This window comes from Lonchura striata, chromosome 1 (assembly GCF_046129695.1).
Source record: "Lonchura striata isolate bLonStr1 chromosome 1, bLonStr1.mat, whole genome shotgun sequence".
NCBI lineage: Eukaryota > Metazoa > Chordata > Aves > Passeriformes > Estrildidae > Lonchura > Lonchura striata.
In genome coordinates this window covers 86,062,592-86,350,949 of record NC_134603.1, presented here as the reverse complement: position 1 = coordinate 86,350,949, position 288,358 = coordinate 86,062,592, and the positions used below count along the sequence as shown (strand labels likewise).

Here is a 288,358-nt window from a genome sequence, read left to right as displayed (position 1 = left end):
CCTACCTCCCAGTTTGCTGGGTTAAAATATGGATCTTGAGTCTAAAACTGTATCATTTCATAGCCAAGCACCTTCCTCTTCTCCCAAAGAACCTTTGGAAGCATAAGGGATATAGCCCATTCAAGTGAAATATTCATAAAAGGCTTTCAACATTGTAAGTCCCTACTTCATAAAAGGGCCATGGAAAACAAGTTACAAACTTCTGGGAAAACTCTGAGTAAAGAATTTCCTTCCTTATTAGATCTGCCAACTAAGAAAAGCTCATAGTTGCAGCATATTCTCTTACTCTCAACTGTTGTTTTCAGCAGCTCCATTCACACGTACAACACACAAGTTTAGGCCTGTCTGAAGATGTCATCAAGCACTAAACTAGAAATAAACAAATACACAAAACTTTCTAGATGATCTTTAAGATCCCTTCCAACCCAAACCGTCCTCTGATGTCTGAGTTTGCCTGTACAAAAAAAAAAAAAAAAAAAAAAAAAAAAAAAAAAAAAAAAAAAGGCAGCTCTTAGAAAATGCTTTGAAAATACGACTCATCTATGACCCACAAGATGTTGGGGTCTAATGAGTCACTCCTTTGCACTCATATTTATGGTAGTCACAGGTATTTGTCAGCCTTACAAAGAAATTTTTAAAAGTTAACCATGCATGTATGGGGGCCATCTTTTTAAAAATGTGTTTGCTTGTTTGTTCTCCACTAGTAGAGTTCAAGTAGTCTGGATAAAAGCAAGTTGAAGATTTCGCCCACTCCTCTTCCAAAAGACACAAGGAAGTGTCACTCATGAACATTTTCACACACTATCTTGGAGATTTGTTATTTGTATAAACACATAGTTACTTTCCCTCAAGAACACCATGGTCCAGTTGTAAAGACTAAGAAAGGGAGTAGCTGTGGACTTCAGTAGCATTTCCACTGATCCTTGTCCAAAGGCTGGCAGGTGAATCTCACAGCTGAATCAGAAATGTCACAGGTACTTGGTGCTATCCTTTGCCTTCAGCTCTGGCCATCAGGCAGGAAATTCCTGTATTTTTTTAAGGGAACAGCCCAAAGTCAGACAGCCCAGCCTCTACCTAATGACTTGCATTTAAATAATCTTGTAAATTTGGAGTCTCCACTGTTTCAATGCTCAGGGTGTGGGAGTATGAGGAGGTCTCAAGCACAACAGTAAGGCTATACATGTATTTTTCTTTCCTTTGTTAATATTATTTAGCTGTAGCTGACTTTATCTTAAGGACTGTGCTTCTGCACAGGTTTGCCTCCACAATAATTCCTCTACCCTGGAAGCATCTTACTCTTCTCTCTGGGCCATTGTCTGAAGGAAGAAGCAGAAGGATGGAAAAGAACAAGCCCTGGAACTGTTTTTGCCCATCAGGTCTGGCATGGAGAGCTGGAGCCATGGCTTTTGCCACCACTGGGAGTTAGTGGGTATGATTAATGGTGCTTCAGGAGTGGCTGCCTCTGTAGGAAAAACAGCCTTTCTCCCCAACACTTTTACATCTTTTTTGCCTCTGTGAAGATGAGCTGAGCTACATTTCAAAAACAAATGTCATGTATAGCTAACACAACAGTTAATAACTCCCAAAAATTCAACCTCTAATGACTCTATCTCTCTTCAATCCAAATAAGCCAGAAGGACAAACAAATTAAGATCAGACTGAGATGAGATAATAGAGTGTGCAATAAAAAGTCCCACTGTAATGCCTTAAACAGCACACTTGAATGAGTTTTTTAAGTCATGCTTTTTGATTAAATCCAGTAAGCCCTGTTTATGGAAGATTACATCCTTCTGAAGAGAACTTTTGTAAATAAGAAACATAGTCTATTACTCTTGGATAAGTGGTATTTTCATTCATTTGTTAAGATTTATTAAAAACACTATACAAAACTAATAGAAACCTCTTTTGAACTTTAACATAAAACTATTCTAAAAGTCAGGAAACCTAGTGCAGTCATAGCATTATCCCAGGCTATAGTCAAACTAGGTCTGGAAATGAACATTTTTAATTTTGAACTTAGCACCCAAGGGAGAATCCTCTTCAGTTAACACCTTTTCCAGACTCCACTTTGGTTCCATATTGCAGAAGTAACACATAACTACTCATACTCAAACCATATATGGTTTTCAAAATTTCTCTTCTGGCACAGACCCTATGGATACATGGCCATGAATTTCCACAGATGCAGAGGGATTTTAAGTGTTTGCAGACCAAGACTCTTCAGCTTGAGTGACTTGGAAGAAGCAGTTTACAAAAAGCACTGAGCATGTGCACTTGACAACTGAGGCCAGGTTTTCTTCTGAGAAACTCTGTGCCTTCTGTAGGAGTCTGTGTGTTTCCATACATGCACATTGCCATGTATGGACTTGCACAACACACACCTATAAAGTCACAAGTATTTTTTCAGGAAGAAATTGCTATTCCCAAAATTTTAATGTAGAGAGACGTCACTTCTTGCAATATATTGTTAAGTTTCACAGTAAAATAGCAGGTGCTTGTTATCAGTATTTTATCATATACATTCATATCTGTGTGTGTGTATATATATATATTTTATTTTCCTGGAGCTGTCAAAATCAGTTATTTTCCCTGAAGACAATAAGAAGGGATTAACAAAGCCGTTGGAATAAAACCTGGTCTCTCATTTGTCAGAAAATCCTGCAGGGTTTCAGGTATGCTGTGAGAGCAGGCTGGTTTGGTTTTTTGCACACAGTTTCAACTTCAGACCCAAAACAGGTAAAATTAGCCCAAGGATGACTTCTCTTTGGACTTTTGAAGGGGAAATGTTTGGTTTCAAGAGTGTGGGAACTGACTTCCAGAGCTGTTTTTTGAGCATTGTGACAAAGGGTTTGGCATGAAAAGCCACCTACAGAAATGAAGGAAGAAGTTACTGTTTCCCCTCTCACTGTATAATGTTCTTCATTTCCTGCTAGATTGTTACTTCACCAGGTACCTTGTTCTTTTCTCCCCTTGCCTTTATGCAGGAAAATGCAGGAAAAGACAGAAAGAACAACACTGAGGAATCACAGGTTCGATTACTGGGCGTGCTGAAGTGCCATAAGGCAAGCCATCACTGCAATGTGATGACAGAACATTATTTTCTGCAACAAGTACTTAAGGGGGGGGAAAATATATAAGACAGCATTTTAATATAGAGGATGGGAAATTAGAAGATTTTGTTTGTCTCAAGTTTTAAAACTATTTCAAACCATTCCTGGACCATATTCTGGAAAGAACTCTTCTTCAAAATCTGGTTTTTCTTAGAAAACCCTAAAATTACTTTAGCAAAGAGCTAGTAAGCAAAACATATCTACATACTCTTGACTATATTAATAACTGATGGGTGAAGGAAGGAGTCTGAAAGGGCTTGGAGAATTGTCTCCTCCAGCAAAAACATACTGCAAATGTGTAGCAAGGAGTCTATATTTGAACCTGGTTCCTGACAGCAAAAAGCTGAAATTCAAGGTGATGACCAGATTCCAAAACTGTATTGCTGCCTCAGCCCAAATTACCTTGAAGCCAGCTTATTCAGTTCTGTCAAATTATGAGCTGCAGTAGTTCAGTAGTTCAGATAATTATTCAAGCATTAAAATTAACTCGTGACCTTTCTATAAGTGTCAGTCTCAGCACTGCTTTTACCAGAAGTGGACAATAACCCCCATACAAATATGCAAGACATTTTCTTGAGGAATTTCTCCTGATTCTTGAATTCATCCTTGGCCAAACCCATCCTGTACCCTTGCAGCTGAAGGAGGGAAGGCTCCATAATAACTTTTAGTCACCAGATGGCACTAGTACAGAAACCAGACGACCACATCAACCTTCAGTGGCATAACGTAAAACCATACCACCATTTATCTGTAAATATTTATTTGAAAACCCGAGTTAATTAATGCTCTGAAATACTTGTTAGAGGAAGTTTTAATGGCTTCTGATATTTAAATAAATATGGATGAGAAACTTGACAGGCACCCACCATGAAATTTGCTTTTGTCTTCAAACTATGCAAAATAGGGTATACAGTCTCTCACTGTACCTGAAAGCATTCCAGCCAAAGACAGTAGCTATGAACTATTACAGTCAATGTAAAAAATCCACATTGCATTTAATTCTGGCATGCTACTTCGTTATGAAGCAAGGGACATCCGTACAGTAAAGGTAACTGCAAATCTAAGGAGGAATTTAGAACTAAGGGAGGTAACCCTCCCTCTCCCTATCTCCTGTTTTTTTCAGCTGCATGTTGACACAATCTCTTTCATGGATACTCTGTTCAAAAAGTCTACCCTTGAGATACTATGAACTCTGAAAACAGCCAATGTAGCTCAACTAAATTCTCATGGTACCTTCATCCTCAGGTTTTTACAGCAGTTTGAAGTAAGGCTTACATTTTTCCATATAGCATTGCCACCAGCTGGAGAGTTGACTGCCCAAGTCAGTTTGCAGACTCAAATACATTAATTCAGCATTATTTGTTTGGGTTCAATCCCAATCCCAGAGCTGTCGATTTTGGACCCACTTTTTCTGGTGTGCTAATTTTTCCTTCGAGTTCAAAAGTCAAATCATCATTCCACAGGACCCATTTAACACATAGACTTTTTCCTTAACCAAAATACTTGCTTTAAAGCTCTCCTCCCACGGGACTGAATATAAATACACATTAAAGATGCTTGTGTTATTTAGGTATAGACAGATTGAGACATTGCAGGACACACATTAAGCTGCTAACTGAAGGTGAATGCAACATCTTGTGGCTAGCCTTGCAATTGGCTAGAAAGACATTTTCTACACAAATTCTCTTCAGAGTGCAGAGTTCAACACTTAAAAAACCACGCTCTCCACAAACACATAAAGGAAAAAAAATATGGCTTTCTAAATATTGATAGAAAACAGACATGATAAAGTACCAAAAAATGGTATTACAGGATTCAAACAAGCATGAAGAATAGGCTTGCTAAAATAACAATTGTGTATCTCTGATTTTCTCAAGGCAGAACATTGTGTAATTTATCTATAAAAGTGGTGATATATCAAAATACATCAATGAAGTCAATAGTTAGAAGATTTCAGATAAGTTATATAACTATTTAATCCTAATAAGAATACATAAAACTGCATTCAGTATCAGGGCAAAAGTGTAGAAATGCTCATATTATTCATGGCATGAGTGAACCTCTGAAAAAAATCCATAAAAAATTCAGATCACTCTGTCTCATAATTGGCTACATTTAATTCCACTAAAACATCAAGCTTTTTCAGAACTAACCTAATCTGAGCTTTTAACACAATTTCTATGGTCACATATCCCTGCCTCTCTCTACAGAGCTCTCAAAGCAAAACAAGAATTATACATGGTCATGCAGAATGAGAGCAGCAAGGCTCAGCATTTATATTGGCAATAATCACTTAGAAGGCAACAACTGCTCAGAGACAAAAATCAGCAGCTTGCCAATTGGCCAGCATGTGCAAGCTGACATCACATGGCTCCACAGCTTATAAGTACCTTAAGATAGATCTTTGCAGCTTTCTTTTTAATCTACATAATACTAGTTATTTTAAAGAACAAAAGTTGAAGGCTTACTCAGATTACAAAAAGGTGCTGACTGAAGCAGCACCAAAAGACCAGTAGGTTAAGCCAAAAAACCCAACAGAAATTAAGGGGGGAAAACTGAGCAAGAGGAAAACAAATGAAGGCCACTGTAGTGATATTCAGATTTCAGGAGGCATCTTCTGCTTTACTGGAAGTAGATGGGTACTGTCCACCACCCAAGAGAAACAAAAAGACACCCAGCCATCCCTAAACAAAAAATCCCTAAAAACATCAGCACATAAACAAGGCTTGGACACACAGGTCCAGAAATATTTGAGTCTACTCACACAGTACAAGAGGAGTAAGAGCACTTCTGTGTCTGACCAAGTTTGAAAAGAAGTCATCCCAGGGTAAAAACAAAAATATCATTTCACAGAGAAAGGTGGGCTCATTTTTTTCCCATTCCGCTATGGATTTGGCTTACTGAGAGGAGGGAAAAGTGACCTTAACACTTCAAAGAAATAAGCAAAAAATAATAATGGACAATGGAACAGGAAAGAGAAAATTAAAGGTAACAGTTCATTTCCTACTGAAACTGGTGAGGGTGGTTAATGTACTTTTTAACATGGACAAAAATACTTGAGAATTACATGGAAAAGAATTACATAGAAAAAAATACTTGGCACGATTGAATTCCCTTTGAGCTTGTAACCTCAGGAAAGTACCCAATTCCCAAACTGATTGTAACGGGAAATTGACTGGTTTATGCTTGGGGTATTTCTTGTTTGTTTTTATACCCACTCTGAGGGAAGGAAAACCAGATTTTACATGCAAGCCTAATACACGTTTCAAGTAAAAAGATGTAATCCTTGCTAATAATTTTTCCTTTGTGTACTACTGAAAGATGTTCACATACACAGTGCTATTAAAAGCAATATAAGACAATAAAGTAACACCCTGGATTAAAAAAAAAAAAAAAAAAAAAAAGGTTTTTCAGCTACCTTCAGCTCTTGAATTAATCAAAGCATATTATCAAGATTTGTCTGAATACCACCCTACTGCTTACAGCTCATTAAGCCTGGCCTTTTGAAATGCTGCAGCAGCTGAAGCAAGAGGCAACAAGGCAACACAGAGAAGATAAAATGCATCTACTCCCTACCTGGCTCCAGCATGCCCTGTCAGCTCCTCTGCCAGCATCTGCCTCAGGCAGCAGGGTCAGGCTCTGATGATCAGAAGGCACAGGTACAGGGAGCTTTGGACACTGAAGGCAAAGCCATTTTACTTGGGCATTTTTATACACAGCCTGGATTTCAGAAAGATTTGGCAGTTGTGTATGGCTTCTTTGAACACGCAGGTGTTGCTTTACATTTGTAAGGGTATCAGATTCAGAAAGGTAGGAGGTACCTCTCTCTGTATCACTTGTTTATTGATTGTCTGAGGCGAGAAAACTTGCAGAAGAACAACTGTGATGCAAAAATATCTCCCAAAGCAGCTGCCACACTTGGATTAGCTAGGAATACTGTCATTGGTACTCTTATTTACTCTTAGTATGAAGCAGCTGTCAAAGATGATGAAAATGAAAAATGTCACTCTGCTGCTTTCCACTCTCATGGTTTCCACTCTCCCTTCACAGCCTTGTTTCTTTGCCTACTACAGCACTTAAGAAAAACTGCATTCCTTAAATACATAGCACTGCAAAAAGCTTGACAACATTGGAGATCATGGCACACGTGCCACTGTACAAGTACACAGGTTTCTGAGGACCAGTTTAAGCACAAAAGGACAAAGACAACAAGATGAGGAATTCCAGCAGCAAAGCCACATGAAAATCCATTTTGCATATGCTGGACCAACAAACCATCATCACAGTTTGTCCCCTCTATATTCTTCCTTGATGCTCCTGATCCTTGACCTTCTGGCTAGGTTACATTTAGGGTTGAGGTTTTGTTTTTCTATTAAGAGAAAAGGAAATGATGAATTGTGTAATAGGGTAAGTCTTATTTATAATCAAGCAAAATGTGACTTAAATGGAGAGACCTTGAAATCACATATATGGTACATTCTGCTGAAATTACTTTGATTTTAAATATGACATTGGGAGCATTATGGCAACTAATGACATAGAGCTTTTTGAAAGTCACTGAAGAACTATTTTGCTTTGCTAATAAGTGATCCTTTTATGAATTATCAGCAACAACCTATGCATCTGGACCATAATATGAAACATCAATCTTTCATCAGTATAAAAGTATTAATACTAAACTCCTCCCTACAAATCAGTTTAAGAGAATCCCAGTTCTGGGGTCTTTCTCTACCTTCCTGGATGATCAGTGATGCAGAGTGAAAGAGCAAGTTATGACAACACCACCTTCTCCATGCTAGACAGTAATGCCTTGGAAGATGTAAGTGAGGGGAAGCAGAAGTCACACAAGACAGGATTCCATTTTCTGCAGTTTCACATCATGTCTCTGTCCTGATGCATGCCTACCCATGGAAATCAATAGGCATAGTGTTTTGAGCAAGTGACCCAAGAATAATTTTTTACTATGACATTTCATGGCATTTGATGATTTATTGCAAGTGCTTGATTATGCACAGTTTGATGAGATTTTTCACTGTGAAAGCTTGGGAAAAAACCACACATACAGAAATACCTCCCCTCTGACACTTCTAACTTCCACAAGTCACTCCATTAATTTTAGGATCATCAGTTTTTTATTACTGTCTTTCAGCTTCTGCCAAATATGAATTGCTTTTAGGTTCAGTAGTGTAAGTTAAGGAGGGAGGGAAAAGGGTGTGGTGAACAGTGAGATTTATTCTCTGTGAAAAAGCCTCACAGTTTATCCAAGATAAAATTTGGGAAGTCAAACTCCCAATGTCAAAATTCAAACGTAAGGTTGAAATCCCTTATAACATTCACCAACCTCCCACAATACCAAGATGGATCCCTGGCAAAACCTGACTTAAACTATAAAGTTACTGGAAAACATTGAGCCTTCCCCCTTTAGGAGCACAGTAAGAGTACATAAGAAATTAGTCCAGGCATTAGCATTACCAGTTTATGAAATCTTCATATTTCAAATCCATCAGTCACATACCCCTGTTTAGGCATCTCTCAGTCTCAGGGTACTAAAAAATCCTCTAGACAGCTTCATTTTACAAACACCCACAAACAGCATATGCAAAGTATCATTTTAATGCTATACAATGGGAACTGAATTTGGTCCCAAATACAGTGTCAAGATTAACAAAATACATCCTGATGACTGAGTTACCTACTACTCATCTTGGGTATAGTATAAAATAAGCCAGATCCCTGATTTAAGATGTTTTTTTAATTATTTTGCGTTTTGTTCCACATGGTCATATTACTGAAGCATAGCTTTGTAATATCATAGATTCTGTACCATCCTGAAGCCATGAGCATAATGTTTGGGTACTGTTGTATTTTTGCCTGCCACAATATAAATTTTATAGATGAATTAAAATCTTTGGTAGGAGTGCAAGTACTAATGTTAAAACAGTTTTGTGAAGGACTGCAGACGATGTTTCTGAAGACCTAGCTGTAATGCCAAGATCTGGCACAGACTGGGTAACAATAAGTAGATTGCTCCCCATTTAATTACAGTAAAATCAAATTTATACCTGTATTTACACATGACATGTTCTGTTAAAAGCAAAAGTACACAGTAAAAGAGCTGTAGATAAGAAGAGAAGATATACAACAAAAGTGTTACATATACTTCCTGCATATGTGGATTTCACTTCAGAGGATCTAGGCTTGAATGAATTTTCTCAGCAAAAGAAGACTCTGCATCTACTAACATCTATATTGTGGTTTTTGTGGTTGCTGTAAAAAGACTCACTGCACCCAGAAAACAGAGTACTGGTTTTCTGCAACTGCATCAGTTACCTCAATAAAAGTGTAACACTTTCACAGACCTGTACTCAAACACATCACAGCTGCACCTGCAAAATCTCTACCAAAATAGAAAATAAAAATAATCTCTAAAAAACTGCAAATCACAACAGTGCCTAGGCCAGAGGATAGAAGAGAGAATGCCCCATTTTATCCCAATTAAGTTCTAATAGCAGAATGACACGTGAACAGATATCCAGTGAGTCATAGCTGAGTAACATGATTTTGTGCAACAGCAGGGAAGAATTATTAAGGAAGCCAAGACCGTAATACGCAATGCAGAAATTTACATGGGGATGAATTTAGGTCTTTTCAACTGTGACAGCAAGCATTACTGTTTGGCTAGGTGAGCAGAGAGAAAGAACACAAAATACTAAATTAGGAATAGTCCCTTAAATACTCAGATTGCAATTGGTCTAGAGGAGTATCCTTGTTTACAGCCTTTACTTGAACATTTTAGTGATGTTGCAAGAGAGCAAGGCACCAATTCTCTCCAGTAATTTTTTATCCAGACATTAATGATCTCCACAGACCTGCAATGCACGAAAATTAGAAATAAATAATTTATGATTTTACACAGTCTGAGCTGACTGAGTCATCTCCAACAGGCTATTAAAACAGCATCATGAGCTCAGCTGGTATAAAATGCCTAGAAATCCCCAGTTCTTCCTGCAACCAGAGCCTTTGTTTTCCATTCTGACTGAAGACAATGAGAAAAACCAACAATTCAAGGAAAATCTGAGGAGAAGTTGGCAAGGGCAATGTGTTGAGCTTTTCACCCCCCTCTTTAGGCATCTGCCCCTTTTCTTTCTCTAGTTTGCACAGTTGTAGTCACAACTTTCTCTGCATACGTACAGCTCTCATGTAGGTGAGGGAAATAGCTCTTGGAAAAAGGAAGGCCAGCTCCCAGACCAGGACCATAGCATTGCTATATCCCTGAGATTGCCAATACCATTGCTTCTGGGATAATCTCAGGGATACAGAACAATTACAGATCTTGGCATTGCAGCAAACAGAGTCCCCTTCCCTGATTGTGAGCATAAATTCCATAGCTCTGTATTCACATTTGTGGGGAGGTCTTTAGCCCAATACTGCACATACCAAAAGGTTTTTACTGGTTGACCCATAAAAGAAACTAAGCCAGATTTTCCATCTCCCCAAAGTGAGGGGTGGTCATTGCTGAACTGTGGGAATCACTGCTCAGCAACCCCACTGCAGAGCATTTCTGAGAAAGCTTTCTGAGCTATTACCACAAGGGAATAGTAGAAATCAGATATTTTTGAGACATTGGTTAAGAGCAGAAAGAAGTCGAGATTTTCCTGACTCTAGGTTGTGTTACAGAATCATAGAATCACATAATGGTTTGATCTGAAAAGGAGAAAGCTGACCCTAAGATTAGCTCAGATGGTCAGAGCACAGTGCTAATAGCACCAAGATCACGTTTGATCTCCACATGGGACATTCATGTAAGAATTGGACTCCTTATGGGTCCCTTCCAACTCAGAATATTCTGTGATTCTGTAAATGGAAGTCTACCAGCCAATCTTTTCTAGTGTAACCCTGGTGACACTAGATATGACAATTTCAGACAACCTAGTAGATCAAGCAAGTTTATGTACCTATTTGCAGAAAAATATCCTGTTCCGGTTCCAGCCAGGATGATTAGTTTTTGCAGTAGGCAGAAGGGTGCATGGCTAAGAACCAGTGGTTTTCAACACCATCTCACATCATTTTCTGGGAACACAGGTGGGGGTACATGGAAGGAGTCAGGAGTTGTCAGGCTCTGAATGGCACTGTGGTGCGCATTTCAATTTTGTACACTTTGGTCATTAATATTGTTGCTGTTCCTGTTTGTTTTCTTATCTCATTGCTGCTTCCAGTAAATTGTTCTTACAGAAACTCGAGCTTTTTACCTTTTGTGCCTCCAGTCCTCTTCCCCAGACAGAGGAGAGAGAGGAAGTGGGGCATGAGTGACTGGTATGTAATTTGGAATGGTTTCAGTGGGAACACTAAATTAGGCAATACCATTCCTAAACCACAACATATCCACGTGTGTTGTACCTGTCCCTGACAAAGTTTGCTACCAGGAAGACAACCATCATGTAGTCCCATAGCCTGTACTTTATCATACTGTTCTGATACACACACCCCTAAATCATGCAAGAATCGTATGAGGATAAAATTGGTGTTGCCAAAATTATAAAAATAATAATAAAAAACATCGAACAACAAAGCCCTGCTCCAAGGCCAGTTCTTCAATTTGTGACCTTGGAGCACAATGTGTCAGAGCTGCTAAGAGACAGAGGATGGAAAAAGCACCAAGATAAGAAGCCAAGCTGCAACTTTACCTCTACCTGACAGTCTAATAGCAATAAGCCATGAAAAGGGGCCTTGCTCTCCTGTCCTCCCCCCTGGCCATGGATTCTCATTATCTCCTTTCTACAGGCTGGAAGCTAAGTGGCAGATACTGCTCATGCATACAAATAAGTTTTCTCTGGTTTAGCAGGCTTACTGCAGCCTGTTTGGTATTAAAAAAAAAAAAAAAAAAAAAAAAGAAACAAGTTTTTGGTTTTTGGTTTTTTGTTTTTTTAATTGCATTTAGATGCTGGATTAATTTTGCTGCACCACAAAGTCCCGCCGTTGGGGGTGCTCTGGGAGCAAGTTGTTCTATAGGACCCAGCAGAGCAAGGGGCAGAAAAGATAGATCAGGTCACAAAAGCAGACCAGTAGATGGTCAGCACTAAGCTGTGCATGTCTCTAACTCTGAAGCACAGAGGTGCCCTATCAGCAGTACCACTTTTACTTTCATGACAGATCACAAGCCACCCTGATGCTGATAACTGAACAGATTGTTCCCAGCACAACAAAAATAAGGTACCAAGGATGATCTTGCACGATCATTGCTCTGCAATGATCTCAAACTGTAGCTTCTCATTTTTCCCCAGTTTCTTACTTTAACTCCAAAAAGTTAGAGATGAGAAAATCTGAGTTAGTAAATAAAATAGTCTATCTGAATTTCTTCAGTGAAATTCTGGTTTTGAATAATTAATCATTTCCATGCCAGAAGCCTAAAAATACCTATTAAGAGTAACACCCCAGCCCATAATATTTTTACCCCCCTAGCTGGAAAGGTTAGAATCTTTGGAAAATTATGTCCCAAGGAAAAAATTGTCCTAAGGGAAAAAAAAGGCAAAGCAACCACACATTAAAAAAAAAAAAAAAACCAATAAAATAAAACAAAACAAAAACAAAAATAAAAAAATACCCAAAAAACAACACCAAAAATAAAACCACAAACATTTCACACTTGAATAGAAAATATTAACAAATTCTACCTAATAAGACATCCAAAATCCAGGAAATAAACCAAGTAAACCAACTTGGTCATTGTGAACTAAACATGTAGAGACCTGATTTAAGCCAAGATATACCTCTTCAGTGGTATCCTCTACCCATTCAGGGTCTCCCACACATTACAGTTATCACCATATTTATGCTGCTACTTCATTTATGCTACTATCTTTGTGCTGCCATTTACTAAATGGCCATGAGAATATTTTATCAGTTATCCCAGAGAGATAGTAACCAAAATGAATTACGCTTTTGTTAGTGTAATGATGGTCACATATCAGGATGGGGCCAAATGTCTGGGACAGCAGGGTACATTTAGTAGAAGTCAGTTCTGGCTAATATGTTTGAAAAGATACCATCCAAAGAAAAGATTTAAAAAAAAATTCCTAAAGTCTGTCTATGGCAACTAATCCTCATCAAATTACTGCAAATTAATGATTCAAAATTAGTTAGAACATCCAGATTCCATTTTATTGGGCAACATTATAAGATTCTCCCTTTTTTCCTGATTCATCTGAAGAGAGAGCTTAATGAAATTCCTCCCCCTTCTTCATCCTCTCAAAAATCTTAAAAAAAAAAAACCAAAAACAAAGGGGAAAAAATCTAGCATGTAAGCCCTCTGTGACAGGGAGAATAGCTGAGGTCTTGACAAAAAATGAATCACTTTTGGAAACCTAAATAGCAAAAATCCATTAAAAACAGAGACCTGTTCATGACTGAAAACCCTGTCTAAAAGAAAAACTTGCAAAAAACATCAAAGTAGAGAAAGAATAAGGAAATAAAATGGTTAAGGAAAAAAATCTGGTTCCTGGAGATACTATTACAAGTGCCTAGGGGGAAAATATTGCATTTTTAAAATTAGGTACCATTTTCTAAACAATCCTTTTCTATATCCTGGCAGTTTCTCAGTGCAAGATGTGCACTGCCAGAACTATCCTATTTTCCAGAGCTTCTGATGGGAAAAGATATTATGCTATAATGAATCTAACAATCTTATATCCTCTATTTATAATGGACCCAGAATGCTCCAAAAATAATTGGGGTAGTTTCTTAACTTCAAATCTTCTATGATTACCAGTGCTTAGCAGCAAAGAGAATTGAACACTTTACTAAGTAATAATATGAAAACTCAAGAAAAAACTCTCCAACATACTGTCAAGTTTTATCAGGAATTGAGTGATTGAAGTTCAGTTCAGACTGTGGTTAGATGATGCAATTTTCTGGACACAATTTATCAGAGGTAGGGCAGGTTACCCACTATATATTAAAATATTGCATAGAAACAGAGGCTGGTGAAATGCAGAAAGACTGAACAAAGCTAAACAATTCTCATTAAGGGCATCAGAATTTACATATCCTCCAAATATCACTTCTTAATCAAATCAAATCTTTCCTTGGAAGTTGGTGAAGACTAATTCTTCACATAATAGTTAACTGGATATGGAAAAACAGATCAGCAAGGCTACCCAAAACCCTCATGATGTAGCAAGACCTAAGTCAGTATCTGTGCATCTTTAACCTACAAAAGAAAAACAAGTAATCCATCTACTTTAATTAACCTCTAATTAGCCCTGATACATATCCATGGTAGATTTCCATTTTTCTTCCTTTCCCATAATCAGGGGGATCCTCTTCCCCCACGTTCTGGACTTCCTTTGAATAAGACCCTTTTGAATAGGGTCTTCATACCAAAGGCCCTATCTAAGCAATTAGAAAATCTACTTGAATGTTTTCATTTGCAAGATAATTTAAGTCTAATGTATTTAAATGGTATATAGAAGCAACACTTTCAGGTCAATTTTTTTGGTTTCTTAAACACCCATGCACATTTCAGGTTTGCATTTGCCCAGAGCTCCTGCATAGATAACCTGAAATGGCTGTGATTTTGTGCCACACTTGCATTGTTTGCTGTGGTTTTATAAAAGCACTGATGAAACCCTTATGTTTAATCTGATTTCTTTTTGTCCCTAACAGCTCTAGTAGAAAAAAATTCTTAGCTCTCAGCTACTCTAACCACATTTCTCTGTAGCTATTTTTGCTAAAACTGTTCATCTGTAAATTATTTCATCAGATACAATTCACAGGCATAACATTATGAGTGAAATTAATTTCCAACATCTCTAAAGAAATAAGGGCTTAGGTCAGTTGCAATTTCTGATGGAAACAGAAGGGCTCCCCTTTCATATAATTTGTTTATGACTATCTAGTATTTAAAATTCCATTTTTTTTGCATTGAAATATCATTTACTCCAATTCTTGTATGCTTAAAAAAATAAAACAAACAAACCAAAAAGCCCGAACCACAGACTAGAAACCCACAAATAAATAAAAACAAAACCCCCACAAATATATAGGAGATCAAGATTCTGTTTATTCTCACACAAAGTAAAAACTTTCCTAAAGAATATTTAGTGTCATTTTTTACACCCTGAAAAAAGACTGAAGCCCAACCCCAAACAAACAAGTAAAGAGGGTTTTTTTCTGCCTTTTTTTTTTTTTTTTTTTTTTTTTTTTTCAGCCTCAGGAGATGCAATTTGCTGTTCCTTTCCGAAATAAAGTACAAACCCATTGACTGCAACATGAAAATTTCCAAGAACTCATTTGTTCAAGAACACATTTTGGTTGTTCACTAGGTGCTTGACTAATGGAAAATAAAGTTTGGAACAGAGGCATTCAATTTTGCAATTAATGATTTATCATATCTATTCCTTGAAAGATGCTTATGCCTCAGCAGAACTGATAGGCAAGTAAGGCAATAGAAACACTTCTAATGTGAGGCACAATTTCACTCCTAATTTTCATAGCAGCCTATGTGCTTATCCTATTTATTTCATTAGTAGATATTAATTAGTACTTCACAAAAGAGATCAGACCTCTTAACGCTAACTTTCAGGTGGGGAAAGAGATCAACATTGAAATACAATGTTGCCCAACAGGATACGGTTTGGCCCTCCTATACACTGAGGCACTTCCTATACAACCCACCACATTGTATTTTTTCTTGTTTCGATTTCCTGGCTACAAACTTGATGTCAAATGCACGAATAGAGATAATACATGGAACTATATGGAAGCCAGCTATAACTCAAATTCGTGGTGCAGGAGAATCAGAGCCTTTAGGAACTGAGTTTTCTAGGTTTTACATAAATAATATAAAGCAAGAATATACTAGAAGTTAACAGAAGAGTATAATCTGCCACATCTCTCACCAAAAAAATAGCAAATCTGACTTTATCTTATTAGAAGTGTCTTCATTCATGTCACAACATGCAGTTGTGTCTAACACCATGAGGAAACTCACAGTGAGGGTGTCATGTTTGTGCATGCCCGTGACAGTGCATTGTCAGATAGCACTCAGGAGATACCTTTGCCTCTTGGGTGCCACAGATGTACAGGCAACAAAACAAAGGGCAACAGATGTTGTTATTCAAAGGGTGCACTTGTGCACCCTTTGCAACTGTTTGCAACATAAGGTTTAATATTCTTCAAAAATGCTCTGATATTGACTTGAGGTTAGTTAATTAATTAAACACTAAAAAAGGCAATTGCTGAGAGGTGGCTAGTTCTTTCTTATAAAAGTGCATATTACCCTCAGAGAAAGTTTCCATGTAGACACATCTTAGGTTCTGTTGTGGAGAAAGCTAATGAAGAATGGTCAATAAAAAGAAGTTTCTTCCATTAGCCAAAAACATCTATGCACATCAGCCAGTTCAACTGCGACTCTATAGCTACAACAAATACAAGCTTCCTTAGAAAGGTGGGGAGATTGAACAGTGTTTGTTATACTTGTTAAGTATTTATTAACAAAATACTTCAGTGTGATGATAATTTGTGGTGGAAGAAAAAAGGCAAACCCCATCATTGCATTAGCTAAAGCACACTGTATCTCACCATAGGCAGCTTGGAGAGCCATCAGCCACTCCATTTATTTCAGAAAGGACTGTTAGGAACCTCCCTAGGAAAATGGCTCATTTCATTGAAATTACTCTGCAAATCAAGTCCCTGATGTTCACAAGCATGAATGAACCCTGATACAGCCCAAGAAAGAACATTTCATTCTCAAGCTGTATCTGAATATAAGTACCTATCTTCTTTGAAATCCCATTCTAAGAAGGGAGCAGGAAAATCCTATGGAAAGGTTAGCACTCTGATAAACTCATAAAACACTGATGGCTTCTGTGGCTTGCTGAAACCACAGGCACTTCCACATCACCACATCATGACTGTGCTATGGTTATTAGCAAACTAAAATTAAAATACTTACTCCGAAAAGGGATCATTTTGCTGTTTCATGCTGTCAAATGAACCTGCAGGTGGGCAATGATATTTCACTGGGGGCTGAAGGTGAATGAAAGCTGAATGCTAAATTCAGCAGTATCATAGGAAACCAGGGCATCTGAAACCAAAACAGATGATTCTTGCAATGACTAAGTATTGGATTAACAGCCAGAATGCTTCACCAATTTAATTTTTTTTTACCAATATTATATAAGGAAAGTCTCCCTGCTCAGTTCCAGCCAATCAAATAGTCAGTCAAATGAGTAATTAACTCCAGACCAGGCTGATGGTGTATAGGTAGCAAAGAAATCACGCTATTAATATGGCATGCAGATTTCAAGGGACAAAACACTAATTTCAAGCATCCTGTTTTCTCTTTAGCAGAAGGTTACCTAGCTTGCAGTATATGGGGCATCACCCAATTTTAACTTTTCTGTTGCAGTGATAGGAGGGAAATATGTCACTGCCATTTCTACTAACCTATCTCCATATCAGAAATTAATTAACCACAGAGATGCAAGGATAGTAGTTTCAGTGAGATTAATTTACAGGTCACTTTAAAACCAGTTTTGACAGCAAGATAAACTTGCTGAAAGAAGGGACTGTCCTGGCTCTGTTTTCTCTGTGCTTGTAAAAGTGTCACATACCATGTGCCACAGGGAGGAGGGAGGCAACAGAGAGGTTGATGCTTCCCCAAGCACATCAGGGTGGTATATGGAAATCTTTACTCAGACTCAGGATGAATAGAATGGAAACCATGAAAGCTAAAACTGCACACATCCCAGCAAATTACTCCAGCCACTCCTGGAGAGCACACGAACAAGAAGATATGTCTGCTGGTACCTGGGCGCAGCTCATTCACCTGGCAGCAGAATATTCAGGCTCCTAACAATAGGGATACAATGACTTCCATTTTTGCCAGGTAAAGGCTTGCTAGTAAGGAAAAAAAAAGGGGGGGTTGTTTCTTGTTATTTTTTAATGTGCTCCACTTTTTAAACTTTTTAAGTAAAAATGTTTTATAGATGAACATGGGAGACACGTTACAAGAAAAGCGCTGTTTGCAGGATCATTGCTCTGCTTTTCCCCACCAGAGCTGTTTGCAGAGAAGAGTGGCCGTGAACACTTTTACATGAGCAAGCTGTGTATTTCTATCACACTTTGCCAGACTAGAATTCAATCTGAGTACACTGTGAAACAAGGGCTGATGGCAGGCAAGTAATTCATTCCCTATTCTAGGCTGTTTGCTTCCAACAAGTCCATTTCATGGGATAGTTAACAGATCCTCTCATGATAAGGATGACTGCTGAAAGCACTTAGGCTGATGTTGCTTTAATACCAAATCTATATTGAGGTGTTTGACATGAGTAGTGCCATACAAAGGAGCTTACAAAGGCTGGTGGAGTGGAACATGACATGAAACCTAATAACAACATTCCTCTGTTTCTGAAATGCCAATGAAATCTCTTTATGCTCTCAGTATTTTTAAATATGATGCTTTCACACAGCATTTTAGTTAGAATAAATGTAACTATGCTTTCAGATTAATTTGCTGAGTAAAGATTTCACTTTATATATACTTTATATATAAAGTATATATATATATATATACTTTATAAGTATACTTTCAATTCTTGAAGCCCTTGCATACCTAACATATTCTTAGTAACATTTATGTGGTATAATATTACTGCACTTTATTTCCTTGAGGGAAAACCACCTGAAAAGGGGAAAATAAATACCTTGATATGACTGGTTTATTGAGTATGTCCTGATTTTATGTGATATGTAATTGTTTACATAACAAATATTTATAATGCAGGCAATAAAATATTATACAAAGCTTCTACGGAGAAGATATTTTCAAGTATTAATGATGAAAGTCAAAGAGTTCAAACAATTCTCCAACAGAAATTTTTCCTTCTGTTTTCCAAAAATGCTTTTGACTTAGGACCATCACATTGGAAATCCTCCTGGGTGTATTCACAAACATTTCTGGAAAATCTCCTCTTTCTCCTTCCCTGAAGGTCATTTAAACTTCATTTCTGCTTGGATCCTTTGAATTCTTTTCCAAACCACTGTGTATCTAAACACAGCAGGACTCCCATAATATGTGATCGACCTAACTATCAGAAGTTCTGAGTATTGTGATAGTTGATTCATGAACCACATCTTTAAAAGAATAAAAAAAAAAAAAAGAAAAATTAATTCAACTATTTGGTTTTAAGCTCTTTCTGTAGCCTTTATTTTCACAAAGATATACACACACAGTTCCATGTCAATTGGTCAATAGAGAATGACTTGCTTGCTGTTATGCTGCTCACACTTTCACCCTCTACTTGCATTAGCATTAATACTTTTTAATTAAAAAGTATTAACTGAGCATATGGTTTGCACTGAAGGCCAAGACCTGTTTTAACTCATACCTAACAATTTGTTAAGGAGCATTGAAAATGATCCTACACATTGTAAAGATGATACATTGAATTGTACCATCATTATGGTATCTGTATGTATGTCTAGTGAAAACATATAATGACTGCTTTCATCAATATTACTTTGCTGCATCAACTGTCTATAAATTGCACTTTCCTGTCACCATGGAAGAGGGACAATGCAGAAACCCAAAGTGTCAGTGGTGGCTACAGTGCTTTGGTTAAAGCTCATGGAGATAAGTATATCTCATCTCAAAATAATTATTAGGTTTTGGCAGCTTCCGTGAATTTTGAAATATTGCTCACAAAGTGACCCAGCCAAATATTATTTGGGGTTCTTCAAGTATCTGGCACTTTGTCCATGAATAAATTTTCAAATGTTCCCACATATGCTGTGTTCATAGACCAGTTAGTTTAGTGTTGAAATTGCATTCTCTCCACAGCCCCCACCAAACACTGTGAGTCAAGTAAAGAATAACAGTTTTATGTTTCAGATCTGCAAATGCATCCTGAGATTTTGTAAAAGCCAAAAATCTAATTCTAGGAATGGTAATTAGTAGGGGGATAGCTGTATTTGTCAGCCAAGCATTAATATAATTAACCTGTTTGCAATTTCACATATTCATTGAACATACAAACATCCAAGCCATAACATGCAATTCCCTGAGCAACTGCTGCTTATCCCAGTGCTGACCAGTCAGAAGGAGTGAATTCAGATCTGTTGTGCTGAGTTCTGCCAACAACATCAAGGTGGCTAAAAAAAAATTGGAGGAGGAAGAAATAAAGAAAGTGTGTGTGGGAAAAACGCTTACACAGTCACAAAAGGGACATGGTCATGACAGGTGACCTACATGCATCCATCTAGATGCAAATCAGTTGGTCTGTCACACTCTGGGAGGGAACAAAAAATCTGCATACACACCAAATACTTCTACCTTACACCATGGCCAAACCAAAACAGATGACAAATGTCAGGACTCACATGAGATACTGAGCAACAGCTCTAAAATGTCCAAGAGGCCATGCCTTTTTCCTCCTCCACCTCAGATTAAATAAACTTACATCCTCACTGGAATCCCAACAGGCAATTGCCACACTGAAGTTCCACTAGAACTCAGGTAATGGTGCTGGAAGATTGTTGAACAACTTCCAATCCCTATATTAGTGAAACTATATTCTTACATTCTAAAAAAGTTCATGGCCTCAGTTAAGTTGGAATATAGTTCTCTGTGGCCATCAGTCTGAATTTGTCACAGTTCCTTCATGGCAACTATAGAAACTGAATCACAAAGCATCGGGGGAAAAGCAGAATCCCAAAAAAGCCAGTGAGTCATCCTACTGTGCCCCATTACTTCAGGAGGTGAGCACTATTCCCAGTACTCATGACAGTGAGCAAGCCTGACTCGTCCACCTGATTTTTTCCAACACTAAACTCAGAAACCTTCATGAAATCTTACTCATGACAGTGGGCTTAGGGATTGATAGAACTGATATAGAAACTGTTGGAGTTTAGGAGCAGCAGTCATCAGAACTAAGAAAAACATGCAGTGAATTTATTGTTTAATAAATTTTTATGTTCCATGGTTTTCTTGGGAAGTCCCCACAGGAACCTAAGGGTTCTTTTGCACCTACTTCAAGAGGCTTGATACTAACTTTGTTTTTAGTAAGTATCTAAATGAACAAAAGTAACAAAACAGCACTTTTGTCTGTGTTTCAGGAGTAGTAGGTGACAGAGTCATGTTTTCATCTTACATGCTGTATTTCAGAATACATCCAGCTGTGAGACTCTGAAGAAATGAAGAAAAATTAAATAAAGAGAAAAAAAATTACTTTTCCAGTAAATAGTATAGAGCTTTTCCAATAACTCACTACCACAGCACTATTTCCTTCCTTACTGGTATTTGGTACTGACAATGCAGTGCAAATTAAGAGAAGAAAGCCTTAATGCAGACAGAATCATACAGAATTGGACTGAAGCTTCAGCAGGACATTAAAGAAGCTACTCTAGAAAATATAAAAATATATAATATATCTTTGAAGTAATACATCTCCCAGCCATATCATCCTTCACAAGTGGAGTCTGCAGAACAATCTATGAACAGTAGCCTTTTGCAACTCCTATTTGCTTTCTGAATTTCTTTTTTCAGGGTGGATCTGAGTGACAGAAAACACAAACTACATGTGACCCCTTTGTACTGGAAAGGAATGAAGAAAGCAGCAGCAGCAACCAGGCCCCTTTCCTCTACCCACTGAAACAAGTCTCAGCATGGCCTTAATGTTGCAAGTTTCTAATTAAAACTAAGAAAAAAAAAAAAGTTATATATTCACACCCAATCCAAAATATGACAATGAAGAAGGTTTTCAGGCTGTGAAGCTAAAACATCAAGCTTCTTGCAGCTGGGCTGAATGGATTTGAGAATCCCTTAGAGTCAGCATCAACCATCCCTGATGCACAAGCACAGCACAGTTTGAAGAGATTTGTGCTTAATTTGTGATTAAAGGCTTGCAACTCACAAAAGAAAAATAAGCAGAGAAAGAAATAAAGCTTGTCTGTAGACAAATAGATTTCAGCCTACCTGCTTTTAGTACTTCTGTCCATAACTCTGGTGGCTGGTGCTTTTCTGTGCCAATAAAACTATTGTTGAATTGATTGTCTCAGTTGCTAAGGAAACCAAAGGGATGATGCTAATGGATAATATTTATGACACTGGGAACCTTAGGAAACATTTGCCATGTCACAATTTACTTAAAATCTACCCTGAGTCTTAGCATAGAAAAGAGAACTAGATAGGTTTTTTTCCCTGTCTCTCCTCTGACATTTTATTTTTTATCAGATACTTATAGCTTTATGCTTGGTTTGACTCTCAGCACCACTTTATAGTAATTTTTCTATCTTTATTTCAAAACACAGGAGTCAGCTCAAACATATTCATTCTAATTTTAAGCAGTGGAGTCCAGGATTTTTTTAAAGCATCACACATGATGCAAAATAGAATTTGACTTTGGGAATTCAGAGGACAGAATTTCTCCAGAGGACAGAATTTTTGAATCAAGAACATTGGATTTTATATGCTTCTACCTTTGCTCTTATGAACTGTAAGTTATGGAAGATTTTCATAACAGATGCAGCAGATCTCATAAACCAAACTGCTGTGTTACAAATTAGTATATTTTCAGGAACCTATGTTTATATTTAAAAAAAATAATCTCCACTAAAAAGCGACAGACTTTCTAAAGGCATTAAAAAAGCACCAGGGAACTATAAGTTATTTTTTCTCTTTCCACAAGCTATATGTTCACAGCATGAGTCATCTATCAAAAGCAACCACACAAGTCTGAACTTATACCAGTGAAGGATCAAGCTCCAGGCACTTATTTATTTACAGAAGGCTCGAGGAGTTATTTCTGCACTGGAGTCTCAGATGACCCATAGTCAGACCCCTTGTTGCCATGGAAATCTCACAACACCATTCTCTGCTTTGCTCCCTTCCAAGATCCTTCTCTGCATCCCTGGTGATCCCTGCTTGTCACAGCTTCCCTGGGTCCTTCATTTTGGGCAGACAGCAGCTGCTAGCAGGACTGGAGCACGTTTAACCATGTCTGGCACTTCCAAGTCATAGGAAGGTCAAAAAAAGTTACTTTTTAGGATTATGATATTTAACTGAATATCTTCTGCCACTTTACATTCTCATGCACTCAGACTTCCAAAGTTGTGTCTCATTGCTTAATAATAAAGAAGGAAACAGAGAAAGTAGTCTCCTCCTGTGCGGGTGAGAGAGTAGGAATTAACAATAATTAATTAATCAACAATAATTTGTTCCTGGAGAAAGGAAAGAGAAATAATATCCGATGACTACTCATTCACATGGGAGAGCAAAACACTGAGACTATTCAGTGACAGCTCATAAGGTGCATCCAGAACAAAGCAATATAAAATCCCCAAAAGACTCCTAAAACACCAACCCCCCAAAAATGTTGCAAGGCACAGGGAAACATACACTCCACCCAAGCACACAATCTCAGAATCTCTTGAGTTTGAAGCGACCTATAGAGATCAGAGTCCAACTCCCTGCTCTTTGCAGGACTACCTAAAACTAAACCATGTGGCTTTAGTTGCTTTTTGCAAAATCTCTGTAGAAGAAAATTTCTGCATAATGGACAACAATTATTCCTCTTTTTTTTTCTCTGTTGCACCTATGCTTCTACTTTACATTCTCCACTTCAGGATAATATCTTTATTTGCACATGAAAAATACTGCTCTTTCCTAATAGAGCAGATAGGAACAAGTGCCTAAAATAAGCTAGAGAACATAAGAATCTGAAAATTTATTTGAAGATGAGTACATTATAACATCCCAACAAATACAGGGCATTAAAATCATATAGAGTACTTCCCTTGGCATGACCTGGTTGCAGACATTGACCCTAGATGATATCTGAAAACATTTTAAAAAATAATATTAGTGATTATTCTTCATACAAGTAGATAATTTCATTTTCAGAAAGATATCACAATTTTACCCTGTAAGCATTAGAACTGCAACCTACCAAGATAAACTTATTTGAAGCAATTTCAGTATGAGACCATGAGCATCACCATGTAAGTGAAAGGGGGAAAAAAACAGTCGTGACATTTTCAAGTCAGCTCTAGGAAAAACCATTTGAAGAAAACACCTTCTCACAACTGCCCAGTGCTGCTGTTCACCTTTTAGTCTCCTCTGTGGCCTCAGGAGAGAAAGCTAAAACCAGTGTTCCTGACATTTTTACAGTTTGTGAAATTTAAATAGCTCTCTGTTCAAGATTAAGGGATTTTTTTCAGTAGTAGTAGTCCCAGCATTGAAAATTAGCCCATTCCAATTAAGGCTTCAACTAGAAGTAATGTCTCCTTTCAGGGAATACATGACATTTTAAATTAAGAAACATTCCAGCTAGGAAGCCTATAAATCTTCCCAATTAACTGTATTCTCTACTAGTTTATGATTTTTCTGTTCAATTTGACAATCCTAATCTCCCACAGAGTGCAGAAATGGACGAGACCTGTATGGAAGCTGCTTTCCACGTGATGTACTGCAAGGGGATACAGACACTCTCTTTGACCATACTTTTATTTCACAGATCTGAGCCAAATGGCACATCAAAGGCCAGTACTCTTCACTGCCATCAGGTGAAAAGGTTTCCTGTCTGCCAAAAGCATCGGTGACGCATTTCTCACTCTCCACAAGGAAGCTCTGTGACAGCAACACTAGAAACACAGCAACAAAGGATTCTCACACAGGAGCACTTTGCACACTTGTCCACAGATTATTCTTCTACAAATCAAAGCTTTCAGGGAACACAGTCAGGGTTTGTCTTAGGAAGCAGTGTCACACAGTGCTGATTGAGGGTGCCAGGTGAGGTAGGCTGGAGGAAAAAGCAAGTACACCTGCCAGGAGCATTAAAAGTAGCTTTCCTCTCTGTTATATAGATGGGTTTATTCCCTTCTAATATGTTGAGGGTAGCTGAAAAGAACTGCTAGGAAGATATAAAAGAGACATCTGTAAAAGTCACAAATAGGGAGAAACATAAGCCAAGCACATGGCACAAAAAAAAAAAACCAAACCAACAAAAACAAAACAAAACAAAACAAAACAGAACAAAAACAAAAAAAAAAAACCAGTAGCTGAAGAGATCACTGAAAGACCAGTGTCAAAAGCTATCATCCTAAATTGGGTGAGGCAAGCTGGGGTATTGTCAGACACACTGTAAAAACAAAGCCAGATGAAGGACCATGTTGGCTAACTAAGTGTGATCATGGAAACATGGAATGGTTGAGGCTGGAAGGGACCTCTGGAGATCATCTAGTCCAACCCCCCTACTACAGCAGTTTCACATCAAGGTGAATTTTTAGTATCTCCAGAGGAGACTACCATCTCTCTGGGCAGACTGTTCCAGATTCTGTCACTCCTACAGGAAAGTGGGTTTCAGTTTGTGCCCATTACCCCTTGTCCTGTCACTAGGAACTACTGGAAAGAGCCTGATCCCTTCTTCTTGAAACCCACCCTTAGGATATTTATAAGAACTGATAAGACCCCCATTTGGTCATCTCTTCTCCAGGCAAACTGGCCCAGTACCTTCAGCCTTTCCTTGTAAGACAGATGCTCCCCCATCCATCTTTACAGCCCTCTGCTGGACCTGCTCCAGTAGTTTCTTCTCTTCCCTGAACTGGGACGCCCAGAACTGGACACAGAATTCAGATATGGCCTCTCTAGGGCTAAGTACAGGGTCAGGATCACCTCCCCTATCCTGCTGGCAATGCTCTTCCTAATGTACCCCAGGATCCTATTGGACTTCTAGGCCACCAGGGCACCGCTGGCTCATGGACAGCTTGTTGTTCACCAGGACCTTCAGGTCCTTCTCCACAGAGCTGTTTTCCAGCAGGTCAGTCCCCAGCCTGTCATGGCACCTGGGGTCATTCCCCCCTCAGATGCAAGACCCTGCACTTGCCTTTGTTGAACTTCATTTGGTTTCTCTCCACCCATCTCTTCAGCCTGTCCAGGTCTTGCTGGCTGAGAGCACAGCACTGCAGTATGTCTGACATTCCTCCCAGTTTGCATCCTCAGCACCTCTGAGCTGCTCACAGCCCTCTGAGCTCTGCCATTCAGCTAGTTCTCAATCCACCTCACTGTCCACAAACTCATCCCACACTATCTGAGCTTACCTATGAGGATGTTATAGGAAACAGTGTGGAAAGCCTTGTTGAAGTCAAGGTAGACAACACCCACTGCTTTCCCCCATCTATGCAGCCAGTCATTTCATCCTAGAAGGCTTTCAGAGCAATCAACATGACTTCCCCTGGTGAATCCATGCTGACTGCTCTTGATAATCTTTTCCTCTACATGTTTAGAGATGACATCCATAATTAGTTGCTCCATCACCTCTCCTGGTCATAATGAAGGTGAGGCTGTAGTTTCTGAGTCTTCATTGATTTTTGAAGACTGGAGTGACACAAGCTTTTCTCCAGCCCTCAGACACCTCTTCAGTTCTCCATGACCTTTCAAAGATAATAAAGAATGGCTTAACAATAACATCTGCTCAGTACTCACGGGTGTATCCCTTTGGGGGCCTGTAGATTTGTGGGTGTGCCCCATTTGGGCCCATCAATTTGTGTTGCCAGATTTGCCTAAATGACCTCTAACCCAATTCTCGTCAACCAAGGGAAGGTCTTCCTTTCTCCAGACTTTCTCCCTTCCCTCCAGGGTCTGGGATTCACAAGGGCTGGCCTCAGCAGTAAAGACTGAGACAAAGAAGGCATTCAGTAACTTTGTCTTCCCTACCTCCTGTGTCACCAGGGCACTCACCTCATTCAGCAGGAGGTTGTCATTTTACCTATTCTTCGTTTTGCTATCAATGTACTTAAAGGAGCTCCTCTTGTCCTTGTCACATCTCTGCACACCCTGACATCCCTTTATTTCTCCTAAGTGGTTTGTCTCTTTTTCCACATTTTGTAAACTTCCTTTGCCATGATCTCGTTGCTAAGCCACACAAGTTTTCAGCCAACTTTGTGCATCCCTATGAGTAAGCAATCAAGCAGTCTTGACCTTGGAGGAAGTGATGCTCAAGTATTAACCAACTCTCTTGGACCTGCCATAATTCAGAGGTGTATAATGTGATGCAACTTGAAGCCATTTCCATGGGACAGTGTGTTTAGGAACTAGAAGGTGTCAGCACCTATACTGGCTCACAACACAGAGAACAACATGGACTGTCCCACAGATACAACCATAAAAGCACAACCAAAATATTTTACAGAGATATTTTTAAAAAAAATTTTGTAACTGTAAGAGGAAAACAAAGTAATTTTCCCAAGGCTATTGTCCCAGGCTGAACTACTAGGTGGTGTTGTGGAAAGTAAAAAAAAAAACCACAAAAACAAAAACAAAAACAAAAAAAAACAACCAAATAACAAAATATATCACATATCCTCTGAAAATGCACCATGTGTCACTACCTTCCATAAGAGTAGCATGAAGCAGTTGCTGTTGTGTGGCCTTTGCAAACCAAACACTATTAGTCTACCACAATTGAGAACATACCTGTGCTGCCAGCTCTGCGGCCACTGCAGCTGATCTCCATTTATGAAAGTAAGACAAAAGACTCCCTTCCCAAGAAGCTTTGGACTTCAGAAAAGGTAGGTAGTAATGGAAAGGGATATTGTGCAGTCCTTTTAACCTGTATCCTGAATCCACAAGTTTTAAGACTGCCTGTATATCAGGGCTGCCTCTCAGAGCAATCTATATTTAGTAGATCCTGGACAGAAAGTAAAAGAGACAAACATATTAAAATTTCTAATTGAATACAAATAAAACAACCAAAAAACCTAAACCACAAACAAAATAAACAAACAACAAAGCCCAAAATCCAATACCACAGCACATTTAGTAACAACAGAAGTGCACCACCAGGTAAATGAGTTTGTGTTTACAAAACCTCTAATGCTTAATTAGGTCTGTTTAGCACTAAGCATTACTTGCTGATCTTAATGCATCTTCTTCTATTGATCACACTGCAGCAACTGCTATTGCTGCTATGTGAAAATCTGTACAGTGATAGAAACTTTTCCACATAAGAACCTAAATGAGGGTGTTTGCCCCATTAGGAAACAGCCATGTTCTAATTAATTTGTAGGAGGCAGAAAATGGATAACATGTGACTCTAATCTTACAGAATCAAGGGAAAAAATAAACCATATTTACTTGTATTTCCCATACTAAGAGACCATCTCTACATATTTTCAAAGTGTTTACCACCTCTTCCAGAGGCACATCTTCTGTAGGTACCATTCACTCTGATGTTGAACACAATGACATCTCAGACCTAGAGGCAGACCACGTGCATGACTCATTAAAACAATTATGGTCCTATAAATCTAAATAGAAAAAAATAATAATTTAGGATAAAGATATCTAGTTAATCTCTACCATGATTGCAAAAGCAAAAATTCTTTTATTAACCAAAACCAATGGAAATATTAAGTCATATTTCAGCACACAACAAAGCAAGAAAAACAACATAAGAGATTTAACGTTTCTAGCAACAAAGGTCTGGCAACTGCTTTGGGTCAGTGAGTCTTATATCTTGTTAAAGTTTAAGCCCCACTTAAATAAGTGAATAAATGAGAAAGAAAAAACCAAAGCAGCTATGGTCTATATAAAGTTTTGGGAGTGTAGATTTCAAAATTGGGAAATCATGGATAGGTAAACAATGAATCTTGCCTGGACAGGGAAATTATGACTCAGAAAGCGATTACAGTCTCAGGACAGTTGTTTTGTGGGACATTGCCCAACATCCAGGCTCCATCATAGGATCCTATTATTCCCCCACCTGACAAAGAAGTAGCCACAATACATTGTGGAAATGATGTGGACCTGCCTAAGGGAAAAGGGACAGCAGGAGCATGGTACGCGCCCTTGTCAATGGTCAAACTGAATGGCAAATAAGTTAGCTTAAAACCAGAGCCTTTAAGAAAATTCCTCTGTTTCCCTCTTGTCAGAGGCCTTTCTTACTTACTTAAAGATGTTTCTATAAGCTGCATATGAAGCATTTTACTTGTAACAAAATTTTTCTCACCCCTGAAGTCTTCCTAGCAAGTTCCTCCATCCATTCTGAGTTGCAGAGTCTCACCTAAGCAGAGCGGGAAGTTTCCTTGTGGGAGCTGAAAGAAGTCCAGGGCAGCCCCCACCCTAGCAGCCTATTTCTTTTGAAAACATGTAAAATTTGTAGCAGGTTACGTGTTTGCAGTTATTGCTTCCCACTGTAAATTGCAAATTGCCAGGATTAATCTCCAACCTTAATGTGGAGATGGGATGAAGTGCTAAAAGTGATGGGACAGAACAGAAGCATCAGAGAGGGTTCCCAGTGTTCCATGGCCTAGGACCCAAGAGGTTGGAATTGCTCCCCACATCACAGATCAACCAATAACTGTGTATTTGCCTATTCAGAGCATTGGACTTCATTGACTGGTTTTCCAACATGGAGGGAAATATTCAGTGCCCCAGCAGATATAAATGTCTTGGTCTGAAAAGAAATCATAAGAATGTCACTTTTTCATTTATTGCACATGCACTCAGACACACATCTGGGCTCTTTTCTCTTTCCACATATTTTTGTGACTTGAGAACTGCAGCTTGATCTCATGACTCATTTTTATCCGGGGGACAATGAGCATATATGACAGGAAAAACAAGAGGTAATAAAGCAAGAAAAAGTGAAGTAAAATCAACAAACCGAAGAAAAACACTTAACGTGAAAAGTATGTAGTTCTGAAAACAACCTTCAGAATAACTACCCCATCTTACAGCTCTGAGATTTGCTACAGTGGCACTTCATACCTCTCAAGGCAAAATTCTTCATTTTTTCCAGTTTCCCTTAGACTGAAATGTAGCAGAAAATGCATTAGTTGCCCCAATGTGTAGACAGAATGATACTTGTTGAACAGAAAAGAGCCCTAAATCATATAATTTATTGAGAAAACTCAGACAAGAAAAGTAAATACAAATGTTATTTTGATTTCTTTTGGCCCATTAAGATGCCACTATAAAGTTTCCAACTAGAAGAACAATCTTTTCTCCCCTTTCTTTTTCTCAAAATAAATTAGAGAAAAAGCTGTGACTTGGTTTCATCAGGAAAACATTGCACTTTTCCATACTGACTAGGTCCTAGTATTGGAAACTTCAACAAGAGGGGCAGCATGTCAAAAATACTTCTTATCAAGAGAAAAAAGAAATAAACAAAAAGATGCTACATTGAATGGTACAAAAGTTGTTGAGATTTCATACTAAAGCCTTAAACTTTCAAATTAAAGCAATATTTATTAAAGCAGACATGATTCCTTTTGTAGGGAAGATGTGCTGAAAAGCTGGGGAAATAATTTTGTCATATCCAGAAAGATCTTGGAAAACTTCGTCTTTGAGTCTCACAATGTTACTTTTCAGACCATTGCAAATCATTTAATTAATTCCCCCTCCCCAGTCTTTCATCAGGCCTTTGGCAGTAGGTCAACTGCCACTCATGAAATGGCAAGAGACAGATTCAAGTGCCCAAGAACTCACAACAAACAAGGCCCACTTGGTTTACACAGCAAGGTTTACAAGGTGTTCAGAAGGAAAAGAGGAGTCAGGGCACCACTCAGGTTTCTTCATTGTGAACAAAAAGAAGGTGGTTGAAGAGTGAAAATGCATGAAGGTGAAGGATGGCCATCTGCCACCTCTCCTCCACAGAACATATTTTTCAAACTCCTCCCAACATATAGTCTCTGGATTTCATCCCAGCTTTTCCTTATGTACACCACCCATGCTGGCAGGTGCTTCCAGCATTCTTCACTGGATAGCACATGTTATTCACAGCAAATCAACTCACAGGTGCTCAAGAAAGAAGAATAAACAGTAACTCTCATTCCTGACACCTCAAAAAACAGCAAATTGATTCTGAGTCAGGAAACAAGGATGAGAGCAGTGGAAAAGCTGAAGGCACAAAAGACACTGGCTATGAAAGACAGGTACAGTTTGGAACTAAAACTCGCTGATGTGAATTTTTACCCTTGGAAATGCACACATCAGAAATCCTATTCAGTGGCCTTAATCCTCTCAATAACACCCAATCCCAGGAGAATTGCTGATGCTCATGGAAATTGCCAAGGTCTAATGCCATAAGGATCCCATGCCTTATATCCCAAGTACTAGGGAAACTGTGTGATTTAAATTATATTGTGAAATCAAAAATGCACAGCAGCATCAGGATCAAAGGAATGTGCAATATGGATTTTTTGTGTGTGTTGGGGGGGTTGGGTTTTGCTGGGTTGGTTTGGTTTGGGGGAGGGAGAAGGCTACAGGGGGAGGGAGTGCTTTGGTTTTTTTCTTTTTTAATCTTATTTTTGAAATGTGCTGTCCGTATCTCATCCGAGACAGCTGCTCACATCAAGGAAGCTGCCTCAGTGTTGTAATGCTTCCAAGATGACATGATCCATACCTCACTCAAATGCGATAATATCTGTGGGCAGCATTTTCCTAAAGGAGAAAATTAGAGACACACACTCACTCTGTATTGCCTACAGAGAAAAAAAGGTGTTTTTTTTTTTTTTTTAATTCTAGCACTGTGAGCTTAAGAGTCACAGCTCCTAGGTGATTAGGACAACATCCATAGTCTTGCTCTTGGGCTGGAAGCATTATTTCCTCACACATTCCATAGCCACAATATACATACATTGAATATTTTTGCACTATATGATGCCAACACAGCTTCACAGCTCTTCCACAGTTACAAGACCTTCCTGACCTCTAACACAATTATAACTGTCATTCCTTTTCTGCCTCCTGCCTTTTTTCCATGATTCTCTTTCATTCAGTATAAATTTTCTTCCATCAGTGCCCATGGTAACATCCACAGAATTTGCTCGGGGCTAGAGAGTGGCCATGAACAGCTCCCTAACCATGGAAACCTGCCAACATTTATCACAAATATAAGATGTTCCACAGAAGTAAAAAGCACAACAGTGCTTCTTTAACTCTTTTGCAGATCCTTGGCACATTGTGGTAGCCAGAGCAATTTGTAAACATGGCAAACTGCCTCTCTTGCCTTTTTACATTTATAAGCATATGGATGCACTGAAATGATATGCTCAAAGATTCTAAGATTATAAATTAAACAAAATAGTTACCTTTACATTAGCTATCAAATAATATGTGGGTCACATTGCTGTCGAAGATGCTATTGTGATAAATATGTACAGCAAACAGTTTCCCTCATGATGAAGAATACACACAAACTGTTTACACTAGAAAATGTTGAAGATGAATGCAGGACATTTAAAACTTGCAGCAGCTATGAATATGAATTTTGGGTGTAGGGGGGTTGATTGCAATTTTTTAGGTAACTTTAGGTATGAAATTGGGATGAAGGATGACACAATCATATTCCATAGAAATAATGTTGATAGCTTGAAATCCTGCAGTGATTTCTTTTAAAACAATCACCAGTCATCTCCCGGAGTGTCTGTTTACTGAGAACATCAAATAATTAAGTTAACAGTGGTGAATCAGAATGAGTAGCAGAGCCAGACTTATTTGGGAAGCAATGAAACTATAATTGGACTGGAAAACATTGAATGCAATAAAACACAGATATGCATGCTGTTAGGAGGTTCCACACAGGGACAGAAAAACATTTAGCATGCAGCAGAGAAGTAGCCTGCCTTGATCTGCATGGGAATCAAGTCCAGATCTATATGCACTTTAGAGAAATGTTCAATAAAGTCCATGCCTGGCTGCTGCAGGATGCTCAACAGTTTCTCCTCTCCCTCAATCAGTTCAAGATAGCTTTTCCCCAGAACACAGAGATTCACATCCCTAACTTAACCTTAGCCACCATTGAACAGCCTTTGCCTTTTTGCTACTTATTTTCATCTGAATGCTTTCTACTATTACCTGGAATGCTTGGTCACCTGTAAAAGTACTTCTCCTTTCTAAATCCCTGCTAATTTACAGGTTATTAGCCTGTGGATGCACCGAGCTTTGAACAAAAGCTTTTATCACAGAGACTTGCTAATGGCTGTGTTTTAACATTACTGCATTCAAGACTGCTCACCAGAACAAAATTATTACCATAGCTGATAGTATCACTGATAATTAGGAGGCCTTATTTTCAGCTCCCCAAAATGTGCAAGATAAAAGTGGTTTGTACAATCCAAGGTATGAATTTAAATTGTTAAACCACAGCAGAGTAAATCTTCCACACATACCTACGACATTTTCCTATCAATTTCTCACATAGGGTTGGGTACAGCTATCTAATCTATCTACATTTATGTAATTACTCATATAGTAGAATGGTTTTGGTTGGAAAGGACTGAAGGACCTTAACATTCATCTATTTCCAACCTCCCTGCCTACCTTTCACTAGACCAGGCTGCTCAATGCCCCATCCAGCCTGGCTTTGAACAATTCTAGGGATGGGGCATTCATAACTTCTAATGGAAATCTGGTCCACAGCAAAGGATTTCTTCCCAAAATCTAATCTAAATCCACCCTCTTTCAGTCTGAAGCCATTTCCCCTTTCCATATTCTGTCACCTCACATCCTTGTAAAAAGTTCCTCTCCAGCTCTCTTTTAAGTGCCTCTTAGGTACTGGAAGTCTGCAATAAGACCTCCTCATAGCTGAGTAACACCAAATCTCTCAGCTTCGTCTTCATAGGAAAGGTGCATCAGCCCTCTGATCATTTTCATGGCCCTCCTCTGGACTTGCTCCACAGGACCATATGTTGATGTTGGGGACCTGAGATCTGAATGCACTACTCTAGGTAGAATCCATAAAAGTGGAGTTTTGGGGGTCTCAGCTAGTTTTCTGGGCTGTGAGTACACATTGTTGTCTCATGTTGAGCATTGTATCTCCCAACACAGAGCAGGTGGATGACTGGAGGAGGCTGTGATACAGTGGGAGCCCTGCTGGAGTGAGGGGGCCCCCACTCCCAGGCTGGAGCAGGCTGTCCTTGGAGGACTGCACCCCTGGAAGAGTGATCCACTCAACAGCAATTTTGGGAGGATGGTTTGCCCTTGGAAGGAAGTCACACTGAAGTAGTTTTGGGAGGACTGCTGCTCTTGAGATTGGAACCACATTGAAGAGGTTTGTGGAAAACTGTCTCCTGTGGGAGGGATCCCATGGTCTCACAGGGGAAGGACTTTTCTCCCTGAGCAGTGGGAGAAAACCTCAGATGATGAACTGACCAAAACCTCCATGCCGTCTCACTGCACTGTTTGTGGGAAAGGGATGAGGCTGGGGGGAAGAAAAGGTGGTTTTTAAGGGCTTATTTTACTTTTCTGATTTTGTTAGTAACAAACTCACTTTGTACCCCTAGTTGAGTCTGTTTTGCCCTTCGCGTGTTTTCTCCTAGTCCTTAACTCATGAACCTCCATTAATTTTTCTCTTCTCTCTTCTGCCCAGCTGTAGCAAGGGAAGGTGAGTGACTGTCGTGGGTGCCTCGCATTTGGCCAATATCAAACTATGACACCATCAAATCCGTGCTCCTCCATTTTACAGACAATGACATGAGGTTCAGTGTCAAATGCTTTGTACAAGCCCAGGTAGGGGATGTCAGTTTTTCTTACCTTATACACTAATGCTGTCACCTCATCAATGAAGGCCACTAAATTTGTCAGTCATAACTTGTGAAACTGTGTTGGCTGTCACTAATTGCAGTGGTACACTACCCCCTGCTCCTTTCCAGGCTGCAGTGTGATCTGAGAAATGCTTGTTTAGGTCTTGGCCTTGAAAACAGCACCTGGACTCAGCTCCTCCCAAGCTTATCAGAAACATTGCTCCCAGGAATTGCTAAGAAGCTGCTATTTTCCTATTAAGAACCTCAGAAAATATTCCACTTGCCTGAATAGCATAACATTCCTGTTCTTACACCTTCAAACTGCTGACCCAAACTGTGGCCAGGATGAAACATTATTACGACCAAAGCCCACTCTCTTGTGACCCTATAAACAGCGGTCCAAAATTTCCCTTTGAGCTCTCCTGGAAAGCAGCTGGCTGCATCCAGCAACCTCCTTCTGAGGAGGACACCTCTCAGAGCCAGCAAACCCTCAGGTTTGCTATACCTGGAAGACTGCTGAAAGACAAAATATCCTGGGCCAACACCTCACTCCTCAAGGCCCGATCCTTCCCCTGTTGGGAGATGTAAAAGCATCCCAAGTGAGTATTTCACTCTGAGAGGACTTTTTCACAGGTACCTTGCTTGCTTTGCCTGTTTCTGTCTGCATGCATGCCCCTGCACATATGCTATAGGACATCTGAGAGAAATACTGCTTTTTTAGATGTTTAAGTGTTGAAGCAGCAGCCTGCTGCAGCTGTCCTGACCTTGATGAGGGCTCTGTCTAGAAGGAGCAGCCTGTCATGTTTATCTCGACTTTGATAAAGGCTCTCTGTTCTCTTAGGAAAGGTGCGTACCAAAGGATTAACTCCAGTCATAAACACCACGTGTGAATGTGTTCCTTTGCCACCTAAAATGCTGGGAGGTGGCATGTTTGAGTGAATGACTGATAAGGGCAGAAACGTCTGCTCTGGGTGCTCAGTGGTATGGCTGTTTTGTCTTTTCTTCTTCACCTTCTCATAACTTTTCCCAAACTTTCCCATAGTAGAAACATATAAATGCTGAAGTATGTGTAATAAAGATGGATTGTGCTAAAAGAAGCAGTGGTGTTCGTGTTTCTTTTTTTCCAAGCTGCTACATTAAGTATGTCAGATCTATATATGCAGGCCTGTAAGTAAGGTTAAGTTACAGTTATAAGCTTACTTAAATGCTGCTAAGTGTTGCTCTTTTGCTAAATTGTTAGATGTAAGTTATGAGCTAAGCAGGTTGAGCTAAGCTAAGTGTCCTTCTGATAAGTTGCTAAGTATAACTTCGAAGTTACAAGTTAGGTTAAATGCTGTTAAGTGTTATTCCTCTCTCAGATTGTTAACCTTAAATTATAAATTAAGTTATAACTTAAGTTGGATATAAGTAAAGTGTTTTCCCTATGCTACATTACTAGGATTAAGGTATAATCTAGGTTAAAGTACTGTTAAGTTTGAGTGTTATTAAATTTTCAGGCTGTGTTCCTTTTTATCCTTGCCCTGATCCTTTTGTCATTGGTACCAGTCACAGTCATACACACACACACATCCCCCTAAATAATTCCCAGTTAATTTCTACTTTGATTGTTTTTTTTCACTGTTGGTTCCTTCCCCTTGTTGTTCCTTAGCTGTCCTGCAGTAGTAGAGTGAATTTTGTCCACAAACTTGTCGAGTCATGTTCCTTAATATGAAATCTGACTTTTGCTCATACCCTTGCCAATGATTTTTTAAGCAATATCAAACATTCATGTGTGACACCAACTGCCTCCTTGTTTTCCAGGTGTCTTAGCAGAGTTTCCAGGAGGCTCTCATTCTTGGCCTTGCCAGGCATCAAGGTGAGACTGACTGGCCTGTAGTTCCCTGGGTGTTCCTTTCTTCCCTTTTTAAAAACAGAGGTTATATTTCTCCCTTTTCCAGTCAGTGCAAACTTGAGCAGACTGCCACAACTTCTCATACATGATTGATAATGCCTTAGCTGCTTCACCTGTCCCCAGGACCCATAGACACAGCTCATCAGGTGCCATGGACTTATGCACCTTCAGATTCCTTAGCTGTTCTCCAATCTGATATTCTCCCAGCTCCTGCCCTTGCCTTTTGTGACTTGGAAGTTATGGCTAGAGACCTTGCTGGTGATGATCCAGACAAAAAAGACATTGAGTGCCTCAGCCTTCTCAATGTCCAGGGTAACTTTTTATCCCAGAGAGGACCCACATTATTCCTAGTCCTCCTATCACTGACATACCTATAGAACTTTTTCTTGTCACCTTTGACATCCCTGACCAGACTCAATTTTCCTGGGGCTTTAGCTTTCTTAACCTGATCCATGGCTGGTTGGACAATTTCTTTGGATTCCTCCCAGGCTCTCTGTCTATGCCTCCACTCTGTAGGCTGCCTTTATATGTTTGTGTTTGTCCAGGGGCTCCTTGATCATACCTGCAGATCTCCTGGCATTTTTGTCTGACTTCCTCTTCATTGGGATGCATCATTTCTGAGCTTGAATGAGGTGATCCTTGAATACTAGCAAGCTTTCTTGGTTCTCTCTTCCCTCCAGGGCTTTATCCCATGGTACTTCACAAAACAGATTCCTCAGGAGGCCAAAGTCTGCTCTCCTGAATTCCAGGGCAGTGAGCTTACTATGTGCCCTCTTTGCTGCCCTAAGGATCTCAAACTCCACTATTTCACGGTCACTACAGACAAGGATCCCCTTGAGTTTCACATTCCCCACCAGTCCCTCCTTGTGAGAAGCATCAAGTCATTGTTCAGTGGAAATTAGGAGATTTTCCATCATAAAATGTGGGGTGCTGCCATTTATCAAATCCACAGCATCTTGTTACACTTAGAAAAAGAAAAACTTACTGTCTCACTGCCTGTTTAGTAGGACATGTAACTTCTGACTAGGATGTAAAAAGCTCCAACACAGCACCACAGAAAGGTAGTCTGTGCCCTTCCAAGCCAATATACAAGCAGAGTTTATCCTGAAAGTGAAATGACAGAGAGGGCTTCAGTAGCAGAGCAGTGGTTTCACTTGTATTGTCAGTTCTGTGACAGTCAGTTATTCTTTATAACACTGTAAAGTCACAGGACTATTACCAGTTTGTGCTTGGTCAGCAATTCAATATTCTCAGCTACTTTCCTTCAAGTCATTCTTAACAGCCTCTGACTCACCAAGGAGAACTAAATATAACTTCTACTTCATTCACTGCTACTAAAGCTGTGAAAGGAAAGCAAGTAGAGGAAGAGCACAGGGGCCCTTACCACAGCACTGCCTCAACTTACAAGCTTCACATAAAACACATTCCTCCAAATGCTCAGTGAGATGAACACCACCATCTTAGAAAGAGTTGCAAAATCTGTAGTGTCAAGGGAACTGCAAAAAGTGGTAAATAGCAATTCACTAGGAAGCACTTCACTGTCTAGGTAATGAAGCTGAACATTTTTATACAGCTTAATGTTACTGCAGCATTTTCCTGGAAGTGCATAAAGACTCAAAGAACATGAAATCTCTTTAGCAGTTTTGGAGGTGTGGGGGGGGGGGGGGGTTAATACCCAAGTACAATTTAAAGGATATAATTAAAATATCAATTTCATGCTTTTCCAAGAATCTAGACTCTTATGATTTTACAGAACAAAACGTAGCAGTCAGGCAAGAGAGATTTTCACTAAGGAACAGAACAAGAGTATCAAGACAAAAAATTAATTTTGTACTCTACAAGTTCCAAAAACAGAAAGCAGAAATAAAGGGCAATAGAGTTTCATTATAGGGCTTGAAGGAGAAGGCCATTATGATTACATTTTTCAAAGCTAGCAATGAAAGTGAAAACTATCCTAGTGAATTAAATATCTCAAAAAGATACAGAAGGAGCACTGTTGTCTCTGGTTTCTGTAAAACCAACATCCTTGGAGTAAGATGCAGCACTTATGGAAAATTCTTCCTGGGTATTTTTTCTCAAAAGCACTTGGGAATTCAGTATAACTCCTAAAATATTTTTTTATATATTTATATATAATGTGTATATCTATATAAAATCAAACACAAACTCAGTAGCACTTTTAACCATCTGGACTTGGATTTTAAACATTACTTTATGTAAACCAAGTCAATTACAAGTTCTTGATATACTGTGCAGCCTGCAACCTATCCTTTCATCAGGGTTAGGCTGTATGCATTTGTTTTCAATTTAGAAAGTGGTCCACTTAACCTTGAACTTAAGGAACAGCTATCATGGGGATAATTGATTGGCTACTTTCTTAATTGTTTTTACTTCGAATACAGCAGAAGCGTATGTCCCTTTGACTTTCAAAATACAAAATTGCAAGTTAACACCTTTCCTGTTAACACCTTTTCAATTAAAAGGCTCTTTGATAGAAAGTGTCACGGATTGAGGCTGGCTCTGGTGCACATAAGACCAATTAATCACCAAGAGCATAAAGACTACCAGCCAAATGACTTTGATGGAGGATGTGCACACTCCTTACTGTGCACACTCCTTACCGTGCAGTTGAGGTGTGCTGCAAACTACTGGGACGGAGACAGCATGGTTTATGCTACAAAAAGAGAAAGTATTGCTATATGAGAAATCTTAAATCCAGCCTCAAGCAATTCAAGAAGAAACTGTGGCTACCTTCACTGCAACATCCATCACTTCATTTCTGGCATCTTTTTTCCCAAAGGCATCCTAGCTGTAAACACCTGCATGCCCACAAAAGCCATACATTTCCTTTGCCGAGAAAAACTGCATTTTCATTTCACTTTTAAAGCTTGTCTCAAAATTCTCTTCACAGTTATCAAGGTCATGCACTGCTAGATTCCAGTGCTTACATTTTCAGAAGGCCATAGTTCTGTATTCAGTTGCACTTACTAAAATTCACATCTTTCTTCTATCACCTGAGAAGTGGGAAGCCAGTAGCTTAAAGCATATAAAGCAGGAAAGGAAGCATGGCTTTTGAGGGGACTGGTACTGCATACCTTCATATCCATATAGCCTTCTATCAATGGATTTGTTCAAGGCCTTCTTCCATATTTCACTTACATTGTTTCAAGTGTCTCACAGAAAAAGAACAGAGAGGTACAACTCCCTGTTCCACAGGGGCTCAGGGTGCAAGAGGTCATGGAGTGCTGGCAGATCATCCATCCTTCTCCAGGTCCAGTGAGCACTAAAAGCATCACAGTAAAGCTGTGTGCAACTTAATTTCTTACACTAGAGTTTTCTGAGCTCAAAATCAAAAGCCTACAGACTTGTAGGTCTCATTCCTGTATCACAAAGCCATTTACTCTGTGTTGGAAATAATTAATTTTCTGATGTAGTGCAGCTGGGAGGATTTGGGAAGTTTTACATAGAAGGGCTGAGCAAATTGTGTGCAGGTACTGAAATGCAGTGGGTCTGTGGTATTAAGAGGGCATTTGTGATGTTTATAATAGCCCTTATTGAGAAAAAGGGAAAAAAAGAAAGGAACCAAAAGCTACAAGCTTTAAATACTAACATGCTTGAATATTAATTCAAGAAAATCTTTGCTGTGAGCAGAGAAACTCTTACTGTAGGACATGTATTTGTAAAAGCTGACTAACCAAAAGAGCAGGATAATAATCTTGTAGCAAACCAGTATTTTCAAAACTAGGCCAGTCTGAGCAGGAACTAGAGAGTCCTTGACCATTCTGCTAAAATCCACTGTGAGAAGCAATAAGAAAATATTTTCAGAAAGCACCTATGAGGTATCAGAATAAACCAATATTAACTTTTAAACATTCCATTATTCATACATCAATTTATTCTAGCACATGGGACTGAGAACCTCGAATCAGACATTTAGGCACCTGTGCCACAGGAAAGACAGTGTCTAAGGAGATAGAGGTGGATCTCACGGGGCTAGAATAGTCTGTTGAGATATTTAGCATTTTATGAATTCCATTTTCAGAAAACAAAGGAGCAATTTATGCTCAAATTCAGGGCTCTTCAGTCATTGTTCTAAAACCTTGGAAGGCCTCATACTCAGATTTCTCAGGGGTATCTTAAGCATTTAAATCCCATTATCATGTATGAGCTTTCACAGATCAGCAGCTCAGCATGTAATTCAGGGGATTTTCAAGCATGCCTTCCTCCCAATAGCTCCTGTGTGAGTTAGTAATGAAAAAAAAAAAATGTAGGGCAGGACTAATTATAGAATAAAACCTGACAAAAGTGGTCTACCTAAAAGATTTTCTTTGGAATAATAATTTTAAGAACAACTATATTTAACTGTATAGCTGAATTCAGTTTAAAAAATAGTCCCTGTTACTCAGAACAAACTCATGCTAGGCTGTTTCATCCTGTTCTCTGTAGTCTTAGCATGCAGCTGATTTTCCCCATTTTTGTGGCAGTCATGAAATCTTATGTCTCAGCTTCAGTCACTGCTTTAAACAGAGACCAAGTCCTCCACACTTCCCTTGAAGGGCATATTTAAGCTCTGGTTTTACTACTTCTGAATTTCCAGCACACTAACTCTGGATATTTCCAGGCTAATCATAGGAATTCAGCAGTGCCCCACTATTGCCAAGAGGAATATTATCTTGTGCATGACTGTACTGTGCATGCTTTGGAATGACATCTTCCCTGTGAAAGAGCATCACACTGATTAGTTATGGCTTTGTCTGTGTTAGCTCTTTTCCAGGTCCTCTATTTCCATTTCCTCTTCAGTTTTATTCAACCATTTTAAAAATCAGGCCTCAAAGATACACTTTTATCTGTTCTCTGAGATGACATCCATCCTCTTATAATCCTTATGAGGTAGCTGCTATTGGTACCAAACCTGCTTTTACTTACTCTTTGCCCACTCCAGTATGAAAATATTCCAGCTTGAAGGAACTTGATTTGGCCTTTTGAAAAGCACCTATCCTTGAAAAAAGTACTGCTTAGAACAGAGTTATTCTGTGGTAGATGCTCCATTGTGATCCCAAAGTGTGACTGCAGTCATACAAGTGGACTCAAGCCAGACATAAGCTTGGTTATCCATCTCAGTTTCCCTGTCCTTGACAAGCCACCATGTTCTTATCAAGAACTCACTGGCACAGGCTTCACAGCTTGGAAATGAGATCCTAAGTGACCATGGCTACACACTCTTCCTGATGGACAAACACCACAATACTTAGCTCCCAGATTTTCCCACATATCTCCTGAACCACTGGAAATGGGAACTTCCACATTAGCCCAGGTGAGATCTGTAGTCATGACTGAACAACACAAAACATAAGATGGGCACTAAGCCACAGGGTGAATATTCTTCCTATATATTCGTCTCTCATATCTCGGGGAGAAAAAACACAACACAGTATATGTATTTTCAAAAGAAAACTACATTTCTGGCACATTATTTAAGATTAATAAATGGGTATGCCTGTACATGTATTAGCCCACATCAAAAATTCAAGTGCACAGAATCTAAGAGCAGACGGCAAAGACAGAGGAAAGCAATGACAAATGCCCTGTTGTGACCTCACCACCTGACAAAGGTGTTAATGCCTAACAAAAGACATCTCTGTGGTAACCACTGAGCTCTTAGAATGCAATTACAACTTCACAGTGGACTGGACTAGATAATTTACAACTTCAATACTTTCAGGACTCAGGTAGAATCTTGGTGTAATTAGGCAATTTATTTCTCAATTAGCCATGAATTTAACAAGCACAAGAGACGGAAGAAAAATGGAAGTGTGGGTTTCTAAAAAGCGAGACAAATGAAAAGTACATAACATAGTAAGTTGTGTTCAGGTCTATTAAGTCAGACCAGGATTCATTTGCAAACATCTTAAGGGGGAAAGGTCACCCCCTCTGTTTAACTGGTTAAGAAATCAAATATGCAAAGAGATAAACCATGCTGCTGCTTCATACAGCCAACACTTCATCAAACAAAACAGTGTTGGAGCCCTTCAAGGCCCCTTCCAATACACTCTAGCCACAAGGGCTATCTTCTCCAGCCATAGCTGATGGGCAAGTTCCTCTAAGCTCAGGTATCAGAGAAAGTCAAGTTCCTTCCGATTCAGACAGAAGCTGTGGACTTGAACATGGAAAACAGCAGAAGGGGAATGTCACTGAACAAAGGGCTCTGGAGCATGAACCTGGAACTTCACTGCCATCCCCACACAGCTATGTCTATAGTAGTGATCCAGCAAAGGCACACATATGAACATCTTCTCATGGCACTGCTTGTTGTCACTCTGACCCCATTTTGAATCATGTCACCCAGACAACGTAAGGACATAGCCACAGAGCATGCTTCTCATATGCAGCATGAATGGTGGGAAAAAATGGGGACAGACATGCATGTGGCACTACAGACAAAAGCCAGGTCAGGCCAAGTCACCCTCAAGACCACACAGCAAAGGACATGGACCATTTTATTTACTGATAAACATGTACCTGTGAATGATCTGGGCTGGAAGGAACATTAGACTACCTTGTAGAAGTACTAGGAACTGCAGAGACAATTACTTCTGTTACTAAGAGATGACAAGTTCTATAAAAATTATAATGGTCTCCTTGGTCTAAAAAAAAGCCTAACGTCCTTTTATTTTTGACATGGATGAGTCAGCAGATAGGAAAGGCAATTACCAAATATAGTGCCTTGCACCAGAGGACACAGCAAGAAGAAAATTTAATCAAGTCTTCCTCCTTCACAGAGATGACATTGCTCGTGATGAGCCACATCAGTCAAAGAGCACAGCCCATCAGCAGCCCTTCCTTATAAGGTCCCTGGAGTGTTCCAACAGTGAGGGAGCAGTATTTTGTTTGGTTTGAGATGAGATGACTTCCACAAATTTTCTGATGTGGTTAAGACTGCTTGGGGTACACAGCTGGAACAAGAAAAAAGTGACCAAACAAGTAGCTGTCTGAATTGTCACACTCTAACCGTTTTTAGGGAAGTCTCTTACTAAGAGCATATTCTCTTGATCATTTCAAGCTTTCCCTAGCAAAGGCTTCCTGGGCAGGCATTCCAGACAGGATACTTAATGCTACATACCACCCAACATCACGTTCTGAAAATTTTGTTTAATTACAGGTATTTTCTGACTTTTGGCTGTATTTTAGTTCTATTAGATATAACAATCCCATAGTATTCCAAGACAATCCCTGGCTTGCCACATTTTTCTGAAACAATACTCAAAGTCCAGTCACCTTGAATCATAAGCTTCTCTGCAAGATGAAGGGTATTGCTATGTGATTCAAATTTCAGATATTTTCTGACTTTAAGACCACAGGTCCCAGAAGATGAGATTCATGACAGTTGTACTAACTTCAAGCAGAGATATATCAGTTTACTCCAAAAAGGGATATGATACAAGTGAGAATTTCTGGACTCCTTCCTGATGAAACAGCCATGAAAAAAAGAAAATATTTTAAGAGTTAGCTACAAAGATTCTAGTATTAGGACATCATTGTATGGTTAACTTGTTGGGTATTCTTACACATTTCTCCTTAAAAGCACCAAGCTGAAAATATCTTTACTAACATTTGAGAGCAATTTTTGTGTTATGAGTTATAGAACGTAGGCAGTTTCCTTTTTTGCAAGGTGTCTACATACTCAGGAAAAGGAAAAGGAATGCTCTTATGAATATAAAAATATGATCACCAGACCCTAAAATGTGTCTTGCAGAACTGTTTTTTGAACATAAAAGTGAAACAAGTAGACTCCAAATGCTTTGAAGACTGTTGTGTCTCGCTAGAATGCAGCAATAGGTTTGAATGGAAGTGTGGATTACCAAAAATTACTGTAACATTCAGTGTCAGTGTTAAGCAGACTAGAATCAGATTTTAGGAACATAATTTATTAAGCCTGTGTAACACTAAACATAAATCATGCCATTTATAATAATCATCACCTCAGATACCTTCATAAACCTACCAGATGTTTTCCACTCCTTAGGTCATTGCCTGAACTAAGAAAATAAAAATCTTGAGTTCTTTCCATGGATTTCAAAATGTTTTGAAACTTCAACTTTGGCCATTGTTTCCCATATCTTCAGAATAACATGCACACATTTCTATAAAGCTGTACATGTAATAATAAATCACTACAGTATACAATCAGGTGATTTAATGAATGTTAGATCAGTTCAGGTTTCCAAATCCATGGGTATCAAACCCACTTAGTCCTATGCCTATCACTGTCTCTATTCATTTCCAGCTCCATCTCACTCAAAATATACCAGACACTGAGTATATTTGTATGCCAAATGATTTTACTACAAAAGGATGGAATGTATTTTTTGAAGGCCAAAATGTTAAAAAATAAGGTGTCATAGCTGCATCTTTTCCCAGTTTGTAATCCGAAGTCACTGAGTACACTATCTATGGCTATTTGGTGAGTGAAATGTCTACTGTGATGTATGAACACTTAGTTAGGAATAAATCTTCCTTCTTGAGAAGTACATGAATTGCTTCAGTGCCACCCACAATTTGGGATCTTCTCTGATGCAAGAACAGGGGGTATGAGAACCCCTTCCCTCAAAGATGTGCCTCTAATAAACAAAACAATCAAAACAGGCATCAATGTCAAGCACCTCATTCTTTTCTCCCCCCACAGCTTTACCGCACGGCACCCAGTAACTCCTGCAAAACACCTTTAAGGCTTGTTTAGTAAGCATACAATCTAACAGGACAGAAGACACAACAAGCATAAAAATATCTGGTTCAATTAAACAAAAACTGATAGCAAACTCGAACTTGGCTTAGCATTAATGGAATTCAGTAAAGGTGTTTCCTAATTTACCTCATAGTTACCAAGATCAGGATCACACAGAAACATGCAAAAATTATAACAGAATAATGCCTCCACTTACTAGTAAGTAAAAAAGAACAAAAGTAAAAGAAAAAAAGAGCAAATTCTTTGCTGACCTTTATATATCAACTTTTTCCTCATCAATAAGAGCACAGCATGAATATAATTAACATACAAGGGGAATAAGAGTCAAAACAAACAGGATCTCAAGAGAGGAAATCATAGCAGCAGCAGATGGAGGCAGCAGTAAACATTAAAGATGCTGGAAAAGCCCAGTTCTCTCCTCTGGCATTTTTGAAAAAATATTTATTCAGAGTTGGGCATATGAACATAATGGTCAATTTACAATGAAAGAAAATTCTCTTGAGGGGGGACCACTGTCAAGTGAACAAACACAGTGCAGCAGTACTTTACAGACAACTCACACAACCAGCAGATGAGCTTCCTTCCTTCCAGCATCCTCAGGCACTAAGCTTGCTCTTGTAAGTAACTTTACTTTTGTTTGGCAACATGCAGTTCAAGCCAAGGCTTGAGAAGTTAATAAACACAAAAGAACAGAAAGAGCTGCTACTATCTCACACTCACTAGTTTGCAAGTTTACAGCCCTCCTGTGGGAGAGGGCTTGGGAGATAGTCCCCCTGAGTTGCCGTGGGAGGTGACCAACGTGTAATTTCCCACCACCCCTGTTGTCAATCTTTAGTTGTACCTTCCCCTTGTTCCTGTCCATCATTATGTAAGCCATCCCCCAGTTCTGGAAAGTTCTTTGTTCTCTGTACCCCCATTGGTTCCTTCCCTGTAAACTCTCCTTCCCCTTGTCCCCATTGGTTGTCACCCCATCACTCACCCTGTACTCTGCCCTGAACCCTTCCCTCATTTGTTGTTTCCTACCCTGACCCTCCTTCCCTGTTACACTTATATTCCTTACCCTGCCCTCAACATGGGGCTGTCAGTGCGAGCTCCTTTCCAGAGAGGTTGTCTCCCCCTGCTCCCTGATCTGTCTTTCCCTACAATAAACCATCTTGGAAACAACGCTGCCCAAGTGTCATCCCGCTGTCGAGAGGAAGCTTTCCTAGGGCTATCCGGCTCCTGAGGACCTGACCCTGTGGCGTGCCCGGAGGTCACAGGACCCAGGTGCCTCACCGTCCCTTTGACTTTACCACAAAAGAAGTTGCGTTTCTCTTCCCTTTATAGGCCAGGCAACACATGTGAGTGATCATCATTATAGAGCACTCCTGAAGCTGGGTTTAAATAGGGTAATAGATTAAATACATGTTAACTAGAAGTCAAAGGGCACAAGAGTATTCATCATGCATTCAGAAGCCCCTTGAGCCATGGTAGCAGTATGTTTTAATTGGGTTTTCTGTTGAGACAATTCCTCTTTCATGATTTATGAAGAAACAAACTAGTCTTATTTTGAACTGCTACTTCATTATGTAGCCTAAGATTATTTAAACAAACAAACAAAAATCCCAACAAAAACCCTAAAATGAATAAAAAATACCTCCACAGCCACCAAAACCCTGCTGTGGTTAAGGGAAGGATCTAAAGAAACTATCTAACATCTCTGCCAAGGGAAGTCTGGAATGCCTCCTCACTTCACTTAATCTCTGTGTAGCAATTCTAAATGCATTATAGTAAGCTCCCTCAGTACAACAGGTACTAGAGACATTTGAAAGCATCCCTGGCCTAAAGCTTGAAGGAGTCTGAGATAGAAGAGTGTTGCAATGTTATTCTTCCTCATAACTGAATTGGAATTGCATTTAGATGCCATTGCTACAACATTCAGGAAGGAAGTCCCAATTTCTTGGCAAAACACTTTTATCATCCGCACCTACACAATTAAGGTTCAAAGCAATTTTGCCACTGACTGCAATGGAATTATACTGTTGCCCAAGATGTAATAAGAGGTGTAATTGTCTTGTATGATAACACTTAAAAGCATAAAAGTGTCTTCTTGTCTTCTGCATAATTCAGAAAATACAATAATAATACAATTTCAGACAGCTTCTGAATGAAGCCTCTTATTTCTTGTGGACTCAGGCATCTTCCAAAAAGACTGCCAATCTTGGGTATGAAACTGGACAAAGAATCTAGCAAACTCCTAGGCAAATTGCTAAAACAATTAGCTACAGTTAGAACCATGTTCCTCATTTCTAGCCTGTATTAGCACAGCATTAATTTTGAGCACCTTTATCACAATACATTATTTTCCCTAAAATTACAGTAATTAACTACCAGAAATTGTCTCTACTACAACATCCACAGTGTTGATTACAGCAATGAAAGTGCTATAAATCAGCTAAAAAGTCTCCCCTATAAAAGCCATAGTCTATTCAATGTAATGAAACAGGTTATGATCAAGATGCACCCTAAAAAGAGCAAAACCATTCAATCACAGGAATGAGTAACCAAGAAAGTCATTAACCCCACTATAGCTGGAGAAAAACAGGGGTTTTGGGATTCATTACAAAACAAACATTTATTTTGGATTGACACAAAATTAGAGGTTTTGTTTCATTTGCAACTAATAAATTTCTTTGTATTACATTTTCTCTCTCTGTCTTGGTCCATTTATTAAACAAAACAAACTAAACTCTTTTTAATGGAAGAATCAAAGGATTAAATTTAAAACTAGAAATATTTTGCTATTTCAATTGTTTGAAATATTTGATTTTGAGAAGTGCTTTAACAAAATGCTTTTTTCAAAATCTTTCTGCTCTCCTTCTATGTTTTACTTTCTCCACTGAACCAAACAAAAAGATATCTCCTTTCTCTAACCTTCCAGAAACATTTTTTTCAGCTAATTCAAAATCTGTCAAAATAAAATGACAGTGTCATTTATAGAATAGGTAAAAATATTCCAAAAGTTGGAGAACATAATTATTGCCCTTGGTTATGAGAGATGTTGACTAGCCAAGTATAATGGTATCTTTCAGCATTGAAATTGACAACGTAGGCAAAAAGAATTAGACAACTTTCTTTGAATGCTGGGTATATTGATCATGAATTGAAGATCCTACTTTTTCGACTTACAGCTGTAGAGCATTCAAATTGCACTCAAAATCCCTAATAAAAAGCCATAGTTGGTGACCCAGTGAAACTTCCAGCCTATGTCAGTGCCAACCAAACATGTCAGTGGCATCATGATCATTTTACCATCAAGTAAAAAATCACTGGGGATAATTCACTGTAAAGTATGAATTGGTTAAAAAATAAACAAACAAAATGAAACAATCCCCAAATAAGCAATCAAACAAAGCAAATCACAACCACATTAATTTCCTCAGATTAAAAAAAAAGGCATTCAAATGTATTATTTAGATAACTACATCTCATTGATTTAAAAGGGCTCAGCTTCCTTAAATGAGATACCACTGCCTGAATAATTAGATCCCAATGCAGTTTTGAAGATTTATCCCTTAATCTTCAATATTTTCAGCATAAAACACCCAGAATGATCAGATGTCCTGCGCTATTAAACAAGGGAATACAATGAAAAAGTGGCTTAATTCCTAGTTAAAAATTCATTCTTCAGAGAACATAGTATCATATAACTCCAAGCAAGCAAACAGAAGAGGCAAAAAACCACATTTTGTTAGGGTGTTGTGTGCTATTTCCTCAAGAAGTCTGCACACTAGTGTTACGAGGTCAAAGATCCTGGACAGAAAAGGAGCTCTGCTGAATTAACTCGACCAACTGCAGAGCACTATGCTCACACTGAAACATGGTCATAGATATCAAAAGGGTTTTAAAACTCTGTAGGCACAAGCAGAAAATTTGTATCCACCAATCTGTCCTTGGTACATATTCACCAATGCAGCACTGTTTTAAATGTTCCACATGGAAGTCTGAGGATGATGTCAAAAAGATTATATTGACACTGGAACCTTGCTGACATCAAAGAGATTACACTTTTCCCTCTCAGGTGCGTATGAGAGTGGAACTTGTCTGCCTATGATTGTTGTCTGTTTACTTTTGAACATCATCAGTGAATTAAGGTGAACTTTGACTGATTTTTAGTTCAGAAATAATAGTGACTGGTGACAAAGAAGACAATATTTCCTTGTGTCTCTATTCAAACACCTTGAATAGATCTGAGATGCTTGTTTTCTCATAACATCTATAAATCATAGGAACAATCAGTGTATGCTCTTCTCCATAAATACAGAATTACAAAAGCTGAGATAGGACTTTTCCTTCTCACTGCTCTCTGGGAAGTAATTGTTTGGAGATACCTTTATTGCTTAAATCTAGCACTGTTTTCTGAAGAAGAAATATGGACTAAGAGACAGTCAGTGACAGCCTGGCAATTGATGCTTGGTATAATGGCTAATTACATTACAAAAACACTGTGGCTGCACTGTTTCAGTGAACAAAAACAAAGAACTCCTTGAACCAGAAGATGCCTTTGCACAGAGGTCTTCACAGCATCCTCCAGACAAGGTGGTTACTGCCTGAGAGCAGCCACTCTCAGACACTGCCAATACACATGGGCAACAGCACCAGGACAGTGTTGTCCTTCCCATCTTTGCTCTTACAATCAAAATATGTCTTTTAAAATTGTGTTTATGTTGATCATGCTGTATTTGTGTACTACTTCACTCTGCCCTGTTATTAATATTTGTGTTACAAATAATGGTGTAGAAGAGACCAACCACAGAGTAGTTGCATTATAAACTTACGATGGCTGCTTTATAAAAGCCAACCAGTTTATCCAAAGATGATAGGAAGAAATATAATAGCTTCTGGAATAGAAATCAGACAGATAAAATATTAAGACTCCAGGGGATTTTGAGAGCAGTTTTTAATGTCATCCTCATGACCCTCAGCATTCACAGCAGAGGTCAAGTTTTCAGTTGCTCCCATTTCCATGTTGGCACCAAAACACAGAAAAACTCAGTACATTGCAAATGAAGCAACTTTAGCAACCTCACCTTCAAGAACAGAATGCAGAAGCATGCGAGAGTTATCAAAAGATTCTTTGTTTCAAACATTTTTCCTCACAGGCGCACAGGAATACAGAAGAGAGAGAAACTCATCTTATGTGTCCTAACTCATGCAAACACAGTAACTCACATAGGCAGCAGCCACAGCTCAACCTGACGAGAAATTGAGCCCCTGGCTTGCTGTGCCACTGGGAGCAGAGCACTCTGGAAAGTCTTCCCTCGGCATGGGTCTCTGCGCTTGAACGTTACACCACACCTCCTCATGAAGAAACTGAATATCTTAGAATGACTGAACAGTTTCCCCTCCCCTGCCCATGCCTTTGAATTCTTTTTCCCTTAAGAAATCAAATTTGAAAAATTAACCCAAGCTCCCAGGCACTGATCTTCATAGGAAGTTTATTTTAAAACAACACGGCCGTCTAGCGATAGTAGTAGCCGCTGCTGCAAAGAAAATACTCTCTGCTGCAGACATTTGCTGTCCAACACTTGACATTTCCAGAAAATGGTTAAGTTTGATATTTTGCTGTTTCATCTGGGTCTAAATAAAGGCTTTTTGCCTCTAAACCATGTAGACACACTGCAGTTGCAAAGCTTATTTGGAAACAGCTAGGCCTAAGAGCAAGAAAGTTTCTTACTAAAAACTGGAAACACAAATATGATGAATGGAAACAGTCTCTGAATGAAGATGGGTCACTGAAATATTTCTAATTCCTACTGCCTATTCCTCTTCACTCAGTATCCCCTCACAGGCAAATGTTCACTGACTCATGTGAGGTCCCTGTCACATCTTCAATCACTTGAGTATGTGCATTTTGGGTTACACAGCCCCTAAACTGTTCAAGGATTATGATACTCAAATTCACCAAAACCAGCAGGAATGAAAAATAGAACAAACAATCGTTAGCCTATATATTTTCAATGTAAGAAAAAAAACACCTAGATTTATGATTTTGATTGTCAAGAAAGCATCTTCTGTATTTCTGGCTCAGGGGACAAGAACAAATCTATATCCAAAGACGGCAATGGCAGAATATGATATCTTATGACAATTAATCATTTTTGCTAGCTAGAACACTTTGAACAAAGCACTGAGAAAGCAATGTCTGACAAACAAGTAGCCAGGCACTGATTTCTGGACAATAGCAACAGACAAACCACCTCATATAAAACAAGAATGCAGCAGCTGGCAGCATTTCTTGAGTCTGAAAAATACACTTCTTTGATTCATAAACTATGCTCTGCATCAGAAGCTTTGAAAGATAAAATACTCTTTACAATACATCCTAACAGCTCTAGAACTGCACTACAGACTTGAACTGACCTTCATCTTTTTGCCACCTTCCTCCCCAGTATTTCTGGCTACTCAAGGTCACGCCCTTAATGGCAGGACAGCTCCTTGAGGAGACTCCAAGACAGAGGAAGGGCAGACAGCTATTAGTCATTAGTCCTGCTCCTTGTGGATGTGTGTCAACTGCAGGTCTTCCAGATGTGGAAGCTTTATGGGCCTTGCTCTCCAGATGAAGGTGAGCCAGTCATTAGGAAAGTAAGGACAGGTAACGTCTGTCAATAATGTCATTACAGTAGAACTTTTCAGGCCACAACACATGAAACAGAAGAACAGCCTCTGGAATCTTGCCATCACCATTAAGCAAATATGAACAGACATCTGCAACTCAGTGAACTTGAGTCTCATATGAATTGCTGCATTTTGCTACGGGGAAACGTGTTTTACAGGAGCTATAATTTCTCCAATTCAGCACAGGCTCTCAGAAGCTACCTAAACAGTGTTCATCAAAACAGCTGATACAATCATTTTAACTCTCAGTAAGAGAGAAGCCTGTAAACTCTATGGCAACCAACACCACCACCAACAGAAGTTCTTGACAGGATTTTTTTCCTCAGCATGCTCACTACTGTCCTTTATAAACCTTTAGAACAGCAGATGGAAGATAAAGAAAGCACTAGACTTGGGCTTCCTTTCCACAATGGGAAAAAAAACCAAACCATATACACAGCTTGAGCTAGGATATTGCACTTCCTCTCCATGCCCCTACCAGCTGAAGCCCTCAGGATAAACATAGTCTAAATTTTTTGAAAGCTGGTAACTGAGGAAAGACCTGCATTTGGAAATTTCATCATTACCAGCAACTCAAACCCTGAGTCCCACCATGACCTCTAAGTCCTGCTATTTTAAAACATCTTTGCATTGATGTTACCTATTTCAAGGCTAAAGAGGGCATTTACACCCTTCTGTACAGTGTTTCTTATAACCAAGCTCAGCTACACTCCAACACATCTGAGTTTATGCCGAGTTTGAAGTTTTCCTTATGTGCCAAAAGTGCACTAAAATCAACCTATGATACCATCAATGGTGATCCCTTGGTAACCCCTTTACGGTTACTAATTTGGAGTTCACAGATCAGCATTACTGCAAATGTTCCCATTACTAAAACATTAATTTGACTTGGTTAGCTGAGCATGTAACTTCTGTGTCAGGAAACACAACTGGACCAACAGAGTTCATGTTCTTTTCATTTATTGCTTTTGTTAACAGGTAAGTAAGCAAAAGAAGCTTTGTAAACAGAGGGAGGACTCATAAAGTAGATTAACTGCTTTTTCTATAGAAGACATCATCCTGATCTGAAATAAAGCAGCATTCAGTCGTAACTGTGATATTACATATCATAAATATTATATATAATAAATATACATATCATAAATATGTACCTACATAAATCTGGTGTTAGTTTAACAGGACAAATAATCACAGAATCTCTTTTAAGACTGATAGCCCATCTGGCTTCTCATTTATCACCTCACTGTATTCTCCTGTTTTATTCACAAATAGTTGTTAGTTTATTACATCCTAGCTAGCTGCTGTGGGCTGGGGTATGCTTATTATACTCGCTGAACAGCACACTGCTGTGAAGTAGTTCTGCTAGGTCAGGAGAACACTTCTGGCATACTCATTGCCTGAAACAAGAGAGGCGTAACAGTTTTGAAAGGACAAGATGGAATGCACTGAAAGCAGCATTTCTTCCTCCAAATCAAACCCCTTACTTGCTCTTTTTTTAATAGCTATTTTTATGATTCCTAGTTTGCATATATCCAAACTCACTGTCATCATGAAATGCAGGGCTTTTTCCAAAGAAGCTTGGGCTATTAATGAAGCCATTAGTCTCGCCTTCTTCTTTATATTCTATAGTGATTTAAGGCACCTTGGAAATACCTTGGTTTTCCTTTGGCTAATACAACCCCATTTTGCTTTAATGCACTTCCACTTTTTCTGCATGCAAGAACACTCTATTTCTGTGCATATTTTAGTGCACCATATGGATATGAGTGTCTAGAACTCTTGCCCTTTGCAGTCTCATTTTTTTCAGGGGAATTACATATTGCATCTTTGTGGGATTCACTTTAGCATCTCCAGCTCTTGGTGCCTTGTCATGCCCTTTCCTCAGTAACTTCCTTACCCCTCAAACTTGTTTTCTTGCCATTTTTTCAACCTGTTGCTATCAGAGCAGCCCCCCGACGCCAACGCTTGGCCTTCAGCCCCACTCTTGTCTCCCTGAGGAGTGCCCCTCGGTCTCATGCTGAGCGATCCATTCCCCCAAGCCCCAGTTTTCAGTGTCTTGTCCTTCGCAGAGCACTTTCTGTCACGTCTATGCACTGGGCTGGACAGACAGCACAGCACCGCGTCCCTGCGGTTTCCCACGCCGACTACAAGCGGGAGGAGGTGTGGGGGGCGCAATCAGAGGCCCGTGCGCTACCCCAGGGCGGGCACCGCCGTGCCCTTGGCGTGCACCGCCGGCCCCGAGCGCCGGCAGCCGGGAGCGCCGGGCTCCCCGCGGGCGGGCGGGGGCGGCGCGGCGAGCCGGGCCCGGCGCCGCTCCGCGCCCGGCGGCGCCGCTCAGTGCGCAGGCACGGCGCGGGAGCGAGCGGCGCTCCGGGCCGTGCATAATACGTGCTGTCTGCGGCCGGCGCGGCGCAGAGCGGAGATGGGGCCGGGCCGGGACAGCCGCAGCTAGCGCCGCCAGCGCGGGGGCTCGCCGGCCGAGGGCAGCGCCGGGAGGGACAGGTAACCGCGGAGCGCCGCTCCGGCCCCTCGGCAAACTTCGGCTCGGCTCTTCGCCGGGGCTCACGGCGGGGGCACGGCGCGGAGCGTCCCGCGGAAGGCACCGCCGCGCCGGCTCGGGGGGGACGCGGCTCTCTCGGGCAGGCTGGTGCCGCGCTGCCGCCGGGGGCGGGGAGGGGGTGGCCGGACCGGGGCTTCCGCCCCCACCGGGGCACCGCCGGGCCGGGAGGGTCCGCGGGCCGACATCTCGCCTGCGTCCGGGCGCTGCGGAGTTTTTCCGCTTCGGCCGGGAAGCGGGAGATGGAGATGCAGAGCATCCCGCCCCGGCCCTGGCGGCGGCGAAGCGGCCGGGGCCGCTCCCCCAGGAACGCGGGAGAAGATGCTGCTCGCACCCCCGTGCAGGGATGGGAGCAGAACGGGCTGCCCGAGGCAGTCGGGCATCACGGCTGTCCTGAGGGAAGCGGCAGCAGGTGCCCCTGGCAGCGCCGCAGCCCGAGCGAGGCCAGGGCGCCGGGACGGGCGGAGCGCGGCTCGGCCCCGCCGGCCCGGGGAGCGCCGGGCGCTCGGGAGGCATCGGAAAGGCCACCTCGGAGACTGCTGCCACAGGCAGGCTGTATGGGCCAGTGTTCCTCCCTCACAAGGAACGCTCTCTGTAGGCAAGCACTGGAAACGTGGCTCTTTGAACAGAAGGGTCAAAGTATGTAAATCTGAAGAGGGGGGAGGGCGACTTCACCTGTTCCAGCCATCATCATTCGTGGCTTGCATTCGGTGGCAGTGTGGTGTCACAGAGCAATGACACATCTTTATTTCCTTTTGTGCTGCTTTTTAAATGACAATTCCTTGCATTTTATTTTCTTAAAATGTTTTCAACCTTGGCACAATAAAGCAAAGTATTCGGAAATTTTTGGGAGTAATTTTTCGTGGAGCTTGCTCATCTTTTAATCTGTATGTTCACAATTCCAATCACATCTCCCCAGATCAGCAGAGGATAGTAAAGCTCAAAGTAAACAGGACAGCTTTTGCCATGGAAACAAAAGTTGCTAGGGGATGGATTGCTACTACGCAGTGGTGTTCTCTGAAGCTGTGATCCTACATCCCACATTTTCCTGAGCACCTTGGGTTTCAGCACTGAAATACTTAATGATTAAGCTGCTTCTTTCAGCATGTTTTCAGATTGTGGATAACACAGATTTGGATAACAGCGACTCTCTTTTTTAGCAAAAGTTTCTCAACATTTCAGTGTTTAGTTTCTCAGCCCTAAAGGCAAGATATGCAAATACACATCAACACTCAAGAGATCATAGCTACTGCAGTATTTATTCATCCACTGTAAATTGGTGCTGTGACACACCAATTGTTTCTTACTTGTGGAGAACTGTTTTTTCTCTCTGACTGTTCAGTTCCTGTGCCCTATCTGTAGGTAGCAAGAACATCACATCTACATTGCAGCTGAGAAAAGAGACCATCTTAGCTCACATTACCAGGCTGCTTCATATAGGGCTGGGGAGCTGCCTTCTCTCTTAAGGGGCAAGATATTTTTCAAAAGATAGATTATTTGTAAATGAACTATGAAGAAAATGCTCAGTAGAATTAAAATTATTCAGTGCTTGAAAAGAATTAACGATTCCTACAGTCCTTTTTCTTTTTTCTTTCCTTCCATTTTAAAAGGTCATGCTACTTGATGGTATCACAACTGTTTCAAGCATAAGATCATTCTTTTGTTTTCTGTTTCACCTCCCAGTTCTTATTTCTAATTTTGCTCATATACCTGACCAAAACCACCTATTAGCCTTTTACATTGCTAAAGAAAAAGAATCTAAGTGTCATGTAAGCTGTGTGGTCCTTACAGGCAGTTCTTCATCAAGCTGTTAGAAACACTGCATCCTCCTTTTTCTCTCTTGACTAAACCTATAGACAATGCAGTGAATGCAAGGCCATGTTCGTACAGGTCTCTGTCATGTCACATTAGGTTTTCTTAAATTTATCACAATAACTAAATTTGCTGGTTCAGACTCAGCAAAGTGCTTCACCTCCTTTCTGAATGCTGCTGGTGGCAGCTGGAGTAATACAAGCAAGCTTTGGCAGGCCACATTATCCAGGTATGTTAATTCTAGTTCTTCCCTGAGTTGACTTTATGGAGTTGCTTACATCTGAAGAAAATATCTCCCATTCTGCTCATTATATGGTGCTAAATTTGCTTACCTGAATGATTTAAGTTAGCCAGAAGTTAAGCATAATTTATTAAGAAGGTAGGGTTGATGTGAGAATAAAGATCTAAGTAAGGACCCAAGAGAATGAGTCTCTGCAGAACTTTAGTTGACCTCTTTATTCTATTCCTGATGTGTCTGTGTGCAAAGATGGAATCTTTGCTTAACCAAAAGATGGGTTGAGGGAGTTGGATTTAAAGTGTTCTTATCATTGAAGTCTAGGTGGTGTGACCCTATATGAGAGAGCTGGAGCAGCTATGATAAACTGCACAATTTTTTCCTCTTCTCCTCTCCCCTTGAGGTATGTTTATGAGAACTCCTCAGTGCTTGTGCTGTTAAAGATGACAGCTAGCTGTCAAAGAAATGGTGGCAGTGAGTAAAGAGGACTTCTTGTTCTCTCTTTTTGGGTAGGGAATAAAGAGTTTTCCTGAGGGAAACAAAAAGAGCCTTCGGAAGTAAAATAACTTCCAGCTTTTCCCCACAATAGTCCAGATTATATACTTATATACATATCACAATTTTATATATATATTTTTTGTACTTCAGAAAGTGATAGTGTTCAAAACTTCATAGCAGGATAAAAAAAAGCACAACAAACTGTCCTGGTTTCAACTGGGATAGAGTTCACTTTTTTCTCAGTAGCCATTACAGTGCTGTGTTTGGGATTCAGTGTGAGAACTGTTGATAACATGCCGGTGTTTTGGTTGTTGCTTCATGCTTTCCCTAAGCGAAGGACATTCTCAGTGTCTCATGTTCTGCCAGTGAGGAGCTGCACAAAAAAGTGAGAGGAAGAACAGCCAGGACAGCTGATGTCAGCTAGCCAAAGGGGTATTCAACACCATAGACCATCATGCTCAGTAGTGAAACTGTGGGAGTTACCAGGAAGGGGATGATGGCAGTTTGGGGGCAAGGTTTGGCATTGGTTGAGGTGCTGAGCAACTGTATTGTGCATCACTTCTTTTTCTTGGGTTTTATCTCTCTTTTTTTAATTTAGTATTAGTAGTATTATATTTTACTTTATTTCAATCATTAAACTGTTCTTATCTCAGCCTACAAGGTTTATTTTTGACTCTCCTTCCTATTTTACCATGGTGGAAGGGTAGAGAGCAGATATGAGTGAGTGTAAGGCTGTAAGGTGCTTAGCTGCCAGCTGGGCATAAACCATGAAACAAACAAATGTTTTTCAGTATATTGACTGTAGTTGGAAACATCATTGTTAGCTATGTACAACTTGACACAGGGTGGCTCCAAGGGCAGGCTCTTCCAGTTCACCTGGTGAGCAGCTGGTGCTGCCCAGGAGTTTCCTGCTGTCTGAAGGTCTGTCTCCACCATGCTTGTTTTTCCACCATTCCTTGGAAGGCCAGCACCTTGAGCACATTCTGATGGACACTGGTGCTGTATTATCAGCCCATCCACAGACTTGGAGAGCACTTCTTTAATTTCCTGAAGCTTTACAGTGGCTCAGGTGGAAAAGAGAAACTTGCAGGGAGTACAGAGGCAGTTAGGAGTTCAAAAAAGGGGTTCCTGACAGTAGCTGTGCTTGACACTGCCTCTGTTGCTCTGCAAAGCTCAGTCACCACCAAAGTTCCCTCTGGCCCTTGGCAGGTCTTCCAGCCACACGTGGGCTGCCTCCTCCACTAGGTCATGACTTCTGTGAGAGCCTTGAAACCTCATCACTGGGTTGCATGAGAGATGTTTGCAACTCTAAGATGTTGAGATCATGAAATGCCAAACTAAATGCATATTAGATATACAAAATAAATAAAACCTCAAGATAATGGATTTCTGTAAAGAAGAAAAAGCAAATCCCCCTTTATTCCTAAGCCGAGAACACAAACGGATTTCCAAAGGCTGAAAGTTCAGTTTTTATGCCAGCACTGATTTCTAGTAGAGCCAGCCAAAAGATTCAGTCAGACTGTTGCTATTCCTCATCAATATTTTCTGCATTATTCTTAGTTTGAATGCTTGCATACTCAGGTATTTCACACTTAGCAGGATCACTCATTCCCAAAGGTAAAGGTCTGTAGGGCTGAAAATTGTGAGGTCCCATCAGCACATCAAACCTCCCTACTTCTAAGTGAAATTGCTGCAGAAATCTGATGTACAGCTTGAAGCTGATATAAACTGAGCCATGACTTTCAGGTGCTAGTTCTGATTAATAGTTTCCTTTGGACTGAGGCTTTTCAAACTTTTTTAAAGAGAAGCCAATGAGCCTAAGTGATGTTGAGCTATTGCTCAAGTTGTTTTTAGGGGCTAGTATTATTTCAGTGAATTCAGTAGCATCACACTTGCTCGAGCAAGTTCAGGCCGTGGACTTGCGTAGTTAAATATGGATTTTGTATGTTAGGAGATCGTACATGAAATGGAAAGAGTAAGAAACTTTGTTCGTAATTTTCATAGCAGGCAAAATTCTGATTTTATTAAAGTCAGCAGGAGGATGGGCATCAGCTTCTTCAAGAGAGCAGTACTTGGCTGTAAGCTTAGGATTTCTGTTTCGGTCTTACTGAGCAGATTGATGCTTTTAAGGCATTCAATTTTTAATTTTTTAATAACTATTCCTATTTAAATACAAGTTATATACTCTTTTAATCTGTCTAGGACTTATTTTGCCTCTGTTTCCCATAGCTGTGAGTGGTATATCAGTGCTTAGTCCTGCACTTCAAAAGCTCAGAAAAAAAAAAACATTTTAAAAACCTCCTCTTATGCAGCAGTTTGGAAAGTTCATAGTGTGGCAAACTCCAGAGACTGACAGAGACCGTCTGGAAGAGAGGCAACATGAGCCCTTGAGGGATGCTGGATTTTGTTACCTGTCATATCCTGCTTTTTTCAGTCTCCATGGAAACACAGTAGCACATTAGTGTGAAAGATGGGGAGTGAGCACCCTGTGTATGGGAGTGAATGTTCCCTGCAGCACCTTCGGGCTGTGCTGTGCCAAGTCACTGAGTTCCTTGGGTTCGCTTGAGCTGAGTCACTGCATGCAGCTGCACCCAGCTCATTTCTCGGTTCGGAAAAAAAAATGAAGAAAAGGTCTCTTCTGAGCTGTTTTTGTTTTCATCACATCTGGAGAGTTTGCAGCCATCTTTGGTCTTTCCACCACACTGATAATGATCTGCTTTGCGTGAAACTTCTCATTGCAGGTAGGAAGGATGAGCTCCTATGCTGACATCTGCGGGTCCAAGCACGCGCAGAGCAGCACCGAGGGAGGGTATCAACGCTATGGAGTTCGGTCCTACCTGCATCAGTTTTATGAGGACTGCACAGCTTCAATTTGGGAGTATGAGGATGATTTTCAGATCCAGAGATCGCCGAGCAGGTGGAGCTCTGTATTCTGGAAGGTACTGCCTGTTGCTTTTTACTGGAGAGAGATGCTCCGTGTGTCTTTTCAAGACTTTCACTGTGTAACTACTCGTATTAAGTGTTCATCCAGAAAGGCCTTTTGTTGCTCAGTTTTGCCTGATGTGGCCAAATAACTATGTCTGAAGGCAGAGCACTCTTACCAAATATGTCAGCTCCCTGGGGTCTTTGGATCATCTAGTTTCTCTGTCCCAGTGTCACTGAAACACCAAAGTCTTGTCTGGGAACCCCGTGTACATCTTCAAAGTGTAGTTTACCTCTGCTTTGCACCTATAGAAGTCCTTCCACATTGTTTGGAACAGGACTGGTAGGTTAAGAGCAGAGTGTGACGTAGGGATCAAGAAAACCAAAAGGTCTCCAATAAGGTCAGGGAATTTGACAGAACTGGAGAAGAGCAGAGGTTGGATGGGGCCTATGAGGCCATGCAGTCCCTGCCCCATGGTGATCCTTACCCCCAGGAACATTCTGGGTGAACCAAATTTTGCACTTATACTTGAAATGTGCAATAAACACTCTGTGATCTGTTCATATGGCAATAGCAACTTCCTTCTAGTGCCTGGAAAGGAATGATATTTTATAAAGTAAAAGCAAGCGGTAGATATGACAGACTGCCAGCAGGAATGGAACTGTTGGTGCTAAGCACCAGTTAAAGACATAATCAGTTACACAGCACTGAGGTTAAACTCTGAATCCTCTCTCTTTCAGCATGTAATGCTGTTTAGAGATAGTAATGCATATTCCGTTGTTTCCAGAAATGTCAGTACTCAATTATATAAATATGATTTGTAAAAAGAACATTTTTCCATATGTTCTAGTTCTACTAGGGCCTCATATATCCTAAAAGAAAAATACCCACTTTCTCCTAAGAGAGAGGACTGCATCTGCAAGACACAGTGAAAGATAAGTGCCTCCTAGGACCACTTCCCAACTGAAAACTGGAAAGGAAAATGGAAAAACTGGAAATTAATTGGGGGTTTGTTTGTTTCTTTCTTTGTTTTCCAGGTCGGACTCATCTCTGGGACGGCTTTTATGCTGATAGGTGTAGCTGTTCTTGTAGTGGGTTTTCTTGTGCCACCAAAAATCGAAGCCCTTGGGAAGGATGATTTTGTTGTTGTGGATACCCGTGCTGTTCAGTTCAATGGGTCCCTTGATATATGCAAGCTGGCAGGAGCAATCTTGTTCTGTGTTGGAGGGTCCACTGTGGCAGCATGTCTGCTGATGTCTGCTTTTGCTAAAAGTTACTCCAAAGAAGAGAAGTACCTCCAGCAAAGATTTAAAGAGAGAATAGCTGATATAAAAGCCCACGCAAACCCAGTCACAAAAGCGCCAGGACCAGGAGAATCAAAGATACCTGTCACTTTGTCCAGAGTTCAAAATGTCCAGCCTTTATCTGAAACCTGACCCTTCCCTTGGATTTTGTTTCTCTTGTAGATCACTTTAAGTGGAAAATATCAGCCCTTGTTGGCATCTGTGCTAGTCAAGTAAAACATTGAGTGCTCTGCTATATAAACATGCAGCTAATGGGGGAGCTGCTCTGGTAAAAACGTAGAATTGGGAAAAAGGAAATTATGTGATTAGACCTGTGACTAATATATACAGTACTTTTGAACCTTTTAATCTGTGTGGGTACAGTAAGTTCTTGCAACAATTATTAGGTGTTTAGCTTATCAAATTGCATCCCTGGGAAACCTAAGATGCACTTATTAAAGCTGTACCAGGAGCACTCTACATCCCACTATTTAAAGTTTAGATGATTTTGCTATTTTTTCAATTTCATTAATTTTTATGGGTTTTTGCCTTTAAAATACTGTTAAGTCTTACATTTCCCACCTGGTTCTGCTGTCTGGGAAGCCAAGATTCTGCCCTTGTAATTTGCACTTGTCCTCCTGTCACATGCTATAGTCTGTATCAAAGTAATACTGCACAGGTAAAACATACATGTCAGGGAGAGCCCTTAATTTGATTCCAGCACTTCCCAGCAATATAACTTCCTGGGAAAGGCAAGTTATACTTGATCCTGAGTTACAACTAACCTATGCTAAAGTGCCACTTTCCTCTTAGTCATTGCCATGTTAGCAAAAACTACAAACAAAATAAAGATAAGGAATTCCTGTGGGAGGAGGAACATCATACTTGTGTGTCTTTGCTTTGATATTGTTTATTTCATTAGATTATTATGTTGAGGCTAATACAAAATGTTTTTGTTTCTTCTGGGTGAGAATGAATAAATGTGGTTTGACATGCCCAAGCCCTGTATTCTGTCAGTACATCAATGCCATGTTAGATGATCTCAACATACGTATCTAAAGACATTTTGAAATGCTGTTTATATTTTTATAGAGAATAGAAGAAGTTATGCTTAACCAAATACATCTGTGTAAATGCTTACCTAAAGACTTGTCCTTTCATGGAAGACCCCTAATTATTTTCTCACCCAGGGCAATTATTTTACTGTCTTAATCTATGGATTTAAATTAAACTGTATAAAGAAAGATGTGACATTTGTTTTCTCTGACAATATGTGCCACCTTATAGTTCTGTCTATTTTTTTGAATGGATTGAATAAAATTCTAGGCGTGAGCCACCCATGGATTTTGTGAAAAGTTTCTTTCTAGTCAAAAAAATTTAAGAGCACTGCTTAAAGGAGAAATCAGCAGTTGAAACCCCCTGGTCTCTTAATGCAGTCTGTTTTCATCTTACAGCAGCAAGAAAGCCACTTTGGTGCTGAATCAAAATGATTCTGCCACAATAATGGCAGGTATGTGGTAAGAGCTGTGTTCTTTCACTTGCTCATAAAACATTTTGTGGTCTGTGATTGCTTACAACATCAGTAAGCCAGATTGTATGTATTTGGAAATTTCAGTTGAATCTGCAATAATTATCATGGCTGATAGTACCATGGGAAGTAAAATTTTCTTCTGCAAAGGAAGTTCCCCTCTTGGCAACACAATTGCAGAGTCCAAGCATTAGCACTGAAAAGATGGACACTTGAGAGCTCTCCACGTGCACACATTGTCACAGAGAATGGAAGAAAGAAGGTATAAAGGCATTTGGCAATTCACTGGCACCCATATGTTAGAAACGCAAAGGTATATTGTACCCAGTACTTCAAAATAAGACTGTAAGCTCAGGGGAGAAGTAGGTGAAGTAATGCTAAAGAGGAAAAGATCAGCCTGGCAAGGTGAGCTGTGTATTTATAAATAAAGCCATCAAGCACAGGGATGAGGGGTACTGACTGCTCACAAGGCACATGGAGAGGCTGTCACTGCTGCTGTTAGTTGTTCCAGGTAGAGAGGGTCCTCAGCATTTCCTGTCCAGGTTGCAAGGACTGTTGTTTACTGCCATTGACTTTCACTGCTGTCAGGCTATCGCTGTGTGGGCAGCAGAGTCAAGCTGTTCTGGCCTTTTCAACTGAAGCTTTCTAATTATGCATGGAGGAAATGTGACATTTTAAGTTTTACAGTGAAGTTCACAGAAGGAGATGAGAGCGAGGTCTCCTGTAGCTGAGTCCCTTCTCTTCACTTGCATTTTGTTAACACACTGCTAGAAGTTTGCCTGAAAATCCAGCTGGAAAAGAAAGCAGAGGTTGGGGTAGTCCACCCAAACTAGGGCTATGTAGATATTCTCAGTTCAGTCAGAGAGAAAACAAAAGTTTCTAACCAGGCAGAAGCCTGGGAAACAGTTGAGAGAGAATGTAAATAATACTTTGTCTCTCTTGTTCATATTGCTTATAGGTAAGTTCTGCCACTATGTGTCATTCACTGCACACCAATGGTATGAGATGTTTTTACTCTAAGACCAATAGAATTGGGCCAGATGATGCTTTCTATAAAAAGAGCGATGTATTTGAAATAAATCAGAGTTCTACTCTTAAGCCTTCTGAATTGGAGTCCTTTCATACCGTCCTCTTTCAATGGCATCAGTTATATGGGTGCGTAGTTCTCTTTAAAACACACTCCACCACACATGCAAGTGTCACAAAATTTTCATCCAGAGGACAACTGACCCAACAAGTAATTGATACAGCGGATCCAAACATCAGGTGCTCAGTCACATTGCACAGAACTGAACATGTTTTGACAGTACAGAAGCAGATGAGTCATGGTATGGCATTACCCAGGTGCTAGGAGAAAAGAAATGCCCTTGAGGATTTTACTGAAGCTTTCTGGGATAGGAAATGCACTTGGGATTTATCAGCAGCAGCAAACCTGATAATGCTGTCGTGGCTAACGTTGCCACACACGTTTCATCTCATTAAACCCTTGTTTCGGTTGCTTGGAGCTTTTCTGGAACTGAGACCTCCAGAGGCTGCAATCCTTCAAACCAGAGAATCAGTGCCACACACAGCTTCTGTAGAAATATTGAGCAGAAAATTGCTCTGTTACTATTAAGAAACCACATACTGGAAAGATTAGGACACCTCAGGAACATTTTTAAGATCCATTTTCTTGCAGAATTTTACCACTTTCTTCCTTTGGTGGAGGAACTGAAGCATTCAAAAAAGGCAGTGGAAATGTATTGTGTGCTGTTCTTATGGAAAAAGCCTCTGATATGGCCTCCAGATGGGGACCAGCAAAAGGCAGCCAGGCTCCCTGGGAAATTTCTAGTGAGGTTGAGGGAAATCTGTCCCTGCACATATCAATTTTCCTACCATGTAACTTTTCATTTTTCCATCCCCATTAAATTACAGCACACACTTGAGTATGGGACTGCCTGGGACTTCCCCTCCGAGCACTGACTTGCCATCAGCTTTCTAAAGGACACATTAATGGAGATCTTAGTGCAAATGAAATGGCTTAAGCAGCCAGGGTCTTCTTTCTTCAACCTTTTGACCTCCCTGCTCCAGAGGTTACTTTCTGTTTCTTCATGCTCACCTTATTTCTTTCCCCTCTTTTAGCCACATTTGGCTTGAAATTACAGTGCAATCCCCTCCCAGCTGAACACCATTTTCTCTCCAATTGTAGTGAAAGAAATCACAATTTTCATCTGAGTCGTAATTACTAGCTTCATTTTGGTTAATAGATGTTCTGAAGGTTAGCTCTGCTTCCCCAGCACACTGTGCAGAAAGGCTTCTGTTAGCATCTGTTCTGTTCTCCACTCTCCAGGCTGCCTTGACTCCTTTATTTTCCATTTTTCTTAGTGCATTGTGAATCACAGGCAAAAGGCAGAGATGGAAATATTCCTCCTCTTGAGCTGCCTGTAAGCAGATTTAACTTCCAGTTTCAGCTACAGCCTCAGCCTGCCATTTCCAAGTATGAGATTTTTAATCATGCACAAGTACAAGCAATCAGCTCTTCATGAAAGCAGAAGCAGCAGAATGGGGAGGCTGCAGAGAGAGAGGTTTGGCAGGGGCTGAGCAACAGCATGACCTGCACACCAGGGAGGCTACTCTGCCCTTGAGGACATGAAATGCAAAGGAGACGGCAAAAGACTACAAGCACCTTAACTGGATGCACTTTCCTAGCAGCTTTCTAAAAGTGCTAAGAATTGAACAATTTTGGTAAAATACAGGAATTAACACTTGGGATTATTCACCAGTGACTGATCATCCTGCCATTACACAGCAGGCTGCTCTCAGCTCATGGCATGTCAGGGGTAAAGAGATAATAAAATACAAGCTCCATGAGCAGGCTGCCAAGGCACAGCCTCACCCCTTCCATGTCCTACCCCTTACCCCTTACACAGCTGAAGGAAGCAACATCTCCTGCACAATTTGGGGTTAATGCCCATGCAGTTCTTAGAGAAACAATGCTTGTGTTTTGCCAATTCATCCTCCTGAGACAGTCTGTCCCAGAGGAAAATAATTTTTCAATCATTGTTCAATCTTCAAAATGGGAAGAGCCACCAAGTTTCCTCCTATTTCCAATATTTAGAGACCGTGTGTGATTCTTCAGGAGCCTTCTGGTGCCTGGGCAAATAATCCATCCACCTCCTCATTTTTCTTCAGTTCTTATCTGGACATGTGGCAAACCACACAGTGTGCATTTCCTGCATCAGTTCACTTGATGCACATTAAGCAGGCCAAAGCTCAGTTTTGCTGTCAGATAATTTACAGAGGTATTGGGATGAAAATAATCTCTGCATATTGACAGTAGGTGAGGAAAGTACTTCTAACAGCCCTTCAGAGAAAAGAGCCAGCATCAAATGACCTCTTTTATTGTTTTTTTTTTCCTAACTATTTACAGCTGATTTTTGAAGGCACTCTTGTTTTCCCATAATTTTCCATTCATGGGCTCTTGCAAATACAGATGGGACATCAGTTTTAAACAATGCTAATAAGCTAGTCAGTTTAACAATGCAAGTTATGCTGCTCCATCAATTTCAGCCTCAAAACTTATGGCACTCATCACTTAAGGCCGTTTCCTAGCAAAAGGAACCCTTCAGCCTGAGGCTAAAAGGATGTGTTGGTGTTGGTGCTGTTGTGATCATCTGTCAGTGAATATCAAAATATACAGTCAGTGAATATTCAAAGCATAAAAAAAACTTGCTACAGGTCTAAAACCTGTGACCAGAAAAACATAAGTACAATGGCTAAAGTCTTTGTGGAAGTAGACATTAAAAAAAAAATCAACTTTTGACAGCAATATTCTGTCCCCCAGGGCTAGACAAGCATAATGACTTTATTGTTGGACAAATGCACTATCTATAATGCAAGGACACATTTTTCCCTTTAAGATACTATGGTAAGAAAAATTTCTTCAGGTAGCTTTTGCTCAGAATGGGTTAAGCTCTTGAATGACCCCTTGCAAAGGCACTTCTTCTAAAACTGGAGCAAGTTTGTGCCCAGACAAAAAATCCTCACTTCAAAGACTGCTGAACAGAGCCACTGTCTCCAAGGAGCACAAATCAGAGGGTATCCCTCATACAGGCTGACTGAGTTTCTGGCTCCCTGCTTTGTAAGGTCACAAATGAGTGGGCAAAGGGCAGGGCAAAGGGCAGCAACCTGTAGGGGGGATGAAGATAAATAACTGGGGTGGACAGTGTCAACTGGCCAATGAGGGAGGCAATCTAATGTAGATTTGAAGTAATGCTGCAGAGCATCGTGGGTTAATTCCTCTCTATCATCTTAGGTGGGGAAAACTCTATGATATAGTCTTCATAGCAAGGCTTTGGGGATTTCCCTCAGGGGAGGAGTCAGAGGATTCCACAGGAGACTTCACCATCTTATGCCATGGGAGGAGCAATAAGAGCTTGGTCCCTTGCAATGAAAACCAGTTAAAGAGAGATAATTGCAGCACATGCAGCCAGCCTGTCTTTAGCTTAAAATCACAACAGAATGTGTGGCAAGGAGTTTGCTCTGACCTCCAGGTGATCAAGTAACTAGAAAGTGATAAATTGAGTTTGTTGGTTTAAATGTGTCCTGTGTTTGACCACAGGTCTTACATGAGAGGTAGACAGATTTTTGCCCTGACACGGAGCATTATCTGAGTCCTCTGCCCTTCCTCTGCCCCTCCAGCAGCAGTGGCTGCCCTCTGGGGAGTGCCTCAGCATGGCTTTCTGAACTAAATTCCTTGCTCTTCAGGCACCATATGCATTTAGCCAAAAGTATGATGGGAAAACATTCTCCAGACCACACAGAAGTTCACCTGCCTGAACCACTGGCATAAACCTTGAAGGCCCCAGCTCAGAAGCAACTCCAGACCTGACAGCCAGATTGTTTTGTCTCTGCAGATGTATTCATGGCATCTGTGTTGAGAAGGCTCTGGCCTCTAGTTTTCTGGTGTGTTGCCAAGTTTCCTCATGTCTGCGAGCAAGCCAACAAGAAAGCATACATAATGCAGGTCCCAAACCTCTCTCCAGGATTAGTGCAGACCAGTCCATCGAGTCCTTACATTTAAAACACCCAGCTGTGGATCACACAGGTGTTGGTTTAGAAGAAACTCAAAGTGTACACTAAAGTATCTCCAGATCTGTAAGGAGGCTGCTGGCCATGTTTCCTGTGCACATCAGGCCTGTACTGAGGCACACTCACAGCAAAGTGCAGAGAACAGAGGTGTCAAGGACTGCATCTGCATCCCATGTGGAAGGGAACTAATCTAGCACTGACTCCCTGGCCCCCAGCTTCTGTGCAGGGCTGAACAATTAGAAAAACAAAACTGCTGGGAGCACCACATGGAGACCCATGGACACATAAGCCATTGACACGTGTGTCACTTCTTTTGGTACAGGAGCCCTCATAAGGCAGTGTTTTGTGGAGGTTTTTTACCTGCTGAAAGCTTCCAGAGGAGCAGGCATTTGTCTGAGAGCAGTGGCAAACACTACTAGGTCAGTCAGCAAACCATGATTTGCTTCCTGCATGCACCAGCCAGGCCATGCTCAGGGACCCTCTGCAGCACCAGGGTTCTCCTGCTGTGGGACAGCAGCAGAACTTCCTAGTGTAGAGAGTTGCTAGTGAGTGAAAAAAGTCTTAACACCAATATTAAGGTCTTTGAGATTAATTACCCACCCCCCCCCACCAAAACAAACAAACAAACAACCCACTCCTTTTATGCAGAAAAAACCTCTGCTTCAGTTTCCCCACAGAAAATTATACTTGGGAAGGTTCTTCCAGGGAAAGGCTCTAATCCCATGAGAAAGCACGATGCTACTACAGGCTACTACAACTACAGAAGTCTGCCTCCCTTTGCACACACTTGGGACCATTTGTGCTGTATCGTGTTTCTATGGTCTGTTCTGTAATGGTTTATCCCTGTACCCCTATTTTCCCCACGACAGTCTTGCCCCAAGTTATGTCCTCCCAGTTCAATGTCAACCTTCCCGAAACCTGCTGTCTCATTCCCCTATGTCCTCCCTGGTGTTTGTCCATCACTCAAACCCCCCATCCCACCTTTCCAGAATCTTCCACCCACAGTGTCGAGTGATTGGGCGAGGGCTGGGGCCCTACCTATAAAGCTTCCCCATTGGATATTGTACCTGTCCATCCTACCACCTTCCACTGCCCCAGGTTTCCCCATTGGTTGGTGGGTGATCCCTTCTCCCTGTTTACAACCCCCTTTATATGTTGTACAGCTCTGCTCGGGCTCTTTGTTGGCTGTTCCCCTGAGGTGCAGAGGTCCCTGGAGTTCTGAAATAAACCTTGGATTATAACCCCAACTGAGAGCCTGCCTCTTTACTCCACGGATGTTGCCGCATCTCCTCCGTTCCAGGGCTGGTGACAGCTCTAGCCAGTCCCTGAACCTCCCGGAGGAACAGGAAAGTGTCCCCAACACTGTGCCGGCTGGTCGGGCAAAGCCTGGTGGGCTTCTGATGGGCACAGTGGCACATCTGCAAGCATCAGATGTGCCTGAGGGTGAGGTCCCCAGCCAGAGGCACCCAAGAGGCCTAACTACCTTACATTCCTTGTCCTGGAATAAGCCACATACAGTCACAGCGTCAGGGTACTTTGAACTATGAACTCTGCTCATCTTGAGCTAGGACTTGTGCTGCACAAAAAGGAGAAATAGTCTTTACCCATGCCTCTTTCACTGCAGGAGACTACTTTTAAATAGTGAATGCAAATCCTAGCCCTTGTCTCACCAAGGTAATTTCTGTTTTTTGCTAACTCTGTGGGGTTCAGTGGGAACAATAAGAGAATGATGGGAAGGTGTAAAGCTCAAGTTACTCTAAGGATGCTAGCCTTGAATCAACAATTTATAAGGGAGAATGTGATACAGGCATTATTTTTAGTAGTATCTTTTCTTAAAACCAAACTGAAAGAAGCAAATGCAGCAGAGAAGTCGAAGGATGAGGAGATTGTACACAGTGGTGAAACCACAACCCATGGCAGCAGAGGAGGCAAGGGCAATGTCTCTGTGAGGATACCAAGCTGAGTACCCGAAGTGCAGTGGCAGTGTGACTGGTTATCTGTGATACCACCACTTCATCACTGAGACAGGGGAGTTTAAATCACTCAAATCTCTAGTTAAATCAGAGGTCCTTCCCAAATAATAAAAGGAGCAAAGTCTATGTATTACTGAAGTCTAAACACATTTTCTTCTCTCTAGAGTGGGAGAATTCACTCACCTGTGTGAACACAAACCTGAAGTTCCACCCAACCCTTTAGTACTTGGTAATAAAATAAGAATTTTCTCCTATCAAGCATTGATTTTGTTGAGTCCCTTGGTTCTACAACATTCAATTAATTCATCCACAAAACTGCTTCAGCTGAAGGCTGGGCTGCTTATTTCTCCCCTCCTGGGGCTGGCTGTTCCCATCTTCTCCAGCAGGAGTCCCAAAGACTCACACCATTTTACCTGTTCCCAAGCAGACAGTTTCCAGACATTGGGATACTCACATTGTAGGAAAGTTTTGCTCAGCTAGAGAGTAAAGGGAAATTGTGAGGTAATTTCTTAATGACAAGTATCTATAAAAATAAACTCATTTTTAAAAAATTGCTTAAAATTAAATAGCATAATACTGGGAGGCAGTGGTGGTTTTAGCATTTGACAGGAATTTTCTTTCCATGTGTAGCATTTAAATTGGAATATACATTTCTAGAAATGCTTTTTCATTCTACCGTGTTGAACAGCCTTGGAGAAGAAGGAAATGTAAATGGTTTTATATTTAAAATCTTAAAATCTGAACAGGATTTTTTTAGTTTCTGATAGAGATAAAGAAGAAAACAAGAATAGCCCTCAACTAAGATTGGAAAGCAATGCAGTGAGTTTTAAGAAATGTACTTTTCCTTAGATCTTTATAAAACCTTTTGTTTAATGTCTCAACACAGTACTCCACTATGGGGAAGGAGTCACGTTATTCCGAATGGCGAGGACAAACTGTTCTTTGCTGCCAAGCAGGGTGACCTTGATGGCCTGAAGAAAGGGGCTGGCAGGAACTGCCTGCAGCTCAACCAGGGCAAGAGCCAAGTACTGCACCAAGGTATTACAAACCAGTTTAAACACAGAGGAGCATGCTTAAGAAAAAAATGTCTCTGTGAATAAAATGGATCAAACCCCAGAAGGTTCGAAATATACCCCATAACTCGATTAAAACCAAATGAAGTTAGATGTTGTGCCAAAAAAGTTGATATATTTAATTTAATAGTAAAATGCCGCCATGCCCACCTGAAGCCCCCTGGCTTTGCCCGACCAGCTCTGGCATGGCTGGCTGTGGGGCACACTCCCCTGTGCCTTCAGGAGGTTTGGGGAGTGGCTAGGGCTGAGCGCTGCTGCAGTCAGCCCTGATATGGAGAGACACGGCAACATTCCGAGGAAGAAGGAGCAGACTCTCCCTTGGGGTAACAGTCCAGAGTTTTTTACAGGACTCCGAGGATCCTGCACTCCAGGGGATACAACCAGCATAGTGCCCCGAACTAGCTCATGCAACAACTTATAAAGGGGGATGTAACAGGGGGAAGGGATCACCCCCAAACAATAGGAAGATAGGGAACCAGACAAATACAGAATCCAATGGGAAAGGTTTAAGGGAGGGACCCCTGGCCCTCACCCAATCACTTGATGCCCCAGGAAGAAGGTTCTGGAGGAGTGGGATGGGGAGCTGAGTGATGGACAAGGCACCAGGGAGGGGACGGGAATGACTTGGCACTTTTAGGGTGATGGACACTGAGGGAAGAGGCAGGAAAACTTAAGAGTACAACCACTGGGGAAAATGCGGGGTAAAGGGACAAACCATTATATAGAATGTGAAAACACAATACAACAGTAAAAGAGGCAAAGAGAAAGAAAAAGAAAGAAAGGAATAGAAAATGGGGGAGAGGGTTGGGATGACACAGAGAGAAAGTGATTTGGATTAGGTAGAAACATATCACCCTCCCAAGGGTCCCAACAACTCGTTGCTCCCCTCCATCTGGTGATGAGGGTTCCCCACCTCCTGCTGCTGAAAAGTATAGAATTCAATGGATTAATCTACATTTGGGCCAGGTGGGAATGCCCACATACCTCCCATGCAGGGAGCCAGTTTGACACTGTCCCTTACAACACTGTGTATCTGTCGTGTCATGTTTCTGTGCTCTGGTGTAGGATCTGGAGACTGATGGGCCACGACACCCCCTCTGCTGTCCTTCATGTGGCTTTTCCTGAGTTCAAGGGGCCCCAGAGCTCTGCACAGCAGAGGATGGGTGCTCACTGCCCCTGGCCAGAGGCTTTTTTACCATACAAAACCTTTCCTCACCCCCTCCTTTGGTGTAGGGTCTGTTTGAGTCTGGCAGCTGATAGCCCTGGGGCTGAGGCCTCCACCTCGAGGGTGCCAAGCTTGATCCCTCTGTGAATGTATTCTTCTTCCCCCAGCCCAGACTGAATCACTTTATCTTATTTCCATTAACGAGCAGTGCAGGGCCTTAGTCGGGGTATGGTGGTCTTCTCTGCTGCTTTTATAATTTTGCTATAATAGGCAAAAGTAATTCATAAAGATGTTTAAGCCACAAATTATAATATTTCAGTCTCCAACGCCAGGGAGGGACAAAGCCTTGCAGCAACAGATGCTGGGGCACAGCCAGCTCTGAAGCAGCCATGCAAACACCTGGGTCATGGAGGACCCCAGGATGAGCCCCAAATTGAAGGCGTCAAAGTGCCCTTGGGGCAAAGGTGACAAAACCCTGGCCTGCAGTAGGCAAAGCTCTGGCAGCAGGTGGAGGGAGGTGACCTTTCCCCTCAGCTGTGTCCAGCTCCAGGCTCCCTGTGCAAGACAGACACTAGTCATACTGGGGAGAAGTCAATGTGGCAGTGCCCTCCTCAGCTCCACACCAATGCCCATTGGAAGGTGGTCTGTGGGAGCCAACAGCCACTAGATACAGCAGGAGGCATGGAGCAGTGCTGGCAGGAGGCATGCACTCCATGATTTCCATACACAGAGCCTGGCCAGGGAGCAGCCACACTACCAGCAGGGAGGGATGGGGGCACCTCCATGCCTAGATCCCTTGGTCTAGGCTGGTGGAGGGCCTGGCAGATGCAAAGGGCTGTGCAGCCAGTGGGGTGAGCTGGTGTAGGAGGGGTGAGGGAGGGAGGTGAGGTCCTGCAGTGTCTCTGAAGGGGTGGAGAGGGTTGGGAGCTACCTGGAACACCACCATATCCATGCTGGCAGTGCTGGAAGGAAAAACCTGCCTTGCAGGGCAGAGGGTCCCAGCTCTGCCACACTCAGGCTGTAGATGCCAGGTGGAGGAGGCTCATCTGTGGCTTTCTAAGCACAGTCTGGTTCTTGCAGGGCAGTCTCAAGCAATGTTCTCTGACAGCCCCATCTGGCAATGCTGGGGGACTTTTCCACTCACCAGGTTAATACTCAAGACCTTTCAATATTTTGGTGTTATGTGTTGTACTATAGACTTGTACTTTCTTTCTTGAATTTTCCAAATCCTGTCTACTTCCTTACTGCCCTCATAGCTTTCAGTAGCTCCCAGGCCAGTATTTCCTTTTTACTTCAGAGTTTCAAGAATTCTGAGCTTGGTTCAGCAAAGCACTGAAGTGTACACACAACATAACAAAATACATCCCCCTTTTTATAAGGTTATTGCTAGGTTTTGATGTATATAAGATGATATCATTTTGTATAATTATAGCAAATTTTAGTTACAACCAATAATATTTTCCATCACTAATATTGTAAGAAAATTAAACTATTAATATGCACATGAGTTATGTGTGCAGTGTGTGTGAGCACACAGCAAATGCCTTCATGTTCCAGCACTCACACACATCTGTGAGTTGATGGATACAAACATGCACACACAGAATAATCTACAGAGAGCAGATGGCTATTGCCATGTCCACAGCACTTCTTTTGATTAAAACTTAGATTGAAGGCTGTCAGACACCCAGAACAAAACATCCTTGAGTGCATCCCATTCAATCATTCTGATTGCAACTACTTAATTAACACACCCTTCCTGGAGATACTTCATTTGGTATTTACATTTATTATCTAATGGTTATTTTAATGTACATTCTGGGTAATCAATCAAAATACCCAAGCAACAATCCTCTCTCTATATTTTCAAATAATCAGAATACTCATACTGTTCTATCCTTCACACAGGTTTGTTTCACTGTACTTTATATAGAGACTGAGAGGGGATTATATTTTCCTTATTTTCACCCATTTTTTTTCCAAAAATTAACTTTGTTTTGGCTCTGACATGTCAAGACACCAAAGCATTAGTTAAAATTCACTGAAAACTGCAGTCCTATGGGATTTGAACCTATGCTTTAATGCTTTGCTGAAATAAGGAATTTCTGCAGTGAGACATGTAGAAGTTTGGTAATTTTCCCAGGAAAATCATTTGCTGAGTATTGCCTAAACAGTACCCACATACCAAAAACCCAGGCCTAACCTGAATTGTGACATTAAAAAACTCCCTGAGCAAGTTTAACTGCACCAATAGTCTTACATTTATAACTATGTATCAGCTAAATTGTCAACATATTTTCTTTCACAGTTGCAATAGAAAAACTACCAAATCAGTTTGTTCTTGTTTTGTTGGGATTTTTTTAAAGTTTTAGTTATGGGAGAATCCTATCAGCTGCAAAATCACCAAATTTATAAAGTCAGTAACCCAAAGACAGATTTAATATCAAACAGGCCTTGATATGAAAGAAAACACAGGAGTATCAGTATTAGTTCTCTTTAATAGCAAGTTATTTTTAAAAATAAAAGCAAAACAAGAAAGCAATTCTTAAAAAAACCCTCAGAATTGTTGTACATAAGCTTAATAAAATTAAATTACATAAACTTTACAAAATAATGTGTTTCTCAGGTAAAACTGAGTTAAGCCATCACACACAGCAGATCATGACAGAGAAACTACTAGCAAGACCACCTGTATCATTCTTGTTTCATTTCTACTAGAATTATTTGTTAGGCATAAACTAGTTTCCCTAAATAAAAGAACGTGATACAAAATTCATGTTGTCAGTGTTGCAAGGTAAATGATAAAATGGTTATATCTCTATTTCCAAACACTCTGATTTGTTTTTCTGACAAAATATATCCTGTCTTTCTTAAAAGAGAACAGAGGGGGAAACATTTTCAAAGTTGAGTAACACTCACAGCAATTTCATGTTCCTATGAAGGAAAATTATAACATTACATTTCTTTAGAATTTCATTTAATCCTTTCAACTATTCTTATTGATATCTGTAAGTCTTTTAAGCATGGAAAAAAACCAAACTTTTGGGGAAAGGAAAGAAATGACAGAAACTGCTGGCACTCAGAAGCTATAAATAGAAACCAACAATAAAGACATCTGTGTCATTTTACCTCACTATCATCCACAGTTATTTTATCCATTCTGATTCAGGCTTTTGTTGTTGTTGTTGGGGTTTAAGAGTTGGTCAGTTTTTACTTCTGCTTAACCATAAATATCTTTTTACATCCCAGAGAAATCAAATATATTTGAACATAGTCTTAACTGCTATCACAAAAAAAAAAAAAAAAAAAAAAGGAAGCATGCATACTTTGCTGAAGAGCTTGGCTAAATTAGGAGCTTATTTTGAACTGATCACAAATGCAATATTCCCTCAGATCTTTGTGAGACAGCTCAACAGAAGCTACAGGTTTCATAGACCGAAGGTTTCAAGAAGGTTTCACAGACAATTCAGAGATGCCACAGGGCAAACTGTTCTAACTGTGTTCATGCATTTTTTAACATGTCTTTTATACTTACATTGCCAAAGCAAAGAAATATGCTGAAGGATCTCCACAAATTTCTACTACATTGGAAAAATATACTTAATAACTAGTAGAAAAAGGGAAGATGTTTGTTTGAGTTTCAGTTATGACAAGTGGTTCTCCACATTCCTTTAAACAGTGCTTCAAGTTCAATTTGTTCATAAATGTAATTCTTGTCTTAATGGCTTGAAATCAACAAAAATGACATTAAGTTTTTTGTAGTAATAATTTACTAGCATTAACAATAAGGAAACCCACTATTTCTTTTGTATAATTAATAAAATTATGCTCAGGGCTGTATTTCTATGAACTACAAATTATTTCCATTACTAACAGAGAGATGATATGAGCAATGGAATCAATGTCATTAAGAGAACTAATACTGTGGATCAATGCCTTATTTACTAATGCATATTAAGCCACAGCCTATCAGGAGACAGCTTGCTCAAGAGGATGATGACACACTTCCAACCATTAAGGCCACGCAAAGGGTTCATAAATGCAATAATTATTCCTGACTTTTACAGAAAGCTTGGTGGGCTCATACTGAAGTCTCACATATTAAAATATCTCCATCAACAGCAATGGTTTCGTGGAAATATCAGTCTGAATCCAGGCATGTGGGCTTTTTTTAATTTCATTAATAAATCAAGCATCTCTTAGACTGAATTACAAATCCATTCAAATTCAAAATTTTAAACTAATCTACTATGTACTCTTCCTTTGTTTTTTGTTCAGGATGACAGTAATTCACTATTTAGTGCATCAGTGCAGGACAATCAACAAATTTTTCAGTTTTAAATGGAAACAAGCTGCAGTATTGCAAGCTATCCACATGTATTCATAGTGCTAAATAAGTGCTATATATGCATGCAAAACCTAATAATTCTAATTAATATACTGAAAATAGACTATTTAGTAAAGTTGAACTGCTCCCTCATTATACTAAACCATTTTCTGTAAGCATAAATCCACTAGGTGAGGAACATATTCTAGTTATATTTTAATGTTATACCTGGAAATTATGCCTATTGTGGGGAATTTTAGAGGAAAAACTACACATATCCTAGTTAAAAGGTTAAAAATAGTTTCTTTTCATTAACAAATCGACAAAGAAGTTTTGACATTGAATCTGGGTGGGTCTCTTTTCCTTTCCCTGGAACAGTATAGTTTTCGTAGTTGTTCTGTTGCTGCTAACTATCTGATACCACAGAACATTTCATTTACTTCTAATACTACTATGAAGTATTCTTGTATTTCCCCCCTCAAATCCTATCATAAAATCTCACCCTGTAAATATAATTCTATGTTCTTCTAGTAGATAAAAAAGCTTGTTTTTTCATCAGTCCATAGAGCATCATCATCTCACGACTCATTACGTGGGTACTCAACCTTCCTTACCAATCACAAAAAGATAACACTTTATTTAAAGTGTTTTCTTTTTTCATTTTGTGCCCATTACATTTTCTTCTTTATGCAACTGCTGCATAGTCATTGCTCTGGTCATTCTTTTCACTTTCTTGTGGGCTGGTGACTGTCACCCTTGGACTTGTGGATGTTTTTTCAAGACCGGGATCAACCTCAGGAAAAAGGACAGGCACTGTTAACGTCATCAGGTACCAAAGATTTCACTTCATTTCAATACAGCGTTAAGCATCTCATATTAAAATTTCCACAAGGTATTCTTAATGTGAAAAAAGTGTTTTCCAAGAGTGATCATGTTAAAACTTTAATTTATTTTACACTTATATATCTTCCAAAGTAGAAAGCACTTGCATTAGAGGTTCCCTCTTACAGTTCTTTCATCAAGCATCCAGTTACACACATATGCATTTAAAGTGAATGCTCACTCACTTTCTCCATTTACACAAAAAACTTCAACTTACCTAAAAAAAAAAAAAAAAAGTCAAATATATGAAGCACCAAATAAATTCAGAGCCCAAGAAAGTGTCATGTTACTCAGGTCTTTCAATTGAAAAATATTTTTGTGTGTCATACAGGGACAAAAAATGCCCAGTTGCAAAGTGCAAGAAACCATTCCCAGTGTCACAGGAAGCAGAGGAAGAGACTGTTTTTCAGCAGCCTCAAGGCAGGGAATGTGCAGCAATTTGCTCTGCTTCTGACACTCATGAATCCCACTCTTCCCAGGCCTGGATTCTCCCCATCAAACAAAATATTTTTTTTTCCCTCATTCTGTGAGCTGGTCAGTTCATCTGACAGTCAGGGGAATTCTCCTTATTTAGGTGGGTTGCATCCCTCCATGTAAGCCAACAGCATGTTACCATATATCCTAAATTAACATGATATTTGCTTTTAAACTGACTAAAACCCCTTGCTTTGAAGGATCTTGTCCATATCCACTGTATTTTTAAATGTCTAAGAAGAAGCGATAAAACTTCCACAAAGCGATGGCAAAAGCTCTTTATGAAATGCAACTTTTGTGAAAGTCAGTTCATCAAAATAATGAGGCACTGGTGTCATGAACACGCCTTTCTGCTCTGTCCTAATAGACAAAGTAGTGTAGAAATATATAATGATTCTGCTTTTCTGGATACTGCAATATATTTTTTTCCAAAATTCAGCATACTAAGAAAAATCAGAGATGCAAATTCATCAAATAGTGAGAAACATCTGCTCTCTCAGTTGGAGGGCGTATGATGTAATTACTGATGTAACTGATCTATACAGATGAAAAACAGCTTTTCCACAAACTGAAAGTCTCATAAATGGTTTCAGGACTTTATCAGAAATTCACTAATTAGAGACCAGATGAAAAGCATAAGGCTGATATGAATGAGGAACAATAACATAAGAAAAACAATTTGAAAGAATAAATACTCACCGGGTTCTGACTGCCAGAATCCTCTTTTCTATCTTCTTCAGGCTGAAGATCATTTTGGTAGTTCAAATGCTCCATTCCCTCACCATTTCCTTCATGTTTTTTGCCATTTAAATAGATAGGCTCCTTTTCCTCTGATTGGCCAACATTCTGTGTTTCTCCTGCTTCATCTTCATAATTTTCATTTAACTTATTTTCATTTTTTTCCACTTCAATTCTTTCTTTAATAGTTTCCCCACTTTCCTCTCCAGTCACTTCTGGATATTCTCTTGCATATGCCTCCTCTCCCCTGTCATTTTCCTCTTCTACATTTTCTTCTTCATCTACAGTTTCTGCTGGTCTCTGGTGAAAGGAAAAGCAGCAGCATTATGAGGCATTTTAAATCAGAATGCTCCATGCAATTCTGAAACATGACAGATATCAAATTCCTAAATACATCATTACTGAGGAATAAGTATGCCAATTTGAGGTTTGTCTACATGGACTGAAAATTATGTTCTTGTACTTACACCATATAATGCCCTTTTACTCTTCTTTTCCAAAATGTGTTGGTGAAATTTAACAGAGTTTGATCTATTTGACCACACTCGAAACAACTGGAATGAGCTGAATTTAACTGACACCACAACAGCTTACTCTGTTTCATCTCTTCCAGGTTCTCTGACTTTCTAGAATTTAGTACATGCTTTTTTATAAGGTCCTGTCACAAGAAAATACCATGTATTACTTGCCCACAAACTGTTCCCCAAGAAGCATTTTATCTGTGGACCATGACCATTGGTCTTGTCTTCTCTGAATACACGAAGTAGTTCAAGAGATGAGGTAGACCTACCACTGGTCACTTCCAAGACACCATTCTCCTTCCCAAAGATCCCTGCATAGGGTGGATTGGTTAGTTTTTGCTGGACATTTGGCAGCAATTTTTTCCTACACAGAACTGGACCAGCAGCCAGAAGGAACAAGATCTTGTGTCACCTTGTAGAAGAGTTATCAGAAACTCATTATGGATAAAGCTGCTGGCAGCATCATCTCCTGACAGCCTGGGAGACAGATGCACAAATTGCCTGGTCTTTGTTATTTGCCTTCCAGTTTCAGCTTAGAAGAGTCACATGAGTATTCAGTCCACCAACGCTCCCACCTGCTAAGATTACTTACATACTTGTGCTGAGGTATGAATGAAAAGAAAGTGAAAAAATCCCACAGGACTGACATGGTGTCTGCCTCCCACCCAGCCTCATCAGACTCTAAATCTAAAGGGGACAAGCTGAGAGCAATAATAGATTATCTCTTAATCAAAACTGTTTGGAATTTACTATCCTCAATATCTCCTTTATGCAAGCAGCGATCTGCGACAGAGAAGTTGTCTTCTAAAAAATTATTTTCCTCACTAATCATAACATTTCAAAAGAATTCTCTCATCACCTTCAATGTATCAATAAGAGCCAGTTCAGTAAGATCAAGAATTTATTGAAGCCTCTTGATGAAACATTTTAATTTTCCTTTGATATCTAAGGAGCAACATATGACAACTTTATTATGCCAGTGCACAGTCATATTGGCACAGCTCCAAAAAGAGCAATTTATTGTGTTGCAATAATTCACAGAATATGGAATTACCAGGAATACTACATAGGTACACAACCAGGTGAATAATAGCTCCATAAGTGACTTTTGAAATTTGGTCATTTCTATGTGTTTTTTATTCAAGCCTTTCTGACTCACTTTCATCTAGTAACATTAAACTGGCCTTATTACCACTAAAATAAAACTTTAACAAGCCAAGACTTTACAGAAACCTTCAAAGAAGGCACCATCCAAAGCAAATTTGATCCAACCTTCACAACCTCCAGTACATAAAGATAGCATAGAATCTGTAGATCCATAAATTCTCAGAAGTTACCTGCTACTCTTAGACATGTTATCTACTAATTTTCTTTCAGTCTGCTACGGAAATTAGCAGCTCTGGATTCTGACCACAAACAGGGGGTGGGACTAATTACACACACCAGACACCACTAGCTAAAAATGTGATTGTTTTAGTTAATGACACCTGCTTACTAGGACATTACACACACTAAATGAAGAGAGGATAAGAAAAGTCAACACATACTTTCTCAGTTAACTATTGTAGTCATCCAAGACATTACAATTTCCAGCTTTTTGGTAGTGGGCACAAGCAGAAGTGAATATATGCTACTCCCTGCATGGCTTTAGTATGGTGGCTCATTCTGGACTGCAGAAGAAAGTGTGTAGGCTTTATGCCATGGTGTAAACATATGTATCCCAATGCTTTAACTGGTTTCATTGCTGTGGAAGCAGTCTTTGGCATGGAAGCACAATGGACATTTGAGGGACAGTGACTTCCTAAGTGCTAGACTAGCTAGACTCATTTAACCATATCTGTCCAAAATAAGTGTAGATGCAAATTTTTGAAGTTAAATCTGAGCAACATAGAATATAAACACAGCATTATTGAACTATACCCAGAAACTCACTGAAAGCTCACAGAGCGTAGTACTGGCATGAAATAGCATTCAAATTTCAACTAACTTAACTTGACCAAGCAAGCTAAATTGCAAGAAAAATAATTGTAGAAAACAAAATGAGTAGACAACTCCCATAAGTGCAAATATCATGTTTTTATAGTAACTGAAAATTTTAAGATAGCTAAGCATATTACTACAATGTCATTATTATTAGAGACAAAAAGAAAAAGCCATGTTTTCAGCTAATAATTGGAAGGCAAAACACATTTAATCTCCTTTCAAGCTACACAACATAAGAATGAACATTTCAAACAAGTTAAAAATCAACATTGATTCAGAGTAAAAGACTTTTCACAAGGTAATCTGAAATGTAGTATGGTTCCCTCTGCATGCAGAATCAAAGGTAGCCTTTCCAATGTGGATATGACCACTGACTGTGCATTTCAGACTGCACAGCAGACCTAAGACAGGACTGTAGGGAGGAAACTGAAGGCTAAAATTACTCACCAAACAGTACATTTCTCTTTACATAAAAAGGTGTGATACTTTCTATTGGGATCTTATTGACCTATTCGCTATGCATAAATTAGCATTCTTTATTTTAAGTACACTTTCTTCATTGAGAAAGAGATATACTTAGAAAATTTTGGATTTTTCATATTTAGGGAAAGAGAATGTTTATCTGCACATATGCATGCACAGAAGAAAACAGAAAAAGGGAGAAAACCAGAGGGCTTAATAGTGCAAAGCCTGTAAATGATGCACATACTTAACTTTATCTTCTTGAACAGTATCAGTGATAGCAGTGATCCTGAAATAGTGAAATAAAGCCTACATTAAAGTACTTGGTGGGTCAGGATGTAATTCAAAGTCCCCTGAAGTAATTGGGAACCTTTTCATTGAATTTGATACAGTCCAGCCATATCTGCACTACGACTGCACAAATTGCCTATTATATATGCACAAAAATTACCACAAACTTTGCTCCCTCAGTCAGAATAAACCAGGATGGGCACACTGAAAGCAAAACAGATATGCTGACTGAGACCTACCTATCCTTGCAGAAATTATCAGACTCAAGTCAGCAACGACCTTGTATAATGACGCGGAAGCACTGACATTTCCCATCAGTTTTAGCTTTTCATCAGTCACCTTTTAAATAATCAAAATATTCTCAGTCAGAACTTCCTGAATGGAATTAATTGGATGGATAGCCAAGACAGATGTGGGACTGCTCTTCTTGTTGCCCAGAAGTCAAGAGTTCAGCCTTTGGCCATGGTGTTGGCTCACAGGAAGTTTTCCCTCATATCTGTGGTTCCTATAAAAGCTCAGGGCAACTCAAATCCAGAGAAACAGCTCTGGATATATCTCCAGGCCTGAGTGCCTCTATCACCTCTATGTAACACAGTTATCATAAGGATATCAAGGATCAGAACAGAGAACAAAAGGCACATCAAAAATTCATGTTGATGACAACCAGCCAGTTGTAGCCCAGTGTAACTGAACATGGATACTGTAATGAACTGCAGAATAAATGTTCCTGCATTAGTTTAGTCCTGTCTACACACGTCAAAAAACAACAGCACAACTTGAACATGGACTGGAGAAGCATTCCTATTCCTTAAGATAATTTTCACAAGCAAGTGAGTTCTAGAGCAGGGAGCTTTTCCGGTCACTGTGCTAGATTATCCTCATTCCTCCTACAGGTAGAACTAATCATAATAAGGCTTGTAATTTTGCCTTTTGAATGGTCAGAAGAAAAATAGGAAGTAACCTTCCTTTTTGCATTGCTGGCTTCATCTTTTAAGCAAAAGTGATGCTTTTGCAGTTTCATGCTTGAAAGCATATTACTTAAAATAACTAGTTTTCAAACCATACCTGTGTGAATGTGAGAACAGCTCTTTGCTTGTCGTGGACTAGCAATAAAAAGACTCACTGACAAAAGACTTGTATATGTACATTGAAAAGCACATTTAACCAAAGGCATGCAGAAATACTGAAGCAGTTCTCAGCTTCTTGCTGGAAATACAGACCCAGCTCGCCTTCTGGAAACCACCTGACTTAACTAACAGGGTGATGAGAAACAGAACCAGTTTCATTTTGCATTCAAGAAGTAGGGTTGCTTGACAGTATTTTTAATCTCAGCAAAAACAGAGTGTTTAAAACAGAAATATGTATTCTAATTACACTGATCATGCTATCCTTCATTAAGAGCTACATTACCAAATACCATCATCACTCAAAAGCAGTAAGTCAGGAAATCTTCAGACATTGAAGCATTTGACTTCTTTTCCTCTAAGGATGCTAATGCAAACCTCTCAGAAGGTTTGTATATGACTGATACTGAAAAGTATCACAAATTATTTAAGGCAGAAATTATTTTGTACCATTAATATAAAACATAATTTTGCTTTATTGAAGTAGTTTAGAAATGTTTACTTGGCTAATGGTCACAGCAGACAAACAATAAGGTAGACAATAAAAATCTTAATGGTCATGAAGAGCAGCATGAATACATCTCACAAATGCAGCAACAGGAACACTTGACTTCGATTGCACCAAAGCTCTCCAGAACTGAACTCCCCCTGCTCCTACTCAGGAATGTTTTGTAGCAGCACTGCACAGATTCCAACAGCGAAACATTTTGTTCCTGAACCAGAAAGTGTTGCTAAGTGACAGCAGCCCTCTTCTCTTCCACATCATTTACAAAACCCAGGCTTTTATAAACAAGCAAATGGATAGTTAGGGTGCAACTGTCTTACACTTCCCACATAGTTCCCATATTTGCACAAAATACACTGTTGTTCCTGAAGGCAAAGTCTTTATCCCCACGACATTTAAACTCCCAACTTTTTTATGAGATGGATGCCATTTTTTTTTACAGTACTTACCCCACAGAGTCTAATTTTTCATAATGTCACAGCACCTAGAAGTCCAACTAGAATGAATGAAAACTAAAGAACTTGAAGTATAGAAAAAACAGCTTTTCAAACAACTTTTCATTGGTTTCATTGTCTATAACTGCAAGCATACTTCATTCTTTAATCATAATGCAGCCATAATAGAGAAGCCAGCATCTTTGAGCACTGCCCTCTGGGGAGTGTCAGAATAAGGGATATAGACCTCTCCTATAAAGACAGGCTCAGAGTGTTGAGGGTTTTCAGTCTGGAGAAGGCTGCAGGCTCACAGCACCTTCCAGGGCCTGAAAGGGGTCTTAGTGAGATCTGGAGAGGATCTTTTTACCAGGGCATGTGGTGACAGGACCAAGGGGAATGACTTCAAACTGACAGAGGGCAGGGCTGTAGTGACAATTAGGAAGAAATTCCTTACTGTGAGGGTGGTGACAAACTGGAGCAGCTTGCCCAGAGAAGCTACATATGCCACATCCTTGGAAGTGTTCGAGACCAGGATAATGAGGCTCTGAGCAACCTGATCTAGTGGAAGGTGTCCCTGCCTGTGGTGGAGGGGTTGAAATGAGATGATTATTAAGGTCCTTTTCAACCTAAACCATTCAAAGATTTTATGATCTTATAATAAAATTGGAAAAACATTCTCTAATATGTTACTAAGTAAAAAATACTTTTTCCCATCTACTTCAATGATGCTTACATTTATTTTTCCCCACAATGTTTTGCATGCAAATTTTCAATAAAATTTGCCTAAACTTCACTTCCTATAATATAGTATGATCTGTTGAGCATACCTGTAGATAATGAGAACACTGTTAAGCATTTTTAAAAGTGTCCTACTGAGACTGAAAAAATACAATTTAAAGCAAATAAGCTATGCAATTTGAGAAACTGCCTGCTCTAGGATTGCTGAATTTTTTTAAAACAGGGTTACAGAGGAAACTTTTTTCAAAGTGGTATCAAAACTAGTTTTACAAGAGATTTGCACTTCACTCAGAAAAAGTGAAGGCCCTTCAACTATTGGCCACACAGATGCCTGACCTTTAAAGACAAGGTCAGGTATTGCTACTACAACTTCATAAATCACAGTCACCCAATGATGCCTTGAGAAAGTGCTCTTGTAGAGCCTAAGGTGTATCTATTAAGGCTTTTTAATAAATACTTACTTTATTCTTTAACTCTGTCTAGCCTCTGTTCTTGGTCAGCCTTCTCAAGGCACCACAGAAACCAAGGAAAGAGCTCCCTTCTCATTCTGAACTGCAAGGAACCAATCAGAGTAAGTTTTCCTATCTCACACAGACAAACAATAACAACATTAAGTGTAAATCAGTTGAGCTGAAAGAAGAACATGCAGTGGAAAATATTATCTGCTGGCTTGTCAGCATTCCAAATTCATAAGGCTTAAATTACAGCTGCATCACTTGTAGCAAAATTTGAGGATAAGAAGTTCTGCATGCAATCTTTTCAAATGCCATTTTGAAATTCTTACTGATGAAGTACAAAATGTTTCCTCGTGAAATATTGTAGCCTTTTTAATCAAAGAATGTCTCTTCAAGAAGTCAGCTTCTTGTAATGTTGAATCAACATAAACTTTAACATTTTGCCTTTGGCAATGAGGAAGATAAATATTTTATTCTGCTCACTGAGGTGAATCTTGGGTCTCTAATGCAAAATGTGTACTCCATAATGAAAACTGCAAATGAAAGGTGCAAATTTTCTGCTACTGATGATATATTCCAGCTCCAGCTCACCTAGGGGAGATACACAATCTCACATCACATCACAGCCCAGAAAATGCGAAATAATGAATGGAGGACTGCATTAATCAGTGGATATGTCTGTAAAAGTGGAAAGTAAATGGATAATGAAAGAACCAAGAATGTGAACATCTACAGAAAAAGTCCAAACCAGTGCCTGTTACATAAATTTATCAACAACTATTTTTTAGAAATAAACATAGAAGGAGAGAACCAGATGAGGAATCTAGAGGGGGAAATAACCCAAAGAACAAACCAAAAGCTAAATGGAATCTCTTTCTACATCACATCTTAATAGCCAGTATCATATACCCCATGGCAAACCAGGCTGGCACAACACGAATTCCTTATGGGGTCATACACTGGGTACTTCAGGTCTCATAACTCTCCTGCTTACTCCCAAGGGCTTGGCAAGGAAATACAGCCATGCTTATGGAAATGGATAAACAAGTGCAAACATGCAATGTTATTTCAGTATTATCACTAGAAATTGCTGCTTTTGTATTTTAGAACTTACACAGTATGAAAAAAAAAGAGTAGGATTTTCTGAAAGCTTTAAAGGTAGAATTTTTTCTCTCAAAGTTACTTTGAATATATTTGCATTATTACTAGCAAATTCAAAGTAACACACTTAATTACTATCTCCAGTAAGAAACTACTATTGTTTCACTGTCTCTCTGTTATTCCCTTGCTATTTGCACAACTGATTTCATAGTCTGTCATCAGTCCCCATGAAAGTTGACACAGTGATGCAAACAACCAACCTGAAGTAAGCCTGTATGTCAAAAGAAGAAACTAATCATTTTGTATTTGGGAGCTGAAGTCTTGGTAAAGAATGTAGAACAGAAAGGTCTGGTTTGGTTTAAGGCAAAATATTCATTTTTTTCTTCTTTGATGTTCAATTACAACTGTCAGCTAGTCTGGAGTAAAGCAAACCCTGTTCTTTTAATGTGTTTTCAGCTAGCCGATAGCGTTTTACAGAACAGGACATAAATGAGAGTCTAGCCAGTATAACGCTAGGTTTAGTTAATGGCTAATCTGGCATTTGTTCAACTGTGTATTTCAAACAGCAAGACAGAGAAGGTGCATAAAAAGAAAAAAATATGAAGCTCTATCTTCACCACCTCATTTATGTGGCTGATGGAAATGATAGCCTATCAGAAGTGTCAGCATTCTAGTGAAAGCTGGCATGTAAATATTTATGCATTATGCAAGATAGTCAAGCCCTGTCTGGCTGTCCTTTCCCATATTTCTACCAATAACAGACACTGCAGTGCAGATAAGAAAAAGCTAAAAAGCTTTACATCATATAATTTAAAACAATTTTAAATAGTCATTAATATGAACCTGAATATACAAAATGCTAAATTCTTCTAAGGTTAGAGAGACCTTAGTTATCTGGGAATAGAAAGCACTCACACATGAATACTCAGAAGGACATGGCTTCTTGTGAGATTACCAAGGAAACTATACATGAAGTTTTAACATTATGTATAAACCATGGCTTCTTTTGCAATAAATTTTGGTGCTTTGTTTGGCTTTTATGGAAACGTAGAAATCAGATTGTGTATGACTGATTTTTTAAATATCTTTTCCCCATCAAATACACCTGCTTGCAGTTCCTTGTCTGATAGATAGCAAAATCTGTTGGTAGCAAGTGAAAAATATTTCCATCTGAACATGATGAATGGACCTTGGTACATGAGCTTAGAGGTATTCAGCAAGTTCCTAGCATTGCAAGCTTGCCAACACATCTGATGCTCACTGGCAACCGTGTGAACAGTTCCATTGCCAAACAGAGAAGTGGTAGTAGAGAGGTTTTGCCCTCCCTAGGGATGGTCACCATTCATGGGCAGAGGCAAACTGGTGAGACACACAGAGCTACTGCCTGTGCTGTAGGACCTCTGTGGAGAAGTAAGGCAGCTGTCTTACTTCTCCAACCAGTCCAGGGTTGGATTTCATATGAATTGCAGTCAGCCTAAAAACTAAGGCCTGACAACCCAATTTACACAGCCAAATGTTCTACACTACCCAGAGGAATTCTTTACACACCTCCAGAGGCCAATAAACAGGCTAATAATTTCTGAATTTGATTATTACACTGTCAAGACCAGAGTAGGATGTGCTACAGAATGATATAAGAAACAAAGACTAAGACAACAGCCGGCATGTTCTTCCCCAATGTCAGTGCTATCAACATAACACAACACATCCTAATTATCACCACACCCCACCAGGACAACCACAATTAACAGGGCTGATGAGCCCTGATTCATGTGTCTTCAAGAACAATACCTATAAAATAGCTGAGCAACATTCCTTCCCATTGAAGTGAATAAATAATGAGAATGATCCTTCTTAGCAACAGGAGCCTAAGATAAAATCTATCTTTTTTTTAGATTGTATGGTGCCAATTTTCAAAGTGGCTAATAAGTTCATACAACATCTATTTCCCCTCAGGTATTGTTTTTAAAAGCAGAATACAAGCTAAAGGTATATATGGCTAGTATTTTTTTACACAATACAAATCAATTAAAAAAAAAACAAACAAAACAGCCAACTAAACATTAAGCACTATTTAGTAAGCAATTAAATTGTGTCATAAGCTCTAGCCCATAAACTTTTTAGTTTGTTGCTGTGCTGAACTTTCTCCTGTTTCTAAGTATCTCTCTTCTGCTGCAAAGGACTCAAAGCTGGACAAATACTCTAGATGAAACCTCAGAGATCAAGAGAGATAATCCATGACTTTGATGTGCTGGCTGTGCTTTTGCTAGCCCAGCCTGCATATTCCACCTCATCCCCACAGGGAGCACTGCTGACTCAACTTCCCAACCACAGGAGCTTCATGGCCCTTTCTGCAGCTCCTTTCTAGCCCATCTGTGTCAAGACTGAACTGAGACTTAACTGCACTACAGGTGCTCAACTTTGTACCTCTCTTTCTTGTGGAAGTTCGTGAGGCTCAAGTCATCCTATTCCTTCAAGCTGTTGAGATTGCTCTGAAAGACATTCACTTGATAATGACAGCTGGACCTGAATAAGACTGTGTCCCACACCATCATCTGTGTTACCCATGAACATACTATAATGACTCAGATCCAGTATCAAACCCTGAGGACCACCATATGTAAATAGGTGCCAGTTAAATATCAACCAGCTGACCTTTTAAATTTCACCAAACCAGATGGCTTTTCACCTACCTTTTAGCCCACAAATCCACTCCCTACCCTCATTAAGGATATTTTCCTCCCCATACTTACCACACTTCTTCCAATTTCTCCTACAAATACAGAAGTCTATACTGAAAGCAAGATAAAGGATAGTAACTGCTGTTACTTTTAAGTTCAATTTATATATTCCTTGTATTATTTCAGTCCATAGGAGTGTAAATCTAAGTACAAAAAGGGAGATATAATCTTATATTTAGTTGTCAAGACCTTTTTATTGAACATAAATCTTAGGACTAAAAAATTGGCCAACAAAGCACCATGTTGCTCCAACAGAACAAAGTGCTGTCAGCTTTAACAAAAATTGGATAAATCAGCACCTGTTGTGGTCCAGGACTGGAGGAATACTGCTCTACCAGTATAAAGAGACTGCAATTCAGGTGAGCTCTCAGAGCAGTTCTGAAGCTGATGAAGAGGTAACTGACATTTGACATATTAACACAGAAAGGGAGATTTGATAAAGCTGCCAAAAAAGAAGCAGTATTGTTGAGCTTACAGTCATCCCCAAAGAATTAAGCTGTATGCCTGAAAGAAAAAAAAAAGAAAAAAAAAAAAGAAAAAAGAAAAAGCCATTTATTTAAAGCTTGATCCTACCTGGTCCAATGGAACTTCCACAAGAGTATCTTCATCTTCTTGCACTTCAACTGCCCCCCACATTTCAGACCCCTCTTCTCTGGCTTTGTAAATATCTTCACCTTTAATGAGAAAGATAGAGTGGAAAGAAGTGAAGTCCAATGGTGACACAGTGTGGCTCAGCTACTGAACTGCACATTCAATTTTGCTTCTGAGAACAGCTTTCTGAGCTGACCCGTCATTCCTCATACAGTTCTTTCAAGGAAGTCTTCAGTGTCCCATTACTATCAATGTGTTTTTCTTTCCTTTTAACAACAAATACTTACATACTATACCACTTGGGCAAGGGGGCAGAAAAGACAAAGGGAAAGGGAACTGAACAAAGTCCTGGATCTGCAGTTCCTTCAGTTGGGCAAAGGTTCAGAGTGAATTCAAACTAGATACATTACAACAACAACATAATACTTCTGTTTCTACAGTCAATTATAGTATCCTTTAGTAATGAGCATTATAACATACATCTATCAAAAATGTCAGTCTCTGAATCAAAACCAAACATGCTGAATCAGGTTATGGTTAAAAGACTAAGAGAAACAGTTGGATTAGTTCTACGCCTCAACTCTGGGCACATGCATGTAGATCTATGGTTGAAAATCCACATCCGCATTAAAAAGCACGTACTTCTGGAAAACAAGGATTAACAGTTATATTTTGCAAAGATTTTACACCATTTAGTTTAAGTAATTTCTTTTTCCTGAGTATAAGAAGTAACTAAAGGTCTTTGAAGTTTCCAGCACAAGTCTTACAGTATCAGCTAATTAGGGAAGTGACTATAGGTACCTACAGAAACCAATTTCCAAGTGATGCATGATCCTCTGTATTTTCCCCTAAACTGAAAACAGCCCAGAAAGTAAAGGCACAAGTTAGTCCAAATCATCTCTCTCAACTGATCTAGGAAAGATGAAGATGTGTCCATATCAAACATTATATGTAACTACAGTAAGAAAGACAAAAAAGTATTTCCACTGTTTCTGACTGCCTCCTAGTTCTTCATAAAAGGATCTGAACTTGGTCATATCAATTGACTATGCAAATTGATCTACATTGCTGCATGCTGCTAATTGAACATCTTTCATGTAGCACAGAACCACTTTGGTGGAAAAATAATTAATAAAACCACAAGACCTAGAGAAATCCAAAGTCCATTCATGTAAAAACTCAGCACTGACTACTCTGGTAGTTTTCCAGTTACTTTCTCATCACTACGAGAGCAAAGGGAAGAGTTTCTGAGGCACCATACCACTGCAAATGGCTGACTGTAGGTGCCAGATAGCCTTGGACAGTGGTCTGACAGCCACTGCCCAAAGGACCAGAAATGAAGGCCATTCTCACAGTCTGAAAGGAAGAGGCAGAAATGGGGGTTTCTATGGCACACCACAATGAAATTATGAAGTGGTACCCAGGAGAGAGATTTGCTGATGGACAGAGCAGCTTGATTACCCAGGCAACAGTCATGCTGGAACCTCCCCACCCTACCAAAAGATCTATACTACTCGTCCTCTGAAAGTATCCCTGTTGGAAACACCAGAGGACTCTTAGCATCATTGGTTGGACTCTTATCCTAAATAACTCACATGTTTTTCAAAACCTCCTTTTCATACTTCACATGAAAATAAAAATTTTCTTTTTTAATTTCCTTTTTCTTGAGCTTTATTAAATACAATGCATGTGCATGGATGTTCCATTGAAACCAACTAAGGACATTCAATACTTGATGGCAGTAAGATAAATCTCGGACAATATACCTCTATATATCTTGTTACAAATCCTCTTTGACACAAGGCTTGTTTGGGTTTTTTGACAAAATCAGCAATAAAAACATGGAGTGGCTGAGAATAACAAAAAAATGCATCTGAACAGATGCTACTTGTACTTTTTCAAGTAATCAATGCACTTCACACTTCCCATTTTTCTGAGCTCTGTAAGAGACAGAATGTTCATTTCTCTTACCTGGTATGATCATTGTTGCCTCTCATCACAGGCACTTGAATTATAGATTTCCACCATATTCTGAGAGGAAAACATAATGTGTTCCTAAAAGCCACCATAAAGACTCTCCTATTTCAAGGCCTTCCCTTAAGTATGTAAGCAAATAAACTTGCCTTAGATTCCTTGGCTCAATGAATTACAAAAAGTCAACTCAGTGTCTGAAAGAACTGCATTAATATCACCATACTTCCATTTAGACTTTTATGTAATAACACCTCTGCCTTCAAGGTCCCCAAGTCTTTCAACCAAAATGGGGACTGTCTGGCCTCTAGAGGTAAGAAGGATTTTGGTGGAGAGGAAATTTTCATCAGGTTTTTACTCCATGGCAAAAGGAGGAGTACAAGGGAGATGAACATGTGTCATCCCTGGAGGCCAAATCCACTCAAGAGCTGAGGATTCTCAATTTTAAAGCACCTCTTCTTAGAAGAGCAGATCAGGATCAGGGCTATGCTGAACAACCCAAGGAGAGAGATGTACAGTATTTTGAAAAGACTTATTCATGGAACCAGAAGGGAGCAGGAGACAGGAAAGAAGGCTGTAAGTTTCAGTAAGGAATCATATTTCTCATTTAAAAGAGAGTGCCCAAAAAGGTAGTAACAGCAGGATTTCAATAAGCAATATCTGAGCTCTCCATGGAATTTCCTCCACTTTCTATCAGGTGCTTTCACAGAAAGCTGGTCATAAATGGAAAGATATTAGTTGAAAAGAACTCTGCACAACACTGCAACATCTCTCGAGGATACCACTGTTCATTGTCTTGCACATAAAGCATTCTCAAGAGAAACTGCACTCCTGTTCTTCCACAGACTGAAAATATTATTTAAGGAAAACAGACCATTTACAAAAAAAAAAGGGAAATTAATTATTTACCTGTGCACAAACATAAGAGAATGGAAGACAGATGTCCAAAATATGTGTATAGTTGGGGAAGGAATTAAAACACTTACGTCTGAAATGTGCCAAAAGAGATGAAGGAAAAAATGACACTAACTGGAAAATGGGGAAGTTGTAATACTTGGACAAGAAGTTCCAAAGGAAATGGAAAGGAATGCAATTACTCTTACATTAAGACACACACTGCTGTTTTTTGTTACAATAAGTGAAAAGAAATACAGAAATTGCAAAATAATTTACATAAAATAAATTTGACTAAATGGAGCATTATGAAAATATCTTAAAATATTAACATTATTAGCATTGCTACTCTGCAGCCACAAGTACACTTTCTGCATATCTGGAGGATGGAAGCTGAGTGAAAGGCCAACACATTTCTTGTTTGCTTGATTCTGTGTCAAGATCTTGTCAATAGGAGTTTGCAGGCCACATTAATCACAATTATCGGTGCTCTGAATTACTTCCAAGGAAATGTTTTCAGTTGGGTAACTTTGCCTCATATTTTATAGATAATGCTTTTTGGTTTAGGAAAAAAAGTATGAAAAAATCTTATTGATGCAATATTTCACATCTCTGTGTCTGAATCATTAGTCACTTTCTTCACATGTCTCTAAGGGAGAATAAACAAGAAAGCATTTTAGAAAATGATATAAATTACATTAAAAAAACATTTTTGCAAGTCTTCATCCTGTATTGTTATCGGCTTCTATTGCAATCTCTGCTGAAGCAGAAATATGTGGTGCACCTTGCTGAAAAGAAAAATTACAGCCCTTCCATTAAATGGAACATTTATGACTATTCCGAACTGTACACACAAAATTGTAGATTAAACATGCTCCTCTTTTATGCGTCATCTCTGATTTTCTTTTGCCTCGAACTACCTGAGAACTGACCACAGACAGGGCCATGACAACACTGGGGCAGAAGAGCTCTGAAGGTGGGCAAGAAAGGAAGGCATGTCTCCCTGCAGCACTGCTGCTAATATAAACAGAGGATTTATTTCAGTTAGGTTCTCAGTTCTCTATGCCACAGCAAGTGTAGCTACTGCCAAGAGACAAAGCACAATATTATTGAAAGTTTTGTGATTTCTGTGAGGATATTTTTCCGCGGTGTCCAGAAAAAATAAGATACTGGAGTTTTTCACTGCATGACAATAGACTATCTTGAGCCAAAAATCAGCACTATTTTTTATACCCTAAACAGAGAGAGCTAGGTAATTGAAATATCTTCCGTTATTTATGATTGTCTTAAAGCAGGGTAATGTTCAGCAACTTAGGTAAAAAGGGGAAAGAAGAACCTGCAGAAGAGCAAAGAACAGATCATTCAAAAGGAGCAGGCAGGTGGAGAGAGAATATGCAGAGGCTGGAGGATGGAGACACTGAGGGAGATGATAAAGGCACAGTGATGTTAGAAAAAATATGTGGAATGAGGAACTGTATAAGATCAAATAGAAATATGAGGAAATACTGGTGAGAAAAAGGGAAGCAGTGGGGTTCAATGCACTGACTGGAAGGCAGAAAAATGGCTGTTAGGGAGTAGGAGAGTAGAAGATTGAAAGAATGAGAGGGGGGGAAAAAACAAGTCAGCATGCACCCAAGCCAATTTAAGCTTCCTAAAAGAATCTTCCTCTAGGAAAGCCTGCTTAGAGGATTGCTGTTGGACTACTACCTACCAGCAATTGAATGTCTATGTTCCCATGTTACCATGTACACACACAGAAGTGCAGAAAAGAAAACAGCAGTGAGAAAAATGCTCCTTGTTTTCAGGCAAGTATATTTACTGATTTTTTGTTCATATTTATTTCTTCAACAAACAATACTTATTAAGACTCTGGAGAGTGGAAAGAGTTCTTATAGGATTTTTCTGTTTTCAGGCTGAAGAGTTGAATGAAAACTGCAACTCTAAGTGCTTTCCTATGGAGTTTCTTCAACAGCTGTGCTCTCTCCTGCCTCTTCTACAGCTCCACAATCCCACAGAGACAAAGAGTGATGAAATCTCAGGAGGATCCAGATGGCTTAAAGATCTGAATTCCTTGAAGTCTTGTCAGGGTTATCAGGAAAGGGAACATTTGGAGCCTGGTAACAGCTCTGCCAAGGAAAGGTAACTATTGCCTCAAAAAAGTTATGGACCAACTCAGCCTGTCCTAGGTAAATTCAAATTATACAGGTGTTGAACCACTGACACCTACTTTATGGCCAACTTCTACAGCTAGGAGCAATGAAGCCACACAAATAGTAAGAAGAGAAATTTTCAGCTGAAAAAGGCAGTGAAATTACAGGAGCAGTATGTTACCACTACACTTAGTCTTTGGTAATTAGGCTATGGGTGAGAGAAAGGCACTGTGGTCAGGTTTGGATGAGAATCTTGGAAAGGATAATGACTGGTAAAGAGGGGTGAGGTTTCTGATCTTGTACTTGGCCAAGGTCTATCTCAAAGTAAGCAGCTCAGTACTCAGCTGCTTTCACCAAAGATAGAAGTATTGTATTCCTGATATAGATAGAAAGGTACTGTAAAATAGAAGGACTGTATTCCTACAGAGTTTTCATCCCTGTGACCTTGTTGCAAATGGACAGATGAAATAAATTCAATTTAAGGCAATTTTAATACTTTTTAATTACTTACACAATGACTCTTAAAATTCAAAGATGTTAATTTTGAGACTTACTTATTCTGTCCCGGCCCTTACCCATGTCAGCTCTTGCTGGCTTTGCAGCCCTGGGGAATTCATTTGTGTGAAAGGGATTCTGCTGCCCATTCAGGAGAATTTTCTAGCTATTTTCTAAGGTTTTTTTACTTCCTAATCTCCTGATAGGTACAGAAGAAATAAGTTGCTCACAAGAGCAAATTTATAAATGCCCAAAATATTTTGACTAGTGACATTTCACTGGTCACATTTTAGTAGCTGTCTCAACACAGAAATGTTCAGTGTATTGTGCATTCAGTTCAGTATGTAGAGAAAGAAAACACAAATTGGTGCATGTATAACCAAACAAGCCCTGGCTAAAATGCAAAGATCATTTTCTATTTTATGTCATTCAGTATTTGAGCTATAATTCGTTTTCTACACTTTAATAAACAAGGTTCTATGACTTTATTAAATATCAATTAAGATATATACTAAACTAACTCATAAGAAATCTATACTTTTTAAATAATTAAGCACAGAAATAAATGGCTTTCATATAAGCTCCTTTCCCAAACAGCATTAACTGAAACATTTATTGCAGCAAAAACTACAAAATTATAGAGATATTAATGAATTTCAAATTTTAAACTGATTGATGTTTAGTAGTAGAAATCATAGAAGTCATTGTAATAATAATCAGTCCTGAATATTTTGTGGAAATGTGAGGCATTTAGTATCTGCAAGCCCTATATATAAAGAAGGAAGTTAATGTCACTATAAAAAAAAGTAATGTGACTTACAACAGAGGATGCATCATAAAAACAGTAAATAAAATTTTAAAAAAATGTAAAAAATAAAAAATAGCTCATAAAATTGAATAGTTTGCTGTGAGGAAAAAGGAGGACATCTACTTATGCCTGAATACAACATAATTTTATTTTCTTGTTTTGTGTGTGTTTTGGGGTTTATTTAATTTAAAAGCATCACTGTTGAACAAAGCTCATTTCCAACGAAGCGCCACTGCCTTCATGATACTTTTGCATATGTGTTCATGCCTGTGAACAAAATGCAATGAAACTGCCTGTCATCAAAATGCAATGGAATTGAAAGGAACCTGCTAGCAATATACATATGAAACTGTTGAGAATACTAAAAAATACATATTTTTCTTCCCCTGATACTATTGCAGCCTCAAGCTTTTAAGCAATTGCTTCCTCTCTGTCAAAAATTTTAAATCCGTTCTATAATTGGATGCTATTAGAGAATGCTGACATCTGATTACCTCAACAGAAAGTGAAAAAGGTGCTTCTAGAGGTTGCCCTTGTATGCAGCACTCTCCCTTACTGATCGGAAATGTGGTAATGCTGGAGCAAAGGAAAAGCGGCAATAGCTCAGTCATCTTTATGCATCAACAGCTACAGAAATAAAGGACTGAGTGTCATAATACAAGGGGGCTTTTCTTCCCTCTCCCTGTTTTGGTCCTTCATCTCACTCTCTGTGTTTCTAAGCATCCAATTATTAATTTATTTAAATTACAGATCATTAAGGCCATTTGCATTTTTAAATTAAGAAACCAGTTCTCATTCAGCCACACCTTTTTTTGATTCCCTGTCTATTCCATAACTCAGCCTTTGAGAGTACAATTTTGTGCTAGGGGCTAAACTGTCACAAAGCAAATGAAAAAGCCCTGAAGCGTCTGCCCTGGTCCCATAATTCCAAACTTTTACACCCTCCTCCTAGAAATTAAGCAGCATGCTTTCCTCCTGATAAATATGTATTTTCCCATTTAACATTTTGTGACATATTCACTTCCCTAAAAGCAAACCCAAAGAAACTGCTGTGTTTTAATAAAATGGCTCCAGGATTTATCATCATCTTAGTTCCACACTGGCATTAGAATGCTCTGGCTACCATGATCCAGCACTGTAACAGTACCTACAACAACACCTACAGCAAAGAGTTCTCATTTCTTGCTACAGATGTCTCCTACTATGAAAGGAATAAGCCAGGAAGTCTTGCAAAATCTCTGCAAACAAGACGCTCCCTCTTTCTTCAGAAGTCTTTTCACCTCCTTTGACAGTACCAGAGTGATATGGTCTGTGTTTTAATGGCAGATTGTGGGAACTCAGAATGTCTCTCAGACATTTTTAGAGGTTACATGCCTTGGTCAGAAGCATTCTAAACCCTGGCAGACAACTGAAAAACAGCTGTGATTTTGAGTTTGAGCCATGGAATGAATTACCAACTTTGGAGGTGGAACGAGCAATCACAAAAGGTTAGATAGTATAGTAAAAGTAGTTACAAAGTAGAGGGGAAATTTTTTTAGTATTGTACAGGGGGGTTTTAACACATGTACAGGGGGGTTTTCACTTTGTACATGGGGGTCAGAAGTTCTAAGATGGACGAAAGTGGGCTGATCCTGTTCTTCCTCCTTCTTTTTCCTTACCTCCATGTTCTTGGTGATGTTGGCATTCACAGATTGGTTTAGAATAGAAAAACACTTGGCAACGTAGGTAGTAGGTATTGGGGAATAATTGTAAACATGTTATACATAATACAGCATATAAAAGATAGCAGCAGCCCTGGTCGGAGGGAGAGACGAAGAAGACAGCAGATAGAGAGGATGTCAGGGTGTGTGTGTGCCTCTACCCAGGCCGCTGGTCAAATAGCCGCAGTCCAAGAACATAATCTGTTAGATAACTAGCAATAAACTGCCTTGAGACCGAACAGCTAAAGCCTGCGGAGGTTTTCTTTGGAAGCACGGGTTGGAGGAGGAATTTCACCACCACATGAGATCCCAGAGCAAGGCCAAGGTTCTCACAGCAGATATATTTTAAATCTTAAAAGTTGTCAGCAGGAAAACATAGACAACAGTTTTAGCTCACAATGCAGAGTGGATATCCAGCAGCCCATGTTTGTACTCTTTGGCAAGTTCATAATTTTACTGAAACCAATTCACACCAAGACAGCAATACCTGCAGTTCTGTGCAGCTTTCCTTATAAATAAGGGTTGGCTTTTTTCTTCCATATTTTTAGCCAATAACAAATACAGGAAATTGAGATGACTACCAACTTCTAAGACCTCATAATACTCAAAAATATATCTGAAAAACTGTGGAGTGGCTCAGCCCATCTCCACTCTATGACTTCTCCAAATCACAGAAAGAATTCAAACTCCACAGTCTATTAACTCTAGAACTTCTTTTACAGTTTATATAGGGAGTTATTTTGCAAGCCATGTGACAAAAATTAAACCACTGTATTTGAATGGAACAGACTTTAGATGAGGGTTCTCCCCTCCAAAAATTTGCTGCTGCACTTCTGAATTTGCTACTTTCCTGATCAACTTCCTACACATACTCTTTATAGGATGTGGTACAAAATTAATAGCTTGGGGCTTTTTTTGCTTGACGGTGGTTTGCCATCTTTTCTTCTTTTTTAAACTTCAACCAAGCTGCTGATAATTAAATGTACCTTTGGTGTCACTTTCATAAATCCAAATTTTGCTGATCCAGATGCACTAGTCTAAGCTCTAAGCCTCACATTTCCAATTGCAATTGCTGTTGCATACAATACATTCAATGTTATTTATGCTTCTATGAGTGCAGTGGCAGTCTGATCATTACATTAATAGTGTGCCATATAGGTTACAAACACCAAAGCATCAGCTCACAATCTACTGGATTTGCCCTGAGATGTGGTGAATTTAAATCTTGCACAAAGAGCTTTCAACTCTAGGAAATTCTTTAATCACCTTGATTTAAGAGGATTATGACATGAATCAGCTGTAATATAAACGGCATGCTGGTGAAATTCTCAGTGTATTAAAAAAAAAAAATTCAAAGTAAATACACAGTTAGCCCAACTAAACTCAGCTGGAAGATTAGGTTAAGACTTAAATACACTATGTGCATAATTCTTCAGATGTTAAGACCCAGGAAACAATCCATTTCAAAAAGTCTAGAACTCAAGAGAAGGTTTCATACAATGCTAAGCTGGCAGGGGAAAGGACAGCAAATACTGCATGATACATTTGCTACTATGAACATTTTGTTTTTTATCTATTTCTATGCACCCTAAAATATACATGTATAAACTCACTGTGCAGTTTATTGGTTTCAGATTAAAATTAATTAATCACTTATCACTAACAGCCCCAAATGCAGCCAGCTAAAATGCCAAAAGTCTTTTTCACTGACCATTAGGAAAAAATAAAATTATAATTAAAATTAAATAAAATTCCTAAGCTAGTGATAAATGCTTCCCTTATTAAATCCAAAGCCTTTGAATTTGAAGGACTGTTTTGAAATAAAACTGCAAAGCCAATTTAGAAACTGCAGTGAGCCTTCAGAATAGACAGTGGAGCTGTACTGATCAAAATAGTACTTGGGAGTCACCATTATCTAAGTGTTCCTCGAGCTGGCTTCTAGTTTTCCATGAAGAGTAAGTCTCCATTTCAGAATAAGACTCCTCACTCTAAAATGAACCTGAAAATGTCATCATTTAAGGCAGCAAGGAAGCAATTATATACCTACTTCATAAATCAAATAATTCAGCACCCCATCTAAACTAGATTTCTAATTTCACTGTCAGCTGAGAGGATAAACCAATCTGATTACCTCCTTTTAAGGTATTTTCATCAACAGCCCCACTAGTCACACAACCACTGTAGGTGTCCGTCTCACCCAGAGACAAGGTGAGAAACCAGGACAGAGCAAGGGAGATTCTCTGCTGACAGGGAGACTTTTCAGAGCACACTAAAAGCACTAAGAGCACACCCATTAGGAGAAGGGGAAGCGCTTGAACAGCCTGTATTCTGCCCTTTCAAGCTGGACTGGATGTTAATGCAGGTCTCCAGTGTATGAAGAAGTACTGAAAACAACAGGTGAAGTGGTGCCCCCAGGAAAGGGAATGTACCCTTTGCCTGTGCTTTGGATCCCAACATACTGTCCCAGCGGTGTAAGTTCCTTCCAAACCCAAAGGGAAGTATGACAGGTCCTCAGCAGCCATGTAAACAAAGCATACAGGCAACAGGGTAAGTACAAGTACACACACAGCATGTCTTGCTGCCAGAGGAAGCCATGCTCACTTATTTGTATTCTGAAACCCAGAGGCCCCGTATCTTTAAACATTAACTGCAATGGAGTTTTTTGCCATAAATAAAAAGAAAAAAAAAACTACAGTTGTTACATTAACTTGTAATGAATGGTTAAAATGTAAAAAAACACCAATATTTTTTGCTCTGTTAAGTTCTCAGCACACTTCCATCATTTTAATACTAAGCACACTACAGTTATGCAGATTATGCTTAAAGGCTGCATGGCAATAAAGAGAACAAATGATGAAATAAATGAAGCATCTGAGATAGTAAATAAAGGAAAGAAAAAAATGCATTTTTGGTATCAAAATGACAAGGTAAAACAACAGTTAAAAGAATTCCAAGGAAAGCAAAAAACTTTGGAGAAAAACAAATTAGAGCTGACATTAAAACTCACCAATCCCTGTTAGAAAAATCAAAAAATTAATAGTATCACCTGAGCATTGAAATGGTGGTATTTGAGAAAACCCTGATGAAAATGCTGATGAGGGAGAATGGGACTCCAATGAAATGACTGAACCTCTAGGTTCTCTTCTAAAAAGGAAGCAGTTCTAGAATTAAAAATGGTACCCATAATTAAGACTGAAGTGTTCAAATTACCTCAAGGAGATCAGAAAAAAATCATGGTCAGTACTACTCCCTGGGATGCCTTGTAAGTGGCAAATATACAGGAAAAATATGGATGAAAACCAGGGAAGTCAGAGACTGAGCATTTGTTGAGAGTAAGTCTCTCCAGGAGCAGGTAGAATATTGCTGCATGGAAGTGAAGCTGACAGATACTGGGAGCCAGGAGTCTTATTAAACATAGGACCTGAGCCTATCAATCAACCCCATTCAATAATCAGCAGTATTGCATATTGGGCAGGAGGAACAGAGGTTATGGAAAGAGGAGGAACAGCTTCCATACCCACGTGGTCATCTCATGAAATATTCACCTCTGCTACAAGGCAAGGTATGGACACTTGAAGGGACACATCCTAATCTCCACAGAAGTCAATCTTAATATGTTAAGACCTCTTTTGACAAAAGCCCTGATAACATTGAAAATGTTTTCAGTAGGTGACAAGATAAAATAGAGAAGACAAAGACAAGACAAAGAGGAGGTGTAATGCATAACAAAGTGTTACAAGATCCCCAAGATGACCTATCCTCTTGGGCAAGACTCTTGCGTGACACAGTAAAACATGCAAGGAAATGGGCTGGGAAACCCATCCTGGAGAACAAATTTGGGCCTTTGAGAGGGGCCCAAACACTGAAGAGACTTCCCGAGTGCCAAATGAGGACTTCTAAACGTATCCTGCCTGAGATAGAAGGATCAAAACACCCCTGAAGCAAAAATGAGCTGTAGATGAAGGTGGTAGTTTTACATACTCCCCGTACAGCTCTCAGGCAACAACCAGAGAACACTTGGGGAAAAGAGAGCAAAGGGGAAACATGAAAAAAAACCCAAAAACTTTCACAGAAAAAACATAACCAAAACCCTTTGAGGAGAGGAAAAGAGATGAAAGAAAAAACCTCACTAAGTGCTGGGACAACTTTAGGCTTTATCCCCTGGTGAACATCAAGCATAAACAGAACACATTGATGGGGATACAAGCACCATAAGGTCACCCTAGGACATAAGGATAAACCCCATATTTACATACCAGTAGGACCTAGAAAACATCCTTTGAACATGTGATTGATAGCGGAGCTCAAATTTCACAAAACACCCCAATGGATGCTGAGAAATTAGACATAAGTTTTAAAATAAATAGGGCCCATACACCAGAATTTAATGAACAAAGTAATTTATGTTATACTACAAAAGTCTGATTATGTTTACCTGGGGAAAGACAATGGACCTCACACACCCTTGCAATCACAGAGCATGAAGAAAATACTTTAAGATACAATATCTTTAAAGAAGAATTTTGGCAATTGCCTGAAGGGAATATTAGGCCCACAAAAAGTTTTCTGAAGAGAATGAGAAAATTTATTCAACATCTAATGGTTTTAATCATATACTGATAGGAATGAAACTGGTATTTGGACTGTTAGCTGTCACTAAGAGCAGGTATGATTATGAATATTCTCAGTTCAGTCAGAGAGGAAAAGAGAGGTTTCTAACCAGGCTGGGCCTAGGAAAGATCTGGAAAGGAATGTAAATGATTATCTATCTCTCTTGTTGTTCACATTGTTTGTAGATAAGTTCTGCCACCGTGCGTCATTCAGCACGCACCAATGGTGTAAAATGTTTTTACTTTAAGACCAATGAAATTGGTCTGCACAATGTTCCCTATATAAGAGCAGTGCATTTGAAATAAATCAGTTCACTTCTTGTCTTCTGAATCAGAGTCTCTTTGTTCCCATCCTGCCTCAACAGCAACAGTATGCTAATGCCAAAGCTACTATTTCAGGGCTCTATAACTGCTTTTCCAGCCTTCCTGTTCCAGATTACAAAGAAAGTGACAATGGATCACTCTTGACCAGCATGATGGTATAGCACTGGGACAGAAAGAAGAGTATCAAAGGAATTTTTCATATTATTATAAAATTATTAATCTTATTATCCCCAAGCAAACAGGATGGGGGCATGTGCTGATGGTTTGTTGAAAAGCTACTTTACATCTCATGCATCTAGATGGGATAAAAGGTTACTCTCTGTATTTTATGAGATCGATAAATGACAAGGCCCATGGTATAAATCATACTTCTGCAATGCTGGCTTTCTGTCAAGGGCAGTCTTTGACAATGAGGGTTGGCTGGGCAAGAGGATACTCACAGAGCAGCAGGGCTCACAGCTTCTACCTGCCTGGCCTGTGCTTCAGGGCACTTCATCTTGAGGTGTGACCAGAACAGAATGCACAAAAAGACAACAGCTTTGCAGCAGGTGACCCTTCAGAGTCATCATAGTACCTTTTCTTTTGACTATTTCACTACAAGCTACTGAAGTTCTGACTACAGTGGAGCTCCCACACTCCACTGAGTGAGTCAGAAGTGAGTGAAAAGACTTTTAATTTCTCAAGAGCTAAAATCATAGGATAGTTATGATCATCAAGTCTAACTGTCAACCCAGCACCACCACCACCATGTTCACAGTTAAACCTTGTCCTCGAGGACATTTTTTTTTTTTTTTAGTATTTCCAGGGGTGGTGACTCCACCACCTCCCTAGACAGTAGGTTCAATATTTTACATCCCTTTCTGTGAAGAAATTTTTCCTAATACCCAATCTATGCCTCCTATGGTGCAACTTGAGGCCATTTCCTTTTGTCCTGTTACTTCTTACCTGGGAGAAGAGATTGAACCACAACTGGCTACAACTGCCCATTCCCACTTTTACTAACAGGTCTTTATATATGGAGGTAAAACAGAGGATCACAGAAAGAACTAAGGCCTTCTCCAAAAACACAATTGAGCTCAAACTGACAATTGGCTGCCTTGAACAGCCTCTCCTAGTTACACAAGGCTCACAAAGCTTGGAAAAGCTGAAGTGAGAAGCAAGCAGTCACTTCTTCAATAAACTTAGAGGCTTTCCAACCAATTCTCTCAGTAGGTGGTAGAGCAGCAACAGCATTACATACAGAGACATAAGTATTTCCCCATATATGTTCTATCTATCAAAAATGGCCATACATACAAAAAAAAAATATATATATTCTAGGTTTTTAAAGAAATGGGGGAAAGGGAATATCACACTATAAGATAAGAAAAACAGTTTCTCAAAGAGGATGTTAATGCCTAAATTTGCAAACTGCTGCTACTGCTGTCACAGCACAGAGAAGGGCAAATTCTGAAAGGGACTCCAGCAGCTCTGCTGTAGAATTAGTCACAGCAGCTACCAGCTAACTGGAGCCTGTCTGTGTTCCTCCCCCAGCCTCTAGTTGTTTTGTTACACAGTCAGGCATGTAATCAGGGATTCTCAGGGACAACAAGGGATCCTTTGAGAACACCAGCTCCTTTTTTCACCTTATTGCAGGGCAGAACAGTAGGGAAATGGTGAAAATATATTTTTTATTTTCCTTTACCAAAAGCATAATGATAGAACCATATGAGCTTAACTTCCAAGGTATACTAAAAATCATATACTGCATCTTGTGCTCTGTAAATGAAGCCAGGAATGTAGTGGCTACTGCATTTCCTAAGCAGAAAGAACTTTGGCAATTCCAGTTTACCAGAGTAAACAGACAATTCAATAACTATTCAAGCATGTGATTTTACTACTAATACTCTTTCGCTGGTTTAACTGAAGACCAAAAGCCACTATGGTACCACAGTGTTTATCTCAGTACTGACCATTATCCTGAAGGACCCCTGTGGAAGCTTTTACTGTCTGTTTTACTTTTGTAGAGGGGTTAGAAAAATGTTGTCTGGACACAGAATTCTCTGGATTCTGGCTTTTTTTGTCTTTCCTTTTGGTCAGCTGAGGTGAGGAACTCTTTTCTCCCCGGTCACTGGTGGATTTAGATTGCCAATCATTTCCCTGAAAAGAAGAGGATGTAATTATCAGTGATAATTAAAAATTTTATTTTTAAAATTTCATTAAGGACTGGTATCAGGTGTGAAAGAAGCATAATAATTTACAATTAGTACATTTAAGTGATATCTTAAATCATCCAGAGAAGTATAACTATCCTAGTGTATGACCTGACCAATTAAATTCTCAACAGCTTCCAGAAGAAATATCACATATTTATTATAAGAAAATAATGTTTCATTTAATGAAAAGAATGGCTAGATGAATCTATGCATGCATGCATATTATATGCCACTATCTCTCATCCATATGTGTGGACAGCCACAAGATATAACATGTTAATATGACTTGTTAATAAATCACTGTCTGTGTAAATGAGACCTGGGCATTATTCTAAGTGTCAAGAGAAGCTGGAGGTGAATGACAGTGTTCACAGGGCAGTAAACACATTCAATGCAACATGAGCAGAAACGTGTATGTTTTATTGCTTACTTCTTTTTAGTGGCTCCAGAGACTTTTTTTGTTTTGCTTTGTAAACAGTGAATGGACATGATCAACTACCACAAGTAATGACAAACTGTGAGTCTGATTCCCTGCTGTACTTGTACAGTACACTGCACTTGTGGAGAACTGGTGAAAACAGATACTTATATTCCGTTTTGGCACTAAAATTAAATCCACAGAGGACTCTTCTTGTTGCTACAAAAAGAAGGTGGGGTTAGGCTCTTCTCCCAGTCAACAACCAGCAGGACAAGAAGAAAGGGCCTCAAGCTATGGCAGGGTGGTTCACATTGGACATGAGGAAGAATTCCTTCACTGAAACAGTGATTAAGCATCGGAATAGGCTGCCCAGAGAAGTGGTGGAGTCACCATTCCTGGAAGGGTTTAAGAAACAACTGGATGTGGCACTTCATGCTATGGCTTACTTGACACAGTGGTGATAAGTCAGAGATTGAACTCAATGACCTTGGGGGGCTTTTCCAACCTTAATTGTTCCCTGATTCATTTTGTACACATATAAATAGCTATGCAGGACACAAAGCACTGAAGGATCAAGCTCTGTATGAAGTGGCTACTTAAAATAAAATATATCAGATTGCAAATTGGTTTAGGGCCTTTTTCAGACTCAGTGTTCAGAAACACAGTTTTCTGCAAAATGTTTTGTAAAAGGTTCTGTGTTTTTATTTTCGCTATATAATTTGAATAAATAAATAAATACATAAATATATATGATCAGGTTTCTAGGAAAGACTTCAAGCCAGCAGCTGATCTTTGCTATGGAAGCTTTTATCAAAAACAAAGCAGCTTATCACAACAATATTTTCTCAGATTTCTTCTAATTGACACTGAAAATAGCTACAGATTCATCAGGCTTTAATAAGCATGCCACCACATGGCTGTGGATTTTTTTTTTCTTCAGATTTAATTAAAACACAAAGGACAGGGACTTTCCATCTACCAGAATTTAGCTGAATTAGAAATTTGATACTTACGCTGCCTTTAGACTTTCGAGATCCCACAATTGGAGGTAGTACAGAGGTTTTGGAACTGCAGGAATAAGCCATATATTAGACTTGTGTACACTGTCACAAGCACAAACACTATGTATCTAAAATCAAGGCAGAAAACACCAAGATGGCTATGGCAACAGAGGTAATTGTTTTTTCACTGCATGTTTTCACTAAGCATCACTCATTCTGTTTACTAGACTATGTTTAAATGCATAATCATTAACTTATTCAAAAAGTGCATTACCCCACAATGCATACTTTATATACCAAAACCTTGCAGAGCAGCATCCAGTGAATTACTATGTGAATGTTCCTTACAATTTACATTTCTTTCCTTTTATTTCAGTGAAATGGTTCCAAATTCTTATGTTTTCCAAAGGTACACAAAGCACAAATTTCTCCTTACGGACACCAAGTTTAGGACTCTATTATGTGATTGCTCTAGCCTACAAAAAATAGACTCAAACATAAAACAATCTTAAGGGAGTATATATTTCACAAAACATTACTAACAAAGACTAGACCTAAACTGCTGTAGCTGCACCCAGTCTTATTCAGCTGTACACATTTGTATCCCAAGGAAAAAAAATAGGATTACTTAGACTTGGATTAATTTTTCTCAGATGCTAATTTTGTGATACATGATCAAAGGAATGCTTATGAGATGAACTGGTCTTCTGAATTTCCATTTCTGCTTTTGTTATTTTTATCTCAGCTTTCTCAGAAGCTAACAATGAAGCTTTGCATCCATACTAACCCATGCATCATTCTTGGAATAATAATTTTGTACTTTACTGGTGGCACTTTGTAAACAAATTGACACACACAAACACACAGAAGTGTATCACACACCTTTAGAACTTACCCCTGTGACCTTCTCGTTGTAGATTTGGACAGCAGATCACCATATGGTAATTTCTTAAACTTTTCTCTACCCACTGCAATATAAATATGCCCATTCTCCAAGTCTGACCCATTCTGAACAAGCTTTCCATCTACAGTGTAGAGTCTGAAAAATATGAAAATGCTTATTATAATAAACCTTAACATTCAGTTAGGTGCATTAAGAGCACTGAAAGCTATGTTAATCTAAACTCACTAAATATATGTTGAATTTCCAGAGATGAAACCAAATAAAGTGAGTTTTTTAAAAACCCAACCAACCAACCAACAAAAACAAACAAACAAACAAACAAACAAACAAAACACAAAAAAACCCACAAAAAAACCCAGAACAAACAGGGAAAAACCAGAACATCAAGGAAAAAAGAAAAATAACTCAAATCAAAGTGTATATAAAACTAATGAAGCATGAAGTGCTATAATAGATTAAATACTCCCATAATTTCTGGAAAGAAATAAATTACTTTATATTTCTAAGGTCTTCAATTCCTTTCCCATGTTACTTTGGAAGGAATCTATTCCATCAGTTCCTGACTCCCTCTCCTACCAAGTTCCACCTTCTATCTGTGCTCAGGGAACCATGCAGTAACCTGGGTAGAACAGGGCATTCATGACTGCAAGCCCTGTCCACCTAACACAGACCATGCCAATATTGCATTTATATTGTTACATAGTGTAGATCAGAAGGTTGGAACAAGAGGAAATACAGTACTACATTAAAACAAGAAGCCATGTATCTTGGGCACATACCAATAATGACTGTGTCTATTACACCAGGTGGATTTTTACCATAATGACCTCTTTTTGACAAGGAAAAAATGCATCAGGGACTGGAGGGGGGAATTTACTTCCTTGTTAAGTTTGTGATTTTATTTTAGCATGGTCAAACAGTGAGTAAGGAAGAACATTCAGTAACAAATTAGCTCTTTCCAACAAAGCATGGTTTGGAACTCAACAATATTAATATTTAATTTAAAAGTGAACAATAATAACTTTCATCAAAGTCTTAAATGCAGGAATGCTGAATGCCTCTTTAGGGAACATGTTCCAATATATGATGACCATTACTGTAAATTTCTTTTTTCTTCTGTTCAAGTCAAATTTCCTGTATTTCATTCTGTGTCCATTGCCTCTTGTCCTATCACTGCGCAGCACTGAGAAGAGCCTGGCTCTGCCTCTTCACTCATACACACCAGGTATATATACACATTTAAATGATCCCTCTGAGCCTTCTCCTCCTCAGGCTGTGGAATCCCAGCTCTCCTCACACTACCAGTAACTTCAAGCCCGTTCTCTCTGTGGCCCTTTGCTGCACTTGTTCCTGCATGTCCATGTCTTTCTTGTATTACTCCCATGAAAATCCCCTAATTTTCCGTGAGTCTCCTGCCATGTGGGAACACGTTTCTAAGGGCAAAGACCAAAAATTTTGAAAGGTGAAATTGCAGCTATTTTAAATCTAGATCACATTGCTGCTTCCTTAAGAAGAAGTATGCTAACTCTGGATCACCTTGTTTGTATTACTTATATTTATTTCATAGTGCAAACATTCCACAGGCATGCCAGCAATTCAAAGAGCAATTTATGTTTCACTGCCACAGAGTCAACATCAGTTATATACAAACAATGAAAATAAAACAAGCTATCAGAAAATCAGCAGGAAGCCTATTTCTGAATTAATCTCACTGTGTTCTGCTAGATTGCACTTTGCTTTGGGAACTCTGGGGAAAAAACAGCAAATCAGTGTACCACAGCTTCAGAATTGTTTATATGTTTGCATGGGGATGCAGATATAGAGGGGTACATACAAAATAATGGGGTTTCTTTTCTTCCTAATCTTTCATTTCGCTTGTGCTTTAATGTTATATTTAAAGCGCAGAAGTTGTTTATTTGATATAACTCAAAAAATGGTACAGATTACGTGGCAATCTTTAATTTTAATTTTCACCCTGAAAATAATAATCATAATAATGAAATAAAACATAATCAGTCTCTGAAGATGAAAGTGAAATCAAAAATGCATTTTTTAAAAATGGATCTTCAAACAAATAACTAACTAAATGGATTTAACAAGCACACACAAGTTTTGTAACATAAATTTCTGAAGATACTTTTTTACAATTTCTGAATTTTGAAGCCACAATTTTCACCCACCCGCTTTGCCACAACCATTCACAGACCAGCTAGGTTCTCTCTAGTTTGTAATATGTAACAAAAATATCTTTGTGGTCACTTCTTCTGAGGATGACCTAAGTTTGCCTTGTGAGATGTCAGTGGACTTCCACTTTCCCTCCTGAACCCAAGCTAAAAAGTAACAACCAAAAGAAAGCAAGAATACACACTGGCAAAGGGAGACAGCAAAGATACGATTTCTGGGACAATTACCCCAAATTCCTAGCTGCTGATGCACCCAGTACCTGCCCATTAGGTTGCTTCCCCCATCCTCATCAACAACCTTGCAAGCAGAAAAACTGTTTTCCCATCATCTCCCCTCTCATATTTCTTGCTTGCATCTCTATTCTGATCAGGGTGATCAATAATTTCTTTTTTTAAAAGCCCCATGTGAAACTGTGAGACTTGGTAGCTTTTTAAGTCTTTTACTAACATGGAAAAGAAAAAGCTGCCCTCTACATAAGGCAGGTTCTTGTAAGTCCACTTATCCTTCTTTAATGAGAAATTAGATCTTCCCAGCATCAGTGGTCTTACCAGATCTCCCCTAATACTAACATAGTTTCATTAAACTTTCATTAGAGCAATTAATGTGCAACTTATTAGAGAACTACAATCACTTTACTAATGGATTTAATATGTATTTCTAATATTTTAAAGAAAAGAAAACAAAAACTGAGTTAATAGAAAACCAGCAAGGGGAAAATATTAAATAATTTAAAATGTCGTGTACATTATCTTATTTTGAAGGATTGAAGATGAGCACAGAAGGGAACGTCTCAAAAGGAATCTTAGTTATATATTGAATGCTTTCATGTATAACATTCAGTTTCACCAGAGTGACACCAACTAATGAGAATAAAATGTGAAAGGTTTTTAAATTGCTAAACAACCTGAAAGCAGAAAGAATTGGTATGTTGTAAATGTATCTCCTTGCTTTGTTCACTTCTGAATTACACTAGCAGGGAAACAGATCCAGAAAGCTTCAACACATGGAGGTTTACTTTACTGCAAGTGAAAGCCTAAGAAGCCAGCTAATAGGAGCAAAGATGTGTAGGGCTGAGAGAAAAAACTTGGTGACAGCTAATATTCAACAGCATTACATTAATCTTCTCTCACTCTTATCAAACAGGATAGCAAGCAGAAGAACTAAAAGACTACTTTATCTTCACTGTTTTGAGAAACATTTTGCAAGCTTAGCCTCAGACGTTGCATAGGCTGTGAAGAATGATATTCCACAAAAGATCCTTTCCCACCTGATGAAGAAATTTCTGTAATGTGCTCTGCATGGGGCAACACTGGAATTCCAATAATTTGCTTGCTCACCTTGAGAGCCCACTTACACTGCAGTGTTTCTCACAGACATCACATCTATCATTTTGCTCTAAAACTTGTAACAACTACCAAATGCTATTTAGGTAACTTATTTTACATAGTAAAAGCCTTAAGGGACTGAAACCTACCCATGCAAGAGGTGACCTCCTATTCCTCAGATACCTCAACAACTCGGACCAGCTGAGATACTGGAACTGGCAAACCCCAACAACAACTTTGGCCTTGGCTTTTATTAAGAAGCTGAGGGCCGAATATGAAGCACATCCTAGTCTTTCCCCAGGTATACAGACCCCAGAGAACCTATAATATTCTCCTTGAAATTGTTTGTCCCAATGAATTTAAAGAGCTATCAAAATTAAAGAGTATCACACAGCACATGTATCTCACATTCTAAATATCTTCATCAACTTTACCATGCTCATTTATTTCATTATGACATGTAACTTATTTATTAGTACTAAATGTATTGCATTATTATTGTATTATTACAGGCCTGCTAATTAAATAATTAATTAATATATAACAATTTTAAAATACCAGTTTAAGCAAAATGAAGTTATTATTTTTTTAAAATACTTGAAATGAAACGTGAAGGTTACTTAGAGTCAACGTATTTCCACTTTATGGCCTTTTGATGTATTTTAATTTTCTTACAGTGAAACTTCCCATAAAATAAGAATCATCCATCATATCTACCTATGGAGTTTTAGAAACATATCTAGGCATATAAAATGTATCTTGAAAATATTTGTCTTCCTTATACCTGTGAACAGCTCCACTTCTGAGGGTAACTTTTCCTGTAACCATTTCAAGAATATGATCCCAGTGATTCAGTGTTTTCCTGGGAATGAGGAGGCGCACTGCAGGGTTAATAAGGTCTCCATTAGCAATCAGGCTGAAATAGAGCAAAGTAAAATAACTTGGAGGAGCATTTTAAACAAAGTTCACCTGAAGTGAACACACTACCACTACCACCCCTGAAAGGGCAAACCACTAAGTGAAAATTCTGCTTACAAAATAGTGTAGGGCTCCTGGAGAGGCTTTCGAAACCGTGCTGACACAGTGATCCTGCTGTGAGTAACTGGCTTGACCTGCAAGAACAAAAGAAGAATTAGAAGTTACACAGTCCTTATAGTCAGAGAAAGCTCACCCTGACCACCATCAGCAAGTGGGACAGCATGTCTGTAAAGCATGGATTTTATTCCATTCCAGCTTCACCTTCTACATAGCCCACATAATTACTGCTGTAGTTTTATGTGTTTACTGAGTAACAACCACAGCACAGCATACCACAGTGAACTATAGCATAACACATGGTTCACACTGAGGAGACAAAATTGTATAGACATCTTTGGTTGTTCTGCAGACCCAAAGAAAGACTCACAAACACTGTTCTTTCTGTCTTAGTCTCTATTGCTTAGAACCATGGTGCAGGTAATTTAACTATCTTTTCTTTTTAACAATAAATGACATTGCTAGATCTCTCTGCTGTAATAACTACTTTTGGTCTTGTAGAGGCCTTTCATCCAAATCCATCAGTAATTTATAAAGGTTTCTGAGTACTTTGCTCATTTTAGAGGAATGACTCAAAAGTGAGGTGAACTGCAGATTTTTAGCCTTCAGAATAATACATAGGCTACTTAAATCCCAGAATTATTCCCTATACTCTTCTGATCAAACACTGCATTGAGATCAACATTAATGTTGTTATTCTGAATGGAAAGTTAAAAAAAAAGGATAAACCCAAACTCCAAAATTATTAGAAAGATTTTTTTTTTAATTCTTCATCATTAGCAAATCAAAATAAGGTGTTAAACCCAAACAAATATTTAAAAATTATAGTACATGCATTAACAAGTTGGCTACATTTATAAAATAAAATACCAATAAAGGCTTAAAGGATTAAATAGCCAGTGTGCAGACAGACATGCTTTCAAATAGATGTACAAAGTTTATTTAAACTGGCAATTTTCCAGTCACTGTGTAAAGCAGTCTCATGACATTATATGTTGCAGTTTTATCACACTCCATGCTAACATAACCAGTACTTCTTTAATTTATGGAAAATAATCTGAATTCCAGTGCTTTTAGTCTTTGCTTGGATTTTCACACAAACTAATTTAATAATGACTAGAATGCTTCCTAGATCTTTCTTGTGCATTCACTGAAAAGAAAGGTGCTCAAACTAGTAGATGTTCCAAATTGTTAAAAATTATTATTAAAACAATCAAATCTGACTTCCCACATGGGTCAAAGTATGTCACACCGCAAATTCTGTACCAAGCACATAAATTCTGGAGGTGAGATAGCAAACTTAGCAGAAAAGGAACCAACAAAACAAAAGCAATAATGGCACTCCTTAGTGTACAATCATTTCAAGTAAAATACAATAACTGGCAAATCTGTTGAACAAAATCTGTTTTCAATGTCTGCTCATAAAGAAGCACATTTATCTGAATTCAACTCACTTCAACTTTTTGTGTTTTTCAAAGGCCCTTGTGAGCTGTGTAGCCCTCTCAAACATTCGTTTTTTGAGAGACTCAGAGGACATAAAAGCCCACAGTGGTCATGGATGGAGAAAGGCAAAATCAGCCTTTGCACAACTCTGTAGACTAAAAAGACTAAACAGAAGCAATCAGCCCCAGAAGGACATGGTGATTTGAAGGTCAGTGCAAAGGGGTATTTTGGCCAGAGACAAATACAAGAGGAGAGATGGCAAGGAAGATGCTACTATTGCATTGTGCCAGCACTGCTTACAGACCAGACTAGGAAGCAGACTCCTGGCATGGCTGGAGACCCGCAACCCATTTGCATTTACTCCTTAAGATCAATTTTGTAGATGCATGTTTGTTTTGGCCTCATACAAAGAGAAATTTCATACTAGACTGTACATAAGCTATGCACTAATTCTTAAGGTAATAGCAGTTCACAGTCCTACTGTCAATTACAGTGTGATCTGAATCAGGTGAAAGATTCACACTTACTACTACAGGCTTATTAGGGGAGGAAAAGATTTTTTTTGAGAACTGCCAAAAACCAAGCTCAGGCACTCTTGCAGAAACATTTTAAGCATGTTCTTCAGAGCATAACTGGTCATTTATGTCACCAAAATTTGAAAGAAAATTTACTAGGAAAAAAAGAAAATAAACCTTAAACAGCAACATCTGAAAACATTTCTATTGTTGCTGTCAGCAATTAAGGGGTTATTTTCTCAATGTAAACAGTCTAAATAAAGTGCTTCAAAATAGAGGGGAGAAAAATATAGCTTTCTAAAGATTATGCTACTAGAGGCTAATACAATACTGATTTACTTCCATAGCATCAAGTCCTAGTGTTTAGTCTCCAAACACAGGTTGCACACAAAATAGCAGTTACTGAACCTTGGACGCCCTTACACCTTTCTTTGTAGCTGGCAGGTTGCCAGGATAGTCCCCTATAAAATATCAAATACATAAATAGATAAATAGTAAAACTATAAATCACTTTTTCTAAAAGTTGATTCCACATCCATTCTTGATGCTCACTTATGCTGCTCAAGCTCTCCCACAGTCTCTCCAAACAGTCCATCAAATTAGAGTTCTCTGATGCAGTCTGCAACACTCAGCTTCCAATGCTCCACACTCTACTGGAAAAGCTAGACAGTATTCACTAAGCATAAAGGAACCCTTTAGGATAGCCCTAGGTGTGTCCTATTACTTGATTTCTCCTGCAGGCTGATGAAACCATTAATTTTGGTGTAGGCTCCTCAGAAGGCCATCAAGTGATTGCATGTAGCCCAGTCACCAGACCCTAGAGAAAACAATAACCTGATAGATGTTAAGAGCCCATTTATTATTTGAAACACTGCCCCTAATAGATACTGAAGTATCAACTTGGAAGTTTCTCTTTTGGGTTGCTCTCTGAGGATCACTAATATTTCTGGCAGCCTTCTGCACCTTACAAGTTTAAGCTTGTTATTAAACAAGCAAACTGCAGGGGATTATAACATGGGGCCAGCTTGGGCCAAGACTAAATAGTTATCTGTTCTACCTAAGCATGGCATAAACTGGAACAAAATATAAATTTGCATGGCTTATCTATCCCTGTTTGAATCAATGTACCTTCTGTATTAAAAAAAAAAAAAAAAAAAAAAGAGAATTTATTAGTGCAATAATACATTTGATAAAGTCAAACTACAGAAATCATTGCAAGGAAGCATGATCTGAAGGCATGCTCTATAAAGACCACACCACACTGTGATTAAAAAATTTTTAAAAAGGTAGGAAAAAATCAACCCCTTCCATACTATATATATTTCTTTTCATTAATCTGACTGTTCTGTTTGTAGAGTTTAAATAACTTCTCTCTGATCAATGTTAAGCTATTTATGGTCATGAAAAGCAAGGCACCCAACTCCAAAATACAGACATATGCATTAATAAAAGACCAAGTGCTCAGCCACAGTAAATCAATTTATTTCCTTTAAGGTATATGGAGTTCCACTAAACCATCCCAGTGGAAGACCTGGTCCAGGGGTTAATTAAGGAATACATAGTTCTGCTCCTATTATGTTTGTAGGAGGCACCACATTGTTGCAGTGTCTGGAACAGCCTGACCCCTCTGGCACTACAGAGTTACATATTAACAACAAAGTGGTCTTGGGTGAAAGCTTGTGCTTACATAAAGAGACCAGCATCACTAGCCCCCTAACCCCTTTATTTTCTTTTCATTTCACTAGCCACATTCTGATGATGTACATCAGCACTTTTCCATTTACGTCAGCAACTGCAAACAGATTTACATTAATCAGGAGTCTGACCCCATTATGATTTTATCTTTAAATTTTGTACATTTTCAGTTAGTTTGAAAGGACCCATTTAAGGGCAGCTTCCATTTCCTACTGACAAACATTGCAACAATTTATAATTTGTGATGAGATATTATCTGAGGTACTGCACAACAACACAGAGCAGCAGCACAAAATGTCCAGAGGAGGAAGGAGAAACTCAGAGAAAACTTTATGTAAGCTAGAAGCAATCGATCCACTGACAATTAGCAAGGCAACAAGAGCTACACAGTTGGAAATACACCATAGGATCACAAACACTCAAAACCACTATAATTTTTCTTTTTCTATTCTTTAAATAAAAATATTTCACACAGACTCTCTTACAGCAGTATAGATTTTCCTTACATAAGAGAGGAGTTACCATCTGTGAAATGACTTTGCAAAGCACCTTGCAAAGTCTGAGAAAAAAAAAACAGCTAAACCCAGCACAGGTTAGGTTCTGGGAGTGGGAATCACTCCACAGTGTTCTAGAACTCTAAACATATGAATCTCAGAACACTTTTTACAGAGTCTCTTGGGAGTCAAGCTTTCATCTTGGGTCATAATACACTGGGGTTGAACTTGTGATTAGCTTTGAGTGTCTCCTAATAGCCTTTTGTAAATACAAACACACAGCACATCAGCATCCAACTGAAGCAAGGTAATAAAATCCATGTCCTCACACCTGTTTGTTTTAAACAACATCCTATATATTTTTCACTTATATGCTAAACATAGCTATATTCTAAATGTTTACAAAATTTAACAAAAACAAACACAATACTTAAGAAACACACAACACATTGCTCAATCTACTTTAGGTGTTGACTGGTGGAAAAAAAAACCAAAACAAAAACAAAGCTAAATAATCAGCAGCCAAACCATTACCTCAGGCATACTGTGATTTTTGTAAGAAAAACATTTGGAATTAGTGCGTGTATATCCACATGTATAGTTGAATACAATGTGTGTGTATGCATAAATATATACAGACTTTAATAAAATTTTTATTAAAGAAATTCTGTTACATTTATGTTCAGATGACTACATGAAAACACATTACAACAGTAAGTTTCCTAAAGCTGTTACAGCACAGGAAAGATCTGTTTCATAGAAATATGAAATTTTTTTTTAATAAGCATTTTTATATACATTGACAAAATATGCAGAGTCAAACTCATTAAATAACTAAAAACATGCCACTCCTTTTTAGAACACTATGAATGGGCTTGCTTATGCAATCTTCCTAACTCCATGAAATGTTCCATTGGGAAGAGAATGTCACACATGTGGCATTAAACGGAAATCATCATTGAGAATGACTATTCATGCATGGCACACATTGGTTTGAAGTATACAGAAAAAAAAATAATGGTTTTAACTTCTTTCTTCAGACACATGCTAACCAGTAAAAGACAATAAACATAATCTCTAACATGGAAATGTATCAAAATTAAGTTTACTAGTTTTGGTTGGCATGAACATATTTGCTGATCCCCACGCATAGAATTTTTGCTTCTATGAATGCCGCACTATATTTCTTAACACTTATTAGAAAAATATAGACTGGAAAGTGGGACAGATTCTGAAAACTACCCAGCCTCCTCTTGGCTACTTGTGACTTGCAAGAAGTGCATGACACTTCACAGAGTCAGTCCTTGTATATAAGAAAAGCATACAGTTAATTAATTAGTATTTAAATTAATTTCACTAATTTTAACTAAATTCACCAATTTAACTGGCCTCTGAACATGCCAGTCTACAAACTCAGTTTCTAAAAAGGTGATTTTTATGCACTTGAGAATAGGTTCAAATAAAAATGTGCCATTCTTAGCTTTTCTTTTCCTTTCAGTGTTCATTAAATAATTAGACATATGTTAAATAAAGAGGTCTGGCAGCACTTTCACAGTGCTGCCATGAATACATACACCAGTTACCACAGCTAAGAAAAGGTATTACTAACAGATTTATTTCCTTTCCTTACCAGAAATATCCCCTCATCAAAGGAGGCAATTAAACAGCTCTATGATTTGCAGGATAACATGTATTTACAAAGCCACAGTCAAAAAATATAATGTGTCTGAAGGAGATGCTCCATGCTGCTTTGATTTGTACAGGTTTAAAAACTGGCCTTTCTTATTGCTATCAATGTAGTCCTGGGTGCTATGAACATCTCACTTGTTACTTACGTCACTTTATAACTAACCTTTCAAAGATTTAAATATTTCAACACAATGTCACATTCCTAATTTATCAGCTCATGCAATGAGCCATGGCCTTGACAATTTGTTACAATGGCCTGTTTGTTAATCAATGTGCCCAGGAAAATTGAGAACAAATATTTACATTTCCCTGAGGTAGAACTGGGGTCAAAAGAACCAAAACTCCATTGATACACGCCATCACCACCCTGTGATGTGAAAGAAAGGAATGTTCAGGGTTCAGTGATCAAAACCAAATTAGAACAATAAGTCTTCTAAAGCTATTACAGCACAGGAAACATGTTATCTATTTCATAGAAACATGCATTTTTTTAATGGACATTTTTTACACATTGACTAAAGCTGCAGTCAAACTCACTGAGGTGTTTGCCTAGTATAAAACCATTTCAGTTATCCTACGCAAAGCCATTTCAGTTATCCTAACTAACCTGGATAATCTACATTTCCCTGCTACTTTGCACTGCCAGATGGTGCTCTGGATAGTACAAACCAGCCTTGAGCCAGAGACTACAAGCCTTTTTATTCTGTGCATATAAAGCAACACTCAAACTGCTATTAACTGAGCAGCAGGCCAAAAGACCACAGCTGCACACAAACTTCTTAGCCTACATAACACATGGATGAGCTGGAAATGAGCTATTCCACAGCAGTCATGTAATAACTGAGAGAGCCTTCTAGACTGCAAAGTTCCTATAAAATTCCCAGAGTGTTTAAAGCCAACCTGTTCACTTCCAAGGTAAATTGCCCTCCTTTTCAGCCATGGTAAGTGAAATTGAATTTATGCTTGCTGTACATCTCACCTAAGGTATTTAAGCCCTGGAAAGAAAAATGTTTCAGTCTGGATCTGCCATGGGACATTGGACTAGTGGCCAAATCTTCAGCTAAGTCAAACAATGGCCTCATCTGCCCAGACACACAGCCTATGCAATGCTCCAAAACAGATCACATCTGTGCTCCCTCTGGATCCCAAGAATAGCTCCCATTTCTTCTCTGAGTTGCCTGATGCTGAACCCAAACTGCTTACAACACACATAATGATGGCATCAATAACTGAGTTTATTCAACCAAAACAAGATTCTGACATTAATTTCTGACACTTACATGATAGTGATGATTCTGACTGATCTTGACTCTCACATTTTGTGTATTTACCCCAAATTCTTTAGAGTAATTAGACCACAAGGAAGTCTCTGGTCTTTATGGCTCATCAGAAGGACCTGAAGCTAGGAACGGTCAAACAACTGAAGAAGAAAAAACAATCCCCCACACAATTTTCTTCACAATTTTTAATCGAAGGCAAAAGTTGTTAATGTTTAAAGTAAGTCAATTTTATATACAGCAACAAATTATTAATGAGACTTACTCATGCTTCATTAAAAGCTGCAGTATTGGCACCTCTTCACTCACTCCTGACCTCCTCACAAGCCACGAAGACCAGCTATTCAACTGAACAAGGAGTTGTTAAACAAGGAAGAGAAAAGCTTTCAAGTTTCAGATCTAACTCAATACCAACCATGGAATTCTCCAGTAGCATGAACCAAAGTCTTTCTGATGCTCAAAAATTCACTAAATCCATTTGTAAGCAAGCTGCTAGTCAAAATACTTGAAACTGCACGGTTCAGATAATACAGAAGTATATAAAGAGAAGTTTTATGCATCCATAGTTCAAATAAGAAAAAGTTGACACAGCTTATCTTCTAACTGGATGTCTGGGCAGTTCTTCTCTAATTCCTCCTGGTATTAGGCTGTGAACACTCAGGAAGAGTATTTGTTTTGTATATCTTGTTGTGCTAATTATGTTACCAGGATACTAAATACCAAACAATGGCATATCACATTTAACTATTAAAGATATTGATTAGGAGATTAAAGATATATATCACTTTTCTTTAACATTTTAATAATTGTATTCCTTAAAATACAATTACAGCGAATTACCAATTAATTTAGCATAAGAAAATCAGAAAATTCTTGCCCAGTCTGTGACACTAGCAGTAGAAGAAATCAAATGGGTCAGATATAGAGTAGCAAGAGGGTTTAGTTTTGCATTCTGGCAAAGGAATATGGAGTGAACCTTTATACAAGACTTGTTACTAGCCATACAGTATTTTATGTCTTGCAATTTTGGGTATCACAAATAATGTTTGAGTTTTTTAATCCTTAGGAGAGAAGCTGGAAAGAATATCTTATGTAGTTACATTGTTTTGACAGCAAAAGGCTGTAATTTGCACAGCCTGGAATAATTTCTAATATCTATTCAGTCCCTTTACAAAACTATTTTCTGTACAGTGAAAATATCCATGAACCATTTCTGACAGTTAGATGTTAAAGTGAATCAAGAGTCCAATAATTGAAAAATGACAAGATTTTCCTTATGATTAAACATGTATGTTGTCAAACATGATAAACAGTAGTTTTGAAATAAAAAATAATTGTACCTACTGTGATTTGCATGATAAGGTACTTGAAAAAGAATGACTAATGTGAAGTTAGGTACAAGGTATCAGCATGAATATACCAAAATAATTTGTGAAACCAAGACAACATCATAGACTTCCAAAATGCAATTTTTACAGGTAAGTGCAACCATAATACTGCTCAGAGACAAGTGGTGACTTTGTCAAGCAACAAAGGATGAGGAAAAACAATTGCCATAATTGATACTAGAATCATTTCATTTTAAAATATAGAGGAGAGAAACGCTAGATTTGCAAGTCTTCAAATAAGTTTTATAGCATCATCTTAAATGCTTTTAATGAAAACTTTAGCTAAGTTCATATCTACCAAGTCTCAAACACTGTATTTTCTACTTCACACTCCCCTGTCATGGTACCTGAGACTAGGACCTGTCCCAGGACCTCACCAAGAACACAGTGGCCAACTGACCTACACTGAGATTGGCCAGCCAACTGTGTCTGGTCCTCAAGACCCCCAGAAGTTGCAGAAAACATTCTACCAGTCACATTCTCACCCTGCAGTCACACTTCATCGCAGGCACAAACATGTTCTGTGAAGCTCCCTAGAAAGCAAAACCACTTTACTCCATGTCCTATCCCACGTCTGTATCATCCAGAATGTGACCAACGTAGAGAACTGACAGGCATTGGCTCAGAAAAAGAAGTTTTAAATTTTAAAAATGTTCAGACATTGACTCAAATCCTTGTGATTAGTATTTCCACTAGAGAGATGTTCTGGAGGTGTATACAGATACAAAAATGCAGGTCATACATGTAGGACAGCTTTGAGGAATCTTTACTAATCTGCTGAAGAATCATTCATAAAAATATTGATTATTCCATTCAACAAATACTCCTACAAATGTGACCACACCTAAACCAAATAATCAAACAAGACGCTGCAATTGAAGAGAAGTTATGGAACAATAAAATAAATTTATGTAAAACAGTGAAAAAGTGATTTACCACTGGGAAAATGACATGGCTGTGTCAGAGGTGCCCACACAATCACCTTGTCCTAAAAGTCCAGGAGAAAAAGTGAAGTGCAGACAAAAAAAATGCAATGTTCTTACTACCTAAGATCAACCAATGGCAAAAGTATGAACAGTAGAGTAGCCTACTGCAGGCCTACTATGGCCTTCTGATAACAGATGCTGTCTCATACAGACAGTATAGTATAAAATTCATTTTTTTTCTCTCAGTTCCGAGATACTGATTCTTCAATATCAAAATACTTTTGCTTTTCTTGCACACCTGTAATTCTTTGCTGTTACAACATCACACAGAAAAGTTCATCTGCTGCAGTGTGTTCAAAGTTGGTCATAAGAAGTCCAAGAAGAAAGGAGGCTCCAGATGAATATATTTTTATGAAGCAAAGATAGTTTAAAATAAATAGCTGCCTACAGGATTTGCAAATACAAAAGCTCAGCTGATTCTTCTTCAGTTTGCCCAGCCCCAATGACAAGTAAAATTCATATTTTTGTATGTAGCAGGAGAGAATATTTAGATCAAACAGTGCCTAGAGAAATATAAATATCCATACTTTCCCCATTATAATTGGAAAATAACATTCAGTACCTTTTATAAAGAGTTAAGCTTATAATAAACAACTAATAACTCTGTTAGTCTGTATTTTCTCAAGAGATCAATTATTAGATTTCTCAAGCACATCATTTAATGTGTATTTGGACTTGCACATCAGCTTTGGTACAAAAGGGATCTCTCTTGAAAAACAAGAAGTTCAGTTGACAAAAGTGACGGATGGAAACATACCTGAGAAACAGTCTGTAACAAAGCTTTAGTTAGGGTCAGGATTAAATATTTTTACTATTTTGCCTACCAGTAAAACAACTGTGAAAATTTTGAGATGTATTATTGCAGCATGATGGCTCTGCCAGAGGATTTACACCATATCTTGAACATAACTTTTTTTCTTGCTTAATTCTAGTTTGACACACATTTTCTAGTTATTTGCAAATTTAAAGAAATTAAGATGTTGCCTTGCAAGAACAACATTAAATTGCTCCCAAAAGCAGATGTCAAGCATTTGGCAGTTTAACTAACACAAAAGAAAACATACAGCTGCATACAAATACACAGTATACATCTGCTGCATATAGTTTTCTTCATTTTGACTCCTTGAACACTAACCAGAATCAGGTATTTATAATTGTTTTAGTGGAGAAAATGCCAAACACGCATACTTAATACAATCAGAATTGATACCCTTGTACTTAAGCATGATAGGAATAATGCTGCCTCTCTTGGTCCTACAACAAATCTAGGGTTTTGATTTCTCAGTGAATATCTAAAAAAAGAAAGTAACTTGGGACTTGCTGCCTCATATAATTTTAACAAAAACTAATTTAGGCATTAAAACTTCTGTTACTAGTGTCCTGAAAGTTCATTCCCGGGATTAAATTATTAGAGCATAAAGACAATTGTGTTATTCATAAACCCAGATAAAATTCTGTAGACTACCAATATATTTCATCTAATTTTTATGACCCCTCTGCCCAAATAAATCAATCATGTTAAAGTTAAATTCAGCACAGGGATTTAAGCTCTCCACAGGGAGACACTGGAGATTGCAGACATAAGTCAAATATGAAGAAGAAAGCTGAGATAATGGAAGGTTTATACTGGATTATTCCAAAGCCCCAGTACTTGGCTGAAAGTGTTAAGATAATATATAACAATACATAAGATAATATATAACAAAACAATAAAAGCCTTTTTTATTAAACGTACAACTGTAAGTAAAAAAACTCTCAACTTCTATAACTACTTCTACAACTGCACAGACTTTCTGTTATAATAAAAACCTTCTAAAGATTTGCAGGAAAATAATCAGCCTTAAAACCAGCCTTTAAAAAGCAAGGCTGTAGTTGTACTGATACGTATCCAACTAAGAGTAAATTTACTCTTAGTTGTAGCAGCAGCATATCAAATCTTCAACTTGAATTTGATCTTCCTGTTCAATGAGCTCATTCAAAAAAATACAGGTGACAAGTTATGCTCAATTTAAAAATTGTTGTGCTACATAGCCTCTGAATAAGAAGCATCTGAGTATCACACTAAAGGCCATTAAGGCAATTTTGAGGATCTTCTAGTATAAGGTGTCCTACTGTCTGAAGACATCTGCTACACAAACCATTTAACTGCTGAAAATGTGGCCTGAGAGCACAAGGCAAAAGAAATGGACAAACAAATGAGCTGATGCTTCTTGTGAGGCAGAAGCTGTAACTCATATTGAAGCTCGTAGTTATCTCCTCCAACTACAGCATAAGTGCTGTTGAAGAGAAACAACTGAGCTTGGCAAATTAAGGACTACAACTAGCTAAATGTTTACACATTTTTGTTTGAAAAATGCCTCTTCTTCAGAGGAAATACCAAGTTTTGAAGAAAATTTGCTGGTCCAAAACTCCCAAAAGTCTCATTCCTACCATTCTTTTCTGAAAATCTTCCTTAGGTTTACTACCAGATTCAAGGAAGACAACAGGAGATCTTTTTTCTATGTTTTTTCTGTTAGAAAGCTGAGCAGAAAACAGTCAATATATCAGCTCAAAGCAACCAGAGTAACAATCACTGAAGAAATATGTGCAGAATGGTAGATAACTGTATTATTATAAAATTAAATTAAATAAATGTATATTAAAAAATCAGGCTTAAATGTAGGCATTATGTCACTAACATAAACTGAAGGTTTATTTCTTCAATATTTCAGCCACCCTACCTCATTATTGACTTCAGCAGGTTTTTTCTTTGTTTCTCCAATATCCAAGTAGCTGTGGAAAGAAAACAGGTTTGATTATTTACAGGATCATCTAACTTACAAAGTACCAATATTCTACACTTTTTTCACACATTTAAATTTTGTCTTTACAAATGAAGAAGATTTAAAACTCCTTATGCTTAAAAACAACAGAAAAAGTAAGTAATTATTAATATTAACTAACGTTTAATATAAATCTTCAGGCTAGCCCTCTGGGCTAATGTAAAAGACAGGGGAGAACCAACTATCTACCTTCAAGTCACTGGTGATTAGAACAGACCATCAATAACTCCCTCATCAGAAAGAAGCTCATATACATCTGTGAGGTGGATCTATAATTCTCAGAAGAATATCACCTTACCAGAGTTTTCAAAGTCATAATCTTGCCTCTTAGTTTCTCACAGGAAGTCTCTGGTAGATTTAAGGTTTGCCTGCACACCCAAGTTTAACTCAGGGCATCAGCTAAAGTTTAAAACGATCTACACCACCTGGGTTTCAATGGAATGTGGACACATCTGAACACTTGTGGCTGGATAAACCAATAGTAGCTTCATAACTATTTTATGGATAAAATACATGCCTCAACTGGACAAGCAAACAAAATACATTTATTTGGACAATGTAATGTTAGTCTTGTGATGTTCCCTCATCTCACTTCCAGTGGGAAGGTGCTTTACCAGGAGTTTCAGACCAGAAGAGCTTATTTGAGAAGTCAGGTATACCTAAAGCCAAGCATCAGTACAGGCTCACCAAAACACCTCAGATCTCACAACACATCTGCTGTCCTTCAGTCATGTCATGCTCTGTAGTTAATGACTTGGATCACATTCATTTGCCAGAAGAAACTTTCCTACTTGGCCAAAGTTAAGAATTCATGAGACTTAAATGAAGGTGCAAAAGCAGTAAAGAGGATTAAAAAAAAAAAAAAAAAAAAAAGCATCACCCTTTCTTTGAAGGAATGGTCACAGAGATTTCAAGGCTTCGTTGAGAGGGGACAGTAAGACACAGCAAAGTTGCCAGGCTGTGCTTGAAAGTGCATGCCAATGCTTTAAAAAACATAAGTGTAGCACAGGGTATTTTTAAAAGGCTCATATTTAGAAACAAATACTAACTGTTCCAAGCTCTCATATAAAAAGGAACAAGCTCTCTTTAGATAAAAACCAAGAAGTCTTACAGCCTGCAAGATTGAAAAGAAATAAGTGCCTAGGCAACAGTTTGTAACAACATCTGCTGACTATGGTTCTTGTTTTCCAAGCACCTGTGAATTACTTTACTAAGAAAAGTGACAAATACATAGTCAAAGGCTTAAACTCACTGTGCAGAAGTCTGGGCATTCAGTCATCAAATTTCAAGGACCTGCAAATCTGCAAAGTTCTAAATAAGAGCAAAAGCTTTTTTTTTTTTTTACTATGACACTCAAAAAAAAAAATTCTACAAAACTATTCTCACTTACTAAGAAAGCAGAAATGTTTCCAACCTATGACTAGCCAAGCCAGCAATGAAACTACAGCATTGTTTAGAAAGACACAGCTGGAAAGAGGACAATCTACCACTGATGAATGAGCACAAATACAAGTAAATGGGCAAATGAAGGAGGATGAAGGAGTAGCATGCTGAAAAAAAGCTAAAAATCAAAACCAGCTCTAGCATAGACCGCCTTCTTTGAGGAAGCTGAGAGCTGGTGTTATAGATGGATAATGAGATGATTGGCTCTCACAATTAAGGGATGACTATTGTGTGAATATTAAGAAAAGCTTTAGTGATGTGTAGGTATGTTATTGTAGTTTAGATGCCCTCTGTTCTCCCCATAGCTCCCTTTTCCCCCTCTGTACTGTTGCCATCAGTCAGCCTGGGTTGTCTGGGACAGGCAGAGAGAAGGCGTGCAGATGTGTTACTTCCATGGGGCAGTTGGGAATGGAAAAGCTTGTTGCTAAGGGGTGCAGCATGGCAACACCTGACCTCCAATCCAGTTACAAAAAAGCAATCTCCACCGATAAACGGCAAAGAAGAGCTGACTGACAGACTTTGGAAGGGGCCAGAGTTGGCTGATGCAACCCCCAGGGGTATAAAAGATTGAGCACCCATCTTGAAGATGCACTGGCCATGTGGTATGGGCAGTTCCCAGTGGTGTGGATTTTTCCTTATTTAGTCCTTTTGTTGTATTTTTGTTGAGGTTTAATAAACCTTTAACATTTTCAAAGTGAACACTTGTTTTTCACACTGGGGAAGAACTCCACTGGGGTGCAGCCTACATGTCCATTCTTGCTCCACAGCAACAACTCTGATATACCAACACACCTTACCACATTTACACCAAAAAGGTGTGTTAACTTAGGACACCTAATAAATGACAAAACAAGCTGGAAAACTTGCTACATGTTAGAAAAATTACCAACGTTGTCTAAAAAATTGTTATATGTTACAAAAATTGCCAACATTGACTAAAAATTCCTCCGTTGAAGAATTTTTATTTTCTAAAATCAGAATTTATAAATGCTGTTTTTTTAAAATTTAAAAAGTTATTCAGCTAGTTTATCTAGAATATATGCCCTCAGAATTATCAACCTCAAAATGTTAAGAGTCAGGATTTAGCTCATGTGCTAAAGGTGAGTGCAGTTTAGTCTTCAATTCACTGTGAACACGAAAGAGATTCACTTTTGAGTGTAAGGCATCTGAGAAGAAACAAATGCACTGCTTGAAGCTGAACAATGACACTTTCAGCTTCTGCTACTCCTTGGATATTTTCTCCATTACACTCCCACAGCTCCCACACATCAGTGCCACAAGCCTCCATTTCAAAGTTCAGCCCTGCATTGTCTATTAGAGCAATTAATATGTCCAATAAGAATCACTGGGGGAAAATAAAATAAATACATAAAATTAAAAAATAAAATCAAACTTCTTGCTGCCATCAGACCAGATTCAGATCCTTTAAGGTGGATGCTTTGGTCTGTCTGTAACTGTAACTGTTTACCTGTGACACATTACACAAACATACATTTTTCTTCCATTCCTTCACTTCCTTCCAGAAAACTGTTCCTTCCAATTAACCCTTCCTCTCCTCTGACTTTTCTAAGATGTCTCCCTAATTGCCATTCTGTCTACAACCCAATTAAGAACATTTCAACATTAAGCCCTTCAGCTTCTTTTTAATGCTTATAAAAGCACTGCAAACATTTCCAGCATTATGTAAACAAATACTAACAAGTGAACAACCGCAGTTCTGAATACAGAAATTGAAGGGATCTCAAAACATCCCATTTATCCTCTCTACAGCACAGGACTAGGACATATATATAAAGGATATATAAAACAGCCTGGTTTTACCCAGTTCCTTAGGTTAGCTTTTCTTTAAGTATTACCTTTGTTGGCCTTAAATAACTAGGTACCTTGTTGCTTGTTGCAATCATAAAAGTCTGAAAAAGCCTCACCATAAAACTCTGACCATAATGTGTGACCTGACAAAAAGAAATGCTTTTCCCCACACAATAAAAATCCAGAGTGCCCAATTCTCTAAACAGTGCATGCTAATGCCAAACATTTACTTGTAGCCTATCTACCCAAAACACATTTAGGGAGGTGTAACATGATGTGCTGTTAACTTAACAATTTTAAGCCACCCACAGAATCGCAGGATTTAATATAAAAAAAAATAAAAATGGTGGATCTCTCTTTAAGAGTTGAGCGCCACATTTGACACATAAAAGAGTAAGTACTGTTGGAAAAAGACTTGTATTTAACCTGCCGTACATCTTTCTCTCTGGCTTTCCTACTGAAGTGCAAGAAGCTTCAATAAATCTTTAGAATCAGCGAGTGACAGAAATTGTAAGGGTGATGATAGAGATCCTTTTCATTACACAGAGAGTTTTGTCCTGAAACATAATGACTGATGAGCTTTCCTGAAAAATATTGTGTCCTCAACTCTACAGAGCCAAGATGAGGAAGACACTGTAAAGGTGGTAGTTGATGATAGAAATTCTCAAATATCTCTGGAAATGGGTTGTTAATTTTGAGATTTATTTCCATAAATTCAACTGTAGGAAAAATGCCCACGAAGACAGAGTAAAAAATTGCAATAGTAAATTGAGACCGTGAAATTCACTGACAGAATTAAGAATAGTTACTGATCACATGTAGAGCCATTCTGGAAACACACCTAAAAAGCCCAAGGCCTTCTTCACGTTATTCTCCCAGTGACTCACTAGAAAAGAGACAAACTGGCAGCTTAATTCTTGGTGTTGAGGTAGGAAAAAGAATGTAAATTATCAACTTTTAAATAAGAGCAGGGACATTAAAAGGCCATATATGTGCCCAAAATGAATAGAAGTGATGGAGACACAGATAGCTGGGTAGAATACTATACAGTTTTTAAAAATAAACAAGAAAGGATGCATTGGGAATTGAATTCCCAAGTTCATCAACTTCATGGCAGGACTGTCAACACTCCACATTTTACTGCTTTAATTGTGTTACCCCTGAGCACAAATACTGATACTGGCCCTTCAGCTAAGTGCAGACATCGCGACGATATGCCATTCCCGCATGTCCTTCGGGTTAAGGGGCTATTTCTCTTTTTCTACTGTCATGTCAAGGAGTTGTCACTGTGTGACTCATGGTGCGAATAAATACCTCCCTTTCTGGGGCTCTTTTCCTTTGGCCCTGGGTCACAGCTTCTAAGTTGTCTTTCCGCAATGACAGCTAAAAGGGACAGGGTGAGGGGTCGTCTGAAGCACTGCCACGGTGCCAAACCCCAAACGCTGATATAAATTTCTGTACAAGTCTTACATTTCAGCCACTCACTTGAGTTTCTTGAAGGCCTCCCTGCCACCAGCCACGTACTGCTCCCCACTCTGGAGCTCGTCCAGCTGTCGGACGCGATGCCCACCCCGCGGGGTGTAGATGTTTCGCACAGCTCCAAAGGGCGCCTGCACGCCGCCCGTCACCTCTTTCAGGAACACATCAAAGTTGGACACTTTCTTCTCGTGGATGACAATGCGGCGCCCCGGGAAGAACGGGTCCCCGTTGCGATAGACCAGCACGCTCTTCACGCTGGGCTGCGAGAGCCACGACGCCTTTGTGCCGGGACCGGCCATGCCGGCGGCTCCCTGCGCCGCGCACCTGCTGGCTCGGGAGAGCTCCCGCCGGAGCCCCTGGGGCACACGGGCACACGGGCACACCTCCCGGGGAGCGAGCCCTGCCCCGCCTGCCCGCTGCGGCTCCTCCCCGGCAACCAGCGCCGCGCTGGTTTGCGCCCACTCCGGCGGAAAAAGGCGGCGTGGCCCTGGGGCCGGCGCAGCAGGGACACGGAGCGCCGACCCGCGGCCCCGGGGCTCGCCCCCCGGCTCTGCCGCGAGGGAGCCCGGCCGCCCTGCCTGCCCCGGGCAGCTGCACCCGCGTGGGCTCGGTCCCCGCCGCGCAGCCAGGAGCCTGCCCGGCCCACAGCCGCCGCGGGAAGAGGGAGAGGGGCGGCGTGCCCCGAGGGGCACAGGGACCGGGATCCGAGCGAGGGAGACAGGGAAATCCCCGCTCTGCCCGCTCCTGCCCCCGCGCCGGCGGCGGGGCTGACCCGGCGGGGCAGCGCTCACGCCGCATTCTGGCACACCCTGGGGACAAGAAGCCGTAAAGCCTGAGAGAAAGTAAAACAGAACTGCCTTCGATTCAAATGTAATTCCTTTAACAACCTTTTTCTCTGCCGATAGCCTCAAGTCTAAAAACGCGCTAGACCTTCCTGCCTGAATTTGTGTAGTATACAGTAATGATTGTCTTTTCAAATGGGTTTTAACACGCTGGATGGAAAGAATTTTCTTTCCTTTTATTTTACCTCCTTTGATGGGAAAGTTACCCCCCTGCTGTGAGTTACAAAAGAGCAGTTAACCATTACAAAAGGAGCGATTTCAGGGTGAAGGCAGTCAAATATGCTACTGTTACTGGTTAACAACTAAAGTTTCCCACTTGTTGCTGGTCTTCTTTTAACTAATAACGGGGAGAACCGAGCATCTACCATCCTCGAATTAATACTATTTAACATTGAACTACTCTAACGTGAAAGGAAATTTTTGTTGTTAAAGATATGCTTTTGAGTAAAAACCAGAAATGTTGATGACCCTTATACTGCTCTGCATTCAAGTAATGATATGTCAGCTGTCTGCTATTTCATACCAGATTCTACCACATTTAGTGATATTAGATCACTTAGATCACCCATTTTGACACTTTTGATACTTCAAAATATTGTTGTTTTAACCTATGGCCACACTAATTGCAATCGCTTTATGGATTGCAAGAAAATATCCCTTAAATGTTATCAGAGCACTGCTAGCCTTAAAGCAGCCTAAAATTGGTGGACAAAATGTTTGTTTTCCATTTCATCTAAGTACAACCACTGACCAAAATTTAAGAAAAGGTTAGACACTTCAATCCATAATAGCAGTGCCTTGAACCATGACAGTTTGCTACTCCTAGCTTTTCCAACGTCTGACCTTTTATTGCCACTATTGTTTCACCTTGTAAGCAATCTCCTGTCACATTCTCAACAGCAAGGAGTCAAGCTGCTGAACCCACCGACATGATTAAGATAAATGCAGAGACACATAATCTCTTTCTGATGGAGCAACATCAGACCTCTCATGTTACATGAGGCTGGTGCAGGACATGAAGTCTGTCAGGTCGTGTCAGGCTCCCCTGAGGTCACATAAGGAGCATAACATACCATAATTCTGGGGGATGTGATGAGAGCAGAGCCATGGCATAGCATAGCATCAAACAGGCTCACTTTTTCTGCACCAGAATGCCGTGAGGCCTCTGCTATTTCAAGAAAGTTTTTGCAGCTTGTTGCAGGGTCTTACCAGCTATAGCAAAACATGAAGTGATGGAGACAGAAATGTCCTAGTGCTGAAGAAAAGACCAACAAAATGGACAGAATGGAAAAGGATGAAGTTTCTAAACACAGAATGAAATTCAGCTTATTCTATTGCACACAGTGCTGAGGATCACAGTTAATAACTCTGTGCAGCTTATCAGAAAATCAGACTAAGCAATAGCAACTACTTTATTCCAAGCTGTAAGTCTGGAGTAACCAGACTGTCTGCACTGGCAGTTTAAAGCACATAAATATCAAGTGGTTCAGCTCACATGCACACACTAGTACAAGTAATATACCGATGCAGTTGTAAATTTTAAAGCCCATGTTATAGCAAATTCATCTACTTGTTCAATTGCCTGATTGAAAACTCCTTAGAATACCATGATGAAGTATTTTTGCTTTAAAAAATACCTTAGACAATCACAGTTTAAGCCACAGCTTTTGACTACACAGGTTCTGTCCAACAGTCTTCTTGAGGCAGCCAAGATGCTGAAGGATTACATAGGGAAAAGGCTTTAGTAAACCCTTAGAGGCAGAAAAGGAAATGGTTCTCTGTGGAAAAACAAATTCTGGTGGGTTACCTTAAGTAAGGAAAAGGTTGAAAGATATCTTCCATGTGGTCTTGGTATAGAGTAATGAGAATTAAATCATCCTTCTGAAACAAAGATTTCTCAGTGTGTTGCTGTAGCTACCTTTGATCAAGGGACCCGAGATTATCAATTGGGTATTCCTGATTAATTAATATAAGAGCAATTACTGTAAAGATGAGTGGGTTTTTTTGGTAATTTTTCTATGGGGTCTTTTCTATCTCTCTCTCTTTTTGTGTAGCACTCATCATCCACTAAACACTTATGTACTGCCTGGTAGCAACTGTGGGGTTTTATGTTAATCTGGCTTTTTGTTTGTTGTTTGTTGCTCTGGTTTTTATCTTTTTCTCAATGTGAATAAAATTGCATATTTTAGGAGAAGAAACAGGTCATAGGTACAGCTACAGATTTGTAAAAAAAAAAAGATTGATCAAATGAACAAGTTATACACTGAATATCTCAGACCAACCAAGATGCCTTTTTACCATAATTTTACCAAAAGGTTCTCTGAACTTTTCTTCAGCAGAGATTTATAAGGAGCCCTCTGATGATATCTATGTTTTGCTTCTCTTTCTGTGTGTTTTTCCTTGGTGTTTCTGTTCCTTCTTTGCACAAAGCCCAGCTGCAATCAGAGCAGTCCCCTGTCTGCACTGACATTCAGCTGGCAGTGCAACTAGTTGTTCGTGTCATTCAACCTCACAAATAGCTCTGGTTTGGATGGCAGTTTCATGACTAAGCAAGCCTGTGCTGGAGCTATCCTTTCTTTTTGGCTGAATGAAGAACAGCCATCATGCCTGTCCTTGTCAGTGAGCCTTTTCAACAAACAGCAGATGAGCTTGGTCCACTATTTCTTTGATAAAATTCAGCAAACCGCTCCCAAAGGTCGGCGCCGCAGGGTGGATACCTGACAGTGAAATCAACAAGCAGCTCATTGGCATTTGGAGCTACAATAAACAGATGCCAGTTCTCAGTCTCCGGTTATCTTTTGCCAGCAGCAGTGTAAAGTCAGACATTGTGTGTGCTTTATGACTTGACCCTGGCTGCCAGTGCACACCCACGTGCTGCCTTCACCTCTGAAGACAGAGGTGACATTTCATTATTTTCTGCCCTTCCAGACAGTCGCGGTGGTGGCTGATAATGCCAGTGCTTTACCAATACTTCGGCCTGTGGTATCGTACATAGCAGAGTTTGTATCAGGACAGATTCAACTTAATGAGAAGTTACATCATCTTATTTCCAACACTTCTGTTGTCGTAGCAGCCAGAAAAAGAGATGAGCAAAACAAATAGATCAACCCAGCAGCTTTTCCCGTTTTATTGAAGAGTGTGAAATGTCAGCTGTGTAAGACTTACTGCACGTTCATCAAATGTAAATTTCTGGCAGGTATCCTTTAGATGCTTCCCTAGCTTTTGCATTCCAACATGCAGAGCCAACATACACTGCCATTAATTTCCAGTGAAAGTCTGCACCGGTTTCTTGCCCTCCTGAGGTATTTTCTGTGCTGTCTGGTATTTACAAATATTAAGTATCTCTGACATCCAAGAGATTAAATTAGTGTTGCACATACTGCCACCTGCTGAGATTAGCCAAAACTAGAGCTAAAATACTCAATTTAGAGTAGATTTCAGCTTTTTCAAGTATGAATAGGGATAGCATTTGCAGCCAGGTGGTTACCCTTTAACTGAAAGCCTCTAATGGCTTCAGTCTATATATACATGCTGTCCATAACTACTGAGGAACTTTTTCATTGAATTGCTTCCTTGTGAGGTCATTCACCTTTATGCAAGATGTGTGTAAACCATCCTGATTCGGTGCATGTCAATCCCCTTGGAACAAAGGCTCATCTATGTACACACAAACATACAAATGCACAGGTCATCTGCTGCAGGAAAGAAAATTAGTTGTTATAAATATAGTGTTGTTAAAAATATTCTGGTAATATAATTGATTTAATAATATAAAATAGTTAGTTATGAATACAAGTAGAAAATGGCAAAGTATAAGGTATAGCAATGTTAGGAGTACTGTGTTTAAAATATGCAACCATAGAAGCTTTGCCAAGGAGTTACTGGATTTCTTATGTTTTGTTCAAGAAACTATGGAGACCATCATGCACACCAGTTACACTGCTCAGAAACCTCCTGCACTTCCCATCTTGTTTTGAATGTCAAGGAATTCCATTCAGTAGAGCTCAGCAGAGATGATCAATGATTGTCTGAGAGTAGGAATAGTAATGTAGTTATATAAGTAGCAAAACCAATTATTGTAAAGGTTAAATTTAAGAGTGGACATATTATGCATAGTACATAAAACAACTTATATAATTATGATTTGGCAGAAAAAGTATATAAAATGGATTAATTTTGCTTATTAAGGGGAACACGTCTGGAGGAGTAATCGCATGTGTTCCCAGCACCAAAAGCAAGGAAGTGTCTTATTACTCACATCAAATTGCTGTTGGGTAAGTTTCTTTTGTCCTGTTTGGTGACACCCTTGTTTTCAAAACTCAGACCGGTGTTTAAATTTGTGCCTTCCTCTTGGAGCAGCCATGCTACATGGATCATTTCATTAATCACTTCCTTTTTTACTTCCCCGCTGAGCATTAATGAGTACTCTAAGTACATTCTGATAACGTGTCCACTGCAGGATTTGGATGCAGGCTTTGCCTCCAGGCTGATTTACACACTTCAGCAGGACTAGCGAAATGACTCCTACTACCTGCATTGTACTTTTGCACGAAAGCTGCAGTTTCCAAAGAATATACAACAGTGGAAGCTGGTATGCTGCTAATGAAAGTTCTACATGTCAACCACCCAGGCTGTCTCTATCTTAGATACAGAAGCAGGGCAAGGAAATTTAATTCCAAGACATTTGCTGGGACCACAATTGTACTTCACTTGGAAAAAAAAAAAAAAAAACCAACCCGTATTTTAGAAGATCATCAGTGAAGTGATACACAGAATAAATAAATAGACTCCACAACCTGGGGTAGTTATGAAGTGGGTATGTATTGTCAGCGCCCAACACAAGTGAGATCACTCTCCAAAAACTTGTGCAGTGAACTTTAGTCTGACCCACACCTTTATTCCCAAAGGTGTTCCACATGCAGTACATTACACAACTTTGCCATGCATATTCAACCCCTGGCCCCGCCTGTCCTTGCCTCTCATGCTAAATAGGTCCACGCCCTTCTGGGCACATGCAGTTTGCTATGGTGGTCCTATGGGGGTCTCTGGTGGTCTCTTGAAGCTGAAGATCACGGTCTTCTTCATGGTTGAACTTTTCAACTTTTCTCCTTTGCGTGTGTGCTTTTGGTTCTGTGGTGCTTATCTGAGCCCATCAGTCTTAATAAGATTGGAGACAGAGGGGCTTGTTTATCTGGGTTCTTTCATTCCTTGCTTTTGTTCTTTATGTAAGAAGCTTCAGAAATTTGCATTTTCTTATGCCCTTTTGTACCTTGGCGGATGTTTCTTAAGTAAAAGTTTAAAATTCAGCACATAATTCTACAAACTAAAATATAAATGCTTAATTCATTTTGTTAACTTAAGTGAATTCTAAAAATCACTGTTTCATCAGGAAGGGGCCGAATGCGGCAGGGAAAATCCCAGCCACAGTAAGGTACGCTCACGTTATGAGCACTGCTGGAGCTGGGATTTTAAGAACACATCTTTGGGAGAAGTTATCCATTTAATTGGATTTTAAATTTTGACTTACCTCATTATAGGAGCTCAGGTGAGCTTTATGGGATTCTTGGGGTTTTCTTTCCCCATTCTCACAAATCAACCTGTACAAAATCCAGTTAATTGGTGGGATTGAACACATGCTGAGTGAGGTGGTGAGAAGGACCACGGCACTGTGCATACACAAAACAATGGCTATGAACTTCCAGACCGCCACTGAATTATCTCAGAGCATTTACAAATAGAGAAGCGGATTGGCAGGACCCGCCACTCTGCAGCCAGTGAGCTCCTGATTTATTAAAAAATTATGGATATTGATCTAGTACCAATATCCAACTGTGATGGACAAAAACTCTCTAACAGTTTAAAGTTAGAAAGTATATGTTTATTGTGATGCCGGGCTTTGTGCGGGATAACTCCCAAATACACACTGCACCTTCCAAGTGATTACAGAGCCCTTTTATCCATAAAAGTATTGAATACCCAAAATACAAATACATATTCATCATTTTGGTACATCCCATTCCCCGCTTCATATGCTAATTACTCCAAAAGCTATTACGCATGCGCAGTTTGTTCCTTGAAATGGGTTGGTGGTCCCTTTCATGGGGAGGGGTCCCAAAATGAGGAAGTAAATGAAGTCTTCCTCATTCTGACCTTTTTACCTTTTCAGTGCAAATGAACTCTTGGTAGAACTCCCATTCCTTGTCTTCAATTGGTTTCAGAACAGAGGAGGCCCACAATTGTCTTATGTTCCTAAAAGCTATTTGTCAGTTTCTATATTCTTCATTATAAACCCAGCTAACTAAACATTGTGCTGACAAGCAATCAATTATTAGTTAACTACTAACTCTTTAACTTCATCAAAGCCTACTCCTTTATTTTAATTAACTCTAGTAAGGCTTATCTCTAACTAAAACCTTAGCTCCTCTAAAACCTCTAAATTCCTTAAAATGTACGTTTCGCTCCCAGCCCGCCCGCACGCCGCTGCGGCCCCGTCATCCCGCCCGGGCTCCTCCTCCCCGATCTCCTCCCGGGCTCCTCCTCCCCGGTCTCCTCCCGAGCTCCTCCTCCCCGGTCTCTTCCCGGGCTCCTCCTCCCCGGTCTCCGCCCGGGCTCCTCCTCCCCGATCTCTTCCAGGGCTCCTCCTCCCCGGTCTCCTCCCGAGCTCCTCCTCCCCGGTCTCCTCCCGGGCTCCTCCTCGGCTCCTCCTCCCCGGGCTCCGCCCGGGCTCCTCCTCCCCGGTCTCCTCCCGGGCTCCTCCTCCCCGGTCTCTTCCAGGGCTCCTCCTCCCCGGTCTCCTCCCGGGCTCCTCCTCCCCGATCTCCGCCCGGGCTCCTCCTCCCCGGTCTCCTCCCGAGCTCCTCCTCCCCGGTCTCTCTCCTCCCGGGCTCCTCCTCCCCGATCTCTTCCAGGGCTCCTCCTCCCCGGTCTCCTCCCGGGCTCCTCCTCCCCGCCGCCTCGGAGGGCCGGGCGCGGTGCGGGCCGGGGGCCGAGCGGGGCCGATGCTGCGGGGTGCCGCGCTGCTGCGCCGCGCCCTGGGCGGCGGCGGGTGCCGCCGCTGCAGCGCGGCCCGCGGCCGGGCGGGCGCGGCGGGCGGCGGCTCCGGCCCGCGGGCCGCCCCGGGGCTGCCGCCGGGCCGCGCCTGGCGCCGGCCCGCGGCCGTGGCGGTGCCGCCGGGAGCCCGCGGGCTGCGCTGGGCCGGTGAGCGCCGGGGACAGCCGGGGACAGCCGGGCGGGGGAAGCTGCGCTGGGAGCGGCCGGGCCGGGCCGGGCGGAGCGGGTCCGGGTCCGGGTTCGGGTTCGTCGGGGCCTTGTGAGCAGCGCTTCCTGTGCCGCAGCCCGAGAGCGGAGCGCCGCGCAGCTCCCAAGGGCGCTGTGCCGGGAGTAGAGCTGTGTGTTCTCCCCGCAGGGAGATTTTACCAGCATGCCCCCACTGAGACCTCCCAAGCCACCCTCGCCAGCGTGTCTCCTGTTTTTGCAGTGGTAAGTACCTGCAGGCATTTCCACCAGCGAGGGCAGCCGGTGCGAGATGATGGTTGCTTTCCCCCTCTTTGTTTGGTTCCCTTTTGGTTGTTTTTTAATCTTAAGGCGTCAGAAGAACAGATGAATTTGTGTCTGGGACAACATCCCTAAGTGCTAAATTGTTGCTTCGAGCTACTCTGATTTGAGGCCCGGTTAGAGTACATAGTGTTGATGAAAATGCTTTTCTAAGGCCCGGCATCTCTGGGAAGTTCTCTGGCTTCTCTTGGGAGAGTTCTTTCAACTCTTGGAAGTGCTGTAGTCAGACGTTTCTTTTTAAATTTTTCAAGGCTTGCTAATGCCTTTTAGAAATATTAGTCTTGTGTCTTGATAGCTGCAATTCTAAGCAAACATAGAATCTGGTGAAAAACAAGCTCACTCTATGCTGTCTTTTTAAAGGATGCTGAAGGTTGTTTGCAGGCTGCTTGGTTTACACATATGCTTAAAAAAAAAAAAATATATATATATATATATAGTGAAAAATCACATTATTAGTGCCAGTGAAGGAAGATGTGGTATCCTTGTTGATAATGAAAAGCAGTCATTCTGCTTTTCAACAAAGTGCCACATAAACTCCACTGCAGCTCTACTGGAATGGATGCTTAGGTAGGCTTAATTCACTGAAAGTCAGTTTAAAAGTAATTTTAAAAGTCAGTAACGCTGGGTTAAGCCACACTGTTTATGAGGAAAAACAATAAACTTCATTATTAATCCCGACATGGCAGTCATTCCAAGAAAGTTATTTTACTAGGAAATACAAGAGTTAAGTGAATAATATGAATAACAGATACTAAGGCAAGAAGTATTTAGTTGCAGGCTGCAAGCTAAATAGTGTGTCTTTGCAGTACTTGATGTGGGCACAAAGGCTAACCATACAATTGGTGGTACTCCTTGCTTTTAAAGTTTTATTTGTAAATTTTTCAGAGTGTTACAGAGCAAATAGCTGAATTTTCGATCCCAGATGTAAGATGCCTTGCTGGTCTCCTCTCCATGAGATCCAGTCATAGGATGCATGGGAATAGCTCTAAGCTGTGCCAGGGGAGGTTTAGACTGGACATTAGGAATCAATACTTTACCAAGAAAGTGGTCAGACTCTGGAACAGGCTTCCTGGAGAGGTGGACAATATCCCAAGCCTGTCAGAATTTGAGGCATTTCGACAGCATTCTTAATATGAGGCTTTAACTTCTGGTTAGCCCTGAACTGGACTCTGATCATTGTAGCTCTCTTCAAACAGAAATAATCTGTTCTGATTCTCTATAGATCACCTTAACAAGGCTTGTGCAGAAACATGGTCACGCAGATGACACTGGTCACAAACACAGCGAAATGTGGCCTTTTCATGTAATTATTTTGCTTAATTGTGAATAGAGAGTGTAAAAGTTGTTTTCTCTTCATAATGTGTTTTCCATTTGGCTTGTAGGGAAGTGCAAATAATTTTAGGAATTGATTTCTTGTTTTATAGTGGTTCTGAGAAAAAAATATTTTTTTTCCCATTCCTCCAGATGAAGTTTGACAAAGAGGGAAATACTACCTATTTTGGTAAGTTTTTACTGTAGTTTTGTTTGGGTTTGTTTGAGCTTTTTCCTTGTCCAGTACAGAAAAACCCAATTGAAATCTACTTGGTTAAAAAAATTATGTTTTGGACACTTCACTGTGTTTGAGGTGTTGTGGCAATGCTTCTCTTTTGCAACCTTCCATTGGGCCTTCATAGCATCTCTGCTGTTACAGCTTTTGTACACTAAGTAATATTTTGAAAATAATATATTGCCATTTCTCACAGGAAGGTAATTTTTGCTTTGCTTTTTTTTTTTCTGACCACCATGCTACTTTTGCTGCCTTGTCTTTCCGTGTAGGATTACATGTGCTTTCTCAAAGGAGTCACTTGTTTCTGATGTGAAATTAATTGTCGTCAACTTTTTCACTTATATCTAGAACTTTTCTATTCAAGATACAGTCTTAAATTTTTTGGAAAATAACTTAGATCGAGGAGTCAATAGGAGGAAAACCTTTACTAATAGCTGGGCTGTTTTGTTGTGGGACTTGGTAACACACTAGGATGTAATTTGGAACATACCTGCTTGTCCTCTAAATGTCTTAATCTAAAAATATTTTCATGATAGAAAAGAAGAAAACAGAATTGTACCAGGAGCTGGGTCTTCAAGCTCGAGATCTGAGATTCCAACATGTGATGAGCATTGCAACCAGGAACAACAGGATCATTATGAGAATGGAGGTGATGGTTTCCCTATAGCTGAGTAAACCCTGTTTCATCCTTGCCTTCTGATTTTCTTGCACAGCAAGAAAACAGCAGCTTTCTGTGATATGCAGTCCAGCAGTAAATGTTTATTTGGAGCTCTGCCTAGCAATCAGAGTGTGAGTTCACCAACTGTATGTATTAGTGACCTTTTTCCTTGTTGAGCAGGAATTTTTCCTTGAGAAATATTACTAACATCGTCAGAGAAGTAAAGGCTGGTGCGGAGCCTCTTCTCAATCCCTGTCTCAGTTGGCACAGTGTTGTATCTGAGCCGCTTTACAGTTAGCATGAAATGTTGTTATTATCTGCCTGAAATGACATTTGAAGATTGGTTTTATCAAAGCCCAAATCATCAAATGTGCTACAGTGTTACGAGAAATCTTCAGGAAGTTTTTTTCAGACTCCTTACATGTACTATCTTTTTCAGTTCTTGAAGGCTGTCATAACACCAGAGTTTCTTCTGATACTAGATTATCGTAATTTAAGTCTGGAACACTGGCTCCTCAATGAACTAGCATCTCAGCTGGCTGGGGAAGGTCAACTAGTCACATATTCCCTGCCCTTTGAATTCCGAGCCATAGAAGCAATTCTGCAGTACTGGGTGAGTTATATTTTTTTTTGTTTGTTTGTTTGTTTGTTTGATTGTTTGGGAAGTTCTTGCTACACAGAAAGGGCAGTATGATTTTAGTCTTGTGTTAACATTTACACGTACATAATTTTAAATGTATTCTGCACTTTTCTGTTTTTTTGTTTTGACCCCTTAGTTCTTACGGTTTTGTGTGTATGTGTGTTTTCATCCCCTTTCAACAAAGTGCTGTTTGGATATAATGGCTTCAGTACCATTTAGATAATTGGAAAACAAGTCAGAATTCCTTTTTAGAGACATGTTGTAGCTGGATTGAAGATCACACAAAAGTGCTGAGGTTTTGGCCTCTTGAGCAGGAGTCGGATGAGATTTCTAGCTATCATTAGAAATCTGTGCTTGCTAATTCTAATGTGACAATTACAGATAATAGTGGTTTACCTTTATCAGCCTTATTGGTGTGGTTGTCACTGGGTTTCACTTCACTTTTTATAAAATACAGTATTGTTCACTGGCTTTGTGTTTATGGGGTATCCATATAGCAAGTGTTTCCCAGGCATTGGAAAGCAGGTTGTATTAAATACCTAATACTGTGAATTCTGTGTTGAGAGACAGGAGTCAGTTGCCCAAATCATTCTAAATGAATTATTTTAATTCTTATGAAGGATCATCTTGTTATCTAGATCAGCAAACTGCAGGGAAGACTTAACACTTTGCAGCCTCAGATCCTTGAGACGCTGGAAGCGCTAGTGGACCCCAAGCTTTTATCTGTGGATAGGAGTAAACTACACATTCTTCTGCAAAATGGCAAGAGGTAACTAAGAATAAGCTGTGAAAACACAGGGAAGATGACATAGAAAATTGCATGCATTAAAGTGTTAGAAAAATGGTATCTGATATTAATTTCTTAATTACCTTAATGCTGGGTAGTGCATCTTATTTGGAAATGTAAAAGTCAGTATATGAATTACCGAGTGATAAGGGACAAAAAGGAAAGAAATTCTGAATGGCCAGAAATACTGTTCATGCTTCTTAAATAGCATATGACAAAACAAAATAATACCTAAGAGAATGAAACAGTGTGAAAATATTCCCTTTAATGTAAACCTGTGTAAATCTATGTACATCTGTGCTTTGAGGTTACCATACAGTGCTACCTTCATGTATTGGCCTCTCTCATATGACAGCGTGTGCTTGCTACGTGCTCAGAGAGTGCTTGTTTTTTTTTTTTTTTTTGCTTACAAATACATCCAGAAACACATGTGGATGCCTTTTAGTGTGTGTCTGTACCTCGCTGGTCCCCAGGCAGATCACTGCCATAGCTAAGTGTGTGGCTTGTAGAGCACGTTTTGAAGGAGCTCTTGCAACCCTGCAAGGAAGGCTTTCCTGGCCATTCTGTCTGGCGAGGGTGCTGGCTGGCAAACTCATGTAGAGGTTACCTTTGGGCACTGGTGCCACTTCACCTTTAGCCTGTTCTTCTTTCAGCTTGTCAGAACTGGAAACAGATGTTAAAGTTTTCAAAGAAACGATTCTGGAGATCTTGGATGAAGAAGAAGTAATAGAAGAACTCTGTCTGTCTAAATGGACTGATCCACAAGTATTGTATGTACAGTTTGAAACCACATACAATTTTTTAACATTTTGATTTAGTGTATTTTGTTTGAGGAGAACTTGAACACTAAACTGGATGTTTACTGCTAAAAACCAGAAAGAAAAATTGTTTCTAATTTTTTTTAATCCTAATGCTTACTACTTCAGAAACCATTGTAGTTGCCATTTTGGAGAGGAACTCCATTGTTACACAGTTACAAATAGTTCTTGACATTACAGGCCAGCTCATCTAGTATGTAATGGGATGGGAACAGGATGACAGAAAAAGCAAATGTTATTTTTCAATATAAATTAACATATTATGGGAGCATTTTCTTCAGTTTCACCAAAATATGGCAGGTTTTAAAGCTTGTTTTGAATAGGTCAGACTCTACACTTCCTTTCCTAGAAGTGTTCTGAATACCTTGGTGAGCTTTTTGCTCACCAGCAGAGCCTGAAGGTGAGACACCTTGGAGCAATCTTGGGCACCTGAAGAACAGCATTCCAGGAGATGTATGTGCAGAAACAATCCTATTGCACTTTGGAGTTCTGGTGAAGGACAGCACACAGCAACAGAAGCACTGGTCATTTTAATAAAAATAGAAAGATGATGTATACAATTTCCAAATATGTTTTGGGCTGAATTGTATTTAAATCTTAGGCATAGAGATGTGTTTTATATATAAGCAGATAACAGAAGTTATCTTCTAGGGTACTTTTTGAAGTTGATGAATGATACTTTTGCCTAACTGCATTGCATGTACATATTAATCCTGTTCACACAGTGTGGGGGTTTGAAGTCTTGCCCTGCAGAGATTAATCTAAATGTGCAGCAGAAATGCAGTGTTCCAGAAGTGGGACACGGTTTGCATTTCTAAGACATCTTCTGGAACAGTATTAGAGGTAACTCTAAATTCTAGCTGTTCCTGAGTCAGCAGGTGGTCTTTTTCCTGGTTTTGCTCACAACCTTCCTTTAGATTTAATACAGTCTGCTGGCAAAGCCTTTGCTCACAGTATACCATGTGTAGGGGATCTAGGAAAGATCCCAATGGCACCTTATGCCTGTGTCAAGAAAAACCCACAGGCATCCCTTCTTTCAGACACCATTGCCCAAAGGTAGGAGAGGTAGTAGGAGATTGTGTGAAGAGCTGCAGGACGCACACCAGGAAACACAAGCCATGACAACACATTTGGAGGCACATTGGCCATGTGTGAACAGCTCTTTTTTGATCCAGGATTGATACAAGTGCTAGGTGGTATTTGAGGAACTTGGGAAGCCTGAAAGGATATGGAGGAGCCCAGTTTGGCAGATAGGTGCTGTCAGAGATCTTTTGCAACAGAATGGCGAGCTTAGCTCAGAGAGATGAGGCAGACCTCTTAACTCTGTGTGAAGGAGCGTGAGGATGTGGAGGAGTCATGAGACAGATGGAGGCTAGTTAATGAAAGCACATCCAATGGCAGTTACTCTCATGTCTTTATGGTTGTCTTTATTTTGTATATCCCTAGAGGAGCTGATATAAATAAGATGTTCATCAAGTATGACCTTGAGCTGAATTTGTAATACTGCAGATAGTGCTCTAAGACTTTCAAGTCTGCAGCTTCTCTCATCTCCATGCAGTGAAAACCTAAAGGTCTAGAGGACTTTCATCAGTTTCTGCCAGAAACAGAGAAACTCATGTAAGGGAGCTTACATGAGTTGATTTGTAAGACATAGCACTTATTTTCATGGAAAACCATTACAGAGATGTTCCTTTAGCAGTCAATAATGCCAGGAGGAGATTAATTAAAAACTCAAGACTCTCTAGAGTAATGAGATCATATCACAAAACAAAAAAATATGAACAATCTTCCTGGCTTTGCTGATTAGTTTCTAAGCTCTTGTGGACCTCAGCTGCCTCAGTTTAATCTATGCAATGCCAGAAACTTGTATTGCAGAGGAAGGCTGCTGCTCTAGCAGTAGCACTGTGAAGTAAGATTAAAGTCTTTCAGACTTCACTTAAGAGAGGAGCATCTTTCATTAAGGTGGTCACTCTTCAGCTGCTTTGGGATTGAAGAATGTTTTTCAGCAATTGCTGTGTATTTCTCAAATGCCTTACTAGTAAACCATTTTAATATTACATAAACCATCTCCATCACTGTGTAATCGTTTGTGTATTGACTTTTGGTTGTTTTCTTGTTGGGAGTTTTTGAGTGCACTGTTACCAGCTCTCACCACTTGAGGGCACCAAAAAGTTAATCTCAAAATAGTTAGCATTCTATAATAATCTGATAATATATAATATTTTTATAACTTTTTAACTTCATAATAATATCTGAAATAATTAGAATTTGTGGTGGTGTGCATACTTTGACCACATCAAATGTTAACTTCTCTACTTAAAATAATTGACTGCCTCTGCTGAGCTGCTGATAAATATAAAAGTATTTATTTTATTTTATGCTGTTGGAACTGATGGACATTCCTTACCAGAAGGTTGGATTTTGTACTGTAGTGTCTAACAGCATTCTAGTTCCCCACAACTCTTATGTGCCTTAACACATTAGTAATACACTTCTATACAATATGTATATATATATACATATATGTATATATAACCAGGAAAATACAAATTTTTGCTCACAGTGAGGAGAGTACATCTGGAATTGACCATGCAGAGGAAATGGAGCTGCTGTTGGAGAATTATTACAGACAAGCAGAAGATCTTTTAAATGAAGCTCGTGAACTCAGAGTACTAATTGACGACTCAGAAAGCATCATCTTTATCAACCTGGACAGGTTAGCTACCATCTGTTAGATTACCAAAATCTGAAATTTAGGCTTTCTTGGCCTAGACTTTCTCAAATATTACTACAAGGAAAGTTGGAGAATTCTGACTTAGTGAGGGTTGAATGGACTTGTAGTCACAGCAGCTGTATTACACTTTTCTAGTCATGAACTGAATAAAGCAAAGCAAGAAGATAGCCTAATTAGTGTGTGTAATTCGCATGTACCACTGTAGCTAGGCACCAGTCTTCCCTAGCAGTGAAACCCAGGTTCTCCTAGACCCTTCAAGGGAGCTGTCCAATACAGGAAATGTCTGCAAATTGAGAGGCATATTAAAATTCTGTTCAGAAAAGATTACTAGCCAGAGTTTGGCGAGGCTACTCAGGTTTCCAGTACAAGTTAAATTATTACTCTGTAGAGTGATACAAAAGTTAATAACTTGAGAGCAAGTTTTCTCTTTCTCTCTGTATGCTACATTTTCTCTTTTAGTCAGATTTCTTACAAAAAGAGTTGTAGCTTGCATTTGCAAGAACATGGCACTCTGAGGTCAATGTTTAGTATTCTTTCTCCTCTAAACTGAGGAGTTATCTGTAGAAGCACTTTGTGGATGATATATCAGGAAACCACAAAATCTTTTTGTGGAAGACTTGAATATGGAATTCACCCAAAAGGACTGAAGTTTGTAGCCTGCAGCATTTAGCAATTCCATTTTTTTTTTTTTTTAATGTATTAATTTGCAAGGTAACAAAAATTTTTTGTCCGTTATGAATAAAGACCTAGAAATTGCAGCCAGTTGGTGGTGAGAGGTTACAAATTTCAGTAGAAACTTACTGTTACTCTGTATATGCACCTCTAGAAGTGAGCAATATTGGAAAGCCTGATGATGGTTAAGGAGAGAACCTGCTGCCTTTTAGAGGTGTCCAGATGTAGCAATGTCAAAACAAGAGTTTCTTTGTACTTTGTTTCATGATCTTTGCCACTGAGTTACATAATTTCAGCATGACTTCCTCTCTTTCACTATTTGTTTTTAGTGCATTTTACATGGAATTTAAGAATTTAGGCAGCAAATAAATTTTTGGGTTCCCCTTACAGATGTTTCTCCCCTCTTTAGCCACCGTAATGTGATGATGAGGCTGAACTTGCAGCTGACCATGGGGACTTTCTCTGTCTCTCTCTTTGGACTCATAGGAGTTGCATTTGGTATGAACTTGGAGTCATCCCTTGAAGAGGTAAGGAACACGTCCTGCATTTATGATAAAATGTGGCCCCTGCTCTTACAGTTTATTTCATATTTGGTACAACTTCTTTCTTTCCATGGAGAGTACTCCAGTGATTCTTGTGTTGATACAGTCACTTCTTTTGTAAGCAAATTACTGCATGTATTGTATTGTAGCCTTTTTTCTGTGCCATGTCCATGGAAAAGAAATGGGAAGGCAAGTTTTCAGTTGTATAAGTAGATGATTATAAAGTAGCATTAAATGATCATTCTGACAACAATAGCTTTATCTTCTAGATACAAGGGTCTCTGTCAAGCAGCCAAGACATTTCCAGCACATCAGAGGAAGTACTCTACTGTCAGTAATTGTTTATACCTAAACTGGGAAGGAAGGGATACAGGTTGGGGCAGTGCAACTTTAAAACTGCACATGCCACCTTTAAAACAAACAAACAAAGCAAAGACTACTTCTTTTCAAATCAGTTAAATATAAGGGTTGAATTTTCAAACTTCCCCGTGAAGGAAGGAAAACTACGTGTAACAGTAACAGATTGCAGTACAGTTATCCTAAATAAAATGTTTTGCTGTGAAACAGCCCTTTTCTCAAGGGAGGGCTTGGCTGTTGATAGTGAAGAGTTTGCTGCTTCTTCTCATAAAGGAAGAAAACACTGGTGGGGAGTGAGAGCTTATCTTTGGGTTGTCTCTTTCCTGGAGAGATAATTGGATGACTAATGGGAGTATTCTGTCAGTAGGACCCCAGGATATTTTGGTTGGTGACAGGGATTATGTTCCTGGGAAGTGGTCTGATCTGGCGGCGCTTACTTTCCTTCCTTGGGCGGCACCTGGATCCTCCGCTACCTCCTCACGTACGTATGGCTGGCTGAGACTCCTGCCTCACACTCTGCATGTACAGTCCATTCCTAAGGCAGAAAATAGAGGGGCAGGCCACAAAGCATGGCAAAATGCAGCTCAGAGTATGCTTCATGACAGAGAAGGTGCTCCCTAGCTGGACTGAAGGAGGTGGGGAGCCCCAGCACTGGGCAGAAGTGAAGCTGCTGGCAGGCTGTTCCATGGGAAGTGCTGTATTTACTTTCACCTGGAAGCCCAAGGAGAGCTTCGGCTAATGGTAGAAGTAGTCTTCATCCTCCTACCCACAACTTTGGATCCACAGTACCTGACTTGTAAAAGAGCAGAGCTAAAAGGATGATGAGTATGAGCACTAGCTATAACATCTCTCTGGAGAATGATGCCATGGTTGCAATGTCCTGACTCTCAGTCTGAAGTTTGTAATAGTTTCTCATATGCGTACCAGTTATCTTTGTCATTGATGGTACTGAACTGTAGGAAGATTTCCAGAGACCCTGTTCAGATTAGCATGTCATTTTCCCTATTGACTACACTTTCCAGGATTTGTGGAACTGTGTTGTCTACCTCATCTCTGCGCTGTAGTATTTCTAGCAGACGTATCAGTAAGTCAAAAGTTAAGTTGCTACAAGTGACAAGGGGAGGCTCAGATAAACTCCCGTTCCTCCCTCTCCTCTTTTGCTACTAAGAATCAGCTGGCAGTAGTGTGGATTGTTGACTATGGCTACAATTTACTAGAGTATCCTGAAGTTTAGTTCAGAAGGAAGTCCAGCACATACTGACTTGGAGAAAGATACTGGGAATTATTAGAGACGGAGAAGCCAAAGACACTGTTCTGAAAATAAGGGGAGCAAAATCAGCATTCATGCTTCTGTGGAGCCTTACTTCCTTCTGCCACATGTAGAGCAGCTTCTCATGTAATCAGGCTATTTTGTTTCTTGCCTAGGTTCCTGCCGTTTTGAAAAAATCCCAACCAGCAGCTGGAAGAGTTGAGATAAAGAGCAACCTTAAAGGAGAAACGTTTGGGCTGAGCAGAAGCACATTAACAAACCAATAGGAACAGCAGGAATTAAAGAGACTTTAGTTGTTACAGGGTGGACTTTGGACACTTTCCTTGTATTCTTCCTTACTGAAAACTGCAAGAATTTCTAAACTTGCTAATTTAATATATATTTTGTGCCAAAAACCTACAATGAAATTTTTAATGTTCACGCATATAAGGAGAGAAACATGAGGGCAAATAGCAAAATACTTTCTATAGTAGTTTCACCTCCACCCCATGTGTGTGCCTTTAGTTTTCTGTATCACATACATGTACTTACTTTTTGGGCATTCTCATTTTTAGTGATTCTGTCAAATACTGCTTTGCTTAATGGCCTTTCTAACAGAGAACAGAATTTTAGGATTAAAGAAGGAAACAGTCAGGATTGATCAATAATTCTGGTTCTGAACTGCAGATGTAGGAATCTGGCTTAAAAAAAAAAATCCAAGAATGACTTCTTGAATGGATATTTAAGGCCCTATTTAATTGCAGAGAAGAGGTTTTCCAAAGCAAAGAAGCGTACCTGCATCTCTCGTGAACCATGACTTCTATATTGGCAGCAATGAGAGAAAAGGAGCAATAAAAGGCTTTGAAATGTAGCTGCTGATCTTGTATAGTTCTTAACAATTAGTTTAGGGCCCAAACAGCAATTCTAGGAACAGGGCAAACGGGCCTATGGATAGTTCCCACTTGCATTTTCCATCTGACTCTTTCAAGACACATTCATAAAGCTGCAGTTTAACACCTCTTTGTATTGCCAAATTCAAATTCTGGTAAAAATCATCATGTGAGTTGTTAGTTTTTCTAAAGGTGGGCTCTGCTTTCTCCCTTCCCTCCAAGACAAAGCATGGACTAGCCTGCACCACAGTAACTAACTTGGTTAGTTAAAGGTGTGGAAGTGTCATGTCCTGTGCTAGGCTGAAGGAAGGAGTAAAAGCCTTATGGCAACTATTTCTGTTTGTTCTTAGGGTTTCTCTTTAGTTCTCCACTGGTTTCTCTCAGGTTGTAGAGGGAGCATGAAATGTATCTAAATCATGCCGCATTCTGTCCATTTCTTCTTTGGGATTTTTTTCATCTATCTGTAATAATACAGTGAGCAGCTCCTCGGGTGCTACCACATAAATCATTTTACTGGCAGGGGTTGAAAAGACAGTAGCTGTAGCTGTGAACATTCTTCTCAGGACTAATGAGTCAAAGATGGAAATAAAAAGTTCATAAATTAAAGGTGTCCAGGCCTGTGATTCTGGTTTGGTTAAAGTCTGTTGTATGTAGTTACTTTCCAACAGTTCTTCTGTATGTGACTTTAAGTACACATACTAATGGCATGAGAAGATGAGAAGGATAATGGGGCTTGTAATGCTTTTGAGTTTTTAGCTGATTTTTTTTTGCAGCCTTTAAGTTTAGCAGGTAAAGTAATAAAAAATCTCCCAACTGAGCAATCCAATGGAAAAAAAACAATGATTCACATACTTTGGCTGATAAACCTGAGGAATCTCAGTGTGTGAAGGGAGATAGATGCTGATTTTTCAAATGAGCTGTAGTTTCTTTAGGCCAGAACTGCTATGTGTTGGTGCAGCTGTTAGGGAAGCTTTCTCCTAGGTTTTTTTGCAGGGAGACTTCTGTGAACTCGTTTTGACTCTTCACCTGTACATAACTGACTCAAAGCACAATAAAAGCATGGAGTGAAAGATGTGTCTTTTACAACATTACTTTTTATCTCTACACATATGCAAATGTTTAAAGTTTTTCTTAAAATTCAAGTAATCAAAATGCAGTCAAGTGCAATAAAATTACCTGGAGGTCATACATAGAAAAAAGCCAGTGGAGAGTTGTTTGTTCAGAATGGAATTGCTACAGAACATACATTGTCAATTTTGATTTGAAGAGAAAATCTTTATACAGCCCTTAAAAGCACACTGCTTGTTTTGCCTCATATCATGGTTAACAGATTTGTAACGTAAGTAGTGTAGTCCTAGTTGTAGCCAGTTAGTTCTTTCATGAAGTTCAGATTTAACTTCTTTTTTAAAGTGTTCTGCTATTTGGGCAAGTCCTCAAAATAGATACCAGAATGCATTATACATCAAGCTAATGTTCACCTTGCCTTTTTTGATTTGTTTAGAACAACATCCTTGAGACAGAATTCGTAGAAAGGTAAGTTGAGGTGTTTAGTTTTGGAGTATGACCTTTAGAATTCTGTGCAATTGTATTTAAAATAAAAATAATGCCTTGCCTTTGTGAAGGAGGCAAGAGAGAGAAAACACACATATGTGTCTACAGAGTAGCATTGGTAATAATAGTATCAACACATTCTGCTGCTCAAGTTGTTTAATAGATAATTGATGCACACTGTTAAACCTGCATCATACAGAATTAGTGTTAATTAGTTAAAGACAATACTGTTAACAGTAAAAGCCATTAACAACTCTATGTTACCGTGGTCATGGAATTTTACAGAAAAGCAGAAAGGATGTCAAGATTAATCAGCCAAATTGCATTTCCTCAAACTTTAATAGTCTTGCTTGTTCTTTTTTCCCTGGGAGATCTCAGCTGCACTACACCCTCAATGCACACCTCAAGACTTGAGAGAAGAGAGAGACAGTCCTATTGATCAGCACCCACCTTTCTGTCAGTCTTAAAGCTGCCCCTGATCCATGCTTATTATTTTGACAGTAACTTTCCATAACTTAGAATCCTTATCACAATATGTAGGGAATTGTAAATGCTGTGCTGAAGTTTCCCAGTTTTGTCAAGATACTATAATCTGGCCAGTAAAGAAGGTGGCCACTGAACATTTCTTACACAGCCAAATACTACTACTAAAAATGTAGCTGTCCGCTCATTTCAACCTCTAAAAGCTTTCTTGTTCTAGATATGTGATGCTGTTGCACACTACAGACTTCAGCAAAAGCTTGCTGACACGGTATGTTGGTTTTTGTGGGTTCAGGAAAGTAGAACAAATATTACAGAGATACTTCACTAGAAGACCAGGTGTGCCCTGGTCTTTAAGGCTACTGTGAACTTCTAGAGCGAGTAGACAAAAAGCCTTCCACCAAGTCGAGCTTTTGCAGAACTTCTCTCTGCTGCCACTACAACTTCTTTCTGCAGGGACAAAGAGCAAAGGTGAGCAAAATGCAACTGCAGGTGTATGGCTGCTGTAAGCTTCCCTTGTGGATTTTGACCATCTCATTAGTGTCATCTAGAAATGTGATGGGAAATGAGAGAGCAGCCCACCTCATAACCCATCTCATTAGTGTCATCTAGAAATGCGATGGGAAATGAGAGAGCAGCCCACCTCATCAGAGTAGCAGTTAAGAAAATAGTTTGGCAAAACAGACTTTCATTTGGGGAACTGGAGCAAGCTGGAACCAAATGACATGAGTCTCTTGCCAACATAAACTGCTTCTCAGGGCTAAGATCAATAGGGATGAAGGGGGAGTGTGGACTAGATGGTGCAACAGAAAGCAAATGCTAGGAGAATGGCCTCACTTGCACTTAGCAGTGCCTGTGTTTCAGGTATTGTTGGATATGCTCCCTAATCTAGCTGAGAAGAATTTCCAGGTGTTTCTCCATTGCATGTTTTAACACAAGAACTCAAACGTAATTTGTTGAAGACCTCTTCAGCCTGGTAATGAGGCTTCTTCTGTACTCACATGGAGAACCCCACTCCTCATGGAGGTGATGTTAGAGTGAGCAGAACATTTGGAACTCAGCTGAACAAGCACTAAGTAACCTACCAGCTGAAAAAAAGGCTCCTTAGTGCATCATACAAAGGTAGCAATTGGTATTTGGTAAAAAAATGGGCATCTGAGGGAGGTAAAGAGAAACAGGTACACAAATGCATCCTAAATCAGTCAAGTAGGAATTGGACCTCTATGCTTAGAAACACGTGACATACGAGTGATGTTCACTGCAGGTGAGAGCTAGGACAGCAAGCCTGTAAAGACTAAATGAGAGGGATGGTTTTGGGTGCCTGGTTTGCTCCACAGCTAAGCATCCACTTTGCGTACAGGTTGGTGTGAAGCCTGGAGGCACCTATGTTGCATTTCCCATGAAACTTTTCAGCATACTCCTAAGCAGTTTAGAATTCAGGCTGCTTTAAAGTGATTCAAATTTTTTAATTTAGGTGCCAAAATTTTGGCAACTCTGTAGCTCATCAATCTATAAAATGGGTTTAATTATTGGTTCAAAGAGTAATTTAACTATGTAAAGAACTTAAGATTTGAAAATGTGTAAGATACATGTGAGGTGTTAGCTAGTATATGCAAGTGTGGTAGAAGGATGGTATGAATCAATCAACAGTAAATTTTCTCACCCTTCTTTCAGATTTCACAGTGGTAACAGAACTCCCAAATCTTGATAGTTTCTGTAAAATAACACTGCTGGTTATAATGCTGCTAGATTTTTTTTAAGTAGGACTTCTTAGTTTCTCTCAGTAGTTTGTTTTCTGGTTACTTACCTCAGGAGAAATTAGGACATACAGTGCCTAAAGAAGAAAAAAAAGAAAAAGAGGAAATAAAAAGTCAGTGAAAGAGAGTAGAAGACCAATGATTACCCTGGATTACCCTGGCTCCTATATAGCAAAGTAATTTAGGAACAAACAGGAGGAGCCTGAGAGTTTTGCAGAGATTCAGAAACCTGAGAAAACCTTTTATTTTCTGGAATGAAGGCAGAACACACTTGGTATTTGTAGAGGATGTAATTAATTAGTTGTCATTCTAAACTTATGTCCAGAATTCACTTTCATGTATTCTTACCCAGTCCTCAGGACAAGGAGATGTCCATGATGTGCAGTGGTCTGTCACATTCCCTGAAGATGCCTGTCTTCCACTGAAAATATAAACACGGCCAGCAGCCCCACCAGACAGGATTGAGGTGACACCATTAGTTCGCAGTGGGGATGCCACAATCATTTCATCTGCATATATTACAAAGAGGATGTAACACAGCAGAAGTGAATTAATGGTAGACCAAAACACAGGAGAGCTGGCATTTACATGCCTCTAGATGCCATAATTCCTATAAATGATGACAACTAAAATGTTTCAATTTCTGATTGAGTTGCTTGGGATTTTAGAGAGGCTTCCTTGTAAGGCACAATGGAATACTGGTACAATTCAATTGAGAAAGCAGACTGTGTTTAGCACTTGTATGAATATGTAGGAGGAAATTTCCTGTTGCCAGAAGTCAAACACTTCAGTTCTGGTCTAGATTCATCAAGCTTTACCTAGCCCATCACTATCCAGATCACTTAGGTGTATGTCTCCTCCAAAATGAGAAAACCTCCTGTCCCCACTGAATGCACTGAGCAGAGAAGGCTTGGTGCTGTTTGACAGGTCATATACCAGAGCTAGTCCAGCTTGATGCAGCACTGAGGACATAAATAAAATCCTAGATGGGCTGTCTGGAAAAAAAAAAACCCAAAAACAGATGTTGAGCATCAGACATAGGAACTCAGGTTAAATACTTACAATTATAGATAATACTGGCATTACATAAAATGGACAAAATTAATATAGTGTATCAAATAACTTCAACAATTATATGGGATTAACATTAATTAGCACAGGAAAAAGTAATATTTTAGTCATAGTACCAGGGGAGAAATGCATTCAAGTCTGACTTCTGTAGTTTGGCATCCTCAATTCCTTACTGTCTACTGCCACAGTGAGGACAAAATACTGTGTTGTTTCAATTCTGAGAAATGTGCAGTCTACTAGAACATCACTGTTACATAAATAATGCAAAGTGGTAATGCTGTGAAGCCCATGTTAAGGAAGGAAGACCCACTGAAGTCGAGGCACAGTAAAGAGGACTCTACATACAAGGCATATACAGGTAATTACAGTGATTTCTATTTTTTTTTTAAATTATGTGGAAATTTAAAGGTCCCTTTTCCCTTAAACATTGTATCCCTACTCAAGTCATGCAGAAACAAAATTGCAGAAATGGTCTGCAATTTTCAGGACATACCTGCAGTAGGTGCACCCACCACCAAAACTTTCTTTGTGTTCCCGGCCACAGACAGCACACCACTGGCCAGAGACAAACCCATTCTGCCCATCTCCTGTTAGATTTTTAAAACACCTATGTAATTTCTACGGAATGTCACTTCAAATTATTCACAAATTCCCATACTAAAGAAGCAGCCCTACCTTGTCTCCAGTTATCTCAAACCAGCACTCTGTACTTGGTGGGTTATATCCGTACACCTTCCCAACACTCTGTCTGACATCCAGCAAGAGGGGATTGCAGCTTGAATTACAATGCAAAACAAATTTGTATGTAACAACATATCATTGTACATGTTCCCTCCTTTACTTTGGAATAATAGTGCCTGACAAGTTCTAGAAATCTACTTTAGTAATTCCTATAATTGTTCTAACTAATTACACAATTGTAATGAGTGCAGACTTAGTCTGTCTACCCACTTTTTTATCATCCAATACATCTTCATGTTTAATTTGCTTTTAAAAATGCTATCTCAAAGTAAGAGCTATCCATATGGTTATTTAAGGCACACTTACCCATCAGGATTTTTGTGACCTCTCTCCTCCCTCCCCACAGAAATTCTTATGTGTCTTTAAATAACAAAGACCTGCCCTAGAGAGGGTCTAAAAGTCCTTGTCTTCATAAGGAGGGGTAAAGATATAAAAATATTAATTTAATAAAAATATTCTAAGCAGAACAAAAATGAAGCTTCCAAAAAAGCTAGAATTTTAATCTAGTGCAAATCTTAAACCTTGCAGAAGTAGAGCAGAGGGGAGAAGACAGCAAGCTATCACATGCAACACACCTAGAACAAGTCTTCCATGTAGGGCTACCAATCAGCAGTAATGTCACATTCTCCAGCTGGCAGCTGGCAAGTGAAAATCCAAACCAAGCATAGTTTTCCTCCCCCTGCACCATCCAGTTAGCATCCTGTACTGACAGAAGTCCTGAGAGACCAGAAAAAAGTATGAGTTAAATCTTGGTATGCCCTGGCATTGAAAAACCCATTTGCAATCCTCCACTGATTCATCCTATAACAACAAGTTTCTCTGTGCAAAGTTACACTGTCCATGACATGGCATCAGTAGTTGTTGACTTTGCTGGCCCACCTTGCAGCTCTACTGGCTGGTGAAAGCTTTCATTAGACACAGCCTGTTTCTCTTCCAATAGCTACATGAAGTACATGAAAGTTACCACTCGAGCCTGTCCTAAACTACTTACTGTTTATCAGAACTTGTAATTCTTTAAGGGTGCTGGGTGGGAGAGCTTCAGATCATTCTGGTTATAATTTAAATAACTCATTCTGTGCTTTGGTTTTACGAAAATGTCAGTTAGAAGTGTTTTGAAACTTATGTTCTTGTGTTTCTAATTTTATATGAATTAGAATAATCTGCAACAATTAAGCTTTATTGTAAATCTCAATTACATGATTCTCACAAAGCTGCCCAAGCTTTATTATTTAGTTCCATATATGACATTTATGACATTTCTTCCCTCATTTACTAGAAACCTTATCACCTGTACTCATTCAGTTGTAGCATTCCTCTGTAGTCACATGAAAGAACGTACAGAATCTGATAAAGTTTCATTTGTTGAGGTTCATTTGCAATTTTCCAAGAAAGAGCAGTGAGTCTACCCTGAACTCACAATAGATAGTTGAATCCATTGCTTTAGCAAGGTTTCCAACCCAGTTTCCTTGCATCCAAGCTGGGACATTGCAGTCTGAATGGACAGAAAACCAGTCAACTGGTAGAGATTTTCCCTCTGACAAGAGCAGAGAACCATGTGCTGTTCGCTGAATGTCTGCAACACATGGAGTGCTTTCAGGCATCAATTTTTTGACTCATCCTGTTGGACACTTTATTATAAATTATTTAGACAAGGCAAAAAGACGCCCTTTTGTGAAGCTGGCAGAAACGGGAGATTGCAGGTCTCATTCAGAGGCACCCAGGCAGGTTGGAGTAACAGGCTAACAGGAACCCCACAAAATGCAGTGAGGACAAATGCAAAGCCTGACCCTGGGAAAGGAGATGCCCCAGCACTGATACAACTGGAGACAGACTGGCTGAGGAGCTGCTGTGAGGAAAAGGCCTTGGACATCCTGGTGGGCAGAGAGTTGAGTGTGAGGCTCTGCCAGCAGACAGCCAACAGTGCCTCAGACTATGTAAGCAGGAGTATGGCAAAGAGACTGAGAGAAGTGATTGCTCCCTAGATCACACCTATAATATGGCATTCCATAATAGGAAAGATGTTGACAAACTAAAGCAAGTTTAGTAGGGATGGTCCATGCTTCCTGTGCCTATAAGGTCACTATGTATGGTGGGAGGACAATAGACAATGAACATAAACAGAAACAAGAAAGGTTCATACTGGCTGTAACAAGAGTCTTTTCCCTATGAGGACTGCCAAGAAGTAGAACAATTGCCCAGAACGTCTCTGCAATTTCTACCACTGGAGGTTTTAAATGCAGCTGGACAAAGCCCTGAGCAATTTGGTCTGGCTTTACAGCTTGAGTAGGAGGGACACCCTCTTGAGATTGCTTCAAACCTGAATTATGCCATGATTAATAAGGAACAAATAACCAGTCACATGAAGTATGGGAGGGTTAATTTATTCAGCAAATATTACCTTGGTGATTCCTGTTGAAATGAGAGTGAAATGCAACCACAAATCCTCTCTGCTTCCCACCACCAGGTGCATATGGAGAGCCCACAACCAGATCAGCACTTCCATTCCCATCAACATCAGCTGCCAGGAGGGACCAACCAAGATTACAGTAGGAATACTGCAATAAACAGTTAGTTTAAGCCCGAAATAGAACTGAAACCATCAATTCTGTAGCAAAATAGAGCAACTTAATTCTAAAGAGCTAAATTTGCTTTTGACCAAATTACCCTCCCACTCCCTGGCTTCAATTTTGTTTTCTTAGTGTTTTTGTTTGGCTTGGGTTGGGGTTTTTGGTGTTTTTTTTTTTTTTTTTTGTTTTGAGGGCTATGCACCCTTCTAGTCACCTTGCTGCCTTCTTACACTGGGGTATAAATGTCTTTCCCAAATACAACCTATCTAACCAAGCACCTGCTTGCTCCATCCCCATCAGTCTAAATTTCCTTGCAATGGTAAGTTGAATTTTAACATTCTTTTTTAAGCCCATAAGCTCTTCCCCCCTTTACCTCACCTCCTGCCTGTGTAGCCCTGTGTTAGCCTGGCTAACAGGGTAGTATAAACAGGACATTACATTATCAATATACCTGACAAGTTATGGTAACATTTGGCTGAGGTGCCAAGCCTCTTCCCTTAGTTCCAAAGTAGACATACACAGCACCCTAAACAGCAAAAAAAGAAAATAAGGCATGAAAGCATGTCAGTATCAAGTATTAAATGCAAGGTCAATCACAAGGAGTGGAACAAATAGTTCTGAAAGGGCTAGTCATACAACTTCATTTTCCCTCTCAGAGCTTTCCTATAATACTTTCTTTCCCACCCCAAATCTAAGAATATCCATGGGTAATGGGTACTGCTGTAACCAAGCAACAAAGTAGAGAAGTACATTTTCATTTTACTGTGTGTAAGGAACAAGGGCAGTATAGTGTATATTTATACTCGTAATACACATCTTCAGATAGCTCAAATTTTGACAATTATTATTTAATGCAATGGCAAACAGTACCAGGCACAACAGATGCACACAATTTTCCAAGTAGTGTGTCTAAATAAAAGCAATTTCAATTCTTATTCAGACAGTTAAATTAGTATCTAAAATTCTGAAGAGTTTTAAGCTTAATGGATATAGTTTAAATTGAAACATTTTGTCTCTCAGTTTGCATGGCCTAAAAATACTCAGGGACCATTATACAGGCTCATCTGGTAAGCTGCAAGTCATTAAGCCTCTGTAATTTGTTTATTTTAGCAAGTCGGTCTGTGTTTATATCACATTTTAGATATCATTTGTTGGCCTTGTGACAGCATATGACAAAATTCACTGGCCCATGAGGTCCATTCCAGACTCTCTGTTCCTAAACAAAAAGGGTACATTTGTATTTCATGAACGGCCCCTTATATTTCCAGCATGCCAGTGCTGCATAGTTGCAGTCTGGTTTGGATTTCTAATGTGCAAAAAGGCCACTAAAAGAGAAATACAGGTAGCTGTCATTGCTCTAGTCAAAGTGCCCACAAAGGTTATAAACTTCTGTTTAAATTACGTCACCTTGAACAACAACAGAATTTCTCTTTTTCACTTAAATGTTTAAAAAAATATGTATCAATAAAAACATTCCATTTGGAGAGTTTAAAAATCAATAAAGCCATGTTTGTAGCTTACTTTGTAAGTAAGAAACTGAGATCCCACAGAAGGTGCTCCAATTGCCAGATCTGGCACTCCATCCTCATTGAAGTCCAGGACTGCCAAGGCAGAACCAAATCTTCCTGAAGGCTAAAAGAAAAGGGATTGCTCTCATGTTTTCCAGTCAAAACCATGAAAACCAAATGTACATTTGCAGAACTGGAAACAGATGACAGAAGTCTATCCCAATAATTCTTTATCTTCTAAGTAATAACCCCCATGGCAACACACTAATTCAAAGTCATCTGTGTTGAAATTAAGGACAAATTAATATAATATGGTGCTGCTTTGCTATTTCCTCTTCTGATTCCAGTGCACCATTGGTGTCAAGTTTATGGTCTTTCCTGTTGACAGCATTATGACTGGGAACTAATAAAACAAAGTGACCACTAAAGACAGAAGCTGTTACCCCACAGTTTATAACCACAGAAACAAATTAAAAGGAAATGTATCTTATTATTTTGTATCTTATTATTTTTATTGTCTTTATTATCTTCTTTATGAATAAAGGTATTTTCTACAGAGTATCAGATTTAACACCCAGAAGGGTCATTTGCTCTTACTTCAGCCACCATCATGTCTAATCAGAGTTTTCTCCTTTTTTTTCAATACTCTTACTACAGACAAAATTATCTGGGGCAAAGTTAACAATTAATGAAGAAATGTAGTGTCAAAGGAATTAAAACATATAAAATCAAAAATTTTAGATTAAAAATTATAGGAAACAGAATATTTTCTTAAATGCAGGGACCACAATTAACTATACTGTGACTTACAGAGACATAACCTGACATACTCACTTATCTGGCACAGTAATGGAAGTGAACCTGCAGATCACCATCACTTCAATTGGGACTTTAATTCACTTCAATTGGGACTTTAATAATGATTATTTTTCTTGAAAAGCATATGACATCATATGACATCAGGAGGAGTGTTTCAGGAACAATACTCATAAACATTAATGATAACATTGCTCATTCAGAATTCACCATTTTCCAGGGAAAAAAAAAAAAAAAAAAAAGGGCCAAATTTTTGCCTTGACCCCTTACCTGAAGACCCTGTAGTACTTGGTCAGCTTTTCCATCCAGATCCATGTCCTCTGATGGCAAACCTGACTGGTTGCCATAGACCACATATACCCTTCCTATCTGAACATGGCCCATGGTGCTGTACCCTGGTGCTCCAGCCACCAGATCATCATATCCATCCTGGTTTAGGTCAGCTGAGATCAGTGCCCTGTCAGCAAGGAAGTCAACAAAATCAGCATTAATTTCCAGACTACAAAACATTAGTGGAAAAAACCCCCATAATTCAGATAATCAGGACCTGTGTTTTCCCATATTGTTTTGTAAAGATTGATACAGCATTTTTTGTATTATATATTTATTTGTGTTTTCTTGAATTAAGCAAAACCAGAAGAATCATCTTCTATCAATGCACCTGAGATCTGTAGGAGCTGCTTTTTACTGACATTAACGACCTGAGAGCAATCAGAGCAAGGAGCAAGAAAAAAGGGCTGCTTACATATGACAAAGAATAGCAAAAAAAGAAGAGATTAAATATCTTTTAAACTGAACATCTGATTTAATAGATGGACTTAACAGGAGATAAGCAAAAGGATCTCAGGTCTCAGTAACATGCTGGAGTTTAGAGAAGGAACATGGAAAGAACTAACTACTGTTAATTTAGCCAGTGTGAAGTAAACTCAAACATGAAATCATAATTTTGAGACAGAATAAGGGAAGTTAGATAAGTAGCAACGCAAATTTGTTTTATTTCTCTTCCTTGTTGCAGGTCAAAGTAGAACCTCATTGGCAAGGAGAGAGAATATGCCTCATTCTGTCCTGAATCTATCTTTGATCTCCCTCTTAGTCTAGAGTATTTCCAAGAAGTCTTGCTAGACATCATCGGACAGATGATTAATTTTGCACAAACATAATTCAACAACCAAAAAAGGATAACAATGATTCTTTACTGTTCAGAACAAGAGACAATGTTAGTTCTAATATTGATTCCTTCCATTCTGTGCTTGATCAACATCTGAAAGAAAAATCTTATGCATTAACTTGCTGTTTTGGACATACAAAATAAGCCATTCCATCAGATTTGTACCACTAATTGAGTTTCACTGTCACCTTTGAAGAGTATCCAAAGGAACAACAATAATATTTTGGTAGATACTCAAAATTTTCAGAAATTAAGAGGAAAGTGGGAAGAAAAAAGTTACCAACCATCCAAGCCTTGCATAGGGTGAAGTCAGAAAATACGAAGCTGCTGGCTTGGACACGTGCTTAGAAGATTTCTGATGTGTAGCTCCTAATGCTCTCCAGACATTGGTTTTTAAAGCATGGTTTATCAAGTGGAGGGATTTCTGAAGTAAAAATAATAAATGGACACAACAGTGGTTTAAACACAGGTTGAAACTCTAGAAATATTGGGAGACCTCAATAATCAAGTCACCCATAGTGGAAATCACCACATGGCTTTAAGAGGAGTCTGACTCAGATCATAAGCACCATTTTAGAAAGATAAAATCTGTAAGCTCTAAAGGGAGCACTACTAATCGTTCACTGGTAAGCTTTGCTGGGAGTTCTTAACCCATCATGTGTCTGTAAAATGTAAATAATAAATATATAATTTGTCATTTTTGGCATTGCAGGATGTATTCTAACTTCACTATGCAGTGAGCAAAGTTGAAAAATTGAGTATTTATGATGTACATATATAGATTAACAATGGTACTGGAATGTCCATGAAGTCAGAGACCATCCAGAGACCATCTGAAATCATGCAGCATTTCAGATAGAAACAAAAACAATATAGAGATGAATTTTACCTGACACATCTGTTACTTCTCACTTACTGTTGCCCAAGGCTGTATGTCAAATTGAACTCCTCTCTCTGTATAGTTTATATTCTTCTCAAGTGTTTCTGTAAGCAACAAAGTTGTATTCTTGTGATGTTCATGTTTTGATTGTTTGTTTCTGCTGAAATAAAGAAGGCAGTGGTAAGAATTAATATAACTGAAATAATGACTTGAGATAAAAGCCACTCTTAAGTTCTGCACAGTGCCTTTATACAAAACTTAGTTATTCATGCTAAAAGAATCTCAAATTCATACACAAAAAGATTACCCAAAATAACTCTAATTTTCAGTGGCTGACTGTCCACATCAGCAGAAGACCCTCCTTTCATCACTGAAGCTTTAAATCATCAAAGCTATACTTACACAGGGTTGTCCTTGTGCACCTTTGTGCAGTTTATGAACAGAGGGTTCTCAGGCAAGTAGCAGTCACTAAAGAAAAATACAGAGAATGCGTTTTAAAGATTTTACCGCAATGGAAATAAAACTAAAAATACAACTTTTATCCTTACTGATTACTCTGCTGAAAGTCATCAGTTTCTCAAGAAAATCAAAATCAGAGCATCATCATAACCCTTAGAAACCCCTATGATGTTTATTTGATGACCTTGAGCCAATTCTGTATGAATATCATGTCTTTATATAGCTCTTGAAGGAAACATTGTAGCATGCATATATATGAATCTAAAGCACTTTTAATCAAAGTGTTACAAAGAACATAGCAGATTGTGCCATTTGGTATTTCAAGCAAAATTTCCCAAAATAGCAACAGTGGTATTTTCCATGTAAATGGATGGATTAATTACCACTGTTGGTCTTCTAAAGAATAAAGGTTGCATTTGTAAGAGAGCTATACAAGGTTAAACTTCTATAATGATAGAAGAAATTGTGAGCTTAAACACTAGAATATATATTCCTACTCTTTCTAATCCAATTTGCCTTCAGAGTGTGAAGGTAATACCTGACCTTTTCTCAAAAGGGACATCTTTGTTGAGTGATGGCAGCAGCCAAAATGTGCAGACTCAGATTGCCAGTCCAGGTAGAACCTCAGGGCATGCCTTTGCAACATGTAAGCAAACCCTTGAGTATGTCTTAAAGAATGCCCCAAATTTTCCCTGGTGTCACCTAGGCATGCCAGAGGCACACTAGGGCAAAGGAGCAAGAACACATAAAAAATACAAATGCAAGGCCTGCATAATCCTTTGCACCTAGGTAAAAGGCATGGAAAGACATGGAAATCCCCTTGTCCAAGTGAGGATCTAAAGCTCAGCACCTATTCTAGGAAATCTCATGCCTTAAGAAGAACACTTAAGTGGGTGTCAGCACTTGACTACTGCATTTCATAGTTCAGGACACACACTATACCTGGTTCCATTCTCTAGCATATGGCTCGTCAGCTCAAAAATGTTGTTGGTCCAGAATGCCATGTCATCCACTCCCCCAAGGAAATATTCGTGGAACTTCTCCACCAGAAATGGAGATTTACTAGCAAATGTTGGAAAAAGCTAAGGGACAGGCAACATATTCAGTAAGAAGGATCACATCATCTCCATGATCATTTTTATAAAGAAAGCAGAAAACCAACCTTGCCAACAAGAAGCCTTTCTCCATGCCTGAAAAAAAAAAAATCAGAAATAAAACTTGCTTAATTTAATATTTAATAGTTTAAATAGTTATTTTCAAAAGTCCTATATGGTAAATATTATGCAAGGCATTACATTTCCATGTTGATTATTAACATATTTTTAAAGTTGTAATGTAAAACAATATAAACTTTTTTGCCCTTAATTTTGAAGGATTCACAGTTTTTGTAAACGTTGCGTGACTATTGGTAATTAACTGAAATACAGGATACAGCTAAGTTGTTCAGGATATTCAAAAGCAGACACTGCCAGTTATCCAAAGTCTTCTATGAATTATTCTTGGACTTTAAGGGATCTACATAAAGTGTAGATAAGGCATGTATCTAGAGACTCCTTCAGTGTATGATAATTATACTACTAACTCACCACAGTGCAATAGTACTTGAAGACACAGCTGTTCTCAAATAAATAGGCATAAATATGTTAAATGTATAAATGCATTAAATAGCCAAGATTCACCATCCGTGATGCAATAATTTAGCAGTCATTATGTAGTCTAAATTTGAATCCTAGTAATTAAAAAATTCAGATGTTCTGTGATTTTGGAGTCTAGGAGGTAGTCTTCATTGCGTAAGGTGTTTCAAATATGATTATCATATTTCTCCTACATATGTTTCACTTACAAAAGCTTGGGCAGAGATATTCAACTTACAGTTCAAAAAACAACAGATGAGTACATTCAGCAATTGTGCTTTCAGTTATGATCTCTTTTCCATAAAATTCCTTATAGATAGCAGCTAGGTCTTTGACAGGTACATACCTAAAAACAAAAAGAATGTATTACGACAATAGATGGTTCACATCGCAGGATAAAATATTGCAGTTCTTGTAATAACAACAGCCTATAAAACATTCCAAATTTCAAAAGACTACATAAGGTCATGAAAATCTACAAATACCAGGATTGCACATGCAAATGTGAGGGAAAAAAAAAGTGGATATCTAAGTCTTCTGACCATTCTTATACTTTTAAAACTGAATTCAACATCCTCAACTTCCCAAACATTAAATATAGCTCACTGAGATTGCCACTTAACTGAGTTATTTAATTAGCTGCTAGGACATTCCAGCAAAAGGTTTTCACTAGTTATTTTACATAACTACTTATAACTTAAGACGTAAACAATTTAATATATTTTGCTGTGTTCCTATACATAAAACTCTTTTCTGTCCTTCCAGTTTTTATGTCAGGGAACAGTACGTATGCATATAAGGAATACCAAACTCATTAGATTTAAAAGAGTTACAAGGGGTTTCTTTGAAAGAAAAATAAAGGACAGCATTTTTAAAAAACAGATTAATACAGAATTACATGATATTATATGTAATTTTCTTAAATATGATTATACAAAAAAAACCCCTATTAAATATGAAAGAAAGCAACCTCATTATCTTACCAACTTGATGCCAGGTAACTGAAGTCCAGCTCAAACTGACTCACTACATCTCCTCCTGAGGATGAAAGAATGAAAAAAAAACCCATACAGCCCAAACAACAAAACCTGTTAAGTATATGTCATGGGTAACAGTGTGCATGAAGCTATGTATGGCTCTTCTATATGCATTTATATGGCAGATCTTCCAGCTATATATTTAGAATACACAAATGGTTCACCTGAAAGTATGCTGCACATTTTATACCTCTGGAGAATAATGTACAATTTAAAATCACAGTAATGACTCCATCGATATCTTAGCATCCATCCTTTGGTCTGCATTTTGGCTTTAATCCAAATGTCCATATGCCTTATGACATCTCCTGAAACCTGAGGACAGGTACAGCAGGGATTTGCAAGCCATGGAGGAGGGCAAGAATACAGTGTCCATATGCCATCCTTAACTCCTGCATTGTGCAGGACAAGAGCCGGAATTAACCACCATGGTTTTGAGGAGGACTTATTCTAATACAAGGATCTATGACTGGCAAACAGAAACATTACCAAAATCTCCAACACTGTGAGCTTCTGCATATGAACCATGAAAATCGATCTGGTGAAAGAGAAAAACAAGAGAACTGCCTGTTTCTTTTCATATGAGCAGAAACAAACTCTTCAAGCAACACTAATGTTTACAGGTTCCAAACCTGACCAACTTCACTCTTATGAAGTTTGTGACACTGTGTCTCTTCAAAAATCTTCCAGAAACAGGGCTCCAGCTTTTCTCTTTCCTCCCCACCACAGTCCAAAGCAAAACTATACATTCTAATAAATCCAGATGTATGAATAAATAAAATAATACAGGCTTACTTCTCCCATGGCCTTTAGAAATCCTTGGTCGATGCCCAGGCTATGCCAGCTAACATCTGCCACCATATGTGAAGCAATTCCAAACAGGAAAGCCACCAGCTTCTCTGTAGCCTACACAACAACAATCCACCTGTCTATCAATTTACTCCTGTCTTTAAGAAAATGTTAGCATGTTCTATATATGCATTAAAGAAGGATACAGTTGAGAAGCTCTTATAGTCCAAGAGTTTATCAAGACAAAGTGCTGACTGCTCATTACTTGATGCTGTGGTCAACTTTTGTAACTTGAGAAGCTTTAAGCAGTTTATACAGTCAAAGGCCATAGAATTGCATGGTTGATGTGAGGGTAATTTGCATACTTCAAGTTAAATGTGTACCAAACTGTTTTTCTGGACCAAGGATAAAGAGTTCCACTTCCAAGGACTGAACTCCCTCTGCCACCATGGTTGTTGTGTAGGCAGAAGAGGAGAGAAATACATTCCCCTGCATGCTCACTTTTGACAAATTGTTTTTCATTTCCTCCTACATAACTTACAGACGATTAACAAGAGCAAATCCAAACTTGTGAAATTCAAGATTTCACAAGTAAGAAATCTAAAAGGTGTCTGATTTTCAAATGGCAAACCCTGAACCAGATCTCACAGGAATGCAAGACCACCAATGATATTTAAAAGTTTGGACCTCTGAAATGTATCACAAGAACCAGACCACAGTGGAAACAACTGACAGACTTTATATGGAAACTCTTAAGTTTTTTGTATGGTAAAGATTAAAACAAGATTTCAAGTGTTACTATATAAGCAGAAACTTTAATATAAAAATGTTGGGCTTTTTCTACACTTCACAAATGATGAAATTACAGCTAGTGAAGGTGAAGAAAACAGTTGAAAACAAAGTCAACCAAACAAAAGTTAATCAATTTTCTTACTTCTTCCCAAGGCTGAGGATAATTCCTTCTAATGTAGTCAATACTTGCTTTGAGAAATGGTGACCAGTGAGTGTCTTCAGACACATCATGGAACATTCCTATTGCAATAAAATTATATCAATACTTGATTTATTCTTTGGGAAAAAATGAAATAGAAAAAAAAAAAAAGAAAAAGAAAGGGTTTTTTTCCATTAAAAAACCCACAGACTTTTGTTCAATTTTATGTCAGACAGATGATACATTTTGCACTCCAGCTCATGAAAAGAGCCAAAAGATACTTACCTTTATCTGATTTATACGAACAAAACAGATACTAGATTTACCTTCTATGATTTTAGTTTGAAGCATCTGAATATTTTGTGCTTGCTCCTTTTCTCTGTGACTGTGAGTAGGTACACTACAATGAAAAGCTACCTCCTAAGCAGAGAGTACAAAGAGAGCTGACAGAAAACTAGTTGACTAAATTAATGCATCCACTTCTATGGCAGAAAAGCTGCAGAGAATGGCAGCCAGCTCAAAATGTCATGGTTTTTGGCAGGTATAAGTTTCCACAGGGCAGAGGTGAGCTATGTCCTCATTATCACCCCAATCATTTTCAACAGAAAGGCAAAGTAGCCAAGATACAGTCAGTGTAGGAGGGGAAAAAGGGAGGGAAGCAGGAAAAAATAGGTTTCATTTAGAAGAATCAATTACTACTCTCACCTGAATTTAGGCAGAAAGATTGTGTAGGATCTAACAGTGACCTTGCCTAAAAATTTCTTTGTACCTACATAAAGCTAAGTGCAAAGGGATGTTGACATAAAGAGATCAAGCAGCACACAATGTCAAATTCTCTAAGGGGGAAGAAGGTAGGCGGGAGATTGTTCAAACCATCAGTACTCTTGGAGGAAGAATATGTGTATGTTGACACAACAATGTGAAACTGCACAATGTTAGGGGAGATTAAACATTGAGAGAGCAGACCTTGGGGGATAACTCAATTACCTTTTGGCCTCATGACATTTTACGGTGCATCTAAACTAGATAAAAGAAGGATGGTACTTGCTTAGCAAAATCACAGTAGCCTTCTACATACAAGTTTGTCTCCTGCCCAAAGAGGCAGCCTGAATGACTTTGTTCTTGATCTTGTCACACTCAGTTAAAATTGCTCAGGTCTGAAGAGGTACCTATTTCTTCCATATTGACTAAGGAAACTGCTGACAAGAGGTCCAACTCTACAAAGGCAAGATGTACTCCAACGCTAGGGAAGGAATGAGGATTGGATACTGCAGATAGAGAAGATCTGACCTGGTATAAGACAGGACAAAACAGTTAGAAGGGAAAAACAAGATAGATAGATATAACCAAGCTGAAGTAGAAACTGAAAAAAATCCCAGGGAAACATCAGTCATGAAAACTAGGAAAGCAAGACTGAGGTTTGGGACAAGAAGTTGGCAGAGCCAGGCAGAAAACCGGAACAACTGACCTGATAAGTGACAGAAGAAAAAAATCAGTATTAAATGCCAGAACAGAGAGGTGGTTTGGATGTGAGCTGAGCATATCAGGATATGAACCAAGCAGCCTGGAGTTGGCATAACCAACAGGCAGCATCAACAACCTCTGAGAAAAATAAGAACTTTGGCTGCAACTGTGTGATTTGGCTCTAAACCAAACAAAGATCCTAACTACCCCTCAAATTTCATGGAATTTGCATAAGCTGCTTCCAATATTTTAAACTTCCACTAATATCTCAACAATATTGAAGCCAATAAGGCCACATATCCTCACACAAAATACTTACCACTGCCGTGTCTCTGGTATCTGCCTAAACACCCTAATAGCTTGTAGCTGGAGGGTAGGAACTTTATCCCATTTGCTAACTGCTCACTATCCAGATTTACCCTTTCAGTAGCAAATATCCTACAGCAGGGCCTAGCTGGCTGTTTTATAGCTCTAATGTTGCTGAAAAAGCTGATTGTGATCAAGAGCTGACCTTTCAAAGCTGAAAAATCAGGGGACCACTTGCAAGTCAAGATATATTTTTTACAGCTATTGCAAGAGGGTGCTAATTTTGTACTGCAGTCTTTTGATCTACAAGCAGCAAAATTAAGACTAACATTAATTTACAACAAGAAGAGCAAAAGGCAAAAGACTGCACTCTGGGGAAAAAAAGGCTTTAAACTGGGATCTTATTAACACTTGCCCATTCATCCCCAGCAAGTCCTACACTATTTCATTGCTGTCTGATTTTTAGATTGTCCTATCCTATTTTTGATTGATCTGATAGAAACTAATAATATTTAACACAGAAATAGCTTTAGGGCTTCCCTAAGATTTATAAAAAAACCCACAATTTTGTCCTTTCTGTACTCAGTAATCTGACCTGATTTACTCAAACAGAATCCTTCTAGCAAATTGTCCTACCCATTAAATAGTTAAATTTACCCAAGAGTTATTTTCTAAAACATTTTCAAATGTGTTATTTAATTATAAAGTTCTACGAAAAGGCTCTAAAGAAATGGTGGATAGTTTTTGCAGGAAAATATTTTTGGCTACACTTAATTTCTTACAACGTAACCATTTTCAACCCACTAAATTCTGTAAGATTTCCACAGAAAAATGTAATTGTTATAACATTGGACTTATAAAGCTTCTCTTACCACGTTTGCAGATTGGAGGATAAAAGGCATCAGGATAAATGCTTCCAGCTTGAAAAGCATCTTGGTGATTTAATAATAACTGGGGAAAGGATTGGGGGAGAAAGGAGTCAGAATTCTATTGCACAGAACAAACTACATTTTACTGTCAACATCAAAGATACATTCTAAACAGCCAGCAATATACAATTAGTTTCTTGGTATACCACGTGGTGCGTAAAACCTTGGTGTCATTTTGCTGTTATTAGTTTTATTAAATCTGCTTTCCCAAAGTCCTCTACTGATTCTTCTAATACAACTGCTCACATAGAATATGACTAAAGAAAATAGGAAAACATGCAAGAAGCCACACAAAGAATATATATGCACACATTGGTATAATTGCTATATTTCTGTAATAATATTCCAAATGAGTCAAATTATTTTGAATTACAAAAACGGTAAAAATACATTCTAGGCCCAATATTGACACACACATTACTGAGAATAATAAAGAAAGGCAAGAAGACAAAAATAAAAACATTCAGAAGAAAGGTGTAAAAAATTAAGAAATAATATGCTTCCTACCTGTCTATAATTAATACTCCCTTCATGCTTAATGAAAAATTCCAGAGCTCTATGTGCTGAAAAACAATATATTGAAGTGTTGATTTATAGGAACTGTGTCCAGGCCCACATTTTGTTAGAATCACTACCAGAACCAGAAGACACCACATTTTCATACATAAGCTAAGCACCATGTGCATGAAACACCATTTCTCACAGAACTGTGTACCTGTTTTCTCACCTAGAGAGTTAATAAGGAAGTGCTCTTTCCGTGGCACATCTTCAGTCTCTCTCTAATCCCTAGCTCCCAAGTTGGCTAACCAAGCTGAAATCACAGGGAAATGAACTCCCCATGTCCAAAAATGAGCCACACCAGTGAACTGACAGGACCAGACCCACTACATATAAAGCATGGACCATAAAGTTTTAGCTGTACTGTACTCAAGCTTCATTGTTGCCCTTAATAATGAAAAAGGTATGTTGGGAATCAATGTGGGTGTTTAACAGTTTGATTAATTTTTAGCATATGTGAAAAGTAACAAAAATCTAAAGATAAATCAGCAAGGTAAATAACACTACTTATTAACTGAATTGGCAGATATTCTTACTGCCAAAATCTTTATTTAGCTGGCATAACAAGTGAATGAAATGAAATTACATCCTTTTCTTTAATGAGGTTTCCTAATTAATATTAGATCCCAGGAATAATCTATCAACATTATTCTAAAAATACTCAATATTTCCTCTAAAGCTATTTTCAAAGATTAATTTGTTCCTTACCAAATAAATGGCATCACAAAAAAGCCCCAAAAAACAAACAACAAAACAAACAAACAAAAAACTCCCCCCACCAAATCCAAAATAATCCATTACTAATTTGGAATAAGATCTAGACAAAACTGTGGGGATTTGAATGATCTTTCACTTTGAATTTTACCCAAAAATCTAAATCATCCTTATACAAGTAAGGTACCTTAAAGACCAGCCTTGCACCAGAAGAGAAACAGCAACAAAATAGTAAGTAATACTCTAAAATTTTAAGGCTCAGACATTTCTACACACATCTCTGATTCCAGTGTGGGAGATCCTCAGTTTGGCAGTTTGCTTTTTCTGCCTCACACCTCCCCTGCATTTCTCTCACTACTCAAGTGGGCCCAGGCTCTACAATTCCACCTTCATAAGGAATTTTATGCCAGATCTCCATGGTCCCTCAGAGCCTCACAAGTCTGACAGGAACCCCCAGGGTGAAGAGCTTCCCCACTTGGACCTGCCCCCAGGCACAGCCATGCAAGTAGGACACAGCACAGGACACTGCCTATTCAGAATGCTGATTGTGTTCAGTGTGCTTGGCAGAGCTTTTCACCATTTTAAAAGTACATTCAAAACTCTGTCCAGGATTTCTTTGGTACTGGCTTTGAGTGACAGGAATTCCTTTCCATGGTTTGTTGTCTGGGATTTTGTTCAGTTCTTTCTGTTTTGTTTTTTGTTTGGTTGGTTTTGTTTGCCTGGAGTACTCAGCATTTGAATTTTGGAAATATTTTCATCTTATCATCATAGACTTTTATGTGAACAACAATAATAGCACTTATTTTAGCAGCATCAGAGCTGATCACAGTTTAATGTAATTTTCCAACACATGAACGAAATTTCTTGTAAACTATAACTCAGTAGTTCAGTGTATGCACAACTCCTCATACAACCAAGATCTTTATATTACATAAACACAAGTTTTCTGCAACATCTTCTCTTGATTAGAAAATGAAAAAAACCGACTGCTTCGGGACAGATCTGCAAGCATCTCTTAGCAGATTTTTTTTTTCTAACACACTATTCTGGCAAATCTGTTATTTCAAGTTCTCAGAAGCTCATACTCGGTAATTAGAGTCCTGAGCTTGCAGAGTTGTGTGCACTTGCCTAACCTCAGGCAGTGTGACTTCTCCTACAGATTATTATGGGTTTCTCAACACATTGTTAGGAAAAGCAAATTGTTCCAGGCTGCTGACAGTGGGTACAGTCAGTAAGGGAATACACTCCAGTCTCCAACATCAGGAATAATCACTTTACACTGTTCAAAGTTGCATATATTGTATGCAGTACTTAAAGTCTGGGAAAATTACCTGGATAAAGGCAACATCCTACATTTTACCATCTGTTTGAGCAATAGATTTAGAAACAAAACCAGAAGAAAAAGCAACTTAAACTGTCAGTTATTATGAGTAACTCAGAACAACCTCACATTGCTCATGTTTGTGCTCAGAAAACAGCGGAAAAAACCAGATTTTAAAAATAGCACAGGCAAACAAGAAATTCAAAACAGAAATATTTCTCCATTTTGATGTTAACTCAGTTCTCTCCTTCATTCTCTACAAATCTAGGCTATTCTGGCTACAGAGAGCAACCTACCAGAAAGAGACACAGAACAAAATTTTTATTATGTTAGTTACAGACAGAAACACATTACAGATTTTACCTACTTGTGCAGGTATGGCATAATGAATACAGAATTATTTAGAAACAGAATTTCCACAAAGGACTTATGCTATTCTTTAATTTAATTATAGCAATCTCACAAATTGTCTAAAGTATTCCTTTTCTTTCTCCAAACCAAACTCTGTCTGCGTACGAATCACAGACAAAAACATTCCAGTTACATAATGCCTGTGCCTTAGGAAATGGAAAAATATACAACCCAAGTCAATTCAAGCATTTTACTTACAAAAACAGTAAAATTTCATACTCCAAAATCAAACTGCTCATCTATCCCGTTATTCATATTTTTAAAATTATGTTGACTGCTCATTACTTTAACATAATTTCTTCCCTTTGCTTTCCAGCTGAATCTGAATTTACTTCGCTTCACAAGAAATTCAAAACACAAGAAAATCTATTTTGAACTTGTCTTACCTATTTCAACATGTGTTGAAATTCCACACGAGATACATCTTTGACAGAAATGGTAGAGTATAATCACCAAGACAGACCAAATCTTCAGACCAACCATGATGCTGGCTCCAACTGTGGTTTTCAGAAGCTTGAAGCAGTAGCACTGTGACCTTTGAAATGTAGGTTACGGAGCATGCCTTTTCTTTCACACATATTGCTGACACAGCAAGCAAACAACTGCCAAATTTGAAAGGCTATTTTATACCAATGCTTTCTTTTACTGCAAATAAAGTGATGTATATTAAAAAAGAAATAAACTGTGGGTATTCTCCCCACATGAGTTCTGTAATATCTCTGGGATTTGAGCAGTGCAATCAATGCATCACTGCACAGCAGCAGTGAGACTTCTGTTAAATCCAACAACATGGCAAAGAGTATCCTCTCAGAGTGTGTCCAGCTCATGGTATTCTTTACTTACAGCAACTACATCCCATTTCACAAAATAAATTAACTCCAATTGCCAAAGAACTATCAATAGAAAAACATTACCTCCTGATTGCAGGTGATACAAATTCATAACTTTGGTGTGCTGATAGGATATTGTGCACTTAAGTCTGGGTCTTATGGTCAGTATTGAAAGCCCAGCTGATATGTGGGAGACTCATGGAAGTACTCCTGCCAAGCGTACTGCTACGAGGCTGCAGAGGCTGGGCACCCTGCGTTTCCCAGCCACCCTTCATGCGTGTGGCACAGCCACACCAGTCCCCAGCGAGATGGTGGCACTGGGCAGGGCTTTGCATGGCCCTGGTGCCAGAGACTCACCAGTAGCCCACGGTCTCCCGTGGGGCGGTGCTCCTGTAGTTAAGCACAAGTTAGCCTGGAGAAGACAAGACTGAGAGCCCTGAGACCTTATCACAGTCTGCAATTTCCTCAGGAAGGGAAGAGGCGGGGCAATCACTGATCTCTGTGGTGATCGGTGACAGTACCCGAGGGAACGGCATGAAGCTGTGTCACCAGTGGTTTGGGTTGGGTATTAGGTGTTCTTCACCCAGAGGGTACTTTGGCACTGGAACAGGCTCCCCAAGGAAGCGGTCAGACCACCAAGCCTGACAGACTTCAAGAAACATTTGGACAACGCCCTCGGGTACATGGTGTGACGCCTGGCGTGTGCTGTGCAGGGCCAGGAGTTGGACTTGGATGATCCCTGCGCGTTCCTTCCTACACAGGATACCCTGTGACTCTAGGCTCCCGTGACCCTGGGCCTCCCCTCTCCCCACGAAGCGGGGTTCTCCATGGGGCTCCGGGAAGCAGAAGCCCTTCCTGCCCCCAGCCCTCCCCGGGCAAACCGGGCTGCCCGTGTCGCCGTGCCGCGGCGAGACGCCGCTTCTGGCCCGGCCCCCCGGCAGCTCCTCCTCCGCGGCGGGCCGTGCCGTGCCGTGCCGGGCCGTGCCGGGCCGTGCCGGGCCGGGCCGTGCCGTGCCGTGCCGTGCCGGGCCGTGCCGTGCCGGGCCGTGCCGTGCCGTGCCGGGCCGCCTGTGTCGGGAGTGCGGCCATGGCCGCCCTGCTGCCGCGGGGCGCCGCCGCCGCCCGCCGCCGCCTGCTGCTGCGCGCCGCGCCGCTCGCCCCGGGGCCGGCGCGGGGCGCCGGGCGGGCCCTGTCCGCCGCCCTGGTGCGCCGGGGCGGCCTGGTGGGCGGCCGATGGGTGGAGACGGCCGCCGCTTTCCCCGTGCAGGACCCGGCCAGCGGCGAGGAGCTGGGCCGGGTGTCCGACTGCGGGGCGGCCGAGGCGCGGGCGGCCGTGCGGGCCGCGCACGAAGCCGGCGCCGCCTGGGGCCGCCTCCCCGCCAAGGTGAGCGGCCGCGAGCGGTGGCGGCGAGGGGGCTCCGGGGCGGTCCGGGGCGGTCCGGCCGGCTCTGCCGGCTCTGCCGGCTCTGCCGGGGCCGCGCTTCCCCGGGGCTGCGTGCGGCGGCCACGGCAGCCTTGTCTCTCCATCCTCCCAGGAGAGGAGCGCGCACCTCCGCCGATGGTACGAGCTGATGATGGAGAACAAGGAGGAGCTGGCGCGGATCATCACAGCCGAGAACGTGAGTGGGGCGGCGAGGGTGGGCGCGGGCACTGCCCCGTGCTGGCACTCGCGCCGGGAAACACAACACAGGCCAACAGGGACAACAAGAAAAAGTGACAGCTATCAAGCCTCCCCCTGCGTGCTTCACCAGTTAGCCATCATGTCCTTTTAAATAACTTTAGGCATACTGTGCACTCACATTTGTCTGCTAGGTCAGTTCGCGACGTTTCAAACATTCCTTCTCCGGACATAGATAAAATGCATTGGTTTGATAACGGTAGTGCCTAATCAGAAGAAACCAGACCCATGTTGTGCTTCATGGCTTGCAAAAGCGTACATCCACCTAAACCGTGGTCCCTGTGTTAGAAATGCAGAAATGTGACTGGGAAAAATCATGCAAGTCTCCAAGCTGGATTCACACAGTCTTTATCACTGAGTAGTCTGGGAGCTCACAAACTGGTGTTCTTTTGGACAAAACCTTGCTGGAAGATAGTTCAGCAGCTCCACTGTTTTGTCACAGCTGCTAATGGTCATTCAGTCCATGGGATCAGACCTGGGAGTAGTCCAAAGCAATACTCCCAAAACAAATAACCCTGGCATAAACTTGTAACTGTTTTGCTATGATGTCTGTCTTTCTTCAGAGTGGTAATAGCAGATAACTTAGAGTTTATAAAAAAATGCATACTACGTTTGCTATTTCTCTTCCTTGTCCTGGCCAGGTATGAATCCAGACACAGTATACACATTATTGACTATACAGTGATGATACATTGAATCCACACAACTATTGCTGCTACAATCATATAATCCTTGCTGGAGATCACAGTGTATGTCAGAGGGAGGGGATCATAAAGTACTCTGAAAAGAAGAGAAACTTCAAAATTACTTGAATTTGTTTGTATTGCTTCTGTTTGCTGCTTACAATGTATCTTCAATCTGATTTAATTAAAGGGGAAGCCTCTGAAAGAAGCACAGGGTGAAATTGCGTATTCAGCCTCGTTTCTGGAATGGTTTGCAGAGGAAGCTCGACGGATTTATGGTGATGTTATTCCAGCATCTGCAAAGGACAGAAGAGTCCTGGTGCTGAAGCAGCCAGTAGGAGTGGCAGCCATTATAACCCCAGTAAGCATAGCTGAGCTCTTTTGAGTCACATGAAGATTTTCAGTTCGAAATGTCACTAACTTCTGCAAAAACAGGAGGCAAAATTTTCCCAACTTTGATTTTACTATTTTCTTCTTCCTAGTGGAATTTTCCAAGCGCTATGATTACCCGTAAGGTTGGTGCAGCTCTGGCAGCTGGCTGTACAGTAGTGGTGAAACCTGCAGAGGACACACCTTTATCAGCATTAGCTCTTGGGGAGGTGAGCTTTCAGTGCTAAACTTTTCCTCAACAATGGACTGATACTGTAAAGAGGGAATCAGATGGACTTGGAAGTTAGCTCTGGCCAGTTTCATATGTGAAGAAAGGACAAACTGACTTGATGCAGTAGTGTATTGAGAATTTTTGCAAATAATGTCTATTATGGTCTAGACCCTCAAAGTGGATCAGGCCATTTTGATACTCAAAATATCTTTATATCTTTAATTTGGTTCTTTTGAACACAGCTTAAACCAGAGCAAAGCTGCTCTCTCAAGCACCTGTGGCACCTGTTCCTGGTTTTGCTGAGTCTTTTTGGTTTCTGTTGACTTACAGACTGTTTTCTTCAAAACAATGAACAATCATCACTCTGACAAAATGCACTAATAATGCAAATTCTGTTTTTTTTTTTTTTTTGTTGCAGCTTGCAAACCAGGCTGGAATCCCAGCAGGAGTGTATAATGTTGTCCCTTGTTCCAGACAACAGACAGCAGCTGTAGGGGAAGTTATATGCACTGATCCATTGGTATCCAAAATATCTTTTACTGGCTCTACAGCAACAGGAAAGGTACATATGTGGACAGAATATCCTTGAAGATTATTACCGTGGTTATACTAGAAAGGTAGGGGGAAAGCGTGTGCCTTTATACAGAGCCTTCCTTTCTGGCTACTGTACACAGATTGTCCAATTAATTGTGTACCTCTTGAGATACTGCTTATATGTTTTAGTGTCAGTACTTCACAGAAGGATGCCTGTCTGCAATTCTTAAGAACTGCCCTTTATTAAATAAACTATGATGTGAACAGTCCCATACAAGATATTCTTGGTTTATCTCATAAGGTGAAAACACACTAGTAAGAACACTGAAACTGAGTGTTAAAGGTGCCATTCAAGAATGGCTTCAGCAGTTGAGACAAAGTATTAGAGTGAGGCCCTGGAATCTCTGCTATCAATGGTAGTCAGTGAGCAATCTTGTGATCATCTCTACTTGAATCCCTAAAACTGCAGAGTGTGGCTACAAAATGACAATTCTCTAGGATGACTGTATGCAGAATGAAGAAAAAGTCTGGTATCAAGGCAAATCATAATACCAAAGTCTGTCAGATCTTGGAAAACTTTTGTAAGAGTAGTCAAAATTTTATTATCAAAAAAGAATAGAACAAACAAAAAAAGTTGACAGTATATAAAAATTTGACCTGACCTGAAGTTGATAAAAATCTTTCTCTGCATTAGTCCTTGGCCAAATTTCATCTTTAAGGATTTTAATGGATGAAAGTTGCTTTTTTCATAGGAGATGGTCTAGCATTGTAGAGAAGATGCAGATTATTTCCTTGCCAGAGTTAATTTTTCACTGCCTTTCATCCATGATTCCACTGTTCACATCTGTTAGAGGTACAGATGCATGTCTTCTGTTGCCTACAGATCTTGCTGAAACACGCAGCTGGCACTGTGAAGAGAGTTTCCATGGAGCTTGGAGGACATGCTCCTTTTATTGTGTTTGACAGTGCCAATGTGGACCGGGCTGTCGCAGGAGCCCTTGCTTCTAAGTATAGAAACTCAGGACAGGTGAGAATTTTTGTCCATGTTTCTAGACAATGAAGAGCTGTACACATAAATAAGCTATTTTATGTAAAAGGAAAGCATAGAACACTTCATGGTGAAGAGAAAGGTGCTGCACTCACGAATGGCTCTGGGTACTAAAGCTAGTTACCAGCAAGTCTAAATAGCAACACTGAAATCCCATATATTTTTGTCAGAGCAAAGGGGTAGCACAAATAGATCATTGAAAGCACAATGAAACAACTTTCAGGAAGAAAGCAAACTCAAACTCGGATAATAAAGGAGTTATTAAAAAGACCCCTGACCACTAAGTGAGATTTGAGTTTTTGCTGCTCAGTCCGGTATTCTGTAGTCTAATTAGAAGGTATTTCATGCAGGTTCTGGACCTTGGTTGATCCATGTATCTGAGTCCACAAAACATTTCCCCAGTGTAAGCAATTTAGCAGTGTGACGTATTTCACACACCCCCTGGCAGCTTATTGAAGTTGTATTTCTAAAGTGAAATGGGTGGTAAAAGATATGGCATAGCTGGGTAACAGCTTAGCGTGAGGGAGGACAGGCAGGGGATATCAGTGTAGTAACCTGATTCTGTGGCGTGAAGGCCAGAATGAATTAATAGATGGATTAAATAAAATGGAAACTAATGGGGTTTTGTCCTATCTTGTTTGTTTTCAGACTTGTGTTTGCACAAACCGTTTCCTAGTGCAAAAGGGAATTCATGATGAATTTGTGGAAAAGTTTGCTAAATCTATAGTCAAAGAACTACATGTTGGAAATGGATTTGATGCAAAAACTACCCAAGGACCACTAATAAATGAAAAAGCAGTGGAAAAGGTATAAGTAAATACTTATTTTTTAATGTCCTAATTTTCTTTTTGTGATCCGTGTAATAACTTTACATTTATGTTTCACCTTTTTTCCCTTGTTTTATTAGAACATATTTGCAGTGTGGCTGGAAGTCTGTTCTGTTCCCCAAGTCCATATGTATAGACAAAACAGCTGTGGACAGCTCATGTATCATCCCCGTTTCCATTAAGGGAAAGAGTGCTTGATCCTGCAGTTCTCAATTGACAATTGACAATTGTCAATGTGATTGACAATTTCTGTTGAGGAAAAGCTAGGCACAATAATTTATTTGGGTTAAAAATACCGGAACTCTGGATGTTGTAATCACTTGAAACTTCATGTGCATGATTTGGGTCTTCTGTTTTGGGTGACCAGCAACTCCAGGAATATTTATTTTTTAGAAAGCCTAATAAGCCATATCTTCCATAATATTTCACTTTTCCTAAAGTTAAAGATTCTTGTGTCATGTGGCACATGCTTTGTAAGATATTGCAGCTCAGTTGCATGCAGCCTTGGTTTGAATCCATTAATGCTGCCAGATTCTCTTTATATAAGAATGAGAAAATATTCAGTTATTTGGGAAGCAAAGGATACAGTCCTTGAATTTCTTTCCTTCATGCCTTCCCTTCTTGTGTCACAAAAGTGTAGTATGTGTATCAGGTATAACTATATATACAAATAAACAAACACTGTATATAGTTGCTTCCTGTAATTTCAAAGGACAGTATTCTAGGTGGGGATTGCTACTTTACTTTCCTTATTGCTTTGTTGTCTTTAGATGAATTGTAAACACAGGGAATAGGTAGAATCATAGATGTAGGAAAATGTTCTTGCCAGTTCTGTCTTGAGAGTTGTTTCTCTTTCCATGGCAGTCGTACACTTCATTTCTATAGTGCTTTATCACTGATAAAAGATTCAGTTTTTAGTCCTGCAAAGACTTTTTCTCACATTAGGTGTAGAAGAAAAGTGGGCTGGGTACCATGTTCATAATTTATCCCTCTGAAATTATGTCAGACTGAGAAAAACAAGAACTAAAGAGAAATTACATAATATTGCAAACGATCCTCTTCAAAGTATAAACCTCTCTTCAAATTTTTCTCTTAAATATTGGGAGAGTATTATTTCTTCAGTGAGAAAAGTATTATTGCTCATTCTTAAATGCTGACTTTAAGATTTTTGTTACGCATACCTCAGGTAGAGAAACACATTAAGGATGCAGTTTCTCAAGGAGCATCTGTTGTGACTGGAGGGAAACGACACAGCTTGGGGAAGAATTTTTTTGAGCCAACATTACTTACTAATGTTACAACAAAAATGCTTTGTACCCAAGAGGAGACATTTGGCCCTTTAGCACCAGTTATCAGGTAAGATTATTAATTCCACAGATTAAAATGAACAATTAAAAAATCAATGAAAGATTATTTTGAATAAAAAAAATTTGAAAGACAAAAAAATACTTTTGTATGATCACACAAGTCTTGTAAAAAGGCTGGGGTACACATCTGAAAACATACTTTATTAGCAGCAAAACCTTCATCGGCTTCATGATCTGTGGTATGAAATAGAAGACTTTTGTCATGTGATTTGCTAGTCTTAAGCTTTTCTGACAGAGGATGAATTGGAGCTGTCTGTTCCTCTTAAAGCCTTCCCTGCCTTTGTGAAGAGCAATTGGTTGTGATGTAAGATCATACAGTTATCTCTGAGACTTGAGAGTGCTGTGTATTTGGGGAAATATGTAGGCTAACCCATATGAAGTAAATGTCTCGGTACCATCCAGCTACCTCAGGGGGATACAAGCAATCTTAACTACTTTAGCTGCAGTTTAAATTAAGAGAAGAGGTAGACACTTCAGTGTTTCAAAATGAAAGTTAAATTCTCTTTTTAATGTACACTTGGGATGACTAAATTGACATTTTAATTCCTAATAAGATGCTTCTTGTCAGTAAGTCAGCAAGATAGCAGGAGAACTGTGGGCCTCATTTTTTTTTTTCTGTTTCTATCGACAGATTTGAGACTGAAGCAGAAGCTGTTGCTATAGCAAATGCAGCTAATGTGGGTTTAGCAGGTATGTTTTTCTGTCAAATAAGTCTATTTCTGTGGTTTTGTGAGCTTTAGTGTTATGGGATAATGATTTTGAATGTCATTAAGTCTCTTTTTCACAATTTTCTGCAATTTTTCTTACTGATTTTCACTCCTGTATCTCTGTGTCTGCACGACAGGATATTTCTACTCCCAAGATCCAGCTCAGATCTGGAGAGTTGCAGAACAGCTGGAAGTTGGAATGGTTGGTGTTAATGAAGGCATAATCTCGTCAGCGGAGTGTCCTTTTGGTGGGGTAAAGGAGTCTGGCTTGGGACGAGAAGGTTCAAAATATGGCATTGATGAATACTTAGAAATAAAATATGTCTGCTTTGGAGGATTATAAAAGCCTTCAAACACCACAATCCCCGCAACTTGGGAAAGAGTGCTGTTGTTTTTATAAGCTTCTTGAGCCAGAAATATGTATGACTGCAACTTCTACCTTCATTAGAACTAATCAGCCGTCGTGTGTGTGTATACAGTATTCTGTGCTGCCAAATGTTTTTACATAGTCTTTGTTTATACATCCAGTTTTTCAGCAATGTGATCACAATGTCCATTATTTTTAGTAAAGAGTAGGGATGTGCATTTATTGTTCTTGGATTATCCCTGTGTAACTGGGAGAACTTTGAGACCTGTGCATAATGAAAACAGATTTTAACCTATAGCCAGGGAAACCAGACCACCATTTTTTACTACCTTTAGTACTTCAGTGTGGATAAGATCCTTTGGGATGGCAGTCTCCCTTTAGAATTTTGTGTAAATACTCACTTTCTAATGTGGCCTCCTATAGAAGCAAGTGTGTGAGGTCTTTCTCTTTTTTTTTTTTTTTTTCTTAAATTGTGGGAGAAATCTGCTGCTTACAGAAGGTAAAGAATAGTTTTGAGCTGTATCTAGACATCCACAGATAGCTTTTTCAGCACTGTTAATGCTGACTGCAGGGCTGCTACCTGTTCAGCTTTAGATTTTTGAGCAAAGAGTTGTACTTCAGGCCTAACAGCTTGCATATCTAGGATGAAATATAGCTCTTGTTTGATGCCTGTTAGCCCCAGCAGTCCTGGAAACAGGACAGTCCAGAACAAAGAATTGCTGGCTTAGTGAGAAGCAGGAGGAAAATAAGACACTCACAGGAACAACTTGCAGAATTTTAAGGGGAGAATAAAGTTAGGCTGTGTGAAGAAAGCACAAGTGGTGACATGATGATACAGATCATGTCACCTTCTCTTCCATGAAAAGACCATAACTTTCCTTGGGTAGAAGTACGGTCCCTGATGTAAATATTGCTCAGTGTCTAAAGGAACATAACTTACCCCCTTCGAAGAATAGAAGCAGATATCCATCCCTGTGGGCTTTGTCTTGAACTGGATTTGTGGTTACACAGGTGAAGGTCCATTAGGGAGGAAGGCTTAAAAACCTTTGAACATGGCTTAATAAAGATTTAAATAGTGGTGGTTAGAGCTGAGGCTTTGACCTTTGGCTTGACCTCACTACTCTTGTCATCTTCAAAAGATGATGTAAGGCTTCCTTATTATGAAATAAACAATGTTGTTAAAAATATTTTAATGGCAGTCACAAAGCACTTTAAAGATGCAATGTTAATTTGGCGAATAAATCAGCACGGCAGAAGTTAAGGGAAATAAATTTTGTTTATTGTGTTCATTATTAAAAATAAAGAAGGCAATGGAATCCTTCTACCTATAAAGTAATGAATGTACCTATGAAATGAAATATTTTAAAATATTTTATCCCATCAGACAAAGAGGTACCAGGTAATACAAGACTTGGAGAGGGAAGGAAAGCAAGCTGGAACAGAGTTTCACAGGGTTTTTGTTTAAAGCGCACATAAAGTAGCATTGACTGCTACTCCTTATTTTTAAATATTTTTTACGGTTGTATTTGTGTAGCAGTTGAGACCTGGTGGGTCTGGAGCACATTATCTGTCAGTACTGTGTGCATCATGCCAACTGAAGGGCAGTTAAATGGCATTTACTGCCCTTCCAGTAATTCCCAATGCACCAAACCTGCGTAGTTGTGTAGTGAGGACTTCAGTACTGTTATCTGTGCTTGTCAAAAACTCAAAAAGGATGGCCTCTTTCTACACTAGTTGCAAGAAACTTTCCCATACCCAACTTCTAAGATAACACTATGGAGCACACAGGCTGCCTGAGTTTTGGGAATACAGTGTGTGGGAGAAAGCTGTTTGCCAGCTTTGGCTACTGATGTGTTTAGTGTTAATTGGAAAAAACAACTGGGTAAAAGAAGGTCATGCCTAGGAACATGACCCATGCTTAACATAAATGTATTATGTATACTACATATATGTAGTAATTTCAGCTCAGAAATTATTCTAGTTACAATACAATAGCATTCCCAGCTTCCACAACAAAGTGATGCAGGCATAGTTACAGGTATTGTACATAGGTAGAATATCTGCCACTGAAATTCAATTGTATCTGCCTGTGAACTGTATAAGGTCAAAAATAAAATCATATTACATCTGTATGACAGCGTACTATCTAATGTGAGTGTCCTTCTTGGGACAGTGCAGTTGGAGGATAAATTATTTAACCCTTGCTCTCTTCACTACAAGTTACTGATGATGCATGGGTACATTTAAAATCTTAATGTCTTTTTAATGTGCTTTTCTTATAATAGCACTTCTAATGAGTATTTGCTTTTTTTTTTAGCAAATAATACCTTTTACAATGCCTGATAACAAGCACAAACAATAATTAAAGATAATGTTTGTAAGAAACTTAAATACTTTTGTCTAGACAGGATTGTGGTTGGATTCCAGCATAATATCCTCATATCAGTAAAGTCTACATCATTCAAGCACAGAATAATCACAGTTGTCTTCATAGCAAAAGCTGAGATTCTTCAACAAAACACTTGAATTCTCACACCTCAGTTGTGTTGATTGCACTTGTGATAGTTTAGCAATTCCTGGATATTAAAACTGTAATTTAAAAAATGTTTTCCGTTAATAAATGACTTCTGTGAAAGCATCAGATTTTGTGGTTTATTACATTATTCAGTGCTGAATTGACAAATTGACAGCAGCTACATTAAGTTCAATCTCTCAGATTTGCATAGAAGATTTTCTTCTGACAGCTCTATCACTGGAAAAGACACTTCTTTGCATCCACATGTTCATATAGTGTAAGATTTTGGTACCCCCAATTACAATCCCTTGAATCTAAATCAGATAGATGAGACTACTTAGGCATAGTAATAGGCCATCAGTCATTTTGTATGCCAGTCTTTTATGCTGAGTCAAATATCTTATCACAAAACAGATCAGAGTGTCTTCCCTGGTTTTGTTATGTGATTACTTGCATAATTCTTTATTTCATTCATTAAGATTTAAAATAGAGTTTGGGGAGCTCTTTTACTTCTATTTATTTAATACAGTTTTGAAGCCTGAAAAACTGTCCTTATTTCCAACTTGACACAGTCATGGCCAAGTGCCATTTTATTTTCTTAAGTTGCTCCTTAAAGAGCTGTTTCACAAACATACACACACACCCACTGCCTATCTTCTCTGTGTAATAAGCTTTCAAGAAATTATGTTTATCTTTTCTACTAGGTATTAACAAGTTAGCTATCTTAAAGATTTAAGTGTGGTTTTCAGAAGCTCTAAGTTACATTTTAGCGCTTTAAAGGGTTTCCATGTCAAAACTTCCTGTTTAGGTCCTTCCAAGAAGAGAACCATGAAAAGTTGGTGGCTTAGTCACGTAATTGAGTGCCAAAGCTGCTAAGCACAACTGGCTGAAGTTGTTTTGGAATCATGCCAGTTGTCTTCTGTTGCACCACTTAATCACGGGGATGGGGGAAGGCTACTGCTATTACCAAATGTTCAGTACCATAACAAAGGGGCAGATTCCATTCTTCAACAAAGGACACATGTATCTCATCAGCTCATTCAGCTGCCAGTATTCCCTTGCAGTCCAGTGGCAGTGTTTTGAGGTACCACCTAGACTGTGGTACTACTGTATATCTAAACAGACTTAAAAAGTTGCTTTTCATGGTGATTTTTTTTCCTTGCAGAAGCACTTGTATCTCATAGCACCTTTTATTATCACTATTCAGCACAAACTTAATACACAATTGTCGTGGTTTGACACGGAAAGAGAATTTTTTCCGGAAGGAAGAGGTCAATTTGGATATTGACCAATTGAAAGTAGACACGCCTCTGAGAACACAGAGGGGTTGAAAGCAGAATTCCCAGGGGAACTCGCTCTCTTTGGTTCCGGTCAGTGTGCAGTGTAAACCTCCCCTGCCCAGCAACGAGCTGGGTGGGGCAGGGGAAGCCCCATGGCCTGATGGAGGTAACTCCGAAGGGTGGAGGGACTGGAACCGGGCTGGTCCCTGCAGATGGAAGGGTGGAGAAATTTGGGATGTCTCCGTTCCCCCCCCCAGAGTTTCTCTCCCGAGAGGGAGAGAGAAAGAGACAGTGGCAGTTTTGTCAGCAATTCTACCGCGAGGAAGGAGGAGCGGGGGGAGCTGCAAGGTGCCCAGTGCGTGGGAGTTGCTGGATGTCCAGGCATCGAGCCATCCTGGGAGTTCGGACTTTTAGCCCTTCCTTGAGAAATGAAAGCTTTGTGAATTTTCCTTTTCCCTCCTGTGTTTGGGAGGATGCCAGTGAGTCAAGAGACCTGCTTCAGCTGGGAAAAAGACAAAAGTGGAGTGAACAGATGTGGGAACCCCAGCCTTGTTTTGGGGCCACATGTGGTGGTGAAATTCCTCCTCCAACCCGTGCTTCCAAAGAAAAACTCCGCAGGCTTAGCTGTTCGGTCTCAAGGCAGTTTATTGCTAGTTATCTAACAGATTATGTTCTTGGACTGCAGCTATTTGATCAGTGGCCTGGGTAGAGGCACACACACACCCTGACATCCTCTCTATCTGCTGTCTTCTTCGTCTCTCTCTCCGCCCAGGGTTGCTGCTATCTTTTATAAGATATATTACGTATAACATGTTTACAATTATTCCCCAATACCTACTACCTACGTTGCCAAGTGTTTTTCTACTCTAAACCAATCTGTGAGTGCCAACATCACCAAGAACATGGAGGTAAGGAAGAAGAAGGAAGAAGGATGGGATCAGCCCACTTTCCTCCATCTTAGAACTTCTGACCCTCATGTACAAAGTGAAAACCCCCCTGTACATGTGCTAAAACCCCCCTGTACAATACTAAAAAAATTTCCCCTCTACTTTGTGACTACTTATACTATACTATCTAACCTTTTGTGATTGCTTGTTCCACCTCCAAAGTTGGTAATTCATTCCATGGCTCAAACTCAAAATCACAGTTGTTTTTCAGCTGTCTGCCAGGGTCTAGAATGCTTCTGACCAAGGCCTGGAATCTCTAAAAATGTCTGAGAGACATTTTGAGTTCCCACAAACAGAGAAAAGGGGTTTGTGGTGGCACCCCCTGCCGTGGAAAGGAAAGAGAAGAGAAGATCTCTGTTCTTGAGCCCTCGGCCTCAGGGGAAAATGGGGGGGACTGTGGTCCCAAACAATGAAAAACTGAACTGTTGTTTTCTCCCCTCTTGGCAGGGCATCCTTGAAAGGAAAAATCCTAAAAGCAGTCTGTCCATCCATGCATTGGTGGTGAGAGCACTGTGCATGGAAAGGAGAAGGGTCACCATGGCAAACTTTTTCTCCGGGCGGTGCCATGTGTGACATGGAAACACAGGATGTGGAGCTGTGTTTCTTGGGGGGTCTGTGGCACAGGAAAGACTCTGTTCCCTCGATGGACTGAGTATCGATTGTCTGGAGGGTGGAAACCTGATTGGGGTCCAGATTGTGTCTCACTGTGGTTTGTTGGAGTTGGGTGGTGGGGGGAGGAATGCTTTTGCAAGGTTTCCATTTGATCTTTGTGTGGTTTTTTTTTTCCCTTCTTTAGTTTTCTCTTTTCTTTTGTTGTAGTAGTAGTTTAATAAAGTTTTTTTCTGTTATTAAGCTTGGGCCTGCTTTGCTCTGTTCTAGATTCCACTTCACAGCATTCAAGGGAGGGATCACATTTTCATGGGGGCACTGGCATTGTGCCAGTGTCAAACCATGACAACAATGATGGAAGGATTTTTCTTTTCTAGTTCAGAAACAAGCAGCATAACCTACCCCTCTCTAACAGCATATTTTGGGTTATATTGCACACCTGTATCTCTGATTACTGCTAAGCAGCTGACTCAAGTATGGAATCTGTAACAGAGTAAGTCACAACACCTGTGAAACCACCACATTTGGCATGACAGCTGATCACTTACACACAGCAAATTAAACCAAGTAAGGACAAGCACCACATGAAAATTTATTGTGAAGTGCAGTAATTTTTTTTTTCCTGCTCTCTGATGTACTGAATTATGTCACCTCTCTAGCAAAAGATGCTTCTGCCAGTAGGGAGGGAAGGAATCAAGTACTACATTGCTTTTCTGTTTGAGTACAGACAAGCTATGGAAGACAACAAATGTCTATTAGCCTGGCCTGACTATTGGATCCAATAGTACAGAATACCATACTTAAAAGAGTACCTGACAAGTTTGTAAAATGAAAGACAAAACTTTATTAATAGTTACATAAATGTAGTAATTTCAGCTCAGAAATTATTCTAGTTACAATACAATAGCATTTGCAATAAATAACATCTTCTAGAAATAGATTCCTAATATAAATTTTGCTCACCCATCCACCCACAGGGAGAAGTGCTTTCATACAGAGACAAAATACAGATGTGCAGCTCATCTGCATCTGATCCATAGCCTGTACAAAAATCATTTGCCTTTGTTGCCTCCTTCTTAAAATTTTATTTCTAAATTTTATATTTCCCTCCTTTGTCTCGGGGAGTTGAGGATATAAAAGGTACATTAAATGGTTTTTTCTTTGCTGCAGAAGTATGGGATTAGTATTAAAGTTAGGGATCCCTGATAAGCAGTAACTGACATTAAGAAATGAATTCACCAGTATCCCATTTCCCTTCTCCTGGAGGAACATTTTCCTCTCTCAAATCTCACTTAAATGTCAGAAGACTACACTTACTGTTTTTTTATTACTACCACCCTGAAGCTCCATCTGACTACTGCCCATTACCAGTATACTGGGGGGCAAAATTAGTTTCACTTGAGGTGAGCAGGAATAGAACAGGAATAAAATCAGGAATAAAACATTTGCCTAGGAACTCTATTATTTCAAGAACATCAGAGTATCTGAGGAAAGTTTGCACCAGCACAGAGAACACATGCACGCACTTACTACCTCACTGTTACGTTCTTTGCATGTGTGTGAACTTCTGATTGCCCAAAGGAAAAAAAAGGAAAGGAAAACTGACATATAAACAAACAGCTGACAGCAAAAAACAGATGCTGGAACAGTACTTTTATCTGACAGAGGGAGAGTAAGACTGTCTACTAAAAGGACAGAGTTGATAATCTATTTTTGCACACAAAACAAGAATAAAAACCTTTTTTCATCTATGTAAATAAACAATTGTCTGTAATCAGACATATTACATTTTGCTTTGTTTTTTCTAATTAATATGACAGGTTGAACCACAGGACAGAGAATTTGGATGTGGATCTCAACAGGTTTGCCGAGGTAAATTTTCTTCCATACTGCAGTATGATTCTAGTTGGGAAAATAAAATCCACAAGACAATTACCTGTTTGCAGCCATGGCAGTTTCATGCTGTGTATGTACTACATTGAATACTACAATTGGATACTGAACCTGTTTAATACTTAGGAAGTTTTTTTCCAAAATACACTCCTTCCTTAAAATGCAAATAAAGGCACTCCTTTCACATAGCTGGACAATCCCTTGTGCATGTAAAATCGAGATGCAAATGAAAATCCAGTGCTTACACTTCAAGGCAATGAGGCACTGCAAATATCACCACACTGCCTGCCTTCAACAAGAGACAGTATCTTAGCAGTGCCAAACTGAATTATTCTTTGCTTTCAGGAGACTGAGCCATATAGGACAAGCTCTATCTGGTCTCCTCTGCTTCTCAGTGCAGATGAGTCTCTTGGGCATTTTACAAATCAGCTGCCAGTACTCTTTCTGTATGTGAAGGAAAACAGTGTGCAGAAGTAAATGTGAGGACTGAGAACCTGCTTGGAACCTAAAATAAACTGAACCAAAGGCTAAGAATCCAAATTCTGCCATTTCATTTACACCATTACAGCCTGTTTTCTGAACCTTTCATTCAAGGTATGAATTGACATTCTGTAAGAAAGCAGTAGTTCTAGAAGTAAAAATTATACTGAATCAAGATACAAGGCTTGCTATTGTCCCTCCTAAATTTCTGACACAAATATGCTTGGCCAAGTGACACAAACATGATACCACAAATTCACAGAGCCAGAAATTATTGCTTTCAGCTTCTGTACAAGTGCCATATATTAAAAGCAATCAGAATCAGAAGCAGCTGAAAAATTTAAACTACATTCAACTTTGAAAATACATCTAAAATACTGTTAGCAAGAAAGGTGTTAAACTATCATCAGAGAACTAAATTTACCAAGCAACGTCCACTTGCTAGGGCCTTATACAATGAGAAATTGGTCTAATATTTCTTATTTGTTAGAGTGAGAAACACTTGGCCCACGAACTTACCAGAGAGACAAAGATCTGGGCCCACCAGTGTGCGTCTGTTGGCAGAGGAATAGTCCTGAAAATTCTGCAGCACTAAGGAATGCAGGTTTATGATTCCTGGAGTTGTTTTACTAGAGAAACAATTCTTCATTCTGGTGCTGTTTGCATGTTTGTTTGTTTTAAAAATGTTTTTCAATACCTTCAAAGAACAACATCCTAGGTTTCAGCACTGGCTTTAAAAAGATAAAATAAACCCAAAAGACATAAGTCACTAATTTCACAAAACTGACAGATGCTGCAGACTGCACTGACATGCTCTAGAAGGTAAGCTTATAGATAAAGGCACACTGGAGACAGTATTTAGCAGAAGCATCAATGGCAGCACAGCACCTACAAAATTGAAATTATTTAAGCAACTTATTTGCTTGTTTAAAAATGCATGTTTTCAAGAGACTAATTCCTGCTAGAACATTGTGTAGTATTTCATAATGGATTAAGCCCAACATTTGGATTTCAGAAATAAATTAATTACTGGTTTGAGTGGGCTTTAAGTTTTTTCAGGAATGCTCTAAAAACAGGAATGCCTGTTTTTTTCAGGAATGCTTTTATTATGTTAGCACATCTGTAGCGGGAACTGAAAGACATCAGAAACTGACCTTGCTTTTGTTGACCAAGTTATTTAAAAATACATATATACATATATATACATAGACACACACTCTCTCAAGAAGAGGGAGAGTGTGATAAAGTAGATTTGTTTCAAGAAATAGCCTAAACCCCCCATTTACAGAGTTGAAGCTTTCATACCATTCATACTGCACTGCTTATGGGAAAAACACAGACAACACTTGTATTAGCCCTTTTAGTTCTGCACAGCATCTCCCACCACAATGATTCCTGCAGTCACATAAAGATCTCCAGAGAGATGCAGGGCTGGACACAGGGTAAATACTCCTCAGTGCTGAATTAGTCCCTAGTAGCCTTAGGGACTGTTACTGACTGCACTTGAGAATCAGAAGTATGAAACAAGTTATGAGCATGCTATATTGCTGCAAATTTTGACCACTGATTTCTTCCAGCCTAGACAGTTTTGACTGCTGCCCAAGTCCACTAACAAGAGAAGCCCAGAAGCCACAGTGTTCAACCCAGCTACTCTGTTGTATTAGACTTCTAAGAAAGGATGGAGAAAGCCCCAGAATTCTCTACTACATTATTCCTCATGATGGAAATGGGATATGTCCCCTCCCCGACCCTTCTAAACTGCTCCCTTTGGTCTCTACGCTGCTTCATCCTCTGATAATGGGTTCTCTACCACTGAATTAAAAAAAAAAAAAAAAACAAAAAAAAACCCCAACAAAATAAAATCCCAAAACATTAAAAAATACACCCTCTTCAAAACTCTTTTCTCCATTAAAACACACCATTCCTCCATCTCAGCCCTAGACTTCAGTACATCAGTAGAGTACCCCCAGGAAAAGCTGACATCATGGCTAAACAGTACCACTGACACAGATGCTCCCACAAGTGAGGCCTGTGTATAAAAGTATGGTCTTCAGTTAGGGATTTCAAAAGCAATATTGGAGACATAATTTCAAACAAGCAGACTATGAAGAAGTTACCCAGACTGTGAACAAGAATGTCAGAACTGCAATTAACACCTACCCTTGCCAAAGACCTAAAAGGCTCTATTTAGGCCAATACATCCAGTCACTCAATAGCTAGAGAGGAAAAAGTCAAAAAATCTCATGTTTAATCTAAAACATTGCTCAATACCGACTACCACGACAATGAAAGTACAATGAACCTCCTGCTCCACACAGGGTATTTGCCACAAACATTTCACTGCACAAGTGCCCAGCACATCCTTTAAGTGAGCACTTGATGCTGACAGATGAAAACTCACCTCAGCTGAGCATTCAGTCTTAAAAGGTCCACAGCTCCTCAAAGTGATCTAGAAAGGTTGTTTTGGATGCTCAAAATGCTTCTCAAGGTTCATTAGACCAAGTCCTTCCTGCTACAGTTTCCTGAATGGACATGGCAGAGCCAAAGCAATTTGATCATTACAGAAGCAACCTAGGGCTGGATTTCCCTGCAGACACTACACCTCCTGTGTGAATGCAGGGAATGTTGCATCCTACAGGACATAGATATACCATGTTACATTACAGCCGAACCAGTGCAACTGCTCTAGTTCTTAACTTTCTCTGAAAACACAATATTTTCACCCAATGAACACTACCCTAGAAAAGGAAGTCCCAAAGTACAGTTGGATAAAGACAATGCACTAAAAATGCTCTTTGTGTTTCCATCCTAAATTAAAAATTAAGATGGAGCCTGTAAGGAACTTCATCTGTATTGGCTTTTGCTGTTGTAAGTCACACCACTTCCCAAAGAGAGCATTAGAAGCACATATGAATCTGTATGTCATTTCTAGTTACCATAGTTTTGTAGCAGCCCTGGCTAGGTTTGTAGCAGTGATATAGAAAAAAGGCCTTCTGAAGTTCAAACATTCAGCACAGAACATGCAAGAAATAAGATGTGCTTTTTCTTGTTTTCTAGTTCCTATAATGGTGACAAGAGCTGACATCTAATAATTTCTCCCTCCTTCTGCCTTTACCTGTACTAAAAATTTACCCTTTAATCTGAAATTAGTTGATATTTTAGGAAGATTTTGGTTCTGGAAAAACAGAGGTGGGCCAACATGTTTCAGATGTGTTGCACCAGTGTGTTCTGTGCTTTTACCCTCATTTAGTTATCTGTCTTTGGAGCTGTAGTTGAAGGAAATTCCATTTCTGATGGACCCATTTATAAGTGTTCTAGAATTCTCTCTTTCAATCTTTTCTCTGCTGAAGATAGTGTCCTGATCACTGTCAAACTCTGACTCAGAGACCATCAGACTGGAGTTGTGTTCTGTACTTCTGTGTTTTATACCTAATAAAAAAGCAAAACAAACTCATTAGAAAGGCTTGGGTTTTCAGTAACATATTACCATCTTCTCCTCTGCTATGATATCAAAGGTAAGTGAAAACATTCTCTGCAGTGCAATGTAACAGCATACACCAATACAAAAACTGGCTTAAGAAGCATCATATCCATTTCAGATAGTCTTACGACTTCATTGCTGCCCATCAGTTTAAGAGTCTGAAATGTCAATATATTATTTAAATTTAAATGTAGTTAAACAACTAGATTATCTTAGTACATACACAATGTATTTTTAATATTTTGAATATGGAACCAGTCTTATCCACTCAATAACCTTATTAACATGAGTGGCAATGAAAGGTCATGCTTTCTACAGAAACATTATCTCTGTCTTTCTAGGACAGCAATTTTTCAGAATTATTTTGTTTCCTTGGATTCCAAGATTTCCCCTGCTAAAAATTGAAAGTCAGATAAATTAAAAGATGTAAAAACAGTAGCTGAAATCTACTAATGTCTAACAAGGCACTGATATGCAGCCACAAAACCAGCTCCAAAGTAAAGCATGTGCAGAAGAGGAAGGCTTACATAGAGAAAATCTGTGGGGCAATTGACTGTTCTAAATTAAGATAAACTCAGAAGCTCAGAGCAGAGGTTGAGCCCAAGGCTTTATTAAAGAAGTTGACTGATTATCCCCCAGGCACTTCACTATTTGTCTCTGCCATTTCCAAACTTGTAGGCCTGCTTCTGGGCCTGCTTCAGTCACATTGGCTGCACACTTGGTGGGTGAGCTCCCAGGCTGCCATACAACACATACCATATTTGGGCCGTAGCTCCATTCTCTCCTGTTCATCTATGTTATCTAGGATGGTATATTTTGTTTTCTTTCTTATCTTTGTCCTCTTCCTGCTAAAAAGATAGCAACCAAAAAGACATTTAATTCTCATGTGCACACATAAATCTGCCGCTCCCCTTCCTTTTTATATACAGACCTCAATATACAGAATGCCATTGTACTTTCTCACCTCCACTTAAAAATATTGCTAGTTTATACCTGAATAAGACAGTTATACAATATGGACAGGACAGTATAGTTAATTTTCACTGATATAGAAAGCAAGGCAGATTGATTTGCTCTCCTAAACCACAGTTTGTTGAATTTCAGCATAGTAACTACAAACACAGTAGATGAATATTCATGTGCCCCCACAGTTCACAGTGGAGAAGCTCCCTTACTGCTCAGCCAGCATTACAGCAACAGCCAGCCTTGGCTTCCCCTCCATGTCCCCTCTTGACATTCTATCCCGTGCTGTAATTCCCTCCTCTTTTTCACATGGATCTGTATCAACCAGCCCTCACTCTCAGGCACAAGCCATACAAGGTCAAATGACAGAAGCAGCTGAACTTATAAAAAAATCCCTCAAATAATCATCCAATACACACAAGCCTGTGAGGCTCCACCCCACACTGTGGGAGTGGAATGGGACACACTATACTATTTAAAGTTTTATATTAATAGCACGGTTCCTTTAACCATAAAAAGAAAATTGGTATTGACTCCTACACATCCTTTACATACTGCAAAGACACCCTAGAAAAAGATTAAAATTCAGAAAGATTTTGATGGCATTTTATTTTTGCTAACACCTGAACAAGCTATCTTTTTGCTGAGCTATTTGAGCTGCAGCAAAAACACTTGCTCTAGTGACAGAACTTGCAGAGGCTTGTCACTTGAAAGAGAATTTCTTATCAGCTCAGGGAAAGACTGGAGGGAGGGAAACAACATTCGGTAATACTACTGAATGCTCCTTTTTAAAGAAAGAGAAAGCAAGAAGTCTGTATGACTGGTATCACTAGAGTACTCCTTGCCTGTAAGCCACATGTAGTCTGGCCACCCACTCTTCTCCAAAGGATAAACCAGAATGGGAGCAGATCCTTTCCCATGGCCTAGAACATTCCTACATTAGTGACCTATAGGACATGCCTTTTGTTTTTATAGCATGGAGTACCTGCAGAACTCAGTAGGAGACTGAAGATCTGCGTATACTCTCAGCATTTTAACATTATCACTTAATATGAAGGATACTGCAATATTAACTATTTGGTTTTCATAATGCAGAAGAGCACAGACACACAAATGGATACTCCTTTTTTTCAAAAGAAGTGTGTGTCTTCAGAAATAGCTACAGAAAGCTCCTCGCATGTCCAAAATCAGCTCAGTGGTTTAGTGCTATGGACTGGACTAAAAAGTGGCAGTGGTGTGCTATTTTTGTGTATACCCCATGAAAAAGAAACACAAATAATGTACCTTTTACAGCAGCAGATGCAGAACCAGGCAAGCCCTACCACGACCACGATCAAAATAAAAACAGATACAGTCACATAGAGTATACTCCACTCTGAAAAAAGAAACACAACAGTGTTTTGTAAGGTCATATGAATAACTTTTAATACAACTCTATTAAAATAACCAATCCCGAGGAATGGGGAGTGGCAACAAGAATGTAGGAAAACTCAGCACCATCATCTTCTTTGATGAATTCTTAAAATCTTTAAGCTTTTAGATTAGAAGTGCACATTACAAAATTTTCTTCCTCTCAAATACCTTTTGCCATCCCAAGATATTTGAAGTCTATGTGGGAACTGACAGTCCTGCAAAGGGTCATGGTTATTATCTCAGTTATCATTCCCTAATTGAAATAAACAGAGGTACTCTGGGTCTGGCACTTTAGTAGTGCTTCAAAAGAGGAGCTGATTACAGGTATATCCTTCTACCCAGACATTTATATTTATAAATCTAGGTAAACTGGAAAGGTTACAGAGAGTTATGCAATCATTTGAACTCTGATGTGTACACTCAGAGTTGTCAGTGTTATCAGGTTCTAAAAGTCAGAGTATTGGTCAGTCCAGAACACCGATGTTTTCTTTGCTTAGATCAGATCATACTTCTGGCACAGAAACATCAACCAACCACTCAGAGAAATTGAAATTGCTGCCTCTTTTCCAGCTTTGCAACAGTCCTACTCAAAAGCTTTGCAATGCCCATGTTATTCAACAAACCCTCCAACTGGCCCCAAATCATTGCAAAATCTCCCTCCCATGACCAAATTTTCACGTTTTTTTCATCAAATAGTGATTCTCTTTAAAATTTAGGTTACTACTGTCAAGACATCATTTCAAGAAATTATTCAAATATCTTTCTATAGAAAGGAATTGTTGGGCTGGAAAACACAGACTGTTTTAATCTCCCCCCAGCATCTACCTCTTAAATATCACCTATTCTGAGAACAAATAATCAACAGTCTCACATGACAACAAGTTACTCTTGAAAGACATCCCACAACACCCAAACTCACCACAATTACTCTCTCCATCATTTAGATAACGGTGAATCAAGTTTTCCATCCACAGCTGGTAGCAAATGCAGCGCTTTGTTATGGGGTCACAGTGCCCATGTCCAGAGCATTTCAAAAGACAGGCTAAGAACAGAACCAAACACAGGGGCCATTGTGTAAATGGACAACTTGTCATACATCCTCTTATTGTTAGACTAGTTTGGTGGCACGGCACCTGGCTCATAATACTGTGATATGTTTCGAAACTCCCTTTCCTTTGGGGTTATGTGTCAAATAGATCTACAGTTTAGCAGACTGCTGGCTGTGTGGAGAAAGAATGTAATCAGAGTGTATTTATAATAGAACAACAACCTTTTCAACCAGTAAATAAAGACAGAATTTACTACACAATCAGTGACTATTTTATCACCAGAGCTTGGTTACTATGTATGCACTTGAATTGTTGTCTCCTGGTTTTAAATTACAGAAAAGTCATGTCTGTAATACCTAAAGATCATAAAGAGTTGACATTACTACTGAAGCTTAAAATAAACTTAGAAGTTCAAGCATAATTTTGGGCAAAATAAATAGTTCGTTATAGGAAACTCCAGTGGCCCGTGTATATTGCAAAGATTAGAAAACTAGGTGGTAACACAGCTATCATCCATTTTGCCTGATACAGGCAGACAAGAAAAAGTTAGATTACAAGCCTATTTACTGAACACTAAAAGCCCTGAAGGAAGCAGACATGAAACATATCTATTTTATGGCTATATTAAGTCTTGCACATCTTCTAAGAAAAGGTAGTATGTAAGCTATCCTTATCCTCATTCCACAGGCCTTCCTGATGCAGATCAGATTAATGTGCTTTTTTGCCTGCTAAGAAAGATGATGTCTTTTAAGAGTGACTATCTACCTGCCACAAATCATGAAGCATTTTAAGTATTGTCCTCAACATCATCTATTGTAAAGCTACACCCACCAAGCCCAGACACCAGATGGCAGACAGAAAGACTTCATGCAGTGTTTACAGGTGCTGTGTTGGCCAAATGTCTGCAAAGTTCTCAGATGGGCAAGCACAATCCAAAACATACCAGCTGTGTCAACTCGCAGGACTTTAAAAAGCAAGAAGTCAGCCTTCTGTTTCAAAAGCTGCACATGCAGAGTCCGTGAGACATCTGATGCCTTGATCACCGTGGAAGGATGCCCGTTCTGCACATAGAACACAACTGCGGTGCTGCAGAAAGAACAGCTAAGATCAGGACTGCTGTCACAGACCACTTCCGTGGACCACTTCAGCAATCAAGTATAAAGTCACATAGAGTTTAGTCTTTTTTTGCTTCTGGAAAGCCAGCGTCACCACTGGTAAAGATTAGGGAGCTCTGTCTGTGGAGCAGTCAACTGATCTTCATTTTGAGCTGGGAGCATCAGCAGTTCTCAGGATTCTCAGTTTCACAGAAGACAGAAGAGGATAACAGCAAATATAATTCCATCCTTGGTCTTCGTGAATTTTGCTTTAAGAAGTGTGTATAGATTTGCTTTCTCTATTGTCATATAGAGCCTGTCACAAAACATTCTGAAGCAATTTCAGTAAATTTATGGAATTGAATTTAATAGGAGAAAAAGCTCAGAAGCAAGGGATCCAGAGAACTTAATGTGGAAGCCCTCCTGCCCTGTCATCCACAACTTTTAAATTGGGTGGTGTTGATCTCACCCTGTATCAGACACTTCACAGAACATTGTAATTTGAAAAGCTGTGATTAAAAATATCATAGCTATAAATGGTAGACTTTCTGGTAGACACTGTGTTTTTAAATATTAAGAAGTTCGCCAAAAGCTAAACAAACATCAAAATGGGTTTTAAATTACAAAGTGGTTGACAAAAAGTAATTTAAAGCTAACTCATGTAAACAGTTTCTACCAATCATGCTGAGAAGTTTCTCAGGGTACACACAGCCATCTCTAGCATTCTACACCAAGCAGAGGGAGTATTTCTTCTTCACAGTAAAATATCACATTTAAGAGAATCCACTGTGGTGTCTTCTGTGCAAAAAATTTTCATCACCAGTTACCTGGGAAAAATTTTACAAAATATTAAGAATATCAAAACCATGGAGAAAAAGTACAAAAAAAGGGAAATAAAAATGGTCTGATTAAATAGAGCTGGAACCTTATTTTGAAATACAATACATGCTTCACTGTGAGCAAGTATGTTTATCTTTCTCCATCCAACATTTGGAAAAAATAGCAGCACTCTATGGAACAAAGACACTGAAATATATATGCATGCACTTTCTTTAAAGGAAAAATAAAAAATCTGTACAGAACAAATGGGACTTTTTAAAAACAAAACATGTCACTTCTGAGCCTCTAAAGAGTTTACTTCATCAAGTTTCTACCACAGAAGAAATTCACCTTTTAAAGTATATTCTGATGAGAAGTATAGCATTTCTTGTCACCTTAAGAAATATTAATTTGCAACTAATTATGAGCTGTGAGAGAGGCAAAGTAAATCACAAGTCATTCTGGCACAACAGGATACCTTTGTACCTTATATCTGAGTAGGCTTGTATCTTCTGAACTTTGATATCTGAATCCAAAACATTCAGCAGTACAGCCAACTGTCTCACCAGAGTGTCCTTCTGCTGCTCACTTAGCTGTCCCACTCCAACCTGCAGGATCAGCTCCACCAGACCACTCCTTCTGGGATCTGACAGAAGAAGAACATGCTGTTCCCTCAGAGCCTGGGAAGCATTTCAGTACCAACATGCAGTACTTGAACGTATTTATTAATACTAATTATTATTATTTTCTGCATAAGACCCAAATTATTAATTTTCTGCATAAGACCCAAATCACTGATAAGCCAACTCTTTTGTGTTCTTAGAGAAGTACTCAGTTTATTTTGTCACATTCTCTACAAAAAAAACTGGTGGGTCCTAAGATAGTAACCCATCTTATTAATAGAAATAAAGTACTTCAGGGTGCACTTTCAGCATTTGCACATTTCCATGCAGAAGAGCAACTTCTGCTCTCCTAAATGCTACCATCTTAAAGTCAGAGGTAAGCACTAGATGAGTCCAATTACCAAATTCCCTACAGACTACCACCCAGGACAAAGGAGCCAAAGATGGACTAGTATTGTAGCATCCAAGACAGTGAACAAGTCTAAATGAGGATGGTAAATCTGAGAAATATCAGGTACGTTAACCCTGCCTACCCTTACAAACTGAGGTTTCTTTTATATGATGCTTGAACTTCTCTAGGTGCCTCTCAAACAAAACAAACTTCACAGATATTCAATGAGAATCATAATCCAATTACTATGACTACATTCAACAGTAAACTGAGGAACAAAAACAAAATCATTGCCCAAGAGCCAGATAAACAGACAGATCCAAGATTTCAGATATTTTCCTGAGATTTCAATTTCCATAATTTGGTTATTTCACCCGCATTTACAATCCCCTGAAATTCTTTGAGAATTTTTTTTGTCTTTTAGGACAAAAGAACTAAAATAAACAAAGCCACACTTTCAACCATCAAACAGCAGCATTTGTACTTAAATTTAATGGTCAGTTCCCATTTCTTCCTATTGGCCAAACTAATTAACAACCAAAAAAAGAAACAGAAACCCTACAGTGAATGAGAAGCAACAAAAGCCCAATGAAAATATTAATTAGTAAGTATAAGTTTTATTTATTTATGGTCCCAACTATGGCAACTGTAGTAGTTAAGAATCCTGACGTCACCTTTTAACACACTTGGGCCTAGTCACAAAACAGTAAGAAGGTAGAAACCTGTTTACTCTGTGTTTTAACTTGAGAGATTCTCATCAACATCCGAATAAATAAGTGAAGAAGAGAACAAAGATGTGGTATTCACAACATGTCAATGACCTTTTAATTGTCATACCAGGCCGTACTTCCACAGTTGCTGAATCAACATCTGAGTCTCCCTTAGCATCCGTCACTTTCAAGTGGAAAATATAGGTTCCTTCCACAAGATTAGTTAGCTGCAGTACTGCCTCGTGGTCTGAGCCATGGATCACGTCCTGAAAAAACATGGTCCAGAACAGTTACACCCTCAGAGAAAGATATTATTTGCAGGTTTCATTATCAAGTCAGCTATCTGGTATGATGCTCTGTGCTCTTGCTTTGACTTTTGACTTACCCACAGTTTATAGCAGAGTAATAAAATTTGGAAGCGACAGTTAATAAAGATGTCTACACACTATGGATATTTTCATTAAAAATACCCAAAGAGAGAACAGCTGACAATCTGAAGAACTCATCTTCTTGAAAATCCACAACAGTTACATTATTATTTCTCAATTTTATTCTGGTATCCTTAGTTCCACTTTCTTAACTCCTAATTTCTTCTCCTTGGAGTTCATGCATTTTCAACTATCAACTCTGCCAGATATATTTAAGCTAAACCTCTTCAATTCTTACACCCTCATGCAAATTGCTTCTAGAAGTTTTTTATGATTTTGCTTTTTCTCCTTTCCTAGTACTTTCCGATTTACAACTATCTTCCTGAGACCAAAAGAGCTGTCTACAACACTTTCTGCAAACAGGAAAAAAAATTATCCCAGTTTTATAAGCTGATACATATCAGGTATTTCTGCTGTTCACCCCACTCAGAGAGCAGAATCCCTTGCCTTCATGCCCTCAGCTAATCATCTGCCAGGAGAAGGTGCCTACACATATAATGCCAAACACCCTTTTTAACTTAAAATTTACCTCATATGCTACCAGGCAGGATTCCTTAATATTTATTGGTACTTGCTCTCAGACCTTCCTCCTTTGGAAAATCTGGATTTCAGATTTTTTTTTCTCTCAAACACATTAGCTTCATACTATCATCAATTACTCTGCATTGCTGCAGTCCTTAGTTACTATATTCTCTAGCTGTACTGAAAATATTAGCAGCCTCTTGAACCACATCATTACTGAGAGCAGGGGAGACAAACCAGAAACAGGCACCACACCTGACAGCATCTTATGGGTCATACCTGCTCTCCCTGCTGCAGTTACATGCAAAACAAATTACATTACACCTTCAAGAAACTTACCCCAGCTGCTGGGCTTTGACCATCCCGAATCCACAAATATGACACAATCCCCTGGTCATCAGCAGACCCTGAGCCATCCAAGGTAACAGAGTTGTTTGGAAGCACTAGAACATGCTTCCCACCAGCATGTGCCCGGGGTGGACTGTTGTTTTCTAGCCATAAAGATAGTGGAGAAGGATTTCTTTCAAAACATGTCACATGCCATTGCCAATACACCCACACTGCAATTCTTTACTTGATGATTACAGACAATAACAACAGAACCTCATGTCAAAGCTACAGGGAAAGGATGAATTGGTATACAAAATCTGTCTCTGAGCATATTGCAGTTGAGGAGAAAGATCTTTTTCAAAAAGCATTGTTGGATATTCCATTTATAGTCTCACAATAACTTAAACATCAGATCTTCTCAGTTAAGTAAAAAGATTTTCTGCCTACTTAGGAACACAGCCCCGCATGAGATCACCATGCTGGGACCTCTTCATTTTGAAAATCAGTTATTAGCCAACAGAAACTTGTGCAAGATTTTTTATCTTCAAATGCCTGCATTTTGGCAAAATGCAAACAAAAAACTTAAGAGTAAATCTAATTCCCAAATGTTTTTCGATCACCACTAGCAGTGAAACTAAGGCATGCATTAGTCATATGGTGAAAAAAAAGACAAAGAAAGATGAACATGTTCTCTTTACAGAAACCAGACATCACTGATTTTTTTTCAGAGCACAGCTAGTAAGCCAGGGCTCACAGAGGCTATGGGGCTGAGTGAAATACCTCACTGTACACAAATAGTTGGACATAAATAATTCAATCCTGGGCAGATATCAAGGGTGTTGGCTGTTAACAGCATAGGTTTGTGTCTCTTCCATGTAAAACCAATTGACTAAACATGGTTATAGGAAAATTGTGTATTTTTAATATCAAACCTGTGACTGTAGACAGAACTTAATGTGGCTATACTTCACAGCACAAACAAGACTATGGATACATTTGGGAAGAGCTGTTGCCACATACTTCTAACTGAACACTAACTGAAACTCTGAAACAGTTCAAGCAATGATGCACATGAGTAAAACAAAGCCTAACTTCTCCTCCAAGATGCACATGGCTCACGGCAATCCCAATCCCAAATACAAATTGAGCAGAGACTGGATTAAGAGTAGTCAGCATAATGCCTCTAAGCCTTGAAGAGAAGGACTTGGGGTATTAACTGAGCTCAGCATGACCCAGCAACGTGCACTTGCAGTCCAGAAAGCCAACTGCATTCCTGGGCTTGCTGAAGTCAACACATCCCAGGAAGTGTCCAAGGTCAGACTGGATGGGGCTTTGAGATACCTGGTCAAGTGGAAGGTATCCCAGGCTACAGCAGGAGGTTTGGAACAAGATGGTTTTCATGGTCCCTCCAAACCCAAACTACTATGATTGTCCTACAGCCTCTTCTACAGCATGCATGTGGGGAAAAAAAACCCAAAAAACGTAAAATACCCCACACTACAGCAACTGTTTCTCTGTATAATTAAAAAACACCAAACCAAATGAAAACCTACCACAACAACACACCACAAAAAAAAAAAAAAACCCCAAACCAAACAACTCAGATCTTTTAATAATAAATTTTTAAGTGGAACTTAAAAACTTAAAAACTGAGACATCTTGTCTTGGATGTTACTTTAAAATCCACAGGAAAACTGCTTTTCTGCCCAAAGCTTAATTTCAAAGATAAAATAAAAACATATCTTCCTAATGATGTAGACATACAATTGTCAAAAAAATTATTTTGAAGCACGTTTATTACAAGTAATTTTGCATATACCGAACATTGAAACAGCTTGCATCAAAGGAAATTAATTCTGCCAGTCACTCACAATACTACTTTAATACAAAAGAGCAGTTTTCTTAAACACATTTGAAATATAACATCAAATATGTTACACCTCTCTGTTCTGCTTTCTTTCACATTCCATCAGCAACTGAATGAAGTGTCCAGCTGCCCACTATGGCCTAAGAAGCAGCAGCCAGGCTTACCTTCCTTCACAGTAATGGAGAGCACAGATGCACTGCTCAAGCCTTGCTGGTCTTTCACAGTCAGCCTGAAGTGATAGGTACCAACCTGGAGACCAGTCACAGTTGCTATTGCCTTGTCAGTGTTTTCCATCTGTACAGAGCTTGGCCCACTGAAACAAGACATCTCACAAAAATAATTGTGCCCAGGCAGCCAAACTGTGAGTTCAACAGCATTGCTCAGGCCTTTTGATTTTATGTGTTATAGTTCTACTACTGCTGTAATGACTGATGGCTAAAGAACTACATAAGTTTAGTTCAGAGAATTCATTAATGCCTTTTTTGAAGACGTTCAAAGCACCCAAGCACACATCCCGACCTATCAGAAGAATAGAAAAACCCCCCAGAAGTTCAACCTCACCACGGTTCTATTTCATGAGACCATGAAAATAGAACTATAATTAATAGCTATTTAATGCAAATTATATTGCTCTAAGAGCCACTCACAACCTGTACAGGCTGCCAGCAGACCTCTTCCTGTACCAGGTACGACAGCTGCATGAGCTAAAATACCTTGCCTTTTTATTAAAGATCAGTTAGATTTGCACATAAACATAGAATTATAAGCTTTTGTAAAATATTTTCCATCATCATTCATGACTGATTTAGTCACCCATTACTGGAAGTTCAGGACAAAGTGACTGATACTTTATTATTCAATAAACAAGTGACTGAGAAACCCTAGTTCTAAGCACAAATGGAAAAACTTTGTATATTACAGGATACAATCCAAGCCTGCTACTTGCTTTTTAACAGGCGACACAAAAGTCCCTGTCATTTTTTCTTAATTTTATAAAAGTAGGCCTCAAAATTAAACATTGCAAAAGATAGGCAGAGATTGCCTGAGCTTTTTAAGTTCAACTTAAAATGGCTATTTTTATGCTATTACTACCCACGTGGGATTGTCCTGAAAGCAATTTTCGAACATAATTCACAATTCATCAGTCAAAATGATTGGATAAGAGGCTCTAGACTCAATCACTTTCACTTTGTTCTCTATTTTACTGAGGATTAGTGAAATCTTTGGATACCTGATATTTTCCCAATGATAGAAGACAATGCCTTGGTCATCTTGGCTTTTGCTTCCATCCAGTGTAGTACTTTCTACTGGGAAGGTCAATTCCTTGTCAGGGCCAGCCACCGCTACTGGAGGACTGTTATTTTCTGCAAAATTAGTATTTAGTGTATGACATTTTCTAGGTAGTCACTGGCAAGTCTTGCCAATCAGATTTTACACAGGGTATTTTAGTAAAATTTTGATATATTGGCTCAAAAGGTACAAACCACAAGCATAACATGTACAAGCCATCAGGTGGGAGATGTCAGCTCTGCAGCAAGCCAAATGCCATAGCAAGTGGGATCCCAAATCCAACTGCAAGTACTTCCCTTTTTCATTGTCCTATCTAAAGGCACAGTCATATTCCCAAAAATCTTGCTGCATGCTCAATGCATTACATGAAATGTCAAGAAACATGAGTGGTGGGGTATTCTCCTGGTTCCACCAGTCCATCCTCTTTAAAACATCCCACACAAATATGATTCTTTGCCCTCAGAAAAGGTCCTAACTCATTCTGTCTGCTGCTCAAGGCCACTAAGCTAATATCAATATACAGCCTTTGAGAATTTAGTGCAGAAACATAACCTGTTACTCTGTTTTCAGTCTCTGCTTTTGTGACATCGTAAAACTGGCAACACTACCATTTTCCTGGTTATCTATTTACCCTTGAGCCTGACTTCAGCAATAGCATCTTTCTAACTCCACATTATAACAGGTCATAAAAGGCACCACCACACACCACACTTTCAATTCATGTTCTTGTTTCTGCAGAGAATGACTACTGTAAAGTTGCTCCAGAAGGGATCATCTACAAAAGATGCATATTAAGCGGCAACAGAAGATAAAACATTTCCCCATGGTGGAATGTGAGACATGCACAGGGGCAGAAAAGGCTACTGTGGATGCAAAAGGCAAACATACTGTGAAAAAAAAAGCATTAAAAAAAAAAAAACAAACACATGAGGTCCAGATCATTTGAGCTTATTCATCATTTGGCTCCCAAACCTAAATAAACATTTGAAAGACGCAGCTTTTAAAAAGTCCTTGGTCGACACTTTTTCCTAGGAAGCACAATGCAATTTGTTTAAGTGAATTCAAATCACACAAGGACTCTTGCAGGATAATTGCGAAACAATTAGGAAATTGAACAAAGTGCTCATTGATACTCTGAGCAGCTTTCAAAACAGACTCTGTAGGACATTAAACTCAAGAGCAACAATTTGGGTTTTAGAAGCATATTCAAACAGATCTCTGTTGCCTTACATAACCAAGCTGGTGTGACCCTCAGGCTCACCACCTGGATTTTGTTTGATTCAGCATTTGATTCTACACTTAACTGCCTGCTTTGACAGCAAATGGAGGTGGACAAGTTCCTGACCCAGGGGTACCAGGCATTGCGGCTGCCATATCAGTGGTACAATGTGGGGAGAGGAGGTGTTGGAGAGCGGCACCAAGGCACCAGGCTGGGCCAGCCCTGAGGGACCCAGATGTGCCTGCACTGACTTACCAGGCTGCACGATCAATGTCACCTCGGCTGTGGAGCGCTGCCGCGCAGAGTCTGTCACAGTCAGCTGGAACGTGTAATCTCCTTCCTGCATTGCGGAGAGCTGCAGGTACGGCGTCCGCACTCCCTTCGCAGCATCAGCAAGGACAGAGCACCAGATAAAACATAAAGGGTTGTGGGTAATGGAAGGTCTTACAGAGAAAATGTAAGGAAAAATAAATGCTTAAAAGTGTTTGAGTAAGGAGTTTATGCATTTTGCAGATAAAGAGGAGGCTTAAAATTTGGCAGACAGAGGTAATGTGTTCACTATTGCAACTGTCCCTACCAACCCAGGGAAATATCTGTAGGCAATAAATCCTATTTTCTTTTGTTGGTATAACCACTGCATACGCCACATCTCCACAACAATAACTGTGAAACACATGGAAGACTACCATTCTTAATTAGGAAATTAAACACTGATGAAAATTCCTACTGCTTATTCCATTTCATTAGGGATATTTTAAAAACAAACTTCATGACATCCTTTAGTACTTATAAAAACTGTTAAATGCAAAACCAAGCTTGACTTGAACAAATAGGGTTATGGAAAAAAACTCCATATTAAACAAGACAACTCTGTCCTGAATTTACTCTTCCAGCAGCATTTGCTGATACCTCTAGAAGTCGTAAAATGACTGAGCCCAACCATAGGTCCTTTTGCTAATAAAATGAATATCTGTGGCATCTCTCATATGAGGAATACCAAATCATAATGCAAATAGGTTTGGCTTTCTTTTTTATTTTGGATAAAGATGACAATAAAAGACTTTGATAAACTATTAACTAACCAGCACAGGTACTTGTTACATTCACTCTAACAGTGGATATCATATAATACACCACAGACCAGCATCCACTGGAGTGGTTGAAAGAAGGGCCATGAAGATGGGTCAGAGGGCTGGAGCACCTCCCCCAAAAAAGGCTGAGAAAGTTGGGGTTGTTCAGCCTGAAGAAAAAAGAAGGCTCTGGAGAGACCTCATTGCAGTCTTCCCGTACCGTAAGGGCACTTATAAAAGGAGAGAGAGGGACATTTATATGGGCGATAGTGACAGGACAAGAGGGGATAATTTCCAAGTGAAAGAGTGCAGGCTTACATTAGATATTAGAAGAAATTATTTACTTAGAAGGTGGTGAAGCACCAGCACAGGTTTCCCAGAGAAACTGTGGATCCTCCATCACTGGAACTGTTTAAGGTCAAATTGGATGGGGCCCTGAACAATCTGGTCTAGTGAGTGACATCCCTGCCCATGACAAAGTGTTGGAAGAAAGTGATCTTCAATGTCCCTTCCAACCCAAATCATTCTATGGTTCTATGATACTCAGCTTCAGGCACATGAAAAAAATTACCAGTCTGTTGAAAAGAAACTGTAACATACTTGCATTTCCACATTGAATACCCAGCGAATCCATTGGATAGCTCGAGCAGTCATTCCCTTCCTTCAGAAAGGTTGCTTTAAGATTGAACAGCTCTCAGAAACTACAAGTTCAGTTTGCTTCTGGAAAGCTTTTGTCTTGGTGAATGATCAGAAGAAGTCACTATGCTGTAAGTCCTTCCATACTTTTTAATTTCCTCTACAGTGTAGTCTTGCATTAATAATATTATTTCTTCCCTACATATATGTACAGAGATCTCTTTTCAGTTCTGAAGGTCTAAAGCATTTTCCAACATGGCAGAAATCAAGTCTTATAAAAAATGGCTCCTGAGTTTCAGCTGGATACATTACATTCATTATCTCAACTGCCTATAGAGCTGTAAGAATCTCCAACGTAGTGAATGCAAGTCCAATGAAAATATTTATTAACTTCTCAGATATAAAAAACCCCAAAACAACAACAACAACAAAAACAGTAATGAAAATAAGAGAATAAATTCTGTAAGCCCTCTTTGGAAACCCATATTTTAGTTAGCATAAAAATCCACCACAGCATGGCTGCATAAACACTGCCAAAAGGTCTTGTCATCTTTCACTCAGAAAATTAAGTTTCTATTTGAGTTCTACTCTCTCCAGGAGAAAGTGTTTCAAGAAAACTCTGACTACCCCCACATTCTCCTATAACCAGTTTTCAGCCTGCCCAGAGCCTCAAAAGATGAGAGTCTGTGAAACAGCTTCTAGGATTCAAGGACAGACAACGTGATCTTGAAGTCTTTCCAGACCACCAGGGAACAAGCAAGTTTGTTTGGCCCCAAAGAATTAAAAAAAAAAAAAAAAAAAACAAACCAAAAAAACCCTAAAAGCAATTAAAAGTCGTATCTAAAATAAGAGCTGAATACATGTGAGAGAAAAACAAAAAACATCACTCTAGGCATTTCAGTGCTTTTGAGCAGTTAGGTATGTTTTTGCTCATGTTAGAGGCAAAGATAAGAGAGCTTTTCAATCCTATGAAAGGAGAAATACACATACCTGCATTGCTACAACCTTGCCTTTGCTTTTGGGACTAAGCGACCACTCATAGCTGACAATTTCATGGTCATCACTGCTCTGGTTTCCATTCAGTGTGATGAAGTTCTGGGGCAAAGTGACTGCCTGATTTGGTCCTGCATTAGCAATAGGTGGATAATCCACTGGCTTGTTGACAGTCAGAGATGCAATGGTGGAGTTGGCTGCTCCATCTGAATCAATCACTGTGAGTCTACAACAGGAAAAACAATATCTGTTAAGATGAACTTCTGCCAACTTCAAAATTGAAATAATAATCTTTTTCTGGCACCTTTTCAAATACCACCCAAACAAAAGCCACTGATTATATGATATAAACTTCTGCTTCAGACACACATATTCCTCAGCTAAGGCAGGAAAGAAATTAGGAAAACTTTACAAAGACAACTTTCAACTATTAACAGAAAAACCCCTAGATATTCTGAATCCCTTTACCTGCTGTCAATGGCAACTTCACCATTCACTACAAACTCTTTTAGAAATGTACTCAGTAAAAAACAAGGATTTTATTCATCACTCATAGTGAAACAGTACAGAGAAACATCTAAAACTACTATGGATGTTCAGAAGCTCTGCTTACAGAACAGCAGACCCTCATTTCTTATTTCTTTGTGGCACATCATTACTAATTTTAATGGAGATTAATATTAATGTCAAGTTACAAAACTAAAAATGTACAGGGTTTTAGGCCTCTCAGAAGCACAAAATAATCTTAAAATGAGATTAACGCAGGCACTTCAAATTAATTCACCAATTAATCTGTAATCCACCTCTATTATGAAAACTGCACACAGCTGACCACATGGAAGGGAACATGAGCAGGAACAAAACTAGTGCTCATTACCTCAGACATTAGGGAACATGTACATTTTGCAATGGGTGCACATCCATGTGTATCAAAGGTACTGGATTTTTTTGACCAGCTAATTTCTTGTAATCTTCAACACACGCCTGTTCAGGTAAGTCAGCCTCCCTCAAAAGTGCAGAGATGCAACAACTGACTTCTTAATTCCCTAGGGTTTGGGACACACTTAGATGCATTGCTTGTAAGTCAGACTCTGCCCTTTTCAACATGGAAAAAAATTAACACTAATTTCTGCTACTGTCCGACAATGGAACAATTTCAGTAAAAAATACAGAATTAAGAAGTAGAAGCTGTAAAACTTTTAGTGACTTATGCAAAGCACCACAGTTAATGTATAAATATGCTGGCCTCAACAATCTGTGATGATACATAAATAGATTTACTGACAGGCAACCCACTGACAGCCAAAGAACCCAAGCTGGGTCAGTGGGAAGTCTGCCTCTGTATAGACTGGACTTTAAGTCAAACAATTCAGAAAAAGGACTGATTTTTACTAAAGCACCTTAAACCACAAACATTGCTTCCACTATCTAGGCAGCCCCCAGTTTCAGCAATGCATAAATGGAGGAAACCAGTAGCAAGGCAAAAACGTTTATAAAGAACAGAATGACTCTTAGTAAAATTAGTGCATAACAATGTCTTGTGAGGACAAGTTTGCCAATATTATCCTGTCTGCCACCGCCCTTCAGAGGATGACTTTCACAGCCTGATTCATAGTTTAATTCAGGGCACTATCCAGCTTCTAGGCTAGGAAAAAAATAGTCTGTCACAGTTGTTATTGCTGGAAATGGGGACATAATTAATTTATGATACCTTCTTTTCTGTAATTAGGAATTATAAAGGATCACTGCAACCATTTTTTGATAAAACCACTCCATGTGTTTATCCACTGTGCAAAAAAAAGAGTAACAGTATATGCAGAAGAAAATGAAATTCTTTTGAGGAGATACGTGTGAGCACAGAAAAAAATGAACATTTAGCTGATATCACAGATAAGCCCCCAAGAAAATCATCATGCAGGTACCTGAAGGTGTAGTTTCCAGGAACAAGGTTAGACAAGTGCAAGACAGGTGTGTCAGCAGATGCCTTCTGCTCTCGCAGGGGACCTTTAATTTCCTCCCAGTGATAACTCACTATCTTCACATCATCTATGCTTTCTACATTCATTAAAGAATATCACATCAGTTTCTTGTAGCAATTACTGGAATGAATATTTAAGTAATTCATACACTCATCCCTAACTGGTTTTCTACAATTGTTTCTACAAGTATAATTGAACAAGCTTCATTAACCACAAAGTCATACCAAGTTACCTTTGGTACAATTTATCTAAACAATTCTTCACACACATGAATGAAAAAAAATATTATCAGTCTCAGACTCTACACATTCTGACTTGTCTACACCCAGAAATTATGAATGTAGGTAGAACACCTCATCATACCCTATCTGACAGCTTTCTACTATGGCCCCAGTTGTACTGGCACAGAGGCTCTCTGGGCAGCACAGGAAGAAGCTGTAAGAATAGCTGCTGTGAGGATGCAGCAGTCTGACACACTGCATCTCAATCTCCACATGCAAGGTTATGTTTTATAATTTTTTAATTTATTAAAATAATTTGTAACTGGACACACAGTCCCCCAAAAATCATCAATCAAGGAACTTCTGAGAGGAGTGAGAATAAGAAATTTCACTTGTAATTGACAACCAATTATGTTGTAACTGTATATTAAAATATAGGATATAAGCACAGGATGGTCTAGTACATACGACTGCCATCAATGAAGGTAGAAGTTGTAGGCAAGGAAACTTCTTGCACTTTGGGTGAAGCAACAGCAACAGGTGGCTGGTTAATTCTGACTGCTGTGAGAAAGATAGAGGAGGAAGAAAAAAAGGGGAAGAAAAAAAATATTAGTGAAAACCCAGGCAAAACTAATGTTAAGTCTACAGATCAATAGTCCCCAGTGATTAAATCTAGGACACACAGCTTTGCAGCATCTGCTGTCCTTTTTGGACAAGGCAAAGAAGAGGTTACTGATGACCATTGCGCTGACACAGCAGTGTTCCCCTGCAGTGCTCCTACCTGGTGTTATTCAAATCAGAGCCCTGCACTGTAACCTGTAGATAGAGCTGGATCAGCACGTGATTGCTGTCCCTAGCTGGAGAAAAGCAAAGGCGGCATGATGGTATCTCAGGCTTTGCCTGAGGAGGGGGAAAGACTAGAGAGTACTTAAACACAGTGAGCAGGACCCTTAGTTCTTTCTTTAAAGCCCTTAAGAGACACCAAGATATGAAACACATCAGCAAGACTGGACTGGCAGATGTCCTTGACAAACAGTAACTGAGTGACTGTTGGATAAGTAAGCTCTACTTGTGTCAAAATATTAATTATATCGGTCAACTGATTTACCTGGTTTGACTGTGACATTTACAAAACCTTCACCAAAAGCATTTTCACTGGAAACTGTCACTTTGAAGGCATAAAGTCCCACTGATAACTGAGACAAACACAGAACAAATAAGGTTACATATTGAATTATACAAAAGAAATATGCTTAAATCTGACAATCATATCACAAAAGAATAAATTTGGATGTCTGAATCCTCAAATTACTTTTATAAACACATACATAAAAAGCCAAAAGTCACTGCCTGGAAGTGGGGAAAATGAAGCAAGCACTGAGGAATTTTTACTTTATCTTAGGAAATTATTAGAGCACTCTAAGATACTGGCATAACTTTGGTGACACAAACAAGTGAAGAGATGCAGGATGACTTGAAGCCATTTGAACGCCTTGGATCAAGGTGCTCTTCCCCATAGGTTACAATTCTGTAAAAGGACCACATAAACACAATTAGACTGAGCTTACAGCTCACTTACATGAGAGAGCTTCAAAGTCTGGCTGTGCCTGCGCTCCATTTCCCCACTGTAGTCATCAGGGTGACTGATTAAGCTCCACTCATAGATGTAGGATGTTTCTAAGAACAATAAATAAACAATCAGTTTTGTGTTCAAGATAAGCCCAGAGAACAAAGAAATCAAGTTCACCACTCATCAGATAAAATGCTACAGTATGAAATAATGACTGCTACTGTTTAAGCCTGTAAAATGAAGCAGTACGACCATATGTTAAACTCCCAGTGTGTTGCAACTTTGTAAAGCAGCAAGGATGTAATGGACTTCACAAATAATCAGCTTCTTCACAAAAACCAGCTTCATGTGAAGCCAACGTATTTTACATAGCTGCTTATGAAACATCTTTTACTTGCTCCTGCAGTTCATAAGCTGGCAGTTTTAAGGCAAATGTTGCATTCAAAACCTACTTTCCTGCCTTCCCTGAGCTTTACAGTAAGATGCTAAAAACTAGGCCACATCGTCTTTTGGTAGAAATTACAGGCTTTCTATTGTACCATCTGGCTAATAAGTTCAGGTTCTGAAAGTAAAAGCCACTTAAAACAAATTTGTCTTTAAAATCTAACAGAAGAAATCCTCTCTGTAGTTAGAGTCACAAAAGAGGCAATATTAAAATGAGAAAAATTGTTTTATTCTAAGTGGTGGATGTTTACATAACTCAAAACTTGTCTGCATTTACAAGTTGGTAGTGTATGAATCTTCTTGTATACCAAGGCATTCAACTCACCTGTAGATGGTGGTGGGACAGCAAAGGCATTCAGTTCGACCTCATTTTTTGGTAACATCACTTGTATGTTATCTCCAGCAGATACAGTAAGTTCTTTAACTACATGTAAGATAGGATGAGTACACTGTGTTATAACAGATGGAACTGATATAAATTTAGTATCTTCAAATATTATTTGCAATGGATTAAGTAAAACTTGACAAGTATTCTATAGAGAACAGGCAGCAATAATTAAAAAAAAATCCTTAATGCATTATAAAATAATGATCTTTTTAATCATGACTGTGATTCCCTCACCTTTTACCAAACCAAAGTTTTTTTTCTTCTCCAGCTATGAAGTGTCATTTCCCTACTTCTGTTTCAGAGAAAAGCATTCTCATTATTCCTTCATATCAGAGGTAACAATGCTCTGCATAAAGAGTTATGTATTGTTCTCAGTAATTCGAAGTGCAGGAATTAAAAAATACAGTTACAGAAGACAAAAAAAAGCATAGTAGAACTTTAATATCACACTTTCTTTCACAAAAGAGTACTACTTCTATGTTTGTGTGGCACTTGCAAGGCAGGTTCCAATGTCCATCTTGTGTTCCTTTTAAGAAATCCACTTGCATAGCAGGGCAAATGGTTATTTCTTATCCGAACTACCCATTCAACCCACCTGCTATCCAGTCATTGTCTGTGAAAACTTTTATGTTTCAAAAAATGCCAAAGTACACAAAAACAGCCACCAGAAGAAACATATCAAAGCACAGCTAAGGGAAAGTTTACTTAGTCCTGTATTTCAAATGTTTCAAATATCTTGCTTTTAGTATTGGGAAACCACAGAACAAAAGTTCTTAGAAGGCAGCATTCACTAGTGTGTAAATGTCCGGCTTACAAACTCAGAAGAGATGCCAAAGAAGCTACTGCTTCTGCTACTGCCCAGCAGTGGCAGCTGATGGGTCTAAAAATGATGCAGTGAAGACACTGAAAATACACTTTCAGTCACTGCTATTTAAATTCACCCAAGGCTTCACAACTGATCATGGAAGTTGCCCTACACACCTGTGGAGCAAAGGTTTGCACTTGAACTTTCACATGCAATGACAATAAAACGGCTAGAAGAGGGTAATGCCAAAAGAGAGAAGGAGGGACTGTCATTGAGACTTTCTAGACAGTCTGGCTGAGAATACACAAACTTTAGGCAAAAGCAATACAAAGCGGTATAAAGCATCCTTGTACAAAGCAGTACCTACAGTGAGATTCATCACAACCTTCCCTTCAGCTTCTTCTTCCAAACTTCTTTTTGAGCCCTCTTCAACCTCCTCCTTCACAAGAGGAGGAGGAAGAGCTGCCTAGCCAACAGGCAATGGTAATGATGATCCACTGTATTGGAGAGGAATCTCTCGTAGCTTATCTCTTCCTCTTACCTTCTATTGCTATCCTTGCTGGCAGGTTGCATTTTGGTAGAGGGTGCCAAGAATGTCTGAAACCAGACTTTCTCTGCCAGGAAGCAGAGGACTTAGGTCTCCACATCCCTCTGTACATTAGGAGTGCAGAAAAACACACATATGTGCTTTTCTGCTTCTTGTGGCCCTTCTAACCCTTTGTCAGTGTGCACAGGGAGGCAGAAAACAGCAGGAGAAAGGAGATATGTGAACATACACACAGAATTTAACACAACTACAGAGGACGTGGTAGTTAAAAGTCTATTCAAAATAAAACCATTTGTATTGCAGCTGTAAGTATGATAAGCTTCCCCACAGTTTTGAAATTAGAGTAAAATTTTGATTTCTGAGGATTTGGAGGCCATGTTCTCCACTGTTAAGGGCTGAGCTTCCTCAGGTCCCACCTATGGTGCTTCATGGTATCTAGCAACTACTGCAGAGTTTCTGAGAGAGAGCAGTGTTCTGAAGAGTCACACCAAAAACAACAATATGGATAGAAGAGACTATTCTGAAACCCCAGAAAGCTTCAGATATTGCTTACAAAGCAAAAAAAAAAAAAAAAAAACAAAACAAAAAAAAAAAAAAACCCTGAAAACATTTAAAACCAGTCTTAATCTCTGCTTTTTACTTTGCTGTATTTCCTTGAGTTGTCATTTCCCACTAATGGTGGACTTGGTCAAGGTTTTGCCTCAGAATTAAGTGAGTATAGGGTCTGGGGTTTGCAGTGTTACTGTAGGTCTACACGTTTAAAGCGGGATTATATAACATTTGGATAAAGAATAAGGTCTTACTAACAACAGGTTGGAAACCTGACAGTAGAAAAGTCATCCCCACCCTCTGTCCAATCTGCAGATTCCCCCCCGTCCAACCCCTCAGATCACCAGCTCTGTTGAAACATTACCTGCTTTAGCAGCAGTAGCAGGTGGTGTGAACAGCTGCATGGGCTCAGATGGTGCAGTATTAGTGGGAAGTAGCATGATTCCACCTTCAGTGGCATTCTCTGGGGCCACGGTGGGAGTCAGGGTTTTCTCTGACAAACCCGGGGAGAAATCTGGTTCATCTGAAGAAAAAGAAAGTGTAGCAGCCTGAAAAAAAGGAATTATAGGGAAAGAGTTATTGCAGGAAAGAGTTATTCACATTTCTAGATTTAGAGGTATGCTGTTTTTTAAATAGCACATAGGATGACCCTAATGATTTATGTTACTAGGAGATTTTATTCATGTACAGAATATCCATTGAACAAGGACCGGAGTTTTTTCTGATCAGGCTTTGTAACAATTGCTAATAATTTTCCAAGTTTCAGATGTAGAACAGTCATGTGGTAACCTGGAATACAACTAATGCTACCAGTTACCAAAATATAAAAAAAATCAGTACAACAGGTCTAAATACAGTCATAAATCTTTAAAAGCCAATGTCAGAAAGTCTATGTGGTATTATTGTTTTGTGCCATACACAAACATAACAGAGTCCTTGCTTCTTACTACATCTTCTCAGTACACAAGTTGTTTGTGCCTTTTTATCTCCTCAACAGTAATAAAACACCCTACAAGTCTCTACTTCAGGCATCAAGCAGCACTGCCTCACCTTGTTACTAAATCAGAACTGCAGCAAAGTACATGGCAAGTGTGGCACAAATACCTCAGCACTAGATTAATCTTGCCTTTCAATAACACATTATCCTCAATGGGCCAGCAGGTTTTTCTTAATATTCTTAAGATTTATTTCTGATCTAATGATATGGGAAAAGCATTTTTCCAATTATGGCTACTTTGTTTGGCATGTGAAGGTACAGCAACATACTATTATTTGTACATTGTTTATTAATTGAAGAATAGGATTATGAAGGTTGGTGAAATGTACACTTACATCACAAATGGGTGAGGTGGAAAGGGACCCCTGGAGATAGCCCAGTTCAGCCCCATCCCCCAAAGCAGGGTCAGCTACAGAAGACTGCTTAGGACCAAATTCAGTGAGGTTATGAGTATCTCCAAGGACAGAGAATCCACCTCTCTGGAAAACTTCATGTTTAGCCATCCTCAGAGAAAAAAAATATGGGGTTTAGTGTTTAAATAAAATGCCCTGTTTTTCATTTTGTGTCCATTGTATCTTGTCCCACCTCTGAATAGCACTGAGAAGAGCCTGGCTCCATCTTCTTCACACCCATCAGAGTTATTTACACACATCTTTAAAATCCTCTGAACTCTCTGTGCTCAAAGCTGAACAGTCCCTACTCTCTTTGCATTTCAGGTGCTCTACTTTCCCTTTGCAGTTTGCCTCCCTAGGAAATAAGAGCAGCCCTGCCTTCTGGACAGGATCAAAAGCTCCAGCTCCTTGTGCAGCTGGGAACGTGAAAGCAAAGCCAGGAACTGTTCCTTGCCAGCCTACAAAAAAAACAGAGCACGGAAGTTATCTGCAACTCCATCTCAACTTTCAACAATGGACACAGAGAAAAAAATCCCTGTGCAGTGTCAGAGATTGTGGCTGCCCACCCATGAGGATGCAGAAAATAATGCCAAGAGCTGCACTTTTGGGCAAGTCCATAATACAGACAAAACAAGCATCTTTGTGGTCAGACCTCCAGCTCTGCTCCATAAGCAGACAGTACTCTCTGAGCAGCTGGACACTGATAGCAGGATCAGGGACCGCAGCTCACCTAAAATAGTGCCTTCAGGAATCTCACACTTGATAGCATCATGTACAGGGAAAACCTGAAACCCATCCTGCTTTGTATCTTGACAAAAGGTCTTTCCTCCAGATAGGCCTCCTTTACATACTCACTCCAGTCTTCATAAAAGGATTTTCTTCCCACAATTGGGCAAACCACAGAACTTTTTTGCCTCCTGAATTTGAGGGAAGTCTACTTTCCTGAGCTTCCTCTGGCCTCTCCTCTCTTCATCCTTTGCCAGTCCAGCAAATGAAAAGCAGCCATCATGGCTTTGTAGGACAGATGGAGACAAAGTCACCTCACACATACCTTTCCAGGGTGCCTCTTCTGCAGTGGCACCAAACATCACTTCAGTCAGCAAGCCTAGGCAAGACACTGCAGTCAAAAAAGGTGCCCTGTGGCACTGTCACGTCTGAAGTGGTGTCACAGCCAAAAAAACAAACTAAAAATGTTAGCAGACAGCAGACAACTGGGGCAGGGACAATATCAGCAATTAAGCTCTCAGACAGAAACAGTTACCAAGAGATTTGCTGGAAAAGATATAGAGTGCAAGATTAACCTAAATTCCAGCTTGGGAAGTGAAAGTTAAAGGAAAGAAAAGAATTCTTTCTGGCAGTGAGTCCAATAGGCAGTTCTGCTCGTAGGGACTTTGTGGGTTGTTTACTTTTACCCTTTTTACAGCCACTATTGCTCGATACAAACACACCAATAGTGAGGGCCCACATCCCTCCAGAGGGCCCCAGATCCTCTGGATTTGACTTGAGTGCAAATCTCTTGAGAATTCCAACAGAAAATAACAACCATATAACATGAAGTACAGACTTCAAAATAGAAAGAAAGGTAAATCTAAATATCAAAACATCTTTCAGGAGTTTTAGACCTCTTTTATGGATCAAGCCAATGTATTTTTAACCAAACAGAACTGTTCAGCTTCTGCAGGTATCAAAACTGAAACAAAGCCAAAATAGGAGATGAATGTCTATGTTATTCAACTGCATTCTAAGTCTTAAATATGAATTCTGAAGGCAAGTCAATCAGACACTAAAAGGCTCACCACCACAGAGTCTGTCAGCCATCTTAAATTTTCTTAGATAGAGATTTATATATTTTGACTGCACCATTATCCCTGCAAATACAATAAGCACAAGAATTACATCAGGCCTTAGCTGTTGAATAAATGTTTGGAACATTGCAGCATCAACACAGCCACAGCTAGACTCTGGCTAAGACCTTAAAAACCTTACTTGGCTTAGCAGATCAGCAGTTCACTGAAAATTTTAAAAAGAAAATTAATTCCTTGCAGATATCTCACTTCAATGATGGGCAACACTGCAGCTTTCAGATCTGGGCAGGTGGACAGCACATACTCTGTATAGATTTCTGAATGTACTTAGGTTATTGAGCTGCCAGAGACTGACAGTCCATAAGATCCCTCTGAACTCTGATGTAAACCCAACAGTCAGGTGACTCACTTAAGTGACAAACCTCATATTATCTCTCCCAAATCACATACAAAAACTCCCTGCATCTGACTGCATTTATGACAAGGATGCTCCAAGGGCACAGACTCCAGAGGTCTGTGTTTTGTTGGTTTCCCAGTTTAAAATCTCTGTGCAGGTCCTTGCTCAAAGAGCAGAGCACCTGACCCCACATCCTGCTGACTACTGTGAAGAGAGGTAATCAGGGAATTGCATTTTTGCCACCTTGCTCTGTCTGGCTTGTCACAACAGCTTTGTCTGGAAGCTGCAGAAGGGAGTGCGTCAGCACAGACCCAGGGACAGACACATAGAATTGCCATGGCAGAACTAAGAGGATAATAAGAAAACATTGTATAATGTGCAATAAACAGGGCAATTCATTAAATTTAGTAGCAAGCATGATTTTAAGACCTTCATATTTTCATAACCTATACAAAGCCACCAGTTTGAGAGGTTGTTTGGATCATATACCAATGAAAAAACTATTTGGAGACCTCTTGGCATTTTTAATCTAGGGTAAAAATTTAAGATTTCCTTTGTAACAAAATTTGGTTTTCAAAAACCAACCTTTTTCAGAAGGAAACACAAATATATGCTAAACAATCCATATGAGATTTGATGGAAATTTCTTCTTGCTGGAGAAAGAGCCATAAGAAGGAAATTCTATCACCACAATCTACCACAGACAGTTTCTACAATTACAGTTCCTAAAACAGAAAATCTTGGAGCCAAGCTGAAAATTTGTATTAGGCATACCTGGCAGGGCTTAGGTGGCAGAGGTGTTGCTGCATGGGCCACCCTAGTGGTTCCAGTCAGTATGGCAGTGGACGGAATCAAGCCACCATGCACCAACACTGCAACCTCTCAAATCTAGTCAAAAAAGGGCAATAGCCACTGTGGGCAGGGGACACAGGAGGATGTGGGGGGGGGATGCACAACAGGAGGCATAAGAGGAAACATCAGGAAGCAAACATTATTGTGCACAGGGCTGGAGACACTGTTGTGGAAACATGAGGCCCACAGAGAAGCCTACATCAGTGCAGATGAAACAAAAAGGAAGGAACAGTGACAGAAAATAGAAATGACAAATGGCAGAAAGGAGACTGCCATGCACTGACTCCAACTTCCTGTGCCAATTTTCCATCACCAAAGTGACCAAGCATAATCTGCAGTGAAAGAAGGGGAGTGGAGACTAGGAAGGGGAGATGTGTCTGGACTGAAGCTAATTCTAGGGAAGGTCAGGGAAAAGTATTTGCTAAAACCGCTCATCATCTCCATTTCTCCATCCATGTCTAAATTCAAATGAATTCCCATCTGGGAAACAAAGGTCACTTAGACTTTGGCAGTTTCTGAAAGCCTTCTGCTTCCCCAGATTCTTTCTTTACATTAATAGAGAGCCTTTAGAGCCACTTTTTCAATACACGCCATGAATGGCTTTTGATATTATCCCATTAACACGCTTTCTACAGCTGTGCTCACAGAGCACATCCCAGCCACCTTCTAACTACACCTGTCTTACCAGTTCTTCAGCATCATTACCAGCTGTGGCTAAAGACTGACCCAGGTTTGGCATTTCATCCCTCCTGCACTGAAAACAGCAATCTCATTCCTCAGCCTTTCTATTGGAATTTCAAGAGGCTGTGTAAATCCAGGCAAACCCAATGGGAAGAAACTATGATGTCTGACTCAGTTCAGAAGGCTGAATGATTTCTTTATTATAACTATGCTGCAATACATTAATATACTATATAAAGGAAGATACTAAAACTACATACTACTTTCTCTAACTACCAAATCTAACTCCCAACTTGTGACCCTGTTATCGAGAGTCCAGATACAGGTGGATCTGATTTACCATCAGGTTCAAACAATCTCACCAGAATCCAATCAAGCAATCACCCCAGGTAAACAATTCTCCAAGCACATTCCACATGAGAAAAACAAGGAGCAGAAATATAAATTGTTTTCTCTTTCTTTCTCTTTGTGCTCCTCTATTAAAAATCCTGAGAGAGAGAAATGTCCCTGTGACAGCTGTGCTAGCATAATGTTAGCATGATATGAAGATCACACAAAAATGATTGTGACCTGGTAAGAAGTAGGTTTCTCTCCATTTCACTTTACAATAAACTCACATCTACAGTCAGTGTAAAAAGATAAAGTAAAATCTTTATATTCTAGCTGGAGTGGGAAAACCAAAGGAGATTTATCATTGCTGCAGGATGTGAAAGCTCAGCTTTCATAAAATATATTCACATGATCCCTTAGTGACAGGAAACAAATTTGCTCAGCTCTGACACATAGTTTAGGTGAACCTGAAGCTTTATGACTCCTCTAAGGCACAAGGCACAAGCAGTTCAGTCAGCAGGGATCCTGACAATTGGCTAAAGATCAGCACAATGCTAATGGGTCTTCCATTAGACAGCAAAGTGCAATGGAAACAAGTTTCAAGTCTTTCTGCACACCTAAAGTGCACAAATATGGTGGAGCACAGAGCTACTGCAGGTTCTTGGTGTGGCTTGATTTCCATTGCACTACACAGGCAGAAACTAAAAGATGCTTGCAAGTTTCCCCTTGCAGATGGAAGGAAATATGAGTTTAGTATTGCAGTGGTTGGGTGTCCTTAATTTTAGCTCAGCTATTGCCCTGTGTTAGAACTAACTGCACCACTAGAGCATGACAGAATGTCACTCTAAATTTTATGAGCAGTGACAGTCTACTTTGGTATTGTACTCTTCATATGCACATATATACATAATTTTTGCATACTAAGAAAAGAACCATCAATATCTACTCCTCTCACCTAAATCCCCATGTTAATTATGCTAATTTCAAAGTGTGCATGGTAGGAACTTTACAAAACAGGTCTCCAGTCATTAACTCTGCTTGCAGAAGCAGTACCTAATTTTTAGTTTGCCGCAGCACTCGTTCTGTTGGTCAAGTATTCTTCCATACACATGAAGACAAATTCTAATCTCTTCTCACTTGTGCCAATACACTCCAGACCAACTTCGTCATAAAAGTCACAGGCTACCTTGACTCAACAGGAGGTGGTCCTCAAAAAGCAGCCTGCTGTCATGACCCCCACTAACTCCAGGGCAATCTCCCTTGCAATTCTTCCAAATACAGGCCAAAGAATGCTCTACTGTAGCCTATGGTTGTGACCCTGCTTCCTCACTTATTCCTGCCCCTCTTAGAAGCATCTACCTCATGCCTACAATCCCTAACTAATCCTGTGCTTCCTGCAAGGGTGAAGTCCAGGAGAGTCTTGCCTTCTCAACTTGTGGAAGCAACTCAAAACAATACCTTCTTAAAGTTATCAACAACCTTCAGAAACTTTCTGCACAGCTTCTGCCCTGCTCTCTTGCCCTCCCAGTAGGCATTCAGGTGTCTTAAATCCACCATGAGGACTGGGGCTGTTAGTAGGAGGTTCCTTCTGGTTACCTGAAGTCTTTATTTGTTTCTTATGACTTGCTGTTCTCCACACATCCCCTCCCAGAACTGCAGCCATCACAGATTTCACGCAACTTTCTTATTTGCTTGCATTTTTCTTCCCTACAGTAACAGCAATAAATTACCTTTTTCACAGCAAGAGATACTTGCTAGTTACAAAATCAAGTGGAATTTAGAGCAAGTCATCTAACATTGATCAACTTCCTCTTTCCTCTGGCAAGGGGAGTGAAACCCAGGGAATGCTGAATTTACAGCCTGTCTAAACTTTCCAACAGAACCCAGTCTGTTTTTAAGAAACCAAAGCCCCTTAGTCTTAACTGACCAAACTAGTTGGCATAAACAGAGAACAGGTGCACTTTACATAAATAGAGAACAGGTGCATATTACTTATACTGACATTTGCATTGGATTTTAAGTAATTAACTTATTTTTCTAATTATCAGACTCAAGAAGTCTGAGAACAGAAACACCTTATCTACTTTATCCTGCTGCACATCCAAAACCACTCATCATACCTCCTTAAGCTCCATGCCCTCTTATGTTTTAAAAGCATTATAAAAATTAACTCACCACTTACACCTGTAACACCACTGTGCATTAGTAGCATGGAACTCATGAAGCAGGCCTAATTTTATTGATGGAGGAGCTTATGTTCCCTGATCCTGGCCTTTGGATACCAGAGAGTCTACTAGTACTGCTCTGCTAACTTCTTCCAGTGAGTCACCAGGGGTCAGAAGTGAAGACCACTGTAACACTATTACACCAGGTCCAAGTTCACTCATTTGTACACTTAAAAGGAAACCTCACAGTGCCCTAAAAGGAACTTTACTCCTTATCATCTGATGAAAAAAAAAAAAAAAGTCCTTTAGGGATTCATCTGCCTCTTAAGGCAATCCAATCCCCTTCAGCCTCTTCTACATGGTAACATGACTGTCATTTGAGAGTTGTAATATTACAAAGCAATAACCTCAGATTTTCAACTATTTGAAAACAAAAATTAATGCCAAGTATCCTGACCATACTCTGCCTGCTTCCTTACCTCTTTTTGCAAAGCATCCTCAGGTTGTGCAAGGAGTGGAACAGCTGCTTCCCTTTCAAATGTCTTCCCAGGGAGTGGTGTAATCTCCAGAACAGACGACCTCTCTGTGGAGTGTTCATTGACGGAAGTCAGTTCAGAGCTGTTTTTATTTAGAAAGCTTTCCACCTTCCCAGGCCCCCCTTTCTTTTCAACAAAATCTTCTTGGTTATCTCCATCATCCCCTGTGGAAGTGTTGAAACCATTTTCACCTGCCACTATCAGGCCCCAGTCAGCATAATCCATACTGTCCTTCTGCTCATGTTTGATGCCCATCTGAAAGGGGTCCTGCTCCAACTCTTTATAATCATCAATGTATTCAGGTATCTCCTCAAGGCTGGGATCTTTTCCAAGCAGAGACAGCTTCTTCAGGCTACTCACTTCCTCTGACGGCTCATTCTGGAGTCCCACAGAGTGCACCATGCTTGGGATCACTTGCCCAAACCCTAGCAGTGAGGCTGGCCTCTGAGAAGGCTTCAGCACAAAGGTAAGGTAGGACTTGACAGTTTCAATTTTTTTAGGTTCACAGTTGTCCTTGTGCTGGCAGTTCACGATGTAACAGTGCCGTTCAAACATCCAGGACAAGTCACAACCAGAGAGGTCACAACACGCTGCAATGCAGTCGGACACTGACAAAGCATGAGGAACTCGCATGATTTTAGTGGTTTCTAAGTTGGGAGATATTACTGCACCTGAGTATGTGGCGCCTTCTCTGCACTGCTCACAACTGGAACCTGCAAGAACAACACCAACATAAGGCACAGCACTACAACCAAGTCATAATATAGTTTACTGTGACCATGAATAGCTTTCAAGATAGAGACACATGGTATTCTGTTTAAAAAAGCACATTTTCTTTCACTAAAATCACCACTACCTTTTTTAAGCATGTCCCCTTTGCTGTAATAGTTGTACTTTGGAGGATTTTCCAGTGTAGGACTTTACATACCTTTTACTCCTGTACTACAAATTCAAATACATAGAGATGAAAGCAAGTTGCCAATGCTTAAAAACAAGAAAAGAGCAGAGAATACAAAAATCATGGGATACCTCTATTGCTTCCACAGCATGTTCCTACTGGGATCTTTAAAAATATGTTTTAAAACAAAGCTCAAATAAGATGCTGTAGCATGTCATTGTTTCACTTGAGGGAGAAGGGAGCAAAACTCTAGGAGAAAGATTTGTCATCTCATCTGAATGCCATGAAGAGTTCTCACTCCAATATACTTACTGGTCTTAATATAAAAACTGGATCAATTTCTCAAACTTTTGCTGCTCCACCCACAAGTTCATGTAAAAATCCAAGAGCTTGCTCCAGTGTGGAGCTCCTGCCTTCATTTCCAGTAAAGCTGAAATCTTTTAACATAACATCAGAATTATTTTCATAGCACATTATAGACTGAGTGTGGAATGGTCAAAAAAAGCATGAATCAACATATTATATATATGTTATATATATTATATATAACATGTAATATATAGAAATATATATTTTTATATATATATTTGATATATATATCTGTTGGAGAGGATAAATATAATTATTCATAAATAATACAGCCAGGATGAGAACAGTCCTCTCTGCTAGCCGGACAATGCCCTTGCCTACGGATAGGTCCAGGGGTCAAGTGGACTGTCCCATCTCACCCCCTAAAACGTATGGCTCACCCTGCACCTGTAACCCTCCCATAAAACATCAAGTGTCTGTAACCCCATTGACCCGAGCCTTGTTCCAGCCCACCTTGAAGCCCCCTGATAAGAGGGCTCCGAGGGGCCAGACGGTCTCTTGGAACTTCCCCTCCTCTTGGAACTCCCCCTCTCCTAGAGCATCCTTTTGTCTCTCCCCTCCCACACCCTCTCAAGCCTTGCCACGTGCTGCATCTGGCAGCTCGAAGCAGGACCTCTCTACATCCCCAATAAACCTTATTCCCCAAGAGCAAACTTCAGAGATCTCTCGTCTCCATTCATCTATATTGTCCTGGAGCAGTGTCATGGTTTGACACTGGCACAATGCCAGTGCCCGGATTGGTATCATCGATATACTGTAGATGTTCTGGAGCTTCATCGTGTGGGAGAAACACAAGCTTTCCTAGGTGCCATAGGTTTCTGCCCCCCCCCCCCCCCCGCCCCAGTTTCTCCAGAAACCTATGGCACCCTAGAAAAGGGCGGCCCCAGGGGGGCAGGACCCAATCGACTGGTAGAGCCTCAGGTGTTAACTAACCAGGTGGCTTTTGCCAGATTCTTCCGTGTCAAACCACGACACTTTCCACTGGGGCCCTGAACAGCAGCAAGCCTTCAACAAGATCACAGCGATGTCTCCACCAACAAACAAGAAGAAAAAAAAAAAAATGGAGGGGGAAATGGAGACATCCCAGATTTCTTCCACCCTTCCATCTGCAGGGGCCAGCCCGGTTCCAGTCCCTCCACCCTTGGGGCCTACCTTTCAGGCCATGGGGGCTTCCCCTCCCCGACCCAGCTTGTGGCTGGGCAGGGGAGGTTTGCACTGCACGCTGACCGGAACCAAAGAGAGCGAGTTCCCCTGGGAATTCTGCTTTCAACCCCTCTGTGTTCTCAGAGGCGTGTCTACTTTCAATTGGTCAATATCTAAATTGACCTCTTCCTTCCAGAAAAAATTCTCTTTCCGTGTCAAACCACGACAAGCAGACAGCGTCACTACATATATCAACCTATTATATATTATATATATTATATATAAGATATCTTAATATCTTTTCTAGGTGTTTTTTCCCTGGTTATAACTGCTCTTCAGAATTCTTCTCCCTAAAATCTGATTATGTTTCAAGAAAGTTGAGTAAAACCAGAAAATTATTCTCTTTGGTTTTCAACTGGACTTGTTATCTCAATGAATGAAAACAAACATGGTTTTTTTAGTCAAAGACCATCATGCACTGTGGAGCTAACAGGAATGGAAGACAAAACTGACTTTGCCTGCTTTGTGCCTCATTATTCACAACAGTATAGGTCAGGAAAAATGAAATCAAGGAGTAGGAACAGGCTGGCAATAGGGGTTAGGTCTGAATGAGATGCAGAGATTCTCCAACACATGCAATGTGTCCAGTACCACATCACAGTCCGCACTATCTCATCTGGGCTGAACTGTACACACACCTTCACAGTACATGGTCTGAATACAGCTATCAAAATATATGTGGGGAATCAAACTGCCTGGGAAGAATGTCAAGCTTGCAAAGTAGGTTAGTTCAATGCAAAAAAACCAAAACAAAACAACAAAAAAAAACGCACCAAAAAACAAATGAAGCAAACAAAAAAATATTTCACCATATATTGAGGGATAGAGTGGTATGATGGTTTTGCAGAGCTGGCTGTGTGGGGTAAGGAAAAACATAAAATGAAGCAAATTTTAAAGAAGATTGATGACATGCAAATAGGTATGGCTGAATAGGAAGCTGACAAAAAGGATAAAGAGCTTCAAGTACCATTTTTCTGACTACAGCTACTCCTTCACACAGAGCTAGGATGCCGTTGACTGTTCCACTTTACACTTTCAGTGAAAAAAATCTATCCAGGGAAATATGTACTTAAAACAACCTATCCTGTTCTTACATAGCCCAGACATAAAGTATCCGTATCTGTACCCAGAAGATGCTCAAGACTTCTGCATTTTTTTCTGTTATGCTGCATATAAACATTTTCTCTACATTCCCTTTTACCTCCAATAACATAAGACCCTGGCAGAGACTCGGAATTGTCATCACAAGTCTTTTCTTTAAGTTGTCTGCACAACTTAGAACAGGGGAGCCAGAAAAAGTCTGGGTTAAAATGAAGTATAGGAGTCAGGCATCCCATTCAACCACTGTCTTTTTGCAATTCATATGCCTTTATTTAATCCCATAAATCAGTAGAGAAGTGAGTAACAGGCCTTTAAAAAGGGAAAGAAGAAACATGACTGCTTGCAAATGTATAATATCAGGTCAGTAACAAATCATTACAATGAATATTTTAGGAACAGCACTATCAGTGTAGGCCAAAAAGCTCCTTTGATGGTTGTTTTCATCACCCCCCTTCTTTAACTTATTCCTGAAACAGAAAGTGAAGAGGGTGTTAAAAAAAAAATAAAACGGAAGGTTTCACTATTTATTTGTTCAGAACAGAATGACCAATAGGTCATGCTTTAGAGACAGGCGTACACAACTGGGACACTCCATAGCTCTAACCTGAGGCCAGACTTCAAGTCCTCAATCAACTTCAAATCTCACTCCACTACTTGCAGTTTGACACATCAGTTATCACACTGCAGAGTCAACATACCTCAAAATTCATGGTGCTTCTTTAGCCATAGAGAGAAACAAGTCCACCACATTCCTAAGATGATACATGACTTTGAATCAAGATCTCCCAAGTATGCAACCTAGCCACAAACCTTGGCTATCTGCTTTTGCAAATGTCAGATGGCCTTGGTTTCATCCCAACAAGGAACAGAAAAAAATCTTAAAGTAATGGAAGTTTAATCTCTTGCTTTATCTAGCACTTGAGTTGAATTGTAGCAGTAAGTGTGCAAGAAAGGATGAATTTATCAAGCTATTTTGGCCTCACACTGGGTGTGTTCACATGAAAAACATAAGATCTACTGAGAGTGAACTTGATCTGATCTCTAATTTCATATTCTCTTATATCTCATCTCCAGTCTGCAGTGGACTAAAACAGAGATAGCGAGGTCTCTTATTTACAGAAAATTTACTGAAGGTGTGCAATATGAAAGGTCACTTAGTCTGCTATATTACTACCTACTGTGTGAGGTCATAGCACAGCTATTTCAATTTAGTTAACTGATCTCAGGAATTAAACCTCTTCCATTCTGACCAGGAATGGCAAAAACCAGCATCATGCAATTCTCTGTTTAGAAGAACTCATTCAAGTTACCAACAGGAAGACTGATTCCCTTTATTAAAAGCCCTGAAAACCCTCTAGAACATGAGTCAATAGCCTAAAACTTCTGCAAGCAAAGTGTTTCCCTTCCTCTTAGCTGAACCCTGTTACATCTACAGTAGGACTACACTGACATATCCAGAGACCTAGTCAGACAAGCTGATTGCCATAAAAAAATTCCCAACCCACATCCCCTAACAAAATCTTAACAGAGTCACAGTGTGGAATACAGTTTCATTTTAAAGATATTCCCTCCTTTAATGAGGAAACATCCACACCTTTCTTTGAGCTTCACACTTCTGCTCTTTCACATCTTGGAGCCTAAGTCCATTGATGTGAAGAGCCCACTGGGAACATAGCTGTTTCCCTGTTGCAGTTGGCTGGAGACCTTTCCTCAAGTGGACATGGAAACCTAAGAGTTTCTCTCCCCCATGCTCACACAGCCATAAGCACTTGCAAGATTTGGCAGCAAGTATTCTTTAGTCAGTCAGTAGAAAATTGTGACAGTGTACTAACACTGAGGTCATCACAGCTCATCACCCTAGCAGGAAGCCCTGCAAGGGAAGAACTATGCACTCTGCTTTCCCTAGCAGCAAACACTGTAAGAAGCAGCACAAAGAAGTGTTAAGAGGAAATGTTCAACAATAGAGAAAAGCTCAGATTCAGACTTGCACCAAGAAATGTCATAGCCCATTACCTTTCTGCTGGCAGCACAACATTGAGAGCCCGTATAGCACTTATTCTCACAGCCTAAAAGCCTCTGAACTACCCGAGCATGGAGGATCCTATAGCAGTTTGCTAAAGTAAGAGTAGGATCATCCCTGTTTTCTCGCCATATGCTCCATCTACTTCTTATAGTAGCAAACTAGCTCTATTCTGTTTTTAGGCATAGTGATCTTTATAAAAATCTATTCAAGTAACTTCTACTTCATTTGGTAAATTTTGAGATGAAATACATCATATCAGTAAAAAATAAGTTTTGTTTTTTCCTACTACCATTATAATACACTGAAACAATTTTGATAAGTTTCTGGAAGAAAAATTAAAATAAGTTTTTACTTTTAGTTACAGTCATCTAAGAGAAGAAAGTAAAAAAATTCCAATTTTCAAGCTAGAGATAATTTCCATAGCAGAGCTATAAACGTCTGCAAAGCACACTTCATATCATAAATGATGAAAAAGGCTTATATTCCATCAGCTTTGGTAATGCCTTACAGAAGGTACTGTCCTTGAAACCAGAAAAGCAGTATCACTGACATCTGAACATTTCAACATCTGAAATGTCACTGCACTGGTTCCTCCAGCAGCAGTTAACATCTCTGCATACCATTAAAGTCTTTTCACTCTTTTACTGCAGGCTGCCCTGAGGTTGTCTCTCAGGTCTTTAAACAAAGATACATATGCGATAACAAAAGCTATCAAGAGTAAATATCTACAAATAATGATCTGCAAAGCCTTTATGGCCATTACAGCAGTCTTCACACTTCTTTTGTCCAGAATCTGTCAAGGCATCATAATTAGTTCAGTGGGTCTGATGATCCTTTTCAAGTATTGTTTTCATTTCATGAATTATCATCCCTGTTTGTTGCTGATAAACCAGCTAAGTGCTATTTAAAAAGAAGAGGGGAAAAAAAAGAATAAGAAAAAAGAAGGGTAGGTGCATGGCTGCAACTGCTGCATCCCTCCACAAGGAGATACCGGATTACTTCCAATGGGGGTATGGACAATGTGAACTAACCTGGTATATGGCGTAACTCACTGTAATCCCAGAGATCGTAATCAAGCACTACACCATTTTGTAGTAGTTATAGCACAACTTCTACAAGACCAGTAGTAGTGAAATGCGTTGAAAATTGAGGGCTTGTAATATATTTAGGAACACCTGCTAGAGTAAAGAAGAGAACATTGGTGAAGGCTATCAAGGATTCTGGGAGATCATATAATCTACATCTGGCTACATGGACTTGAAAACAGGAGACTAGATGACACAACACCTGTGACTGCAATTACCTGGCAATCACTGCTTATATTTTTGTTGGAGTGGCTAATCTCAAAACAAAGCACACAACACAAACACAACACAATACGACAAAACCAAGAGTCAGTCATGAGAACACTATTCATAATATTTGCAGAAATGCATTTTAACAGCAGAATTTGCAAGGTCTGCTTCAAATGACAAATTAGAATATTCCTGCTCAAGATGAGAGCTAGACTTAATTGTTTCCGAGATATTGAACTCCCAGTTGCAAAGTAAGCTCACTTGCCTGTGCTGGAAAACAGTGTCTCTTCTCTCTCATAGAGAAATAAGAAATTGATACATTAGCAAAAAAACATTAATTAACAGCCAAAATAATTGAAATGTATTTCAAGATATGCTGCTTTCATCAATGAATAGATTCAAAAAAGTGAAATGAATAAGCACTCTAAGGAAGGTGTATATGGATAAATTAGGAGCTGCATCCAGAGATTTTGGAAATCAATCACTTAAAATGCATGAGATATTGAGTGATAAAGGCATGGTACACACTCATACCTATTACTACACTCAGCTCAAGTGTCCTGAGAAGCATGAACTTTAGTCAATGGTGGATATGTGTATCAATTAGGTTTGTGAGGAACATCTTGGTAGTTGGGGACAGGGGTAAATGGACTGCCAGAATGCCTCTGTGAGAAGACACCAGAAAATGCCCCATGTCAGGACAGAACTTGTTAAAAGACTGACTCACAACTGGCCAAGGTTGAGCCAAACAGGAACGGTGGCAGCTCCTCTGTGATAAGGTTTTAGAAAGAGGCAAAAAGTCTGGCACAACTGCAGCAGGCAGGAGAGAGGAGTAAAGAAAATGTGAGAAAAGCCATCCTGTATACAGCAAAGTCAGTGAAGAAGGGGTAGGAGGTACTCCAGCACCAGTGCAGGGATTCCCTGGCAGCTGTGGTGAAAGCCATGGTGAAGCACTACTTCATTGTTCTGCTGGAGTCCATGGAGTTCCACAATGAAGCAGATACCTATCCCTGAAGCCCATAGAGGACCCCACCTTAAACCAGGTGGGTAAGCCCTGAAGAAAATTGTGAACCTTTGAAAAACCCAGGCTGGAGCAGGCTCCTGGCCTGAACCGCAAGCCCATGAAGAGGAGTCCACAGAGAAACACATTTTCCAGCAGGGCCTGTGACCCCACAGGGAATCCACACTGGAACAGCCTGCTCCTGAAGGACCTTCATGTGAACAGGACCCATGGTGGTGTAGTTCTTTAAGAATCTGAGCCCATGGGAAAGACTCCATGCTGGAGTAGGGAAAGGGTGTGAGGAGAAAGGAACAACAGAGAGGAAGCATTATGAACTAATTGCAACCTTCATTCCCTGACTCTCTGAGCTGCTCATGGAAAGAAGAAAGAATAATTTGGAGTAAAGTTGAATATAGAAAGATGAGAAAAATGAGGGCAAGGTGTTTTATAGTAGTTCTTATTTCTCATTATCCTGATCTGCTTAATTGACAATAAATTAAATAAACTTCACTAAGTCAAGTTTTGTCAGCTTTTGGCTGTAACTGGTACGTGAACGAGATATGACCTGTCTTAAACTCAATCCATGGAATTTTTAATCTTATTTTTCTCTCCTATCTTGCTGAGAAATGGAAGTGACAGAGTGACTTGCTGTGAGCCTGGCAGCCAGCAAAGGTCAACCCACACATTCATTAAAAGCAGTAAAACACTATTAGTCAAAAACTGTCATGCATGAAATAAAACTAAATAAACATCACCTAAAAAGGACAGAGTAGCCCATCTCAATTTCTTTTAATGAACCAGAACATATTTTTCAATATCCTTCCAACATTGTTCATCAGTGATGTTGTTTCTGTCTTCTCTCAGTGATGGAGAATCAAGTCTTTCTTTCCTATATCAAATGAATTTTCTCATTATCTTAAATTAAAACAAGTGCTGGGATAACTTGTTTTTTTTTTAAGAAAAAGTAGCCTTTAAAAGCACAAGCTCATGTGAATAAAAAACCTGCAGAATGAACATCTAGCAAATTCCTGAGTCTCAGTCAATTCACCTTAAAGCCTGCACTGAAAAGAAGTCCTTTTGACTTAGAAGAGATATTTACTGATACATTGTAGCAAATGCATCCTGGAAATTAGCAGGAACCTCCCAGTTTAATAAAATTCTTATTATTTTAAATTAAATTGTTATTATTTTAATTAAATTATTATTAATTGTGTTAAAATAATGCATATTACTGAGATGGAAATAAACACCAACATTTTTAGAAAATAATTTAAACTATTAGATTATATTATTCTCTAAACACTGTGAACTGGTAGTTGAGATACAGGTAGAGGCTTGACATACAGCCAGGATTTTGAGAGCAATGGTCTTGTTCCCAGAAAAACTAAGAGAGCATAGCAAATTTGCAACTAAAACCAGATAACTTCCTATATGCATGTGGAAGATGTTCTAATCTGCTAACAATTAACAGTACTATCAAAAGCATGAAACGGTGCCATTCTCTACAGGCAAATTTCACTATTTACTCCACATTACTGTCTTTTGCTGAAGCTGCTGTGGATTTGTTTTTTTTTTTAAGATGATAGCATAGACCCTACTGCAAGTACTCAGTATCTCATAGAAGAGGATTTTATTTACAAAAGTCACACTGCTTCACTACAGCAACAAAACACTCAGCTCCATGTTCTCTTCAAAAAGCTTGGCACTATGAGATCCTCACGGTGATCTTGATGACTAGCTTGAACATCACCTACAAGCTCACACATAGTTAATGACTATCTCCCTCACCTGTAGGCTAATATGCATTCCCTTTCATTCAAGTTTTCCAGATTCAGCAGTCAATTTAAGCTTCAGCGCATTAAGCAAGTCTCTCCTTCATGAAACAGCCCATTCTGTTTATACTACAAGAAGTGAGAGTCAGACAGTGGTGCATTATTTTCTCAATTTCTGCTAATAAAGATACTACTACTACCAGCAGAGATAGAACTCAAAAAATATTTTTTAAAGGAAATAAACCTCACTTCTTAGTATATTTTTATCCAGTTACCATATAAAAACTATCTGCACCAGATTAAGTCTCTCTCTGAGAGAGGTAGTATTAATTATCACTCTTCATCTTTCTGGTTAGGGAAATAAATTACCTATTTCTGTGGCTGAAGCAGAAACTTGCAAGACTTTTCCTGCGTTTTTTTAAGGATAGATGTGTTTGTAGAGAGCATGACAAGGTGAGAGATGTGAACCAGTGCACTCACACTACACATATATAAACCACCTTATGATAATTCAGAACAAAAATGTAGCAATGCAATGCAAGCAACACATTATTCTTCAATTGTTCTCTTGCAAGTGAAAAGGAGGGAAAACTTTGAACTCTCCCACCAGCCACTGTTGACTCATGCATCTACCCCAAAACAGCGTGCTGAAATTGGCTTCAAACATCTACTCACAACTGCCTTCCTCCACTGCAGCTTATGAAGCTGTAACTTACCAAAGCTTTTTACACTAAGTCGTCACAGGATTTCCCAGCTTTCACCTTATTCATATTTATTTCACAGCTGTATACATACTCAAGGAGCTTTAATTCACTTGTTCTGTCTGGATGAGTCAGACACAGGAGTACTCCTACCTGTTATTGTCCATAGGAACAGGCAAAGAACACCAGGTCCAAATGCCATGCTGAACCAGGAAGGCAGCGACGACTGGTTTTCCAGCCAGTCGTGTGGAAATTATAGGTCTTAATGCTGAGGCTTTTTTCTGATATTGTTTAGTGCCCTGCTGTGGCCATCAAGCACTGAAACAGACAGCACAGGAAAAAATAGGTCAGATGTGAGCATTAATTAGAACATCACAGTTAAAGACAATAGACAGGTGACATGCAGGTTTTTTCATTACTTCCTGACTTCTGCATGGATGACATAGTAGATCAGGCACACTGACAATACAGAACAAATTACCCACCTGGAAATCTCTTTCTCTAGAAATACAGAAACATCCCAGAAACAGTTGCACTCTTGACCTCCAGTATCTCAAACCCCACAAATATGCAGAGTCTGCAGTTATCCAGACCCTGGTTTAGCTATGACTTTAAACTAGCAAGTACTTTTAACTGAGGAATCACAGACAGCATTCTCTCAGATTTAGCATTAATGCTAAAATCATGCAGTGCTAAATCAGCTTTTGATGCAGTGCTCAAGCTATTCTTTCCAGCTATCAAGGCAATGCAAGCAGACACTACTCCAGAATTTTGAGGGAGACATTCCTTGTCAGGACACTAAATTCTCCAAGTAAGCTATCCTAAGCAACAAATAGATGTAAGGAATAAATAGTTCAAAGCAACATTACTCATGCAAGACTCATGCAAGGAAAAAACTAGCTTAGCCAGACTCCCCCCACATAAAGGATCCTAAATGCATGCTTGACCAAGCAACACTTCTGTAAATTAAAACACAGATAGTGTTTCTTTCAGTGAACAGCCCTTCTCAAGGCAGAGTATCACACATTCATTATGTGACTTCCATATTTCAGCTGCCTGTATCTACATATGATAGAAATGCTGCTAACTGGCTGCTCTTGGCAGGTTCCTTGCCACATAAAATTTTATATGATGAAAAATGGTCTAGGCTTTTTCCCTTGCAAAAGGAAAAGTTACTTAGACTAGCCAGGGCTGACTGAGCTTAAGTAGAAACCCTAGCAGCTCAGCAGTTGGACTTTTGCTCCCCAAAAAGGGATCCTTTATAGATGGCATGTTTCTAAATCACACACAGAACTGGACCCTGATCTGCAACTTGCACTTCTGTGACTGACCACAGCTTTTCCAAAGCAAGACATGTATTTATCTCAACATGAAACGGGCTAGATATTTATTTTAGATGTTAGGAGTTCTATCAACAGCTGAGTGGATCAACTGGTGGAGTAAATATTTCCCCCAGTTAGTTCATTAAAGAGTGCGGCTGCCTCCCTTAGGAAGCCAGACCAGCACAAGTGAAGTAAAGATGTGGCTTAACTCAATACAGAGTATAAAAACTAAACAACTAACAAAAACATTTAGAAGACAGCAATGGGCCTGAGCTAGCTTCAACCCATATATTCCATTCTAGTGGCAGAGGATGCTAAATGTTGTGATGCTGGGATTATAGAAACCAGCGATGGGAATCATATTGATATTATTGAGATAGAACTGTATATTGCCACTGCTACATTTTGCCAAGTATAATGGATATTTTATTGTTATTTCAGCATACTTAATATTGCTTCACTAAATCAGAAATCCCATGTCACAGTAAGTATCTCCAAATAATTAAAACAGATATTAGACATTGCATGCTCTACACATGGAATATCTAAATGACCCTGGTCAAAGAATACTGGACTCTGACAATTTCTAGTCAAGTCTATAGTACAAGCACTAACTTTGCTCAAAATACAAACAAAATTACTATAGAACATGACTAGAGCAAGGACTGTTACAAGTACAAAACGATAAAGGCTTTGGGAAAGCTCCTGTAAAACTAGGAGAGACTATTACTAACTTTCCAAAAGCCTGATACTTGACTTCTGTGACCTTTGTTCTATCCAACATAAATGGAAATCTCCTTCCTAAGGCAGCTGCCTTAGTGAAGAGTAAGCTGGTCTCCCAATCTGCTCCTATGGTGCACAATTAGAAAAATTATCTCCAAACATAAAAAAACCAAAACACCCCAACAAAAAACCACACACACATCATTATATTACTTCTAAGGTGATGCTATTTTAATATATGTAGGTAGATGTTCTCTCAGGAAGCAATTCCTGTCAGAGGAGCTGTGCTCCTCTGCTGCAAATTTAGTAAGGCTTGACCTGAGAAAGAGCAAAAGGTCATCTGGATGCTTCCAGGTACTACTTCTATGATACAAAATTTTCAGCAACAGGGCCATTTTTTGCTTTCTTGCATTACGTAATTGCTCTTCTGTCCTTCCATCAACTATAATCTTATTCAGTTTTGTAGCAGACAAAAAACCAAAAGTTCTTATTTTCTTTAAGCCAAGTAATTCTAAATGCCCCACTTATGCAGCCACTGAAATAGCCACTGAGAAGTGTCAGGGTACAGAATCATTGGCAACTAAAAAGAAATAAGCACTTTTGCACAAGAGGGAAAGTATCAGTCCTGAAGGTCCCACAACATGGAGCCCTGTCTTTTGATTTCAGGGTAAAGGTGAAGCAAATGGAATTGTTTACTTTCACACTGAAATGGACTAGGGAGATTAACACAACCCATCCACAGAATGGTTGAGGTTGGAAGGGAGTTCTCTAAGTCACCTTGTCTACCCCTCAGCTCAAATGGAGCAGCCTGGAGCTGGCTCCCAAGGACCATGTCCAGACATATTCAGTATCTCCAAGGATGGAGACTCCGCAACCTTCCTGGACAATCTGACAGTATATAGTCACCCTCACCATGAGAAAGTCCATTTATCCAGATCTCAGTTATGCAGACAGGGATCTCCAGCTGAAAAAAGATGGCTTTTTAAGCCTTTCCTTAAGCTGAATCCAGAAGCATACACTTGCCCATGCACATTTATTCTAATATGTTACTCAAAGTGATAATTTTTATTTGGTGCTTTATTTCAGACATTCAAACTAAACCAGAGAGATGTACAGAGCATACAATTTTTACAGGCTTCATCTTTCAATGGTTTTTGAAATGTTCCTGTGGGTTTTGAGAAAAAACCAGAGTAGCAGAAGTATACTATGTTCCTACTAAATATTCCCATATTATTAGCACAAATACTTAATCCAAATACTTAATCCCAAATACTTAATCCTTGAGGGATAGAAGAGATTATTATGGTAAAATCACAATTCTTCATACACCCTTCTTGTTTCTATGGAAATCCTCCTAGACTTGGAAAAGTTTTAGCCACAAAAAACCCCACGATTTGCAGAAGAACTTACTATTGCAGATCAAGGTTTCTGAGATATTGTGCATTTGCTGTAACCTTCATCCACTCCCAGAAACAGACCAGATGCCTAAGAGAGACTTTTAGTTGTTTAGCCTAAGGAAAAATGCATCAGGGTTGGTATCAGAATATCACGAGGTAAAAATTAACCACAACCAGAGATGGAAAAATATTTTAATTATTTTATGGGCCTTTTTCTCTGCAAGGCCAACTTTACAATCTCACTGTCACTAAAAAAAGACAAGCAGCAGCTTCTTTTTACTACAGAACAGTTTCCTGAGGAGTCCACATGATAACTTTTAGCAACACTAAGGAAAACACTGAGAGATGGTGCAAATGATCCAGACTTTTTCAATGTTACTTGTTCCGGGTTCAGAAGCAAAAGTTCCTTGAAGCAGATGGTTGTGGATTTGGTTGTTTGTTTTGTTGTGGGGGTTGTTTGTTTGTTTGGGTTTTTGTTTGGTTTGGTTTATGTTGTTGTTGTTTGTGATTTTTTTTTAGTTATGTTTTTTTGGTTTTGGGGTGGTTTTTTTTTTTAATTTATATTAAGTAAACACGATTTAACAAAGCTGCAAAATGCTAGACTTTGGACCACATGTAGAATCTACATTGAATCCTGATGGGACACATCATGTGGGGATACAGTGAATGCACAAAAGCAGCACTGTGTCCTCCAATGCTCCTTTGTGGCTCCACATCTATTGATGTTTAATTTCCACATAATAAAAGAACTTGCATTCATTGCAACACTAGCTTGTGCTTCATGATATTAGGATCAAGCTCAGACACAAAGCACACCCAGTCACAATTCAGCGCACAGCTTATGACCCACAGATGAGAACAAAGCTGACACTGCGCGCCTTCTTAAACTGTTAAAACAGCAAACAGTGCTGCAGTGTGTGCATGTCATGCTCCTCTTATCTTCCCCATGGTATTTTTCTGTTCCACACAAGTGCAAGTTTCATCACACAAACACAAAACACATTAAAATTTAAGGTGGCCAGTTCTGAGATCCCAGCAGTTAATAATAACTAAGGCCACAAAATTAATTTGCTAGCTGAATCTCTCTCCTTCACATATAACACAACGCCTTTTATTTTTGTAACACAAGCAGACAGCATTGCTGGTAATTACTTTGGCATTCCTTGGCTCTTAAAAGTTCAAGTCTGACTTGCACTCTTAACTAGAAGAGGGATGGCAACCTTGAGCAGCAGGTATGATCGAAACAGGTATGTATTATACATATATTGCCTTACTCTGAAAAGTATTTTTCTGTTCCAGCTAGCAGCTTTTGGCAGTGATCTAGGCAACAGCATAAGGGAGAAGTCTGAACTGAACCCTCTACACAAACAATTTGACTTCATGACCTTTTAAACATATGAAGTTGCTGTTGAGGACCACATAACACATGAACTACAACAGATATCCAATGAAAGGAATTACCTCCATATTCCTCTTCTCCTCCACACCAAATCTCACTCTGCATTTTGGTTCACCTTAGCTTTAATGCAGACTCAAGTAATTTTCTCCCATAGAGAGAGAAAGGGGTCAGCCAAGCAGAACTATATTGCCACTTCCTACACCAGGACATTAGCAGTAAGAACGTGTACAGACTGAATTACCTGCATCTGGGAATACATTCAAATCCTGCAGCTGCAGAACTGCAAATAGAGCATAAGGTAGTATGCTGGTGCTCCACAGAAGGTATAGCAGAATCCCTGCATGACAACAAAATCAGAGACACAGACAAATGGTGTAATGAAGGCAGTCAGAGAACACTGCCTGGCAGCAGGAACCTCCAAGAGAATGAGGGCCCTGAACACTGGGCCCAGCCACACTGACATCAGTGAAAAGGTAGGCAGGAGGTCCTTGCCTCCTTGCCCTTCTGGTCATTAGCACAGCTAGGGAACACAGCAAAAGAAATACTGAAACAGCATCTAAACCTCAACCCACACTAAAGCAAAACTCCGATTTTGAATTGACAGCATTTCCTTTATAAAGTGGGCTTTGTCAGCATTTCTATTAAATGTAATACTAGACAATCCTTCAGGAAACCCACCTCTCATGAAGAATTCAAATTAGTTATTTTATCAGTTATGATATCTACATTAGTACCTGAGATAGTTACTTAATAGCTGAGCATTAACATTGCATAACTACTGCAGAAAGAAAGAAAATTAAACTTCATGCCAGTAGCATTTGTCCCTAGTAACAGAGAGAAAAGCTCAGGACACGTGCAGACACTAGGACTTCTAAGAACAACACATGCTGTATGAACACACATCATCAAAGCCACCACAAGTTACGCATCTAAATAAAGGAGATTATTTTCAAGCCCTTCAGCAGATGTGGAAGATATTAAAGAGTCATCAGCACTTATGACCTGTGCAATGTCACCTTCCTCTCACACAATTTGCTAACAATAGGTACCTATACTTGAAAACAAAACCATGACTTCTGATGGAATGTTATTGCAGCTGCAGGATATAGCTATAATTGCAAATGTCTCTCTGCTCTATTAAGAGGGTCTCCTGCAGGTCTTAGTGAAGGCTGACATTAGATTGGTATTACATCCCAACTCTGTATCAATTTCCTTAGTCAGGTCCAGGGCACAAACAGCAAGTTAATGGTGATAAAACAACAAACTGAATAGCTGAACATATTCTGCCATGTTAAACTGGGGATTGGATACATGCTCCACTAGCTCCACTGGTAACCACAGGTGTCAACTGCTAAGTGACACCAAACAGACAGAGAAAGAGAAAAGTGCAGTGCTGCACAGAAAGAGCAATTTTATTCTACAAGATTTCAGCAGCCTTCATTACAACTGTGGTGGAGAGCGCAAACAATAATGGAAATCCTAAAGCTGAGAGAGTTAGCAGGGGTATATGGGGTCCAGAACTATTGACAAGAAGGAAAGATTTTGAAGCCACCAATGAATGGTGGAATTACTCTGCCAAAGTATAAAACCACAATAATTAGTGTCAGGATTGACATGTTTCACAATTGTTACTACTTAATTTTCAATACAAACATTTGCATAGCCCTGAGGTCAGACAGCCCAGGAAGAAGGGAAGGCTAATCAAAAACTAACCCTTAGGAAAATTAGTAGCACAGAGTGAGATCACTAGACACCTGAGAGCCTTTCTCTCCCCACAACAGGCCAGAAACATCAAAATACCTCTCTTCAGAAGGCAGTCAAACTGTTGGACAGCTCCTCTAAGCCATTACACTGTTTCCATTTGTTTTCCGCTTTCACAAGGACATAGAGGAGAGAGAGAACTAATAAGTGAGGCAATCTTCAAATACGTACTTCACAATGAAAATGATGTGAGATCTTGAAAGAACAAGATGGTATCTTGTGCCTTCCACAGCAGAAGCAAGACAAAGCAACCTTGCATAATCCTCTGAATTTTCATCTAGCCTTAGTCTGCCACAAAGGGTAGTTCAGAATCAACCTGTCTGTCTATCTATCTTCTAGTATTTAACCACTTTTTTCCAACAAGAAAACAGGTGACAGAAGAAAACTATCCAATGGGTGTACATAACACCAGTTTTGAGCTTTGTATGGAAAAAAGCTAACTGCCTCCAAAAAAGATATGTATAACTGCAGAGAAGTTGGTAGAAATCTTCTTCAGTTTGCAGAACCCAAATTTGCTACTCCTGACTGAAGGCCTGTGTGACAAAGTTGTGTGGTCTGTCAACTGCTTGGTTCCTTCAAGTGCCATTCTAGCACAAGCAATTACACACCTGCATGGCACAGCAGGTTCCGGCTAGGTACTGAGGCATCCCTGTGCAGCACAAGAATAATATGCAAGTGCAGATTGATGCTTCTGGAGACACTTGAGGAAATTAAAAGGAGAGGTGGAAGAAAGATTCTCACATAGATAGTCTAATCTGGATCACATAACTGCAAAGAACACAAGAATGTATTTATTTTGCACTTGCTCAAGGTTAAAAATTACTGTACTAAAACTACGAAAAGCTTTGCTATAGCACTGAGCTGCAACTAAAAGCAATTTTTTCCACTTATATTCTACATCCTCAAACTAAAAGGAAAAATTAATTGATTCAAAACACCACTGCTGAATTGCAGTTCTTAGGATTTTGAAAAATTTTCTTAAAGTGCCATTTTCTGAACTACAGTAATTATTGAAAAAATTTCAATCTTCAGTAGGAAAAAAAAAAAAAAATCTCTCTCTAACAAAGAGAAAATTCCACAATTTAAACCTACAAGATTCATAGTTTACACACATTGGTCAAGACTTTAAATACTGCCCTTTTTTTTTAAAAGAAAATCTTCATGGGACAAAGTCATGACCACATTTAAGTCAGTGCTAGGATTTAGAGATCTCTTTTATGATAACTTGAACTGTTGCAATTGTTACTACTGCTATTTAGTATCTAATACTTTAAAAAAGGGGGAAAAAAAAAGACTTTTCATGTAACGTGATCTCTACTTAAGTATCAAAGCTAGTATTTGCAGACTGGAGACCAAATTTTCAAACGTACTATGCAGGAACCCCAGACACTGATCTCAGAAGTGCTGAATATAGAGATGATCATACTTCAAAGGAAATTGCAGGCACATTCTATCTTTGAAATGTAGAGGACAGCTGTCACATAAAACATGAGGTTGTCTCAAAAAAAAACCCCAAGTTTGTAACCTCAACCAAAGCAACACAAGCTACAGAAAGAGTTGCAAAAACATTATTGTCCAGCACAATTTGCTGCACTTAATGACACTAACAGCCCTCACAATGCAAACACTATGGAGAAAGACAGTGCAAAACTACTACATTAAAATTTAAGTTTTACTGTAGAAGTTCTCTGAACTCACTTCCCTTACAGGAGATGCAAGCTTTCTGACTTAATGAACAAAGCACCACATACTAGAAGAAATAAGTCTGACTTGAAGTCAAATGGATGCACTAAGATATTAGGTAATGTTTTTTGTATCATGCAATCGTGTGATAAAATAAGACTTAGAGGTGCATCTAATTTATGAAAGCATTCAAAGCTCTTCACAGATTAATTGGCAGAGACTGGATCAAGACATAGAAGTATTAATTTCAACTAAGTTAATTGACCATTTCTGAGATTAGAGTATTGAACACCCAGTGACTGCCTGAGATACAACAACACACACTGCAGGAAAAAAAAGCTTGCGTAAGGGGCATGTACAACAGCAGATAGCCAGAAAAGCCTAAATCTTCCAGATGAAGCAACATTCTCTCCATTTGTCTTGCTATTTTATCACCTTCAAGAAGAAATCTTTAGAGCAGTTGGATGTGGCAAATCCATTTCTAGACATGGGGAAGTCTTTTGACCCACATGACAGTGGCAAGTTTTCATGCTCATTGTTAGTCTGTTTTCCTGTAGAGAAAAATCTTGCCTGAAAGATTTTTTCACTTATGTACCCTTTAAGCCATTCATTGATTTAAACCAGAGAAAAACTGATTGCCAGAAGGTTCTCGTGACTTTTGTAAAATAAGCTAGGCCAGAGAAGGCAAAACTGAAATTTGAACATCTTTAGGCTCAAACCTTCCAAAATGTGCCGTCCAGATTCTATAATGAAGATGGTAGCTCATGTGTTGTGAAATCAGTCCAGTCTGTAGAAAGAGCATGGCAAAAAAATGCAGAGGTACAGGGAAAAGACATTGAAAAAAACAGGTTTTGACCTCAAGACACAACTTTACAGAAATTTTAATTAACTTTGCTGTTCAGGAAATTATTTGCCTGTAATAAATGGCTAAAGCACATGCGCAAACACAGACTCCCCTAAGATGCAAACTTCTGGAGCACAATCTCAGATAAGTGAGTACATTTTACTTCTCTAAAATCCATCTGTATTTTACTAGGGAACCTTCTTGCAACACGCAAAACAATCAACAAACGGTAGAGAGGACAGATTTATCAAAGAAAATGCATCAGGACAGAAAACTACCTTTGAACTGCCTCTTCATCAAAATTAACTAGCTGAAAACTGGCACTAGCCTAACCACATTCATATTATCTCCAACTGGACTGACTCAATTCCAATCTGCTCAGTACAAAGTCACATCATCCTGAAAAATACTCAGTGGTCATACCCTGGCATCACTCAGGAAGAGATTAGATGCTTAACTGGAAAAGCAACTATATCTGCTGTTAAATTAGATTATAAATTTGTACAGAAAGATACCTTGTGACAGAAATTGAAAGCTAACTGCCTGACAGTAGAAAGGATTTCTCCCTATGGGTACAATATCCATTACAATGGTTTTTGCCTTCTCCACTGTCCGGAAATTGGAGACTGCTAGATATGCAGGACTTGTTCACAGCTCTACCTTTAACCACTGGTTTTCCATTAAGGATATACATTTAGTACCTAGCATACTAATGTATCAAAACTACCATACATAAGCCTTTCCCACACACTTCCTTACATTAAAGATCTGTACGCAAATCTGTACCACCGGTATGTGTGGAAGCCCACAGAAAGCCTTCTCCAGCATTACAGAAGGTACAGCTGGAAAGAGTCAGAAAGACTCCACCTGAAATAGATATTGTGCCTTTACACATGGGTAGGAGAGAAAATAAACTGTTTTTAAAGCATTTCTGATGGAAATTTCACTAGCAGGTTCAGAAACTTGTCCATGGTAACGCCTCCATTTCCGTGCTGAAATTAGCAGCCTGCTCAGACAGCATCCAAAACCAAAGAGGTGAGAGGTCAGCTCTATGCAAAGCTAAAACCAAACTATAGCATCTCCAGGTCACCAAAACTTTGTCACTTCATGCAGTTTGTTAAAATCGACAGAATTACAGCTCACTGATACACAGCTAGTGAAGATGAAGCAGATTAATAGTTACATATGTTCTCTGTGGAACCTGAAGTTTTCAGAAGTGTTACAGAAGCACTCGTCCAGCCCTCTACCACAGCATTCCCCAAAGGAAATGGTGGGGAAAAGACTAAACTGGGCAAGCAACCCCTGCACACAGCATCCTCCACAGACCACCATGACCATGATTCCACTTTTCTTAAATAATGTAAAATACAGACTATACTGCATTCTCCACTGCCTTGTGCTTAGGAAAAAGCATCAGCCCAAGAAGCTTGTACACACCACTCTCATTTTACCTGCACCACTCAGACCCACAACATGCTGAGCAGCTGACCTCCCATCATCTAAGCTACCAAAATGAGTATAGACCTATTAACTCTGTATTATACTAGGTTTTTAGAGATTCAGATTTGGCTCAGTGCAATGTCTGTGAAACGTAAACTGCAACAGTCAAATCTTGTCAAACACAAGGATACTTACATGACACTTAAATGATACATGAAACAAACATCTCTCAAAATTGTGTGGCTGAGGATCAGTCTCCAACTACAAGACATTGCAAAGGCAAAAACAAATAAAGAACCCAAAGAGTTTAATATATCAACTCCACTATCTTGTCATGCAATCAGTGTGAGGAACATGAAGGTGTTCCTACAGTATAAACAGAAAAAGGAGGAAGAGAGGGCAAACCAGTTTGCATTTCATTTTGTTCCCTCAGCTATCTGGCTGTTCTGCAATAGGCACCTGAAGGGGGTCAGGAGAAGGATGGAAATGTTTCTGTATAGCAACCATAATGGAGATAACACCCAAAATTGCATTGATACAAAAATCACATATAGTGCTTTCTCCTGTGTAAGCTCTGTTCTACTGCTCAGAATGCAATCTAACATACTACACATTAGCACCATTCTCAGCAGGCACATAAATACATTGCAGGGCTGTAACAAAAACACACTTCGACAGAAGACTGGAGGGCAGCTTGGCGAGAGTAATATTCTTACAATCCTTGGATACATAAATATCAATAAATACATACACAGAGAGAACAACATAAAGCTACGATTTCTCATCTCGAATCAGACACAGCACAGGAACACCTAAGAAATACCCTATCAAAACTGATCCTTCATACATAAATACTTATTTTTCTACACGTACATAAATAAATACATCTATCTGCCCCCCCCCACACGTTTCCCCAGAGCAGCCCGCTGCTGTATCTCCCCACGCTCCCGGCCTAACAGGTCGCACAGGATACACACTTGGCTTCAAGCAGACGCGGGAGTCAAGGAGTGAAGGAGAACTGCCTGGAAGACCGGGTGGCTCATCGCTGTCCCGCAGCCTTCCAGCCCGGCGTTCCCAGCCGTGCCACAGCTCCTTCCCCAGCCTCGCCCAGGCCGCGGCGGCGCTCCCACCTCCTGGCGACCCTACCTAGCGGAGGGCAGGAGCCGGCGCGGCCCCGCCGCCCTCCTCGCTGCCTCCCGCGGGCGCTGTGTGCCGGGGGCCGGGCCGGGCCGGGCCGGGCAGGGCCGGGCAGGGCGGGAGGTGCGGCCACCGCCTCCTGGCCGCTGCTGACTCAGGAGCAGGCGCCGTCCCTCCACGCCGCTGCCGAGGGGCGGCCGCCGCCTTCCGCGCAGGATCGCTGCCCACGGCCCCGCCGGGAGCGCCGCCCGCGCTGCGGGAGCGGGCCGCGCCCGCGGGCAGCCCCGGGCACGGCACGGCACGGCACGGCACGGCAGGGCGGGGAGGCGGGGAGGTGCCGTCGGTCCAGCTCCATCCCAAGAGGGAGGGCGAGCGGGGGGTTCCTGCCGGTTGCAAGGGGAGGAGGTGCCCGTCTCCGTCTTGAGGAAGGGGCGAGCGGGAGGACTCGCTCCCGCTGCTGTCCTCCCCGCCCGGCGGGACCGTGTGGAACCGTGGCACCTTCTACGGTCTTGCACCGACAGGGCTTCTACTGTTCCATGGATGCGACCTGGAGCTAGAGCCGCGAGAGGTCTCCCAGGTGCGAAGACCTAAAGCAAAGGTGTTGAACCAACAAGCTGTAGGGGAAGGCAGCCGCGCCCCTGGCTCACGGCGCTGTGGGTGCCGGGGGTCCGAAAGGCGACCACAGTACTGCTGTTGGTCTGCTAAGGTGGGAGCCCGCACACAATCCCTGCCTGCAGGGCTCCCTACTTTTGCCACCCGCGGCGCTTTTCGCTGCTCTGTTTCCACGTGCAGTGTTTTGGTAGGATTTGCTGGTAGGGATTTCTCACGGTGACTGCAGCAGGAGGACAGCACCTGTCAGGCATGAGCTGCACTGGGGCGTGCTCCCCAGCTCACACATCCCCGTTCTACCTTCCTTCTGATCCTCACCTTTCAGTTTTCTGATAAACATTGGCTGGGGAGCCAGTGCTGCTCATGTGGCAAAGTCCCACATCCTAATGGCAAATATCTCTGTTGGAAGCCTCTACAAGCTTATTCAGAACAGCTTTTCAACAAGATATTCAGCTTTTCTCTGTCTTTGATTTTGCTTTATTCTTGCCACACTGCCATTTTCTGTTTGCAGTCAGAGCATGCAGAAATGGTTTGATTGCTTCTTTGATTTTTACAGCTCCACTCCAAAATAATAGACCCATTTGATTTGGAAAGAGGCATTTTTCTACTTAACACCAAAGTCCATGTGACATAGAGAAGTGATTTAAGTGTATCCACCTCAGCAACATTTTAGAACAAGTAATTTCATTTTTAAGTGAAATAAAAAAAAAAAAAAAAAAAAAAAGACAGTGAATTTCAGACTTGCAAAGGTTTCATGCTGTTTTGCACCAGCTTAGCAAGGTCCCAGATCCTCTGTTCCACCTCTTAGTGATGCTACTGAATTGCCAAGTTCTGCTCTGTCTTTAATTAATTACCAGTGCTTTACTTGGGGTAAACAGTGTTTTGCAGATACTACAGGATGATAAAAAAAAAAAAAAAAAAGCATTTTAAAGATGTAAAAATGTAGTCTCTTGAGAGAACATCAGCTTTTACCTCCTTGTCTTATTCCCACCTTACCAACTGTATTAAACAATGGTCTGTTATGATATTTCCTGAAGCTACTTATGTCTTCCTTATCTATGGGAAGGTCGTGACTCACGTGCTTGCTCTCTAAAGTAAGGAATGATATCTTGGAATTGTAATAGTGGATTGCTTTTGAATATATATGAAAGAGCCTAAAGGAGCTGTCTGTTGACATTTAAAAAAAATTTCTGTGTTCTTGTGCCAATTTTGATTCCACAGTTTTTGTGATTTCTGTGTGTTGGCTGTTTTGGCCAGCTTAGAGAGACCAAGTTTGCTCACTTAAAGTAAAAAGTGTCATGTGAATTTCTAAAACATGTTCTAATAACAACACAAAAGGAAGAGAAGACTTATTATTTCCATTGTTGACCAAGTCTACTTGACTTGGAAGAGGATGTGTGTGCAGAGAGAGGAAGCCTGGATATCTTTCCTTTGTGGCAGCCCCGTTTCTCATGCCTTGAAGCCTTCCTGCCAGCACTGGGACTCGATTTACTCACGCAGTGGCAGAAGAAAATTGACCTCCAATGCTTCATATGGTTGTGTGATCCTAATTTTACTGACTACCACCAGATACAGTGGCACTTTTTTTTTTTTTATTTATTGTTTTCTCTGCTGGAAGGATTATTCACTCAATGTTAGCACTTTTTGAGGGATCTGTGCAGGTATACAAAAAGCTTCTTAGCACAGCACAAGCTTAGGGACACAAATCTGCATGTCCTGTCAGGAGGTTCTTCCCACTGTGTTAATTAAAACAGGGTGAAAAGGATGAAAGCAGTAACCGTCCCTGTTTGCCTTCCCTGTGTGGGGGTAGCTGATCCAGTGCCCTTGACTTTCCAGATTGTCTTCTCCACTGAGTGATCAAGATGCAGCTACTCTTATGCAAACGCAAAGAATCAGAGCAAGCAGCTCCTGTTAGAGAAATCCAGCAGCAGCACCTGGTGCCTGTTCTGCTGTCAGTCTGCAATCTCCAGAAATACTATGAAATGGCTAAACAGATCATGAAGGCAGGTTTACTGCAGATGGGTGAGGCTAAGAAGGTGTTTTCTTGCTGAGCCTTTCTTGCCTTTCATATAGGCAAGATAAATTAATAGGCTTAACCCTCCCAAAATAATACTCTTAGCATGCTATAATGCTATCTCAAAATCATGAAAACTTCAAAATATAGTCTTCTAGGTAAATGTTGATCTGGCTACCTCTAGCTCCCTTCCCACAATAAGTGCTTTCATTTGATCAGACAAAAGTCTTGTGAAGCTGTCATCACCCAGGACAATTAACTCAGTGCCAGATATTCGGGTTCATTTTGGAGTCTGCCTCTGACATGCAGCTCCCATTACTGCCAAATGGACCTTATCAGCAGTTTCTTCTTGTGTCAGGGAAGCCCTGACCTGAGACATAACACAAAATTATGGTGCTATACAGGAGGTCCCTCCCACCACAGGGGGCTGGCACAGCCCTTCCAGTCACCCTGCACCCTACTCTCCCTCCCCTTTTCAACTGTTTTGCTAAACCAGCTGCTAGGAAGTTTTCCCTGTGACATCTGTTTCAAAAGGAAGAGGTTTGGAACATAGGCCACTTAGGTCACATTAATTAACCCTTATTTAATTGTGTTGCACTTTTCTGAAAATAACCTTTTCCCACCTCCCATTTGAATAGGTAAAATAACTTCATCTGTTTCAGGTCAAGGAAGTGTCTATCAACACTGGAAAAGAGGGTAATATTCACCTTCAAGGTACCTGAGACTGATTTTATTTTTTTTTAATTCATCAATAATTGTAAAAGTTTTTGAAAGCTGGAATGAGGTGAGTTCCCCTGGGCCACATTTGTCACCTGTGTCAGTTGTTCTTACATGTCATTTCTGCTGCCAGCCCAGGTAAAGCTTCTGCCTTAACCAATTGTGTCTGAGTAGGTTTTTATTGGCTTCCCCTTCCCACCAGTGACAGTATCAGGAAATCTAATAAAAGTGCAAAAGGTGAGAGTGACATCCTTTCTTTCTGTTGTTGAAGTATGCTATGTTTCATTGAGGCAGTCTATACTTTTTCTGTGTTCCTTAATCAAAACTGTAGTTTTACAACATTTCTGTATGTTTTTAAGTCCATTTATTGTCAAGTATGCATGAATCTGTAAGTAATGACAGAGTAATGATCTTACCATGGGTTGTTGCAGATGCAGTAATACTTTCATTTCAATTGTAATGTAACAACATTTCTGCCTACTGTATCTTCCGTTTAAGCCTCCCGTTTTCTCAGCCTTACTGAAATGACAGCCTCTTTGTAAACAAATTTTTGTTACTTACATTTGACATTATTTTCTACTCTTAAGATCAGATTATATTGAATAGCTAAGAGTACAAATGTTCTTTAGATGTATACTTTTAATAATGATAAAATGATTTCTTGTTATTACTGTGGTTTTGATTCTCCCCCTTTTTTTTTTTAATCCATCTAATTATTATTTACATCACAGTTGTTTAACATTTCCTTACTTTGTTATATCTCTTCTGTTTTAGTAATTTTAGGCTATTTTAATGTGGAAATGTTTAAAGATTTTACTGGATTCTCAGAAGATTCTCTGCCTGGATTGCTTTTCTTGATATGTAAATCAAAGTATTAATAAAATAATGATTCTGACCATATGGAATTTTATCAAGGTTCTTTGTAGTTTCTGATTATCAATAGGATATAACCACTTCATTTTCTTATATTCCATGTTTATGTAAATCCTTTGTGATGGACTGTTTCCATAATATCGGATCACCGATTCATGAAAAGAATTCAAATTCTAAGTTGTAGCCTAATAAATATTTTTTTAGGTTTTACATTTTTTGTTTTTATAACATTAAATATTTATGGTGTTTTCTTACCAGTTTGGGTTGCCATATTCAACAGTTATTTTTCCTTTTACATCAGTGTAACAGGTAAATTGAGGTAAGGGCTCTGTCACTTGACTGTCAGTGATTTTGGTATGTATTAAGTGATTTAAAATGTATTTAATTAAAGATGTAGTGCTTGCTTAATATTCAATAGGCAATAAAACATTTAGCATTTATGCCCTTTTTTAAAAATATGATTGCTTTATTGTAGTTCAAAAAGATTTTTAAAAGCTGGCAAGATTTTCTCACTCTAGAAGAATGATGAAGCACTTAATTGCACCAAATATAATTTTCTTTTTGCCTTTCTTTGCAATTAGAAAAATGAATTGTCTCTTACAAAGTATTATGACTTTGCTTGTACCTAATAAAAATATTACATCCCCACCCACTCACTCTTTCAAAGGTGAAGAAACACTACTGATCTAAAGATGGAGCAGTTAGCTCTAGAGATGGATCTGCAGCTTAGGCATGATGCAAAGTCACTGAAAGTTCTGAAACCTCTTTTTTCTTTTCTTTCTTCTCCATATTAAATACCTGTCCTACAATATCAGCCATTAATATCATATTTTCCTTTCTTTCAAAATAGTCCAGAAGTTGTTGGCATTGTTGTTGGCATTGTCACTCACAACCAGATGTAGGAGAACAGGGAACACTTGCTTTGTCAAAGTTACAGATGTAGACGGATGACTGGTGCAGAAGCAATTCCTTAAAAATTCCAGTAAATATGAACTGAGATTGTGAGTTTTAGCTAGACTGTCTTTTTCTGCATCATATGACCATAATAATTAAACTTCCAAATTTCATACCACTGTTATCACTTAAATTACAGTCCCAGTTCTTAGCACTCAAATGCTCCCAGTCACTTAAGATGGAAGGAGTAATTCCATTTAACATTGGATTCATTAATTACAAAAAAACCCTACATAGTTAAACGTGTATAAAAGGCAAATATAGAATACACAGTTTGGCAAAGTGGGAAACCACCAACAAGGTTGTACCACACTTTTCTCTATCATCATCATCATCATTTCCTTCAAAGTCTAAGCAAACAAAAAGTTTTTCAAAATTAAAAAAAAAAAAGGAACACAAATACTCTCTATTGCTGGTATGTTTGAGAGCTGTTCCATAAAAATTAGTATGTACCTGAGGATTTTATGAGCTTTTAGTTATTTGGCAGCATAGGTGAATAAATCAAATACTGAGTTTTCTGTCTTAGCTATCATGAGACTTTACAATGATGTTTCTAAGATGAGTTACTCCTGAGAAGCTTTCTGGGTATTTTAAGAATACATGCTTTAAAATTTTATTTCAGTTGTCATATCATGGTGAGATGGGAGCTCTTACTCTCTGATCCCTACAGCTGTCTTCCCCTCATGTTTTGAAAAATTATTACTGTTTTCTGCAGTAGCATTAACCAGTCTTTAAGAACAAGTCAGCTGTAGAAAATAGAGGAATTAAACACACTGGCATAGGTTGCACACATCAAACCAGAAAAAAATAACTGTCCCTGCTGCCTTTTTGGCCCATAGTGACAAAGGTACTCAACCAGAAATTGTACTGTTATACCAGCCTTCCTAAAAGAAATAGCTGACTGAAACAGGGAAAAAAAGCAGATAGACGCTTTTGAAAAAAAAAAAAAAAAAATGGTGTCATTGTGGTTCATTTTTGTAACCATTACTGTTTATAGTTACAGGGAGATGTGTAGGGCTCAGAACAGAAAATCCAGGCTATTTCCAATTATTCAGCTTCAAGTGTTTTTGTATCTCACAGTGTAGTTTTATCTTAAACAGAATCTTTCATGTAACACTCATACTTACTGTCTTTTATGCTGGAGAGCTGATTGTTAAAATTACACGTCAAGTGTTTCTTACATAAGCACAGTCAACCCAAATGTTCATTCAGTGCAGTACCCTGTCCTCTTTTGTTACCAAAATCAGGCAGTTAGGGAAAAATATACATGGCATCTTACACTTTTGCCCAGCATCCAGCTGGTTTTGTCTTTGTGAGCTGATTGTGGTATTCCTGTGTATTTCTACTCCATGAGCATCCAAGTTCCCTTTGACCCCATTTTAGGTCTTTGTTTCCATACAATCTGTTGGCAAGAAGTTACAGAGCTCTAAGGCTTCAAACACCTACAGCTTGGTATCTTCAAACAAAGCATAGGGAAGTTTAATTATCAAATAAGTGACTCAGAACAGGCAGCATAAAAGTCTGGATAACCTGAACCTATCCTAGACAGACACTGTTCATCATATTCTTGCTTTACACAATTTTTTTTCAGTATTGCTGAAATTCTGCAGTATATTTTTTATATAATAAAATAATATTTTCATGCAGCTATTTTCCAACACACAGAAGCATGTTCCATGGATAAGACTCCTCTGGAGAGGTGATTTTGGCCAGTTCTTGGAAATTACATGAAAATCTTGGACTCAAAACCTTGCTAATATTTGAGCTAAACATCCCAATTTCATTTTTGTGTTAAAGTCAAGCCTAAAGATTTAGCTCCATACTTTGTGTCAACACTTTTAACAGTGTTACTAGAATGTTTTCTGCTTGATTAGCAGTGTTTTGAGGACCAGCTCTCATGTAAAGTTTGCAGCATCCTAGGGAATTCTGCATTTAATTTTAATGTCTCTGGTTTGTAACACTGGTAACTTAAGAAGTCATTCCTCAACTACAGTTAATATTATTTAATTTGGTCCTAAATTAAGTATGATAATTTGGAATTTGCAAATCTCTTAATGATGTTACCTAGCTGACAACTAGTATTCTTAATCATCTAGCAAACTCAAAACTCAAACTTTGATGTAAAGTGAAAAAATCTGTTTAAAAGAGAGGAAAGGAGGCAATTTGAAAGAAGAAAAATAATTGAAAATTATATTTAAAAACCCAGACAGGCTTTCTTCTTCTACAACTAATCAGACTTCTGCCACAGATTCTGTAATATCTTAGTATAAGAATGGTCAACCATCTAAAATTGCAATGTAATATTTTAAACAGTAGACTATGGGTCTCTAGAATTTATTCTTATGTTCCTAAGCAGATTATAAGATTGTCCATTTACTTTATCCAACTTTAGAAGGATAGTGTATATTTCAGAAATGAAAGCCATTTCTATTTTTTGCCCACATTTTGTACATTAAAAAAGTTACTGTCAATAATATACAGTTAACACTAGAAAGAAAGTACTATGAGTTTCCTGTATGCATTTAAAAATTATTTAGAAATTAAACATAGTGTCTTAGACAAGGAAATAGAGAGATATCTATTTACAAGGAAAGATCCTCAAAAATATCAAGACAAAAGAACAATTCAAGCTTTTATTTAGACACTTAATTCTTAGGATTTCTAGAAGTTGCAGCAGAGAGTGAACATCCATTAAAAAATTAAAGCTTTCTCTTTCATGGGGAGAAAGGTGTTTTTTATTCAGCCACATTCTACTTTAGAAATGTGATCTGTTGTTTCAGATAGCAATAATATTCAGAAAGGTTTCTAAAATATACTTTAAACTGTCTTTCAAATAATAAATATTATTGCAACTAGGATGATATATTGTGCTATAGCACCCTGTAACAATTTTTGAGCTTTTACAAGATCAGAAGTTATTAATTTTCAGCAAGTTGTTTGTTATATCTGAAATGTATAGGTATTCTTAATTTTTGCCATTTGAAAGAACTTAAAATCTTAGATCTTAGTGAACTATGTTCTAATAAAAATACAGATTTTATTTTTTAATATATGTGCACTGCAAATTTACAAAGAGCATCTATTTTTTACTGGCTGTCTGAGGGAGATTATTAAAGGCTCAGTTTCTGAATATAGGCTAATTGTGTCTACTGTGTATTTCCATGTAGTTTAGACACTTAGACGTACCAATGCCCACATAAAACTCTTATTGCAATTTTTGAGCAGAAAAACATAAACCTAGTTTGGTGCACTTCCTATTCTATCTCTTTTTACATTTATAGGCTGTTTGGTCTCATTTTGCCAGTCTACACATTGCAGCAGACATTTGCAAATACTGTGGATTCTTTTTAACAAGTACCTATTTTACAGTGAAGGAGATTTCCCATTGATCAGATAATATTGATCTTAGCTGTAGACAGCACTCTGCTCTGATTCAGTTTCTGTTGGTCTGAGTTGGAATTTCATAACACAGTTAGGGTCAGGATATTCCTATCTTTTGCCAGAAGGTACTCAAGTGCTTTATTTCAGGCAACATAGCCATGTCATATCCATTTTATGTTTGGTGAGCATCCTCTTCTTTTATAACAAATTTATTAACTTGGTTAACTCAAAAAACTCCACTGATTATGCCCTCAGATTTAAATTCTGTTTCAAACAAGATATACTGCATATATGTGCAGCATGCAGGGCTATACCACTGCAATCTTGACTTGTAGCTGCAGTATTTTTTATGACTTGTATCCGTGGCAACCAATGGTGTGGAAGAAAGGCGCCAGAAGCACCTGAGTAACCATGGAAACCAAAACTATGTTGAAGGGTAATTACCTAATCTAACCTACCTACCTACACAAAATAGGAAATAATTGATGTTTAATACCTGGTGACACTGGCCTGAAATTAATCATTTGGAATGAGTTATGTCTTCTCATTATAATAATTTTAATCATTATAATTTTTATTGTTATATGTTTCATCATTTTAATCATTATCATTGGGGGTTGGAAGTAGTTCTTTAAGGTCTCTCCAATCCAAGCTATTCTATGATTCTATGTTTCCAGCACATGAAGCAAAAAGCTACGTGCAAAACAAATTATAAAGAAAATTAGATAATCTCTCTGTAGTCTTTTCCTTTCTGATCACACCTAGGTCAAGTAAAATACCTTTTCACTATGAGGGTATTGTTTAGTCAGTATTTGTTATAGATGTCATACAAGGAATTACTGAATTCTGATCTAGCCTTGATTTGTCTTTGATTTAAAATATTTATTCTTCCATGTCATTCAAGAAACAAGTCTCAAATCTTGTGAAGTACTTATGAAAAACTATCTATGTTGCTGTTTGAGTAAGATGTTCAGATCAAGACTGAGAAATGCGGAAAGACAGTTTGAAAGAAGGACTGTGAAAATACTCTGATCTGTCTGGTCTTGACTGCTTTCTAGAGCTGCAATAGAAAACTGTAACTGGCTTCAGCTGTACTTGGGGAACTGCTGTGGGAAGCAAGTCAGTGTAAGATCGCTTAAAAAAAGTTTTTACAGCCTACTTTTATGTAGGAACAACACGGAGTGTCCTTTGAGAAGAAGCTGACATGGAGGAGAGGAGATCTAAGACTCGATGCAGGAGGCTTGATCCTTTCTTTCTTCCCCTTAAAATCTCATGCTGCATCTTTTGTGTGGATCTGGAGTCCTTATTGCTGAGCCTAGTGGGAGAACATTGCAGGGTCAAACTAGAGGGCAGTGATGGTACTTCAGTGAGATTATTACACTTGCAGCTGAAGTTTTATATCTATGAAACCGCCTTTGCCTCACAGTGGCCAGCTACTCCATCCAAAAGGGAAGTATAAGAGCAACAGAAGATGTATTCATGCTAACTTACTGCTCTAGGCTCATCTCAAGCTGTTAGGAAACAGTCCAGAGAGTGTATGTAACAAATTTATTAAATCGCAGAAAAGGAAAGAATGCCAATAGAAGATACTCAGTAAGAGAACCTTGGAATGTAATTGCAGGGAAAGGAAAAGATGTTGCAAGAAACTACAATTATACATGATGTCATTGAGCTTATTGCAGGAAAAGTCATCAGCACTGATTTAGGGTATGAAAGCTCCTTTAATCAAAGGACAGAAAGGTAATTACAGTCAGGGACTTTTACAACAAGAAATCAGATACTGAGATATCTAAAGCAAAATTAACTGCTAAAAAAGACTTTCAATTAAATAGGTGACAATGAGAAAGCAACAATGAAGGTTAGTTCTTTCCAAGTTGAAAGAAATGTCTGAAAAGTGAAAGGTAAGAGAGAGCATTGTGAATGAATGGTGTAGGTCGCTTAGAGAAACACTGACCAAGATGTCAACAAAAGCAGGTTTAACATAAGTTTGCAAAAGCACAAGGTTTGGTGATAAGGTTCACAAAGTAAAATCAGGTCCGAATTGGTCTAGAATGGTATACATGAAGACCAGGGATGCTCTTTGGTTCGGAAACAGGACCTCATCAGACAACAAAAATTCCTGGGGGAAGACAGTGTTTCCAATTATCTCAAGGGGAGCTTAACTGGATAAGAGGCATTAATCAAGGCTTGGGCCTAACAAGCATTCCTGAAATTGAAAAGCAACCTGAGTGGTTGGGGGAAAAGCACCTCAAATGATAAAGGGATAAAGGTGGTGGGGGGATATGCACCTCAGCAGAGAAATACGATTACTTTGCATAACAACAGAGAAGTAACAAGTTTATCATTCCTGTGGTGAAGGTGAAGGGATTTTTTTGGATACCCTTTCTTACTAGGAACTTACAATGATATTGGAAAACTCCCAAAGCACAGCTATACAAAAAGATAGCTCCTGAAAATGACAGTCTGGAGAAACTGGCTGGAGAAACAATTCATGTTAGCAGAAGGAACAAAAAAAAAAAAAAAAAAAAAAAAAAAAAAAAAAAAGTGCTAGGCTTGGTATGTAAAAGAATTACTACATCAAAGATTGAAAAGCTTCTAAGCCATTTAGGAGATATTTACTGAAGATAATGTGAGTAAGACTGTAGCAGATACTGAGACTACTCTTGGAAAAATGTGATTACAAATGACTGCTCTGGAATAATGGTTGTATGTGACCTTGTAATTGTAAAAAATATAAACTACTTCATCTGTCCTTGGAGCCTTCATTAATTTAGGCATGATAATAAATTGCATCAATGATTGTTTTGTGAAGCATCTAACATTACTATTTCATTAGAGGTAGTTTGAGAGATTTTCTAATTTAGTACTTCATGGCACTAAGAACCTCAAAGTATATAGATATACTAGAATATCTAAATATTATCTTCCAGAAAAGCAAAAATCTCTAACAACAACTAGATTTTAATTTTACTTGTCCTTTCAAAAATTCTAAAAGGACTCCTTTCAGCAAATAATTGAAAGAAATAATTTTTACAGTACATAGAATGCAATAACTAGTCCAAATTATTAGAGCACTATGTGCAACCTAGTAATTCATTTGAAAATCAGAATCAATACACTATTTATTAACTAACTGAGCATTGAATATTAAAGACCTCATTCTAAATGACTTCTCTAATTTTTGTTTGATTTACTCAAACTTTGCTTCATCTTTTTCAATTTTATGGTCAAAAATTATGATGCTAACAAATTTAATACTTGCCCAAGGCTACCTAATGTAATACTGAGGGAATTTCAATTTAATACTTAGGGACTTTCTCATGCTTTCAGCACAATACAAGCCTGTAACAAAGTGGGATTCCCTACTCAGATGATCTTATCCACCAGTTGTCATTGTCAGCTGGGACAAACTGCTGTGCTTCCCTTTTCAACCAAGATTGACTCCTCTATTGCTGCATAGGGAAGTTTCCTGTATTTATAAAAATTGAGATGACTCTGTCAAAAGCATTTTGTATGTGCAAAATAGAGATTTCTACACTTGTGAATTAATGTTTAATGTAATGAGAAGTTTACCTCCTTTCCAGAGTGCAAATGAATTCCTGTAAATGCTCTAGTTTGAAAGTGAAATGGCAAGTTTATTTTAGCTGTGGTGGTGTTAGTGAAATGAAATTCCCTGTTTTCTTTTTCTTCTAGTTCACATGGATGTACTGGGGGAAAAAAAGGCAACAGAAGTCCATGCTAGCTAAACCTCCTTTTTATTGACAGCAATAAAGGTGCCTCTGGAATGAGAAGGACCCTTTGTTACAACTCTGTATTCCTTAAATGCAGCTTGAACACTACTTGCCTGTTTATTTGTACACTTTACAGACCATATTTGCTTTGGTATCTTAGAATGCATGATATCTTAGAATCATGGAATCATTAAGGGAAAAACCTCCAAGATCGTCAAGTCCAGCCTTTGGTCTGTCTTTGGTCACCGTTCACTTGTGATTGCACATGCAAACTTCTGCACCCAATTATTAGCTGAGTTTATAGGAGTTTGTTGCAGCTTTATTTTAATATTCTTTTCAAAAGTGTTTTCTTCTTCAAAGAGTATGGAAACATCTTTTTACTTTCAGGTAGAATGGAGAAAAAAGCCCTTCTTTATATATAATTACTAAAGGCTGAAATGTCATTCACAGAGTGCTTGGTAAACCAGAAGGAGTGAAAGACAGTTCTAGGTGATTGATTCGGGAAGCCTGGAAAAGAATCAGAGTCAGAGGTTTCATAAGTCTACTCTATGGTGTGACTTTCATATGTTTTTTACTAAGCAACAACTTTAATTTTTATTTAAAAAAGTTTAAATATCTGATGAATGATATTTCCATAGATAGATGCCAAAATTAAGCAAATACATTTGTTACGATAATTATTCCTATAATTTAAAGACTGTTTAAAAACTAGCAAAGCTCTATGAAATCAAATATATAAATTTACCTACTAATGTAGGAAACTACAAAATTCTGATGGCCAAAGTTGTAGAGGACAGGCTAAGGCAGATAAACTAAAAACCATGAGTTCCAAGGAAAAATGGGTAAGCAGCTGAGAACACTGGCAGAGAACAGATTCTTTATCCCCACTTCTTCCACCTATTCTTCTTCATTCTGTTTTGTTTTAAGGAAGTAATTTTACATTGTGAAACATACTCAGGGATGTAGTGGGGGCAAAAGTTTTAATGAGTTCAAGAGAGGGTCAGTTGAATTTTAAGACATGTCAACATTACTACTACAGAAAACTATTTTGATAACTACACAGATTATTCAATACTTTTGCCTTGTAGCCTGTTGTATGGCTATTACTATTGAAAAGAGTGTCTGCCATGCAAGCAATAGAACAGAACTTTGTGTTTACAGCTCATGGGCAGTATTCATTAGATGATTATTTTCACTCATCTGAAATGAAATGGCAAACATTTCATTAATAATCAAAAAATGTGGCTTTTTTGAAAACCTCTTTCCTGCTAGTCATATTCATTAGGTAACATTATACCCTGTAATGGAAAAAGGTATTGGAATTTTATATGAGAGTTTAATATTGCTTATCCTGAAGTAAGTCTAAAGTACAGTCCTGGAAAGAAGGACTTGGCTTCCTAGAAGCTTAGAGCCTTCTGTGAATGAGAAAAGACATGCCTGGGTGACCTAAACAACACCAGCATCCTAGCTCCTCTAGCACATCTCTGAAACCCTCCTAGTGTCATCTGGCATCATAAGAATGTGTCTGTCTCAAGACTGACTCCATGAACATCTTGATCAACAGGCAGCAAGAATGCTGCAGAGATGCTATTGCTTTGCAGAGTTTTACTGCCACTGCTAATTCATAATAGGGAAGTTATTGATGACTCAAATTGTGTTGTACCTGAACAATTCAATAAGATTATAGAGAAACTATCAGAAACCTGTGTCAATCCAGATTTGGGGTGCCCCAATTTGGGTGGGATACTTCATGTGCATAAATGAATACATGCACTAGCAAGTCTAGACTTTGTACCCGGCTCAGCTCCTCAGTCATCACTGACCACTTGCCATTTTTCTCAAGAGCCCCCTTGGAGGAGGGTTTTGCTTGCCTGAAACACATCCTGCAAGCAGATTCACTGTGTTGCCATAAAAGGTACTGCTGCCAGTAAGGAAGAATTACTTTTCTTCTTAGCCTTTTAGTACTTTCTTTAGTGCTTTAACTTAAAAAATTTGGGGGGGGGGGGGGGGGGGGGAAGGGGGAAGTCGGGGGGGGTGGTGGGGTGGGAATTAAGAAATTATTTAAAAGTTCAGTAAAGATTAAATCAACACTAAAACCATCAATGTAAATAAGCAATTAATTCCAGGGGTAGAAACAGTGAGACTAGTAACAACTGGTACAGGGTACCACAGTTCAGAGAAACACTGTCCTGGGGTCAGATTTTCAGCACTAATTTCTGCAAATATGTACAGTTTTCAGAACAAAATTAATTAAAATTCAATGCACAGAAGCCAGGACAGTTCAGCCCTGAGCCCTGTGTATTTGTTGTATGCACATACATTAAGTATGATGTACTTGGTGTGAGCAGAGCAGACATTCAGCTGCTTTTCCACACTGGCACAGCCATGATATATCCTTGGTTCATCTCCAGGCATTTGTGTGGCACAAATCTTCATGGCAAATTGGAGTGCAGACTAAGTAACAGTTCCTTTTGCCTCAAAATTCACCAATAAGTAAAAAAGCCCCACATTTAAGAAGTACTACGGACAATGCAAAAAAAAATGTTTAAGGATAAAGAAGAGTGTGACGTACCAGTAGCATTGACTCATTTTTAGGTAGGTATTGTGTTTACAGGAAGAATGTAAAAGTTTGGATTTTCCATTAGTTTATGTTTATGTTCTGCAGTTAGGAAAAAGCAAACAGAAGATGTATTTCTGTTGAGGAATGACAAGTAAGCATGTTGTAACTAAGTTGCTGATCAGAATAGGGAGATGAATAAAGGCAGAGGGTTTAAGCCAGCAGTCCAGAAGAGCTTTATCCAGCAGCTGGCCAAGAAGCTCCCTGAGCTGCCAGGAAGCTAGGACTGCACTGGAGTCAGTAAGAGTGATATTCACTCTTATACAAATACAAAAATAATACAAAAAGTGATTAATCCATCATCTGTGATATTGATCCTGGGCAAAGTGATAGAATGGCTGCTTGTGGAGCCACTTCTTGATGAGGCTGCAAGTTTAGTTGATAAAGGTAATATTTTTGACATAGCAGACTTTTTCTTGTGAGGTATTTAACTTAGTACTGCGTGGCATCTTGATTGATTATCCAGTAGGATAATCAACTTGGCACTAATGAATTTAGGGCTGATTAAGTGACAATTCCCAATAGTAATTATAAATAAAAAATTACTGAGTGAGAGTGTTTCTCATGACAGCCTGCAGAGATCAGTTTTCTGACTTCTGCTGCTTAATGACTTTATCAGTGTTTGGGAAAAAAGTCTAACATAAGTGATGAACTTTGCAGTTATGCTGAAATATGAACTGTTTCATTTTGGAATACTTAGGTTATGAGGACACCATGTATTCAGAACAGTTCTCTATTTCTGCGTGTGCCACGGAATGCAGCCTATCAACAACTAAAATAAGGTGGGACAGTGGGTTGTTCTCTGCCAATCAATTCAGGATGGTTAAAAATTTTGTATTTACTTGTGGGAGTAAAGGCTGGAATAGATGCATGCAGTACTAACTTCCACTTGAAAGCAAAGCCAGGATCACGTATTCAGTCTGGAGTGTGAGCGGAATAGGACACTATGGAGGTATTCACCAACCCAGTTTTTCATGGGATGCTAGCAAGGTATAGAGGTGTCTTCAGGATCTAGAAATCTTCTTAGAGAATCATCATGACTGCTCCCCTATTTACAGCTGTGCAGCTGTTCTAGGTGGCATCAGTGGGAGGCAGAACCTGTCCTGTTGAGCCACAGGGCCAGAATATGCTTGCACATCTCTCCGAGGACCAGGTTTTGCCTGTGTACAGTTATTATTACATGGTTTTTAAATACCTCCATTTTCACACCAGTTCAACTATGTTGGCTTCATTGGAGCTATTCTCTGAGAAAACAGATGATAAAAGCTGGTTTTGTTTCTCACTGCTAAGGTAATATGACCTATTAGATAGAGCCACATGGCATGCTTTTCTTTGCAGCATAGCCATATTTTAGAGTCACCTAATTTTCCTGTGCTACCTACTTGTTTGCTGTCTCTTGCTCTCCCTCACTTGCACCAGTCTTCCTGTTTTTTAATATAAAAGACCAATTAAATTTACCAGCTTAAAATAATACTTTTGCTTGTGAGGGCTGACTATTTTAATGGAGATCTTTGCAAAGATGAAGTGGTCCATAAAAGTTGTACCAGCACATCTGGTAGATAGTGTTTATGAAGGAGTCAGAAGAGACAGGGTTGAGAGGACTGAGGAGAAGGATATGCATATGCTGGCTTTGCTGCCAAGGATAACATTATAAAAATACAGTTCTATGTGCTTTTGCAATTTTGAATATGTTCTGCCCATTAGTCTCATAATATCTGTGATTGTTTATAGTATAATGACCTCCACGTATTAAAAATAACATTTTAACTATTAAAATTTATCTTCATCTCTATCATGTCCCTACAATTCAAAGTAGAAGCATTACCCTATAATCTTGTAGACAAATCACTTGGTGCTTCACTATAGAATTAATTTTAGACTAATTAGGACAGAATAAGTTATTTTGTGTGAATTTTATTTGGATAATACATGGTTATTTTAGCTCATAGAGATATTTCATATTAAGCCTCCTGATTATGATATTTCAATCATACCAAATAGTAAAGTAAAACTTTAATGTAACAGGATGTCAACATTTCTAAGGGATGAGGAAGATTGCTATGGTCTGACTCCCAAATATTTCTCTGTGTTGAGAATAATATTGCTACAATGCTAGGTGATTTCACAGAGAGGTTCATAAGATTTTCTGTTTGATTGAAGAGTATTGAAATATTTATATACTGTGCATGAAACAACTTGAAATTAGCGGTCATGTATTTTCTGAAGAAACATTGAGATATACCCATTAAGACATACCCATCTCAGCAATTAATAGGAGATGATCTTTTCTTCTTCTCACTCATCTTTTGTGTTTGCCTTAGTAACTCAGCAGTGATTAGGGGTGGTAGGAAAATTCTTAAAATAATAAATATGAAATGCATTTAAAAAAATTTAAAAGTAAGATTTTAGGAACCAGGATTCCAGAAGGCATGCTAGAAAGTGTTATGGGAAGTTATGAAATGAAGGGAGAAACTGGAAGTTATCTAACTTTTTAATAGTTGGTAGTAAGGACTGAGTTTTCAGTCATTTGTAAGTTTCTTCACTTTTTTTCTTTTTCTTCACTTTTTCAGATTTATTCAGTTCTTAGAGGTAATTTTCAGAGTAGGCTAGGAGTCTTTCTCAGTCTAGTATTTGTGCCTTGAAAATTCTAAGATGTTCTGAGGATTCCTTATAAAAGATTCTCAAAGAAAATTCTCAAAGAGATCCTAGGATATAGGCCTAAAATTGATGAAAAGAATATAAAGATAGCAATTGCAGTTCTAGCCTCTTACACTAAATCCATTTGTAGTCCTGGGCTTCATCAGCTTCTGTTGCCAGTCTGGCCTGTTAGCAAAATATTGCAGGACTCAAGATTGTCTTGAGATCTCACTTTCCTTCTGTAGCATTGAGTGTGTGTGTCATTTAGCACTGATGAAACTCAGTGTCATAGTTTCAGGTTATATATGGTATGAACATCTTTTTTTCTTATTTTCGTGGAATGAAAAGTGTTAATTGAATTAATGAAAAGTGTTTCAGTATTGTCTAGATTAGTCCTGTTTAAAAAAATAATCAACTAGCTTTGTTGAATGAACCTTCACTGCAAATCTGAGAAAAGATCTTGTGGGTTTGTTTGTTTTTTTTTTTTTTTTTTTAATTAGCTGTTCAAAATTCTTTCAGGCTTCTGTTAAACCTCTATGGAAGAGATGGAGAAATAGACAGTAATTTTGAAGATAAGCACAGAATTTTTACTATTTTTTAGTATCTCCTTATTGTCAGTAAACACTAAATAAACAGTGTTGCATGTTGTTATGAATCATAGTGAGAGATATATCTGCCTGCATTAAGGTTCAGACAAGACCATGTGTCCAAGCCAATAATGCAGATTTTATTTAAAAGTAAGTGTGAGGTAGAGAGATAGAAAGAAATAGAGAAGACAGGAATGGGAGAGAGAGAGAGAGAGAGAGAGAGAGAGATCGAGAGATCGAGAGAGAGAGAGAGAGAGAGATCAAGCAGAAGGCAGTCATCACCCATGGATACAACTGCATCCCATAAGTCCTTCCTCACCTTGCCCCTCAGTGGTGCGGGGTGTCCCCAGGTTGTTAAAAGCTTTTCACTATTTATACATTTTAGCAAACAAAGGATTTAATGCTCATTGACTACACAGTTCTCTTATTGTATTAGTTAAATGAGTCCCTCACTTCTAATGATGATCAGGCCCATGCTAAGTCTTTCTTTTCTTTTGGGTTGGTGACTTTTTTGAGTTGGTGGGTTGTGAGTCAGTGTTTGCAATCTCTCTCTGCCAGAATCACATTTTACCCAGTGTGAGCTGATTTCAACATAGTTTCTGTGTTGCCTTTTCTTGTGGCCCATACATTCTGTATTCTCTGCATCCATTTTCAGTGATACATTCTGCATCCCCAGCTGTGTTAATCTCCCCCGGTTTTGTTAACCCACAGTAGGTCTGAGATGACATCTGGACCACCTTTATCTTCACTCAAAGATTTCTTATCCTATCATGGTGGCTTAACTTACAGACCAAGTTCCAGGTATCCATGAAGGCAAATTTGGGGAGGGGCTTCAGGGCTCACAGATGCTATCTATCCCACTGGTCTTTTTTTGGCTGGTGATATCCGTATGAGCTTGCCTTTACACACTTATCTCCAGGGGGAATTTCTGCCTGGATTCATTAGCCAGACCTCACCTCCCCCAGGGCTGGGGTTAGTGCCCTACAGTCACTTATCTCCTGGCAAAGTCTTTCAGTGGTCTTAACAGTGTTTGAGGCAGGTAATGTGCTTTTTAAGCTTTTACAAAGACATGTGTAAGAGCTTGTTAATAAGGTGTTTTAATACAAGTGAGTTTAGTTTCATTTTAGTCTCCTTTAAAAGAATTTTTAACCCCCTACCATAAATAGGTGGTAAATTGCAAGGTACAAACTCCACATTAATAGCAAAATGATGATTAGGAATATTTACTTCTTTAGTGGTTAAATAGAGAAAACTGCAAGAAAATCTTGAGAGTAACTATAAGCTCTAAATAAATTAAATACTGTGGGACTGCTGCCATCTTCTGGGATGTGAAACAAAGGCATGTCACATCTACACAATTTGACTTGCAAGACCAGAAGAGACTTAGCTTTTTAGATAGAGAATGATCAGAAATTATTTCAGGCTGGCTCAGTGGCACATGCCTTTCTATCGATACCATAATCCAATTCCTCCCCATTCTCATAATTGACTTCTAAACAGTGGGTTAACATCATTCTGTAAGTACAGCAAAATTGTACTCCTGAAATTTAAATTGTGGGGAAGCTGCTTGTAAGCACTTGTTGCACTCTACATCTGAGATGTTTCTCAGAGTAATTGCCTTGGAGAAGAGTAATATTTTTGTCATTTATATCACTCTGATTGAAATGGCTTCTCATTGTTCATGGCTAGGGCTTACTGAAGTACTGTGGTAATACAAACATATCATTCAGTAGATGTATGTGTGTGATGCATGTTGTAATAGCTTTATTGCACACTTCAGCTTTTTCCTGCTTTGTGAAGAGCTCCAAATAGAATGACAGGATAATTCATTTGCTCATTTTCTTTTATACTTGCTGTGTATTCTGTGTGCTTGTTTATCCTGTAAACCAGTTGCAAAGAGGATGTATGATTTTGATAACCAGCAAGAAAGTATGACTGATTGTTGTGAACGACAACAAAGAATTGTTTTCTGTCTCCTCAGGTGAGCATGATTCATTATCAGGAGGCAAGTATAAAGAAGTTGCCTAGCACCAGGGTTATTAGGGACAGAACCTCGAAAAATAAACACAGTAAGAAACCTTAGTTTTCCTTGAAAAGTATAAAACTTACTTTTAAAAGCAAACTACAGATCCTGCCCAACCTAAAGGTCCTGCAAAGCCACCTACTAGAATAAGCTGTTTAATGCATATACCTGATCTTGAAGGGCATCAACACTTAGGCCTGCTCTCTTAAATATTAGCCTGAAGCATCGATAAACATGGAATGTTTTCATCAGCTTTGCCAGTTTCTTAGCTTTTTTTATCTATACTTCAGGTCGGATGTTTCACAACCAAAAGTTTTGATTGCCTTCTGGGTGGTTTTTTTTTTTTTTGGATAACACATGAAAACAAGCATAAAATATTGCCTGGTCAAAGCTCTACTCACTGCATGTGTGTAGTAAGAGAAAAACTGCATCTGACTAGCCACAGCACAGCAGGATATATGGTAACTGGGATGGCCTTTGGGACAGGGCTACCAAATGCAAATTGTGTAATGCTTGGCACTTTGCCTTGGGTCTATCTTTACTATGAATACTTGCCATCAGTCTTGTTTCTCCAGCACGTGACTGTTCCTATAAGAAACTAGCTCTGCCTTCTCACTGTCTCTAACTCATAAAAAATGGAATTGTACTCTTGGTGCAGCCAGGAGAATCTACCTGTTGGGTCAGTGGAAATAACCCTGGTCTTGAAGAAGTCCCCTATGCTGAGGTGGGACAGCTGAGGAAAGCTGTCACTTTCTCCCATCCCCCATCAAAATCCCTATACCTATAGGATATTGACAAGGTCAATCACTGTACAACTTTATAAAATAACACACAAGAATAAGCTAAAGGCCATATATCAGGATAGTAATAAAATCAACACCTATATAATTCTATCAATAGCTATACAACTTTAATCACATCACTATACAACTTCATAAAGTAACATGCAAGCATAAGATATGTTCCCATCACCCATATGTTTCTGCTGTCTCCCTTGCTCTGCTAATTCTACCCACTCTAATGCATCAAGAATTCCTGGGGATAAGCTCCTGGAGGATAACAAGGAGAGATCAACTTTAGTACATCAAAAAGTGGTGCCAACAGCACATTCAGTAATTCCAATAGTAGCCTGATCCAAATAATTGTATTTAGCAATTTTTGCAAGTCAGTCAATGCCTGTAAAAGATGCAGAATAGTCACCATCTGCAGTTCAACAGCTTAGTCTAAGATTTCCATTCCCAAAGACTTCCAGGGACCATGTTGCTGTACACCATTGAGTCAAACAATCACATCTCCTCAAATCTAATGGTACTGAGATTACGTAAGGACAGATTGTAGCTACCTGCCCATCAGGATTAATAAAACTCAGAGTACTGTGTGGAAGGGGCTGACAACTGGTCTGTGGGCTAGGAAGTGTTGGTTGAAGAAGAGGCTGATAAGAGTGGTGTTTACCACTGAAAGGAATTCTACCAAGGTCATCGACATGGAAACTGAGAAGAAGAAAAGATGAACAAGGGGGCCCTGCAGTTGGATGTTAGCTGAAAACAGTGGTGGAGACCACTCTGTGCCAATGAGCACTGTGTTGATTTGTTGTGACCAATGAATAAGTATAAACTTTCTGGAAAGGTATAAAAGACAGCATGCTGTTAAAATAAACAGAGAGAAGCCCTCTGAAATACATGGTATTCTTCTGTGTGTCATGACTGTCTCAACAGTGACATCTGGTGACCCCAATGTAAATGGGGGGGGGGGGGGTCCACAGCTGGAGACGGGGCCCAGCATGGCTTTGACAGCAACAGCAGGGATGCTGCCAGTCCAGACCAGACTGATTTTGACCCCTGGGATACAGGTGAACTGCTGGGGACATTATGGGGAATAACCTATTCTCCATATTCTTCACATATCCATTGAAGAACAGACTGTTTTGTCTACTTGGAAGGCTTTGTTGAAAAGATATTGAGACTACTGATTATGCTCTTCATTGTATGCTCCTGTGGACCAGGTCACAAGATTTTGAAACTGATATAAGTACGGCTTTTAGTGTGAGAGAGTGAAAAGAAGTTGGGGAGAGACTATGGGATGTGGTGTCGAAGGGGGACAATACAGCTGCTGAGCTGGCTGTCACCTGGAGACTGCTCCATGAGACTTTGAGAGAGTGGAGGATGGAACAGGACAGGAGAGCAAGGGAGTGGGAGAAGAGTTGAAGCAAAAAACAAAATCTATGTGTACCCCTCCTCTGTGCAGCAGTTAGCTGAATTAAGTGCTAAGTCGAAATATGCTACTTCTGCACAGTTAGCTGGAATAACTTTAAAAGAGCAGCAAACTGAACCATTTGCCCCTCCACCTCTCCCCCAACCTGCACAAACAAATGATACCATCAGCACCATATCCTCCCTTATCTGATAGTGAGGCTGATGGAAATGCCAGTGACAAGGAAACTTGAACTGGTGCATGAATCTCTCTGTTGCAAACCCCATAAGAGATCTAAGCCTGCTGCTCCATGGAGTTTACCTCCCTGTTAAGTGACTGTAACTGCCTGACATCCTTTACAATTTTGGAATCATATTAAAAAGAAGGCAGCTGAAGTGGGGGATTGGGATTTATTAGAAAAAATAGGTCCACCAAAAATGTCAGAAATCCAGAGTGTTGATGTGGATGTTGCTTGTAGTAAGCCTATGGCTTTTCCTGTTTTCAAAGTGGTTCCTAATTCAGGAAAAAGTGATAGTCATCAAGTTTTTGCATGGAAGGTCATGCAAGACCTCAAGCAAAGGTGGCTAAATATAGTATTAATTCTCCAGAAGTAATGCAATTAATTTGTGTTATTAATGCTGATGTGCTTGCTCCATATGATATCATGAATCTTGCCATAATTTTGTTTCAGTCAGTATAATATAATGTATTTAAAAATACCTGGAGACAATTAGCCAAACAAACAGCTTTGAATTGCATGCAATTAATTCAGTAGGACCCTTGTCATGCTGTAGAAGTTGACGCTGTTAGGCAATGGACTGTTTTCTACCCTAGATTTTCAGACAAGGTGGGACCCTCTAATTTTGGCACAGGCTCCACAATTAGGTATAGGTGCCTTAATTAAAACAATAGAAGTGTCAGCCCCTTCCACAGTACTGGACCTTGGCAACTGTCAGTTGTTCCCCCAACTCCTGCCACTGCTGCAGATATTACTGTGGGCCAAGTAAAAGGGCACCATGTCTTTGAAATAATAGTGACATCAGCTCCAGTGTCAAGTCTATGCAACAGTCACTTGCAGGGGAGAGGGGAGGGTAGGGGGGAGAACCTCATATGAGTTTTAAACACTTCCTATTAGATCTAGAGTCAGGAACCATTTAGGGCTAAAGACCTTGGGGGTGTCTGTAGATCTGAACCCTCCAGCTTCTCTTGCAAGAGATTCTGTACTAGGTACCTGTGTTGCAAAAGGTATCTGAAAGAGGGACTTCATATTGAGACATCACAGCTTTCCTTCATACTTTTCCCCATTTTCCTATTGCCTCCAATGACCTATTTCTGTCAATTTTTAAGGGACCAGCTAGTCTAACTGTATCTCTTGCCAACATCAGATATTTACAAATGCATTATAGCGACTCAAATTCCTGATTCCTCTCACTTTTAACTGAGATCTAGGGTTCATTCGAGATGCTTCAGAACAGTTCATGAGTGTAAACCATCTTTTGTAATTAAACATTTTAGAAAAACAATTTAATGAAAAAGAAAATAGCAATACCCTGTGATTCATTTATTTCCTTGTATTATTCTCCTACCAAATTATGTATCTATACAGACATACATATATACACCAATTGAACCATACAAGTGTTCACACCATGGCACAAATCTGCCTAAGATAGTCCACATCAATAACCAGTAATGTACTTAACCTGTATCCCAAAGGTCCAAAAGCACCCAACAGTATTTCATGTACCTTGCTGTTGCCTATAGTGACTGAGGCAGGTCAGTCACCTGGCACCCACTCTGGGACTTCCATTGGTTCTGGCAATGAGTGTGCCACGTAAGCCTGGAATGGGTAGCTGGACCTATTCTCAAGCTCTTGGCAGCCTCTGGGAGGAAGTGCTCATCTCTTGCTATCAGACTGTTTGGCATAGAGTCCTGGTCTGCCACAGTGTACACACAGCCCAACAGGGCATGTCCTGTTGTTCCCTGGCACCAAAAAACCACCAGGCTGATTAGGGCAATTTCTCTTGAAATGCCTTCTTTGATCACATTGAAAACAACTTCTGGAGATTTGCACAGCTGCAGTAACCTGTTTTGTAATCTGCTCCATTTGATATTGTGTTGTCCTGACTTTGCTACAAGACTCAATCATATCTACCAGAGTAGGATTCTACAGCAGCAATAAGGCTTGCCTACACTCTGCATTAGCATTACCCTTAGCCAGATGTAAAAGCAAAGTCTCTTGGGCTGCTATGTTATCAATTTGTTTCTGAATCGTCTCTCTAAGGCAATCTATAAAAGTGATATACGGCTCATTAGACTTCTGATTAATCATCATCTATGACTGACGTGGAGCACCCATATCCAGCACACTACATAGCAAGAAACACGAGCTCTTTTCCTTGCTGTAGCACTAAGGGGTGCAGCCTGGCTTGGAGCTGCAGAGTGTTATTTGGAGGGTCTCCCATAAGCTGGGGCAGACCTGCTCCAAGGCGAGGGTGTTCTAGATTACTTAAGGTAGCCTTATTCACTAACCATCTCCACTGTGACTCAAAAACCAACATCTGAGTAGGGGAGAAGCAAATCTGTGCTATCTGCCAACAATCAAAGGGGGTTAACTCATTAGTAAAGATACTTTGAAGCATAGACTGAATGAAATGAGTAGTAAACCCATGCTGCATCACTTTGTGTCTTGTCTTTGATTACACTCATGAAAAGGTTCCCACTCATCTGGGCTGTTGCCATTATTTTGGATCACAGGACATGCTAGAGTCTGATTCGCCAAGTCTAGCACTCCTGCCTCCTATGCTTGTTCATACAATGTTTCTCAAAATCTTTTTGGATCTGCCCCTTTTACCAGAACTGTCAGTGGTTCTGGTGTAAGTATTTCCCGCAGTGGAGGGGCGATTGGCAGGTGTCTTGCTTCCTTTAACTCTGCTGACCCATGAGTCAATCAAAACATGCTCTGGCTGTGAACAGGATGCGCCATTGGCTTTTGCCAGCAGAGAGTGTGCTTGCCCGTCTGCAGCCTCAGTGCAGCCTTCACCGCAGCAGCTCACTGCCTGCAGAGCACGAACAGGAGCTGTTCAATGGGGCTGGTACAGACCCTCTAACTCTCCTCAGGGCTCAGCAGTCCCTGCTCCATCTGTGGCAGCAGCGCACAGGAGCGGCTCCAGGTCATCTCCACACCACCCGTGTGGCAGCAGAGGGGGCTGCTTGCCAAGGGGAGCCTGCACAGGCTCCTGGCTGCCACCCCATTCATGCGGGCAGTGGGGTCACAGTGGCTCCACCATAGCCAGGCTGGACCAGTGCCGCTTCCCGAGACCTTGGAATTTTGTCACCAGCGTCTGGGGGAAGAGGGCAATTCCCAGGCAATATCATCAGGATAGGACCCTTTACAGAAGAAGGAGTCATGGAGAGAGGAGGAGACAACTGGGACATGACTGCCAGCAGGGGAGTCAGCTGCTGGAGTAGCAACTGTGACCAGGGCTGGGGGAGCAACAGCAGCGACTGTCATTTCTCTGTTGGCCTATATTTGCAGAGTTATCCCAAACTGCACACCAGATGTAAGCAACCCTGTAGCTATGTAATCCCCCAACATAGCTGCGTCCCTCAGTGCATGCTCTGCTTCTGCCCATGTTTCAACAAAGATGGCAGTCTGCTGTGCAGTGCCCATTCCTTACACTTTTTTCCTTCCTGCTGTAGAATTCGCAGCAGGACATCCAAGACAGATTCTTCCTCAGCCAATATCTGAGCTCTCATCTCTAAGCTCCCAGCTGCTCACCTGGGGTGGTGCACTTTTTTGAAAGTTACCTGCTCAGTTTCTCAGGCTTGGTTCTGTTGGGCCCCACCATCTTACTGCTCTAAGGTTCACAGTCATCTACTAAAATCACCTCAGGATTGTGGGAGTCCAGGGCATCCCTCTGGCTGCCCTGGAAGGTCTGGGACCCTGGCAGAGGGTCAGGAACCCCCCTGTATAGAGCCCCAAGAGACACTGTCTCTGATCTCTGTCCAAGGAAAAGAGTTTTCAATCTTACAGGATGAATTACAAGCTCTGAGTGTTTGATATGAGTAATAATTAAGTGTGGCATGGGTGCAAAAGTAGAATTTTAGGATTCTAGATAAGGGGTTCAAAGGGGACAAGATGGAGGAAATGTTTCACTGTAGTGTTGGCATTTTTCTATTGGTTTAGGCTGGGAACACACTGTTCAACGTAGGTGACAGATATTGGCACATTATTGTAAATATAGCATAGGTAGTTTCTGGTAGATAATGTTTGCAACATCCCACTGAGGGGCAGAGCCCCACACGCTGCCCTGCAGGACAGACCTGCAGCAGGGCAGCGGAACATGTTAGAGATAAGCAAGAATAAACAACCTTGAAAACAGCACAGATGAATGATGGCTTCTTCTTCGGCTGTGGAGCTCAGAGACTTTCTACAATCTTGGAATCACCAATACCACAGATTCCGACACAGGATGACATCAGGGTCACCAGATGACAGAGCTGGAGGTACAACTGACACCAGAGAAAGTGTCAAGCAGCAGCACTTTACTGTTCTTCAGTACAACCTTTTGTACCCTTCATCTTACATGCCTTACACTGTGTGCCCTCTGTACCCCTTTGTGACTGGTCAGTGCACCTCGGCACTCCGTGTCTCATCACCTTCCATACTGCTCACCTGTCCTGCACAGCTGTAGCCCATTAGGGATGAGGCTCAGGTGCAGGGCCTCACCCGCTTCCATTTACCACAAACTGTGTGCCTACACATCTCCTTATCATAACAGCTATCATACAGTCTGGTGTTTCTGAGGTAGTTTATTGGCTATGCATTGCAGTTTATATTGTATAGAACTCTTATTTGTGATGCCCCCAGCTTATGTTATGCTTTGACAAAAATAGCTTATTTTTTCTTTCATTGCCATGGAAATCCACAGAAAACAGGATCAGTCTTCTGTACTTTCCTTTTAGCATTCTACTTGATAAAAAATTTATTTCATATTTATAATTCTGCATTTATACTACTTGCTTCATTTTTAGCTGTGTTTGACTGGGATTATTAAACCTGAGAAATTTGACCAAAAAAAAGTGACCATCAGCTTTTATCTCAAGTGCTACTTTTTTTGTAGTAAACAGTATTTTATAGAAGGTTGATTTCATAATTCTATGGAGACAACCTGTCACCTGTCAGTCAGTAGATGTTATGAAGTTATGTTCATGCCCCTAGAAAACATAAAATACACTTTAAATAAGTACAGCAGTGTAATTTATTTATTTATTATCTTTGAATCTTATGCAAAACTACTGTATACTAATGTTTTTACCAGTTGTAACTTTGCTGGCACCATTGCTTTTAGGTAGAGCAAGGGAATTTATCACCTCAGGCTGTCCCAACATGTTCTCTTCTCTTTACAGTAAAGTGATGTTATTTCTCACGGTACTTTGGCTGCCAAGTGGAAGATGTAGAGTGTATGAGATCATTTAGAGATGACCTTTGAGCTGTTCATGGGAGTGTACAGCATAACAATTTACAAGTAATTATAGACATAATCAAATTTTAAATGTATTTCCCTTTAGGTTATGTGATAAAACTACCTTGTGCTTACCCACAAAGGAGCAGAAAGAGGTAGGTGGAGGGGACTCCAAAAATTACCCTGACAGGTTGCTCCCAGGTCCTCACAGGAGCCATCAAAGACCAGTCTCCACAAGCCCAGAGGAGCACATGGATACTCAAAGGCAGACAGGAATCCAAACTGTGGATTCAGAGTAGGGGGCAGCCCCAGGAAAGCCTCAGCCCCACTGTGCACTCACATTGCCATGAGTCAGTCCTGGAGCAACTTTTGAGCTCTTACCTAGGAAAACAGGGCACATTATGGGAAATAATGCAGTGCATTTTGGGGCTGCACAGGACTTTTATAGAATGCTTAGGCGAGAAACCTAAGGTGAGGAAAGGGAGAGATTTAGATGATTTGGGGAGGAATGAGAGTGGGGAAAGCAGGAGGGAATAAGAGGTCTGGTTTCATGTGCACTTCTCTGGCCATGACCTGCCCCTCATCAGTCTGTCTTCTTACTAAAAGCCTTTCTAACTCTTTTCCTGGACAAGAGATTCTCCGTTTTCTATGAGGGAGTGGGGTTTGGTAGGGTCTGTATGGCAATGACTGTAGTCACATCATGGGTCAGGATTGCCCCTGTGTCTTTGTGCCAGCCACTGGAGGTGCCAGAGTGACTGAGAACCAGTGCCAGCCCCTGGAATAGGACCATGGGCCACAGGGGTGTATGCCCCTGGTGCCAGTGGCTGGACTGAACACCCGGTGTGCAAATAAATGTTTGTGCATTACCACAGGTCAAGCGTGACCAAGAAGGGAGTAGCTGAAATAGCTTGGGATCTGTGGGTGCCTCTGAAGGTGAGACCACAATGGGATGGGCTGTCAGGAGACTCCCAGTTGGGAAGATTCACCTCTGCATCACAAAGTGATCTCCATCCTGCTGAGTGCAAGCTCTCAGCTTCTGCTCATCGCCTGGTGCTTCTTTTTCACTCATCTTTGAATTTGTTATTCCAAAAAGCAGAGCCTGGATGGATTAGCAGGATAGTTAGAAAAATGAAGTGGGATTCTGTGTCTGGGAAGAAATAGAAACCTTGCTGCTCTTTCCCTCTAGAGGTCTCTGCAGATAACGCCGAGAAACCTGAAAATCTCTATGCCACTGACAGGGCTGCTGATGCTGCTGTTTATCTGCAAACTGCTTGCAAGACAGATGCTGTACAGACACCTTATAATCATAATATAGGTAAATCAAGTTCCCCCAATATTGATAGGTGGTAATGTTTGACTGATTGTCTTCTGTGACATTGCACCAGGTGAGGCTCTAAGCTGGTGTCTTCAGTTAAAAGGACTAACTCCAGTTTCCTAAGTACAAGAAAACCAGAAGGACCAAGTAATAGAGAGTCTTAAAAATTAATAGTTAGCCATCTTTGGTTTCATAAGGATATTCATCCTAAGAAAAAACCCTTGACTCCTAATAAATCCCAAAATCACTACTTTCTAATTCTGTTAATTTTTAGCAGAGTTACTAGTGACATGAACTGGATTTTGTGGTGCTTCCCTTTCTCAGATCTCTGTAATTGCATTTGTTTGTGTGATGTCTCCAATACGGCTATCCATCTGTGAAAAATAACTGACATTAAGCACACTACCAAAATTCATAATTACTTAGATAGCCTGCTTTGTTTAAAAGAACATTGTAAGGTTGAGTATGGGCACAGGTAGCAACAGACTGCTGCATACTTTGGGAAGATGGAATAATCTTTCTCTTCAGAACTGCAATTTAGACTTCCTGTTTATTACTGCATGCAAATATCCTGTTTCTGTTTTAATTTCCAGAAATGAAAACTTTACCACATTTTCTAAACTGTCTCAAATTCAGGATTGTTAAGTAAGCAGCAGAAATGAGCATGCCCTGCATAAATGGGACAGAGTAAATACTCTAAGCACATAACAGAGGGAGAAGTACTAGAGCAAAATTTCTCAGGGATAAGTAATTTGCAAAGACCCTTTGGCTATGTTTAAATGGTAAGGCTGCTGCGCTGACTTTGCACACAACTAACAGCTGGGTGCATTTGAACAGCTCCCTGCCGTGCCTGTTCTGCCTTGGTTTCCACTGGAAGGAAGGTTGGTTGTGTAGGCTGAGGACAGATGGACCTCAGGAGCCCTGAGGGAGGCCATGGAGCACATCCAGTGATCAGGTTTGATGTAGATTTGACACTTCTGAGGCAACTGCAGAGAAGGCAAGAAGAAAAATCCTTTCTAATACAGCATCAATCTAATTAATGTTGTGGAGGATTTGGGTAGTGAGTAAAGAGGTTAGATACAGGGACACAACCTCCTGTGGAGTCTGTGATTGCAGAACAGCTTGGAAAGAAGCAAGTCCTCACTTTCAGATACTTTCAGCAAGCCTCAAGAGCTGGTGCTCTGTGAGCAGGGTCTATCGGAGTAGAGGACGTGACCAGAATACGGTGACACAAGACCTGGGACTGCAGGGTTTTTAAACACACATTGCAAATAATCTATGTTGGTCTACTCCAGCAAAGAGAAAACTCTTTTACAGATGGTCAGACTTCTCTGCTGCCTCTGGTTCAGAGCTTGCGGTTTCAGGTTTCCTATCAGTGGGATATTTTGAATTACTGTGCAGTATTTTTTTTTCTGCTATGACATTAGATACGTTCAAGTTACTCAGTGACTTTCAGCATTTTTTTTTTTTTTCTTTTTTTGGTACAGTTTTGCATAGAGGAAATCTGCTGTGTTTAAATATCAACAAGGATCATAGAAGTGTATGATACATTTAATTTCTGTAGTTGTAGAAATCTTGCTACTACTAATTGCCAAAATGCTACTTCTAAATTCTGGAAAATTTAGATCTAATTAGTTTTCAAAAGAGTAGAGAAATATAAGTTTGGATCTGTGCTAGAAAGGGTTGTGGGTCACAGGGTAACTCATCCTGCCTATAAAATAAGTGATCTCATTTTGTCCTTGAGGGTATCCGCTGGGTTCATTGAGCTGTATGCAGATGTAGGGACCTCGCATGATTCCAGTCATCCACTTCATTCCCAGAGCAGTCTAACTGCCAAAGGCCAGGCTTAAGGCTGGGGGTAAATGGAAATTTACTGTAACTCCTGGTTAAATGATAAGTATTTTACAGTGATTATCAAGCAAAATCTGACTATTTCCTATTGACAGTACATTCATTCATATATTGCATAGGAGAATAAAAGGCAGCTACTACTTGTTTTAAGGGACAGTACTACTGTCCTCAAAATCAAATGCCACAATGAATTTTATGTAGTGGAAAAGACAAAAATGCAAGTAATTTTATTAAATTATGTTGTATTTTATACCCCCATTTAGTAAAATATTTAAACCAAAATATAAAAGAAGGTGCCTTGTTCCATTGGATACTCACAGCTTTAAAGGTAAATGTGATTTAAGTATTGTCTTGAAATGCAGCCACTGAGCTGTGTCTATACAAACATGTAGGCATTTCTTTTGCAAATAATAGCAAAGATTGCTCTGAAGACATTGAAGTGGCATTATATTGCGATATTGGCTAATTTTGAAATATCTTATTTATAAAGATTTATGCAATATCCGATGCAGAGTTAGAATCCTCCTGTAGCAATATGCAGCATTTCTCCATTATAAATATCTATATTCATATTACTTTTTATATACGTATGTGCCACATTTTTCTTCTCATTAATGAAGTTTGACAATTTGTGACAAGGCAGAAAGGGAATTCATTATATTTAGTAATAGAAAACCCATTTCTCATTTTTCGAGAACCAAGCAGCTGCAATGAAATTGCCTAAACCACTATATCACAATTCCCCACCTTTGTGGTTTTTAAGGTCACCCTCAAGGGTCTTCAATTTCCTTATGTTCACAGCTTGGCACCTGGTAATTTTCAGAATCAGAAAATATAAGGAAGTTATATTTTTATTCTAAGATGGATTTTTTTTTTATTTGAGAAGAAATAAAACTGTCAGGTTGAAAATATTAAAAAATCAGAAGCTTGACTGTAATAATCACAGCAATGTCAATGCCAATTTTGTTTAGAAAACTTTGGAATGAAAATTTTATGCATGACAGAGAAACTTTCCCTCTTCCTGAAAGGAGTTGTCAATGTGTAAGGGAAACGGGGTGTTATTTAAATAATCAATGGAGTATAAGAGTAATTTATGGTAATAAGACTGCAAGGCAACTAGAATTACTTTTCCTTAAAAAGTTGCTCAGTATTCTGGATGCTTCCAACTCCAGTGGACTATAGCAGCTGAAATGAAAGAATTTTAGTTGTTCAGATTAAATTTAGAGGAATTTTCTCTCTCTATAAAATCATAATATACTTTGTATTCCAATGTTAATTTGTTGAGGAAATGCAACAATAGGCAATATTAGAGAATTAAATCTATTTCCTAAAGAATGTCTTCAGACAGTCTCCAGGTTTATAAATTCCAGTAGCATAAATTGAGAAAAATACATTATTTGGGCTATGCATTGTGATAAAAGAAGGTGGTGCTTATTTTTTTTTTTTCCTGGCCTCATTTCTACTGAAGATAAATTTTTTTATTCTTTCAGTGTATGACTTGAAATAAAATACAGACACTGAATATGAAGACAGTAATTAAAAACAGCAAAAATTTGATAAATAACAAGTTGAAAAGTAAACAGCTTTGTATTTATTCACTCTATTGCAATAAAAGCTGATTGAGAAATTCAGTCATGAACACTACCATATTGTCATAATCAATGACAAATCTGACAATGCTGTCAGCATTAGGTTTGTGCACTTCTATGTCCTGCCCTGCTCAATCCAACCAGCTCAGCCCTGCTCAGACTTGCCTTCCCTCAAATCCTCTGTTCTCAGTTCTGGGTCAGCACCTTCAGATCCTTAAAGAAAGATGTCTGAAATGTGTAAATAATTGAAAGAGAGGAAGCAAGACAAATAAGTGAAATGAATAAAGTTTCTTTGTGTGTTTGTTTCTTTTTCCCATAGTTTAATAAATAAAAGAGCTTTCTGCAGCTCCATCAGGCAATATAGAATTATTTGCAAAAAAATCAACAAAAAACACAGTCATTTTGGTACTGGGATTAATACAGAGTTTTTCTAAGAGGTTGTGGAAAACACCTGAGGAATATTCCACTAGCTTATGGTTCTTATGAAGAAGACTGAAGCAGTGCTCCCTGTATGTCTTGCTTCTCAGGAGGGTTAAGTTGGTTACTGAAATACTGAGAATTATCTTTCATGGATGTCTGTAGCTATAGTAATAATCAGCTAACTATCAAAGGAAATAGCAGGTAAATTCTTGTCTTGATGCCACTTTTTATTACTTCTGATAAATTACATCAATATCTTGTTTTGTTTGTATAGTGTTTGTGCTGCAAAGGTCTTGCCAATATAAGCTATTCCTACAAAAAACCCAATTTCAAATACTAGTACAAACTGTTGGATTACAGTCCAAAGGGATATAATTAATGAATATGATTTGCACAAATGTTTTAATCCTTCTGGATGTACCCTGTGACATAATTTATTTCTGGAATGCTCATAATATGAATTATGGAGGAATTTTTCCATGTATATATGTACACAAACTGAAATCTGAAGCCATCTCATCTGTGGGTGTTTTCTTTGTTGTATATTTCACTGAAGGGAGCAATCTCCATGAACAATTCTGTTTTCCTTCCAAATGCAAGCTCATTTTTGGCAATACCTTTCAAAGATAATCTTTCTGTATCCTTCTGTATGAAGTTGTATTTTATGGGACATGCTAGTCATACCATTACGGTACAATAGGAAAATGAGCCTGCTCAATATTCATCTATAAATTTACTAGTGGAACTAGTTTTAGGTCTGAAAAAACAAGACAACAGCAAACAACAACAAAAAGTGAACGTTTGTCCTTGTTAAATTTTTCTATGGCTTTAACAAGATATTGGCCCTTATATAACTAACATATTTGATAACATATTTTTCCTTTAAAATCATTAAATGTGTCTTTTATTTAATTTTTTATTATTTTACCATAGTGACTGTTTTATTCTGAAAAATGTGAAAAGGGATATTTTAGTATTGTGTTTGGAAATTCCATAAATGCAGATGTAAATGGTGTTACATGAGTTTCATACTGATACTTGTTTTATATTGGTGATATACAGCATTTTTCCCTAACTAATATTAAATTTAAAAGCAGGTACTAATGATGACTATTATGATTGTTATTGTATTTGTCTGTCTATAGTTTTGAGTTTCTTGTGCTATGCAGATAAACTTAGTTGAAGCAAGTTACAACGCAGAGTAACAGCTTTGATTTTTATCAGTCTGAGATGTTATAAATATTGCTTTTGGGAGAATTTTCAAAAGTGTTTAAGAAAAGAATTTAAAAAGAGAAAACCATCTTTATATTTCAGAGTTGCTGCTGAGCATCTTTGAAGTGCAATGGGAAGCCTTTGTTGCTAAGATTATAATTATTTTAGCAGCCATTCTGCATGAGTATGTTGTGATTACTGCCAGTATAAATCCAGATTTGGAGATGAGATCATTAATGGTGAGAAATATGGCAATATCACTAAGTCTTTGCAACATTTAATTTCATAATGGTTGATTTCACAATTATGTGGTTGAATTTCTGTCGCTATTGTTTTGGATGTTTTGTTGTTTTGGATGCTGTCCTGTCAAATCCCCAGGACTACTATTTTCTAGCGCTGTCAGCTGCACACTTGCATACTTAAAACTTACAATCCTCTGTAACTCATGGTCCTCCACTCAGCTGTGCATTGAAACAGCAAAGCATGTAAATATATATCACATCACTAGATGTCCTCCTCTCACAAAATTTCTTCTCCTCAGTTAACAGACTGATGATACTGTGTTTAAAGAAAAGACCAAGAATCATGTACAGCAATAGCAGATGGCCAGTGCCAACTCATGTAGTCACAAATGACCGGTTCCTGAAAACCAACCTCGGGGTAGGTTAGAAAAGCTCTGCAGTTATGAAACATGTTCTGTTGCCCATGTATTGGACCATTAAGGACTGCAGAGGAGCTTCCTATCACTGCAAGTGCTGCAGAAGCAGGACAAGCCCCTTGCTGGTAACATAAAATCGCAGACTACCTGAACATCTAAGTCTGATTATTTCACAAGTAACATTTTGGTTGCCCCATGCACCTGTTGTATGGTGCTTTCTGAGAACAGATGCATAAACCCTCAAGAACATTTCTTGCTTGAGTGTTGTGTGGCCAGTGGCCCACTTGTTCTTTGCTGCTGAGGAAATGCAGGCAGCCTTTGCTTGTGTTTAATGCTCTGTAAATCAGGGTTTTGGTTTATTTTTCCCAGAGAATGTAGTATGGATACAGACATCCCCACCACTAGAAGAGGATCAAGATCCATAGTCAGCAGGGAAGAGTGATCTGCAGGGCCTGCTGTTGCTGCAGTTGCCCGGATAGTTTTCCTGGTGAGATCCAGCCAGTCTGCTTTGTGCCTGGTGTGGGTGGGACAGGGAGGGAAGGAATGTGTGTGTGATGGAGGGCAGTGGAGAGGAATATCCATATTACTTTTCCCAGCACTTACAGTGGTTCCTGACTCCTTTGCCACAAATCATTGAAATAACATACACATCTTAAAAACTGCTGCATTGCTCAAAAATACTTTTAAATGCTGACATAAAAGAATACCAAAGTAATAGCTGCAGGATATGCTGGTTGTTGAGACATATAGCTTGAGAAGTTGAAGTTTTCAGGTTCCTGAACCTGGAGGAAGAGTGATATTTTGAAAGGTTTTTGCCATTTCTGTAACACTGGTACTGAGAGGTGGGTTGTTGTTCTGGGGCACTGGACAAAGAGGGTCTTTGGATTTTGTCTGAGACTTAAATGTGACATGTGAGAGACTGCATTTCATAGCATGTTTAAAGACATTAAAATACATGAGGTAGGTGACAAAGTGAGCAAAGTTTCTGAAGAACCATTTAGAGAGCGCTTCCTCATCTTCAAGAGTCACTTCCTTATTCTTTCCATGGTATCTCAGAAAGAGCTCTTTCAACGAAAGACAGACATGCAAAGCCCAGTCTGAAATATGGGGGCATGAGTTCATAGATGAGGTTATATTCTAGTTGTTCCTGCTTTCTGAGGATTTACTGGTATTTTCAAAGGATTTTCAATCTTTTTTCAATAAGCCTGGTACAGAGGTTTTATTATGGTAGTGAAGAGCCATAATTATCTATATTTAGGGGCTCCTTTAAGATTTTAGTGAGCAGTGAATTCTGGGAGATTACAATAAAAATGAAGATTTTACAGGTATTTGCTGAGATGTGATATTCAGACCACTATGTGTAGCTTCATTAGTTTTCTCAAAATACATCTTCATAGATCAGAGCTATCTGCAACAGGTACAATATTTTGCTTTCTTTTAGGTCTAGACATATTCTGAAGAGATGAAAATAGCCACTGGTTATTTTATAAAACTGTAACAGAATTGCTCAACCTGAAGGAGTTGTTTATTCAAGGACCACTCTAGTAACCCAAAAATAGAGGGGATAGAGTTTCTCATTAGCATCCAGGCAAATGTTCTGGTAAGGAACGGGAAAGAATGAGAAGAAGTCTGTATAATTCTGGGGAGGAGAGATAAAATTAATTCAAATAATCATAAATATTTTAGTAAAAGAAATTAGTATTTTTATGATAAGACTTGTACCTTTGGGGGTATTAAGACTTGGTCTGCAAAGTCTGGCCTTACATAAACTCTGTCAAAAAGAGTCTTCTTACTCCAAACAGTAGTAGTTCCTGAACTGTTACTTAGCAATATCCTGTGAAAAGCAAACATAGAGCCTGCAGCATATATGAAAAGGCCCCCAGTCATTTTGATTAACCTCCTCTAAACTTGAGATCCGCCATGAGAAAGCCTTACAAGTTAGCAGTTCAAAAGCACAGTGTAATAAATCTGTGTAGTATCACAGGTTTTGCTTTTGATTCAATTTCTAAAGTTTTAATTTATCCTTGTTATTTCAGTCTATTCAATCTCTTGTATTTTACTATGCCCCTCACTGACAGATTTAGGAACCCACATGCTGATGTTGTGTCAGAATTGAATATCAGTCTGCTTTGCAGTATTAATCATTACCTTATTCATTATAATTAGAGTGGGGAATAAAACCTACAACAATAAAAACCCCAGCAGTGCTGGAATTGAGCACTGAGCGCAGTGAGGCATGAGTGTAACTTCATGCAGAATTGTGTTATTCGGTTCCCCACCAGGTTTGAGTATTTTACCTTCTTCTGTCTCAGCTGTAGTCCTCATCCACTCCTGTCTTTTCAGCCTTTATGAGTAATTAATCACACAGCTGCCATGGTCCTAGTGTGGACCCTAGTATGTCTGCTTTTTCCATACCTGGAAGGTTCTTAGATGTTTCTGTAATTCTCCAAATGCTCCTTAGTTGCAAGTTTCTCTTGGACTCTTCTTCATGTTTTAGAAAATAGTTTGTTACCAGAACAAAATTGTTTCCCCTAAAAAGACTTTCAATTCTGTTTCAGATGTTTTATAATGAACACATAGCACAATGGGAAAAATAACCCACACAAAGTGATGAGAAGAGTAACCTATTTGGGATTTTTGTGAAAAATAGAGGTAGTGAAGAATTAGTTTTCACTAGTCATAGGCTCAAATTATTTTGTGAAAGGATATTAGAAATAGTTGACAAAACATAAAAATTCAGTTTTCTGCCCAGAGCACCATGCTGGAGATGAAATATGTCTGTTGTGTTCATCCTACTCTATTATTTTAGTATCAATGACATGCATCCCAGAAGGCACAAGAAAAAATAATTGCCAGACACATTGCCCCTTCAGAGACAACTGGTCCTTTTTCAGATGTGTAAGAGAAACTGGAGGCTTCTGCTGGGATCTTCTGGTGCAGGGGGTAGTCATGTCTGCCACTAAAGATTGTCAAAGCTGTGTTTTTCTCTGCCTGGAATTGCAGTGTCATAGATGCAGAGACAGAAGCATTGTTAACTGTTTTCTGAAAGACCTGCTTCAGCTCCATCAGCGTAAATTTTCTGGGTTTGGTGCTCAAAGCAGATTGTCCTATGCCTAGAATGCATTCCATTAATACATGTTTTTGTGATCAGCCACATTTGCTGGCTAAAAAGAAAACTATTTCTATAATTTATTTGAGTCAGATTAGCAGAAGTTTCCTCTCTATCTTAGTGTTGAAGTACTGAAAATTGCTTTAGTTAGTTTTCAACCACCATTCTAAATTGACCAGTTAATTTTATGGGCTTCTATGTGTTTGTATTTAACAGGATCATGAAGTAGTTTTACAAAATGTCATCTCTACAGTGCAACAGCTCTGAACAATCATCTGAAAACAAGCAACAGTAGCACTGGAAAATGCCCCACAAGAATTGCTAATGTTGTTGTATGACCTATTTCCCCAGATTGATCTTGAGATATGGCAACATTTTACAAAGTGAAAGTCTTGAAAAACGTACAGAGTATTCTGACTGTATAAGATTTGAAATGAAATGCTGCACTGAGTATCACTGCAAAGATTTCAAATATGGCTTTTATTTTCTGATCATGTTTCTCACTTCAGTTATTATGTTGACCCTTCATGTCCCTGGATTTATTCACACTTCAATCTCTGCTTTCAATCTGTATGATGTTGCATCACCTGTCTAACAGATGGATCTAGAACCTCCCAGCTGGCTGTAGTTACAATTCCCACACTGGTCAGTAACAGGGAGCATTCTAGCTGGAGAGTGAGCGTTCAAATGCTGCAGGCATCTTCTTTCCACCCATTCACCTCTCCCTCCCTCCTTGCTGCCATCTTCTCCTTCTCCACAGATCATTGACACAACCCAGAAATTGTTTACTGTTCTAAAATTTCAAATACATTATTTTAAATGGTGGAGAAAGGCTGGAAGTGCTATGGTACATAGTAAAAATTTGTTCTGCTCAAAAGACTAATACCTTCAACATCATTTAAGAACAATGAAATGCTGTATTCACAGGCTAAAATAATTTTAAGTGTTTTTGTTTTGTGGGATAAAGGTTCATTTTATTTATTGGCCAAATATGTTGAGAGAAAATTTTAAACCTTACTACAGAGTCACAGAACCACAAAGTGGGTAAGGTTGGAAAAGACCGCAGTGGGTCATCTGGTTCAGGTGCAAGCATCTGCAAATAAAACAAACCAACCAAACCAAAACCTCACCAAAAAACCTTGCCACTCCACTTTTCCATAATGGAGGCAGTAATGTGGGAATAACTGGACTTGTAACTGTACTAAAATCATATTCTGTATTTCAACATAGAGACCCAATACAATTATATTGAGGGCATTTTATTGTTTCATATTTCCATGTTGCTTATGAAATTTTGATGACATACTTAATTTCCCAATTCTCATTTGAAAAATACAGACAAATAATTAATATGGTAATTATATCTGGCTCTACTGAAGAAATATAAAAATAGATATTTCTCAATCTGGTAGTAAAATATTTCTTTAAAAAATGGAAATAATTAAGTAATGGGTTAAGTTTCCAGGAGTCATAGAAAAGTCTTCATTGGGTAATCACTTCAACTCAGTTTGAAATCTTTCTAAAGGATGATCTACTTTAGTTACAAGTAATTTTGCTGGTAGAGGAATTGTTGGATAAAATTTTATTTCTTTGTTATCTAGGGAGTCTGAGGGAATGAGCGCAATTCCAGTCTTTGGAACATTAATGAGTCCTTGCTTCTTAACAGAATCAATTGCACTTCTGCAACCTTTTTTATAATGAAATAAAAGGGTTTTTTCTTCCATAGATGGAGCAGATGGCAACAGAGCAGAATAATGACAATTACAGCCCTCCCCCACACCTCCTCCTTTTCCTTTTAAATGGTGTTTGCCACTTGTAACTGGTAGAGGTACAATCAAGTAGAAAGGGTGCATTGCTAGAGAAAAATAAAAATATATCGAAAATCCATGAAATAAATCAATTACTCTAATACTGTCTTTCCCCTGACATCCCAAAGAACTTCTTGCACTTGTGGGGAGTGAGATACCTTGTAGTTCTGCTATAACTTGTGTGGCAGCAGAGACTTGAAAAAATAAGAGTAAAAATAAGTTTTGTTATGGTCAGAAAAAAATCTTGGTCCATGTCTTGGAATGCAGTGAAATGTTCAATGTCATGCTACAATTTCAGGAATTTACCCTTGAAAACATTGTATGCGAGTGACTGTATATTCCCATGGTAGCAGTCCAAAAGCTTTAGGAATATTGACAGGAAGGGATAACATACTTGTGAACATGCACTTTTCAGTTTCTAGGCTGGAACAGAGCCTTTTCTCAATTTATTTGAACATATATGTGAATAAAAATTTTCTTAATGATGGTGAAGAGTAGAGATGGTGGAAAGAAAACTTTAAAATTTGTGCTGAAGTGCTTTTTGCTAATTGCTTGAGTTCAGTGTTGCAGAATTTGGCTGTAGGAGGGAAGACCCTGATGTGAATCCTGGCACTCAGGTGTCTCATTTGGGGTTTCACTGGGAAGTGAAAGTGCTCCAGGCTGTGTGATGGAGGAGCCCCACCTATAAACTTTATCCTAAGACTAAGCAGATAGTTAGTCAATAAAATGAAGAATTTTAAGGGGCAAAACATTGTGACTCTGCTTTGCCATTTGTTCCACTTATGGAAATTTTTAAAAAATTACAACAAACATGGTGGTTGTTAGGAACATTGCACAAGTGCCCTTGGTTTAAGAAGCAAAAAGTCTTCCACATTCTACAACAATATAGAGATGTACCCAAACCAGGCTGAAGTCCAATGTGTGTGCTGAAACCTCAGAACAAGTTGGCCATTGCATATGCCACACCCTTTCCAGCTCTTCTGGTGTGTTTGGGAGTGTGATGTTGCTAAATCCTCTGTAGGAAGTTTCATGCTGTGTCCATTAATGAGGCAGCTGCTGGTCCCTTTCATAACATTAGTTGTAGTTCAGTTTCACCATAATTGAAACTCTTCTGGCTGTAATGCTACTTAGGCAATGGACAGTTTAAGTCCATATAATGTATATTTTATTGCAAGAATGAACTTAACAGCCCTTCAGACAAGCCCAGAATTAGCCCTCACAGCAGCATTTGACTACAGGTGAGCTCAGGACTGCCAGCCTTTTAGGGCTTACTTTTCTGGGATCTGATAAATTCCAGTGGTATTAATGTTAGTGTTGTATGTAACTACTTCTAGGCTAAACTGAACACTGTGTTGTCCCAGTTGGTTTTGACTTCTCACTAGGAAAATGCAGATTTGTGTGACTCCTTCACTCTTTGTGGGACTAACAAAAGGTCTGTGAAGCTGCTCAGCATGGTCATGGCTGGGGTAGTTTCTTGTGTATTCAGATCGAGGACTTAAAAAAATAAAAAAGAGTGGTTATTGACAAGGGTTTGTAGTTAGCCAAAAGCTAAATGGTTTCCAATTCTGGCTGTGCGTTCCATAAGTGGGAGTTAACAGGGTATTTGGTGGTTCTTAACCCTTTTAGAAATAGTGAGGCTGTGGTCTTTTAATTATATTCAAAGCACATGTCTGTGACAATGCTGCTTTAACTGTTCAAATTGATTATGTCTATTCATTTGATACATTTATAATTTCTCAAAATTTTTAAAGGGCATTTTACCAATGTAGTACCTTGTACAGTAATACTTGATTTGACTGTGCTCTACAGCACCAAATAATGCTCTTGATTTACCAGCCAATGTGAAACCATTTCTGCTGGGACATTCAAGTCTTTATTGGACTTCAGATCTCTGTGAAATAAAATAGGGAGTCCAAACTTGTAATATATGACAGCTATCAGGCAAAAGCCCTTTTTATGCATTTAAACTTGATGTACTTTGTCTGCAACAAGGATGTATAAAAGATTTTTTCCAAGCTTATCATTACTCTCTTAAATAGATAAAATGTTCTTTTAGTCCCGTTGGGATGTTCTCTGATGTGTTCCTAGTATTTTTCCTTATCTTTCTTCCATTTCCTTAACAGTATTCTAATCATTCTCAATCATGTTTTTGCTCAAACTTTGCAAGAAAATGATGTGTCTGTGTAGCTGCCATTGCACTGCAGACGTGAATTCTTAGGAAGGACTGAGAATGGAAGGCAAAATAATCAGAGCAGTGGTGTCCTTGCAGCATTGCAACATTATGCCTAATTGTCAGTTTTCCTGTGACTGGAAGTAATCACTCTTTTATGCAGTCAGTTAATGTTTTTACCTTTAAATATTATGAGGAAGTTAACAAGAAGAATCATAAAGAAGAATTATGTAATCATGAAGCCCATGTGTCATGTGGCATAGAGAAATTAAGGGAGAAGTTTGACTTCAAACTGTTGAAGTACCTTTGATTGCTATATCAGCTGTCCAGTGACAAATCTTACTAAACTCTGCATAAATAAATATCTTTTAATATTTTCTTCCTAGAAGTAGCCTTTCCAAAAAAACAGCTTCAACTGGAAAAAAATACTTATCTCAATGTTTCTGCTTAGGCAGTAATGATAAAAATTAGATCTACTAGGAAAACGCTTTTTAACCTTTATTCGTAGCATAAATCAAGACACTCATTTTTCACAGTCTCTTTCTATAGAATTCAATTAAAGGTCAAATTTGTAATGGGGGAGCCTAATTATTAATGTATTGCCTATTTTGAATTATTAATGAGTTGACATATTTGCATAATGGGTAAAGAAAATGCCTAAGAACAACTTTTATAGCATATTAAAATCCTTCAAAAATATTTAATCAAAGTCTTTTTTCATGTTCTGGAGGTAATTTAACTTTTTACCATTATGTCAATACTTAACAAATAAATTCAAAATATTTTACAGTTAAAAATTAATGTAGTTATATATCACTAAGGGGAATTAATCTTGTTTTGAACTAGTACACCAGTCATGAAATGGAAAGCTTCACACTGGGCAGCCCTACTGTAAAAGGAAGACGCCACCATGTGCTGGACTGAGCATTTTGTGTTTTGTTGCAAGGGGCAATAGCAGTTTAAGAACTGTAAAATTTGTAGGACCATGAGAGTGGAGACAATTGCTATAAGTATCTGCCTAATATTTTGACACCAATGATTTCAGTGTATTAATACACTGAGGCACTAAATTTACCTCACTGAGGTCTATGCTGGGATCATCTGTATGTACCACTTCATAATAATAATGAAAATATATTATCAGACAATGATGAACACATTGTAAATTTAACTTTGGAAATAGGATTGTTACATTCTTCCACCAGAAGTGTCAGGTGTCATTACCATATCAACAATGAGTGCTTGCATGGTTAAAATGATCCAGTGTAGATGAGCCTTGTGATATCTCCTACCTGGGAAATTATGGAACCTAATATGATGACTGAAGGGTACATTTTGATGATAAATGAGTACCTATTTTGTTTATTGGATTTCTAAAAGAGAGACTGTTTTACAGAGAAGTCAAAGTTTGTTCTTAATTTTTGCTTCTATGACTCAATTTACTGTAGTAGATTTTTATTCCTAAGCAAAATTTGATTCCTCACTTTGCATAAAGGGTTTCTTGTGATAAAATGGTGTTAGGAAAAAGTTAGAACTTATGACTGAGTCTTTTCTGGGTACATTTTTTCCGTATTAACACAACTGAACCATTAATGATGAGATCCATGGATGAAGCATTTGAATACCCTTTATTGTAACTTCTCAAAGGAGCACCTTGCAGAATCAAAAACACCTTACAAGATTAAAGACACTTCTCGTATAGATTTTTCTTCTTATTTCAAACTAACAGAAATGCAAAATCTCCGATTTTTTCACCCATATCTGTTATCATTCCATTCCAACCATTAGCTACTGAGTAACACTCTGGCTTGAAGCCACTGGGAAGATCCTGTTCTGCGGTTACTGCTACCACAAACCACATTATCATTAAATGCTAAAGTCTATCTATAGGTCAAGGTCAGGCCAGAGAGGTGATTGGGAAAGAAGGTAACTGTCATGGAGCAGTCAGAGTTCTCATTTTTATTTTACCATTAGAAAAATCAGGTTGAAAGATGCAACTAAAAAGTCCCTCTGTAAACTGGAATGGTTTATGTGCAATGAAGGAATTATACTTCTAATCAAGTGGACTCTCTATTAGTGCTTAATAATTGGTAGCCCTGCAGCAGTTTCCTGTCCATTCACTGGTGGATGTCTTGCACAGCAGGAACACGTATAAAATGGCACCTTTTGCACCTGACCTTGTGTAAGCAAAAGGAAATTTCACCAAGAGGACTTCATGGCCTGTTTTATAGATGGCATAAAGCTTGATCAGTTCTCACTTCACAAGACAACAATTCAGAATGAAATTGTCACTTGACAGACTTTTCAGCCATAAAGAAGGACCATTGGAGATAATAGGAAAGGGATCAAGGAACTCGGTGACTCCAAATCCATGCTTGTCTTGTTAGCATACTTCTGGATAGCAGTGCCCTATGACTTGTAGACTACCCACAGACTTTATCCAGGGCTGAATCTTTCTAGTATTTTCCACTCTTCTGCTTCTTTTATTGTTGTATGGACATTTTGTAATGATATCTTAAGTAATGTGAATAATATTCATCATAAATGGTTCATCAGTTCAGATACAGGGTGAGATGGGGAGAATAGGGAATCAAGGAAACCTTTGATGCAAATCTCAGCTACTGGAATGGTGTTGTACCAGATTGGCTACATGAACCATTTTTAATATGAAACAAATATTTTCCATTTCCCCTCTCCACAAAACAGAATACCACCTCACTCCACTGAGAGATCATGAAAATAGTGCAAATTTCTGCCCAGCTCCAGAATGATACAACAGAGCAACTTCTTAGTGCTTCCTGACAAACCCTACTTGATATGCTTCAGTTCATGAACCTCAAGATTATTCCATGGGTCTCAGTGCTATGTAACTTCAATTACTGATACTTAGCAAATTCTTGCACTCAGCTGGTGGTGTGAGGTGATTTAATCTGCTTGCTTTTAATTACATCCTGTAATCCAAATGAAGCCTTCTTATGTTTTCCTTTTTATCCCTCCCCTAATGTCTCTTTTTACAACATGTCAATGCCACTCTGCTTGGTAGTTTCCATAAATTTCTTAGCTCCTGCTGACTTGTCTGATTCCTCAGGTTATTCAGGCTACCAAACCAATAAAAAGGCACAGAAAATAAAAAGTAAAAAGAAAAATGTTAACACTGGAGCCTAGAGCAGGCTTCTGCGAAAGATCCTACTTCAACTCCCTGAATAATCTCGAATATAACATGAAAGATTTTCTATAAGAGACCCCAGCTCCTACGTTAAGCTACAGCTGCAGCACAAAGTTGGAAACACACTCAGAAGGAGCAAAGGAAAATAATAGAATTCAGCATGAGAAGATGATCTTTAATTAGGCAAATGAAAGCTCCTTAAGATCTAGGTGAAATGATTCCTGCCATAGAGCCTGTACTGCTAATTCTGCATTATTTTGCCTGGAGTTTCAGAAGTTAAAAAAAAAAAGTGATTAGTTTTCAACACAAAAAATAAATTTCCTTGTTTCATATTACTAGAACTCTGAGACTGCACCAAGTTTTTCAAAGTAGCCTTTTACCCCCTTTAAGACAGAAAGCCTGAAGATTAGGGAAGATTTAAAAAAGAG

The 288,358-nt window shown here is 39.3% G+C and overlaps 6 protein-coding genes across 8 annotated transcripts; 3 read left to right on the top strand and 3 right to left on the bottom strand.

Annotated features, from left to right (window-relative positions):
* Positions 1-54,257: 54,257 nt before the first annotated feature.
* NRSN1 (neurensin 1) lies at positions 54,258-62,574 on the top strand. Its single transcript, XM_021553383.2, has 3 exons — positions 54,258-54,424; positions 59,766-59,963; positions 60,985-62,574. Exons 2-3 carry the CDS (start codon positions 59,775-59,777, stop codon positions 61,381-61,383), a joined length of 588 nt encoding a protein of 195 aa, XP_021409058.1. The 5' UTR covers positions 54,258-54,424; positions 59,766-59,774; the 3' UTR covers positions 61,384-62,574.
* Positions 62,575-75,639: 13,065 nt separating this feature from the next.
* DCDC2 (doublecortin domain containing 2) lies at positions 75,640-128,836 on the bottom strand. Its single transcript, XM_021553362.3, has 10 exons — positions 128,467-128,836; positions 123,628-123,679; positions 111,421-111,497; positions 111,170-111,301; positions 106,868-107,011; positions 105,985-106,039; positions 104,311-104,497; positions 89,389-89,489; positions 78,422-78,760; positions 75,640-77,159 (listed from the first exon to the last, which is right to left on the bottom strand). Exons 1-10 carry the CDS (start codon positions 128,757-128,759, stop codon positions 77,052-77,054), a joined length of 1,488 nt encoding a protein of 495 aa, XP_021409037.1. The 5' UTR covers positions 128,760-128,836; the 3' UTR covers positions 75,640-77,051.
* Positions 128,837-135,748: 6,912 nt separating this feature from the next.
* MRS2 (magnesium transporter MRS2) lies at positions 135,749-148,819 on the top strand. The gene is made up of 11 exons (XM_077781215.1): positions 135,749-136,499; positions 136,708-136,781; positions 138,321-138,357; positions 138,939-139,051; positions 139,500-139,673; positions 140,339-140,469; positions 141,141-141,257; positions 143,869-144,021; positions 145,121-145,238; positions 145,978-146,091; positions 147,036-148,819. Exons 1-11 carry the CDS (start codon positions 135,749-135,751, stop codon positions 147,144-147,146), a joined length of 1,893 nt encoding a protein of 630 aa, XP_077637341.1. The 3' UTR covers positions 147,147-148,819.
* A 619-nt stretch (positions 148,820-149,438) lies between these two features.
* On the bottom strand, positions 149,439-172,361 carry GPLD1 (glycosylphosphatidylinositol specific phospholipase D1). Its single transcript, XM_021553409.3, has 26 exons — positions 172,029-172,361; positions 171,228-171,443; positions 168,345-168,400; positions 167,781-167,859; positions 165,142-165,239; positions 164,214-164,324; positions 163,908-163,956; positions 163,365-163,419; positions 162,620-162,727; positions 161,910-161,937; positions 161,690-161,829; positions 160,691-160,756; positions 160,325-160,448; positions 159,693-159,832; positions 158,511-158,697; positions 157,438-157,548; positions 156,368-156,442; positions 155,748-155,904; positions 153,925-154,066; positions 153,284-153,383; positions 153,102-153,195; positions 152,356-152,532; positions 151,886-152,046; positions 151,588-151,614; positions 151,444-151,494; positions 149,439-150,230 (listed from the first exon to the last, which is right to left on the bottom strand). The coding sequence occupies exons 2-26, from the start codon at positions 171,322-171,324 to the stop codon at positions 150,153-150,155; spliced, it is 2,511 nt and encodes an 836-aa protein (XP_021409084.1). The 5' UTR covers positions 171,325-171,443; positions 172,029-172,361; the 3' UTR covers positions 149,439-150,152.
* Positions 172,362-172,758: 397 nt separating this feature from the next.
* Positions 172,759-182,121, top strand: ALDH5A1 (aldehyde dehydrogenase 5 family member A1). The gene is made up of 10 exons (XM_021553403.3): positions 172,759-173,055; positions 173,207-173,290; positions 174,223-174,393; positions 174,515-174,631; positions 175,052-175,195; positions 176,051-176,194; positions 176,864-177,022; positions 178,229-178,398; positions 179,041-179,099; positions 179,254-182,121. The coding sequence occupies exons 1-10, from the start codon at positions 172,759-172,761 to the stop codon at positions 179,457-179,459; spliced, it is 1,551 nt and encodes a 516-aa protein (XP_021409078.3). The 3' UTR covers positions 179,460-182,121.
* Positions 182,122-185,654: 3,533 nt separating this feature from the next.
* On the bottom strand, positions 185,655-242,917 carry KIAA0319 (KIAA0319 ortholog). Of its 3 annotated transcripts, none has more exons than XM_021553366.3 (23): positions 242,672-242,917; positions 236,208-236,303; positions 234,581-234,681; positions 231,279-231,443; positions 220,707-221,476; positions 212,973-213,156; positions 210,645-210,743; positions 209,885-209,982; positions 209,414-209,501; positions 208,774-208,866; positions 208,028-208,160; positions 206,103-206,331; positions 203,662-203,785; positions 202,129-202,261; positions 201,062-201,210; positions 199,040-199,191; positions 197,878-198,016; positions 196,513-196,672; positions 195,057-195,199; positions 193,984-194,106; positions 192,936-193,026; positions 191,445-191,536; positions 185,655-190,636 (listed from the first exon to the last, which is right to left on the bottom strand). In XM_021553366.3, exons 4-23 carry the CDS (start codon positions 231,325-231,327, stop codon positions 190,458-190,460), a joined length of 3,228 nt encoding a protein of 1,075 aa, XP_021409041.1. In that variant the 5' UTR covers positions 231,328-231,443; positions 234,581-234,681; positions 236,208-236,303; positions 242,672-242,917; the 3' UTR covers positions 185,655-190,457. The 3 variants fall into 3 exon arrangements, with proteins under 3 accessions (XP_021409041.1, XP_021409044.1, XP_021409043.1); XM_021553369.3 differs by having other exon boundaries at positions 191,445-191,533; XM_021553368.3 differs by lacking the exons at positions 234,581-234,681; positions 236,208-236,303.
* Between the last annotated feature and the right edge of the window lie 45,441 nt (positions 242,918-288,358).

Coding starts and splice junctions, on each gene's coding strand:
- GPLD1 (XM_021553409.3), bottom strand. CDS start 171,324: ATGGTTGGTCTGAAGATTTGGTCTGTCTTGGTGATTATACTCTACCAT. Junction 161,938..162,619: donor CATCTGTTGTTTTTTGAACT/GTAAGTTGAATA, acceptor TTTTTTTTTCAG/GCATGGAGAAAGGCTTCTTG. Junction 151,615..151,885: donor CTCCTTGTCCTGAGGACTGG/GTAAGAATACAT, acceptor TTTCTTCTTTAG/GCACTGTATGTCCTAATTTC.
- NRSN1 (XM_021553383.2), top strand. CDS start 59,775: ATGAGCTCCTATGCTGACATCTGCGGGTCCAAGCACGCGCAGAGCAGC. Junction 59,964..60,984: donor GGAGCTCTGTATTCTGGAAG/GTACTGCCTGTT, acceptor TTTGTTTTCCAG/GTCGGACTCATCTCTGGGAC.
- MRS2 (XM_077781215.1), top strand. CDS start 135,749: ATGTACGTTTCGCTCCCAGCCCGCCCGCACGCCGCTGCGGCCCCGTCA. Junction 136,500..136,707: donor CCGCGGGCTGCGCTGGGCCG/GTGAGCGCCGGG, acceptor TTCTCCCCGCAG/GGAGATTTTACCAGCATGCC. Junction 139,052..139,499: donor GGATCATTATGAGAATGGAG/GTGATGGTTTCC, acceptor TATCTTTTTCAG/TTCTTGAAGGCTGTCATAAC.
- KIAA0319 (XM_021553366.3), bottom strand. CDS start 231,327: ATGGCATTTGGACCTGGTGTTCTTTGCCTGTTCCTATGGACAATAACA. Junction 203,786..206,102: donor GCAAGGTTGTAGCAATGCAG/GTATGTGTATTT, acceptor GATGCTGCGAAG/GGAGTGCGGACGCCGTACCT. Junction 196,673..197,877: donor AACTGTGGAAGTACGGCCTG/GTATGACAATTA, acceptor TTCTTCTGTCAG/ATCCCAGAAGGAGTGGTCTG.
- ALDH5A1 (XM_021553403.3), top strand. CDS start 172,759: ATGGCCGCCCTGCTGCCGCGGGGCGCCGCCGCCGCCCGCCGCCGCCTG. Junction 175,196..176,050: donor GCTCTACAGCAACAGGAAAG/GTACATATGTGG, acceptor TGTTGCCTACAG/ATCTTGCTGAAACACGCAGC. Junction 178,399..179,040: donor CCTTTAGCACCAGTTATCAG/GTAAGATTATTA, acceptor TTCTATCGACAG/ATTTGAGACTGAAGCAGAAG.
- DCDC2 (XM_021553362.3), bottom strand. CDS start 128,759: ATGGCCGGTCCCGGCACAAAGGCGTCGTGGCTCTCGCAGCCCAGCGTG. Junction 111,302..111,420: donor CAGGAGCCCTACACTATTTT/GTAAGCAGAATT, acceptor GCTCTATTTCAG/CCTGATTGCTAATGGAGACC. Junction 104,498..105,984: donor CTCGAAAGTCTAAAGGCAGC/GTAAGTATCAAA, acceptor TCTTCTTTTCAG/GGAAATGATTGGCAATCTAA.